Genomic DNA, 288358 nt, shown 5'->3' with positions numbered 1-288358 from the left:
GCAAAAATATAAAGTACTTAGGAATAAATATAAAGAAAATATGAAAGATTACCACATTGAAAACTGTATAAAATATTGCTGAAAGAAATTACAGATCTAATCAAATGGAGAGCTATACTATCTACATACATGAGAAGATTTGATTTTAAGATAACCACATGCAATGCCTTCCCAAAGAATGCCTTCCCAAAGAAAATCTCAACTGATTTTTTGGTAGAAGTTGAAAAGCTGATTATAAAATTTCTATTCAAATTAAAATGACCTAGACTAGCCAAAACAATCTTTAAAAGGGAGAACAAAGTGGGAATACTTATACTATTGACTCTTAAACTTAGCAGAAAGTTAAGTCAGTGAGGTATTGGTGTAAAGATGGACAAATAGATCAATGGAACCAATAGACATACCATATTCGATCAATATATTTTTAATACTGAAAAATGTATTTTCAACCATGTTACCATGCAATTCAACGAGCAAAGAAAAAGAAAGGGCATTTCAACAAATGGTGCTGGGATGACTTTATATCCCCATTTTAAAAAGAAAAAAACTGAATCCTATTTCACATGAAACACAAGAATTTATCTGAGATGGGTCAGAGACAAAAACATAAGTAAAATCTATAAAGTTTATAGAAGAAACATGGGAGAGTATCTTTGTATCATTGGTGTAGGCAAACATTTCTTAGGACACAAAAATATAGCCATAAAAGAAAACTTGATAAAGTAGACTTCATCAAAATTAAGAATATTAACAACTCTTTATAAAATGGGTAAAAATGTTGAAGAGCTATTTCACAAAAGAAGATAATCAGATTGGCTGTTTAGCACATAAAGAGTCGCTCAATAGAATTAGTCATTAACAAAATGCAAATTAAAACCACAATGAGATAACACTATGCACCCACTAGAGTTATTAATATTAAGATTGAAAATACCAAAATAGTGAGGCTACAGAGTAAAGGGACCTCATATATCATTTCTAAAATTAAAAATGATAAACCCCTTTGAAAATTATTTGGTAATTTCTTGTAAAATTAAATATATATCTATCCTCAAAATGAATTATACAATGATATTAACAGCCACTAGTTGAGAGTTTAACTAAACCACTTTAAAATGTTGCTCCCTCAGCGTATATTTTGGGTGGACAAGCAGCCTGCAGGGACCTTGAACTGACACCAGCCGCTCCTGAAGGCACATGCCCTACGTAACAGCTTTCAGGGTCATAAGTAAATGTAACTTCCTGGTATGACTCCCCCCAGTGACCCTTGTGATAAGCACAAGCCTTCTTTTTGTATGCTCTTTATTTATTTTTTTAGAGCGTTAGTATTTATTAAACTGAATTGAGTTGAGAGATTACAAGTATTTTTCCCTTCTATTCAATTTACTTGTTTATTCCCTTTTATTCTTGTAGCCAACCCATCCCACCCATCAAACATTCTAGTGTGCTTTACAAATACCTTGAAATGTGGAAATTATGCTTATGTCTTTGCTGATGTGAAACAGTCAAAACAACATGTAATCATTAAGTGGTTGATGTAATGCAAATTTTAAAATTAATTAATTAGTTCAAGAATATTTTTTGAGAGAAAATATATATTTCTATGCTCTTTAGATAAGACATCTTCCCTCCCTCCCTCCCCACCTACCCCAGGAAGTTTACCAAAATCCCAATCTTTTTTGGTTTGAATTGGCCAATCCAGCCTTAGCCTGGGAATCCCAAAACACTCCACCTTAATAAAGGCATGTGAGTGTGTGCCCCAGATCCTGCCACACTCTCTCTACCTGCACCTGAACTTGACATCTCCACGTGGCCCCTCAAGGCACCTGTGAATAATAAACTTCTCCATTTCACTTTCCCTCTCAGTTTTTTGTTGAACCCTGGCTCACCATCCGATACCCTGGGTTTCTACTTAATAAATGTTAATTTAATAGTCCCAATACCATCGTATCCACAGTGTCTGAAAACTGAAACAACCTAAAATGTCCAACAAAAGGAAAATAAGTAAGCAAACTGTGGTATATTCATATATACCACACATATTGCTGGAATACTTCTCGGCAATAAAAAGGAATGAATCACTGAAATACACAGCATGTTTGAATCTCTAAATATTATGTTAAGCAAAAGAAGCCAGATCCCCCCAAAATGCATGATGTATGATTTCATTTATATGACATTTTAGAATAGGAAAAATTGATCTATGGTGATAGAAATTAGAAAAATGATTCCTGAGGGCAGGAGTGGGGAAGAAGATTGGAAAAATGGCCCAGGGAACTTTCTCTGGTGGTGCAGATGTTCTATATGCTGATTGTTGTTGCTTGAAATGAGTGTATATATTTGCCAAAATCCATAAAATAGTACATTTATATTTTCAAAGTGTATAAATTAAATGTCAATAAAATTAAGAAAAATATATTCTTTTTCTCTACGCTGGATCCAGGTCAGAATCTCTAATCTCCTTATGTTTCCCTAAAATATAAATCTGAAGTAGGACAGTGAGAGTGAGTATGTAATTTCAACCATAATTCTTGTGTTTATATATAGTTTTACAATAGTCAAAGGGTCTTTAAAATGTCATATTCTTTAAGAATTTACTATAAAAAACTCACAAGATGCATCCGGAGTCACCTTGGTTTTGCCATCACTCTTGGGATCCCACTCAGCATTAAATGTGACAGCTTCCATTTCATAACTATCTTCTCCCCAACAAATAGATTTTTCTTGAGTATTTGACATTTGTACTTTTTAATTATAAATTTTTTTTTTTTTTTTTTTTTTTTTTTTTGCGGTATGCGGGCCTCTCACTGCTGTGGCCTCTCCCGTTGCAGAGCACAGGCTCCGGACGCGCAGGCTCAGCGGCCATGGCTCACGGGCCCAGCCGCTCCGCAGCATGTGGGATCTTCCCGGACTGGGGCACGAACCCGTGTCCCCAGCATCGGCAGGTGGACTCTCAACCACTGCGCCACCAAGGAAGCCCTAATTATAAATTTAATGATAGTTGCTGCATTAATGGAACCCACTACCTGCTTACCAAATCTCTCTTTCACACACTCATAGCTAGCAAATATGTCTTTATTGCATCACTACTTGCCAAATTAATAGGTGATATAACTTTTAAGGTAAAATGAAAATGTTACTTTTAGCCGAGGATGTAGGTTCTGTTCCCCAAATGAAAAAAGACAATGTAGTTTCCTCTGGTGACTCAAAAATGTTTGTGTTGGCAAGTATAAACAGTGACGTATTGAAACCAGGTGTATTGTCAAACCCTCACATCAGTATAAAGCCTTGTATTGGGCCATACAGTGCCCTCTATGGGGGTCTCTGGCCAATTCTTCCAGAATCATTCTTGCTGCCTGGCGTCCTGTGCCCATCACCATATCTGTTTTGTAGTTTGCAAGGTCTGTGCCTTCTCCTTCCCACTGGGAGATACTTGCAAGCAGTGGATACAACTAGTAATTCCATCTGGACTTCTTTTTTTCTAATGCCCTGGGCTCTAGTGATCCACAGCTGGTCATTCAAAATGCATCATATGTAGATATATAAAAACCTACATTAAAACTTCCTCGTGGGCTTCCCTGGTGGGGCAGTGGTTGAGAATCCGCCTGCCGATGCAGGGGACGCAGGTTCGTGCCCCGGTCCGGGAAGATCCCACATGCCACGGAGCAGCTAGGCCTGTGGGCCATGGCCGCTGAGCCTGCACGTCTGAAGCCTGTGCTTCGCAACGGGAGAGGCCACAACAATGAGAAGCCCGCGTAACGAAAAAAAAAAAAAAAAGTGTAAACAATTTATAAATAAATAAACATATTTGGGGATATCTGTCCAGAAATATTTTTTAAAAACTTCCTCGCATTTGTCTAGTTTCCTTCACAATACATGTATATATTAAAATAAAGAGTTTTTAAAAATAAATTTTACACAACAAATAAAGAACAGGATTTCACTTAATTTCCAATTGAAAGGCTGAGTTCTGAAATCCTGAGATTGTTGTTAAGAGATGTCATGCACATCCCTGGACTTTTAAGTGTAATTTAAAGGAAACCAGAATTTTACGTTTCATTAGAGCAGAACTCTACACAGCTTGTGGGAGTGATCTATCAACAGGCGTATATGTCAGCCAGCTTAAGAAAGATACACAGGAAAAAAAAAAAGTATTATCCTCATGGATCAGTTGAAACTCAGCTACTCTGAATTTTTCTGAAAATAGAGTTTTTCAGTTCTTTTAAAAGAATGACTCATTCTATGTAGGTTTGTGTGACTGAATTTATTATTTCTGTACTTGAGAGAATTCAAATCAAATGTCTCTGAGACTTCTCTGTGATTAGGGGAGCTTCACGATGGCCTTTGGAGATAGTTTGTTTACCATTGACATTCATTTAATTAAATCCTAACAGCATAGCTAGCAAAACAAACAAACAAAATAACATGTTTTGGGTTTAATATCTTTAATATAAAAATATTTTAAAATATTAAAATATATTTAATATCTTTAATATGAAAAAGTAATAGATATATGAAAGAATAACTTATTAATAAAGAATCAATTACTTTAAATTATAAATGTATATTTTCTAATTTGCCTTTATTTTATATGAGAAGAGAGTAATGACAGACCACTGTAATTATTTTTAAAGCGAAATATTAATTAGTATTTTGGCATAAACCTCATCTTTCAAGATTATGTTTTCAAATACTACATTACATCTCTTTAAACAAATCTTGTCTTCAGAATAATTTAGTCATTCAGGTGTGTACTAATTGATATGAAATACGTCAGAAGACAAATAAGCTGACATTCTAAGGGAGTTTTCCTAATGAGCTTGTTAACACATAGGCATTTTTGTCATAGAATTTTTTAACTTTTCTTAATTGTGAAACATATCCAGAAGGAAACCAGATAGATGATAGATAGATAGATAGATGAAATGACAATCATTAATGGAATTCCTTGCCATCACTACCTATGTTAAAAGACAAAACACCGATATTGTAAATGTTGCCCCCACTTCCTACCTCTCCTAGATCACACCCCGTTTTCCATCCTGTAGTAGTAATTGCTATACTGACTTTTATTATAATAAATTCCTTGTTTTTCTTAATAGTTTTATCACCACTACACGCATCACTAAGCAATACAGTTGAATTTTGTCTGATTTTGAAACTTGGTTACAAATGAATTCTGACTACAGGTTTTCCTTTGTACTTTTAGCCAACTTTACGTTTCTGAAATTAATCTATGTTCATGTGCAACTATAGTTTTATTTCCATTGTCATGTAGTATTTTATTGTATGGATGTACCATAAACTATTTTCCTGGTGTACCATCAATAGATAAATGGGTTGTCTTCAGTTTAGGACTATTATAAACATTATGTTCTTTTTCTTGGTGCACATGCACAAGACTCTCTCTAGGACTGGAATTGCTGGGTCATATAATATGGATATTTTCAACTTATCTGGAGAAGGTAAACTTTTGTACTGTAGTTGTACCAAGTACACTCGAACCAGCACTATGAGAGGTCCCTTTGCTACACATCTTCACATAAATGGTGCTATCAGAATTTTAAATTTCTGTATACTGACAGGTGATTTTAATTTGCATTTCTGTAATCAGTAATAAAGTTGAGCAATCTTTCCATATGTCCATTAGCCATTTGGATTTCCTCTTTTGTGAAAGATTTGTTCAGCCCATTTTTTATTGTCACATTGTATTGATTTTATTCTGTATATTATTGACTTGGCACATCTATCCTTATATTTATTCTGAATTACATCAAATGTTATCTTTTTAAATGTATTTAATTTTTAAAATGAATACTTTGTTGCTAACTTGTAGAAATATGTCATGTGCAACAAATTTTCATAAATGGATTTGTATCCAACTGCTTTGCAAAATTCTCTTACTGATCCCAATATTCTATCTTCAGATTCTTTTGGATTTTTAATCTACAAAATCATGTTATCTTGGACTTATGATAGCTTTGTACCTTCCTTTTTAATCCTTATACTTTCTATTTCTTTTTTTAACCTTAATGTATGGCTGAGAGTATCAGCCATAGATACTAGGTAAATAGATGTCGAGGTAGAGTGGAGGTATCAGACTTCCTTGTCCTGTTCTGACCCGAAAGGAAAAGCTTTCAAAGTTTCACCATTGAATTTTGCTATTTTTTTTTTTTTGGTAGATTGTCTTCATCACATTAATGAATTTCCTTTCTACCTCTAGTTTCCTAAGAGTTTTCATCATGGATGGATGTTAGTTTTGTTAAATACTTTTTGCATCCAGCAAAATGATTGTGTGGCTTACTCCATCTATCTTTTCCTATGAAAATTGCATTAATTGTTTATACAATATTAAATCCACTTTGCATGCCTGATATTAACTCCACTTCATGATGGTGTATGATTGTATTTTTTTCTTAATTCAGTGCTGGATCCAGTTCTTCATTGTTTGTTTAGGGTCTTTGCATCCTTATTCTTAAATGATATTAAATTTTAGCATTTCTTTCTCAATCTTACTTGTCAAGTTTTGGTGTCATGCTCTTGCAGGCTAATAAATAAGTTAGAGAATATTTCTTCTTTTTCTTTTCTCTGGAAGAGATCATGCAAGAGTAAAATAACTTCTTCCTTGACTGTTCCGTAGTATTCTTGACCTTAATCGGGGTGGGGTAAAACTACTGCAAGTATGAGAGATTCATTTAGGATTCACCAGATTTCCTGCAAGCTCACCAATTCATTTAAAATGGCATTTTAAAAAGAATTTCCATTGAGCACTTTTTGCTGTTATGTAGTAGGAACTTTTCATAATATTTCATAATATATTTAGCGTGCCATATTGCCAACAGTAAAAGTCTCTAAATTTAATTTAAAATATGTTTCAGATAATTGTAAGACCTCTACCTGGAACATAAATAGGTAGTTGGGGGCTGTTGGATAACATAGAACAGGTCCTTGTTGATTTACAAGTCTTTCTTGGGAAGGAAATATTTAAAATCATAGAGTAACCGGGTTTTTCTTGTACACATACCCAAAGAAGAGCAGAAGACAGTGATTAGCTTTCTTCATAGATGAAGAATTAGCTGAGGATCTAATGAAGACTTTGGAGAAGGATTGATAAGAGGTGTTCAAAGACAGCCATAGCGTTGACACATGACATTACCTTCACTCTGTATCAAAAGGAAATAATAGTATTCACAGATACTTATATAGTGCTTATTATTATGTAGAAAGTGTTCTAAATGCTTTACGTATGTCATTTCATTTAATGCTCACAACCCTATAAGGCAGAGTTAGTAAAGCAAGTAAGATAGAATAACAAAATAGCCACACTGGGATTTGCAACTGGCAAACTGGCTGTAAAAGTCAAACGATTAACCCCTGTTCTACACTGCCTCTAAATGCTTTAGTGAACAAACCTTTATAAGAAGTATGTTTAGAGGTCTATAACTGACTCTCTTACTGAATGAACTTTTGATTTTATGTCACCATGAAGCACACATTTGCTGTTTTGATAAAAGAACATCCATCAGCAGGGTGCAAGATGAAGCTGACACACCTGAAGTAAATTCATTCCATCCCTAATGGGGGTCAAAAGTAACCCTACACTGGACTGAGACCATGGCTCCCCTAGGCCTTCTACCTTCATCAGTGGAAGAGGAGAGGAGGCCCGCGCACTTGGAGTTTCAACTCCATCAGCAGAATTCAATTCAGAACCAGGACCCTTGGTATAAGCTCAACCTTCCCCAGGAAGTAAATACAACCATCTTTTTGTTCTACTTTCAGAGCATGTTTAAAATGTGACCATTTCTCACTAGTTCTATGCTACCATGCTGGTGTGAGCCACCGTCATCATGTCACTGGATTCCTGCAGTTGCCTTCTAACTGGTCTCCCTCATTCTGCCCTTGCCTCCTCATTCTATTATCAGCACAACCAAGTGATCTGACACTTTTAAAATGAAAGTCAGATCTTATCACTTCTCTGCTCAAAATTTTCTAAAGACTCTACATTTCACTTGAACAAAAGCCAAGGTCTTTACAATGACTTTCAAAGCCTCCTGCTCCCCTATTATCCATCTCACCCTCACTCTGACCACTCGCCACCTCACTCACCAGCCCCAATGTTCCTCTTTGCTCCAAGAAACCAAGCACGCTTTATTTTGGAGCCTTTGCAAAGATTGCTCTCCCCACTGTGAATGCCCCTCCCCTGAAAGGCCCTCATGACTAATTCTCTAGCCTCGTGTTTGTTCAGATGTCTCCTCAATGAGTTCTTCTTCCCTGAGCATCCATTTAAGTCTGCAATTGACTCTCTTCACCCTGCCCCTCAGCGCTCCTGATCACCCCTTCCTGCTTTGGACCATCATTTTTCTATAGCACTGATCACCTTTAATATACTATATAACATACACATTTATTCTGTTTGGTTGTTAATTGCCTGTTTCCTTCTGTTACAAAGTAAAAATCTTCTGAAGCACAAGAAATTTCTTACAGGTACATTGGTCAGTGCCCTTCCCATGGAAGACAATAGATATTTGTTGACAAACTGAATTACTGAATAAAGTAGCTATTATAGAATTTTATTTCCCATCACATTTGTATTCTTTATGGAGATGTCACTCTTCTTTCTGAATTTTAATAACAAGGAAAATGTTTTAACTCCTCTTTTGACTTTCACTATTAAAGAACTTGTAATCATGGTGATTTAACTCTGATAAAGAAAAATGAGTTACATATATTCAGATGGAAACTATTTAAGATAAATAGCAAGGCGACATTCAAGAAGAATTTTGAACATTAGAGGTTAACTATGGTGGAATTTGGAAGGGAAGTATTCATAAGAGTAAAATATTAATCATGGAGTTATTTCATTTCCTTGATAGAGTAGGTTAATTATTTTGAGACCCATTAAAATAATGCAAGGCTTTAAAACACATTTTTCTAAGGAATAATATTTTTCTGTTAATGTGATCTTCATCAGAGTGACCTGTTAATGTGTCTGTTAAAATAAGAGGTAATCTGGAGAACATGAGTAAGGCTAATGTATTTGATTTTTAACCCGATCCCATGCAAGAAGACAGCTCAATACAACTACTCCAGGTGTATATCCATACTGATGCCTGATTTTAAATCTTTCCCCATGATGAAATAAAACAATAGTTCAAGGATGTCCCCTGAATTTAAATAGCTCAAACACTTCAGTTTATAGAGAGGGAAACCAGGGTGATTATGTGAGCTACCTAGGGTCATTTGCCTAATTAACAGCCTAACTCTGACTCATTTTAAATATTCTCTGCCACAATATCCTTAGAAAAATAATACTAATTATTTTCTCACTTTTTATATGACAAATTTTCTTGTATTTTCTTTGAACGCTAAGTTAACTTTAAGCTAAATTCAGTATTTTTATTTTCCTTCTTCAAAAAACAGGCTTCTATTTTTGAGGAGTTTGCTTTAAATAATTACCTATTTAATTTACCATGTGAGAGAGTAACAGATAAAAACAGGTTAATTAATTGGCACACATTTTCCCCAGGTTTCAAAAATACTTTGATGTTCTTGCTAATGTATATGTCATGAGGATGATTCTTCTAAAGACCTGAATGCTGGTAATTCAAAGAAATGCAGTGCCAGATAAGAACTTGACTTCTACTGAAACTCTCATTTGCCTACATTTTTATTTCTCTTGGGCTTGATTAACTTCTTCAAGTACCAAGTCTAGTAGAATGAGTATGTTCATAGCAGAAAAAAATTATTGTATTTTAGTCCTTGGTTAAAATAGTTCAGCAACTATAAAATAGAATGAAAATTCATATACTTTAATTTTTCCTCTTTTTATTAAAATCCTTCCCCTCACCCCCATCTGTCTTAATGTTAGAATTTCTTTTTGATGAATATATTTTCATCAGATATGCAATTGTATTTTCAAACACTAGAGATCCATATGATCTGATGCCCTCATTCTAACATCTGTTTTCCAATGCTTTGCAAGTAGATACTATATTTCCAAAGAACATGATATTTTACACATTTTTGGATACTATATACTTCATAATGTTTATAACAAACAAACTCAAGCAAGAGTTTGATGGCTAACCCATAAATACTTCAGAGATGTCCAAGGAGAGTGTAGGATAAGTGATGAAGATTGGAGAGGGGTGTGGCTTACAAAACAGATGAGAGAGGTTCTTGGTGATCTAATGAAAATAAATTGATGAAGAAATTAAAAGGCAAATCAGTTGAAAATAAACATGGAGAAGAAGCTATACCATCCAATAATCATTAAAAGTTTCAATTGCATAGTGAGTCAAGAAATCAATTGCAAATGCTAGAAAAACTCAATGTCACTTTCACGTGTCATCTTCTTGCTAGCTGCTCATTGTACTCATTCACCTATCAAAACAAGTCAGAAAATGTAGAGTACAATTAAAGACTCCCTGGAACTGTTATAATTTTCAGCGTGTGAGACCAGAAGAATAACTTTACAAACTGAGGACACAAAATGCTTCTTGCTCTATTGATTGGTCTAGCACATCTATAAGCCCTTACCCAGTCCTCAGAATAAATTCCATTCCAAATATGGGATGACAACAGAACCCTGCTCCTCAACCCCTAATAAAAAGGAACTCAACTCCCCTTAAAGATATGGCACTTCTGATATTTTCCAGCAACTGGTATGGTTGGAGATATTTGTCAAAGAGCTTCAATTGAGAGAAGCTTTTTGTAAAACTTGAAATATGAGAATCAGGGCTATTTTGAGAAATTTATGGACAGCTTGTTAACATGTTCAGGAAAGAACCCAAACTTTTGGATTCATGGGGTCTCAAACAGTAGAAGTTTATTCATGCTTTAAACAAAGTGCTGATATAGCAATGGCAAAAAAAATAAAAATGTCAAAAAGGGAAACTGTTTTTTACATCAGCTGCTGGTTTCTAAAACTCAGTTCAAGTAGTTTATTTAACAAGATGCAGGCTGTAGAAAGTTTGAGAATGTTTACCCTGAACACTCAATTATTTTCTCCCTGTGCCTCTAGAGAGATGCTGCCAGGCTTGCCTACTGATGGAATTCTCCCTTAGCCAAGAAAACTCGAATATTGATGAATAGTTTTTGACTGCTGCTAAATGGTTTACAGCACTTCAGATGTAAATAGCTTACCTCTTGGAAACATAGCATTACCCTCTGACAAAATCTAGGTAGTAGGGTTCATCTTCTGTTTCATTTTATTTCTTGGTTTTGTGTTTATGGGTCATGAAAAAAGGAATCAGGTCCATTTTTTTCCTTTTTATTATGAAAATTTTGATACATGTATGAAAGTAGAGAAGAAAATATAAGGTACTAAGATCTGGCTTCAACAATTTTCAACTCCTAGGCACTTTTGTTCCACATATACTCCTGCTCAATATGCCATTGTGTGGGTGCACCATACTTTACTGAACCAATCGACTGTTGATGGACTGCTGTGCTGTTTTCTGTCTTTTGCTAGGAAATCATAAATAGTGCTCCAATGAATAGTTTTATACATATGACTTTTTCATGTTTTCTGTGGGTAGATGCCTAGACTTGGGATTTCTGTGTGACAGGGTCAAAGCAATTCTTATTTTACTAGATGTGGTAAATTATTTGCAAATATGACCCCAACTATTCTCCTACCTATATTTACACACACTTGCCTTGAGACACTGTGACTCCTCCCATCAACAAATACAGTCTATTTCTGCACTCACTGAATCAGCTGGCCTTGAGACTTGTTGTGGTAAATAGAATGTGGTGAAAGTGATCCTGTGCACTTCTGATCCCAGGTCTCAAAAGGCCTTGTAATACTTCTGCTCCCTCTCTCGGGATCATTGCCTCTAAGAGATGAACAAGTTCAGTCAAGCCTATTGAATGATAAAACACCACTTAGGGAAGAGCCAAGTCAACCTGATTTTCTCAGCCAATGCCCCAGATATGTGAGATGGCCTAGCCATGGTCAGCCAACCTGATCCTCAACAGACAACAGACATACGAGAACTAAGCAAAGATTTGAAGAACTGCTCAGCTGAGGGCAGCCTAAATTTCCAACCCACAGAACTGTACACTGAATAAATGGCTATTGTTTTAAGCTACTAAATATAGTGTATAAATTAATTATTGCCAGTGTAGTTTGTTACCCAGCAAATTAATTTATATACTACATAACTGCCAGATTTTCCTCTGTTGGTATTTTACCATTTTGTAATCTCAACAATAATATGTGAGAGTATTTAATTCCTGCTTGCCATAGAGTCTGTTGTTGACAATTTGGATTTTTCCCATCTAAAGGGTAAAATACAACATATCAGTGTTGCCTTATTTGCATCACTCATTATAAATGAGGTTGAATGTCTTTTCAGATGATTAAGCATCACCCAGTTTGTGATTTCATCAAAAACTTTGCTTTCTTGTACACATTCGCATGTTTATCAGAGCACTTAGGCATATCCAACAAAGGAACAGAAATTAATTTAAAATTATGATTTAAGGTAAGCTTCCCAAAATTTTGACCTATTTATTAAATTTCTTATATCTTCACCCTAATGAATTGCTTTTGCAAGAGCTAATGGACTCTATTAATTTCATGAAAACTCTTTGCTCTAATTTAAGACCTGAATAGCCTATTTATTGAACAATAGGAATGAGATAAATCAACATGGTTGATTCTCCACTCAAAAATAGTACTCTGAAAAGCCCCTTTTTAGGACCAAATCAGAAATCTCCAGTTCAAATTTAATGTAATATGCATACCACATGTATGGTGTGTATTTAATGGTTTTGTTCATCCCAAAGTAACGTTAGAAATCCATCTCACTCTAATGGTCAAAGTAAATCAAATGAAAAATGAGTCTTCCTCCTACCAAGTTAACTTACCAAGTTATGCAGGAAAGACACAAGCATGCAAATAATGTATGCAAGGAAGCAGAGTTTATCATGCTCCTGTCCTCCTTTTCTAAGAACAAATAACCACAGAAAGGATGGACCATGAGCAAATCTATGAACTGGGAATCTTGGTCATTTGCTCCCGGGAAGTCTACCACCTGTACATGTCCACATTTCTGTGCCCTCCTCTGTCTTATCTCTTATCCCAGAAAGTGGGAACCATCTATTTATTCACCTGCTGCTTTAGGACAACTGGACAGGCACAGTTTTGTTCAGCTAAACATCCCCAGCCATTAGTCCAGTACCTGAAACATGACAGATGTCCAACAAATATTTGTTAAGCTGAAATAAACTGTAATTGTTAGCATAATTTGTTATCCGACTTAATAGGAGTTATCAATATAGAAATATGTCACATAGCTTTCATATCTTGCTATAAAAACTAGGCTCCCAGTTCAAACATACTTATGGGTTTTAAAGACATTCACACTATACATAAAATAGACAACTAATAAGGGCCTACTGTATAGCACAGGAAACTACACAATACTCTGTAATGGCCTGTATGGGAAAAGAATCTAAAGAAGAGTGGATATATGTATATGTATAACTGATTCACTTTGCTGTACACCTGAAACTGACACAACATTGTAGATCAACTATACTCCAATACAAAATTTTTAAAAATAAAAAATAAAGACATTCACAACTAAGTGTCATTTACATAGTAATTCTGAGGAAGGAAGGATGGCTTAATTAATTGTAAAGAAGACAGCAATTAATTCTTTTATAATTGCAATTTCACAGTAAAAATGCCCTGATATTGACATCATGTAAGAGAGGGAGAAGGAATATGCAGGGAGGAAAATGGATTCTCAGAAGGATTAATACTTTACTTAACTATACTGGTTTTATGAACACAAGGGTGTGGAGCATTTTCTAAACCACTTTCTCAGGACCTACACTTTCTCAGCCCATTCACAAGTGGAGAGAGGACACAATATGTTTCCCAGTCTATGAATTTATGTATGTCTGTTCCATGTCCTTGTCATTAATTGCTCTTAGGTGCTTTGATGATTTACAAAATGAAATTCAAGTTTACTAATAACTTAGTCCCAATAACAATGGTACCTTGAAGCCTTGTAAACTTTCATCCAAAGTGATGCAGATTTTGCCCATTGGAGGGAGGTGGGGTCAGAAGTATCTGATTTTAACTCTTTGTTCCTCTATGCACACTATGTGATCTTGGGCTTACTACATTTCTCAAATTCTTAGTTCCCTCATCTACAAAAATGGGAAATTTAAGATGTCATAAATGAAACTGCCCAGCAGGTGCCAGGTGAAAACTGGGTGTTCAGTAACTGTGGATGACTTTCCCACCTCCCTGAAAATGATCATCCTATTGATGTGGGGATTCATGAGGAATCACATTTAAGGCACTGGAAAATTCAACTCATCAAGCTGTAGAAGACTGACCCTGGTTTGAACTTGGGCAGGTTGCTTAACCTCTTAGAGCCTCTGTTTCCTCATCAGTAAAATGGGGATATTGAGAGAAGTAAAAGCACCTGGCACAGAGTAACAACCAAACAAATGTTAATTTCTTTTATTTATTTAGAATTAGTGTACTTGAAATTTGTAACTGACTATAGTAGTTTGCTAGGACACATGAAAACTAAAAATTATCCTACTGTAGCTGGTTTTCCCTGAACTGCCATCTCTGACTAACAAAGTAAGAAAAAATTAGCTTAGAACAGAAATTCTTGGTTCCCTGAACGCTGACAATGCTTCATGACATACTGATAGGATTTCACCCAATGCATTTCTATTTTAAGTTTGTCGGGAAGTTGTTTCACAGCCCAGGAAATGTTCTCACAGTATAATAACCTCAGGATTTAGCATCTACTTTTAAAATATCACTTGTGCTAACCCTTTTCTTTTTCTTTGTTTTCTTTTTTTTTAACCAGAAACATGATGGGGAAGAAAGGGAAAGAAATAAGCCCTCCCTGAGGGGGGTTCTGCAGGGAGAGGACAGACAGTGAACATTTGAACTGAAACCTGGTCTGATCTGAGAAACAAAATTCTGGTTTATTTTGTCTTTTAGCCATAGCCACTCTTGCCAGTCAGTATGATACAACATGAAACAAGTGCTGGAATGAAATGGAATTTTCCCTTTGGGAGATCAGGGAATAAACACTAAAGCAATACTGTGCATTCAGCTGAAAGAAATGATCTGTTTCAGGACAAGAAGTGTGACTCAACACAGGAGCGAGTGATTCACTTAAGGGTTCACTGTAAAAAAATTACTTCTTTTCATCAGGGACTGTCAAATTTTGTTCCAGTGACCCCTGTTAGGAATCACAGAGACCAAGGTGAAGAAGTGGCAAGTTAGAGAGTGATGGAAGGGCACAAAAAGCATGCTTTTTGTCTGATAAGTTTGTGTTCACTCCATCAAACGTTCCAAGACTAAAATGATGATCAGGGTTTCCCTGGTGGCACAGTGGTTGAGGGTCCGCCTGTCGATGCAGGGGACACGGGCTCGTGCCCCGGTCCGGGAAGATCCCACATGCCGCGGAGCGGCTGGGCCCGTGAGCCATGGCTGCTGAGCCTGCGCGTCCGGAGCCTGTGCTCCGCGACGGGAGAGGCCGCGGCAGTGGGAGGCCCGCGTACCGCAAAAAAAAAAAAAAAAAAAAAAAAGATGATCAATTCTGAGAAAATGATTTAGCCATCATAAGATCAGGTAATAATAACAATAAATACAATAATTTTAAAGATATAACCTACACTGTTTATTATGTGTGTAGCTTATTAGTTATTAGTCATTAGTTCAAATCCTAGTTACACTTTCCCTCTTCTTTCCCTCACAAATGATGTGTCAAATTCAGTCTTCGCATGTCCTAAGACTCAAATCAAAACTAGGTGAGCCAGTGGTTCCCTGTATAGCTCACTTGAAATTGAAATCTGTGGAGGTTTTCAGGAGTGACTAGTCTTGAGTTATCAAAATTTAGTAAACTTTTATGCATACTCCTAAACAAATCGGATGTGACAAACCTATATTGTTGTAGGATTATTTGTTGTCAGTTTTCTCAATAGCCATTCTACCTTCCTCTGAATTTCCTGACTGTGGAGCTACTGTCAGTGTAATAAATATTATTGTTGACAACCCCACATCCATTTACTCCTTTTGCTTCTCACAGAATTCAAATTCTGTTCTAACATTTAATCTTCCCCCATTTGGTCTTTATTAGTCATTCTCCAGAGAAACAGAACCCACAGGATATATAGAGAAAGAGAGATTTATTTTAAGGAATTGGTTCACGCCATTGTGAGGAGGGTTGGCAAATTTGAAATGGTAGGGGAAGCAAGCAGGCTAGAAATTCAGATAAGAGTTGACGTAGTCTTCAGCATGAAATATGAGAGGCCGGCCAGCAATTGGAAATTCAGGCAAGATTTCTATGTTGTAGTCTTGAGGCAGAATTCCTTCTTTTCTTTGATCTTAAGGCCTTTAACTGTTTGGATGAGGCCCATCCACATTATAGACAATAATCTGCTTTAGTCAGTCTACTGATTGTAAATGCTATTGTCACAGCAGCATCTAGACTGATGTTTGACCAAACAACTGGGCACCATAGCCTAGCCAAGTTGACACATAAAATTAATCATCACACTGCCCATATGGCTTAAGGCACCTAATCTAATCATGGCTAGTGGCATTTTCTCTTTCCCATGTTTGTTATAAAAAAGGAGGTATTTTGTCTCAGTTGTTGCTGTTAGACATCTTGAAACCTCATAGGAAGTCAGCCTGATAGTAAAGCTAACCTTTGAAGAATTGTAAAAAGATGGAGCCAATATCTTATTTGAACCATACCTGGAACCCACTTTCTCTCTGACTTTCTGTTATATGTGATTATAGATGTCTTCATTGTTTAATCTAATTCCAGTTGGTGTTTTTCTCACATGCAGTCAAAAGCAACCTAACAGATATAGGATAGGACTAATATTTCTTTCAGTTCCTTGGGAGGCCCTCTTGGGCTTAAGCCAATATCGTATCTAAACCCCAGTCACAGTGACTAAGTCAGGATTGAGGACATGACCAGGTTCAGTCAATCATAATTAAAGAGATTTGAATCTTGAAACTTTGGGCACGTGACTTTCTTTTTATTTCGAAGTGAATGTAAATAAGGATACACATCATCCTAGGCTCTACTGACAGCTATCTTGGCACTGTGATGGGACAACTTGCCTGTGGCATCCATGAGAACATGCCTACAGATCTTCTGCTATAGGAACGTGAGTGACAGAGCACCTCAAGTGCTGCACTTTAAAATTCATTACCAGACTTGTGCCAAGGTCTTGCCTACCAAGTGCAGCTCCTTACCAAGTTAAGAGTTCTAAAATGAACTCCTAAGAGACACAGAATTTCTTTGCTTTTTGACTTCAGCTCAAGGACTCCCAGAAAGCTCACTGAGCTTTCCTTACACTGAACAGATGTCTATGACACTTCTACCTATTCTCTGTCTCTGTTTGTCTCTTTCTCTCTCTCTCTCTTTCTCTCTCTCCTTCACTGCACTGAGGTCTGATGGCTCTCCAGACACTCCCAGCTTCCTCCCTATTTCCATTCACATAAGCATTTCCCCTAATAATATTCTTGCACATTTAATCATGTCTCAGAGTCGGCTTCTAAAAAATCTTGGCTCTGTCTGAACAGAACAGGCTCTATCTGTTCACAATGAGCCAAGAAATTGAGAGAAAAAAGAAGCTGGAACTGGTTATATTGATTAAATCCTGGATAAATACTCCCCTACAGTTATAGCTACCCTTGGACTGTTGAGTTACATAAGCCAGTAAATTCCAAACTTTTTTCTTAAACTAAGATTGAGTTTTCTGTAAGTTGCAGATGAAAGCTTCCTAAATGATACAATTCTATCTCTAAACATGTATTTCCATGAGTTTTCATTGTGTGTGTGATCAACATCCTGATAGCAACTAGGTTTTTGTTTTTGGTTTTGTTTTTGTTTTGCGGTACGCGGGCCTCTCACTGTTGTGGCCTCTCCCGTTGCGGAGCACAGGCTCCGGATGCGCAGGCTCAGCAGCCATGGCTCACGGGCCCAGCCACTCCGCGGCATGTGGGATCCTACTGGACCGGGGCACAAACCCGTGTCCCCTGCATCGGCAGGCGGACTCTCAACCACTGCACCACCAGGGAAGCCCAGCAACTAGGTTTTGAATAGCAACCAGTCTTTACAGGTCCTGAACGATCAGAAACAATCACATTTTTATTACTTATTTTTGTTAAATGTATTTATTTACTTATTTTATTTTTGGCTGCGTTGGGTCTTCGCTGCTGTGCGCAGGCTTTCTCTAGTTGTGGCGAGCAGGGGCTACTCTGTTGCGGTGTGCGGGTTTCTCACTGCAGTGGCTTCTCTTGTTGTGGAGCACGGGCTCTAGGCTCGCGGGCTTCAGTAGTTGCAGCACGCAGGCTCAGTAGTTGTGGCTCGCGGGCTCTAGAGCGCAGGCTCAGTAGTCGTGGTGCATGGGCTTAGGTGTTCTGTGGCATATGGGATCTCCCCAGACCAGGGCTTGAACCCATGTCCCCTGCCTTGGCAGGCGAATTCTTAACCACTGCGCCACCAGGGAAGTCCCACAATCACATTTTTAAAAGAAATCTTTACACAGAAAAATAAAAGTGGCTTTACCTAAAATAATGCAAGAAAACGGACAAAACCCCTCTTCCTTTTAACAATTTAAGTCAGAGTCCAGAAGAGTCTGGGGTCTCATCCTTGCACAACTCACACAAGTAGAGGGCAGGACTGGTCAGAGACAGGTAGGGAGCTCCTCACTGAATTTTCCTAAGGTCACGAGTCAAACTGCAGGAGGTAAGAGATTTTCAGCATGCTTTTTTGTTTATTATATGATCAGGCAACAGGAGTTCATGAACTACGTTAGAAAAATGACAAAACCTCATATCACTGAATTCCTTAACTTAACGTCGTCTATGTCTCAATGTTTAAGTAAGTTAATTAAAAATATGTGTACTGGCTTTTCAAAGTAGTCTTGCTAGGTGGCTAAATGTTTCCAATAAGGCTGCCATTTGTCAGAAGGGCTTTCGCGTTTACAAACTAAAGAACATGGAGCTTTGTTATGACTAGCCCGGAGTAAGTGGAATCTGGAAACTAGATGGATGCCTTCCTTAGTCAAATAAAGAAAATTCTGTGCAATGACTCAGAGTCCCAAAACAGTATCTTGATCAAAATCAAAGAATGCTTCTGAGTATTTTTATTACATTTCTAAGGTCAAAAAGAGTTTATTCTAGATAAATTTATTATAGGTAATTTATTTACTCTAGATAATCACTTTCTTTTGTAAAAAATTAATAAACAGAAGCCTCAATTAAATAGAGTTGGGAGACCAGAAAGGGCAGCTCTCACACCCTGAGATGATAGCAGAGTTCAACAGGAAGAAGAAAGACTCCTCTTCTCTCCTGGCAAGGACTCAGCCAATGAAAAGCCCTGGACTCTTTGTTCACTCTAGCCCTCCCAACTTCCTTTTCCCCTCTATAAAAGCGTTCTCTTTCCCTTGCTGTGTGGAGACTTGCACGTGGCTCACCATGGTCGCAGACCCTGAATTGCAATTCTCTGCTAATCTTGAGTAAACTCATCTTTGCTGGAGAAATAGCTGGCTATCTTTGCTTTTTCTTTTTTCTTTTCAGGTAAACAGTTTCACTTCCTACTCTCCAAGTTGATTCTTAAACTTAATCCTTTAGCCTTTGGATAATGCCAAGGTCTACTTTCTAAATAAGTAGAGGACAGAATATATATGTGGCTTACACAAGATCTTACTTGATTTGTAATAGATGTGAGACCAGAGTACAGACTTTCTGATTTCTATCCTAGAATTTGGTGTCTGGCAATACTCTCCTATAGGATGCTATTGCAGAAAATCAAGGCCCCTATCAAAAATGGAATTACCTCTACAGAAACAGTCCTCTCTATGAAATTAATATTTCTCAGTTGGTGAATTCACTAGGTGGCCCTTTCAGGTGTGTGAGATAATAGAAAATGTAAATTGGTCTTGGCCCCCCACTTCCTGGCACAGAGTTCCAAAAACCCTTGGGGTTTCCTAAATGATGAGAACAATAAAAAGTATGTTTTGTTACATTAATTAGGTAAGTTTTGAATCTCAGAATGGGAGCTGGTTGCTGGGAAACCAACCCTGTGATTAGAGGGTTGGAACTTTCAGTCCCACCCAGACCTTGGGGAGGGGAGAGAGGCTGGAGGTTGAATCAGTTGCCAAAGGCCAATGATTTAATCAATCGTGACCATGTAATGACGCCTCTATAAAAAATGAGAAGACAGGGTTTAGAGAGCTTCCAGACTGGTGAACATATGGAGGTGATGGGAGAGTGGGAGCCTGGAGAGGACACGGAAGCTCAGCATCTATGAGCCACTCTAGTAAATTAACCAAACCTGAAGAGGAGTCATTGGAACCTTCCATCTATGATTGACTGATCAGAAGCCCAGGTGACAACCTGGGTTTGCAACTGAAATCTGAATTGTGTGAGGGGTGGGGGATGGACAGTCTTGAGGGACTGAGCCATTAATCTGTAGAACCTGATGCTATCTCCAGGTAGACAGTGTCAGAATTGAGTTGAATTCTCAGATACCAGCAGGGTGTCCAAGAATTTCTTGTTGATATGGGGAAAAACCTCCATACATTTGGTGACCAGAAGTGTCAGAAGTGAAATTTTCTGTGTAAAAGTAAAGAGGACACACAGGAAAGAAACACACAGGAGATAGACTGAACTGAGGTTTTTCCCTCCAATAGGAAGGTTTTTTCCTTTTTACGATGAGAAATTCAGAGGACAAAGACTGGCTTGTGACATTCCTCTAGGTGGAAACAAGTTTTACCAATGACTTTTCTCCACCTCACTCTGTGGTAGGCAGAATTCTAAAATGACCCCCAAATGACACTTGTCCTTGAATGACTTTCTCTCCTTGAGTGTAGGCAGAACATGTGACTATATTATGTGGCACAGTTGACCTTAAGATAGGGGAGATTAACTCAGTGGGCCTAACCAAACCGCATGAGCCCCTAAAAGCAGAGTGCTTTCTCTGGCTGGTTGCAGAAGAAGTCAGAAAGATTTGGAGGACAAGAAGGATGTGGCACAACTTTGCTGGCTTTAAAGATGGAGGGGGCTACCTCAAAAGGACCTAAGATCAGTCTCTAGGAGCTGAGAGCAAACCTGATAGTCCATTAAAAAAAAAAAAAGAGGGCTTCTCTGGTGGCGCAGTGGTTGAGAGTCCACCTGCCGATGCAGGGGACACGGGTTCGTGCCCTGGTCCAGGAAGATCCCACATGCCGCGGAGCGGCTGGACCCGTGAGCCATGGCTGCTGAGCCTGCGCGTCCGGAGCCTGTGCTCCGCAATGGGAGAGGCCACAACAGTGAGAGGCCCGTGTACCGCAAAAAAAAAAAAAAAAAAAAAAAAGAAAGAAAGGGAAAAAAACAGAAATCTCAGTTAAAGGCACAAAAAAGCTAAATTCTGCCAACAACCCGAATTAGTTCAGAAGTTAATCCTTCTTCAGATTCTCTAGATGAGAATGCAGTTTGGCCAACACCTTGATTTCAGCTTTACATGACACTAAGGAGAGAACCCAGTCAACCCAGTCAAGCCCACCTGAATGCTGACCTACAGAACTTAAGATATTTTAACATTTTGGGCAGTCAACAAAAATGTATTGTTTTAAGCCAGTAGTTTGCAGCAATTTTTCATGTAGCAGTAGAAAATTAATACACCCACTGTATCAGAGACACTGAATTTTAGAACCAAAAAAAAAAAGTATTCTGTGATGGAACACAATTAATAGAGAATTTGAAGTTTAGAGAGGAAAAGTAGCTAATTAGAAGAAAGTTCAGACCCTACAGATCTGGAGAGTTTGCACCTTACCAAGTATTGCATTTTAATATCTGACAAAAATGTTAATATATCTATGGAACGTTTATCTCTATGAAAGTGCTTGAAGCACATTGCTAACATTCTCTAACATCTTCCACACAAGTATTCAATAAGTATTTTGTAGCCTTTGAATTCTTTTCTTTGGTTCTGATACTACCTATTTCATAGGAGCCTCCATTGATACAAAGAAATACCCAGATACCCTTATTAAGTCATAGTAATTCAGATTAACTTACAAGAGGCAAGCTCTTAAATCTTGTCATTATAAGCCAAAATTATCTCTGTTGGACAGCCACTAATGAAAATAGAGTCCTATGAATTGAATTCCTTATTTTTGAAGTCTAGCTGTCATTTTCACTGGTTCATGGGAAAAAAAAATTCATTCAAAAAGGTAAAACTGTATCTTCATCCATTCATTCATCTAGATAATTCATTCACGGGTTCATTTAACCCACAAGTATAGTATTAACTTAAGCTCCCACTATATGCCTGCCAGACTCCTTCTGATACCCCTCAGAACTAGAGGAGGCAACCCATATCTTTGCTTCTCTAATCCTATAGCAGCTCTCCTTTACTTCTCAACCCATATCCTAAATATCTGTTTACGACTTATCTCACCTGTTGGAAGCTCCTTGAGCATCTTGTTCATTGTGTATTCTATGGACCTAGCCCAGCTACAGGCACATTGTATTTATTTACTCAATAAATATTTGTTGAAAAAATAAAGAGCAATTGCTGTGCTAGGTACAGGGAATATAAAAGAGCATTTCATTGCCTTTAAATAGTTCAGTCTCCAAGCACACATATTGACAAGAAGAACACTATTACAAGGTATGATAGTGTCTACACAAGAACTAAGAACAGGGTACTTTAGGGGCATCTAAACAGTCTGAGAAATAATGATAAATTATGAGTAAAGGCTGGATAGGTAAAGGAAAAGGAAATAGGCATTCCAGGAAGAGGAGATAGCAGGAACAAATGTGGGCAAGAAGGACACAGCTGAGGCAATCTCAGAAATATAGGTGGTTCACTATGTCAGGATGGTAGAAGGAGGGGGTCACAGTGAGGGGTGGAGCTGGATAGATATGCAGAAGACAAGTCATAAAGGTTATAGTAAGCAATGCTGAGGAGCTTGGACTTTGCTCTTCGGGTAATAGGAAGCCAATGAGGAATTCTAAACTGGATGCTCACGTCAGAATACAATCTGGTGCACAGAGGGATAGACTGATCAAGCCACTGATGTTTGTGAATTCTGGCAAGAAAGAAGGGCGGCTATCCTGGCGGACAGACAATGATTACCAGGAGTCAGGGCCCAGGAAATATGCAGAGATCCAGGCCACCTGGGAGGTGAGATGTGGGCTTGGATAGTTTGGCTCTACCCACCTCTTGGACTAAGCTTCAAAGTCAAGACTCCTGCTTGGGAACATGAAAAGAAATATCCCAGTTTGTCAGAATGGGGCAAGAATTCAGACTCAAAAGAAGAAGCAATTACTCCTGATACCAGACCAGATGTTCAGAGGAAAATTTGTTTAGCTGCCCATAGATGAAGAGCAGAGAGTCAGACAGTCTAGTCCAAATAAGCCTTGTCCACATCTTGAGCTGACCTAACAGAGATGCAACAACTGAAGGACATTCAGAGTTGTATCTAGCCCTAAAAATAATCTTCCTTGGCATGTTTGAGAAGATTTAAGGGCTATAAATAAAGCTATATCTACAAGAAAAACATTTTTCATTTATCATAAGAGAAACACTTGAAACACTTTTTATTGTCACCTCAAAAAGAACCTGGAAGGAATGTGATAACAGAACGAGAAAGTTTTAAAGTAGGGGAAGAAGATTAGGGATGTAGGGAAATGTTATTCTAGTGCATTGAACCTTAAAGAGCAGTCCATCAGCATAGAAGCATCACAATACTTGGAAGTATATTAGAAATGCAGAAACTCAGGCCCACCCCAGACTCCCTGAATCAAAATCTCCATGTTAACCTGATAACCAGGTAATTCATTTATACATTAAAGTTTGAAAAGCACAGATTTATGGGATAGCCGACTAGATATGTTAGTATCCACAATATACAAAAAGGGCTCCAAGCCATGGCCGCTGAGCCTGCGCGTCTGGAGCCTGTGCTCCGCAACGGGAGAAGCCACAACAGTGAGAGGCCCGCGTACAGCAATGAAAAAAAAAAGGGCTCCAAGACTCTGTGTGTTTGTGTGTGTGTGTGTGTGTGTGTGTGTGAAAGAGAGAGACAAAGATGGACATGTTGGTTAAAAAGCTACCAGGAGGAAAGTCAGCGAGATGCTGATGCCAATGCTAAGCACCCATTTCATACTTTTCCCATTTCATAGTTTTACTTATCAATTTGCACTGGCTCTTGATCATACCAAATCTTAGTTACATATTGATTCAAATATTTGATAGAGTAATAAGGGCACTATTTTTACAATCAGAAAACCTTGTTCCAAATTTCATCCGTACAACTAACTAGGTTAACTTTACCTTCAAGGTCTTCATTTAAACATTGGGTCTGTGTCCATCAGAGTTCACTGCAAAGAAACAGAACACCTCTATGTTTTCAAGTATAACTAGGCTTGTAGCAGACAGAATCAATGGCTCCAATTCTCCACACCTTAGTCATGACCTCATCATTAGCAGAGCGTATGCACTGCAAGTTTGTGCTTTTCTCCAGGGACTCCAGGAGTCATGGTACAGACCTTTAAGCAAACCTGAATAGAATACACAAACAAGTGATTAGCCCTGTCCTGAGCTAAAATTCAAAACATACCAAAGGGAAGCCTGCATGAACTTGTCACTATGTTTTATAGAAAATATGCATATCAGTGGTTTATACCTGGTATTGGTTATGTTACCTGAGTTTCTCTTATTGAGCTTGATCATGCAGCTTTGTTTTAGCTATATGACCAATGACGTATAAAAGACCTTTCCTGCTCAGATGAGACTGGCTTCTTTGAAATCAAGGTATCTCACACATCTCGTGGTGGTTTATCATCCAAAGACCAAGCTGATCCTGGGTAACTTGATCCTCTCTACTCTGCCTTCTTTCTCCTGCTTCACCATACCCTTCACCATTATTAAAGCCTTGCATGAATATATTCTGCAGAGTCTCATAAGTGTTTTCAATAATTTAACACCTGTGATTAACACCATTGGTATAATTTCTCCACAAGTATGCTCCACCAGTTTTTGGCTTTGAGCCTGGCCATGTAAGTTGCGTTAGCCAGTGGTTTATAGACAAAAGTAACAAGGTACCAGTTCTGAGCCAAGGATTTAAGTGCCCTTTCATGTTTCTGTTTGCCCCCTTGTACTTCTGCTACTGCCATAGGAAGACTTCCCCTCCAGCTAGGTAGTTGCTGCCTCCTCCACATAGACCCAAGATTTAACATATGTGCAGTGAAGTTGCCCGAGCCAAGCCCAGCCGGACAGACAGCTTGAAGCAGAACCACACTGCTTAGTCACACACAGATTAGGTCAGCCAATCATAAAAAGTGGCAGATTCATGAGACCAGGGGATTGTTGTTTTAAGCCCCTGGACTTGGGGGTGGCCATATCAAGCAGTATTTGTGAAGAAATAGCTAACTGGTACAGGTCTGAATGTAGAAATTAAATGCTTACAAATATTTTGGAAGAACTGGGAAATCACTAAACCTTTAAGAAGTGCTCAGAGAAGATTCAATCCAAACACTAGGAAACTGGTACAAATATCCAGATAACAGAAAACTTCAGGAAACCACTTCTCCACAGTGCCCCAGCCAGGGAAATGGGGAGTTGTGCTGCTACATAAAATCCATGAGTGCTAAAACTTACTAGCGTCAGAGGAAAAATGACTGCTGCCTCCCTTCTGCTTTCCATATCTTCTACTTTCAACTGGCACAACCCTTCTGACAAAGCAGTCAAGAAAACATAGTTATTGGATTTTAGTCTTTACACCATAGCCACTAGAAGAGACTAGGGATAAATGTGGACAGCCTGTGTACATTTTCCAATAGAAATGTTATAATTATCTTGTCTACAGTGTTCTTGTAAAAACTTAGTAAACAGTATATACAAACCGATTTTAATTTACAATGATGTAAATATGATAGGAGGTTCAAAAGAAAATAGCACCATTAAAAATGGAACCTACCTTCAAACTGATTTCCTCATTTCAACAAATAATGCTTCTAGTTTGGAAAGGCCTACTTAAGGGCATTCTGTTTGAGAGTGAAATCCTGGACAACTGTGGACTAAGCAATGAATTGACAAAAGGGAGTTAAATTGCTTATTTGGATAAAAAAAAAACAGATTTGTAATTTGCTTCATGGGGGCTCAAGAAGGAAGTCTTGGTTGCTTGGGGATTTGGAGAAGAAAATGTGTGAGAAAAGTTGAGAGTGAGAAAAAAGACTGAAACTGAGTAAAGGAGTCCCAGTAATGGGGTAGCAGCCAGTGCTTAAAAAAGAAAACTGATTTTCTGGGAAGGAACTGAATAGCAAAATTCAGGATATTTGATATTGTTTTCATTTGTTTATTTTTTTAATATTTTAATTTTTTTTGCATAAGCCCTTGCATTGTGTACAAACTTTCAGCAAAAGATGCTTACACAATAGCCCTGTGGCAGTGGTACTATAAGTCATGAAGGTAAAGAGGCCACTTGAAGAACAAGGCAAAGTGGGACAGCAACCTAGAAAGGTGTCCATCATGACAGACAGGAATCAATAACTGAGTTAGAAAGAGAAAATTCAAGACAAGAAGTGATGGAAAACCACCAGGAAAAGATAAGTGCCATCTTTAGAATCTTGAAAAAAAAACAGACAAGAGGTTTGTGCTTTCCATTTTTATATGACATGAAGTGTGAGTTATGTCATTTAGACATTGAAAGACAGAGAGACATCAGAATACTGGAAGACTTAGGGACTATTGGACTACATAAACTAGTACTCTAAAAAGAGTATAGCACAGCAGTCCCACCCCCTGCACCCAGAATGGAGCCCGTGTTTCTGCAGAGCTGGAATTCCTGGCTCGGGGTCTCTTCCCTCCGCCGTCACTGAACTACCCCGGAGCCCGAAGGGAGGGGAGCCTTACTGAGGCTGCCAGCTCTGGAGGTGACCCAGCAGCCGAAGCCGCGACAGTCCTGGGGACCACGGACCAGGAAGTCCCCTACATATGAACAAGTTCTGTTCCAAGTGTGCATTTGTCACAGTAAGTTAAGCAAAATGCGAAGACAGAAAATCACACAGCAGATGAAGGAGCAAGGCAAAAACCCACCAGACCTAACAAATGAAAAGGAAATAGGCAGTCTACCTGAAAAAGAATTCAGAATAATTATAGTAAAGATGATCCAAAATCTTGGAAGTAGAATAGAGAAAATACAAGAAACGTTTAACAAGGAACTCGAAGAACTAAAGAGCAAACAAACAGTGATGAGCAACACAATAAATGAAATTTAAAATTCTCTACAAGCGATCCATAGCAGAATAACTGAGGCAGAAGAACGGATAAGTGACCTGGAAAATAAAATAGTGGAAATAACTACTGCAGAGCAGAATAAAGAAAAAAGAGTGAAAAGAATTGAGGACAGTCTCAGAGACCTCTAGGACTACATTAAATGCACCAACATTTGAATAATAGGGGTCCCAGAAGAAGAGAAAAAGAAAGGGACTGAGAAAATATTAGAAGAGATTATAGTTGAAAATTTCCCTAATATGGGAAAGGAAATAGTTAATCAAGTCCAGGAGGCACAGAGAGTCCAATACAGGATGAATGCAAGGAGAAACACGCCAAGACACATATTAATCAAACTATCAAAAATTAAATACAAAGAACAAATATTAAAAGCAACAGGGGATAAACAACACACAAGGGAACCCCATAAGGTTAACAGCTGATCTTTCAGCAGAAATTCTGCAAGTCAGAAGGGAGTGGCAGGAAAGTGTTGAAGGAGAAAAACCTACAACCAAGATGACTCTACCCAGCAAGGATCTCATTCAGATTTGACAGAGAAATTAAAACCTTTAGAGACAAGCAAAGGCTAAGAGAATTCAGCACCACCAAACCAGCTTTACAACAAATGCTAAAGGAACTTCTCTAGGCAGGAAACACAAGAGAAGGAAAACACCTACAATAACAAACCCAAAACAATTAAGAAAATGGTAATATCGATAATTATTTTAAATGTAAATGGATTAAATGCTCCAACCAAAAGACATAGATTGGCTAAATGGATACAAACACAAGACCCGTATATATGCTGTCTACAGGAGACCCACTTCAGACCTAGGGACACATACAGACTGAAAATGAGGGGATAGAAAAACATATACCATGCAAATGGAAATCAAAAGAAAGCTGGAGTAGCAATTCTCATAGCAGACAAAATAGACTTTAAAATAAAGACTATAACAAGAGACAAAGAAAGACACTAAATAATGATCAAGGAATCGATCAAAGAAGAAGATATAACAATTGTAAATATTTATGCACCCAACAAAGGAGCACCTCAATACATAAGGCAAATGCTAACAACCATAAAAGGGGAAATCGACAGTAACATAATCACAGTAGGAGACTTTAACACCCCACTTTCATCAATGTACAGATCATCCAAAATGAAAATAAATAATGAAACACAAGCTTTAAATGATACATCAAACAACATGGACTTAATTGATATTTATAGGACATTCCATCCAAAAACAACAAAATACACATTCTTCTCAAGTGCTCATGGAACATTCTCCAGGATAGATCATATCTTGGGTCACAAATAAGCCTTGGTAAATTTAAGAAAATTGAAATCATATCAAGTATCTCTTCTGACCATAACGCTATGAGACTAGATATCAATTACAGGAAAAAATTTATAAAAAATACAAACACATGAAGGCTAAACAATATACTACTTAATAACCAAGAGATCATTGAAGAAATCAATGAGGAAATCAAAAAATACCTAGAAACAAATGACACTGAAAACACGAGGGCCCAAAACGTATGGGATGCAGCAAAAGCAGTTCTAAGAGGGAAGTTTACAACAATACAGTCCTACCTTAAGAAACAAGAGACATCTCAAATAAACAACCTAACCTTATACCTACAGCAATTAGAGAAAGAAGAACAAAAAAAAAAACCCAAAGGTAGCAGAACGAAAGAAAACGTAAAGATCAGATCAGAAATAAATGAAAAAGAAATGAAGGAAATGATAGCAAAGTTCAATAAAACTAAAAGCTGGTTCTTTGAGAAGATAAACAAACTTGATAAACCATTAGCCAGACTCCTCAAGAGAAAAAGGGAGAAGACTCAAATCAACAGAATTAGAAATGAAAAAGGAGAAGTAACAAATGACACTGTAGAAATACAAAGGATCATGAGAGATTACTAAAAGGAACTCTATGCCAATAAAATGGACAACCTGGAAGAAATGGATGAATTCTTACAAATGCACAACCTTCCGAGACTGAACCAGGAATAAATAGAAAATATGAACAGACCAATCACAAGGACTGAAATTGAAACTGTTATTAAAAATCTTCCAACAAACAAAAGCCCAGGACCAGATGGATTCACAGGTGAATTCTATCAAACATTTATAGAAGAGCTAACACCTATCCTTCTCAAACTCTTCCAAGATATAGCAGAGGGAGGAACACTGCCAAACTCATTCTACGAGGCCACCATCACCCTGATACCAAAACCAAAGATGTCACAAAGAAAGAAAACTACAGGCCAATATTGCCGATTAACATACATGCAAAAAGCCTCAACAAAATACTAGCAAACAGAATCCAACAGCACATTAAAAGGATCATACACCATGATCAAGTGGGGTTTATCCCGGAAATGCAAGGATTCTTCAATATACTCAAATCAATCAATGTGATACACCATATTAACAAACTGAAGGAGAAAAACCATATGATCATCTCAATAGATTCAGAGAAAGCTTTCGACAAAACTCAACACCCATTTATGATAAAAACCCTCCAGAAAGTGGGCACTGTGGGAACTTTCTTCAATATAATAAAGGCCATATTTGACAAAGCCACAGCCATCATCATCCTCAATGGTGAAAAACTGAAACCATTTCCACTAAGATCAGGAACAAGACAAGGTTGCCCACTCTCACGACTATTATTCAACATAGTTTTGGAAGTTTTAGCCACAGCAATCAGAGAAGAAAAAGAAATAAAAGGAATCCAAATTGGAAAAGAAGAGGTAAAGTTGTCACTATTTGCAGATGACATGATACTATACATAGAGAATGCTAAAGATGCTACCAAAAAACTACTAGAGCTAATCAATGAATTTGGTGAAGTAGCAGGATACAAAATTAATGCACAAAAATCTCTAGCATTTCTGTACACTAATGATGAAAAATCTGAGAGTGAAATTAAGGAAACGCTCCCATTTACCATTGCAACAAAAAGAATAAAATATCTAGGAATAAACTACCTAAGGAGACAAAAGACCTGTATGCAGAAAAATATAAGACACTGATGAAACAAATTAAAGATGATACAAACAAATGGAGAGATATACCATGTTCTTGGATTGGAAGAATCAACATTGTGAAAATGACTCTACTACCCAAAGCAATCTACAGATTCAATGCAATACCTATCAAATTACCACTGGCATTTTCCCCAGAACTAGAACAAAAAATTTCACAATTTGTATGGAAACACATAAGACCCTGAATATCCAAAGCAATCTTGAGAAAGAAAAATGGAGCTGGAGGAATCAGGCTCCTTGACTTCAGACTATACTACAAAGCTAGAGTAATCAAGACAGTATGGTACTGGCAGAAAAACAGAAATATAGATCAGCAGAACAGGATAGAAAGCCCAGAGTTAAACCCACAAACATATGGTCACCTTTTCTTTGATAAAGGAGGCAAGAATATACAGTGGAGAAAAGACAGCCTCTTCAATAAGTGGTGCTGGGAAAACTGGACAGGTACATGTAAAAGTATGAGATTAGAACACTCCCTAACACCATACACAAAAATAAACTCAAAATGGATTAAAGACCTAAATGTAAGGCCAGACACTATAAAACTCTTAGAGGAAAACATAGGCAGAACACTGTATGACATAATCACAGCAAGATCCTTTTTGATCCACCTCCTAGAGAAATGGAAATAAAAACAAACAAATGGGACCTAATGAAATTTAAAAGCTTTTGCACAGCAAAGGAAACCATAAACAAGACGAAAAGACAACCCTCAGAATGGGAGAAAATATTTTCAAATGAAGCAACTGACAAAAGATTAATCTCCAAAATTTAGAAGCAGCTCATGCAGCTCAATATCAAAAAAACAAAGATCCCAATCCAAAAATGTTCAGAAAACCTAAATAGACATTTCTCCAAAGAAGATATACAGATTGCCAACAAACACATGAAAGGATGCTCAACATCATTAATCATTAGAGAAATGCAAATCAAAACTACAATGAGATATCATCTCACACCAGTCGGAATGGCCATCATCACAAAATCTACAAACAATAAATGCTGGAGAGGGTGTGGAGAAAAAGGAACCCTCTTGCACTGTTGGGGTGAATGTAAATTGATACAGCCACTATGGAGAACAGTATGGAGGTTCCTTAAAAAACTAAAAATAGGTCATAACCATATGACCCAGCAATCCCACTACTGGGCATATACCCTGAGAAAACCATAATTCAAAATGAGTCATGTACCGAAATGTTCATTGCAGCACTATTTACAATAGCCAGAACATGGAAGCAACCTTAGTGTCCATCAACAGAGGAATGGATAAAGAAGATGTGGCACATATATACCATGGAAGTTTACTCATCCATAAAAAGAAAGGAAATTGAATTATTTGTACTGAGGTGGATGGACCTAGAGTCTGTCATACAGAGTGAAGTAAGTCAGAAAGAGACAAACAAATACCATATGCTAACACATATACATGGAATCTAAGAACAACAACAAAAAAAAAGGTCATGAAGAACCAGGGAAAAGACGGGAATAAAGACACAGACCTACTAGAGAATGGACTTGAGGATATGGGGAGGGGGAAGGGTAAGCTGTGACAATGTGAGAGAGTGGCATGGACATATATACACTACCAAACGTAAAATAGATAGCTAGTGGGAAGCAGCCACATAGCACAGGGAGATCAGCTCTGTGCTTTGTGACCACCTAGAGGGGTGGGATAGGGAGGGTGGGAGGGAGGGAGATGCAAGAGGGATGAGATTTGGGAACATATGTATATGTATAACTGATTCACTCTGTTGTGGGGCAGAAACTAACACACCATTGTAAAGCAAATATACTCCAATAAGGAAGTTATAACCCATAGACTAAAAAATATATATTAAACATTTTTTTAAATAAAAAGAGTATAAGTAATAAAAAAGGATAGATTCCAATAGGTCAGAAGTGCTGGAGTATGAGGCACAGACTCTTTCTTACTTTCTGTTTCCTATTATTAAATTATATAAAAGGGAAATGGGCACATAATTAATATGCAAGTAGTATTTATTTTATTGATGATTTAAGCATGAAAAGTACCAGAGATATCAGATGATATTTTAAATTTGTCCCATGAGGCATCCTGGACTAATCTAAGAAGTAACATTACAGATCCCCTCTCTTTTACATTATTGCCATAATTTTATCTCATTTGATATATTTTTAGTCCTAATTGCATTAAATAAGGCTTACACTGGAAAGATAGATCTTAAAAGGTTTCAAGTCTTGAACAACTAAACAAATGTGTCTTTGTATATGGAACAAGGGGCAGATGGAAGGATATTTTTAGCCTTCATTAAAAAGCTAGGAAATATAGTCAGAGGGATGTGCTATTAAGAATACAGTATGTGAATTATGACCCCATATATTTAGATAACACACTATAAAAGTCACAGCTCATTCAACCCAAAGTGAAAAGAGTAATTCTTCATCCGAGTTTTTAATTTAAAAATGTCTTGTTTGCTCTTTCCTGAAAGAATGACTTCTTGGAAGTAGATAAAGCAGTTGGGTGACAGCTAATTTTTCTCTGGCTTCCACTCATTGGTATTAAAATTATATTTGGGTGTTGAGTGTACTTTGGGGTTCAAGAAATACTGGTAATAAATATAAGGATAAAAAGCCAGTGTGCTCTCAAAACAGACAATAGGAGCTCAAAGGAGAAGGGACCTTTCTGGAGAGATCCTTGTCCCATTCATAGTCATTTCAATCATTCCTTGCACCTCAGTTCCAAATAAGTGTTTTAATGTCATCTTTTTTCTGCAGAGGAGATGAAACTTTTCTTTGGTTAAACAAAGAAAAGGAAAGGAAAATGCTGTTTAGTCTTCATCTAACAGTTACCACACACTGATTTCTCATCTTAGACATCCTCATTGTCTTCTACTTATATTTCTGCTATTATCACCCCTTAAAGGCACAGATTTTTATTTTAAATCTTTTACCTCTTTGTCAGTGTTCTCTATACAGTAGGAACTCCAAAAATTTCTGTTGTTCAAGATGATGATCTTTGTTCTATTGTGTCATGGCTTCTTTCTGTCTTTTCCTACTCTCACCCTACTAGCCAAGAAAATCTCAAAATTTTCTACGTCTGACATCTTGAACTCCTCTGTTTCTCTCTTTTTTTTTTTAATCTTTATTGGAGTATAATTGCTTTACAGTGGTGTGTTAGTTTCTGCTTTATAACAAAGTGAATCAGTTATACATATACATATGTTCCCATATCTCTTCCCTCTTGCGTCTCCCTCGCTCCCACACTCCCTATCCCACCCCTCTAGGTGGTCACAAAGCACCGAGCTGATCTCCCTGTGCTATGCGGCTGCTTCCCACCTTCGTTTCTCTTAATAGATCTTTATACATCTGTATTTTAAAAATATACAATTCTATTTCAGTTCCATAGTTTGGTTTTATCAAAATATTCTAAAATGTAAGTATATGATATAGTTTTCTTTGTAGTTGAAACCACATGTATTCATGGCAGAAGGAGTAAAAAATCAGTTCATTAACAGAGGGGTAGAAAAAAATGCTGAATGTATTCTTGTATTTTTTTCAAAGACTTTTTTTTTTTCAGCTGTCTGCTATGTACTTATCTCAACCAATTTGGAAGGTAGTAATACCAAGTTCTTTACTGTAAATATCAGTGGCCTCTGGTGATATGAAGAAAGAGGAATCTGTGCATCTCCTTCCCCAATAATCTTTCTGCTGTATTATAGTGAAAGTAAGTGTCAGAGCAAAGTCTGACAAACTTATAAACATTTACTAGCAAGAAGACCCAAAACAGTCATACAACTTATCATTTCACGCTCAGATACTAAGTAATGTCTATCCATATACACTCCAACAAGCCTACCACAGGAGATCCTTATTCTAAGGCACATAGAATAATACCTAACCATATCATCCAAATTCTTTTGGGACAAGAAACAAACAGAATGCAGTATACACACTATCGAATGAATCTCTGAGATCTACAACACTGCACACCATAAGTGCTAGGCATCTAGGCTTAATGGACTCTTACATCTGGATCATGAAATGTGATGGCACCTACATCAGTGTTTTATAGGCAATCACGTATCTTGAATTTCACTCATTTCACCAAAGGAAACTTTCATCTAACATTGCTGATGCTAATTAGTGAATCCTTTGGAGTAGACTACTATACTATTTAAAGAACATATGCAAACACAATTGGAGTAAGAATTTCTAATCAAGGTCTTCCAAATGGTACTATCATACTATAGTTTATACGATAGATAAAAGGTTACACATTAAAGTTAAAATACCCACTTACATCACACAATTCAAATGAAGTATTTTGAGGTAAATTACCATATAAACAATAGTCTAGAACCCCAATTTGATGTTGATCATCTTGAAGATAATAAGCATGTTTTCTATTTGTTCTGTATTCTTTCTGAGTTCAGCACCACGTTAATATATGAATGACAAACTATTACTGACTTAACATTTACTTAGGAATAGAATAACAATAAGGAAGAAGGAAGTGAAGAACAAGGATGTAAAACTTGGGCTGGGGAAAGATCTAGAGCCTCTCAAGGGGCCACAACAAAGCTTCTCATCGCAGCAATGTTTGTTCAAAAAAAGTTTCTCTTGGTAGTAAATATGGTCAAATGCCTCTCCTCTGGATTCTCTCTTATATCACTTTATGCTTTTTTTTTTTTTTTTAGATGTTGGGGGTAGGAGTTTATTTATTTATTTTTGGCTGTGTTGGGTCTTCGTTTCTGTATGAGGGCTTTCTCTAGTTGTGACAAGCGGGAGCCGCTCTTCATCGCGGTGCACGGGCGTCTCACTATCACGGCCTCTCCTGTTGCGGAGCACAGGCTCCGGATGCACAGGCTCAGTAGTTGTGGCTCATGGGTCCAGCCGCTCCACGGCATGTGGGATCTTCCCAGACCAGGGCTCGAACCCGTGTCCCCTGCATTAGCAGGCAGATTCTCAACTACTGCGCCACCAGGGAACCCCTATGCTTATTTTTATGTTGCTTTATAATATCTGTGCTTTTTCAGCATTCACTGTTTTAAATAATTTTTGGAAATAAGGAATAAATGAATTTTAAAACTGATTTTGTGTGAGGTATACTACAGTCAGAAACTGTACCTCTGGTTCCTCTAATCAAATTTTTGAGCTAGTTCACCTGCTGTTCTTCCTATGTAGAATGTCCTTCTTTTATGTTGGCAAACTGTGTACTTTTCTTCTTTCAGTTTCCATCCTCCATGAACATTTTACAAATTAACACTTCTCAAATATTTAGATTTTCTACTCTTGAATCCCAACACCATACTGCTATCTTCTATCTTCATTTAGCTGTCTTCTTCAGTAAATGATAAACTCCTCAAGGATGGTGCAAATTTGTTACTTTGGTTTTAAATTTCATTATAGCAACAATACATACTTGCAAAAACTGGTATTGAACGGCATTATCTAAAAGCAAGTTATTTGATTTTATGGCTTTTTCACCAAAATATCTGAAAATCATCTTCACATATATTAAGGGTTAACACTATGCATACTGATTGAGTGATATAATAATGGCTCACATAATTTTATATTTTACCATAAAAATAAAAGCAATAGTTTGACTTATTATCTTTGGATAAGCTAAAGCTTTTAAAGGTTAGATAATTTCCCTAAATCACAAAGATAGTCAGTGATGGGGCCTTGATGTTAACTCAGGTCAGTTTCACTGCAAGTTTATACTTTTAACAAACACTGGACACTACATCCCTAAGGAAACAGAAGGTTGCATCCTTGGAAAAGTATAATTTGTTTCTTAAATGAGAGAAATCCAAAAGCACCAAATATAGTTAGGAGAATACTTAGAACAAAATTAAATGCACTTGAGAGAAAGAGGTCAGACATAAACAAATTTAATGAAATTGGAGGTCAGAAGCCTATGACCAGCTATTTCTAAACAATTACGTAACCATGGAAAAGTTGCTTAGTCTTTGAGTTTCAATAATTTTATCTGGTAAACGAGGTAGCTTAACTAGATGAACTCTAAAACTTTCTATAACTGAAAGTCTATAGACTTTTTAAAGACGCAGCTCAGATATAGGAAGTAAAGATGTTTCCTCAGTGACTATTGTCAATTACTACATATATTCAGCAAAACTATATATCAGACTATCTCAGGAATTCTGTATATCTTTGTGTGATGTCAAAACTTGATGTTACTTTCCAACAGAGATTTTTATAGCTTAGTTCCTTACGTTGCTCTCCTGCATCATTGAAACAATCATTTCTTTCTTCTTGCTTGCATTTTAGCTGAGAGACAAGCAAAATAAAGCTGAAGTTTAAAACACATAAATATCTGTCTTTTGGTAACATTGACTTTTGAAAATAAGATGGTGTTCTTTGGAATTTCTCTGACGATAAGTTATTAAAAATATGATTTCCCCTAAGAATGTTTTATCACACTGATGTAGGTGTTGACAGCTGAAGATGAATTTAAATATACATATATATTGTATCAGAAAGGATAAAAACACCACCATATCCACATTCTGGAAAGAGGCATTTTATTCAGACATGGTTAAAGGACTAATATATATTGTAAAGTTTTGAACTACAGTAACAAATGAAACAATAACCCTATTCTTTCTATCTGAAATGATTATAACTACGATCGCAGTAAGTTATCTTCATAAAAAAAAGTAACCTAAGTTTTAATCAGTATCATGTCCTGAAATGCTCTTTTAAGTGGATTACTATTTAAACCTTTAACTCTGACATTCCTTGTTGAAGAATTTTCTTCTCAGTGACCATGGAAGTATCAATAATATTTTGAAAATAATGCTGACTTTCTTCTTGAATTTAATTCCAGATTTATGTAACAAATCAGTGATCACTTGTACTCTCAACATCCAGCTCACCAACCAGAAATACCCACTATTGACATTTTAACATATAGTCCAACCTCTCTCTTTGTGTTTTAGTTCTTTTCTCTGTGTAAAACAATATTTTATCCTGTGTGTTAAACTTAACGTGAGAGCATTTAAACTAATAAAGATATGCTAGATTGTGCTGTGGAAACAACCTCCAAATCCCAGTGAGTTATGACAACAAATCTTTATTTCTCCATAGTGCTAGATCCACCATACTGGTCAGCAGGGGCTCTTCTCCCAAGGCATCTCCAGGACACGGGCTGAAGGAAGCTTTCATCATCTTTAGCTGTGCCATCTGGAACATGTGGCCACAGCAGTTGTCATCGCAAGGGAAAAAGGAATTGCCATCATTCAGAGGCTTTCCATTTCCCCAATCCAGAAGTGACCACATCATTTCTGCTCACATGTAAATGGCACTGAATAGTCACATGGCCCCTGGCAGGGGTGAGAAATCTGGAGAAACACATCTGATGCTTGGTGAGTAGCACTAGTTTTTGCCACAGGCATTTTCTTAGGTCAGTGAACGAATCTTGACCTTTAGTGCTCAAGAATTGTTTGTGTAAAATTAAGTTTAAATTTACAACGTAACACTTACCATTCCTATCTACATGGGAAAACAAAACAAAGTACCACCAGGAAGCACTCCATGCCTCTAGTGAAGGACAAATACAGGGCTATCTACTGAAGTAAGGTCAAGTATTTCATGGTAATACAAGGATTTGGGCGGAGGCAGGGTAAGTTTTCTATTGATGTGTAACAAATTACTGCAAATGTAATGGCTTAAAACAACACACATTTATTATCTCATAGGTTTCCTTGAGTCAGGAGTCTGAGTACCCTTAGCTGGATTGTCTGCTCAGGGTCTCACTACCTGAAGTCAAGATGTGAGCTAGGGTTGCATTCTCATCTGGGGCACTGCTGGAAAAGAGCTACCTCCAGGCTGCCCCAGATGGTTAGCAGAATTCACCTCCTTGCAGCTTTAGGACTGAGGCCCCTGCTTTTTTTTTTTTTTTTTCTGTCTTGTTTTCTAGGAGCCACTCTCGATTCTTTCCACAGGCCCTCAGAACATGGCAGCTTACTTACTCAAAGCCAGCAAGGGGAGTCTCTCTACCCAGTCCGCTAAGAGGAAGTCTTATATAATGTAACTCAATCCAGGAGATGACATCTAATCACCTTTGCCATATTCTACTGGTTAAAAGCAAGTCACAGGACTCACCCACACTTGAGTAGAGGAGATCATATGAGGCTATGACTCACTGGGGGAGTCAATTTAGGTGTGTCTGCCACAAGAAGAAATGGACACACTGATAGAACCAAAAGATGTGCATCGTGCTCCCATGGAAAGTGAATGGACACATAGGTATAGTGACTCTTTTCCCTTTTAGAGAACACCACCCAGGTCATATTTCCTCTAATACTTTACCCATCTGAATGTCTCTGTGAACAGCTTCTGTCTTACTCTCTGTTCTCTAATTGCAGACAATGACTCAGAAGCCTAACTGTAAATTAATTTTGCCAGATGGCAGGTGCTCCCTACCAGCTGCTGTTGTATTGTTGTAGCAATACCAAATACCCAACTGCACTGTGAGAAACCATTTCTCTCTATGCTACATAGACTTCATTTATAGTATGAAACATTTCCAAACCCCACTAGGCACCCTTAAAAAAAAATTTAAGTACAGCATATGTATAAATAGAAGTCTGAAATTTGTCATTTTAAGAGGATGAAATTTGTTACCTTATCTTGGGTGCCCACTACATATGATCAGCTTTCTATCCAAATGTGTTATTGATTTCTGAAAAGAGATTTAAATTCTCTTCATTAAGGCTGTGGCTGGGGAGATTACCTTGTGTTGAGAAATCATTTGGTTTCATCAGAAGATTGTCTGTTCTATCACCAGTGTATCTTCAGTATCTAAAAGGTCAATAAACATTTCTGTGATCTATCAATGTGATGTAATGAAATCCTATTCAGGATTTTGAAATGTACCTTCAATGCTATGTTTAAATGCAGTTGTGAATAATCAAAAGAGTTCATTCTTATCTTTGAGGACTTTAAAATAATTAAAAATCAGAAAAAAAAACCTCAGAGAAAGAATTTTATATGGTGTAAGAAGGGAGAATTAATATTTGAATCTTACTGCCAAATCACTGGGCTATGATGGCTTGGTTATAATACTGCCTAAGGCCGTGAAGGTAACACACAACTTTTCAAAATTACCTCCAATCCACTCCCTCACAGAATTGGAAGGGTTTAACTTGCAAATCAATGTGGAAAAAAGTTTTCTCTGGTGGTTTGCATCTATAGCATGACTTTATTTTTGCTTTTGTTTTTGTTTGAATGTTTTTAACTTTCACACTGAAAAAAAATTCAGACAGAAAAATGTTGAAAAAATAGTACAAAGAATTCCTGTATACCCTCCATCAAGATTATGCAAATATTAATATCTTATATAATCATAGGATAGTTATCAAAATGAGGAAATTAATATTGATTCAATAATATTAGCTGATCTAGAGACTTCATTCAAAGTTTTCCAACAGTTCCACTAATGTGCTATTTCTGGTCTAAGATCTAATCTAGGTCCACCATTGCATTTATGTGTCATGTCTCATTTGTCTCTTTTAATCCGGAACAATTCCTCATCCTTTCCTTGTCTTTCATACTCATATATGAAGGATACTAGCCAGGTTTTTTAAAAATAGAATGTCCCTCAATATGAATTTATCTGCCACTTCATCGTTATAAAATTCAGGTTTTTTGGCAAAGTCTCACAAAAGTGATATTGTGTCTTTCTTGGTATATTCTATAAGGAGAGCATAATGTCCATTTGTTCTATTACTGGTCATGTTAACTATGATCACTTAGAGTTTTGTATTAGTTTGCTAGGGCTGCTGTGACAAAATATAGCAAATTGATTTGCTTAAACAACAGAAATTGATTGTCTCAGAATCCTGAAAGCTAGCAGTCTGATCTCAAGCTGTTGGCAGAGTCAGTTTCTTTGAGGGCTGTGAGGAAGGACCTGTCCCATGCCTCTCCCCTAGCTTCCGGCAGTCTGCTGGCAATGTTTGGCGTTCCTTTGCATGTAGAAGCATCACCTTGATTTCTGCATTCATCTTCATGTGGCATTCTCCTGGTACAAATCTATGTTTGTCCAACTTTCTCCATTTTATAAGAACACCAGTTATATTGGATCATGTACTGCCATCCTGCTCCAATATGACCTCCTCTTAATTATATCTGTAATGACTCTATTTCCAAATAAGGTCACATTCTGAGGTTCTGAGACTTCAACTTACGAGTCTGCGGAGAGAGAACACAATTCAACCCATCAACAGGTGGTGTCTGTCTGATTTCTCCATCATAAAATTACTCCTTCCCTTTGTACTTACTATGTATCTTATGCGGAGATAAGTTAACACTACACAGTCTCAATATTTCCTTTTCTATCACACTTTCAGCGACTAATTTTAGCATCCATTGATGATTCTTGCCTGAAGCAATTATTACTGTATTTGACAAATGGAATTTTCTATTTTCATCATTCTCTACATTTAATCTTTGGAATTCTACTATAAATAAAGAGGTTTCTCTTCTCTCCCATTGATTTTTTTCTGATTTTTAAAAAATTATTTCTATCACTATGGACTCATGGATTATAAGCTATTATTATCATTATTCATTTTGTTACTGATATGGTTATTGGGGGCTACTTCAAGTTATTGCCTATGCCCTTTAATATGTTCCCATCATTTTTTGAGCACTTTCTAATTTTATGGCACCACAATATATTTCAGACTAATCTTGTATTTTCCCTATTCCAGCCCTGAATTTAGCCATTTGTCCAAAGAATTCTGGTTTCCTCTATTGGAGAGTTATTCATTTAAACTCTTTTCCATGTAGTGCCTTGAACTAGTAAAATAAATTAGTAACCTAGTTGGAGGAGTGAAATCCCATCATATTCACAGGTCCTGCCCACACTCAAGGGAAGGGGATTATACACGGCAGTTACACCAGAGGGCAGAAATCTTGCAGACCAACTTTCAATTCTGCCTACCACAAGTGCTCCAACCTCACCCTATTCACAACTTCTGCAAACAGATCTATATACAACTGAGAACTAAGAGGGAGGGTAGGATAAACGAAAACATTTTCAGACCGTAAAGTGAATATTAAAAAAAAACTCTATTGAATCTGTGCTATGGTGAATAACTACTTACTAGATAAATATATCTGCAGCTTTCATGATTGGTTATTCTTCTTGTTACTCCTTTTCTAAGCTATCTTTTTTTCCCAGAAGAGCAGCATGGTACCTTCTTTGCACAACACTGGAAGCCTCTCACTCTAAATTTTGATTCAGTAAATACCATACCTTGGTGTTGGCCCTACAGCATTTGAGGAATAGATTCCTACAATACCAAGATTTCACAGGCATTTGCAAAGACTGCTTGAGGAGGAAGAGGAGCCTTGAGCCCATCTGGCTAGGCTGGGGGGTCTAGAGGGTCTGGAGGATCTGGAAAAGATGGGGTGACTCACAGTTCTCCCTCCCTTAGAAAGGATGGATGTCACAGAGCTGGATGCCTGGATGCATATATGTCCACTAACATTTTTCCTTCCAGAACCAATAATCCCTCCCCGTCTCATTTTCCATTTTAAACTCACTGTAATAGTCAAGTATTTCTTGGCTTGGCTGCTTTCTCTGAAAGTACATAAACCAAACTAGGGTATTTGCTTCCCTGAAAAGCCTACTCTTTATCAGGACTCCTTCCACTGCAAGATTATACCCCTCTTATTACTTCCCTCCATCCCCCATCAAGTCTAGTCTGAACTTCCATATTTCGTTGATGAATACATGTCTGATAAGTATCAGTGCTTTAAGCAAATATCAAACTTTAGCATCAAAATCATCTGGAATGCTTGTTAAAACACAGCTTGCTGGACCCCATCCATAGAGCTTCTGATTCAGCAGGTCTGGAGTGGGGCCCAAACTTTCGTATTTCTATAAAGCTTCCAGTTGATGCCGATGCTTCTGGTCTGGGTACCACTTCTCTCAAATGGAATTCTGAGTATTGGCAGTGAGATGAGAAGCTTTGGAGGAGCTGGTGCCACACTAATGTCTCTTGTATGGACCAGGTTAACTTGGGTTCACTGCTGTTTTCAAAACTTTCAAACACAAACAGTTGTAGGGTGGCTTCCTGAATTGGATATTTAATGGGGGAGGCTGGCATGCCAATTATGGAAAATAGAGTTGAAACAGCACCATTTGTATAGTGTCTACTTAGTCTCAGAGACCCATACATTAATCAACTATCAAAGAAAATTCCGGGGATTTTTCCTCTCAAAAGTGATAAGAAAATCGTATCTTTTCTTAGCAAAGAGAATAAAGAGGGTTGATCCATTGTGCCATCTGAAATGTGTACATTGAACTGTTCTGTATCCATTAAATATGTGTCATTTCTTTGCACTTCTATTTCTTTGTGGGTCTTCTCATACTTATAGGTGAAACAGAGACCAAATCATGGTTAGAAATACTAGTTTAAATATGAGGGAATGGGACTGGGATGTAATCTCAGTTCTTATGCACCAGCATGAGGTGTGTGACAAAGAATGAAAGGTGCCTGCTCTGGACAGAGCAAACAGCAGAGTTTCTGGAAAACAGGAAATTAAGAAAGTGTCTACTGAAAGAAAAAAAACTATAAAAATGCAAGAGCTTTGCCTTTAGACTTAATAATTTAGGGAAGTAACTTACATGTGTGGAGGGCAAAGTCCTAAATACTTTTTAGAAATTCTAAGTCAATTCAAGCTATTTGTGCTACAATCAGATATTTAGATTATGTTAACATTGGGTCTGCATAGCTGAGGTAGTTCATGTGAGTTTCTGGTCCAGTAGCATATTAATAACTATTTTATCTGATCTTAGGCAATAAACAAATCATTTTAATTCTGTTTTTGTGAAATGCCATAAATTCCTGCCTCTATTAGTCACAAGACTATGCATGCTGCAATAAGAACTAAACCACAGGGAGGAGTTTCAAGATGGCGGAAGAGTAAGACGTGGATATCACCTTCCTCCCCACAAATACATCAGAAATACATCTACATGAGGAACAACTCCTACAGAACACCTTCTGAACGCTGGCAGAAGACCTCAGACCTCCCAAAAGGCAAGGAACTCCCTACATACCTGGGTAGGGCAAAAGAAAAAAGGAAAAACAGAGACAAAAGAATAGGGACGGGACCAGCACCAGTGGGAGGGAGCTGTGAAGGAGGAAAGGTTTCCACACACTAGGGAGCCCCTCCGCGGCTCTGAAGCTCCCCCCCTCCACCACCCGCAGCCAGAGACAGGCATGAGACACAAAGGCTGCTGCTGCCACCATCAAGGAGCCTGTCTGCAAGCACAGGTCACTATCCACACCTCCACTCCCGGGAACCTGTGCAGCCCGCCACTGCCAGGGTCCCGTGATCCAGGGACAACTTCCCCGGGAGAACGCACCGTGCGCCTCAGGCTGGTGCAACGTCACGCTGGCCTCTGCTGCCGCAGCCTCGCCCCACATCCATACCCCTCCCTCCCCCCGGCCTGTGTGAGCCAGAGTCCCTGAATCAGCTGCTCCTTTAACCCCATCCTGTCTGAGCGAAGAACAGACGCCCGCAGGTGACTTACACGCAGAGGCGAGGCCAAATCCAAAGCTGAACCCCGGGAGCTGTGCAAACAAAGAGAAAGAAAAATCTCTCCCAGCAGCCTCAGAAGCAGCAGATTAAATCTCCACAATCAACTAGATGTACCCTGCATCTGTGGAATACCTGAATAGACAACGAATCAACCCAAATTGAAGAGGATGACTTTGGGAGCAATTATATATATATACATATTTCCCTTTTTCTCTTTTTGTGAGTGTGTATATGTATGCTTCTGTGTGCGATTTTGTCTGTACAGCTTTGCTTTTACCATATATCCTGGGTTCTGTCTGTCCGGTTTTTTTTCTTTTCTTTTGTTTTTTTAGTATAGTTTTTAGCACTTGTTATCATTGGTGGACTTGTTTTTGGTTTGGTTGCTCTCTTCTTTCTTTCTTTCCTTTTCTTTTAATTACCTTTTAAAAAATTTCTAATAATTTTTTATTTTAATTATTTTATTTTATTTTATCTTCCTCTTTCTTTCTTTTTTTTCTCCCTTTTATTCTGAGCCGTGTGGAGGACAGGCTCTTGGTGCTCCAGCCAGGCATCAGGGCTGTGCCTCTGAGGTGGGAGAGCCAAGTTCAAGACAACTGTCCACAAGAGGCCTCCCAACTCCATGTAATATCAAACGGCGAAAATCTCCCAGAGATCTCCATCTCAACACCAAGACCCAGCTCCACTCAATGACCAGCAAGCTACAGTGCTGGACACCCTATGCCAAACAACTAACAAGACAGGAGCACAACCGCACCCATTAGCAGAGAGGCTGCCTAAAATCATAGTAAGGCCACAGACACCACAAAACACACCACCAGACGTGGACCTACCCACCAGGAAGACAAGATGCAGCCTCATCCACCAGAACACAGGCACTAGTCCCCTCCACCAGGAGGCCTACACAACCCACTGAACAAACCTTAGCCACTGGGGGCAGATACCAAAAACAACGGGAACTATGAACCTGCACCCTGCAAAAAGGAGACCCCAAACACAGTAAGTTAAGCAAATGAAAAGACAGAGAAACATACAGCAGATGAAGTAGCAAGGTAAAAACCCACCAGACCTAACAAATGAAGAGCAAATAGACACTCTACCTGAAAAAGAATTCAGAATAATGAGAGTAAAGATGATCCAGAATCTTGGAAATAGAAGGGAGAAAATACAAGAAAAGTTTAACAAGGAACTAGAAAAAGGAAAGAGCAAACGGATGACAACACAATAAATGAAATTAAAAATTCTCTAGAAGGGATCAATAGCAGAATAACTCAGGCAGAAGAACAGATAAGTGACCTGGAATATAAAATCATGGAAAAAACTACTGCAGAGCAGAATAAAGAAAAAAGAATGAAAAGTATTGAGGACAGTCTCAGAGACCTGTGGGACATTAAATACACCAACATTCAAATTATAGGGGTCCCAGAAAAAGAAGAGAAAAAGAAAGGGACTGAGAAAATATTTGAAGAGATTATAGTTGAAAACTTCCCTAATATAGGAAAGGAAATAGCTAATCAGGTCCAGGAAGCACAGAGAGTCCCATACAGGAAAACTCCAAGGAGAAACGCGCCAAGACACATATTAATCACTCTATCAAAAATTAAATACAAAGAAAACATATTAAAAGCTGCAAGGGAAAAACAACAAATAACACAAAAGGGAATCCCCATAATGTTAACAGCTGATCTTTCAGCAGAAACTCTGCAAGCCAGAAGGGAGTGGCAGGACATATTTAAAGTGATGAAAGAGAAAAACCTACAACCAAGATTACTCTACCCAGCAAGGATCTCATTCAGATTCGATGCAGAAATTAAAACCTTTACAGACAAGCAAAAGCTAAGAGAATTCAGCACCACCAAACCAGCTTTACAACAAATGCTAAAGGAACTTCTCTAAGTGGGAAACACAACAGAAGGAAAAGACCTACAATATTAAACAATGAAGAAAATGGTAATAGGAACATACATATAGATAATTACCTTAAATGTAAATGGATTAAATGCTCCAACCAAAAGACATAGATTGGCTGAATGGATACAAACACAAGACCCGTACATATGCTGTCTACAGGAGATCCAATTCAGACCTAGGGACACATACAGACTGAAAGTGAGGGGATGGAAAAAAATATTCCATGCAAATGGAAATCAAAAGAAAGCTGGAGTAGCAATTCTCATATCAGACAAAATAGACTTTAAAACAAAGACTATTACAAGAGACAAAGAAGGACACTACATAATGATCAAGGGATCGATCCAAGAAGAAGATATAACAATTGTAAATATTTATGCACCCAACATAGGAACACCACAATACATAAGGCAAATGCTAACAGCCATAAAAGGAGAAATCGACAGTAACACAATCAGAGTAGAGGACTTTAACACCCCACTTTCACCAATGGACAGATAATCCAAAATGAAAATAGATAAGGAAACACAAGCTTTAAATGATACGTTAAACAACATGGACTTACTTGATATTTATAGGACATTCCACCCAAAAACAACAGAATACACTTTCTTCTCAAGTACTCATGGAACATTCCCCAGGATAGATCATATCTTGGGTCACTAATCAAGCCTTGGTAAATTCAAGAAAATTGAAATCGTATCAAGTATCTTTTCTGACCATAACGCTATGAGACTAGATACCAATTACAGGAAAAAATTCTGTAAAAAATACAAACACATGGAGGCTAAGCAATACACTACTTAATAACCAAGAGACCAATGAAGAAATCAAAGAGGGAATCAAAAAATACCCAGAAACAAATGACAATGAAAACAAGATGACCCCAAACCTATGGGATGCAGCAAAAGCAGTTCTAAGAGGGAAATTTATAGCAATACAATCTTAACTGAAGAAACAAGAAACATCTCAAATAAACAACCTAACCTTAAACCTAAAGCAATTAGAGAAAGAAGAACAAGAAAACACCAAAGTTAGCAGAAGGAAAGAAATCATAAAGATCAGATCAGAAATAAATGAAAACGATAGGAAGGAAACAATAGCAAAGATCAATAAAACTAAGGGCTGGCTCTTTGAGAAGATAAACAAATTTGATAAACCATTAGCCAGACTCATCAAGAAAAAAAGGGAGAAGACTCAAATCAACAGAATTAGAAATGAAAAAGGAGAAGTAACAACCGACACTGCAGAAATACAAAGGATCATGAGATATTACTACAAGCAGCTATATGCCAATAAAATGGACAATCTGGAAGAAATGGACAAATTCTTAGAAATGCACAACCTTCCGAGACTGAACCAGGAATAAATAGAAAATATGAACAGACCAATCATAAACGCTGAAATTAAAACTGTGATTAAAAATCTTCCAACAAAACAAAAGCCCAGGACCAGATGGCTTCACAGGCAAATTCTATCAAACATTTAGAGAAGAGCTAACACCTATCCTTCTCAAACTCTTCCAAAATATAGCAGAGGGAGGAACACTCCCAAACTCATTCTAAGAGGCCACCATCACCCTGATACCAAAACCAGACAAAGATGTCACAAACAAAGAAAACTACAGGCCAATATCACTGATGAACACAGATGCAAAAATCCTCAACAAAATACTAGCAAAATGCAAGGATTCTTCAATATACTCAAACAAATCAATGCGATAAACTATATTAACAAATTGAAGGAGAAAAACCATATGATCATCTCAACAGATGCAGAAGAAGCTTTCGAGAAAATTCAGCACCCATTTATGATAAAAACTCTCCAGAAAGTAGGCATAGAGGGAACTTACCTCAACATAATAAAGGCCATATATGGCACACCCACAGCCAACATCATTCTCAATGGTGAAAAAGTGAAACCATTTCCAATAAGATCAGGAACAAGACAAGGCTGCCCACTCTCACCACTATTATTCAACATAGTTTTGGAAGTTTTAGCCACAGCAATCAGAGAAGAAAAAGAAATAAAAGGAATCCAAATTGGAAGAGAAGAAGTAAAGCTGTCAGTCTTTGCAGATGCTAAAGTTGCTACCAGAAAACTACTAGAGCTAATCAATGAATTTGGTAAAGTAGCAGGATACAAAATTAATGCACAGAAATCTCTGGCATTCCTATAAACTAATGATGAAAAATCTGAAAGAGAAATTAAGGAAACACTCCTATTTACCATGGCAACAAAAAGAATAAATTACCTAGGAATAAACATACCTAAGGAGACAAAAGACCTGTATGTAGAAAACTATAAGACACTGATAAAAGGAATTAAAGATGATACAAACAGATGTAGAGATATACCATGTTCTTGGATTGGATAAATCAACATTGTGAAAATGACTCTACTACCCAAAGCAATCTACAGATTCAATGCAATTCCTATCAAATTACCAATGGCATTTTTCACAGAACTAGAACAAAAGATTCACAATTTGTATGGAAATATAAAAGACCCCGAATAGCCAAAGCAATCTTGAGAAAGAAAAACAGAGCTGGAGGAATTGGGGTTCTGGACTTCAGACTATACTACTAAGCTACAGTAATCAAGACAGTATGATACTGGCACAAAAACAGAAATATACATCAATGGAACAGGACAGAATGCCCAGAGATAAAACCATGCACATATGGTCACCTTTTCTTTGATAAAGGAGGCAAGAATATACAATGGAGAAAAGACAGCCTCTTCAATAAGTGCTGTTGGGAGAGCTGGACGTATAAATGTAAAAGAATGAAATTAGAACACTCCCTAACACCATACACAAAAATCAACTCAAAATGGATTAAAGACCTAAATGTAAGGCCAGACACTGTAAAACTCCTAAAGGAATACATAGGCAGAACACTCTATGACATAAATCACAGCAAGCTCCTTTTTGACCCACACCTCGAGTAAGGGAAATAAAAACAAAAATAAACAAGTGGGACCTAGTGAAACTTGAAAGCTTTTGCACAGCAAAGGAAACCATAAACAAGACGAAAAGACAACCCTCAGAATGGGAGAAAATATTTTCAAATGAAGCAACTGACAAAGGATTCATCTCCAAAATTTACAAGCAGCTCATGCAGCTCAATATCAAAAAAACAAAGAACCCAATCAGAAATGGGCAGAAGACCTAACTAGACATTTCTCCAAAGAAGATATACAGATTGCCAACGAACACATGAAAAGATGCTCAACATCACTAATCATTAGAGAAATGCAAATCAAAAGTACAATGACGTATCTTCTCACACCAGTCAGAATGGCCATCATCAAAAAATCTACAAACAATAAATGCTGGAGAGGTTTTGGAGAAAAGGGAACCCTGTTACACTGTTGGTGGGAATGTAAATTGATACAGCCACTATGGAGAACAGTATGGAGGTTCCTCAATAAACTAAAAATAGAACTTCCATATGACCCAGCAATCCCACTACTGGGCATATACTCTGAGAAATCCATCATTCTAAAAGAGTCATAAACATAAAAATAAGTAAACATAAAAAATTATACTACTACTATGTGCCTGTGTTATAAGAAACTGCCCATGGGGATGTACTACCGTCTCTTTTGGAAATATTATTCATAGAAGAAGTCATAGAAATTCAAACAAATTTCTAAGAGCATTTTTTTAAATCTGATCTTTAGTAATCCAGAAATTATTAATGTAGTTTAGACATTTGCTCTGGAGAAATAAGCAGTTCAAAGTGTTTTTCATCTGTAGAGGAAATCAGTTAACATACTAGAAAATGTCCCTCTGCTTCTTACATGAGGGGATTAAATCTATTTAGAATTAGTGTAGGGATAGGAGTTTGTTCTTTGGTCATAACAGCATTGCTTCAACTGCTTACACTTTCTTTGACATAGGGTCTTGATGAGTTTGACAAGAAATGATTCTTATGGGGAAGAATGAAATTTTTCCGTTGCTAAAGAGACAGCAACCAAATTTCAGATGGCAGAGAATATTTAGAAACACACTCAATGTTTCACAAACATAACCTTCGAAAATTTTGAGGATCACATCCTCCAGAGCAGGTTTCCAATGAAAGTTCTACTGTGGACCAGCAATATTTCTAAACCCTTTACATCAGACGTCAAGTTAAAGATTCGAGGAAAATAAGAAAGGAGGCAAATGAGGAGAAGAGTCCTAACATCTGTTTCCAAGAGAAAATGGGACCCAAAATATGACTATCTCAGGCTTCAAGAAACTACAAGAAGACACCATTGAAAAGCAATTATACTCCAATAAAGATGCTAAAAAATAAAATAAAAATAAATTAGTTCCAGACAAAAAGAAACGATAAGACCTGAAAGAGAACCACAATGAGGTATCACTTTATGCCCATAAGAATGGCTGTAATCAAAAAGATGAGAATTAACAAGTGTTGGCAAGGATGTGGAGAAAAGGAAACCTTCATACACTGTTGGTGGGAATGTAAATTGGTGCAGCTACCATGGAAGACAGTATGGAGATTCCTCAAAGAATTAAAATATTCTTGTATTAAACTTCTGGTATTTATCTGAAGAATTCAAAAACAGTAATTTGAAAAGATATATGCACCCTTATGTTCATTGCAGCATTATTTACAATAGCCAAGATATGGATACAACTTAAGTGCCCATCAACCGATAAATGGATAGAGAAGATGTAGTATCTATATACAATGATATACCACTCAGCTATTAAAAAAGAAAAAGATAAAATCTTGCCATTTGCAGCAATATGGATGGACCTTGAGAGTATTATGCTAAGTGAAATAATTCTGATGGAGAGAGACAAGTATCGTATGATTTCACTCATATGCAACAAACACACAAAACAAAATAAAGGAACAAGTCAAAACAAACAAAAACAAAGACATAGATAGAGAGCAAGTAGTGGCTACCAGAGGAGATGGGGCAGAGGTGGGAATCCTAAATGGGTGACGGGAATCACTGTCTGGTGACAGATGAAAACTAAATTTTTGGTGGTGAGCACGCTGTAGGGTATACAGAAGTAGAAATATGATGTTGTACACATGCAGTGTTAATTTCACTTATATAGAAGTTTAAGTTAGACAACTAGGATAGAAAGATATACTTTAGGTTCAAAGTATTTTCATTTGTTGATTTTTAACAATGATATTCTCAGAACTTCATACCATTTAATGCCATGAAGATTACTTTAAAATATATGCTTGAGACAATAAACCCAGAATTGTATTTACATGGATTATTATTTTAAAGAGAAAAATAATTTTTCCTTCTGCTTTAATTGATAGAAGACACGCTGTAAAGATTCAGACCTCAAACCTTTTGATCTTGGGACCCCTTTACACTATTAAAAGCTGAGAACACCAAAGAGCTTTTGTTTGTGTCAGTTATTATCCATCAATATTTACCATACTAGAAATTAATACTGTGGCATTTAAAACTATTTATTTAAACGCATTGAAAATAATGGTAGTATACATATTCTCTATAGTATGCATAATAGTAAACATTTTAATGAAAAATAACTATATTTTCCAAAACCAAAAAAAAAAAAAGAGTGAGAGTAGCATTGTCTTACATTTTTGTAAAATGTATTCAATGTCTGGTTTAACAGAAGACAGCTAGATTTTCATATCTGCTTTTACATCCAATTTGTTGTGGTGTGCTATTTTTGATTGCAGTACACAAAGAAACTATGGCCTCACTTAGATACGTAATTGGAGAAAGAAGAACCTCATGGGCCCTGAGAAAAGTCGTGGGGATGCTCTGGTGGTCCTGGAAACACACCTTGAGAAGAGCCATTCTAAAGCAGGCCAAACAGCTGAAATGAAGGAGTTACCCCTGTGATACGGAAATAAAGAATATTTTCCGTACCTGGAGTTCTGACTAACCATTTCAAATTCTCGTTTGAGTGGCAAATTGTGTTACTGACAGAAAAATTAGAAGGTCTGTATTTGCCCACATTGTAGTGGTAGGTGGGAGCAATGTTTGCATAATTCCTGCCCTTTTAGTAAAATGCCTGCTGAAAGAGGGGAGCAGCTGACTAAAACATATGCTTTTTCGTTTCATTAACTTTCACAGTAATGGGAAGCAAAGTTGTTGCACCTGTATGAAGAGAAATTGATGAAGAGAAAGTGCACTGAAACAAAACAACCCACAGACAGGTAAATATAATCTAAAAATTGAATTTGGGGGCAATTTTACTCGTTAGGGAAAGTGCATTTAGGAGCATGATAAAATATTGTAGTAGGTGTATGCTGAAACACAGTTATTTCCAGCCCTCATACTATCACAACTTCACCTTTGTAACGCAGTTTCTGCTGAGAGGGTTATAATGAACTCTCCCTAAGAGTTCTTTAGCTGATTCTTAGTAAGAAGAAAAATTAAAATATTGACAGATGCTTAGAAAAAGTGCACTAAAAGCCTACATCCACATGCCCTAATTTCCTGAGGGACTTTCCATTTTCCCTCACACTTTAAAATCACATTCTTCCTTGATTTAACAAGCTTTTAAAACATGAGGCTTTTAAAAAATAGAGACTAGGGGCTTCCCTGGTGGCCCAGTGATTGAGAGTCCGCCTGTCGATGCAGGTGGCACGGGTTCGTGCCCCGGTCCGGGAAGATCTTACATGCCGCGGAGCAGCTAGGCCCGTGAGCCATGGCCGCTGAGCCTGTGCGTCCAGAGCCTGTGCTACGCAACGGGAGAGGCCACAACAAAAAAAGAAGTGATATAAAAAAATAGAGACCACGTTTATCTTTCCTTCATTTTTACAATAAAATATTACTGAGGAGAGCAACACCAAAAGACAAATGGCTTTCTTTATGATAGAGAACACATATAATTATACACACCTATAACTTAGTCTTATTAATCCATTTACAAAATACTAAGCTTTTTTTTTTTTTCACCAAGGACCAAATAAAGAGCTAATCGAAGGTATTACTAAAATTTACAGCAAAGATAAGGGAAACCAACCATATCTTCACCCCCTTGAACCTAGTATTAAACCTGACCACTTTGCTTCGAAATGGAATCTTGACATCCCCGTATTCTAGGAAGTGGTGTCAGAGGTTTTTTCAGTGAGTTTTCAAAAGGAAATCACTTTTTCGACACGTCAGTATGAAAAGAAGAGATTCACTGCTTCAATAGAAAATGTATCAATTCTATGCACTAATATCACATTCACACCTTAAACATTATCACTGATCTTTGTATCAAGAAATGTTCTCATTATGTTTGCATTTTATTAATTTTTAAATTAAGGCAACCAACTATATCTGACAAAGAGTTTAATTATTACTTATATATGGAACACTGGGGTAATCTAAAAACTAGACTAATGACTACAGGGGAGCAAACCAAATGTTTCAAACCTCCCGGGCTATTGTGTGACTGCCACTGCCTGACAGAGTCAGAGTGCCCTTGGTTGCTGCCCAGCCGTGCAGCAGACTGTGCCACATGGGGATGCCTGCTCTAGGCCCCTGGAGGACCCTGATTCCACCCCGCAGTTCCCCACTGTGGTAACCAATAGTGAAAAATCAGGGCGGGGAGTGGGACTAGTCTAACAGGGGTCATGACATAACACCGTAACTGTGCTGACGACAAAACACTGCTAAATTTGGGATTTTCTCAAATTGTTTTCTAAATGGAAAGATTAAGTATTATCCAGATAGAATATTTTTAGACATGAAAGATTTCAGATGGAAAGTTGGAATATTGGCCCACCTGTTTTAAAACAGAATATCTTGCAATCTTATGGGGGCTGCAGGGCCGGATTGCTCCAGGGCTGAAATAGAACAAGTCCTGTGAATCCCAGCCCTGAATAACTTCCACTTAAATGAGGTTAGTTCTTTCTTTTCTGGTTGAATTCCCATTGAAAAAGGAATAATTACAGCAAATCAACGATCAATGTGAACGTTATTAATAACCTGTGGATAATGAACTTTAAACCCTGCCTGGTCACTCTGTGGGCACCAATTTCATTATGGTAAAGCAGGGCTGTGGTGAGGATTAACACGGGTAAAACACAAAGCACCTAGCACAAGGTAATTTCTCAATAAGTGGTATTATTTATTGTTTACAAAAGAAATACTTTATTCAAGCTATAGATAAGATCCAGTGGTAACTCATGTAAACAATGATGTTAAAGAAGGCAATATTTCATGTCTCAGCAGCTGCTCCTTAAAGCCTTGAGCTTTTATGTCTAGTGTAGAACTCTGAACCCACTGAGGATCCAATAAGGACAGATTAAAGAAAGATGATAAAAATATTATTTTCCCTTTCCATATAGACATACTCTCTGATTTAGGGACTTTCTGCATGAGGCACTCATTGGTCATATCTCTTATATTTAAATACATTTTATATTTTATTCCCTATTCACGTTCAGGCACTTCATTTCACCAAGGTTTCATCGTTTTCTGGAATGAAAGGGCAACATGAAAAGAAGTAACTGACCAGCTCTTACTATATCCTCATTATTCTGAAATGTCTTGATTAAATCCCATTACTATTATTCAGGGATAATGACTCCATTTTTTAATAGATTCTTAACGTCCCTGAGTATGAACATGAACATATATTCTTGTATTCTAATTTCCTTTTTATATTTTAATGGCATCTTTCAATAAGCCATTAACTCACCATCATGCACATTATTTGGTGAGGACATTTCATTTTCCAATCTAGTATCATTGTAATATGTTCCAGGTGCTTCAGATGTTTAAATCTAAGCAGAAATTTTAAAACTAATCACCCTTACTATGGAAATATTCTCTCTGAATGTGACAGCTCATAAATTAATTCAAATATATTTTTGTGTTAATTGAGCTTTCTTTGGTTATTTTTCAATTTTCAACTTTTAATAAAATCACTATGTATTTACCATGTTTATCTAATTGATACCGAATTTAATAAATTATGTCAACGTTATTATCTGTACCCATATCTCTCCCACCACCTTTATTCAAAAGCATACAAATACAGACACACACTCTGATACCTACACACACACACACACACACACACACACACACACACAAACATACACACACACACACAGTTAAAACGAAGAACAGGGAAATGTTTTATGCCTGTTTCCTTAGTATTTGAGTTTAGTTTTTATTAATTTTGGGTCATGGCTTCTTTCCACTATTATAATGATTATGTGTTCTTTTTCTATTACTCACAAATAAGTGCATGGATTTTGAATATGCGACATCACTAGATATGGAGAATAAAGTGGTGCTCCTTGACATTTCCCAAAACCTCTTCATCACCCAAGTTCCTAGTTGATACTGAAATCACCATTCAGTTTTAATATATGATGTACCTACTCTAATATGAATTATACATCGTTTGTATGTGAATTATATATCCATGTTCATCTTCAAAGTCTAAAGGCACATGTACAAAGTTTAATTCTTCACTTTAATGTAGCTCAGGACACCTAACTTACTATTAATCAATCACCGTGACAGTATATTTGAAGAAAACAATAAAACTTGCCTTATCTTGCTTATTATCTCTGAGTGAAGGTTGTGTGAGAGATTAGTATGAACCATGGTATCATGTATTTTCTTGATTTGCAATTACATGCCTCACTAACATTCAATTCCTCTCTTCAACTAGTTTTCATTTGCATGTTTAAAAGAGATATTTTACTGGTTACATTGCCATTTTTGCTACTTCCTTTTCAGGAAAATTATGCTTTTAAAAAGGTAACTATGGTTACACATGAGTCAGTAGCCAGCCTGTTTGTTTTTTTTTAACTTGCTATAAACCAAATAGGACTGAAATTTACAAAGTGGATGGATCCTCACAATTTAGAATTTTTAGGCAACGACTCTTTCTCTACAAAATGGATATAACTGCTTGCTGTTTACTTAACTATTTCTATTCTACAATGCCTAAGTCCTACTCTCAGAAAGTTCTTCCCAACAACTAGAAACACAGTATGTCTTTCCCTGGAACCCTCTTTGGAATTTTTTCTGTCCATTATTTCTCAAAGGGTGTCACTTTCTCTTAAGAAGTGCCTGGTATGGTTGCTAATTATGCCAATTCCTAAGTTTCACCCTAGGCCTAATTAACTAGAACTTCTGCTATGGAACATGGTAATCTAAATAAAATATTTAACAAATGTCCAGAAAATTAATATGCACACTAAGGGTTTTTTAAAAACAAATTTTTATGGATTTTTTAAGTAAAATTCCACATATGTCATAAATCTCACAATATATTATTTTGTGCTTTAACCAACAAATAGGATTTAAAGAAATCTTATGTGTACAATTTCAACAAGTATATACACCTGTGTAACCTATACCCTTATCATGCACTAAAACATTTCCATGACCCCCCAAAATTCCTTCATATCCACTTCTGGTCAGTCTCCCCTCCCCCAGAGCACTGCTCTGATTCTGTTGTTTTTTATATATTTTATGTGATTTATATTAATGCATTTGCCACCCGAGATTGTTTATCCTATTGATGCACAAGATAAAAGCCACTCTCACAAGTTCCAAGCATATGGTCCTGGCTTTTCCCTGACTGGTGGGAAAAACTGCTCCCATTCAAAATAAAAATTTAATTAAGAACTGAACCATTTTTAGCAGCTATGGAAGATTCAGGTGCAAACTGAGTGTGACTATACTGCTCTTCAAAAATTCTACCACACCTGCTTCCTTAATCATTTCCAGATGAATATCACATGGATTATTAATTAAGGGATGGGTGTGTTTTAACGTTAAAAAGTATTTTCCTGTGAGATCCTCAAAACTCCCGTCAACAGTGTTAATGTGTGCCTCAGTGACAAATATTACTATATACTATGACTAATGATACAAATTTGATATAACTCTATAATCCCTGTAATTGACTTTTTAACAACAGACTATACATTCTTTTCAAGTGGATGTGGAGCATTAACAAATATAGGCCATTTAATGCTCCATAAAATAAGTCTCCATAACCTGTGGTGGTAGTACACAGGTATACGCTTTTATCAAAACTCACTGCACAGTCTACTTAAAATAGGTATTTAAAATAGGTACATTAATAGGTACATAAAATAGGCAAATGATAAGACTGATAAGGGATTAATATTCAACATATATAAACAGCCCATACAATTCAACATCAAAAAAGCAACCCTATTAAAAAATGGGCAGGGCTTCCCTGGTGGCGCAGTGGTTGAGTGTCTGCCTGCCGTTGCAGGGGACACGGGTTCATGCCCCGGTCCGGGAAGATCCCACATGCCGCGGAGCGGCTGGGCCCGTGAGCCATGGCCGCTGAGCCTGCATGTCCGGAACCTGTTCTCCACAACGGGAGAGGCCACAACAGTGAGAGGCCCACGTACCACAAAAAAAAAAAAGAAAGAAAGAAAAAAACTGGGCAGGAGAACTGAATATATATTTTTCCAAAGAGGAAATACCAATGGCCAACAGGCACATGAAAAGATGCTCAACATCGCTAATAATCAGGGAAATGCAAATCAAAACCACAATGAAGCATCACCTCACACCTATCAGAATGGCTCACTGAAAATAACACAAATAACAAATGTTGGCAAGGATGTGGAGAAAAGGAAACCCTTGTACACTGTTGGTGGGAATGTAAATTGGCGCAACCACTGTGGAAAACAGTATGGAAGTTTCTTTAAAAACTAAAAATAGAACTACCATATGACCCAGCCATTCCACTCTGCGGTAGAATATGTGGTAGGAATATATCCAAGAAAAGCAAAAACACTAATTCAAAAAGATACATGCACCTCAATGTTCATAGCAGCATTATTTACAATTGCCAAGATATGGAAGCAACCTAAGTGTCCATCAACAAATGAATGGATAAAGAAGATGTAGGGGACCTCCCTGGTGGTCCAGTGGTTAAGACTTCACCTTCCAATGCAGAGAGTATGGGTTTGATCCCTGGTCAAGGAGTTAAGACCCCACATGCCTCGGGGCCAAAAAACCAAAACATAAAACAGAAGCAGTATTGCAACAAATTCAATAAAGACTTTAAAAACGGTCCACATCAATAAATAAATAAATACAATCTTGTTTAAAAAAAATGTGCTATATATATATATATATAGAATGGAATACTACTCAACCATAAAAAAGAATGAAATTTTGCCATTTGCAGCAACATGGATGGACTTGGAGGGCATTATGCTAAGTGAAATAAGTCAGACAGAGAAAGACAAATACTGTATGATATTGCTTATATGTGGAATCTAAAAAGTATAGCAAACTAGTGAACATAACATAAAAGAAGAAGACTAACAGATATAGAGAACCAACTAGTGGTTAGCAGCGGGGGAAGGGGCAACACGGGGGGGTGTGGGAGCTATAAACTACTGGGCATAAGACAGGCTCAAGGATGTATTATACAACATGGGGAATATAGCCCATATTTTGTAATAACTATAAATGGAAAGTAATGTTTAAAAATTGTATAAAAATATTAAAAATTAATGTACCTTTAAAATAGGTACGTTTTATTTTAACACTTTATTGTCTTTTTTAAGGAAGTAGAGTCACTGGAAAATTTAGCATGAAAAATGTGAATTTTCACTGTTACTTCTGTAATAATGTCTGCTTTTGTTTACAATAACACAGAGACAAATGCTTTTAAGTAAAATGATGTTTCAATCACAATGGTATCCTTTGGAGACAATAACAATTTGATCATAAAGAAAATAGACTGTAGTGTCTCATTAATAGTGGGGGGTTCAGATCACCAAGTTCTTCCCTCATCCTATTAGCATATGTCCCATCCCCAACCAAACAAGCAAGTCTATCATCATAGAGGCACAGACCACATATCTGAAGCAGTATTGATAGGTCATGCTATGTGCTGGCATATTTTGATTTATCTTTCTTTTTTCTTTCTAACTCGACACACATTTTTAATGTACACACAAATTCAGTAGCTATCCAACTTTAGCTTATGTTTCATGATATACATGGTTCATTTTATATGCAGTATTTCATGCTTAATCACCTTTTGGAGAGTTACATGTTATTTCTTCCTTTTGAACATCACTATTTTTCATTGTGATGTGCCTGTTTGTGATATGCCTTTCATTTTCTCATGCTTTCTACAAGAAAAAAACAATAAAAGAGGTGGCACTTAAGTTAAATATATCTATCTAAACACATAAAATTCATAGTTATATATCTATATGCATACTACTACTTGATGACAGTTTCTTAGAAACCTAAGGAAAATTAAATAATAAAGGAGGGAAAGTAAGGTGAAGCTAATTAAATTATATTCATTTTCCCACTAGGACAGTGATCAGAGGTTGGTGTGAAATATCTGTCTTAGCATTCTCAATGACTGCCTGAAATAAAATTTCGTATGTCTAAGCTTTCCAACTTTTCAATATTTGAAACTGTCTTATGATTCCTCATCATTTTGCCTTCAAATATTATTTTCATAGTTACAAAATTATGTCCATTGAATAGTCCAATGTCAATCTTGCTTCAGTGTTTTGTATAAAATAACTTGATAAATATTTGCCAATGAAAATTAGCTTGTTTCCCTTTATCATTGCTTTTCTGGTATTCTCTTTGTTATTAATATACGAAGTATCTTCTGGATGATAAATATTTAAGCCTACGTCTCCTGAGTCTCCTAATTTAGAGGGCAGAGTTTTGTGTGTGTGCAAACTTCTCTAGTTATTTTTCATCACCTATCTGCCAGTCTGGCTTTCCGTTTCTTAAGAAAATTTATAGAAAACCTCATAAACATATAGTCTTCATTAACATCATTAGAATAGTCTTAGATTCTGTACAGAATTCCTGAATTTATTATTGCAAATGAGGCTGTCTTAAAAAGATATATTATAAAAATTTACATTAACAAGCATGCATGTGATAAGACCACAGGAACTACAACAAATTATATACCAAATTTGATGACATTTGTGCTATTTAATAGCACATACAGCTTTGCTTTAGAAAACTACTTACAGCCCAGAAAGTGGGGAGCTCAGAGGTAAGCAAAGACATTTAGGTCTGAGACAGTCAACCCAGAACCAGGAAGGTGCATGAAATTCTAGAGGCTATGAGTGAAAAGAACTCTCAAAGACTGTGAGATCCTCTGGAATAGGAATTCTGAGGTTTTCATCCCTTTATTTGCTGTATCTACCACAGAGCCTGGCACACAAAAGGCCTAAGTGTTAGTTGAATGCATAATATGTGAATGAAGTAGAAATCCATTTGGGTTAAAATAAGGGGTAGGATTTGTTTCTTGGTGGGGGGGACACCAAGCTCACCTCTCTAGTCACATCTTTCTTTCTTACTCATTATCTTCAAATAATACTGATTTTCATTGCATTTTTAGAATACTCAAAGGTCTTCCTTGATGAAGAATTTGCTCTTGCTGTGCCATTGTCCTCAAACATATTTCCAGTAGCTGGCTTTCTGGTCTCAACTCAGAAGCCACATCCTCAGAAAAAGACCTTCCCTGACCTACTGTATCTTAAGCATCCTCCCCAGTATTTTCTCTGTCACATCACTCTATTAATTTTCTTTATAGCAGCTAACTTAATCTGAAATTACCTCATCTATGTAAGATTTCATTTGTTTACTGTCTATGCTCTTTTCCCAAAGAATATAATCACCTTGAGAATAAAGACCCTGTCAATCTTGTTCATTGCTTTAATCCCAACTCCTTGAACACATGGCACATGTGAAATATTTGTTGAACAAATAAACTTCTGAATAAAGTGTGACTTTTTATATCAATATACTTTGGGCTGAAAAGGCAGAAAAACCTCAAGTGGCAGAAAAATAAGGAATTTATTGGTTTCATCATTAAAGAGCTCATACATGAAGTGAAGGGATTCTTACCACAAAACAATGTCACCAGGATGCATGTGTCAGCTTTGCCTCTTTGGGGCCAGCTCCATTGTCAAGCTCTGTATGATGGCGGCTTCAAGGGAGTGAGCTTCTTTTCCCCAAGAGCCCAACCTATTTCTTCTTCGTTACACCCTTGTCACCAGCCCAATAACCGGCCAGAAGAAAGAGGCTGCTTAATTGAAACCTAACAGGTGGCTCTTGGAAGTCACAAGTGGCATCAATCCCACCCAAATCACATGGCTGAGAATGGCAGAGGGGTGGTTTCCCAAAGGAAATTTGGAGTATTATTACCAGAATGAGAGAGAACAGATGCTGGGCAGCAAACACAAGATGCTCTGTACAGTACCTTTCTTTGAATCCTTTAACTGACATCAATGATAGCTAGATTCAAACCTAGCATTTTATTTGAATGTTATTTAGTTTTACACAGTGCTGCTATTTCTGATCAGAATAAGGAAAACAGAAAGGAGGGCAGAGGCTATGTTACTTAATATTCCTTTCATTGTTCATGAATATTTCTACAGCTCCTAACAGCAGGTTACCACTCTGCCCTAACACCTCCACAGGGAGGGAGATCACCATCCCCATAGAGGCTCATTCCATCCTTTATCAGCCTTAAATTATGGGACCATAACTCTTTTCTTTTAGCTGAAACCCGATAAATAATACTTAGGAAAGTCTCAGTGGTACAGCCTGCAAAGCTCTGGTTGCTAGAGCCATGGCAGACAGTAATTCCTTTGCCTCGAAGGAAATTTCCTCTGCCTTTCTTTCTGCTCCCATCCTCAGGCTACCTCGACTTAAAGAGCTCTCAAATTCAGCATGTCCAACACTGGAACTACCAGCTTCTCTCAGTAGTACTTCTGCCTGCCTTCTACGTTCTAAATACAGGTTTTCTCCCCGCTATCCAAAAGTAGAGTGTTTTTATGAAACCTTTCATAAAATGGTAGAAAGCAAGGAAGCACGTACCTTAGGACACATCTTGCTAAGGGATGCACACAATGAAATGAGATAAAACACAGACGCTCAAACCCAGTGCAAAGCTCTGGTGACTTGATGCTGTGGTGCTGAGTGTAGTTCCAGGTAAAGCAGCTTGGCGGTCCCACTTTCACTGCTCAGGGTGTACGCTGCCTCTGGCTGGAAAACAAAGGCTGAACGCTATTTCTGCTTTTCGCCTTTTTCCATAAAAGCAAAATTTCTCTTTAAATTTCTTTCAGTTAACGAAAACAGTACATGCTAATGTAGGTCTTTCCTAATAGCGAAATGGCCTATAGCGAACTTTCGAAGGGGGTGGGGGAATACCTGTACCTTCTCTCCATTTTCACTGCCCTTGTCATACTTTAGACTCATGTTGTATCTCATCTGTGTCATTGAGTCACCTACTAACTGCTTTCTTTGCTCCTACTTAACCTTTTCTAGCTCATTCTCAGACAGTTTTAGAGTTATTTCAAAAATACACACCTGCTTCTTTCCTGCTTATAACTGTTAGAGATGCCTTACTCCCTTTAGATTATAGTAAAGGATAAAAGCCCTTCCAAGTATCTGCTCTGTCTCTCTCTCCAGCCTCAGCTCTTACAGCTACTCCTTCACAGCTCACACGTGATCATGAAACCCTGGAATCTCCCTGGAGGTACCGCATTCTCCCACACTTTTGTGGCTTTTCACCTGCGGTTTCAACTGCCTAGGACACCTTCCTTCCTTCTCTGACTGCTCACTTCTACTCTTCTTTAGAGATTCTACTTTACCTCCCAGGAAGCCTCCTTTTCACTCTGTGTCTGAACCAAGTGCCTCCTTTTTGTGGCCCCATAACTATCTTCTCTCATAACAGTCTTTACATTTGACTGTGAGCTTCCTGAGAGTAGGAATAGAACCTGTTATTTCTGTCTCTTACACTTAGGGTTTTTAATCAGAGTTCAATAGATGTTGGTCAAACAAAAGAGTTGACAATCACTGTTGCTCAGTTGGAAATTTCCAAGATTGTAAGGGCACAGCCTAAAAGTCGACAAAGATGAAATTCCACACATTACTTAACTCCAACTCTAGTCAATCAATGTATATATGTATAACAATTATGATGAAAGGAAAACATGGAATTATTGTGACTATTTCATTACAAAGGGAAATGTGTAATCTAGATTGCATTATAGAAACTGATACTTTCATAAAAGGGAAATTGCCAAAAGGAAACATGCAGAAGAGCACATATTATGTGCTGGATGGTGTCACAGCTAATATAATAAAACTACCGGATTTGAGCTCCAAGTCTGACCTTTTAGCAACTCTCTTCAGTGTAACAGAAATTCAACTAGAATAAAAACAGCATTCAAAAGATGGGAGGAGAGGCCTTACCAGTGAAGGAATGGTGACAAAATAACAACTCCAAAAGATAAGGCCTCCAGACCACACTTTCAGAATTTACTGTTTTTTTCCAAAGCTTTCAAAAACCTTAAGGTTCGATTGTAACTAGAAATTTTACATTGTAATAACTGAATGTGAAAGAGGTAAAAGGTTTGTGATGGGAACAGATAAAAACAAACATTTAACATTTTAAGATAAAGGCATTCAGTAATTATTAATTATTCACAAAAGCGGGATTAATATTAGATATATATTTATAAGCCAAAGGATCCTGGTGTGTGATTTTTGTTATATGTCAACTTATATTAAAAATTCAAGGAGAAGCTTCAAGATGGCGGAAGAGTAACACGCGGAGATCACCTTCCTCCCCACAAATACATCAGAAATACATCTACACGTGGAACAACTCCTACAGAACACCTGCTGAACGCTGGCAGAAGACCTCAGACCTCCCAAAAGGCAAGAACCCCCCCACCATGTACCTGGTAGGGCAAAAGAAAAAAGAAAAAAAACAGAGACAAAAGAATAGGGATGGGACCTGCACCAGAGAGGGAGCTGTGAAGGAGGAACGGTTTCCACACCCTAGGAAGCCCCTTCGTGGGCAAAGACTGCGGGTGGCAGAGGGGGAAAGCTTCGGAGCCGCGGAGGAGAGCGCAGCAACAGGGGTGCGGAGGGCAAAGCAGAGAAATTCCCGCACAGAGGATCAGGGCTGACCAGCACTCACCAGCCTGAGAGGCTTGTCCGCTCACCTGCCGGGACGGGCGGGGCTGGGAGCTGAGGCTTGGGCTTCGGTTGGAGCGCAGGGAGAGGACTGGCGGCGTGAACACAGCCTGAAGGGGTTAGTGCGCCACGGCTAGCCGGGAGGGAGTCCCAGAAAAAGGCTGGACCTGCCTAAGAGGCAAGAGACTTTTTCTTTCCTCTTTGTTTCCTGGTGCGCGAGGAGAGGGGATTAAGAGCGCTGCTTAAAGGAGCTCCAGAGACGGGCGCGAGCCGCGCGGCTAAAAGCGCGGACGCCAGAGACGGGCATGAGGCTAAGGCTGCTGCTGCGCCACCAGAAGGCCTGTGTGCGAGCACAGGTCACTATCCACACCGCCCCTCCCGGGAGGCTTTGCAGCCCGCCACCGCCGGGGTCCCGGGAGAACTCACAGCGCGCCTCAAGATGGTGCAACGTCATGCTGGCGCAACGTCACGCCGGCGTCTGCCGCCGCAGGCTCCGCCCTGCATCCGTACCCATCCCTCCCCCGCGGCCTGAGTGAACCAGAGACCCCGAATCAGCGGCTCCTTTAACCCCGTCCTGTCTGAGAGAAGAACACACACCTTCAGGCGACCTATACACAGAGGTGGATCAAAATCCAAATCTGAACCCCGGGAGCTATGCGAACAAAGAAGAGAAAGGGAAATTTCTCCCAGCAGCCTCAGGAGCAGCGGATTAAACGTCCACAGTCAACTTGATGTACCCTGCATCTGTGGAATACTTGAATAGACAGCGAATCATCCCAAATTGAGGAGGTGGACTTTGGGAGCAACGATATATATCCCCCCCCCCCATTCTCTTTTTCTGAGTGTATATGTGTATGCTTCTGTGTGAGATCTTGTCTGTATAGCTTTGCTTTTACCATTTCTCCTAGGGTTCTGTCTGTCCGTTTTTTGTTTACTTTTTTTTACTTAAAAATTTTTTCTTAATAATATTTTAATAACTTTATTTTATTTTACTTTATTTTATCTTCTTCTTTCATTCTTTTTTTTCTCCCTTTTATTCTCAGCCAAGTGGAGGACAGGCTCTTGGTGCTCTAGCCAGGCATCAGGGCTGTGCCTCTGAGGTAGGAGAGCCAAGTTTAGGACACTGGTCCACAAGAGACCTCCCAGCTCGACATAATATCAAACGGTGAAAATCTCCCAGAGATCTCCATCTCAAAACCAAGACGCAGCTTCCCTCAATGACCAGCAAGCTACAGTGCTAGACACCCTATGCCAAACAATTAGCAAGACAGGAACACAACCCCATACATTACCAGGGAGGCTACCTAAAATCATAATAAGGCCACAGACACCCCAAAACACACCACCAGACGTGGACCTGCCCACCAGAAAGACAGGATCCAGCCTCATCCACCAGAACACAGGCACTAGTCCCCTCCACCAGGAGGCCTACACAACCCACTGAACCAGCCTTAACCACTGGGGACAGACACCAAAACAACGGGAACTATGAGCGTGCACCCTGCGAAAAAGAGACCTCAAACACAATAAGTTAAGTAAAATGAGAAGACAGAGAAACACACCGTACATGAAGGAGCAAGGCAAAACCCCACCAGACCTAACAAAGGAAGAGGAAATAGGGAGTCTACCTGAAAGATTCAGGATAATGATAGTAAAGATGATCCAAAATCTTGGAAATAGAATGGAGAAAATACAAGAAACATTTAACAAAGACATAGAGGAACTAAAGAGCAAACAAACAGTGATGAACGACACAATAAATGAAATTTAAAATTCTCTAAAAGGGATCAATAGCAGAAAAATGAGGCAGAAGAACGGATAAGTGACCTGGAGGATAAAATAGTGGAAATAATTACTGCAGAACAGAATAAAGAAAAAAGAATGAAAAGTATTGAGGACAGCCTCAGAGACCTCTGGAACAACATTAAACACAACAACATTCGAATTATAGGGGTCCCAGAAAAAGAAGAGCAAAAGAAAGGGACAGTGAAAATATTTGAAGAGATTATAGTTGAAAACTTACCTAATTTGGGAACGGAAATAGTTAATCAAGTCGAGAAAGCACAGAGAATCCCATACAGGATAAATGCAAGGAGAAACATGCCAAGACACATATTAATCAAACTATCAAAAATTAAATACAAAGAACAAATATTAAAAGCAGCGAGGGAAAAACAACAAGAAACACATAAGGGAATCCCCATAAGGTTAACACCTGATCTTTCAGCAGAAACTCTGCAAGACAGAAGGGAGTGGCAGGACATATTTAAAGTGATGAAGGAGAAGAACCTACAACCAAGATGACTCTACCCAGCAAGGATCTCATTCAGATTTGACAGAGAAATTAAAACCTTTACAGACAAGCAAAGGCTAAGAGAATTCAGCACCACCAAACCAGCTTTACAACAAATGCTAAAGGAACTTCTCTAGGCAGGAAACACAAGAGAAGGAAAAAACCTACAATAATAAACCCAAAACAATTAAGAAAATAGTAATAGGAACATACATATCGATAATTATTTTAAATGTAAATGGATTAAATGATCCAACCAAAAGATATAGATTGGCTCAATGGATACAAACACAAGACCCGTATATATGCTGTCTACAGGAGACCCACTTCAGACCTAGGGACACATAAAGACTGAAAGTGAGGGGATGGAAAAAGATATACCATGCAAGTGGAAGTCAAAAGAAAGCTGCAGTAGCAATTTTCATATCAGACAAAATAGACTCTAAAACAAAGACTATTAAAAGAGACAAGGACAGTACATAATGATCAAGGGATCAATCCAAGAAGAAGATATAACAATTGTAAATAGTTATGCACCCAACATAGGAACACCCCATACATAAGGCAAATACTAACAACCATAAAAGGGGAAATCGACAGTAACACAGTCATAGTAGGAGACTTGAACAGCCCACCTTCACCAATGGACACATCATCCAAAATGAAAATAAATAAAGAAACACAAGCTTTAAATGATACATTAAACAAGATGGACTTAATTGATATTTATAGGACATTCCATCCAAAAACAACAGAATACACATTCTTCTCAAGTGCTCATAGAACATTCTCCAGGATAGATCATATCTTGGATGACAAATCAAGCCTTGGTAAATTTAAGAAAATTGAAATCGTATCAAGTATCTTTTCCAACCACAACGCTATGAGACTAGATATCAATTACAGTAAAAAAATCTGTAAGAAATACAAACACATGGAGGCTAAACAACACACTACTTAATAACCGAGAGACCACTGAAGAAATCAAAGAAGGAATCAAAAAATCCCCAGAAACAAATGACAATGAAAACACGACGACCCAAAACCTATGGGATGCAGGAAAAGCAGTTCTAAGAGGGAAGTTTATACCAATACAATCCTACCTTAAGAAACAAGAAACATCTCCAATAAACAACCTAACGTTACACCTAAAGCAATTAGAGAAAGAAGAACAAAAAAACCCCAAAGTTAGCCAAGGAAAGAAATCATAAGGATCATATCAGAAATAAATGAAAAAGAAATGAAGGAAACGATAGCAAAGATCAATAAAACTAAGGGCTGGTTCTTTGAGAAGATAAACAAAATTGACAAACCATTAGCCAGCCTTATCAAGAAAAAAAGGGAGAAGACTCAAATCAGTAGAATTAGAAAGGAAACAGGAGATGTAACAACTGACACTGCAGAAATACAAAGGATCATGAGAGATTACTACAAGCAACTCTATGCCAATGAAATGGACTACCTGGAAGAAATGGACAAATTCTTTGAAATGCACAACGTTTTGAGACTGTACCAGGAAGAAATAGAAAATATGAACAGACCAATCACAAGCACTGAAATTGAAACTGTGATTTAAAATCTTCCAACAAAACAAAAGCCCAGGACCAGAATTCACAGGTGAATTCTATCAAACATTTAGAGAAGAGCTAGCACCTATCCTTCTCAAACTCTTCCAAAATATAGCAGAGGGAGGAACACTCCCCAACTCATTCTACGAGGCCACCATCACTCTGATACCAAAACAAGAAAAAGATGTCACGAAGAAAGAAAACTACACGCCACTCTCACTGATGAACATTGATGCAAAAATCCTCAACAAAATACTAGCAAACAGAATCCAACAACACATTAAAAGGATCATACACCATGTTCAAGTGGGGTTTATTCCAGGAATGCAAGGATTCTTCAATATACACAAGTCAATCAACGTGATACACCATTTTAACAAATTGAAGGAGAAAAACCATATGATCATCTCAATAGATTCAGAGAAAGCTTTTGACAAAATTCAACACCCATTTAAGATTAAAACCCTCCAGAAAGTAGGCATAGAGGGAAGTTTCCTCAACATAATAAAGGCCATATATGACAAACCCACAGCCAACATTGTCCTCAATAATGAAAAACTGAAACCATTTCCACTAAAATCAGGAATAAGACAAGGTTGCTCACTCTCACCACTATTATTCAACATAATTTTGGAAGTTTTAGCCACAGCAATCAGAGAAGAAAATGAAATGAAAGGAATCCAAATTGGAAAAGAAGGAGTAAAGCTCTCACTGTTTGCAGATGACATGATACTATACATAGAGGATCCTAAAGATGCTCCCAGAAAACTACTAGAGCTAATCAATGAATTTGGTAAAGTAGCAAGATATAAAATTAATGCACAGAAATCTCTGGCATTCCTATACACTAATGATGAAAAATCTGAAAGTGAAATTAAGAAAACATGCCCATTTACCACTGCAACAAAAAGAATAAAATATCTAGGAATAAACCTACCTAAGGAGACAAAAGACCTGTATGCAGAAAACTATAAGACACTGATGAAAGAAATTAAAGATGATACAAATAGATGGAGACATATACCATGTTCTTGGATTGGAAGAATCAACATTGTGAAAATGACTCTACTACCCAAAACAATCTACAGACTCAATGCAATCCCTATCAAACTACCACTGGCATTTTTCACAGAACTAGACAGAAAATTCCACAATTTGTATTTAAACACAAAAGACCCTGAATGGCCGAAGCAATCTTGAGAAAGAAAAATGGAGCTGGAGGAATCAGACTTCAGACTACATTGCAAAGCCACAATAATCAAGACAGGATGGTACTGGCACAGAAACAGAAATATAGATCAATGGAACAGGATAGAAAGCCCAGAGATTAAACCCACGCACCTATGGTCACCTTATCATTGATAAAGGAGGCAAGAATATACAGTGGAGAAAAGACAGTCTCTTCAATAAGTGGTGCTGGGAAAACTGGACAGCTACATGTAAAAGAATGAAATTAGAACACTCCCTAACACCATACACAAAAAATAAACTCAAAATTAATTAAAGACCTAAATGTAAAGCCAGACACCATCAAACTCTTAGAGGAAAACATAGACAGAATGCTCTATGACATAAATCACAGCAAGATCCTTTTTGATCCACCTCCTAGAGAAATGGAAAAATAAACAAATGGGACCTAATGAAACTTGAAAGCTTTTGCACAGCAAAGGAAACCATAAATAAGACAAAAAGACAACCCTCAGAATGGGAGGTAATATTTTGAAATGAAGCAACTGACAAAGGATTAATCTCCAAAAATTACAAGCAGCTCATGCAGCTCAATATCAAAACAACAAACAACCCAATCCAGAAATGGGCCAAAGACCTAAATAGACATTTCTCCAAAGAAGATACACAGATTGCCTAAAGACACCTGAAAGAAAGCTCAACATCATTAATCATTAGAGCAATGCAAATCAAAACTACAATGAGATATCATCTCACACCAGTTCGAATGGCCATCATCACAAAATGTACAAACAACAAATGCTGGAGAGAGTGTGGAGAAAAGGGAACCCTCTTGCACTGTTGGTGGGAATGTAAATTGATACAGCCACTATGGAGAACAGTATAGAGGTTCCTTAAAAAACTAAAAATAGAACTACCGTATGACCCAGCAATCCCACTACTGGGCATGTACCCTGAGAAATCCATAATTCAGAAAGAGTCCTGTACCAAAATATTCATTGCAGCTCTATTTACAGTCGCTAGGACATGGAAGCAACCTAAGTGTCCATCAACAGATGAATGGATAAAGGATATGTGACACACATATACAATGGAATATTACTCAGCCATAAAAAGAAACGAAATGGAGTTATTTGTAGTGAGGTGGATGGACCTAGAGCCTGTCGTACACAGTGAAGTAAGTCAGAAATAGAAAAGCAAATACCGTATGCTAACCCATATATATGGAATCTAAGAAGAAAAGAAAAAAGGTCATGAAGAGCCTATGGGCAAGACGGGAATAAAGACGCAGACGTACTGGAGAATGGTCTTGAGGATACGGGGAGGGGGAAGAGTAAGCTGGGACAAAGTGAGAGAGTGACCTGGACATATGTACACTACCAAACGTAAAATAGATAGCTAGTGGGAAGCAGCCGCATAGCACAGGGAGATCAGCTTGGTGCTTTGTGACCACCTAGAGGGGTGGTATAGGGAGTGTTGGAGGGAGGGAGGTGCAAGAGGGAAGAGATATGGGGACATATGTATATGTATAACTGATTCACTTTGTTATAAAGCAGAAACTAACACACCATTGTAAAGCAATTATATTCCAATAACGATGTTAAAAAAAAATCAAGTGGGGTTAGACTATAGTACTTATACTGATTTCCTAAATTTATTTCTAACTTGCTAAAATGAGATTTTTAAAAGACTTTTTATTTTAGAATACTGTTGTATTTACAGAAAAGTTGCAAAGATAATACAGAGAGTTCCAGTGTACCCCTCATCTCACATTGGGTTTCCTCGTTTGTTAACATTTTATATTACCATTGTATACTTGTCAAACCTCAGAAACTAATATTGTCACATTTACTATTAACAAAATTTCAGACTTTATTTGGATTTGACCAGTTTTTGACCTTTGACTCTTCTTTCTGTTCCATGATCCCATTCAGGGTGATACATTGCATTTTTATTTTTTAAGTATCTTACTAGCTTTATTTAGATGTAGTTGACATATAACATTATATAAGTTTAAGGTGTACAATGTGTAGATTTAATACACTTCTACATTGCAAAATGATTACCACCATAGCATTAGCTAACACCTCCATCTCATCATGTAATTATCATGCCTTTTGTGTGGTGAGAACATTTTTTAAATTCTTATTCAAATTATTTTCCCAATTAGGTTGTTATATAATATTGAGCAGAGTTCCCTGTGCTATACAGTAGGTCCTTGTTGGTTATCCACTTTAAATATAGCAGTGTATACTGAGTGAAGTGAGTCAGACAGAGAAAGAGAAATATTATATGATATTGCTTATATGCAGAATCTTTTAAAAAATGATAGAAATGAACTTATTTACAAAACAGAATTCAGACTCACAGACTTAGAGAATGAACTTACGGTTACCAGGGGAGAAGGGTGGTGGCGAGGGATAGTTAGGGAGTTTGGGGTTGACATGCACACATTGCATTGAGTTGTCCTGTCTCTCTGTCCCCTCTGATCATGACAGTTTCCTCAGTCTATTCTCTTTTCATGACTGACAGTCTTGAGAAATATTAGGCACGTACGCTGTAAAATGTTCCCCAATCTAGGTTCGTCTGTTTTCTAATGACTAAACTGAGACAAAATGAGATTTTTCAGGGAAATAGCACTTGCTTAAGTAGTCATTTTAAGAAGCCCTTTTCTTTGTGTGCCATAAAAGCCTGTGAAATCCTTCTTAGTTTATTCAGCCCCTAGTCAGACCCCAAAATAAGATCCAGCAAGATTAAATCACAATTGCCATTTTTTATTTTAAACAGTTGTTATGATTTATTCAGGCACTCTTTCCAAGTTACAGTAGCTTTGAAAATGCTAGATGTTCTGGTTGTCAATTGGAATGGAATTGGGAGTGCTGCCAGCGCCCCTCAATTAAGCTGAATTGGGGGTGACCGCCTTTTGCCAGCTCAGGTTGGCATTTTTCTGAGGCACTGAACTCTATTGCCATGCTCTGGGGGGGGGTCAAGATCAGACTCTGGAAACGTCTTTGGTCATCAAGAATCTGCTGTAAGTGCTAGAGTTGCGGGAAAAATGTTATACAAATTCAGAGCTTCATCTACTAAATTTGTTTTCCTATTTAGCCATTTAAATCATTAATCAAATGAGCCACGTAAGCCACCCAAATGAATGTGGTTTTGAAAGAGATTAAGGGTCTAAGTAGGGGCTGAATTTAAATGCTAACAGCATTAAATTAAGAGTCGATGAGAGATAAGGACATTTACCATTTTGCCTGGCTCTACACCATTTACAGATACTTCCATTGCTGTGAGTGATTTTTATAATAGTGAATAAATAGAAGCCCTACATAAAAGTTCTCTTTAAATGCCAGAGAGATGAGTAATCTAAAGGTAAAGTTGTTCAAAGTCATTTTTGCAACAATACGGGGGCAAATTTTCCATGGTCTCATTAGGCAGCTTAAGAATAGGACTTAGATATTATCAAGATTCTTTAGCTATATACGCAGGATAGAAACACTTATTTAATGGCTTGGAAATCTATGTGTCAAATATGAAAGTAAAAATAATGTTCCTTATGTTTAAAAATATATTGTATATTCAGAAAAGAAATACATCATGGGAAGCAGCTCCTCCTGTTTACATATTTACTGAAACTACATTTCCTTTAATAACTTGAGTCATTGATGTTGCACCTAATTCCTTATAATAATACTTTATTTTTACCAGGATTGAAGAATCCAAAACAAAACATGATCTGTGGTCTTTCTCTGGGTAGAAAACTGGGATTTCATTTGTAAAATAAGTAACTAAGAACAGATCATGTGCAAAGATTGGAGTATTGCATGTTAACTGGTGAAGAATAACTGAATTCCTTAGGAGTCAGAGCTTTTAGAGACGCTCTTCTGCATTCTGTGCCTTTAATTATATGACCTTCTCTTTTTTTTTTTTATCCCTCCTTACTGTTTATAATGTAAATATTAGCTCCTACATTAAGGTCAGTAAGTTTTTAGAAGGGACCAAAGAGAAAAAATTTTATACTTACACAATGTTGAATTTATCATTTAATAATTTGACTTTATTATAATATTTATTACTACCTTCCCTAACAATATAGGTTAACAATATAAAATTGTCATTATTGTAAATCAAAGTGATTGAATATATTAATAACTTTTAACTATTAATTCCAAAGGAAGACTTTAGGAAAACAGGGATCAGCTATTTGGTTAGTAAATAAAATTGTCACTTGGAAATCCATTTTACTTTAAAATATATGCTGATACTTGTTATACAAATTGTTTCTGAAAAAGACCTTAATAAAATTCAGTTCTTATGTTTTCTTCTGTGGGGCATTAAGGGAAACTTACCTTGTTTACTGTACATCAAATTAAAAAGTTAACAAAATACTACTTTACATACCAACTGTCAATAAACACAGTATGCATATGTTCTTAAAAAATAGGATTTAGACCTTTATAAACTTAAGTTAGATATTTTGGGTGAAATTTTAAAAAGAGCTTAGAGTCAAAAGTTTTTTTTTTTATTTTGATAGTCATGAAATACTGGGAGATAAAAATGCTTTTATTAAAAACCATAATCATGTTATTATTTCTTTTTTACATTCTTGTAACTATTGCTAATTCTACCATCAAAATAGTTGAAACTAAATCTTTTTTATTTCCTCATTGACTTGCCATACTATTAAGCTCTTGATAAAGAAAGTAAAAAAGGGCCACATGGGTGAGAGAACAATCAGGGGCCTTGGAGTCAAACTGAACTGGGTTCAAATCCTGACTCAGCTACTTTGATCTGGAGCAAATCATTTAACTTCTGATTATCATGACATTTTTGAAATGGTGATAACTGCATCATAGTGTGTGACGAAGATTATATGATAAAATATACTGAAAATACTGAGCTCAGTTCTTAAAACAACGCCAATGTATATTGACTGTTTATCTATGCTATTTCTAAACTGCCCATCTGTTCAGCATAGAACTTCTGGGAAGAGCAGGTTAGAGATTTACTGGGCAATTGCTTCCCTGTGTGTCTTAGGGAGAGGGTCCAAGAGTGGAGGACATAGGCAGAACAGGTCTAAAGAGAGAAAAAATGAACTAAAATATTTAATAACTCATTAGAAAAAATGAGACTGTCCTCCACAGATTTTTGAATAAACTCAACCATATATTTACTTTTCTAAAATGAAATAATCGCTGGTAAGAAAGTGAGTTCTAATGACCATACTACCCAAGACAATCTATGGATTCAATGCAATCCCTATCAAACTACCAATGGCATTTTTCACAGAACTGGAACAAAATAATTTAATATTTATATGGAAACACAAAAGACCCCGAATAGCCAAAACAATCTTAAGAAAGAAGAACAGATCTGGAGGAATCATGGTCCCTGACTTCAGACTATACTACAGAGCTACAGTAATCAAAATAGTATGGTACTGGCACAAAAACAGACACAGAGATCAATGGAACAGGATAGAAAACCCAGAAATAAACCCACACACCTATGGTCACTTATGACAAACAAGGCAAGAATATACAATGGAGAAAAGACAGAATCTTCAATAAGTCGTGCTGGGAAAACTGGACAGCTACATGTAAAAGAATGAAACCAGAACATTCTCTAACACCATACACAAAACTAAACTCAAAATGGATTAAAGATCTAAATGTAAGACTGAATACTATAAAACTCCTAGAGGAAACCATAGACAGGACACTCTTTGACATAAATCATAGCAATATATTTTGGATGTCTCCTAGAGTAATGAAAACAAAAATAAACAAATGGGACCTAATTAAACTTAAAAGCTTTTGCACAGCAAAGGACACTATAAACAAAATTAAAAGACAACCTGTGGAATGGAAGAAAATATTTGCAAGTGATACAATCAACAAGGGACTAATTTCCAAAATATACAAACAGCTCATACAGCTCAATATCAAAAAGAAAAAAAAACCCAATCAAAAAATGGGCAGAAGACCTAAATAGACAGTTCTCCAAAGAAGACATACAGGTGGCCAAAAGGCACAGGAAAAGATGCTCAGTGTCACTAATTATTACAGAAATGCATTCAAACTGCAATGCAGTATCACGTCACACCAGTCAGAATGGCCAACATTAAAAAGTCTACAAATAATAAATGCTGGAGAGGGTGTGGAGAAAAGGGAACCCTGCTACACTATTGGTGGGAATGTAAATTGGTGCAGCCACTATGGAAAACAGTATGGAGTTTCCTTAAAAAACTAAAAATAGAGTTACCATATGATCCAGCAATCCCACTCCTGGACATATATCTGGAGAAAACTCTTAACTCGAAAAGATACATGCACCCCAATGTTCATTGCAGCACTATTTACAATAGCAAAGACATGGAAGCAACTTAAATGTCCATCAACAGATGAATGGATAAAGAAAATGTCATATATATATATATGTGTGTGTGTGTGTGTATGTGTGTGTGTGTATACACACACACACAATGGAACATTACTCAGCCATAAAAAATGAATGAAATAATGCCATTTGCAGCAACATAGATGGTCCTAGAGATTATCATACTAAGTGAAGTAAAAGTCAGAGAAAGACAAATATCTTATGGTATTGCTTATATGTGGAATCTAAAACAAAAATGAGACAAATGAACTTATCTACAAAACGGAAATAGACTCACAGACATAGAAAGCAAACTTATGGTTACCAAAGGGGAAAGTGGTGGAGGGATAAATTAGGAATTTGGGATTAACAGATACAGGCTACTACATATAAAATAGATAAACAACAAGGACCTACTGTATAACACAGGGAGCTATATTCAATATCTTGCAATGATCTATAATGGAAAAGAATCTGAAAATATATATACACATATATATGTATATGTATAACTGAATCACTCTGCTGCATACCTGAAACATTGTAAATCAACCACACTTTAGTAAAAGAATAAAAATTACAAAAATAGAGTACTAGTTGAATGGCAATCCTTGGTAAGTACTCAATATTTTACTTGATAAAATCAATGCACAGGTATAACTTACAGTCCTAGCTGTCTAATTGGATGCAAACATTATCAAAACCTGTGCATTCAATATAGCATTGAATCAAATGAATTAAGTTTGCACAATGGCACCTTCGTAAACAGGATGGGAAGGAAATGACCTCTGTCTGTCACAGGGGAGGAAGGAAAGAATGAACATGGGAGAAAAGTGCAATATTTTTCAAGAGGGCATGTAGACATCAGAGTACCTTTTTCATCATAACACTATTTGCATATTTAAACCATTCAGCAAAGTAAGATGGATCGGCTTGACCTGTGTCATTTCACCTAAAAACACATTACTCTGTGATGTTTTCATTTCCTATGTGTATTTGGCTCTCCCATTAGAGTGGAAACTTCATGAGGGTCAGAGGCTAGACCATACTACAATAAGAGTTCCTAAAGCATTCTCTACCCAGAAGGAATTCATTTATTTTTTTGTGAATGGGCAATATATACATTGGCAACAGTATGCATATGGCTAAGAACATGGGACTTAAAGTCAGATCTGTGTCTGAAACCGTGTTCTCTCAATCACTAGCTGTGTGACTTTGGGCAAGTCATTCCACCTCTGTGAGTCATGCTGTTATCTGTAAAAAGGGGGACGGTGATAAGACTTACTCCATAACTTTGTGGTGAGGACTAAATAACGTAATGCTTGTAAAAACCTAGCAGGATGCTGGGTACCTAACATGCACTCAGTAAATGTTTCAATACTGCAATACACTGAAATTTCAAGCTCAGTGAAGTTCTGGGGCTACATGCTGATCTCTGTAGATGTGGAGAAGAGACATTTGGTTGATTCCCAAAAACAAAGGTAGGTGCTAAGAGAACATTTAAAAAAGTGACCCAAAATATATTTTTAAAACAAACTTTTAATTTATCCCACATGCCATCTGGAATAGAGTAACAGAACAAAGAAAAAAAATATAGAAGCAGTGTGACTATCACTATAAATGATTACAAACAAAATCAGCTTGCAGATACAAGCTCACTGACTAAGAAAACCTTGTGACATGTCAAGGTTTACAAAAGAGTGAAGACTTGAGATTTGGCTGGTCACAGAGGGGACATTCAAAAAGAGGAATACGTGCAATATTCTTTTTTGAGTAATTTTCCTTATTCCTAGAAACAAGTTTCTCACACAGTTACTATTTTAACAAAGTCCAGCCAGCTTATCTTCCAGTGTGTACTTGTTCCGAGATCTTTAATCTTTCAAAGTATTTTCAGATCCTAATTGCTCCGATGAACAGGCTAAATGAATGCAATGATAGAGGTCCCTTAAAGTGAGAAAGAGAATACTAATTTGTTAAAAAGAAAATAACACATACTAAATGATCTCTATCATATTTCGAGTGATATTTATGAGAGAAAACTAGAGTCGAGCAACTGAAACGTTTGTTCTACCCAAAAGTAGCAGAAAAATGAACAATCACAGAGCAAGTACTACAGGTACTACACATCAATTCAGAAGAGAATGTGATGCCAAAATAAGGTAATTATTCCACTGACACTTCTCCTTTTGTGGCTTTAGTATTTACAGGAGCCAATTCATAGAGCCTAAAAAGGCTGTGAACACTTGAATCCTGACTGTTCAGCTCTGGGGCTCAAGCAGAGGGACGCTAGCCAAGCTCCTCTGCCACAGCCAGATGGATCAGCTCCTATAAGACACAAATGTTGATTCACAGCGCATCTTCGGTTTCTCCTTTGCTTCCTTCAGGGTCTGGGTTAAATTCTAATGGCGTGGATGACTCCTCCATTGGAATCGCATCTCCCTGCTTCCTGTCACTTTCCTTGGTCTCTGCATGTATCAAGTGTGGCAAGCAGTCCTGCTCCGAGTTACTCCAGACGTAGCCGGGTAAAGTCACGTGGTTGTCGGGCTGCCGGCTGGCCGTCTCGGCCGCTTTGCGGGAGATGAGCACCATGCGCGTGCTGGCCGCCACCTGCGACTGGCTGCTGGTGCTGGGCGTCACGGTAGTGAGCACGGAGCCGTATCTGTGGCCGCCGCATGGGGGCGTCCTTTTCCAGTCCACAGAGAGATTCCACCGACTCCACATCTTCTTCACCTCAGACTGAACCTAAACCGCAAGGACCATATTGTGCATCAGAAACCATCAGAGATCCTGGAACCTTGTTAGATGGATGTCTGCCTGATTTCAATGATAGTAATAATCACTAAGGTTCCACTGTGCGCCAGGGACTTTATATATACAGTTGACCCTTGAAGAACACAGGGCTTAGGGGTGTCCGCATGCCCCTGAAAATCCCCTATGACTTCACAATTGGCCTTCTATATCTGGGGTTCTGCATTGGTGGATTCAACCAACCCCAGATGGTGCAGGACTGTAGTATGTATTGAAATGCAGCCAATACATATATCTGACTCATGGGAGAGGAAAAGAGGACATGGGGTTGGAGGAGAAAATGGGATAAATAGTGCCAGCTAAGGCTGTGGACGGGCATGGAAGGTACTCAGCTGGAAATGTAACTGTAACACCATCGCTTCTGCATGGGCATACGAAGGAGGGAAATTGAGAAAAGGATTGGATGGTGAAAAGTGGGTGCTGCAAGGGCATTCATTGTAGGGTGGGGCTCTTGTTTCCATTCTTGCTGCTGAAGATTCAATTCTGCTATTGCAACTTTCCAGAAGGGAGCTTTTTGAAAGTTCCATTGGAAGCAGTGGAAACCTGGTAAGCTGATGTCATCTAAAAGATAGGTACCATTCTTTCTCTCCAGCCAACTCCTAAATGAACTGAAATTGTCCCATCACCATCTTGTAGTTTAAAAAATGTCAAAATGTTCTAATGGATTATTCCCAGGGAAAGTTATATTTGAGTTTCTTATAGAACTTGAAATAAAATATAAGTTGAAGCATTGACTGGAATATGAAGTTCACGGTCCTTCCAAGTATCAATCTGCATTCCAGTTAAGTTGGGTTTTTGATATCAAGGGTTGCAACTGAATTGACATTGAAAAGTGCTGGAAGAGGAAGACCTTGGCTTATTTACATGAATTCTTCCTTTCTCAAAATAATTTATGATTAAAATATCTCCCTTCTCTGTGTCCACTTTGTCCTGTAACCCCTGAGGATTCTAAAGAGATTCCGGTCACATTGCGATGGCCATTTACGAGCTTACTCGGAGCTAGACCTGCAGGAGGTATGGGGTTCCTTCAAACTTACCTCTCCATTGCAGTAGCAGTAGATGATAGACACAAAGAAACCCTGGAGGAGAAAATAGAATGTTTTAATTAATTAATTTTAATTATGAAGATCACAGCACTAAAGTGTCTTGTGCCACAATGCGTAAGTTGAAAAACTGGGTTCTTTTTTAATGATTCCTCCAGAAAATTATGCAAATTATCTCTCCTAATATTTCGAAATCCTTAAATATACATGAAATTTGTCTGAGATCTTTCCTTGGTATGAACTGAACCAAATAACTAAATAAAACACGCCAAGATACATGAAGAACTGGTTTTTGTTACATTCGTTTCATGGGTTGCCACCCCAGGACCACAGAACATCCCCCAGTCAGTAAGTGAAATTTTTACACTGTGAATGCTGGAAACTACAGACATAGGGTCTTATAAGGTGAAAACACACAGAAACTTTTTTTTCACTCGTTCAAAAATATTTATTGAGTTTATACAGTGTGAAATGCTCAGCATGACAGGGATAAACAACTTAATCAAGACAGACAAAGTCCCTGTTCTCTTAGGGCTTACATCCTAGTAGGAAATACAGATGGATAAAATATAAACAAATAGGGGCTTCCCTGGTGGCGCAGTGGTTGGGAGTCTGCCTGCTAATGCAGGGCACATGGGTTCGAGCCCTGGTCTGGGAGGATCTCACATGCCGCAGAGCAACTAGGCCTGTGAGCCACAACTACTGAGGCTGCGCGTCTGGAGCCTGTGCTCCGCAACAAGAGAGGCCGTGATAGTGAGAGGCCCGCGCACCGCGATGAAGAGTGGCCCCCGCTTGCCACAACTAGAGAAAGCCCTCGCACAGAAACGAAGACCCAGCACAGTAAAAATAAATGAATTAATTAAAATATAAACAAATAGCCACAGGAGAAAAATGTAAGATGATAAGATAAAGGCCATGCAGGCAAAGCAAGTGGTATTGAAAAAGAAGATGGAGAAGATCTATCAAAGGGAGAACTCAATGAAGACCTCCCTGAGGGGGAGACATTTAAGCTGGTTTGAGTGAGAAGAAGAAGCCAGGCCATGTGAATATTAGAGGGAAGAGCATTCCAGGCAAAGGAAACAGCAAGTACAAACCCCTGAGGCAGAAACGAACTCGAGGTACAGAAATTGTGGAAGAGCTAGTGTGGCTCAAACTTAGTGGGCATCAGGGAGCATGGTGTGAGGTGAGGTCACAGCTGGGCAGGCTCCCCGCCAGGCAGGGCTGTGCACACCAGGAAACTGCATTTGGATTTTATTCTGACTGCAATGAGAAGCCTCTGGATAAGTTCAGCAGTTCAGTGACATTATCAGATTTATTTGTTTATTTTTATTTTATTTTTTTCCAGTATGCGGGCCTCTCACTGTTGTGGCCTCTCCCGTTGCGGAGCACAGGCTCCGGACGCGCAGGCTCAGCGGCCATGGCTCACGGGCCCAGCCGCTCCGCGGCACGTGGGATCTTCCCGGACCGGGGCACGAACCCGCGTCCCCTGCATCGGCAGGCGGACTCTCAAGCACTGCGCCACCAGGGAAGCCCTATCAGATTTATTTTTAAGATTCTTCAGACTATTGTATGGAGACTAGATTGAAGGCAGGAGGTGGCAGCAAAGGAGTAGCAGGAAGAAGAGTTAGGAGGCGCCTGTAGCCTCCACGTGAGGGAAATGGTATCATGCTTTCAAATGAGATCAAATATAAGGAAGCAACCTCTTCCTCTTACTTGTCTCCCTTTCTCTTTTTTCCTCTCCCCTGCCTATCCCTTCTTTTGCTTTCATTGACTTTCCATACACACACACACACACACACACACACGCACACGCACACGCACACACACACATTCCTGCTCTGTAGGTGTCACATATTTTACAACAATGTGCTTTCTTGTCTCATAGCCCAAGCTTGTCTGTGAGAAACAGCTCCTGCTGTGGTCAGAGGTTAACCTGACTGACCGCTGCAGGATAGAAATGCGCAGGTGCCAGAAAATAGCCCCTTTCCTGGCCCTTGGGAGACAGGTGCGTGAACGCCAGAGGGAGGGGCAGAGGAAGGAAAAAAGCAAAATACAGGAATCAAATTACTAGTAGCACACTCTACCTGAAAGGAGTTGAAAAAGAGCTCACAGTGCATCCGGATCTCCCACCCAAGCCCAGCAAAGGAGTGGGGCAGGCACACGAACACGATGTAATGCACTCCAAAGACCAGCACCAGCACCAGTGTTGATTTGGCGAGTTTCCTGGAAGAGAATGGCAAGCCTTTTAATTAGTCAATGTAGAGTGCCTTTCCATAGAGACAGCTTGCTGGAAAACATAAAGCTTATTTAGCAGAGCTACCAGGGGCTGACGTTCCCCCATCTCTCTGGATCCACTGCTTCTGCTAGTTTTTTTTCCCCTCCCTCTTCTTCCTGTCACTTCTATACTAAATCAGGTAGTTTATTCTCACTTCCCATGATTACTATCCCCTAAGTCTCTTTAATGTCATTTCCACTCTTCTTGCTTAAAGGATACTATTTTCATAAAATTGTAAAATGCCTTTTTTTTTTCTCTGTCCTAAGTCTTCTTTAACTTCTATGTTTGAGACTTAAAGAGGTTCCACCTCCATCCTCAATAACTGTCTTTACTTTCACAGGCAGCATTTTGGCTTGTTCTGTTCATTTTAGAACCAACTACTCCCTGGTCTCTTCATACACTTGGATCTTCATTTATCATTTCATATTTTCTTATGAGCTACATGTGGTCAATACCTCTTGCCTTCCCTAAATATTCTCTGTCAAATATTCTGTCTCAAATTATCTATAGTTGTAGGTTTGTTTGTTTGTTTACAAACTAAGCAATGTGACTTTATTTCCTTTAACTGCTTCTTCATACACATTTTCTTGTGTATTTAGAGGAATCCCAGTTTCCAATATAATGGATTGACTTTAACATGGCCCCTAATGATTCCCAACCTTCTGGTATTTACATCCTTGTTAATCCTCTCTGCTTGAGTGTGGGCAGGACTTGGGACTTACTTCTAACCAATCAGTTATGGCCAAGATGGTGGGATGCCACTTCTGTGACTATGTTGTCCGAGAGTGTAACATACATTTTAGTAGCAGACTCTCTCCCTTGTTTGATTCAGTGAAGCAAGTTGTGAGCTGCTCTACTGAGAGGCCCATGTGGCAAGGAGAGGTGGCATCTGACCAACCCAGCAAGAACATAAATCCTGTCAACAATCACGTGAGCTTAAGAGTGGATTTTTTCCCCAGTCCAACCAACTGACATCCCAATTATATCCTTGTAAAGAGACCCAGAAGCTGAGGACCCAGCTAAGTCACGCCCAGATTTCTGACAAGCAGAAACCATGAAATAGCCAGTGTGTTGTTTTAAAGCCACTAAGTTTGTGGTAATTCATTTTGCAGCAATAAAGAGCTACTCTATGACCCAAGCACATCATTTTCTAGTTAGGTTTTGTTTTTTTGCATTTTTTTATCCAAGAAACAGCCAAATCAGGTTTCTTCTTTATTTCTCAAATATCCCTCTTTTTCTAAGAATCATTAATGCCCCAGTAATCTCAAATGATTATAACCTTCTTCCTTTCCTCACTAGTCTTTCTTTCAGTTTCTTTCTTCCTTTCTCCCTCCCTCCCTCTCCCTCTTTCTCTTTTTCTTTCTTTCTTTCTTTCCTTTTCTTTCCTTCTCTCTCTCTCTCTTTCTTTCTTTCTTTCCCTACTTACTTATTATTTTTTTTTTTTTTTTGCAAATAAGCTGTCTATTCTGTCTCGGTTTTAAGATAATCCACTCTTTGTTCTCTCCAGCGTTTCTCAAATCTCCTCAGCAACTTTCTACTGAAAGTATAATTTCACATCATTCAGAAATTCTAGAAATTAGTAGCTTTTATTCAGAACTATAGAAATAAGTAGCTTTTATTCAGAATGAGAGAAATAAGTAGCCTTGATTCAGAACTAGAGAAATAATTAGCTTTCAAACACCACTGCACTTTTTCATTTTATGAAGAATGAAAGGCTACTTACATTTTCCATTTTTTATCCTCCTTTGACCTTTGTCTTCACCAATGGAATGAGACATGAGACAAGCTATTCTAGTATAGCACAGACCCTTCACTGTAAACGTAGGCATGATTTTAATACTACCACTTGCAGCATATTGAAAATGACTGGAGCTAGCAGCTGATGGTTTGTTCATATTGTGCATCCTATTCTAGACTTCAGTCCATCTGTATCTGTACTCTTTTCTCCCTGACAGCAAATGCTGCCTACACGGTGCACGGGAATGATTCCACAAAGGACTTAGAGAACGTCTGTGAGAGAAGATCGAAATGTTGACTATGATTTCTTCCTTTCTGTGTCTGCGATAGCATTTCATGACAATGTGAGGCAGAAAGAAATAGATTCTTGTTTGGGGATTACAAAAACTAATCCACATGCACCTGACTAGTGGTGCATATGTTCAGGTAGATAGAAGCCACTTGATTCAGTGGTGCATATGTTCAGGTAGATAGAAGCAAAATGATTCAGAACTTCCAAAATGATCATCGGGAGAAATGGACACATTCTTAAGATAGTTTGATAATGATTATAAATACTTAATTTGTCCTTTTCTTCAGCAAAGACTGAATAACAGACCTCCTTCAATCAGTACATTTGAAAGTTCTTAAAAAGCAATATTTGGGAGGTACCAATTTGATGGGAAGATTGGAAACAATATAGCAAATACACTTTCTTGATTTTTTTTCAGTTATGACATTATTTTAAGAAGGCAAGTGAAATTGTCTGCCAAGATCATCAACAAGAGATTACATAGTCACATAGGTTACACAGTTAATGGTAAAATCCCCGCTGCTAAGAACAGATTTTTTAAAATATACTTAGAATTTAAGCATATTGGGAAGGTTTGTTGTTATTTATATTTTCCTAAAATATATATATACTTTTCTGATAAATAACACAAGCACAATAAAACCAAACGAAAATACACATTCACAATTTAGTCTCTTACAGACATTTCAGATCAACTGATATCTGTCCTTTACTCTAAATAGTAACCAAAATATTTCCTCTGATGGATGTCTGTCCTGGAATTACCTGTATTGTTTCCTTGTGTCATGCCCAACCGCATTCGTCTCCCAAATTTTGGTAGCCAGAACTCTAACGGTATTCAGAAACAGAATAAAGTTCAGCTGAAAGAGAAGATAATATTACAAAGAATTATTAAGTTAGTCTTCAAGTTGTTTGTAAAAATTTACATAAATTGCACCTCTTTGTATTCAAAGACTGAACATTACCCATTCTGTAAATGTGAATGAGGAAATCTGAGGTAAGATATTGGAAAGATAGGGATTCTTGATTTGCCTTCATGAAAACACAGAGATAAAAGTTCAACAGCACTAGAAACAAGAAATACCAGAGGATAATCTGCCAGAATCCATGGGGAATTTCCAAACCAAAGTTCAGATGAAGTTCTGTGGCAGACTTGCTGGATAAAGGATAATAGTTATTATACAAATGTAATTGACAGCCCTTTTTGAAATGAATTCCCAGCTTCTGTATCTATTTTAAGGAGAAGAATAATAGGGTTGCTTTGGGGATGATGTCTCTTTTACGATGTATGAAAAGCACTGGGTGAAGTATACAAGGTTAAAAAAAAAAAGCCAGGTAAGATGCTGTATAAGAAAAAGTCTCAGTGTAGGCAATTAAATTGAGGTGTGGGCACCACCAGACAATCACGTTCTGGCTTTAAAAAGAGGGAGGGAGGGCTTCCCTGGTGGCGCAGTGGTTGAGAGTCCGCCTGCCGATGCAGGGAACACGGGTTCGTGCCCCGGTGCGGGAAGATCCCACGTGCCGCGGAGCGACTAGGTCCGTAAGCCATGGCCGCTGAGCCTGCGCATCCGAAACCTGTGCTCCGCAACGGGAGAGGCCACAACAGTGAGAGGCCGTACCGCAAACAAAAAAATAAAATAAAAAAAAGGGGGGGGGAGGGAAAGTATTGGTGGGATAAGACATTTTATGTCCAAGGGCCTCAAGGATCAGTGAAGAGGTCCAAAATGAAGAGGAAGAAAAGATCTCCAGGTCAGGGGTGATAAGGAGGTAGAAGCCCGAACCCCTTGGGTCCCTTAATTCAGGGAGATGTCTACAGTCCAGGAAGCGCTAGTATTTAGGAATAATGGAATTGTGGATTGCCAAGAGTGGGTTTCTGTTAATGCCAGAGCAACAGCTAGAAGAGAGGACCCATCAACTCTGCATTCCTGGGGATAAATTATCCTGCAGAGTCTCCAATCACTTCTGGAATTTGGAGAATTTTGGTATTGGGTGATTCATGTGCCCCACGACCCAAACTAGTTGATTATCTGCATCAGCCCTTAATTCCAACCACCTTCTTGGCCATCCTACCACTGACTACCCCATGGGCAACTCTCACCAATTTCACAGCCTCCTACAAGAACTGGGGTCTGGCTTTTCAATAAGTGGTGCTGGGAAAACTGGACAGTTACATGCAAAAGAATGAAATTAGAACACTCCCTAACACCATACACAAAAATAAACCCAAAATGGATGAAAGACCTAAATGGAAGGCCAGACACTAAAAAACTCTTAGAGGAAAACATAGGAAGAACACTCTATGACATAAATCACAGCAAGATCCTTTTTGACCCACCTCCTAGAGAAATGGAAATAAAAACCAAAATAAACAAATGGGACCTAATGAAACATAAAAGCTTTTGCACAGCAAAGGAAACCATAAACAAGATGAAAAAACTATCCTCAGAATCAGATAAAATATTTGCAAACGAAGCAACTGACAAAGGATTAACCTCCAAAATATACAAGTAGCTCATGCAGCTCAATATCAGAAAAACAAACAACCCAATCCAAAAATGGGCAGAAGACCTAAACAGACATTTCTCCAAAGAAGATATACAGATTGCCAATGAACACATGAAAGAATGCTCAACATCACTAATCATTAGAGAAATGCAAATCAAAACTACAGTGACGTATCACCTCACACTGGTCAGAATAACCATCATCAAAAAAATCTACAAACAATAAATGCTGGAAAGGGTGTGGAGAAAAGGGAACTCTCTTGCACTGTTGGTGGGAATGTAAATTGATACAGCCATTATGGAGAACAGTATGGAGGTTCCTTAAAAAACTAAAAATAGAACTACCATATGACCCAGCAATCCCACTATTGGGCATATACCCTGAGAAAACCATAATTCAAAAAGAGTCATGTACCACAATGTTCATTGCAGCACTATTTACAATAGCCAGGACATGGAAGCAACCTACGTGTCCATCGACAGATGAATGGATAAAGGAGATGTGGCACATGTATACAATGGAATATAACTCAGCCATAAAAAGAAACGAAATTGAGTTATTTGTAGTGAGGTGGATGGACCTAGAAACTGTCATAAAGAGTGAAGTAAGTCAGAAAGAGAAACACAAATACTGTATGCTAACACATATATGTGGAATCTAAAAAAAAGAAAAGAAAATGGTTCTGACGAACATAGGGGCAGGACAGGAATAAAGACACAGATGTAGAGAATGGACTTGAGGACACGGGACGGGGAAGGGTAAGCTGGGATGAAGTGAGAGAGTGACAGTGACATATATACACTACCAGATGTAAAACAGATAGCTAGTGGGAAGCAGCTGCATAGCACAGGGAGATCAGCTCGGTGCTTTGTAACCACCTAGAGGGGTAGATAGGGAGGGTGGGAGGGAGACGCAAGAGGGAGGGGATATGGGGATATATGTATATATATATCTGATTCAGTTTGTTATAGCAGAAACTAACACAACAATATAAAGCAATTATACTCCAATAAAGACTAAAAAAAAAACAAAAAAAAAAAGAACTGGGCGCTGGGTCTTGATCCCCATACCCTAGAGGAAGGACAGAGCTGTGCTGTGAAATTGTGGAAGAAGGATGTTTTCAGGCTAATAAGAGCTACTAGTTATTGAACACTGCCTAGTTTAAATGCTCACATAAATATGATACAGGGATTTTTATTATGCCCATTTATTATGAATGAAGAAACTCTAGCTCAAAGAGATTAACTGATTTGACCTAGACTACCCAGCTATCAGCTGGAATTTGAACCAGGCCTATGTGAGTCTGTATTGTGAATTCTTAACCACTACCTTTATTTTTTAATTAAATTTAACTTTTTATTTATTGAGGTAACATTGGTTTATAACATTATATGTTTCATGTGTACAACATTTAGACTTCTGTATATACTACAGCATGCTCACTACAAAAAGGTAGTTTCTATCCATCCCCTTTACCCATTTCGTCCTCCCCACACCTTTCCCTTCTGGTAAACACTACTGTGTTCTCTGCATCTAGGTGTTTGTTTTTATTTGGTTTGTTCATTTATTTTGTTTTGGGGGGATATTGTTTTCGCTTTTATATTCCACATGTAAGTGAAATCATACAATATTTGTCTTTCTGATTTACTTCAGTTAGCATAATACCCTCAAGGTCCATCAATGTTGTCACAAATGGCAAGATTTCTTCTTTTTATGGCTGAGTAGTATTTCATTGTGTCTGAATAGACAGATAGATAGATACAGATATAGATATATAGATACAGATATAGATACGGATATCATACCTTCTATACCTATTTGATGGGCACTTAGGTTATCTCCATATCTTGGCTATTGTAAAAAGTGCTGTGATGAGGCACTTAGGTTATCTCCATATCTTGGCTATTGTAAAAAGTGCTGTGATGAATATAGGGGTATATATACTTCGAATTAGTGTCTTTGTATTCTTCATGTAAATACCTAGAAGTGGAATAGCTAGGTCATATGGTAGTTCTGTTCTTAATTTTCTGAGGAATCTCTATATTGTTTTCCATAGTAGCTACACCAATTCACATTCCCACCAACAATATGTAGAGTTCTCTTTTCTCCACATCCTCTCCAACACTCGTTATTTCTCATTTTTCTTGATAATAGCCATTCCAATGGGCATGGAATGATATCTCATTGTGGTTTTAATTTGCATTTACCAAATAATTAGTGATATTCAACATCTTTTAGTGTGCTCGTTTGCTCTGTATGTCTATTCAGCTCCTCTACCCAAGTTTTGTTGTTGAGTTGTGCAAGTTCTTTATATATTTTGGATATTAATCCCATTATTGGGTACATGATTTGCAAATATCTTCTCCCATTTGGTAGGTTGTCTTTTTTATTGTTGATAGTTTCCTTTGCTATACAGAAGCTTTATAGTTTGCTGTAGTCCCATTTGTTTATTTTTGCTTTTGTTTCCCTTGCCTGAGGACACATATTCAGAAAGATATTGCTAAGACCAATGCCAAAGAGTATATTGCATATATTTTCTTCTAGGAGTTTGTGGTTTCAGGTCTTACATTTAAGTCTAATCCATTTCGAGTTGATTTTTGTGTGTTGTGTGAGATAGTGGTCCACTTTCATTCTTTTGCATGTGGCTGTTCAGTTTTCCCAACACCATTTATTGAAAAGACCATCCTTTTCCATTGTATATTCTTTGCCCCTTTGTTTTAAATTAATTGTCCATATATGTGTGGTTTTATTGCTGGTCTCTCAATTCTGTTCCATTTATCTGTGTGACTCTTTTTCTGACAATACCATGCTGTTTTGATTACTATAGCTTTGTAATACAGTTTGAAATCAGGGAGTGTGACATAACCAGCTTTGTTCTTTTCTCTTGGGATTTCTTTGGCTATTCAGGGATCTTTTGTGGCTCTATACAAATATTTGGATTTTTATATTCTAGTTCTTTGAACAATGTCCTTGGGATTTTGATGGGTATTGCACTGAATATGTATATTGCTTTAGGTAATGTAGACATTTTAACAATGTTACTTCTTCCAATCCATGAGCATAGAACATCTTTCCATTTCTTTGCATAGCCTTCAGTTTCTTTCAGGTTGTCTTATAGTTTTCAGTGTACATGTTTTTCACCTCCTTGGTTAAATTTATTCCTAGGTATTTTATTCTTTTTGTTGCAATTGTAAATGGGATTGTTTTCTTAATTTCTCTTTCTACTAGTCCATTGTTAGTGTATAGAAATGCAACAGATTTTTGTGTGTTGATTTGTATCCTGCAACTGTACTGAATTTGTTTATTAGTTCTAACAGGGTTTTTTGTGGAATCTTCAGGGGTTTTTATATATAAAATCATGTCATCTGCAAGTAGCATCAGTTTGACTTCTTCCTTTTTAATTTGGATGCCTTTTATTTCTTTTTCTTGCCTAATTCCTCTGACTAGGACTTCCAATACTATGTTGAATAAAAGTGGTAAGAGTGAGCATCCTTGTCTTGCTCCTGATCTTAGATAGCTTCCAGTTCTTCCCTGTTGAATGTGTTAGCTGGGATTATGATGTTGTCATATATGGTCTTTATTATGTTGAGGTATGCTCCTTTTATACTCATTTTATTGAGAATTTTTATCATAAATGGGTGTTGAATCTTATCAGTTGCTTTTTCTGCATCTACTGAGATGATCATATGATTTTTATCTTTTATTTTGTTAATGTGGTGTATCATGATTGATTTGCAGCCATTGAATCATCCTTGAATCCCTGGAATAAATCTCACTTGATTATAAGATATGATAATCTTAATGTACTATTGTATTCAGCTTGCTAATACTTTGTTGAGGATTTTTGCATCTATGTTCATCAAAGATATTGGCGTGTAAGTTTTGTTTTTGTGTGTTGTCCTTGGTGTCAGGGTAATGTTGTCCTCATAAAATGAGTTAGAAAGCATTCTCTCCTCTTCAATATTTTGGAAGAGCTTGAGAGGATAGGTAATAAATCTTCTGAGTGTTTGCTAGATTTCACCTGTGAAACCATCTGGTTCTGGACTTTTGATTTGGGGGAGGTTTTGATTACTGTTTCAATCTCCTTAATAGTGATCAGTCTATTACAATTTTCCTATTTATTCATGATTCAGCCTTGAAAGGTTGTATAATTCTAAAAATTTGTCCATTTATTCTATATTGTCCGATTTGTTGGCATATACCTGTTCATAATATTCTATTTTAATCCTTTGCATTTCTGTGATATCCACTATTATTTCTTCTCTTTCATTTGTGATTTTATTTATCAGAGCCTTCTCTCTTTTTCTAAGTGAATCTAGCTAAAGATTTGTTAATTTTTTTTTAACATTTTCAAAGAAACAGCTCTTAGGTTCATTAATCTCTTCTGTTATCTTTTTAGTTTCTATTCATTTCTTTCCACTCTAATGTTTAGTATCTCCTTCCTTCTGCTGAATTTGGGCTTCATTTGTTTTTCTTTTCTAGTTCATTTAGGTGTAAAGTTAGATTGTTTATATGAGATTTTTCTTGTTTCTTGAGGTGGGCCTGTATTGCTATAAACGTCCCTCTTTGTACCTCTTTTGCTGCATCCCATGGATTTTGGCATGTTGTATTTTCACTTTCATTTGTCTTAAGGTATTTTTAAATTTCTACTTTGATTTCTTCTTTGACTCAATATTTGTTCAGTTGCATGTTGTTTAGTCTCCACATATTTATGATTTTTCCAGCTTTCTTCTTGTAGTTGATTTCTAGTTTCATCAGAAAAGATGCTGTTATTTTTTCAATCTTCTTAAATTTATTGAGACTGGTTTTGGGTCCCAACTTTTGGTCTGTCCTTGAAAATGTTCCATGTGCACTTGAAAAGAATGTGTATTCTGCTACATTTGGGTGGAATGTTCTGTATAAATCTATTAAGTCTACCTGGTCTAATGTTTTACAGCTGCTGTTTGCTTGTTAAGTTTCTGTCTGGATGATCTATCCCTTGATGTAAGTGGGGTGTTAAAGTCCCCAACTATCACTGTGTTGCTGTCAATTTTTTCCTTTTGGTCTGTTAATTTCTTTATATATTTTGGTGATCATATGTTAGGTGCATGTTGGTGTCATCCCCTTTATCGTTATATAATGTCCATCTTTGTCTCTTGTTACCTCTTTTGGCTGGAAATCTATTTTGTCTACTATGAGTATGGCTACATCACTTTTGCTTGGCTGCCATTTACTTGGAGTATCATCTTCCATCCCTTCACTAGAGTCTATGTTTGTCTTTAAAGCTGACATAAGTCCCCTGGAGACAGCATTTCATTGGGTCATGTTTTTTTAATCCATCCGGCCACTTTGTGTCTTTTGATTGGTGAATTGAATCCATTTTCATTTTGGGTGATTATTGATAAATGAGGACTTAGCACTGCCATTTTATCTTTTATTTTCTAGTTGCTCTATATCTCCATTATTTCTTTTTCCTTGTGTTTCTGACTGCCATTTTAGTTTGGTGGCTTTCTATGATATTTTCTCAGTTTCCTTTTTTTTATGTTTCATGTCTCTGCTCTAGATTTATGCTTTCTGGTTACCATAACGTTTGTTTAAAATTCTCACAGATAAAATTGTTCTTTTTCTGCCAATAGCATCTTATCTTCATTTGACTACATGACTTCTGTACTTTCCTCTTCCATTTTTATGTTTCTGTCATCTCAAATTATCCCTTTATATGTTGTGAGTTTGTGACCAACTTGAAATAGCTATAGTTGTTTTTACTGCTTTTTTCACCTTTAACCTCTGTGTTATTCTGATACAGAGTTGCAAGTTTCTGATTCTACTGATCACCTTACTCAAAGTTTTGCACACTTTTACCTTTTCGTTTAGGAAGAACAGCTCCTTTCAACATTTCTTATGAGGCAAATCTGATACGAATGCACTCCCTCAGCTTTTGTTTGTCTGAGAAATTTTATTTCTCCTTCATATCTAAATGATAACTTTGCCAGATTATTTCTGGCTGACAGTTTTTATCTTTCAATATTTTGAGTACATCATTCCACTCTCTCTTGGCTTGTAGAGTTTCTGCTGAGAAATCTGCTGATATCCTAACTGGGGTTCCTTTGTAGGTTGCCAGTCTTTTCCCCTGGCTCCCTTTAAAATTCTTTCTTTGTCATTTATTTTGACAGCTATAATATAATGTGTTGTGGAGAAGGTTTTTTCACATTGATGTAATTAGTTGTTCTCCCAGCTTCATGGACTTCTATATCCAGTTCCTTCCTCAGGTTTGGAAATTTTTCTGCTCTTATTTCTTTAAATAAACTTTCTCCTCCCTTCTTCCACTCTTCTCCTTCTGGTATACCCATTAACATAATGCTGCTCTTCCTAATAGAGTCAAATAGTTCTCAAAGAATGTCTTCTTTTTTTAAGATTTTAATTCTCTCTTCCTTCTATCCGTATCATTTCTAGATTCCTATCTTCAAGCTCACTAGTCTCTCTTCCATATCATCTGCTCTATTTCCAGTGCTTTCCTCATCTCATTTATCAAGTCCTTCAGGTCCAGAGTTTCGCTTTGGTTCTTTCTTAGAGTTTCAGTCTCTTTGGCAAAATATTCCTTCTGTTCATCAATTTTATTCCTGAGCTTATTGAACTGCCTTCCTATATTTTCCTTTAGTTCACCGAGTTTCTTTATGACAGCTATTTTGAATACTCTATCAGTAAGATTGCAATATTCTGTGGCTCTAAGTTTGGTTTTTGGAGAACTGTCACTTTCTTTTTGTGATACAGTGTTACCATCGTTCTTCATTGAGCTTGATGAGTTGTTCTTCTACCAGCATATTTGAAGTAGAGGACACCTTTCTTCTTTAGGTAAAGCTTTTAAAAAAAAAAAAAAAACTTGATTCAAAAGATTCAACAGATTAGTAACTAGAGGCCTCTCTTGTTTTCCAGTAGGGGTGATATAGCACAAGTTTTTGGTCACTTATCTGAGCTGCTTCTGGTTATATTTGAGCATCAGCATTTTCCACTCTCCACCACCTCTGTCAGAGGTGTCATCCATTGCCCTGGTTGTCGCTGCTTGTGCCTCTGGGGTCATTAATGCATTGCTGCTGCTGGCATCACTACCTGGGACATTGGGTTAGTGGGTACTTCTCCTATGTCCAGGGGCTCATGCTCCACTACCCCCCGGCAGGGTGGGGAGGGTAGGTAGCCAGGGTTCCAGGTGTCCTTACCATGTCCAGGGTTGTCAGGCTCATAGGCACTGCCACTGTGGATAGGGGCAGGCAGGGGGATCCAGAGTAATAGGCATCTCCATAACTGGAAGGACAAGGTCATAGGCCCACTGTCACTGTTGCCTGGATCTCTTTGGCCAGGGGCACCACTTTGGTTGGAGGGCTGGAGTCATATGTTCTGCTTCCCCTGATATTACCAGGTTCTCTGGGGCTGCAGGCTCAGTTACCATGGCTGAGGGTCCAGGATCATAGGTACCACCTCTGCTGTTCTGCCTGGTTCTGCCTCTTCCATGTGTTTCAGCCCACCCACCTTTAGATGTGTGGGATTCTCTGATGTCCTGCTGTGTTGAGCAAAGGCACCTTTGTTGAGTTATGGATGTTTTTACTGGTTGTAGACTGAAGGGGAAAGGCAAAGAGAGTGCCACACACTGCCATGATGCTGATGTCACTCTTAACCACTATCTTATACTTTCTTTTCAGGAGGATAAAAAGATTCAAAACATGAGAGTTGAGGATTTTCATTCATCCTCACCCACTACAACACCTGATTGATGTCCACATAATCTTTTTCAATAAGAAGGTGAGAAACTACTACTTGTCTATCACATGAGTGCTACTTTCTGAATGGCCAAACTTATTTCATGCTTCATTAATTCCTCTCTCCCTAAGACTATACTCCCTGGCAATACAAATGCAGCTGGGAGTGAAAATAGTGGGGAGTGAGGCTGTGTAACTACTGTGTGAAGGACCAAGTGCTAGGAGCTGAAGCTGGCAGCGCTGTGGAAGCAATGTTAGCTGGGTATTGTCATTTGCCATTCCTTATTTCTGGAAAAAATAAAGAATTACAAATGGCTTCAGATGGGCCAAACTGAAACTCCGTCCATATTAAAATGCCCATGACCAGGGACTCTGTACTCAAGTCAGTAGACCATACTAAGTAAATACCGCAAACTCCCAGAAACTTATTAAAGAAGACACACACCAATTAGTCCATTGGTTTTATAACTCAAAGGACAGCAAAGTGGATTATGGAAAGAATTAAGAAAAATAGAACTTGCTGCCTTAAAAGATACGTAAACAAAATACACACACACACACATGCACACACACATATTGATACACGCAGTAACAGCTGAATGAATTTCCAAAAAATTATTATAAATAATTTAGGAGAATATAGGTTAACTAGAAACTAAGTTATTTACTACTTACTTACTATTCTAAGTGTTTTAGGTGAATTGACGCTTAGTCTTCACAGCAGCTCTATGAGATAGGCATATTGCCCCCATTATACAAATGAGGAATCTGAGTCACAGCTTACACAAATTATGCATGATCACACAGCCTGCAAGCGGCAGAGCCCTAATTAGTCCCATGCAGCCTGGATGCATAGCATGGACTCTTAACCACTGCACCAAACTGCCCATAAAATAGAGTTGAGTTAATAGCAGATTGAGATGGAGACAGAAATTTTTTAAAGAGCAGGATGGGTTAAGAAAAGATTGTAAAGAATCTAACTTATAACCCAGTTTTAAAGTCAGTATTAGAAACCTAAACATTAGGTCTAACAGAGTAGGAAAGTGGATTTAGCAATTTAGAAGACACTCGAAGAATCTTCCCAAATGAAGGGATGAAGAACAAAGACTTCTGTGATGAGGGATAGATGCTTACATGGAGAGCATGGAATTCAGAGTCATTATGAAGATTATTTCTCTTTCTGAAGGAAGTGATAAATAGAACAAATCAATGAAGACATAAAAGAAAAAATCCTGCTCTAAAGAAAGATCCAAGTCTGCAGAAGGAAAAATGACTCTATATATGGGGAAATGGAATGAAAAAGAACAACACATTCTCGTGAGATTTTTTTAAAAATTTTAAATGAAATATCATTCAAAGAGAAAAAAATCATTTAGAGAGTCCTTGCATATCTCAAGTAATCTTCTTGGAGGAAAAATTTTAAAGCTGTTAATAAGCCAGTAGCACATAGAATAAATTTTATGCAAGAGTGGTTTTAATAAGCCAGTAGCACATCGAATAAATTTTATGCAAGTGTGGTTTTAAAATAATGCAAATATAAACATTAGAGTCTCTGTCAATTAAATTTTTAAAGATTTATTCAAAGTGAACCACAGATGAGTTTCAAAGTCAAAATTTCAGCCATGAAACCTCTGGCTCCTCAGGCCATCTCAGAGACTGCTCCTAGAATCACCTTTGCCTGGATCATTCTCCCTACTCCCTCCACTCTCTCACCCTTACTAGGACAGCTCATTCTCAGGCTTTAAGCTGAATGTCACTTCTCAAAAGCTATTCCCCACACCCCAGCCCCACCACAGCACTCGTCACATTTCAATGTCTGTCTCACCCACTATGCTTAAGTTTAAGGAGAAATTGATGCCTGTTCCCCCCATCTCATCCCCACTGCCTCACAGGGCACCTGCCATGTTCTTGGTGTCTAATCAAGATTTGTTAAATGAGTGAATGAATAAATGAGTGAATGAAATGTGCACTCTCTAAACCCTACTTATATTGAGGTAAATCAGCATATCCCCCTTTAATGTAGAATTTTCACTTCTAGGTGTCTATCACAAAAGACATAAGTAGAGAAAGAAGTCAAAATTTATGTACAAGAAATTCCACTGTTATAAAATATATTTAAAACTATCTATTTACACTTAAAAATTTCATCAACGCCTTTGGATACACAATGGGGAAGATTTGCTATCTCCCCTTTCCTGATATTTCCTCCTAGGGAAGGTAGGTCAACTGATGTGCACTTCTGTTCTCCCTACTCCCTCTTACTGTCTCCAACCCTGGAGAAGATGGATTGAAGTATTTGATGAGTGAAAATGGGACAAATACTGAGTTTGCTTAACTCAGCCCATCCTTCTTTTCTTTGGGAGCTTGCAGTGAGCAGACTTTCTCTGCAGCATCTCCAGGCTTAGAAGCCTGCCCCTCAGCAATCTGTGCCTGGGTGGGCAGATCCTGCCTAATTATGGGGTTCTTCAACTGGCCCACTTGGCTAACAGACCAAAGATCACAACTTCCAACCCAGACTCTAACAGCTATAAGGGTTTTACTTTGTTTCTCTCTCTCCTCCTTTGTTTTATATCTCGACTTATTTAGAATCTGAGCAGCAAAGAGGGATGCTATGTATTAGCTGCCCTCAGAGATTCTCTAAATACGTCACATCTCACCCCATATATTGGTTTCTTTTTCAATATCATGAACATGAGAAACATTTCTGCTTTGTTTATATGTGTATCAATTCTAAATGTTGAACATTTAAATGATAGATAATAAACTCCTTAATCTATATCAGCTACTATAATTTGATTATCTGTATAATAGATATGAAGACAAAATATGTAGTTCACTTCTTATCCGTTGGAATTCAATTTATAACTTAGGGGTAAATGCTAGAGCTTTAATTTCACTCAAGGTTCTATAGTTGACTGATTTAGAAAAGGAAAGAGATTATGGAGCAGAGATTTTCCTCCGGGTAAAAAAAAAAAAAAATTGTATTTGTAATTCCATCAAAGATCAGAGATTAAATTTTATCCATTTTACTTAAAACTTCTCCCTTACCAGTCATCCCTCTCATGCTCCCTTCTTGTGCTTCATGATCGAGCCTCCTTTAATAACAACTGGGCAGAAATGAATCACTGACTCAACAGCAGCTGAGAAGCTTATGTTCTGTTTGTCCCCTTCTTTTCATATTTTATAAAATGCACTGGATATGAATTTTTAAACATATCACTTTAGAATTCTTCTTAAAGGAATTTATTAGAAGTACCATCTTATTCCATCTGCCAGAATTCCCTGAGATATCCTTTGACAGTTACATGGAACAAAACATATATAAGAAAAAAATTGAAAGTCTGGAGCTCTCCATTTAATGCACTCTGAGTAGCATGCAGTCTCCTCAGGGGCCACTACTTAGTTAGTCATTCAAATTAGATCGTTATCCATAGAATGAGCAAGCCCATGACAAACACCACAAACTACTTGTTGACCACAGACATTAGTCCTTAGCTTGGGTACACAGTGGTGCTGTAAGCCATGGTAGACATCTAAAAACAAGCAAATATACCAATAACAAGGAAGGAAGGAAGGAAGAAAGGGAAGAAGGAAGGAAGGAAGGAAGGGAAAGAAAAAGGGAAGGGGGAGGGAGGAGGGAGAGGGAGGGAGGGAAGGAAGGAAAAGAAAGAGAAAGGTAGGAAGGAAGGGAGGGAGGAAAGGAGGGGAGGGGAGAGGGAAGGAGGGACGGACTATTGCCCTGTATTTTCCTAAAATCCATCAACATATATAAAGCAAACTATAAACTCTCACAGTTATCAGTTCTCTGTAGGGTCATTTAAAGCTCAAAAATCTCTGCAATAGTGTTGCCAGATTAACATCAGGCAAGAGCCCCCCACCAGAATGCTTCCCAACATGGACATTTTTTGATTCTATGGATTACTTTTGAGGAGTTACCAGAAAATGAACTACTGCCTATAGAAAAACAAGTACATAAATTCTAACATCTCCGCGAGTGACTGGCCCTGATTTCCAATTTCAGTGTCTTTAATAAAAGCTTTGGGTTGGTTTAAGACTGAATCTTGGATTTTCTATTTTACCACTCCCACTGTATAAACACTGCTTAGATGTATGTACTATAAGAAAAGTAACTCTGGAAGAAATTTTGACCCTCCAAGTATAAAAGATATATTATTAAATAGTAATACATTAAAATTAGTAATTAAATTAGTAATACATTTACATTTTTATTGATGATATTTACCTTTTCTTGGCACCTTTAAAAAAATAGTTCTTACTGCACATTTGCATTTTAGTTCAGCTAAGATGAAGCAACACATTGTATAGAGAAATATTTTGGGAGCTTGTGGTCTCTCCAAAGGAATGGATTTATATGAATTGAAGATATGGGCTTGACTCCTATCAAAAGAAGAAAAAAACATGGATTGCTGTCACCCTGCTCATGGTCACCAACTGCTGAAGCACTGATGTCCCTTTGTTGCTCACCTTAGTTTAACACTGTTTATGGTTGTTCCAATTTTAAATATTTATTTATTTGGCTGTGCTGGGTCTTAGTTGTGGCACGTGGGATCTTTGTTGTGGCGTGCGGGGTCTTCAGCTGCAGCATGCGGCATCTTTCAGTTGTGGCATACGGGATCTAGTGCCCTCATCAGGGATCGAACCTGGGCCCTCTGCACTGGGAGAGCAAAGTCTTAACCACTGGACCACAGGGAAGTCCTGGTTGTTCCAATTATAATGCAACTCTTTAATTCCTGTATCTTTCTTTGGAAGCCTGCATCAAGAAAATGACCTCTCATACAGAAATCTGAGGACTTTTAAAATATCATAATTGATGTCAGAGTCAGTCAGATAGAATTACATACTTAAAAGTGAATAGCCAGGACTTCCCTGGTGGTGCAGTGGTTAAGAATCCACCTGCCAATGCAGGGGACATGGGTTCGAGCCCTGGTCTGGGAAGATCCCGCATGCCGTGGAGCAACTAAGCCTGTGCGCCACAACTACTGAACCTGCGCTCTACAGCCCGCGAGCCACAACTACTGAGCCCACGTGCCACAACTACTGAAGTCTGTGCGCTATAGCCTGTGCTCTGCAACGAGAAGCCACCGCAATGAGAAGCCTGCACACCGCAACAAAGAGCAGCCCCTGCTCACTGCAACTAGAGAAAGCCCATGTGCAGCAATGAAGACCCAATGCAGCCAAAACTAAATAAATAATTTTTTTTAAAAAAGTGAATAGCCAATAGCTCTCTTAGATAGATTGCCATACCTCCAGACTAGTTCATTTAATCCCCGTTCCTGATTTTTCCTTCCAGGGAAGGCAGCTCAACTGATGTGCATGTCTGTGCTCCTTAGTCCCCCATACTGTCTCCATCCCTGGAGAAGATGGGTTGAAGTATTTGATGAGTGAATGTGGGAAGAATACCGAGTTTGCTTGACTCAGCCTATCCTTCTTCATCTTGGGAGCTTGCGGTGAACAGATTTTCTCTGCAGCATCTCCAGGGTTAGGAGCATCTTGTGCCTGGGGCATCATCCCCATAAGGCCAAAACCCAACTCCAATCAGATCACTATCCTGCTTAAAATCTTTCAATGTCTTATAATTTTAAGGAAAATTCCAATGTCCTTATAGCACAGAATACGAGTCCAATCATGATTCAACCCCCATCCACTTCCAGTCTGATCTCTTGCATTTTCCACAGATGCACCCATCCTTCCAGCCACAGAAAACATGACCTGTCCATTTATACCCTTAACGTTCCTGAACACATGACACATATCTGACCTCCCACAACCATGTGGACACTCACTGGTTACACTGGTCAGGCCTTTTTCAGTAACTCCAAATTTCATTGTCAAAGGAACTGATCTAGTTCAGCGTTTTCCAAGTGGCTTAGGGTGTCACCACCATGATTTTGGCCATATCAATATTATTCATCTACTATTATTTACTTAATACCCTTCTTCAAGCAATCCACTTTTATTAAATTATTTAAATTTCATATCATTACCATCAGTGGAAAACCAATAGAAGCTGCTACAAGCAAGAGGCAACTGTAAAAATACAATGGAAATAAGTCATATGAAATTTTACCTAGACTGGGTTGCCTGTCCCCCACCTCCATCCCCCAAAGGAAGACACCACACACATTAGAAAAGTGTTAAAGACCAGTATCAAAATGAGACCTCCAAGATGTGTTCAGAAGGGTTGGAGAGGGACCAGTATTCTCAATGTTAAGTGATTTTACTAAATAACCTTGCACGTATGCACGAGGGTATGTGCTCCCACCCTGGCAAACACTGGCAGAACTTAAATTCAATTACCACAAACAGGGATAACTGTGGGCTCTGGAACTACACTGCCCGAACCTGACTCCGACTACAGCACTTTCTAAATGTATATACCTAAGCTAGTTGCATAACTGCTCTTGGACTCAAACTAAGAATAATGAAAATACCAATCTCAAAGTTGTTTGAGGGTTAATGAAGAAAACGTTTTGAGATAAAACATGAAGCAAAAAATGCACTCCAAAATATTTATTCATCAAATGATAAATAGAAAGAGATTTAACTCTGTCAAGGGACAAAAGAAAAGACATTTTGGTGAAAATCAAATTGAGCAGGGACTAGAAAGACCATTTGATCACACATCAGAGGATGATGAATGAAAGGATGGAGGGATGAAGCCGACTAATACAGGATGAAGGAAACAAGTAAAGACAAATACCACAGAGTTTCTGTTTTTCTTTTCCCTAACCTGTAAATCCAAGATCTCAGATTTCTACTAAGACCAAAGCTCTCTCCACCCCATATTACTGGCCTCTTCAAAGACCATCTTGTAAATGCTCATGAGCAAATCTGCTCAATTTTACAATCTGTATTTTTATGTCTGTGGTTTTATTTCTCTTCAGCTATTATAGTCTCTTCTGGTTGACACCAGTGAAAATGTAGGTTCTCGGGTGTCAGGGGGCAGTGTCCCGCTTGGTCGGGATTTATCACCTCTGCCAACTTCACCTTCACCACTTCTAATCCATTCTGCCCTGCCTGTGGCTTCTCCTGCTCTGTGGGCCAAGCACACTGTTCCTCCTAATGCTGCTCTGGGAGGCCCAGGACCAAAACAATGCTTCATGTCCCGTTGTCAATTAGGAAATATTCCTTTCATATTTTTTTAATAAATTTATTTTTGGATGCGTTGGGTCTTCATTGCTGCCACAGGCTTTCTCTAGTTGCGGTGAGCAGGGGCTACTCTTCTGTTGCGGTGTGCAGGCTTCTCATTGTGGTGGCTTCTCTTGTTGCAGAGCACAGGCTCTAGGCATGCGGGCTTCAGAATTTGTGGCACGCGGGCTCAGTAGTTGTGGTGCACGGGCTTAGTTGCTCCACAGCATCTGTGATCTTCACGGACCAGGGATCGAACCCATGTCCCCTAGGCAGGCAGATTCTTAACCGCTGCACCACGAGGGAAGCCCATTCCTTTCATATTTTAATGCTATATAGAACTTAAAATCATCTTCAAATCAACAGCAAGCTGTTGAGGGTGAATAATTAATTATATTTAGAGACATTTATTTTCAGAACAAAAATTAATGTTTCAAATGACCCTAATTCTCTTAAACATAATTTTACCACATATGAACAAAACACAGAAAACCATCGTGCTACAATTTTAGATTCTATGATTCCAAAATCAAGTTGTTCCTTCCAAATTTGTACTAAAGTCTGTCATTATCTCTGAAATTCAATTCTCTTGATACGACTTCTTCAAGTTAGAACCTATGAACACTCATCCATACTACGAAATGCAAGACTAAAAAACAAACAAACTTTTATTCTAAAGTTAACATATAAAAAATTATAAATGTAGCCATAAAATTGAAAAGATTATTTTCCCATAACTTCAAGAAAAAATTCTGACATGCTTTGGAATGTAAGTGAAAAGAACATGGTCCAAAAATGCAGGTTATAGTCTTTGTTTTGTTACACTGGCTGTGTGACCTTTATCTGTGTGGGCTTTAGTTTCCTTCTCTAGAAAATAAAAAGGTTGCGTAAAATGGACTCAAAAGTTCTGTAATTATACTGGCTTTCTGCTCTTATTTCACTTCTTCCCTCTTACCGTGTCCCAGAATATTTACTTTGTATGCATGTTTTATTTTTTCAGCAAGTGTTTATTGAGAGTCCACTCTGTGCCAGGAAAATTACAAGGCATTAGAATATAGAAGTTGAGAAAAATATGGTTCTTGTTCACAAAAGCCTTTCAGTTTAGTGGGCAAGATGGACATTCAACAAACAATCAGAAGCATTATACTTGATGATGATCTTGAGAAATAAAAACCTCACCGTGCTCTGCGGATTATGATAGGTGACCTAATTTTGATTGGGGGCAACAAGGAAGCCACAATGAAGAAGTGACATTTAAAGGGAGGAGTAGAAGGAAGCATATCCCAGCCTTCCAGGGGTACAGGGCAAAATGAAGAATAGTCTTGAGAGGGGCAGCCATGGAGAAGTTCAAGGAACCGAAAGGGAAACGAGGCTAAGGCAGAGAGCATAAAGGGTGCAGGCATGAGTGACAGGGTCTCCTCTGGACTATCAGGGATGTTGGCTTTTATTATAAGTGCGGGATGTAAGCTTTTTATTATAAGAGCTCACATTATTTACTGTGAGCTCACTAGGTAGGGACATTGACCCTGAAATTAGAATCTGAGCTCCACCACTTACTAGCTGAGTGACCTTGGGCAGTTTCCTCATTTAGAGTTATTGGGAGGATTAGATCAATCAATGTAAATGAAGTGTTTAAAACAGTGCCCAATGGTGGTAAGCACTTTGCTGTGTATGTTGTTATTATTAGTATCATTCTTCCTGGCTTCAGGACACAGAAGAGCTCAGAGGAAGGAGTACTACACTCCAGGTGCTGAGACCAGGGCTCCAGGTGCACCACATCCCATATAGGCTGTTTCCACAGTAAAGTGAGGAAACCTTAAGAGGAACTGAGATAACCCTGAATTGTAATAAAGAAACAAAAATATAACTTTAAGTGAACAGAAAGGTGCTCTTGAATCTCTTCTCTGATTTTTGAGATTAAATGGATGTTGTAATATTGGAAAAATATTTAAGAATTCTTGCTTTGCATTGCTCATAATATTAGTTCTAGAAGACGAAAATGGCATCCCACCTAAGTTTCCTTCAAAATTTATTGAGTGTACCATCATTTCTGGTTCTCTTTCATCAATGGTGAATCTTTCAGAACCTCTATAATCACCTAACTGTACTGTTTCACATTGCAATTTAGAAACCTCAGCAAATAAACTTCTCATCCACACTGCTGATGTAAGTATCTAAGATCTGTAAATAAACAACAAAGCTTTGGATAAAAATCAACTATTTCAGTGAAAAAGGTCCTATGATTTACTTTTCTCTCCACTGTTCTTTGCTTCAATTCCTAGTAATTTTACAAAGATCCCTTGGATTTTAATAAGCCCTTCCTTTTCATCAAATGAAAACACAAACTTAATGTTCTTAAATTTGCCTCATTTTTATAATATTTAATTACCTCTTATTTATCAATTCAAGTACAAGGCACTGAAGACACAAAAAGTATTAAGACATGGGTTATCCCTTTAAAAAGATGGTAGTAAGAGATGGAGGAGCAAACATAATAAAGGAGGAAGAGAGAGAAAAGAAAGTTAAAGGCCTGGAAATGCAGACAAGTTAGCACATCAGTGCATAAAAGGGAAATCAGAGTAGTAAACCCCAGTTAATTTATAAAGTTAATTATCTTCTTTAAGTTTATTGATAATCTCTCAGGGATATAGTTTATCACTAGGTTTGATGGGATGGTTTATCACTACATTAATACAGCAGCACTTCATTAAAATTAATGAGTTTCTAAACTGAAGTCATTCATTCATTTATCCACAACCCATTTTTAAAAATTTTATTGTAGTTGATTTACAATGTTGTGTTAATTTCTGCTGTATAGCAAAGTGACTCAGTTATACATATATCTTCTTTTTCATATTCTTATCCATTATGGTTTATCATAAGATGTTGAATATAGTTCCCTGGGCTATACAGTAGGCACCTTGTTGTTTATCCATCCTATATACAATAGTTTGCATCTGTTAATCCCAAACTCCCAATCCTTCCCTCCCCCACCCCCTCCCCCTTGGCAACCACAAGTCTGTTCTGTATGTTTGTGAGTCTGTTTTTGTTTTGTAGATATGTTCATTTCCACAATCCATTTTTGAGCTTCCCCTAAGACTTAGAATCGGGTCTAATTTGATAACAGGCTGCTGTAACAAGGGTACAAACTGGCTTCTCTAAAACTTCGGTACTTTATTTTCCCCTCTATATATTTACAGCAATGAGCTTCTGAAGTGAAGATTCCTCTTCAATCTCTTCTACCTTGCTATCTGCATTTTTCCTATGAATAAATAAGCTTTTACCTGACTATCTGGATAGATCTTACAAAACCTCAACCACATTAATGGCTGTACATCTGGATCCATCATGCCAACATGCTGACACACCTTGTCCAAAAGAAAACAAAATGAGAAAAGTAAGAAACTGGAGAACAAAGAAACACTGAAAAAATTGGTTAAAAATCAGGCTGCTACTATTTACAACAGCCAAGACATGGAAGCAACCTAAATGTCCATCAATAGATGAATGGATAAAGAAGATGTGTTGTGTGTGTATACATATATATATATATATATATATATATTATATGTGTGTGTATACATATATATGTATACACACACACAATGGAATACTATTCAGCCATATAAAAGAATGAAATAATGCCATTTGCAGCAACATGGATGGACCTAGAGATTGTCATACTAAGTGAAGTAAGTCAGACAGAGAAAGACAAGTATCATAGGATATCACTTATACGTGGAATCTAAAAAAATGATACAAATGAAAATATTTACAAAACTGAAATAGACTTACAGGCATAGAAACAAACTTATGGTTACCAAAAGGGAAAGGTTGGGGGGCGCATAAATTAGGAGTTTGGGATTAACATATACACACTACTATATATATAATGGATAAACAACAAGGACCTACTGTATAGCACAGGGAACTATATTCAATATCTTGTAATAAACGATAATGGAAAAGAATCTGAAAAAGAATAGATAGATAGCTAGATAGACAGATAGATATAGATAGATATGTATTACTGAATCACTTTGCTGTACACCTGAAACTAACACAACATTGTAAATCAACTATACTTCAATGAAAAAATAGACAGAAAAAAATCAGGCTGCTATATTACTTTCAAATTATTTAACATTTAATATTGGGACATCAGTCCTTTTTTAAAGATGTATATAATCTTGGGTTAATACATGAAAACCAGGAAAACACAAGGTGGTATAATTTCTTCATCAAACCACAGAGAAGCTAATACCATAAACTCTTCAGGGAAGGTCAAGAGTAAACATTTCTTTTTTCTTTTTTAATTTTTATTTTATATTGGAGCATAGTTGATTAACAATGTTGTTAGTTTCAGGTGCAGAGCAAAGTGATTCAGTTATACATATACATGTATCTATTCTTTTTCAAATTCTTTTCCCATTTAGGTTATTACAGAATATTGAGCATTTTGGTGAGTTTTGTTAGACACAAAGTGTGTGATTTTGTTTTCTTTTGTAACACAGACATAATATACAGGCAGATAAGTCCCATGCAATATGACTGCCAACTCTAGTCTTTTTTGGACTAGACAGTCCAAAAGAGTATGGAATCCTCTTAACTCCTTGGGAAAAGTATGTGAAATAAAAGCTTTAGGCAATGTTTTATAATAAATCACACTATCATTTTTCTCTCTCGATAATTCCTCTGTTCTCTTGCTATTACATTTTTGCCCCCTCCTCCTACCTATTACCAGGTGATCAGGTGGTCAGAACTTTATAAAATAATGGCTGAAAAGGGGGAAGAGTTTAAGGACCGCCCCAACTGCTTGAACCTATAAATGTTCATAGATATTTTGAAGTCCCGGAATTTTCCCTACATGTTGGCAGATTAAAGGGAGGGTATGCGCTTTCTTCACGGATCGCAGTGTCAGCCATGAATAAGGGTCTGATCCCCAATCCAGACTTTCCCAACAGCTATTGCTGTAATGTGAGGTTTAGGAAACAAAGTGACAGACAAACTTTCTCTGGGTTTTAGCAGTAGTTTAATTATGCATCTTTTTCTTCTTTATTTAAACTATACAGGTTTTCAAACTTACCCCGATAGCTGCTAAGATTGGGGCTTGATAAATCCACTTGATGTCTCCAGCACTAAGTTCCCAGCATCTGAGACATGAAAAAGAACTTCCATTAAAGAATCAGCAAAGCAAATAAGCAGTGAGAGGTAACATTTTGTTTTACCAAAAATTCCAGACCTAGGTTTTTGATTAAGAAACAAGTAGACAGGGAAAATAAAATCTCCTAAAACACCCAAAACAGTAAAAAAAAAAAAAAAAAAAAAAAAGTGTAACAGTCCTGGTTTCCATACTATTAGCTACTCCTTGGGGATAAGTAAAGTATTATAAATAGTGGTTTATTATTTTTATGAAAGAATCAAAACTATGTTTCTAGAGCCACAAAAAAATTAGTCTTCTAAATGTGGTACCACTGATTCTTTATTTTTGTTATCACTGGAAAGATCCATAACAATTAAACCTTGTTGATAGAGAAAGTCCTCTCACTTTCAGAATTTACTCCATTGGTTGTAGAACACGGACATTAGTACATTCTTATCCACAGAAATGCAACAGAAAACTGACAATCATGCAAATGATTCTTGTTGATAGGAATGTAGAAGAAACCTGAATGCAAATGATTTTTGTCCACAGGAAGGAAAATTAGCTGTGTTTGGTGGAATGTAATTGCTCAGTGATCTGTGAATATTGACCAGTTTTTACATTTATTTGTAAAATTATTTCAGTGTACCTATTACTAGATATAAACATGTAATTCTTTTATTTCTCCTTTGAACAAGTTACAACATCTTAATGGTTTCCTCATTAATTAGTGAGTTAAAAAATCTTGATAGGTGCTCATTTTATATTTGCATTAGATCATGATTTTATCTTCTATTTTAAAAAGTTAGTTTTTAACAGTACTTAATAAAAACACTATTTGATTTACTTATTTGTTATATTTATTTTCTGCTTCCTGCTCACTCCAACTAGAATTTAAGTTTACATAGGCAGGGATCATTGTTGTTTTTGTTTTCTGTTACAAGTGCCTAGAACAGTACATAGCATGTAGGAGGTCAATAAACACTTGTTGAATTGAATTGAATTCAAAGTAAGTTAGACCCAACCTCACCCAATCTGGTTTGCGGTAAAGGTCTTACAGTAGAATAAATGGAACAGAGTTGAGAAAAACTAGTTCCACTTGAAACTTTAATGTAGCACTTTAAATGGTTTTTTTTAAATTAAAGATACATAAATAAAAGCCTTCAGTTTCTTTCTCCTTAGACAAAACCTAGCATTGATTGTGGTAACAGTAAATGAAATTTTATAAAGAAATTTTAATGATATAATGATAATTTTAAAATTCTGGATAATAAACTTATTAAGAAAGTTACTTTTAAATTAATGAACAAATTATGGATAATAAAAAGCTATTTCAACTATTCCTTGAAGGTAAAACATTTTCAGTACACATGTAATAACAACATACTTTTTAAATATAATTTTGTATATAGGCAATACATTCTCATTTCAAAAAACAAACTATATAAAAAGATAGACATTGAGACATCTCAGTCCTCCCCATGTTCCTGTATACCTCTGACCTTGCCTTTCTCCTTACAGGTAACATCTTTTATTACTTTATTGTACATGCTTTCAGTATTTCTTTTTGCATATACAAACACATACAAATATTATAATCTTATTTTCCCCATCTTACAAAAATGCAATGTACACTCTGTTCTGTAACTTGCCCTTTCCTTTTAATAGTATACTTTTGATTTCTTTCTATATCAGTACCAAGAGAGCTTAGTAGCTCAGCATTCCATTGGAAGGAGGTACCACAGTTAAATCAAACAGACCCCTAGACCAAAGTGTAATTCTGGTCCAGCCACACTGAAATCTGCAAAGTCAATGGGCTTGAAGACTGAATAAGAATGGAAATCAAACACAGGGACATTTTATACTTGCATACACCTTACTTGTTTACACATTATTGAACATTGCCCATATTATTTGTATGCATCTATTTTCCACATTGTTCAGCCAGACAAGAAAGATAAAAGTGTTAGAGTCGTGCAAAACATCTATCACACCACGCTAAGAAGGCTTCCCACTGTAAGGAAAGTGGCACATATTGTGAGAATATAAATTGAACTTTGATTCACTAAATTTTGGATTTCATAAATTTGGATTTCATAAATTTTCTTTTCAGCTTTGACATCTGGTAATATCTTCATAATCTTCCCTCTTTGCTTCAATGACATTCCATCGTGGTGTCTCCTAACACACCAGAATTCAATTACACAATTTCAGCTCTACAAAATACTTTTATCTGGAAGTAGGTCAAACCAGCTACTTCTAAAAACAGGAAAAACTTGACTTTGATCATTTTCAATGTCAAAGTTTCAAATTTGCCCTTTGATAAGAGGCAACTGAGGTTTCAGATATTTTAAAGAAAATGCTATTAATCCTTATTTTTCATTAATCCTTCAATGTCCCAGCTCACACCATGTTTGTTAATATGGCTGAGAAACTACCCTCTGTCCAGATTTTTTTAAATAAATTTTAACACTCTAGGAAATGCAGGACTAAATGTCGGTAAAAACGTAGTTCTGAATGGTAGAGCATGAAACACAGTAGTCTGTATGCTGAATGGTAAAGCAGACAGATTAGAAAGTATGATTTCCTGCAGCCAGGACTGGAAACAGGAAATGCATTTTTCCACCAGAGGGATCCAGGGAATTATATTCATTGAATACTGTATTGTCTCCACAACTCATACTCTGATAAGAGTAGAGGAAGTGAAGTTCCCTGAGAGCCATGCAGATTTCCTAGGAATGATGGAGTGTATCTTTTCTTGGTCCTTTCAATTGCAAGCCCTAAGGTTCCTGCTGGCATCTCTTATCTCCTTTGAATGAGCAGGGAGAAGGTAATAAGTTATCTTGTAAGGTGTTTTTGCTTTTGTAAGTAAAAAGAAAAACAAAATTATTCACTTTTTAAGTCATTTGTCCCATCTAAACTACCCAATTATCTTACCCTACCTTAGTCAAATAACACTTTGATAGAATTTTAGAACTGGAAGAGACTTCTTTTGTATATTCTATAGAGTTTAGAGTACCTTCTAAAACTGGGTCTTATCTGCTTATCTCTAAATGTCTAAGATACAGAGAAAGTCAGAGTTCTAGCTTTGAAAGGCCAGATTAGAAAACTATAAATCGCAACTATAAGAGACATGAGCAGGGGCCCCATCTGTCCTTTGGAGATGCTCCAAGTCTGCTCTCTCCACTTGAACTTTGTGACATGGCACTATACATAGGTCAGATGACGACACTCAAGAAAACCCACAAAAACTTTTTAACTTAGACAAGCTAAATTTCATGAGAAATCAAATCTGGCAACTATAAAATCATGCCATGAATGTGGTAATACAGTTTTATTTTCTATGCAAAATAAATATAAAATGACCCCTTAACCCAATTATCACACTCAGATCAGGGCACTATAGAATTCAAGATTTTATTCTAAGTAAGGTAGGAATAAATATTTTATGCAGAAGAGTCACATGATCTAACTTATATTTAATATTTTTACATTAATACATCTGGTTTAGGGCAATATTTAGTATCAGTTGTATTTTTCGAAGTATTACATACCTAATGGATTTTTTCTCAAAAATGATAAACATATATTTATTTTTTCAGCAAAAAGACAGGATTATTAATGATTTAATATCTAGTTTATGATTTTTAAAAAAATGCAAGATAACTAAGAAAACTAATTAATTCAATATAAAATGTACTATGAATATATTTGCTTTCTTTCCTTGCTCAAGGCCTGGAATAGCTGTTGAATGGATGAATGAGTCAAAATTGCTCCAGGCTAGCTGTAGGCTTTGGAGATGTAACCTGATATCTCTGGGTCTCATTCTATTCATCTCTCAAATGTGGGGATTGGACCAAACAATGCCTTCCCTTCTACCTTCTCTAAAATTCCAAATCTAAGTGATTTGGTTACACATCTCAGGGTAAAATTATTTATCATTATTTAGTACCTCTTTACTGACTCAACCTCCCTCCCTCCTCTAAGAAATCAAACAGCAATGCTGCAAGTTTTCTTTGAGATTTCCAATATCACTGGGTAAATGTAACAATAATGATAACAATGTAGATAACATTAACCCCCAATTGTCAACAAATCCAAATGGCATAAAGAGATAAAGTAAGTAAAAATGAAACCCTGCGGGACCCTACTGGGTACAAGCCCCTCTGTGTCCCCACTTCTTGTTTGTAGAAAAAAGCTTTAGTCTCCAAGGGTTTCCCCAAGTTCCAAAGAGCAGACTCAAACAGTTACTAATTAGTGAAGTGAGAAAATGCAGAAACACAGGAAAAGCAGTCAAGCAAGAAAAGTAGTAATAGCTTGAAGAGCAGAGTCACAGGACTCCTAGTTCCTCCTGAAGGGATACAGGTAACAATCTGATGCATATCTTGCGTTGTTCTGCAGAAACTAAGACCCCTACCCTGTGGAGGATGTTGACTACATGCTGACCACAAGCATGTAGACCCTGGACTGGTTGGAACCAGAAAACTGATGATTAAGACTCCTAAAACATCACCTTGTTACCTCACCACCAACCAGTCAGAAGAATGTCCCTGAGCTAACCATGCACCTGTGACCCTCATCCTAATGTTGCCTTAAAAACCCTTGCTCCAAAGCAACAGGGAGTTCAGGTCTTTTGAGCATTAGTTGCCCATTCTCCTTGCTTTGCATCCTGCAAATAAAAGCTGTACTTTTCCTCACTACAATCCAGTGTCAGTAGATTCGCTTTGCTGCTCATCGGGTGAGTGAACCCAAAGTTCAGCTCAGTAACAATAATGCAAAGCCACAACCTAAGTGTCCATCAACAGATGAATGGATAAAGGAGATGTGGCACATATATACAATGGAATATTACTCAGCCATAAAAAGAAACGAAATTGAGTCATTTGTAGTGAGGTGGATGGACCTAGAGATTATCATAGAGAGTGAAGTAAGTCAGAAAGAGAAAAACAAATACCATATGCTAACACATATATATGGAATCTTAAAAAAAAATGGTTATGAAGAACCTAGGGGCAGGACAGGAATAAAGACTCAGACATAGTGAATGGACTTGAGGACACAGGGAGGGGGAAGGGTAAGCTGGGACGAAGTGAGAGAGTGGCATGGACTTATATATACTATCAAATGTAAAATAGCTAGCTGGTGGGAAGCAGCCGCATAGCACAGGGAGATCAGCTTGGTGCTTTGTGACCACCTAGAGGGGTGGGATAGGGAGGGTGGGAGGGAGACGCAAGAGGGAGGAGATATGGGGATATATGTATATGTACAGCTGATTTACTTTGTTATAAAGCAGAAGCTAACACACCATTGTAAAGCAATTATACTCCAATAAAGATGTTTTAAAAAAAAAAAAGCAAAGCCAGTTAAGTTCTAGAACTGAGGGAAAGCTGATGAATGGGGAGTTCTGGAGCAAGGCTGCACCTAAAGATAATGATCTGTAGACTTCAGATTTGGGGGAACAGTGGTACGTTCTTTGTAGAATTCAGGTGCTCACATGATGTGGCATTTTTTTCACTGCACAACTGACAAAATGATTCTGAAGGAAATACTCAATGACTCAAAACAAAGGTACGGGCTCAAAGAAAGAAAGAAGCAAACAAAAAGGAGTTGCTGTCAGGAGATGTACACGATCTGTGGATATTAAACTGTATTCTGTTAACAGGGAAGAATGCTCAGCATTACTACATCTATAAGTTAAAACTGTCTCTCTTTAAATTGCCTTTTCATGTATCATAAGTGTATTAGTCTGCTCGAGCTGCCATAACAATATAGTATAGACTGAGGGCTTAAACAGCAGACATTTATTTTCTCACAGTTGGAGGCTAAAGTCTGAGATCAAAATGCAAGGCACTGTCATCTTGCTGTGTACTCATAAAACCTTTACTTCATGTTCATACACAGAGAGAAGGAGCTCCCTCGCGTCTCTTCTCATGAAGACACTAATCCTATCATATCAGGGCCATACCCTTAGGATTTCATTTAACCTTAATTACCTCCTTAAGGGCCGTATCTCCAAATACAGTCATACTGGGAATTAGGGCTTCCCACATATGAATTTTGGGGAGACACAATTCATTCCAAGCAATACGTTTGACCATGAAAGCAAAGAGCAGGCACTGAATGCTTCTCCATGTTCTCCTTTACTTTCTTTGACTCACTATTACTAAAAACAGAAATAATATGAAAAAATGAATGTTTCAGTCTCCATTCATCACGTAGCACCCAAAGAGAAACAGACAACTGGGGGGCTAGTGATTCCCTAGGAGGGATTCCACTTCTAATGTGCATTTTTTTTATCATTTAAGAATATTTAATTACGCTATAGAAGACAAGAGAACAAACGGGGTGGATTAAACCTACAGTTTGCATTAAATGTAGATCAGTAGTTAGTAAGTAGAGCACATGCATGTTAAGCACAGGTACTAAATATCTGGGGCAACTGAGCACTAAATAATATATAAGAGGCACAAAGTATCCCCAAATATGCAGGAAGTACTTGATAGTCTTGATGTCTTAATTCAGCCACTGACTGGTGGAACCCATGGCCACATATCTTTTGCCCAAAGAATGCAAAAAAAACCCAGAGCTGCTCAGCAGGCTAAGTGGCAAGCTAGAGCCATGGCCAAGTGAACTTGCCCTTATATCTCTCTGAGACAGCAAGTGTGTGTCTCCGGCCCAAGGCACCTTCTGTCTGTGGGTCCCCTTGTTGCAACCACATTTCCGGTCCTCATAACCACACCATCAGTGGGGAATGCTGATGTGGCAGAGAGAGTGAGAGAGAGACCGAGAGGAGATACGAGCACTGCCTATCCCAGGACTCAGGTAGTGCATGCAGTCCTTTCACCTGTGTGCATGATATCCTAAGTGTGTTAACTTACCCATCTCTTTCCCTTTGCTTCTCACTGTATGTTTCAAATTGATTTCATAAACCATGGAGTTTATGACCATCCTAATCGGGCCTGTGAGTCTTTCTGTCCCATGACTCTGGGATGGATAGCTTGCTGGTAATGTATCAGAGGCTACAAGGTAATTTCCCACATAACGTCCCTAAAGGGCAATGTCATCAAGAACAGCAGCAAGTCTTGAGAAAACCCCAGGCTCTTGCTTTACCTCTTCTTGTTTCCACTCACCTTGCATCAGCCAGAGTTGCTCGTGCCACAGCCCAGGCTATAACAAATGCCGCTGGGAACCCTGCAATCAGAAGAGGATTCAGAGACCATATTTCTTTTGAGATTAAGGGATTTTTTTCTTATATTCATCACATAAAAATATACTATTAAAAGGTGAGAGAGAAAAACAGGCATGAAAAATGTTGCTATGTGAATATGAAAAGTCCACTTAATTTTCATCTTGTCCGTTTGAGAAGGTAGTGGTACACTGATGTTATTCGTTCTCAAAAATCTAAAGATGAAGACTGGCTCTATTTTCCTTTGAAGGGTGTAAGGTTAAGCCATGTATGGAGGGGACTGAAGTTCCCGGGGTCAAAGGCAGGCGGTGGTCGGTGCATCCAACTTTGCCTCTTGAAATGCCGAAAGCCACATGCTTTCCAAGAGGAGTGAAGCAACAAGAGGGACTCATGAGAAGTGGCAGGAAGGCTGTTGTTCTAAAATACTCAAATTTTCTCATTCTAAAAGTTGAAGGCATAGAGAGGCTATACCGCAAGTTACAAAATTAGGAAGTTTTGATCAGTTTAGCCCTTCTTTTTTTGTTTGTATCGGCTCCAGACAGAAGCATTTGCAAGCACTGAAAGCTTAGCAAAGGGTGGTGCTATATTAGTTTGATGATTTGAGCATGACATATTTGTCCTTCATAAACAATAAATACCTATGAGCTTGCAACATCAACTCTATTATACTGACTTTCCATGAGTCCTTTGCCCCCAGTAAAGGTTGACTCCTCAGTTCACGCTATACCTGGACTCTGACATCACAAAAAAATCACAAACCATAACTTTTATGCAGCACTGCAATAGAAGATCAAAGGATTTAATGGATAACTCTTCATTATGTGGCCTTTTAGAAAGAAGTTTAAAAAAAAGGAAGAGAAACCATAGGAAGCACCTTACAAAGAGAGAAAAAAAATTTAACTCAGAACATGTTTTAACACAATATTCTTTACCTTTTAAAAAATACATTTCTAAATTTTCAGATATATTTTCTAAGCAAAAAAAGTAAACATAAAAATAGATTCAGATGAAAAAAATTTCAGAAAAAAATTAAAATAAGGTGATATCCCACAAAAGGGAATTTCTTTGTTCTCCTTAGTGATCTAATTGAATTTAACCACAGCCTGCCTGTGTGGCTATTTAATTTTATGACTCTATATTCCAATTTTATTTATTGTTTTTATATAACTCCTTTTTTAAAAATTCTGCTCGAATTCTATGTTCTAGGAAATTTTTGTCAAAAGAGATTTACCCAATTCTGGTTAATTCTTAGGTTCAGTTTGCTATTCTATTTATCTAGTCCACCTATCCATCCATCTGTATAAACATATATCCACTAAGCACTTATTAAATGCCTTTTCATTTGTTAAGAACTGATATAGTCTCAGATGAGTAAAAAAAAGAACAGAATAAACAATATTCCTGTTTTCCTGAAACTTATATTCTGGTATGGGAGGCAAAATTAATAACACAACTTCAGTTATCAATTAGCGCTATGAAGAAAAAACAAGAATGATACTATGTAATGGAGACAGCATGGCTCCTTCTGACAGAATGGTTCAAAAAGGTCTGACCTGGATACCTTTGCCGTTCTACTGCCTTGGTTATCTTTAAAAAGTGTCTGCCTTTGATCAAAATGTTCACATTTTCTCATTTGCAGGTCTTCATCTTCTGCTTCCTTTATAATCTCCTGATCAGGCAATTTCCTGAATGATGTTCTATATATAGGACATTGATTAATGGTGCTGGATTTGGAATTATGTCTTAAATGATAATTATAGCAAATACTTTATATCAGACACCATGTCTTAATGAAATTGCTTTTCTCATCCTCTTGGAAGACCCTCATTCACAAGATGAGCACAGAGACAACCATGGAGGAATAAAGAACAGAAACCACCTTGAGGCTTTCTAAGAATTTTTGGTCACCAATCTTAGTATCACATTATTATTTAATTAAGAACATATAAACAAAGGGAAAAATCTTTGAAATCTAGACGTTATTTTAAATTTAAGTGTTACTTTAAGTAAATTTAATGTAAATTGGAATGTTATTCTATATTTGCATTTATCTTAAGAGCTGAGTTATTTTCATAAAATACATCAGTATAAATAAGTGATTCTCAGAGGGAGGCGATCTCTGGTCTCAGAATAAGTAGACTCGAGTTTTGGTGTGGCTTCATTACTATTCTCCCTTAAAATGAAGGTTTGGACTAATAGTAGTCAAAAAAACTTTAGCAATTAAACACTTTCTTCAAATGAAAACTTATACAGCAGCCCACCACATAAGCCAGAGATGCCTTGAAGCCAAAGTGGGGTAAAAGGGCCTTGTCATATTGGCCCATGTAATTTTATCTTGTTTTGGACACTTCAGAGGCTTCATAGAATCCAACCTCAGCCTTACCATCCTCCTGAAATGCTACTGTGGCATTGCAAAGTCATAGCTTGATCATAAAGTGTAGAGTTAACCCTAAAAATTAGAAACCCATCATGACATGGGGATTCCCAGATTTGCTACAGACATACAATGTCTTACCAGAAACCTTGATTCCCCTGGGAATCCAGTCTGTTGACTGGTCAGACATGAAGCTCCAAGCTATGTCTTCAGTTCCCTCTCTACTCACTGCAGGATGCTAGAATTTAGTATCTATCACTTGCTGATTCATTCTTTGAGGAACCTAGAAATTCGTCTATATAATTTTGATAGAATTGTTCTCAAGTCTCATAGGACTCTAAGGCCAATACTGAATGAGTCTTTCCTCTCTGTAAGGAAAACTGCAGAGCCTTTAAAGTTTTCCATTGTTACAAAGGTGAGTGTCTATTTATGAAACTTCAGAAGAGTTACCCTCCCCTGAAATGGAATTACTACAGTAAACAAAAGAAATCTTTAAAAAATATATCTAATTCATAGTCTAAAATCTGATCTAGAAGAAGAGTAAGGCATTATGAAAAAGGACCAATCTAAAACGAAGAGCTACAATAGAAAAGAAAATGTTTACTGAATTAAATATTGCCAGTGGGCAGAAACTGTAGATCAATTGGTGGAGAGGAGGTGGAATCTTGAAACCGGGTGAACCCACAGAGATAAATCTACATAATGGTTACAAATATAAATTTAACTATAATTTATTTTCTTTTAAACAGATAATAACCTGTAGAATTTTTTAATGATAAGTAGTAAAACCCCAAATTACATCTTGAAGGTCTGGAAAAAGCAGGGAGAACCAAATTCCTTATCTTTCATAAAGCAGGGCCAAAATATAGATCTCTTATTGACTCTAATGGTTAAATATAATTTTAACTTTAAGATGACTTTAAGGTAGAATTAATAATGGCATTAAAAATCATAGGGCAAGGGAGAAACAGTTTTTCTAGATTTTTAAATTCAGCTTAAAGCAAACAACGAAGATTTTTAATTGTATAAAGGTGTTATATTGACTATCATAAATAATTTTATGAAGAACAGATTTTATAAATTAAATATTTTGAATATAATACATATGATGAGAATAGGCCTACAAAAAATAAAATAACCTAAAGGGTCAGACTCCATGCTTCTTGTGTGCTGGGACTTTAACATATATCTTGCATTTCAATTATATATACTGCCAAATGGATGATCAAAAAATGTTTGCTGGATTGAAATAATTTTATACAGAGATAATAAAACTGGAAGTGTTTTCTGATTATTTTTCTCCTGATTATTTTAAGATAATACAAAATATGAAAATATTCTACAAGAAAGCTTGGCAGCAGGGACGTGACTACGTGGTATAACCAGGATAGGTGTTTTTATATGATAATACATACATTCTGGCATCTCATCTGACAGGTGAAAATTAAGAATGGCTGCTAATACAGAGGTAAATTACCACATTCAATAAGGATAAAGAAACAAGAATGACACTTTTTTTCCTATTATGTTGTATATTATATCCCCAGTACTTATTTATCTTATAACTGGAAGTTTGTTACCTTTTGACTGACCTTTTAAATATAGAATTAAATATATTTTTTAAATATGTAGTTGGAACTGAGAATAAAGTGCCTTATTCATGAGAAAATTGAGCAGGGATAGGAAAAATTAAGAAAATGGTTAGTTGAAAGAAAAGAAGCATAGTCATCATTAGAATTTGCCTTTACTCCTCTACACATCTTGTTTTGTGATAAAGATATACAAAAAAGTCATTTTAAATATCTTCCTTCAATTTACTAAGGCAGACATGGCATATGTTCCTCTTTAGATGGTAATTTCCTTCCTTGCCAACTTATTATTAAGAACCAGCAAAATCAATGTAAATAATGCAACTCCATATATCATTACGAAGTGAGTAATAAAGTGCTGAGTATTTACCTAGCTGAAGAGAGCTTAAAGTTATAATAATTGGGTCCAAATGAATAACAAAGGAATCCAAGCAAATTCACTTCTCTAGTGAAGCCAATAAATCACTGGAAGAAAGTATGAAACTGGGTTCACTATGGATTAGTCTAGCAAAGGATCCTGCAAAGCAGCTATAATGTCTTGATATTTATTTTTCTTATAGAAAGTTGGAAAAATGAGTCTGAAATAAAAATGATATTTTAAAATCATACTCTCAGTGTTGAGATAAGAGAAAATAGTCTATTAATCAAATAGACTTGGATATTTACTTCAGTAGCAGAGAGAAATTCGTAAAAGAATATTACTATTTTGGGGGGCTTCCCTGGTGTCCGCCTGCTGACGCAGGGGCCGCGGGTTCGTGCCCCGGTCCGGGAGGATCTCACATGCCACGGAGTGGCTGGGCCCGTGAGCCATGGCCGCTGAGCCTGCGCGTCCAGAGCCTGTGCTCCGCAACAGGAGAAGCCACAACAGTGAGAGGCCCGTGTACCGCAAAAAAAAAAAAAAGAATATTACTATTTTTTAATAATATATGCCCTAGCCTAGAGCATTTATTGTTTTGGAGTTGCAAAGAGAGAAGCTGGAAGATAGACCAACTATAGCACCATAACTCTGTAAAGATTACTTGTTACTGTTTTAATTGTGGTTAATTACATAATATTGCATGTAAGATGCTTTTTGTAAAGTGATCTTCCATGTAGATACTACTTGCTTTCATGCATGTTCTTAAACCATTTGGTGAAATGAGGATTTCAAGTTGTGATGCTTCTCTACTGTAATTGTCACTCTTATGACAAAATTTTGTGGACAAATAATTAAAGTTGTAAAGGAAGGTGAGAACCTCATACTTACATAGAAGCTCACTGGAACCCTCACTGTTTTTTTTTAATTCTCATTTTCATAGAAAGATTTGAAAACTAGTTTCCTGGGTTTCAGTGAGGCAAACTCCTGATTTTACAGAGCGACAGACTGAGTGATACAGCCCAAATAAGAGCTGACGGGGAAATTTGCTATCAAACCAATATGTAAATAAAGAAAAACAAGTTTATTACTAGTGTGACCAATGTCATAGAAAACCAAAAAATAAAATGGAACTCAGACAAATTCATTGTTGAATTTTCAATCAACATCTTTACTAACTTCTAGTAATTATGTGGGTACACAGATATAATTTTGCCTTGAAGGCAAACTACAAAAACTGTTGAGAAAATTTCCAAAGAACCCTAAACAAATAAAGTGTATCTTTTTTTTTTTTTTTTTTATAAATTTATTTATTTATTTATTTTTGGCTGTGTTGGGTCTTCGTTTCTACGCGAGGGCTTTCTCTAGTTGTGGCAAGCGGGGGCCACTCTTCATCGCGGTGCGCGGGCCTCTCACCGTCGCGGCCTCTCTTGTTGCGGAGCACAGGCTCCAGACGCGCAGGTTCAGTCGTTGTGGCTCACGGGCTTAGTTGCTCCACAGCATGTGGGATCCTCCCAGACCAGGGTTCGAACCCGTGTCCCCTGCATTAGCAGGCGGACTCTCAACCACTGCGCCACCAGGGAAGCCCCAAAGTGTATCTTTTTTTATTTTAGTAACTGTTAGTCAAAGATAAGGGAGAGCCTAAAAACAAACTGCTTTCATAAATTTTTATTCACAACAATTATTATTTCATAATAATTAACGCTTGACAGTAAATTGACCCTTTGTCTTCTTAAAGGTTATTAACTAACAGGAAATTCAATATCCTTTACTTCATGTTTTCAAATGTTAAGACAATATTAAGACAAAACAGGCCAAAAAATTCTTATTTTGATGGGGAAAAAAACCTTCAAATTTAATCTTGAGCCACTTAGTTGATTTTTTTCCCTGTGCTGAGCACGTCATAATTTGGATATTAAAATAGCAGTTGTTAATATTGAGACTTCTTAATTTTAACCACGTATGAGTTTTAATTTTTCTTAAATTATAACAAACGAACAACATCCTTTCTCCACATCACATTGAGTTAGTGCCTAATTCAGTAATCCCTCTAGTACTGACAAGGCATTTTTGGAATGTGAGCTGAATATCCTTTTTTTTAAATTATTTATGCCGCAAGTAATTTGAATTATTTCCTTCCAAAAGACATCTACGTAATTAGTTTGTAATTTGCATTGTTAAATGCAGTCAAGATGGTCCTATAAATTCCTTTCTGGCATTCTCATCATATGACCTAGAATTACAAATCAAAGGTGCATCATTATAGCTTAGAAATTCAAAAATCAAAATTTTTAGGATGAAATTATTGTTAAATCAAGATATTGACATAAGATACGATGAGCACAGCAGTTCTAAATGTGCATGGCTAACAAGGTATTTCCTCCAAAGAATCCTCTCAAGAATCTGGCCTAAGAACACTAACCCTAAATTAAAAGTGAAAAGTTTGTTACCACTGGGAGGATTATAGACTTGATCTTAACACATTTCCTGAATAATTAAAGAGAAAGAAAGGATAAAGATAGAATAGGGAGGGATTATTTCGGGAAAATGACAGAAAGAATGCTAATGACAGGCAAGACAGAAAGCCCTACAATCCATAATCCAGTTGAAAAGGAAAGGAGACAGAAATGCCTTACCCCAGCCTATCAACGTGAAGCCCCACAGGTACTTGGTGTCCGAAAAGAACGCCACAAAGATTAAACTATGCAGATAGAGGCCTTCCACCAAGATCCAATAGTAGTTTGTAGCCAAGAAGTAAATAAACATCACAACAGCAATCTTGCACCCAATCTGTTTACAAATAAACCAACATTGCACCATATTAGAATTCCTAATCATACTGGTTCCAACATTAGACCACTAAAAAGCAGTTCCTCCATTTATTTTTTTATAATCTAATATCTCTTATACCTGGGAAGGCCAAGACTTTTGAAAGAGACCAGAACAAAGTTATTTTAACATAGCATTTCTAAGACTGCTGGCTTGATTCTATTTTTAAAATAAGATTTTTATTCCTTTAGAAGTTACAAGAAATCACTTTTCCTTAAGTTTTCTTGTTTATAAAAATACCTGATCATCAGAGAAAATTAGGAAAGTAAAGGAAAGCATAAAGAGGAAAACTTAACCATCATTCTACCATGAATTTATTTCATTCTGGTCTTTTTTATGCCCCAAAAGTTAATGGCTTAAAATGATAAACATTTAATATGTCTTATGAATCGATTGATTGGCTAGATGATTCTGCTGATTTGGGCAAAGCTCAGCTAATCTTGGCTAGGCTCACTCATAGAGGTCTACCCTCAACTGACACACCATCACACCTACTTCATTCTAGTTCATTTAAAAAGTCACAAAGCCAATCCAGAATTAGAATCAGCAGAGACAACAACGATCTACAGGGCAAAGGGCAAAGATACCGACAGCATTAATTCACACCATCAATACAATCAATCTATTCTACCTAATTTCCAGATATATTGCTTCAATGGTGATAATGCTTCTCATTAACTGAATTATTGGGTGATTCTACTTACTAAATAACAACAGGACGTTTAAGAGCAGAATCAAGTACCATGGAACCTTATTTGGGAAAAAGTCTTTGAGGCTACAATAAAGGAACTAAATGCCCTGGGTTTTTAAATCCCAAGCTCCTGGTCTTGCAGGTGGGCTTTTTACTTTTGAAAGTGGTGAGCCATGCAAGGGCTCATGGTGAAAACACTTACATATTGTGATTTGTCCACAAGAGGCACTTCTACAGAACTCTGTAGGTCATCTTGCATTATCAGGGACTGCAGCTCCTTTACTCCTATGTGAGCATGGACCACTCTGTCCTTGACAAAGATGCTTGCAGCTCTCAGCATGAAAGACACAAATAAGTGCATGTGGATATAGTTCCTCGTACAATGCAATCGTCTATGGAGAGAAAATATTCAGTATTTAGATTTGAATAAAATTAGAAATGGAGAAAGAAAATACATAAATGAGCTCAAACTCCTCCCAAAAAAGAAGAAATAAACCTGAACAAAGGAACAATTGGGGTCAAAAACTAAAATGTAGCTTTTTGAGAATTAATTTCAAATTTATCCTGATCAGCTACCATGGTTATCCAGATTATGCAGTGTTAAATATTATGCTACATTATACTATAGCATTACATTATACTATATATTAAGGTAATAAATAATCGATGGAGAACCACCTTGAACAGGGATAAGCCTTATTAAAACTGGAATGTTCACATTTTCAATATATTCTCTATATGAAAAAGATATTTTGATAGAATTACACAGTTTTATTTCCTAGGAATGTTAGAGAGAAAACAAGCTTCCTTTAATATAAAAAACTTTGGAATTATAAAAGGATCTTAGACACAAGTTAAGTCAGTAACATACTCAGGAGTAGATATAGCAGCATCAACTAGTACAAAAAGGTAACTCCAAAAAAAAAGATTTCTTTTAAGTTTGATTAAAACAAAATCAAAAACACCAGGAAAAGGGATGTATAATCTGGTCAAAAGGCCCAGCTCTACCATTGCTTGACTATGAAAAAAGCTGAGCTTTCGTGTACAATGAACACACTGATACTATGTCTCTTTCTGAAAAGACAAAGTACTCAAGTATAAGGAAGTAATAAATGTTTTAATCCAGAAGAAAAAGAAGAAATGTTTTAATCCAGTAATATATTTTTATATTTCATTATATAGAAAGAATCTACTGTTAAATACTCTGATAAACTATTATGTAAACTGAGGAATTATTACTTAGTCATTTGTATCCTCCTGAAATTTCATGTAACTTTTATTCTCATAAATATCTATCTATTATTTTGAACAACCACAGCTAACTTTGATGTAATGGAATGAACTCTGGATCCAAGCCAGAAGATGAAGGTTCTGTTTCCAGCTGGACCACCTATGACCTTGTGACTTTGAACACTGAGCTTCAGTTTCTTGTCTCTCAAATGAGATCATCCCTGCCAAGCCAACTTCACGAGGTTATTTTGAGGAACCCCTCTACAACCCCACAAATGTGATCGTGTTACCCTTCTATTCACAAACTTCATTGGCTCCCTGTACACTACCTTATAAGACAAAATTCAAAGCCCTTGACAAGAGCCTGTAAAACCTAATGCTACAAAATCTAGTTTCTCCCTGGCCATTCCCATATGGCCACTCCTCCCTATGCATCAAATGCTGCATTCATATGGGACCCTTCTATATTCCCTGTGTATACTCTGCTCCTTTGTGCCTCTGACCTTTGTACATTCTGTTCCCATCATTTGGAATGTGCCAAATTCCTTCTCATCATTCAGTATCAGCTCACACACCAGTTGTTCTGGGAAATCTCTCTCCCTTATCTTGTTAGTTTTAGACTAGTTCCTTAGTATTCCCAAAGCCCTTTATGAAACCTGCATTACAGTACTAGTAATATTTTAATTGATAATCATCTAATGTGCCATTTTCTCTCAATGGTGTATATACTACTTTTCTGGTCTTCAACATATCTTAACTTGGCCTCCATCAATACCAAAAAGGGACTATCACATGATAGAGAAAAACGCTTGTTGAACCAATGGACTAGTAAATCAATAAAGCAAATGCTTTGGAAATATAAACTACACCACTATACCACTACTATATGAGAAACTGTTGGAAGTGGTTGGAATATTACAACTAGTCATTATTTATTAATTCAACAAACATTTACTGAGCACCAGGACATATCAAGTACTACTGAGAGTGCAGCAATGAGCAAACAGAAAAAAATAAATGCCTACTCTTGTGTGGCTTTACATTCTAGAGGGAGAGACAAAAAATAAAAAGATAAATAAGTAAAACATCAGATAATACATTAGACAGCTATAAATCAAAGGAAAAAAGTAAACGAGGAAATAGGTATGAGAAGTTTCAAGGAAGAGAGGATTGTAAGATAATAGGAAACAAAATATAAAATTTTTCTTTTAGTTATAGTTTCTGTTAATTTCTAAATCCTCTATTTCCATTTTCTATTGTATCATCTAACCTCACTCCTTCTTTTCCTGCATATAATTTAGCACTAAATTTTTTCAATTGTACAATCTTAATTTAATATGTCTCAAAACTGTCCATTTCTATCCAATCCTCAAGGCCACTGCCCTAGGCCAGGCCACCATCTTCTTGTCCTGATGACTCTACTAGCATCTTCCAAATGGGCTTCCTACCACCAGTTCACACTCCACCTTACAATGCACGTTCCATGTCACTCCTCTGCTTAAAATCCTTCATGGCTCCTCACTGGCTCTTAGGGTGAAGTTCAGATTCCATATACAAGTCTCAATACCTTCCCAGGCTGCTTACCTCTCTAGCCTCAGTGTCCATCAGCTGCCTACAGCAAAATTCTCAATTCTCAGATATTCCATGTTTTTTCTTGATCTAAACTTAGGTTTGGAACTCTCTCCTCAGTCTCCTCTTTTGGTTAAATTTTGTGTATACTCATGTGTCATTTGGGAAGTCTTCTCTCTTGTCCCTCCTCTGTCCTCCCAAATCACTATAAGCCACCTGAATCACAGCACTTCTCAAACTGTAAACTCATTGTTTTCTCAGCTATTTGTGTCACAAACCAGCTGCAAGCATCAGCCTATACATGTAGTTCACTGTTTTATCTCCATATTGGCTTTCAAAATTCTTTGTTGACTTAGATTAAGTTGAATTGAATTAGACAAAAGTTTAAGTGGATAAAAATTAAACCACAGCAAAAGCAATATATACTATTTCTTTATATATGATATCAAATCAATTAGAGATTATTTTAAATGAATTTCTGTCCTATGGCACCAAAATCACTTGGGAAACGTGAAATAAGTCTTTACATCATGAGTGAAAATTTTTGTAACTCACTTGACAATAGTCTGCGTCACTTTGCAAAAATATACTACAGTGCAGATCTATTGGCTTAATGGTTTCATACTGCTTTGATGCTTTAAGTTTTTAAACAAACAAACAACAAAGAAGAACCCTGAATTTTTCATCAAAAATAAATTGTCAAAGTCAAATAATTTTACACTACAAAGTCAAATAATTTTACACTAGGCTGAATTCAGAAACTTGTGTTTGGGAAAAGTATTTGGAGGTACAGATTATGAGAGGTCTGTGTCTTTGATGAATAAGAAACAGAACTACCCCTTCATGGAGAAAGTGACTGGGAATCACTCACCTGAAGTAACCAATGATGAGAATAGCCACAGCCAGAGATCCAAAGGAGACAGAGTAACCAATAGTGTACATGACATAGAGGCGTTCAAAGAATTCTTGCTGGAGGGCAACAGATTTAATCAGAAAAGCAGGTTTGAACAAATAATTTGATGTAGATAAACTCAAAAATCATGCTTTTAACCTCCTTAAAGATAGGCAACGTGTGACCACATTCGTATAATATACAGGTTATTTTTCTGGCCTTCCTTTTACTCCCTAAATTCAAGTCAGGGTTAAAGATATAATTAAAATATTTGGCATTTCTTCTTGCTTAAGTGAGGCCAAATTCAATGTTACAAAATTTACTTCATGTATTTTTACAGTGTTCATTTTAACTAATTGGAACTGTATATCTAACATGTGATATTTGGAGTAAATAAAACACATATTACAGACTATTTTAAAACTGGTAAAAAAAATATGTCACTTTTGGAATATTAGTTCTAGTTTTCTTTAGCTTTTTTATTGAGCTGTAGTTTACATGAAACAAAATGTGCAGATTTAAAATGAGCAGTTTGATGGGTTTTGACAAACCAAGTTCGTTGTGCCACTTGCTAGTCAAAAATCCACCCACCATCCACCCCCAGGTAACTACTGTTCCAATTTCTGTCACCACAAATTGGCTTTATCTGTTCATGTACTTCATGTATTTCTCAACTGTTCTTATATTTCTTGGAATTATATAGTATATACTCTTTTTGTCAATATACTGTTTTGCTATTCACTGATATTGTTGCATTAATCAATGGTTCATTCCTTTTTTTTTTTTGTATTTTAAAATAACTCTAGATTCAAAAGAAGTGGAAAAGATAGTAAAAAGGGTCCTATGTACCCTTCACGCAGTATCCTCCAATGCTTACATCTTACATAAGTTCACTAAAATATCAAACCAGGAATTTGGCATTGGTGCAGTTCATGTGTTTACAGTTTTGTGTCATTTTATTACATACGAAAATTTTTGTAACCTTCTCTGCAATCAAGATACAGAACTATTCCATCACCACAAAGATGTTCCTTGTGCTGTTTCCTTTACAGTCATACCTACCCTGTTCCTCTCCACCATCCTTATCACCTGCCAAACATTAATCTGTTTTCTATCTCGATAATTTTGTCATTTCATAGATGTTACAGAAATGAAATCATACAGAACATGATCTTTGAGATTGGTTTTTTTCACTCAGAGTAATAACCTCAAGATACATTCAAGTTGTTACACATACCAAGTTTGTTCTTTTTTATTGCTACATAGTACTGCATGATATGCATGTGACCTACATATACCATATTTGAAAAGAGTTTCAAACTTTGTAGATAACATACAAAGTTGGGTCATGTTTTTTATAGACTCTTTCAATCTCTGTTAATTGGTATATTAAGACCATTTGCTTTTAATATAATATTGATATGTTAAGGCTAAGTCCATCATTTTATATTTTTATTTTCTGTTATGTTTTTCATTTCTGTGTTTTGCTTTTCCTGCCATCCCTGGTTACTTGAACATTTTGTAGAATTCCATTTTGATTTCTATTTTTGTATAGTGCTTTCGGTGGTGGCTCTCGGTATTACATTATGTAGCTTAATGTGGAAGATTTGATCATTGAATTTTCACCTTTCTTCTATTCTAATTAAACATTGAAAAGTATAAATCTTTCTCTACACTCTGATTTTGCTGTTTCCCACAATTTTTTATATATATTGAGCTTTCATATTTATTCAGTTCAAACTTCTGCCATTGGTCACATAATTTCCAACTATTTATGAATTGTATACATAGTTTAATTTATTTTCAATTAATTCTTTTGTGGTCAGAGAACATACTCCATAAGATTTTAATCTTGAGATTTATTGAAACTTGTTTTATAGCCCAGCATATGTTCCATCTTGATAAAACTTTGGTGAGCACTTTAAAAGAATGTAAATTTTGCAGTTATTGTGAATACTAATCTACAAATGTCAATTTATTCAAATTGTTTGAAATATATTCTATAGAAGGTTTTGTCCAATTGTTCTATCAATTACTAAGAAAATGGCATTCTTTAAAATGTCAACATGCTGTAATTTGGTTATTTCTCCCTTTAGCTCTGACAAATTTTGCTTCATGTAATTTGGAGCTCCTAAATGCATGTATATTTAGGATTATTTCCTCTTGGTAAATTGATTCTTTATAATTTGAAATGTCCCTCCGTCTTGGTAATTACATTTATCTGTGTCTTTATATTTAGAGTATATTTCTCAAAGACAGCAAACTACTGATTCATACTTTCATTATCCATTCTGACAACCTCTGCCTTTTAAGCGAAATGTTCAGTTCACTTACCTTGAATACAATCATTGCTATGGCTGGGTTTAAATCTAACATACAGGTATTTGCATTCTAAATGTCCTATCTCTTCTTTGTTCCTCTGTACCTACTTCCTTACCTTTTATTGGGGGGTAGGGGATGGGGAAATCAATCAAGTATTTCTTAGTATTTCACATGTGGGTTTGTCTTGTTTTGTTTTGGGGTGGGGGGCAGCTTAAGGGATCTTAGTTCCCTGACCAGGGGTTGAACCCTGGCCCTTGGCAGTGAAAGCTTGGAATCCTAACCACTGGAATGCCGGGGAATTCCCAAAACTTGTGTTATGTTTTAGCAGTTACTATAGAGATTTGGTTATGCATCTGAACTTATTAGAGCCTACATTTAAGTAATATTGAACTATTTCACCATATAAATAGAACTTTACAATCATGTACTCAATTTTGCTCCCCTAGCCTTTGTACCTTTCAGATTTTGTTCTGCATAATTTATAAACCCCAATAAGAGGCTATTATGTTTGCTTTAAGCAGTCAACAAATTTTAAATGAATTAAATTATAGATATAACGATAGATATAAACATAGCAATAAATAAGGATAGGTATATAGTTTTATTATTTTAGTCTGCCATTTTTATCCACATATACACCTGTTCTGGTACTCCTCATGCCTTTCTGACAATCTATGCTTCCATCTGGTATATTTCTCTCCTGCCTAGAGAATTTTTTTGAGCATTTCTTATACTGAAAGGCTGATGAAAATAACCTGTCTTGGATATTTTCTGTCTGAAAAATATCATTATTTTGCCTCTGTCTTAATGAATATTATCACTTTAAAGATATCATTCCATTGTATTCTGGCCTCCACTGTTTATTACTAAAACACAGCATCTTTTTAGTTGTTGCTCCCCTGAATATAATGTGCCCTTTTTCTCTCACTGCTTTTAAGATTTTCTTTTTACTTTGATTCACAGCAGTTTAACTATGATATGTCTAAGTATGGTTTTCTTTTTATTTACCCTGCATAGTATTTGCTGAATCTCTGGAACCTGTGGATTGATTTATTTCATCCACTTTAGAAAATTATGGGCTATTGCCTTCTCAGATATTTATTTTGTCCTATTCTTTCCCTCTCTCTTTACCTCTAACTTCACATATGTTTAGACAATTACATATTATCTCACAGTCTCAGATGGTTCTGTTTTTTTAATTTATTTTTTCTCCTAATGCTTCAGTTGGATAATTTTTACTGACCTCTCTTTAGGTTCACTGATCTTTATCATGCTGTGTCCAGTTTGCTGTTGAGCATATCAAATAACTTCATTTTTTAATTGAATATTTCAATTCTACAATTTCCTTTTTCTTTAAGTTTTCATTTCTCTGCTGATTTTCCCACCTGTTTTATGCACATTTTTCACTAAATCATCTAACATATCTATAATAATTATCAAGTCCTCATCTGCAAATTACAACATCTGGATCATCTGTTTCTTCCTGCTTTTGTTTTTACTCTAGATTTTGGGTCCTTACCTTGTAATTTTTTATTACACTACAGGCATTGTAGGTAAAAGAAGAGTAAGGACTGGAGTATGTAATATTAACAGCCTGAAAAGGGCAGTCCTCTTCCTCTACCAGGCTTCTTGGGTTGGGAGGATGGATTACTTTGTTTTTAAACTGGGATTGGGTTTGCTGCAGTGCTTTGGTTTTTTTGTTTTTATGATTCCCTTTATCCTGATTTTAGGTTTTGAGAGCAGATTCGAGACTTTTCCTTCAGCAGATTGTGGGATCTGAGCACCAGCAGCCTCTAGTGGCCAGTATATGGGTTTTAGTCCATCTGACAGTTTTCCAAGCCACAGGACTCTTTCTGCTTTGTGAACCATCCATCAGCTTTGGAGCTGCTGGAAATTTCACTTTGCTCTCCAGCTCTGCCCTGGGCTTTCTGCATCTCAGAAGATGTCACTCCATTATGCTGCTCTGCTCCAGTTCTCAGCTAGCCACTGCCTTGCTTTGGATGAAGACATCATGTGCCTAGGAAAGATCTTTCTCAGCTCTATTTTGTCAGGCTGCTGCCTTTCACTTAGTGAGATTTGTCATCTTGGGGGTTTGTCTCAGCTTTCCTGCCCTCCCCCTGGTCTATGAGCTGCAGCAGTCATGCACTTAAAGAGAGCCACAGATACCCCAAGAGATGTCTCTTAGCTCCTCTGTTCCATGCCATGCCTTCAGCTTACAACTACCTCTCATTCTGGGAGGGTCCTACGCACATCTTGGGAAATTTCTCTTGGCTCACCTGCTACACCCCAGCCTTTGGCACACTGGCTCTAGACACTCAGTGAAGGCTTATGGGAAAGAACTGGCTGATGGGTAATAGCTCACTGTGACTGGGGTTCATTCCTTGGAATTCTAAGCCCTTATTCCAGTCCTTGTCTGATAAAAGTTGTTTTAAAAGTCTGGTTCTTTTCTTTTTATCCCCTTCCATAGCCTGGTTGCTCCTCTTCTGGTGCAGAGCCAGGGATAAATGCAGCCATAGGTCTTTTCTCTCATAAGAAGGGCTTTCCCACTTCTGCAATAAGTTTATTTAGACTTCTTGCCATCCTCAGCTTACTGACAGGTTTTTACAAATTATTAATTTTGCATCTTACTCAACTTATTCTTATTGTTGCAACTTCCCACACCCTGACTTTGTCTCTTGTTTCTGTTTTAAAACATTTATTACATATTATTTTCTCTTAATAAAATGTTAAACTTTTTATAGAAAATATCTGGAAAATGTGTAAAATACAAAAAAGGAAGGAAAAAAATTCCCTAATTCCCACCAAGCAAAAAGAAACACTGTATTTCATGTATTTCTTTTCACTCTATTTCTATGTATCATTTCCTACTGTTTTGAATATTTGCATTCCCAATTTATATATAAGTTTATTATCTGATTTTTTTTCCGGGTAACTGTATAACAAAGGAGTTTCCCAAGACCACAAACTCTTGACACAAACTATATATTTGAGCTTATTTAACCATTTCTTCATTGGAAATTTAAATTCTTCAGAATATTCACTATAATAATTAATGGTTCAATGAATATTATTCCATTCAGTTACCCCCATTTCAAATCTTTATGCTTGAATCTTAGAATTATAATTATAAGATCAAAGGATATGACCCCCTTGAAATTTCTTAATATATATTGTTAATTTACTGTCCAAAAGTCCATATAACCTTTAGACATGAGATATATGGTAATTTCTACAGTATGTTACTATTTAAAATATCATACTCTAAAGAATTTAACAACCTCATGGTCCATCATAAGAGTTTTCTTGCTTTTTTTATTAAAAGTAATTAGCTCATTTTGTCAAGTCAATGATATGGGAATTATTTAAAGAACAAAACAATAGATGTTTTAAAAATCTTTACCTTATGTTCCCTATAAAGATGTGGCATTTATTCTAAATGCACTTTTTCATTTTTACCTTTTTTTATGCAAAAACTCTGATTATAACCATTAATAATTAATATCTCATAAGTAATATCATTTTGCCCTACACTATATCAAAACTTTAGAAGGTATCCAGTTTTCTTATTAAAAGATATTTACATTCTTAAGTTTTCTCAAGTTATTGCTTAAGGGTTGTAAACAATAGAAAACACTCTTTATATTTTTGATTAAGGAGATAAAATTACTTACACTAACAAAATCAAATTTTTCAGTTAACTTTTAAATCATGTTTATATAAAATAGTATATATTTTGGGTATTTCACCATCCTTAGCTATTTTGATTCTTGGAATACATAGTAATTAAAAAGAATGGTTGTAATATTCTGAATAGAGTTAAGTGTAAATAAAATCATGATATAATTTAATGGCCATTTAAAAGCTGTGAAGACTTGCCCTTATCATCATTTAATGCACAAATTCATAGCAGAGTATGCTAACTATTGTGAATGTTTATTTATATCAATGAAATTGAAATTATTTTGAAGTATTTTATATTAAGTCATTGTTGGCTTTGGTTCCATTGTAGAGTACATAATTGTCTCCTCACATTGACTAATTTTATCTAAGAAGCCTGTCAACAGTGAAATACAAAACTGAGGTCTTTTGGCAATTTACTAAAGAGTCATTAAGGTGGTAGCGCTTTGTGCTAGAAAAAAAGTTAAGAAAAGAAGCTCTGACTATTAATGCAAAATCAAACAGGGACTTTCCTGGCAGTCCAGTGGGTAAGACTCTGCACTTCCAATGCTGGGGGTGTGGGTTTGATCCCTGGTCAGGGAATTAAGATCCGACATGCCGCTCAGCATGGCCAAAAAACAAAAATCAAATGAAGAAAACTCCAACTTACCACTTCTTCCACTGCTCTCCCTCCCTCCCCACCAAAAAATAAATATCATCAAGCATAAAGAAAAATGTCTAATGTTAGGAGAGTTATGTATTATGACTGTTCTCAGGATCCTCATAAAATCATTTATACATCAACTTACCATGTTCATTCCTAGAATCATATGCTTATAGCATCATGCATTTTACTGACGAGGTCTGCGTGATAGGAATTTAGGCATAACTTTTAATCCACCACATATAACCTAAAAGTAACTATCTAGAAGTTTTTGAAATTTACATATGATTACCATACCGGAAACAGCACTGAACCTGCCATGATCCAGCTGTGTCACTTTGACCAACACTTAACTTTTGGTTCTGAATTGCCTCACACGCGTAAAATTAAGGTATTGTGTGAGAAGACCTATAAGACACCCCTTGCTCCTCTTTAATTCTGAAACTCTAATCGTTCATATACTAATGAAATCACCTGCTGGCAAATCTTATGATATGGAAAATACATCTCAAAAATACAAAGCTCCTCCAGGAATAGAGTGAGATGAGATGTAGCCATTCATAGGTAACCAAGAAAAATATCATGCATCACTTTGCTGACTACCAATTTGAATTTTTATACATAAATAATGTAGCATCATATAGTGTAATGTAAACATAATATAACAGACACATATTTATAAGTATATATGCATATATCTCAGCCAGGTCACTCTAACCTAAAGAAAATATCAAAATGTTTCAGGTCCTAAAATAGATAATGAATGAGAACCTACTGTATAGCTCAGGGAACTCTACTCAGTGCTCTGTGGTGACCTAAATGGGAAGGAAATCCAAATAAGAGGGGATATATGTACATGTATAGCTGATTCACTTTGCTGTACAGTAGAAACTAACACCTTGTAAAGCAACTATACTCCAATAAAAATTAACTTTTAAAAAATAAAATAAAATACTAACTTCTTAAAACAGGAAAAAAAAATGTTTCAGATCCTAGACCTTTCCTTAACTAGGTATCTGAAAAGATTCCAACCTTGCTTTTATCTTTTTTGATCTTTGTGTCATATAATATAAGGATTTTTATAATAGTGGTTGACAATCAAGAATTGTATAAAGACTTTTGCTTTCCCTTAGGGGTTCACAAATACAAAGATACCATTACCTTTCCTATGCTGATATCTGGCTGCAGAAAGTGAAGGCAGTCTGAATAATTAGCCCATGTCTTATTTAAACTGTGCATAAAATCCCATGTTCCATTGGGGTTACAGTGTCGGAAAGCAACTCCTGTGAAGACATGAAGAAAAACAGAGACTGCTCAGTTCTTGTAGAGTCCATTATAAAAAAAAAAAAATTTCTATTCCAAATTAATCATTTCAGAAAAATTCAATACCTTTATGATTGAAGTCATAAATATAAGGAGGGCATGGGACAGCCAACATTTTCCCCACTGTTCCTCTAGGCCAACAGATGAGTCCATCCCATTCTGGGAAACAATTTCCCTCTGATAAGGAAAAAAATTAAAAAGCAAATAAACAAAGATGCAGTTAGAAGCAGAGAATGAATGCATTCAAAAGACAAAATTTCAGGTCACTGCCTATGTAAAACACAGACACTGTAAAACAAATCGGTAGTTTTGGAAACTAGAATGGGGTAGATATGATGCAAATACCCCAAAACTCATCCACCTAGCCTCATCAAAGGCCCATTGATAGGAACATTTAATTTGCATAAATTAAACATATTTTAGTGACTCCAATATATATGAGTTATAGCAATTAATATATAAGAAAGACACAGACCTACTAGAGAATGGACTTGAGGATATGGGGAGGGGGAAGGGTAAGCTGTGACAAAGTGAGAGAGTGGCATGGACATATATACACTACCAAACGTAAAATAGATAGCTAGTGGGAAGCAGCCGCATAGCACAGGGAGATCAGCTTGGTGGTTTGTGACCACCTAGAGGGGTGGGATAGGGAGGGTGGGAGGGAGACACAAGAGGGAAGAGATATGGGAACATATGTATATGTATAACTGATTCACTTTGTTATAAAGCAGAAACTAACACACCATTGTAAAGCAGTTATACTGCAATAAAGATATTTAAAAAAAGAAACATCAGAATTCATTGAGAACAATTTATTTTTTATTAATTTTTATTGGAGTATAGTTGCTTTACAATGGTGTGTTAGTTTCTGCTGTACAGCAAAGTGAATCAGCTACACATATATGTATATCCCCTTTTTTTAGACTTCCTTTCCATTTAGGTCACCACAGAGCACTGAGTAGAGTTCCCTGTGCTGTACAGTAGGTTCTCATTAGTTATCTATCGGATAATATCGCTTATACGTGGAATCTAGAAAAAGGGTACAAATGAACTTATTTGCAAAGCAGAAATAGAGACACAGATGTAGAGAACAAACGTATGGATACTAAGGGGGGAAGGGGGCGGGGTGGGATGAATCGGGAGATAAGAACAATTTCTGTTCGTAAAAGTCTATCATAGTTGTAGCTACATATTTTACCCTAGACTTTTTTTTAAATTGCTGTTAAAACATGTGACACATGAAACAGATTGAGCTTCACAGGTAAGCTCCAAGATTTGGGTTTGCCCTTTTACCAATTACTAGTAATTTCTTTGAGTCTCACACTCATCTTACACAAAATTCTCAGAAACTCTACTCTCCTTGAGATGAATCCAGAACCTTATTAATTCTCACAATGTCCACTGCCAAACCCCTGGTCCAAGCCACCACATCTCCAGACTGAATTACTGCAATGGCCCCCAATGGGTCTTCTTGATTCCATTCTTGCTCTCCTCTCATTTATTCTTCATACAATAGCCCCAAATCCTCCAAAGGCTTCCCATCTCACTCTGAGCAGAAGCCGAGTCTTTCCAAGGCCTAATGGCCCCTCAGGATCTTCTCTCTCCCCTGGCTTATTCCCCACTCACCCACCCCAACCCATACTCCTTATCCCCTTTCCTACTATAGTTTTCACCTGAGCTCTCATCACCTTCCACTATTAAGTGTTATTTATCATTTTCTTAAATCATAGGATTTAAGGAGCTTGAGGGTGAGGAATTTTGTCTGTTTTTTTTAGTTAATTTTTATTGGAATATAGCTGCTTTACAGTGCTGTGACAGCTTCTACTGTACAGCAAAGTGAATCAGCTATACATATACATATACATATATCCCCTCTTGTTTGGATTTCATTCCCATTTAGGTCACCACAGAGCACTGAGTAGAGTTCCCTGTGCTATATTGTAGGTTCTTATTAGTTACCTATTTTATACATAGTATCAATAGTGTATATATGTCAATCCCAATCTCCCAATTCATCCCACCCCCGCTTCCCCCTTGGTATCCATATGTTTGTTCTCTACGTCTGTGTCTCCATTTCTGCTTTGCAAATAAGATCATCTATATCATTTTTCTAGGTGCCACATATATGCATTAGTACATGATATTTTTTTTTCTCTTTCTGGCTTACTTCACTCTGTATGACAGTCTCTAGGTCCATCCACATCTCTACAAATGGCCCAATTTCATTCCTTTTTATGGCTGAGTAATATCCCATTGTATATAATGTACCACATCTTCTCTATCCATTCCTTTGTTGATGGACATTTAGGTTGCTTCCTTGTCCTGGCTATTGTAAACAGTGCTGCAATGAACATTGTGGTACATGACTCTTTTTCAGTTATGGTTTTCTCTCAGTATATGCCCAGGAGGGGGATTGCTGGGTCATATGGTAATTCTATTTTCAGTTTTTTAAGGAACCTCCATACTGTTCTCCATAGTGGCTGCACCAATTTACATTCCCACCAGCAGTGTAGGACATTCCCTTTTCTCCACACCCTCTCCAGCATTTGTTGTTTGTAGATTTTCTGATGATGCCCATTCTAACTGGTGTGAGGTGATACCTCATTGTAGTTTTGATTTGCATTTCTCTAATGATTAGTGATGTTGAGCATCTTTTCATGTGCCTCTTGACCATCTGTATGTCTTCTTTGGAGAAATGTCTATTTAGGTCTTCCACCCATTTTTTGATTGGGTTGTTTGTTTTTTTGGTATTGAGCTACATGAATTATTTGTATATTTTGGAGATTAATCCTTTGTCAGTTGGTTCCTGTGCAAATATCTTCTCCTGCCTTGTTTCATGCGTTTGCCACTCTGTGTTTTTCAGGACTCCCTTCCATTAGTTGTGTATGAAACTTTCAAGAAGAGAGCCTATCAGCCATGTCATATTCCAACTTACTCAAAAGAGACTATTTTTCATGAGTGCTGTATTCATTTTCCATTGCTTCCATAACAAATTAGCACAAACTTAGCAGCTTCAAATACCCCAAATTTATTATCTCACTCTTTCTGTGGGTCAGAAGTCCGGTGAGCTCAGCCAGACCTCTGCTTATAGATTCACAAGGCTGAATCAAGGGCTGGGCAGCACTGTGATGTTTTCTGAGGCTCTGGGGGAAAAATCCATTTCCTTACTCATTCCAGTTGTTGGTAGAATTTACTTCCTTGTAGTGATAAGACTGAGGTTCCCATCTCCTTCCTTGCTGTCAGCTGAGGGCTATTCCCAACTTCTGAAAGCCACTTGCATTCCATGGCTCATGGCCCCCTTCCTCCATCTTCAAAGTCAGCAAGGGAGGTCAAGTCCTTCTCACATTTCAAGTCTCTCTTCCATTCTTTTTTTCCATTACTGACTATTCCGCCTTCCTCTTTCACTTTTAAGAACCCATGTGATTACATTAGTCCCGTCCAAATAATCCAGAATAATCTTCCTATTTTAAGGTCCACAACCTTAATTCCATCTGCAATGCCCTTTTGCCCTGTAATATAACATACACAGGCAGAACACCAGATATTAGGGTTTGGACATCTTTGAGGGGACATTATTCTGCTACCACAAGTACCATTACAGCTCTCTCAATTTTTTAGTTACCAATTACACTAACTGTAGCTGAGGATTTTTGTTATAGCTAACATTCGTTATGTCGAGTTGTTCAGTTTTGAATAGTCAGCATGATAGAACCTCATACAAACATCGATTTCTACAGAAAAGAATTCAGCATAAACCTGAAATTAACTTGCTAGTGTCCACCGTATCACATGGAAACAAGTACTTGATTTGCTTTGTGAATTGCTGAAGCAACAAGAAAAAGAAAATATCTTCCCTCACCACATTGTTCTCATAGAAGAGAATGTTTCTTGGAAACAGCCTCACTTTGCTCTCATAATAAAAGCCTGGGCTTTGCATATTGCAAGTAACCTGGGAACTCATTACGCTGGCTCCTGTTTCTGGTATACGGCTTCACCTGCTTCTTTCCACCATGACCTGCTTTTTGTGTGTTTATCTTCCTTCTTGTTTAAACAGAGTATAATGAATCAATCTCTTCCATAAACTTTGCACTAGATACTCTTCTACATCTTGATAGCATTCCATATGGTTTCCCATCCATTCACTTTATCTTTAATAAGTCATGCATCCTTATTTATCTGGATCCAATCCTTTACCAGATACAGTATCTATGGTGCAATCTACATAAAATGGACCCAGACACATATTCCTGTGTTCTTGTAACTAGTTGTCCCTCTAAAATATATGCTGCAATGTCACGTGAGATTTTCTGACAAGAGTTGATCATGTGATGGACTAAGGTCTTCACAGAAGTCTAAAAGTCAATGACCAGTTTATTCTATAATTATGTAGTTTTTAAACTGCAATAAAGAACACTGCTGATATTTTCCTTATGCTTTAAAGGAATCTTTTTTTGTTCCCAAAAAGATACCAGTCCAAATATACATACAGTTCAATATCTAAGAAAACAACTCAATCAAAAATGGGCATAAGACTTAGACATTTCTCCAAAGAAGATATACAGATGGCCAATAGGCACAGGAAAAGATGATCAATATCACTAATTATTGGAGAAATGCAAATCAAAACCACAATTAGTTATCATCTTACACCTATCAGAATGGCTATCAAAAAGTCTACAAATAATAAATGCTGGAGAGGGTGTGGAGAAAAGGGAATGTCCTACACTGCTGGTGGGAATGTAAATTGGTGCAACCACTATGGAGAACAGTATGGAGGTTCCTTAAAAAACTAAAAATAGAACTACCATACGATCCAGCAATCCCACTCCTGGATGCATGCACCCCAATGTTCATTGCAGCACTATTTACAATAGCCAAGACATGGAAGCAACCTAAATGTCCATCGACAGAGGAATGGATAAAGAAGATGTGGTATATATATACAATGTAATATTACTCAGCCATAAAAAAGAATAAAATAATGCCATTTGCAGCAACATGGATGGACCTAGAGATTATCATACTAAGTGAAGTAAGTCTGACAGAGAAAGACAAGTATCATATGATATCCCTTATATGTGGAATCTAAAAAGATGATACAAATGAACTTATTTACAAAACAGAAATAGACCCACAGAAATAGAAAACAAGCTTATTGGTTACCAAAGGGGCTTATTGGTTACCAAAGGGGATAGTGAGGTGGGGGTGGGAGATAAATTAGGAGTTTAGGATTAACATATACATACTACTATATATAAAATAGGTAAACAACAAGGACCTACTGTAGAGCACAGGAAACTATACTCAATATCTTGTAATAACCTATAATGGAAACAACATATATAACATAGATATATATATAAAACTGAATCACTTTGCTGTATACTTGAAACTAACACAACATTGTAAGTTAACTCTACTTCAATTTTAAGAAGTTTTTTAAAATAAAATAGAACAGCATGTCCTTTAAAAAAAAAAAGATACCATCCCACACACAGACATATTTCAAAATTCAGAAAACCAACACTCTCCCAGGAAAATGTTTCTGTAGATTATAATCATCTCTCTGGGGGCTCTTTGACAAAGAGAATAATCAATATTCACAAAAGGTTGAAAAGATTGTGAAAGCCATTCCCTCATACAGCTAACATAGAGATCTTAAACAACATCTCTTTGATCATCATTTCACATTCTATGCGAGTAAATACTTTCATTACTTAGCAAGAAACTAATAAATTGCCTAATGAGTCACCAAACTCCCTTTATAAATTAACACCATTAATTATACTCCCTGTAATCTTCTGTGTGTGCCAGGACAAACTGATCATTAGTGAAACTTGTCAAACCATGATATTTACACAGAGCAATCTAAAATTTGGAAAATATAACTTTGACTCTTTTCGGTTCTACAGTTACCCATAACATAATACAACCATACAATTGTGAAATAAAACTGAGATCATTAATATTTGAGGTTTTGTTCTTAAATACCTAAATAGTTGTATAATGAGGTATTTGCATTTATGTTTTCTTTTCCTTCTTTCATAGACAAGAAGAAAAATTATATTTTATTTTTATTATAAAATTTTCTTCAGAAATAAAACAGGATATTACATACCCACAATCTAGGATTTACAGTTGGTAATATTTTACCATATTTATTTCACCTAAATGAATGCTATGGTATTTTAAAGTAAGTTGCAGGCAGCATAACAGCTCACTCCTAAATATTCTGATATGCATCTCTCAATTTTAGGAGAATTTTAAAATGAAAACTTCTTAAATTAACTAGTGAATTCAAAATGTCATTTATCTTTTCACACTTGTAAAGTGAAGAAATGCTAAGTCAATTTACATATATAGACATTTTTCATTGAAAGGGAGACCAAAGTTCGACCAGATTTAATTCTATCCTATTGTATGGAGAAAGATCTCAAAGAAAGTGGCTTTTCTCTTTTAATATTTATTCATCTACACATTTCGCATGAGTTGCACCATCACAAATTTTAGATGTTACATACGTTTACATCCAGATCTTTTACTCTTCTTAACTCTTGTGGTGTGTGACTGATTCCCAGTTGCTTGTCTTTGCCGACCATATTCCCTCTGCCAGGAATGTCTTTTTACTTCCTCCTGTACATATCTAAATCCTACTCCTTTAATTTCAAGATTGCTCCTCCAGAAAGCTTTCTCTGATTCCTCCCTGATGAATTAGGATGCTTTTTCAGTGGTTCCATAGTTGTGATACCTCTGTTGTTACACTTACACACCACCTGAAAGGTGTCTACTTCCCTTATTAGATCATCATTTCCATGGGGTAAGGACAGACTTTGATTCATTTTTTCCAGTGCTTACTACAGAAGCACCACACTGTAGGCACATAATAACTTTGCTGAACTGTTAAAGGGACAATAAAGATGATAATGTTGGACTAGATAGTCTCTAAGATATCTTCCAGCTCAAAATTTCATGAGACTTCATAGAAAATAGTTCATTTAGCCCTCCTAGATAACAATCTTTATAAATGCCTTCATGACAGTGTTGCTCTTTGTTAGTAGACTACATGTTTGAGATATCAGGGTCAGTGTTCTTTAAAGGTAACGTAAGTGATTCCCCTTCCTAACATTATTAGTCTAGCCATTCAGAGAACTCTTTCCTAGTATAAGACACCTACAAAGGCTGAATTAATATAAAAACCTTCTTTGTTAAAACATGGTTTAGCTGGCCACAAATTAAAGGAATAAATCTGAGACCAGAAATTATTCCGTAGGATCAGTAGGCACTGCATTTGGGGCTTACATTAGAGGCCTCTACTGACTTATTGGCTAAGAGCTTGGATTTTGATTGTATTCTGGTAACAAAAGATGAGTCTGAGACCTGATGAAGTGGGAAACTGGACTGGAAACTCCTGTATAACTCTAGGATCCCCAAAATATGAACCCCTTAGTGAGTGAACAAGAAACAAAAGTATCTTTCAGAAAGAGATTGGCTTGTTTCACTCCTGGCTGCATTTAGAGTTGGACTAGGAAACAATGGAGAAAACGATTCTTCTCTGACAATTTCTAACCACAAGCTCACATTCATGTGTGGTCTAATATGTGGTCTTAGTTTAAACTGGAAATAGATCAACAGTTCCACTAAGCACCTTGCAGAAAACAGAAATTTTGGAAGAGTACCTCATTACATGAGTACCTTATAAGTTCTTTATCATAAGTCATTAGACACACAAGGAAATAAGCCCCCATGTGTGGTAGTCAGTATTGACAAGCAAAGTCTGTGGTTCTTTTAATATCAAATGCAGAATATAAAATATGTCTAAGAAGGAAAAAGAAAAGATTAAAATGATATTTAAGATAAAGAAACTATCAAAATTAAATAGGAAGATCCCAAAAAACTGAAAAATAGAATAATCAAAATTAGCTTAATGGATGGATCAAAGAGCCATTAGACAAAGCTGAACAAAGAGTTGGTGAACTGGAAAATATATTTGCAGAAATTAACAAAACAGCAGTAGAAAAACAAAGAAAAGGAAATCATATAAGACGTAAAGATACAAAGGGTAATGTGAGAAGTTCCCATACTTGTCTACTTAAAGTTCCAGAAACAGAGAATAGGAGAATAGGGGAGAGCAAATTTTCAAAGACAAAATAGCAAAACATTCCCACCACTGAAAAAAGACACAGAACCTTAGACTCCAGAAATCAAATGAACTCATACCTAAATACAGAATGAAACTGCAGAACATCAAAGTCAAAGAGAAACTCTTAAAAGGAGCCAATGAGAAAAACAAATCACCAACAAAGACTGACAACTGATTTGTCAACAACAACAATGGAAGCCAGGGTGGAAAAGTAAAACAATATCCTTAGGAGCTAAAAGTAAACAATTCTCATCCAAGGATCATAAATCCAGAAAAACTATCTCTGAAGATTGAGACCGAAATAAATACCTTTTCAGACAAACAAAAACTGAGAGAATTCACTATAAGTAGATTCCAATGTAAAGAAATCCTTTAAAAAGATGTATTTCGGGAACACCTTCAAGATGGCAGAAGAGTAAGATACAGAGATCACCTTCCTCCACACAAATACATCAGAAATACATCTACATGTGGAACAACCACTACAGAACACCTACTGAACACTGGCAGAAGACCTCAGACCTCCCAAAAGGCAAGAAACTCCCCACATACCTGGGTAGGGCAAAAGAAAAAGGAAAACACAGAGACAAAACAAGAGGGACAAGACCTGCACCAGTGTGAGGTCTGCACCAGTGTGAAGGAGGAAAGGTTTCCGCACACTAGGGAAGCCCCTTCGCGGGCAGAGACGGTGGGTGGCAGAGAGGGGAAGCTTCAGAGCCACGGAGGAGAGCACAGCAACAGGGGGGTGGAGGGCAAAGCAGAGAGATTCCCACACAGAGGATCGGTGCCCGGCACTCACCAGCCCGAGAGGCTCGTCTGCTCACCTGCCGGGACGGGTGGGGGCTGGTAGCTGAGGCTCGGGCTTCGGAGGTCGGATCCCAGGGACAGGACAGGGGTTGGCTGCGTAAACACAGCCTGAAGGGGGCTAGTGCACCACAGCTAACCGGGAGGGAGTCCGGGAAAAAGTCTGGAGCTGCCTAAGAAACAAGAGACTTTTTCTTGCCTCTTTGTTTCCTGGTGCGCAAGGAGAGGGGATTAAGAGCGCCGCTTAAAGAAGCTCCAGAGACAAGCGCGAGTCGCAGCTATCAGCATGGACCCCAGAGACGGGCATGAGATGCTAAGGCTGCTGCTGAAGCCACCAAGAAGCCTGTGTGTGAGCACAGGTTACTCTCCACACCGCCCCTCCCGGGAGCCTATGCAGCCTGCCACTGCCAGGGTCCCATGATCCAGGGACAACCTCCCCGGGAGAACGCATGGTGCGCCTCAGGCTGGTGCAACGTCACACCGGCGTCTGCCGCTGCAGGCTCACCCCACATCCATATCCCTCCCTCCCCCCTGCCTGAGTGAGTCAGAGCTCCCTAATCAGCGGCTCCTTTAACCCTGTCCTGTCTGAGCGAAAAACAGACACCCTCAGAAGACCTACATGCAGAGGTGGATCCAAATCGAAATCTGAACCCCGGGAGCTGTGCGAACAAAGAAGAGAAAGGGAAATCTCTCCCAGCAGCCTAAGGAGCAACGGATTAAATGTCCACAATCAACTTGATGTACCCTGCATCTGTGGAATACCTGAATAGACAACGAATCATCCCAAATTGAGGAGGTAGAATTTGGGAGCAATGATATATATTTTTTCCCCTTTTTCTCTTTTTGTGAGTGTGTATGTGTATGCTTCTGTGTGTGATTTTGCCTGTATAGCTTTGCTTTTACCATCTGTCCTAGGATTCTGTCTGTCCATTTTTTTTTCTTTACTTAAAAAAATTTTTTTCTTAATAATTATTGTTTATTTTTATTTTAATAACATTATTTTATTTTACTTTATTTTATCTTCTTCTTTCTTTATTTCTTTTTTTTCTCCCTTTTATTCTGAGCCGTATGGAGGACAGGCTCTTGGTGCTCGAGCCAGGCATCAGGGCTGTACCACTGAGATGGGAGAGCCAAGTTTAGGACAATGGTCCACAAGAGACCTCCCAGCTCCATGTAATATCAAATGGCGAAAATCTCCCAGAGATCTCCATCTTAACGCCAAGACCCAGCTCCACTCAACGACCAGCAAGCGACACTGCAGGATACCCTATGGCAAACAACTAGCAAGATAGGAACACAACTGCATCCATTAGCACAGAGGCTGCCTAAAATCATAATAAGGCAACAGACACCCCAAAACACACCACTAGACGTAGACCTGCCCACCAGAAAGACAAGATCCAGCCTCATCCACCAGAACACAGGCACTAGTCCCCTCCACCAGGAAGCCTACACAACCCACTAAAACAACCTTAGCCACTGGGGACAGACACCAAAAACAACGGAAACTACGAACCTGCAGCCTGCAAATAGGAGACCCCAAATACAGAAAGTTAAGAACAATGAGAACACAGAGAACACACAGCAGATGAAGGAGAAATGCAAAAACCCACCAGACCTAACAAATGAAAAGCAAATATGCAGTTTTCCAAAAAAAGAATTCAGAATAATGAGAGTAAAGATGAACCAAAATCTTGGAAATAGAAGGGAGAAAATACAAGAAACATTTAACAAGGACCTAGAAGAACTAAAGAGCAAGCAAAGGGTGATGAACAACACAATAAATGAAATTAAAAATTCTCTAGAAGGGATCAATAGCAGAATAACTGAGGCAGAAGAACGGATAAGTGACCTGGAAGATAAAATAATGGAAATAACTACTGCAGAGCAGAATAAAGATAAGAGAATGAAAAGAATAGAGGACAGTCTCGGAGACCTCTGGGACAACATTAAATGCACCAACATTCAAATTATAGGGGTCCAAAAGAAGAAGAGAAAAAGAAAGGGACTGAGAAAATATTTGAAGAGATTATAGCTGAAAATTTACCTAATATGGGAAAAGAAATAGTTAATCAAGTCCAGGAAGCACAGAGAGTCCAATACAGGATAAATCCAAGGAGAAACACGCCAAGACACATATTAATCAAACTATCAAAAATTAAATACAAACAAAACATATTAAAAGCAGCAAGGGAAAAACAACAAATAATGCATAAGGGAATCCCCATAAGGATAACAGCTGATCTTTCAGCAGAAATTCTGCAATCCAGAAGGGAGTGGCAGGAAATAGTTACAGTGATGAAGGAGAAAAACCTACAACCAATATGACTCTACCCAGCAAGGATCTCATTCAGATTTGATGGAGAAATTAAAACCTTTACAGACAAGCAAAAGCTAACAAAATTCACCACCACCAAACTAGCTTTACAACAAATGCTAAAGGAACTTCTCTAGGCAGGAAACACAGAGAAGGAAAAGACCTACAATAATAAACCCAAAACAATTAAGAAAATGGTAATAGGAACATACATATCAATAATTACCTTAAATGTAAATGGATTCAATGCTCCAACCAAAAGACACAGACTGGTTGAACGGATACAAAAACAAGACCCATATATATGCTGTCTATGAGAGACCCACTTCAGACCTAGGGACACATACAGACTGAAAGTGAGGGGATGGAAAAAGATATTCCATGCAAATGGAAATCAAAAGAAAGCTGGAGTAGCAATTCTCATATCAGACAAAATAGACTTTAAAACAAGACTATTACAAAAGACAAGGACACTACATAATGATCAAGGGATCAATCCAAGAAGAAGATATAAAAATTGTAAATATTTATGCACCCAACATAGGAGCACCTCAATATATAGGCAAATACTACCAGCCATAAAAGGGAAAATTGACAGTAACAAGATCATAGTAGGGGATTTGAACACCCCACTTTCACCAATGGACACATCATCCAAAATGAAAATAAATAAGGAAACATAAGCTTTAAATGATACATTAAACAACATGGACTTAATTGATATTTATTGGACATTCCATCCAAAAACAACAGAATACACATTCTTCTCAAGTGCTCATGGAACATTCTCCAGGATAGATCATATCTTGGGTCACAAATCAAGCCTTGGTAAATTTAAGAAAATTGAAATTGTATCAAGTATCTTTTCCAACCACAAAGCTATGAGACTAGATAGCAATTACAGGAAAAAATCTGTAAGAAATACAAACACATGGAGGCTAAACAATACTTAATAACGAAGTGATCACTGAAGAAATCAAAGAGGAAATCAAAAAATACCTAGAAACAAATGACAATAAAAACACAATGACCCAAAACCTATGGGATGCAGCAAAAGCAGTTCTAAGAGGGAAGTTTATAGCTATACAAGCCTACCTTAAGAAACAGGACACATCTCAAATAAACAACCTAAACTTACACCTTAAGCAATTAGAGAAAGAAGAACAAAAAAAATCCCAAAGATAGCAGAAGGAAAGAAATCATAAAGATCAGATCAGAAATAAATGAAAAAGAAATGAAGGAAATTATAGCAAAGATCAATAAAGCTAAAAGCTGGTTTTTTGAGAAGATAAACAAAATTGAAAACGCATTAGCCAGACTTATAAAGAAAACAAGGGAGAAGACTCAAATCAATAGAATTAGAAATGAAAAAGGGGAAGTAACAACTGGCACTGCAGAAATACAAAGGATCATGAAAGATTACTACAAGCAACTCTATGCCAATAAAATAGACAACCTAGAAGAAATGGACAAATTCTTAGAAATGCACAACCTTCTGAGACTGAACCAGGAAGAAATAGAAAATATGAACAGACCAATCACAAGCACTGAAATTGAAACTGTGATTAAAAATCTTCCAACAAACAAAAGCCCAGGACCAGATGGCTTCACAGGAGAATTCTATCAAGCATTTAGAGAAGAGCTAACACCTATCCTTCTCAAACTCTTCCAAAATGTAGCAGAGGGAGGAACACTCCCAAACTCATTCTAAGAGGCCACCATCACTCTGATACAAAAATCAGACAAAGATGTCACAAAGAAAGAAAACTACAGGCCAATATCACTGATGAACCTAGATGCAAAAATCCTCAACAAAATACTAGCAAACAGAATCCAACAGCACATTAAAAGGATCATACATCATGATCAAGTGGGGTTTATCCCAGGAATGCAAGGATTCTTCAATATATGCAAATCAATCAACATGATACACCATATTAACAAATTGAAGGAGAAAAACCATATGATCACCTCAATAGATGCAGAGAAAGCTTTTGACAAAATTCAACACCCATTTATGATAAAAATCCTGCAGAAAGTAGGCATAGAGGGAACTTTCCTCAACATAATAAAGGCCATATATGACAAACCCACAGCCAACATCGTCCTAAATGATGAAAATCTGAAACCATTTCCACTATGATCAGGAACAAGACAAGGTTGCCCACTCTCACCATTATTATTCAACATAGTTTTGGAAGTTTTAGCCACAGCAATCAGAGAAGAAAAAGAAATAAAAGGAATCCAAATTGGAAAAGGAGTAAAGCTCTCACTGTTTGGAGATGACATGATACTATACATAGAGAATGCTAAAGATGTTACGAGAAAACTACTAGAGCTAATCAATGAATTGGGTAAAGTAGCAGGATACAAAATTAATGCACAGAAATCTCTGGCATTACTATACACTAATTATGAAAAATCTGAAAGTGAAATCAAGAAAACACTCCCATTTACCACTGCAACAAAAAGAATAAAATAGGAATAAACCTACGTAAGGAGACTAAAGACCTGTTTTCAGAAAATTATAAGACACTGATGAAAGAAATTAAAGATTATACAAATAGATAGGGAGATATACCATGTTCTTGGATTGGAAGAATCAACATTGTGAAAATGACTATACTACCCAAAGCAATCTACAGATTCAATGTAATCCCTACCAACTACCACTGGCGTTTTTCACAGAAATGAAACAAAAAAAATTCACAATTTGTTTAGAAACCAAAAAGACACTGAATATCCAAAGCAATCTTGAGAAAGAAAAATGGAGCTGGAGGAATCAGGCTCCCTGATTTCAGACTATACTACAAAGCTACAGTAATCAAGACAGTATGGCACTGGCACAGAAACAGAAATATAGATCAACGGAACAGGACAGATAGCCCAGAGAGAAACACACACATACGGTCACCTTACCTTTAATAAAGGAGGCAAGAATATACAGTGGAGAAAAGACAGCCTCTTCAATAAGTGATGCTGGGAAAACTGGACAGGTACATGTAAAAGAATGAAACTAGAACACTCCCTAACACCATACACAAAAATCAACTCAAAATGGATTAAAGACCTAAATGTAAGGCCAGACACCAACAAACTCTTAGAGGAAAACACAGGCAGAATGCTCTATGATATAAATCACAGCAAGATCCTTTTTGACGCACCTCCTAGAGAAATGGGACTAAAAACAAAAATAAACAAACGGGACCTAATGAAACTTAAAAGCTTTTGAACAGCAAAGGAAACCATAAACAAGACGAAAAGACAACCCTCAGAATGGGAGAAAATATTTGCAAATGAAGCAACTGACAAAGGATTAATCTCAAAAACATACAAGCAACTCATGCAGCTCAATATCAAAAACACCAAACAACCCAATCCAAAAATGGGCTGAAGACCTAAACAGACATTTCACCAAAGAAGATATACAGATTGCCAACAAACAAAAGAATGTGCAACATCAGTAATCATTAGAGAAATGCAAATCAAAACTACAATGAGATATCATCTCACACTGGTCAGAATGGCCATCATCAGAAAATCTACAAACAATAAATGCTGGAGAGGGTGTGGAGAAAAGGGAACCCTCTTGTACTGTTGGTGGGAATGTAAATTGATACAGCCACTATGGAGAACAGTATGGAGGTTCCTTAAAAAACTAAAAATAGAACTACTGTACAACCCAGCAATCCCACTACTGGGCATATACCCTGAGAAAACTGTAATCCAAAAAGAGTCATGTACCAAAATGTTCATTGCAGCTCTATTTACAATAGCCAGGACATGGAAGCAACCTAAGTGTCCATTGACAGATGAAAGGATAAAGAAGATGTGGCACATATATACAATGGAATATTACTCAGCCATAACAAGGAATGAAACTGAGTTATTTGTAGTGAGGTGGATGGACCTAGAGACTGTCATACTGAGTGAAGTAAGTCAGAAAGAGAAAAACAAAACCGTATGTTAACATATATATATGGAATCTAAAAACAGGGAAAAAAATGGTCAGAAGAACCTAGCGGCAAGACGGTAATAAAGATGCAGACCTACTAGAGAATGGACTTGAGGATACGGGGAGGGGGAAGGGTATGCTGGGACAAAGTGAGAGAGTGGCATGGACATATATACACTACACTACCAAACATAAAATAGATAGCTAGTGGGAAGCAGCCACATAGCACACGGAGATCAGCTCAGTGCTTTGCTTTGTGACCACCTAGAAGGGTGGGATAGCAAGAGTGGGAGGGAGGGAGATGCAAGAGGGAAGAGATATGGAGACATATGTATATGTATAACTGATTCACTTTGTTATAAAGCAGAAGCTAACACACCCTTGTAAAGCAATTGTACTCTAATAAAGATGTTAAAAAATAAATAAATAAAATACTATTAAAAAAAGATGTATTTCAGGAAGAAGAAAAATTATAAAAACATACAATTAAGATAAAACTATATGATAATAGCACATAATTTGTAAGCAAAGTATTTCAAAATGTTTTCATTATTTGAGAGAGGGAAGTTATTGATAACATTAAACTTTCTTAAATATACATGAAAAAATTCTAGGTTAATCACTAAAGAATTAAATATAACATATATCTTCCAAACTAGTAGGGGGAGGGAGGATAAAATAAGGAAAGAAGTTCCAATCAATTCAAAAGAAGCCAACAGAAGGTGGAAGCAGGGAGTAGAAGGGACACACAGGAAGAGCTGGTGAAATTTAAAGCCCAAATAAGATGGTAAAATTAAATTCAAATACTGTATATTCATTATCATAATTAATGTAACTGGCTAAACTCTTCAGTTAATAGACAAAGCCTAACAGAATAAATAACAAGAAGTCCACCTGTGTCTCCTTTATAAAAGATACTCCCCAAACATAAGTAAACAGAAAAGTTTAACAGAAGAATGGGAAAAGATAAGGAATTGCTGTTTAATGGATTTAGAGTGTCAGTTTTGCAAAATGAAAATTTTCTGGCGATTGGTTTGCACAACAATGTGAATACACTTAACACTACTGAACTGTACATCTAAAAACATTTAGTATGATTAATTTAATATTTTGTGCATTGTATCATAATTAAAGATTTTTTAAGGATGGGAAAAGATATGCAAGGCAAATACCAAAGAAGAAAGAACTAATGTTGTTTATTAAATATTATTATTTTAATATAATAATTTTATATTATATATTAGTTAATATTTTTTAACAGCTTTATTGGAGTATAATTGCTTTCCAGTTGTGTGTTAGTTTCTGCTTTATAAGAAATTGAATCAATAATGACTAATGAAATAATGATCACTTTTGTCCATTATATGTAGAGTGAGACTAATTCTTGCCCAAATGGTCTCAATACACTGTATGTGTTTACATAAAAAATAAAGAAATTGAATCAGCTATACATATACATATATCCCCATATCCCCTCCCTCTTGCGTCTCCCTTCCACCCTCCCTATCTCACCCCTCTAGGTGGACACAAAGCACCGAGCTGATCTCCCTGTGCTATGCAGCTGCTTCCCACTAGCTATCTATTTTACATTTGGTAGTATATATGAAGTCCATGCCACTCTCTCACTTTCTCCCAGCTTACCTTTCCCCCTCCCGTGTCCTCAAGTCCATTCTCAATGTCTGCGTCTTTATTCCTGTCCTGCCACTAGGTTCTTCATAACCCTTTTTTTTTTTTTTTTTAGATTCCATATATATGTGTTAGCATACGGTATTTGTTTTTCTCTTTCTGACTTACTTCACTCTGTATGACAGTCTCTAGGTCCATCCACCTCACTACAAACAGCTCAGTTTCATTTCTTTTTATGGCTGAGTAATATTCCATTGTATATATGTGCCATATCTTCTTTATCCATTCATCTGTCAATGGACACTTAGGTTGCTTCCATGCCTTGGCTATTGTAAATAGAGCTTCAATGAACATTGTGGTACATGACTCTCTGAATTATGGTTTTCTCAGGGCATATGCCCAGTAGTGGGATTGCTGGGTTGTATGGTAGTTCTATTTTTAGTTTTTTAAGGAACCTCCATACTGTTCTCCATAGGGGCTGTATCAATTTACATTCCCATCAACAGTATAAGAGAGTTCCCTTTTCTCCACACCCTCTCCAGCATTTATTGTTTGTAGATTTTTTGATGGCCATTCTGACTGGTGTGAGATGATACCTCATTGTAGTTTTGATTTGCATTTCTCTAATGATTAGTGATGTTGAGCATTCTTTCATGTGTTTGTTGGCAATCTGTATATCTTCTTTGGAGAAATGTCTATTCAGGTCTTCTGCCCATTTTTGGATTGGGATGTTTATTAGTTAATATTTAAAACAAAAGTAAACTAGAAATAAAGAAGGCTGCTTCATATCAATGGAATGTTTGATTTACTAGGAAGTATAACATTTTTAAACTTGTATATACTCAATAACATATTTTCAAAATATATGAAGCAAGAAAATTCATCCTCAGAGTGGGATATTTTAAGATATATATATATCAGGAAAGAATAGGTCAAATAGATGAAAAATCATAGACACAGAATACATGAACCACACATCCAATAAGCTTAACCTAGTGGACACTATAAAACACTGTACTCAGAAACTGGACAGTATACATTCTCTTGAAGACCATATAGGATATTTATCAAAACTGACCCCAATATAAGCCATTAAGTCTCAACACACTTTTAAAAATTAGTATCATGCAGACCACATTCTCTGATCATAACCAACTGAGAAATCAATCACAAATTTTTTTTAAAGCATAGCTTTAAGGACATTATCTACTTCATTCAGATTGTTGGGAATTTAAAGAGTTCAGTAAGTAGCACCTCCCTCTTTTTAAAAAATGTCTTTGAATATATTCAACTATCAAGGCATTTCACTATATAAAACATTATAATCTTCCCACTACTCCACAAGAGCACCAACACTACCACAAGCTCATCTGCAGCTTTGTAGTTTTGTTTTTGTAGTTTCCCACTTGAACTTGGAACTAACTGAGAAATTACATAAGGAGTCAGGCAGATGAAGATAAAATAATCATTTTATTAAGCAGAAAGTTTTTTGGAGAACATGGTCTATGAACATGGTCTAGAACATGGTCTATCAATGGGCTTGCTTATTGGCTCCTTTGAATTTTACATACTACCTAAAACTGCAGGTGATACCCACAAGTACAGAGCCTGCTCCTCCAAGCTTACTGCACAGTCAAGGGCAAAACAATATGCATGCTCTCTGCAGACAGACAGATCCCAAAGACAGGTCTGAGGGAGACGCTGATGTGCACGTGCCCGGTCATTCTCAAACTCACAAACCAGGCAAGTCACTCATCCACAGGGAGCGAAGAGCTGGTAGGTTAAAGAGATGAAAAGAGCGTTATTCTGCTACACAGCTCTCCACATGGAAACATGGAATGATTGATGAGGAATTCCCTAATACTCACTAAGGAGGAAATTTGCATTTTTTGTGAAGACCAGTGTTCTCAGCATCTTTACCTCCTTCCTGGAGCTGGGCTGTGATGTTGAGTTCACACTGCACTTTAGCTTTCAGCACAAGGACAATCTGCTCTTCTATAGTAACGGTGCCATCCGAATCCAGCTGTAGACATGAACAAAATACAAACAGAGAAAAACATGCCTGTTACTTTTTTTTAAAGCCACGATACAATCTTTCATTATTTCACCTAATATAATTAAAAATTAGTTTTGATGTGAAGCTATCTGAAATAGTTCTTTATCTGAATCAAAATTCAAAAATCCATCAATGTATAAGATTTTAGAATAATCATACTTTTACCCTGATTAGCCTAAAGAAAAAAAATCCCCTTTGTTAAAAGTTAAAAAACTCCAGAAATTTTTAATTTAATTAGGTAAGTCTAATAGATATAATATAATCAGAAAAAATAATAAACATATTGAAAATTTCCTGAAATGTTACAAAGACCAATATTTATTAATCCTCTTACAATATGTCAGTTATGGCACATAGAAAGGAGAAATGGACTAGAAGACTATGCTTAGCTCTACTGAAAATTTACCAATGAAACAAATCATTCCATGTTTTGGGGCTTTGGTTTACTCATCTATGAAATAAGAGGGTTACACCAAATGGTCTCTAGTTAACTTTTTGCTATTGAGATATTATTGACAGATAACGTAAGGGAGTTTAAGGTGTACTATGTAATGACCTGATACATTTATATATTGTGAAATGACTACCACAATAAAGTTAGTTAACACCTCCTTCCCCACATAATTACCTTTTGTGTGTGTGTGTGATGATAATATTTTAGATCTACTCTCTTAACTTTCAAGTATATAATAAAGTACTGTTAATTATAGTTACCATGTTATACACTAAATCCCCAGAACTTAGTCATCCTATAGCTAGAAGTCTGAATGCTTTGACCAACGTCTCCCTATTTCCCCCACCTCCCAGACCCTGGCAGCCACCACTCTACTCTCTTATTTCTATGAGTTCAGCCTTTTTAGGTTCCAAACAAGTGAGAATATACAGTATTTGTCTTTCTCTGTCTGACTTATTTCACTTAGCCTAATGTGCTCAAAGTCAATCCATGTTGCACAAAAGGCAGGATTTCCTTCTTCTTTACAGATGAATAATATTCCTCTGTGTGTGTGTGTGTGTGTGTGTCACATTTTCTTTATCCATTCATCCATCCATGGACACTTAGGTTGTTTCCATGTCTTGGCAATTGTAAACAATGCTGCAATAAACAAGAGGGTACAGATATCTAAACTCTGAGATAGTGATTTCATTTCCTTTGGATATTATCCAGAAGTGAGGTTGCTGGATAATATGGTAGTTGTATTTTTAATTTTTGGGGAAACTCCATACTTTTTTCCAGAGTGGCTGTACCAATTTACATTCCCACCAACAGTGCACAAGGGTTCCCTTTTCTTCACATCCTTGCCAACACCTGTTGTCTCGTCTTTTTGATGATAGTTATTCTAACAAATATGAGGTGATATCTCACTGTGGTTTTGAGTTACACTTTCCTGATGATTAGTGATGTATCTATTGACCATCTGTATGTCTTCCTTGGAAAAATATCTATCCAAGTCCTTTTCCCATTTTTTAATTGGATTGTTAATTTTTGCTGTTGGGTTGTATGAGTTCCTTATATATTTTGGATATTAACCCTTTATTAGATAGATGGTTTGCAAATATTTTCTCCCATTCCACAGGTTGCCTTCTAATTTTGCTGATTGTCTCTTTTGATGTGCAGAAGCTTTTTAGATTGAGGTAGTCTCAATTGTTTATTTTTGCTTTTGTTGCTTGTGTTTTTGGTGTCATATCCAAAAAAATCATTGCCAAGACCAATGTCAAGAAGCTTTTCCCCTGTTTTCTTTGGGTGGGTTTACAGTTTTGAGACTTACATTTAAGTCTTCAATCCATTTTGAGTTAATTTTTGTGAGTGGTATAAAATAGGGGTCCAATTTCATTCATTTGTACGTGACTACCCAGTTTTCCTAAAACCATTTATTGAAGACACTGTCCTTTCTCCAGTAGGTATTCATGGCTCTCTTGTGAAAGATTAGTTGACCATGTATGCGTGAGTTTATTTCTGGGCTCCTGATTCTTTTCCATTAGTCTATGTGTGTTTTTATACCAGAACTGTGCAGTTTTGATTACTATAGTTTTGTAATAAAGTTTGAAATCAGGAATTGTGATGCTTCTAGCTTTGCTCTTCTTTCTCCGGATTGCTTTGGCTCTTCAGAGACTTTTGTGATTTCACATGAATTTAAAGATTATTTGTTCTATTTCTGTAAAAAAAATGTCATTGTAATTTTTATAAGGATTTCACTGAATCTCTAGATGGCGTTTTGTAGTATGGACATTTTAACTATATTAATTTTTCTGATCCATGGACATGGGATATCTTCCCCTTAATTTCTGTTTTCTTCAGTTTATTTCATCAATGTCTTGGAATTTTCAGTGTACAGATATTTACCCATTTTGGTTAAATTTATTCATTATCTTTTATTCTACTGTAAGTGGAACTGTTTTCCTTATTTCTTTTTCAGAAGTTTGCTGTTAGTGCATACAAACACAACTGATTTTTGTATGTTGATTTTGTATTCTGAAACTTTACTGAACTCATTTATTAGTTTTGATAGCATCTTTAGGGTTCTCTAAATACATGATCATAGCATGTTCCATTAGAGACAATTTTACTTCTTCCTTTCTGAGTTAGATGCCTTTTATTTCTTTTTCTTGACTAATTGCTCTGGCTAGGACTTCCAGTACTATGTTGAATAGGAATGGTGAGAGTGGGCACTTTTGTCTTGTTCCTGTTAGAGGGAAAACTCTCAACACTTCATCACTGCATATGATGTTAGCTATGGTTTGTCCTTTTTGCATTAATACTGTGACTCTATAATGGTAAAATGCATCAACATATCCATTATCCATTTAATCAATATTTGTTAAATACTTTTTAATGTGAAAAATAATATGCTTAATATTTTATAGTAAAGATTTTCATTTTCAATTATTTTTATGTAGTACATTTTCTCCAAATAAAACACCTCATGAGAAAACCTCGTGTGTGTGTGTGTGTGTGTGTGTGTGTGTGTGTGTGTGTGTGTAAAATAACAGAACTTCCCTGGCTGAAATCTAGGAAAAGGCAACTGCAGAATCACACTGTCTCACTAATCTGTACCTTCCTTTATACCTGAACTTGCTCTGAAAAACCACAGGGCTTTTTAAAGCATTGTCAGAAAAAATCACTATCAATAGGAATAGAAAGATGTATAACAACGTTTTATAGGACTCCAACACAATGCTTCTTTCTACTGGGTATCTTTCACTAGATACCGTCATACATTTTCCCACCCTGGAGCATGTTTCTAACATATAACACATGAATAATAAATGTTTGTTGGATGAATTCACCTAGATTTTGTTTTAACACTACTAGCATTAAAAAGAAATTCTATTATTGGAAAACTTCAATTTCAAAGAAATATCTTTTAAATATGATAAAACATTCATAAGCATGTGTTCAAAGTATGGTGCTTGGACCACCTGAATCTGATGCCTATGTAAAATGTAGATTCTTAGGCTGCACATCCACCCAGTGAATCAGAACTTTTTTCTGGAGGTAGAGACTGGTAATTTTCATGTTTCACAGGAACCCCTGATTCTTATACTTACTTTAATGGGTTTGAGAACAAACATATTTGAAGGTACAAGTTGATGATGAAGATCACGCTATTAGTCAAGGTTCATTCAGAGGAGCAGAACTATTAAGAGATTGAAATAGATTATAGATAAAAAGATGGAGGTAGAAATAGAAATAAAGCTAGAAATAGAATAAAGTATGTGTTACAGAGATTTGACCTATACAGTTGTGGGAGCTGGTTTAACAGTCTCCAGAAGGCTAATATTTTTGTCTGATGCTGAAGCTAGAAATCTGTAGGTCAGGAGTCAAAAAGAGAAGATGAGTGTAAAGAGAAGGAGAGTGAAAACAAGCTGGAACCATCAGCATGAGCTAGAAACCATGAGGACACACTGGAATCCATGTGAATTCTTGGTGCCTCCAACCTTCATGATGGGGGTGCCCAGCAGAAGAAGCCGGCACTCTCATCATGGACCTAAATACATACTTGGCCAAGGAATCAGGTAAGTTAAAGGAGGACCCAGGGAAAGATGACATAGTTGCAGGCCTGGCTGCTATCCCTCTCCCATGAGATCAGCCAGCAGACAAGCAACAATGTCCATGAGATACAGAAGTGCCTGCTTTGACTATCTGAGTGTAAAAAACAAAATAGCTGCTGCTTCACCTTTGCCCTCAAACACTCATGAAAAAATGTCTCTTGTGGCTCATCTTAGCCAAAAATATGAAGGGAAGGGAATTCTGGGTAATACAGTTAAACATAGCCAAGTTGACATTACAAAGCCACCGAAATCCACATCTGTCAACTTGGCACCCATATACAGCTCTTTAAAGCACACAATTTCCAGAAAACTCAATAACAAAGTCATGCTTCCATCTAACATGGTACAATTCATTTGGTACCAAGAGTGATTCCAGAGGGACAGAATTTTAAGGAGGGAAAAATCTGTATTTGTCATCTATAGCTGTGTAACAAATTAACCCAAAACTGTGTGGCATAAAACACCAAACATTGTTTATCTCACAGTTTAGGAGAGGATTAGCTGGGTGCTTCTAGCTTAGAGTCTCTTATGAGGTTTCAGTCAAGAATTTACCTATAGATGCTGTTAACTAAAGACTTGACTAGGACTGAAGGATCCACTTCCAAGATGGCACACTCACATGGCTATTGTCAGGGGGCCTCAGTTCCTCAGTAGCTGATGCTTCTCTCCATTTGAGTGCTTGAGTGTCTACAACATGACAACTGGCTTCCTACAGAGTAAGTGATTCTAGGGAGAAAGAAAGGAGAAAGCTTCGATGCCTTTTATGATCCAGTCTCAGATATCACTTACAGTCAGTCCCATCAGATTCTACTGGTTAAAAGCAAGTCACCAACTTTCATTCCAGGGGAGAGGAATTAATCTCTACCTCTTAAAGAAAGGTATCAAAATATCTATAAATATATTTTTTCTTTCTTTAAAAAAAATTTGTATTGAGGTAATATAAAAATTTTTATTGAGATAATATTGGTTTATAACATTATATGTTTCATGTGTACAACATTATATTTCTAATTCTGTATATCCTACAATGTGTTCACCACCAAAAATTTACTTTTCATCTGTCACCATACAGTTGATCCCTTTTTTTTTTTTTTGGCTGCATTGGGTCTTCGTTGCTGCACATGGGCTTTCTCTCTAGTTGTGGTGAGTGAGGGCTACTCTTTGTTGTGGTGCACGGGCTTCTCATTGTGGTTGCTTCTCTTGTTGCAGAGCATGGGCTCTAGGCATGTTGGCTTCAGTAGTTGCGGCACATGGGCTCAGTAGTTGTGGCACGCAGGCGCTGAGTTGCGTGAGTTTCAGTAGTTGCGGCATGCGGGCTCAGTAGTTGTGGTGCACAGGCTCTGGGGTGTGCAGGCTTCAGTAGTTGTGCATGCACAGGCTCAGTAGTTGTGGCTCACGGGCTCTAGAGCACAGGCTCAGTAGTTGTGGTTCATGGGCTTAGTTGCTCCACGGCATGTGGGATCTTCCTGGGCCAGGGATTGAACATGTGTTCCCTGCATTGGCAGGCAGATTCTTGAACACTGCACCACCAGGGAAGTCTCCAGTTGATCCCCTTTATCCATTTTGCCCTCTCCCTGCCACTTCCCCTTGATAACCATTACTCTGTTCTTTGTAGCCATGTATTTGTTTTTGTTTGGTTTGATTTGTTCTTTTTTTCTTTTTATTTTCCACATATGAGCAAAATCAAAAGGTATTTATCTTTCTCTGACTTATTTCATTTAGCATAATACCCTCAAGATCTGTGATGTCACAAATGGCAAGATATTTTTAAACAATCACAATTTTCTGCAGGTGGTCATTTGTTTTCTAGAAAGAGAATACTGAAAATTATGTTTTCTGTGGATTTGCTAACAATAATAGGGTCCAGAGCTTTGAATTTCTGTTTTCTGTTAGGGACTTAGAGATTCTTTAATCAAATATGATAATAAAACCTATCAATTTACCTAAATTGATAGCCTCTCAATGATACAATCCTTTGCCATCCCCAAATCTTTAATATCAGGCTGCAAATAAAATTATCCTCTAGATTTGTTCTTTAAGGAAAGTGGGAAAACAAATCTTTTAATGTTGTGCAATAAGACATTATGGACTGAACATTAGAAATAGAAAGATGTTTACACTACTAGCTATAGGAAGTACACTTAGAGATTATTGATCATTATGATTTTAAATGACATAAAATTATAGACTGGCAGGTTAAACTGAAATGAAGGATACAGAAAGAATATCTATCATAAGAACTAGTTTTAGCATCAAAAAATTGCCTTATTCCTGAAAATTATGAATTTATTATTTTCTAATGTATTTTAATACAAAGAGTAGATCAGTAAAAAGGTATGTAGTTTAAAGATTTCTGGATAGTAGTCATAGTTCAATGCCCATATTTATTTTAATGTGAAAGGAGAAAATAAAACTAATTTTGGGGATTGGAATACACACCATAATTTAGGTATCAGGCTAACACAATGCAGATTCTGAGTTAAAAGCAGCTACATTAAAAGTGAGCCATAAAAATCTCACTTATCAAAAAGGGAGAACAAAATGGAAAGAGACAAGCCAAGTGAATGGGCCAGGAGGAAAAACTGACTTCTTCCCATCTATTATCTAGAAACACTCAGGCACCATTCAAATTGGTTGGCTTTATTTTTATTTTATTTTAATTTTTTCTGGCTGTTTTTTCAGTTCAATAGTTACTTTCTTTTACTTCAATCCCAGAGAACACTGGGTAATCTGTGACCAAGTTTCAGAACTATAAATTTGATTCAGAGAAATCTGACCTCAAATATTAAACATGAACATTTCAAATCACCCCTTGTACCATTTTTACCTGAACAAATTCATTTTTGTTTCCTTTTGTGCAGATGTAGCCTTTTTACTGGGATAACCTTTTCAGGCACGTAATCATCAAATAAACTACAGCTTCTAAAGATAATTTTGTTCTAAAAAATGTGGCCAGTTCAACCAGGAGCAAGTTTGATTAGCGTGTGCTAATTGATGACCTGTTAAATTGATTTTTAGTCATTTCAAATGAGAGTAAGAAAATGTTTCCTTTATATCGTTTTCTCTTCGGCCTTTGTTACAGAAACAAGTGTTCTTTACCATAGAGGGACATTAAAATCACAGTGTACTTAAAAGAGAAGAACAGTCTTCATATTCAATGACTATTACTCCAAAAGCAACAATTGCATCCAAAACAAAGTGGTACATTTAGAAAAACAGATGTTAGCAATTTTTCCTGGGCAAGTGATCATTTACAATTTGAAAGTAAATGTTAAATTTCAATCTGTCACATATTTGACGGCTAAAAGAAGCCGTAATTTGATCATGTATATTTTATTAAAAGTACGTAGCTATCCTTATATATATTAATTGTTACTGCCAGTACATGTGAATCTTCATAATTACAATATTCACATATGTTCCATTTTCAAACAACCATGAATCCATAAATTAGATGTAGTATACAAAAAGAAGCATTCTGGAATTTCTACTTCTGGCATTGATGGAGTATATGCATTTCCTTCTATTCCTCCCAATGAGTACAACTAAAAACTCTGGACATTATATATAAAATGAACATAAGATGAATCTGAAAAGTGGAGAGCAAAATATAGACCAGCTAAAGACCTCAGATCCTGAAGAACAATACTGTGGTAAATTCTCTGGGTTTTCTTTTTATCTCATATATTCCCAACTTGGAGTTGGAGAAAGTGGGCAACTCTGAAATATCAACAAGTGCTGGCCAAAAAAAACAAACAGACCTCAAGAAAACCCTGCTCTCTATAGCAAAGAAAGGAAAGGGGCAGCCTGACAAGACAGAAAACTTTTAGACAATAACAGCCTAATCCAAGCCAAACACCACAGAAAAACTGCAGTCCTACCCCAACCCATACCTACCAAGGCCAAGTGGAGAGCCTAGACTTCCATCCTTGCCAAGCTGTAAGGAGGGGTCCCTACACCCTCCCCAGAGTGGTTTCAGAGCAAAGTAGAGGGTCGGTACTCCTACCCACAGTGGTCTGTAACAAGGCCCTTCACATCCCTGGTATCAGTGGAGATTATATGGGGAGCCTAGACTTTCACCCAGAGCTGGCAGTAACAAGATGCCCCTACATCCCCTGCACTGGGGTGGTGTCAGAGAAGACCTAGTGGAGAGTCAGTCTAGTAACAATGAGGCTACCCCACTGTGGTGTTGGTGAAGACCACATGGGGAGCAGAATTCACACCCCCACCCAGCAGTAACAAGGAACTCTCCAACTTGAGTGCAACAGATGCTGGCTGGGGAACCTCAACTTCTACCTCCACTGAGCGGTAACAAAGAGATGCCCCCATTTCCTCAGTTATATTAATACCAGATAGTTGACTTCTGAGCAAACTACCAGAGACCAAGAGGGACATTATATAATAATAAAAGGGTCATTCCCCCAAGACATAGCTATCCTAAATGCGTATACATCAAAAAAGAGAAAAACATGTGAAGCAAAAACTGATAGAAGTGACAGAAGTAACAGACAATTCCACAATTATAGTTGGAAACTTCAATACTCCTCTCTCAACTGATAGAACTAGACAGAAGATCAACAAAGATACAACTCAACCAAGAGGATCTAATAAACGTTTATAGAACACTTCACTCGACAATGCAGAATACACATTCCTTCCAAGAGCTCACAGAATAGATACCAAAGTAGACCATATCCTGGGCCATAAAACAGATCTCAACAAGTTTAGAACTGAAATCATAAAGAATGTGATCTCAGCCCACAGTGGAATCAAACTAGAAATCAATAAGAGAAAAATACTAGGAAAATCTCCAAACATTGGAAACTAAACACACTTTTAAATAATCCTTGGGTCAAAAAGAAAGGCTTAAGGGAAATTTTTTTTAAATGCATTGAACTGAAAAGAAATGAAAATACAACATATCAAAATGTATAGGACACAGATAAAGCAATGCTGAGAGAAATTTATAGCACTAAATATCTATATTACAAAAGAAGAAAAGTCATATATCAACAACATAATCTCCCACCTCAAGAATAAAATAAAACCAAAGAAAATAAAAGGAAGGACACAATAAAGATAAAAACAGAAATCAGTGAAATTGAAACAGCAAAACAATATAGATTATCAATGGAACAAAGAGCTGGTTCTTTGAGAAGGCAATAAAGTTGATAAACTTCTAGCAAGCAGACAAAGAAAAAAAAGAGCAGATATATTAAATTATAGAAATGGAGAACAGATTAGCGGTTGGCAGGGGTTGACGAGGAGTGAGGAGTGGAAAGGAGGTGGGTGTGGCTATAAAAAGGCAACAGGAAGGATCCTTGTGGGGATGGAAATGTGCTGTATCTTGACGGTATCAATGTTAACGTGCTGGCTGTGTATTGTGCTATAGCTTTATAAGATGTTATCCTGGGGGAACCTGAGTAAAGGATATACAGTTCTCTTTGCATTTTTTTTTTACAACTGCATGTGAATCTACAATTATCTCAAAAGTTAATTTTTCAAAAAAGAATTATGTTGTCCTAATTTTTAAAAACACAATATGTAAAAACATTACCTCATTCTAGTAAATGAAGATTTGCCACAAGGTGGTTGTAAAAAACAAAGGTAAGTGAGAATTGTTCAAATATGATTATTTTATAATTTTGCAAAAATATTTCTCATAAATTGAAGTTTCTTTAATGTTTAAAAGTCCTCTTAGAAAGTTACTATAACATTCATATATCAAATTAGACTGTAATTTGGAAAAGATTAAAAGAATATGTTTATTGAATTCTGCTGAGGAATGGGATCTGGACAGCTGCTGACCCTCAGAGCAAGGCTGATAATCAGCTCATAGGACATAAATTTTAAAAAAGAATATGTTTAAAGAGAATGAATTCCCTTGGAGGCGACATTCTATTTTCCATAGTCCATGAGAAGGATGAGCTGGCCTAATATAAAGTATTTTGCTTGTAATTTAGGGTTTCTCGTATACTCTAGAATTGATTGCCAAATAATAAATCCATTTTATTAACTCTCTAATCCATGTTTTCACACAGGTCTCAAAAGAGTTCATATATACCTATTAATGTTTTATTTTACATTCTTAAATGCTGCTGTCACTCTCAAGAGTATGATTCCCTTGAGAGTGGCCGAAGTTTTTATATTGTAAAGGAAGTTTGAAAATGAAACATGTTTTTAATTATTTAGAATGCATTGTCTGTAATATTCAATTAGAATAGAGACAGGAATCTGCCATAATAAACTGATAGTTTGGGGGAAAATATTATTGAACCACCCACCTTTAATTCAATCACCAGCTATGGAAGTGTTCCCCCAATTTGTCCTTTTTTTAATTCAAAGAAAAACAAGCAATATGTATAAAATACAAGCATAAATACCATAAAAAACACAAAAGTGTCCATACTTCTCAAGTTTTATAATCCTTTCACAAACTGACCTCTAACCCAGAACTAAATCTGAAGACCAGGCCATGTTGCACATTTGGCTGTATAAAATTCCCCATGACCCTGTTCATATGAGAAGCAAATCAAAAGCAGTTTAAGAATAAAATGTATCTAAATGAATTTATTTATAAAACAGAAACAGACTCACAGACATAGAAAACAAACATCGTTACCAAAGGGGAAAGTGGTGGGGAGGGATAAATTAGGAGGTTGGGATTAACATATACACACTATTATATATAAAATAATCAACAAGGACCTACTGTATAGAACAGGGAACTCTACTCAATATTCAGTATTAACCTATATGGGAAAAGAATCTTCTGTACACCTGAAACTAACACAACATTGTAAATCAACTACAATACAAAATTTTTTTTAAATTTTAATAAAAAAAATTTCTTTAAAGAATAAAATGTGTCTATCTATACCATGGCTCAGTAACAGTTAAGATGACAGCATTAGGAACGTGATCACATAGAGCTGTCATCCTGCACACCTATTATTCATTCTTTCTCTTTCATTTCAACGACATGAATTTATTGTAGGTATTTATAGACCTCCAATTAATAATTAGAATCAAAGCACAGTTAATTCTTTTAAGAGACATATAATGATTATAGAAATGGAGAACAGATTAGTGGTTGCCAGTTATTGGGGGAGCATGGGAGGCAAGAGAGGAGAGGGAAGTGGTTGTGGCCATAAAAGTGTAGCAGGAGGGATTCCTGTACTGAAACCGTTCTATATCTTAGCTATGGTGGTGGTCACGTGCATCAACATGTAATAAAACTGCATAAAACAAAATACACAAATAAATGAGTATATGTAAACCCAGTGAGATCTGCATAAAGTAGGTGGACTATATCAATGTCAATTTCCTGCTTGGGATATTGCACTGCAGTTATGACAGACGTTGCCACCAGGAGAAAATGTATGAAAGGTATACAATATCTCTGTGTTATTTCTTTTCTTTTTTTTTTTTTTTTTTTTTTTTTTTTGCAGTATGCGGGCCTCTCACCGCTGTGGCCTCTCCCGTTGCGGAGCACAGTCTCTGGACACGCAGGCCCAGTGGCCATGGCTCATGGATCCAGCTGCTCTGTGGCACGTGGGATCCTCCCGGACCGGGACACGAACCCGCATCCCCTGCACCAGCAAGCAGACTCTCAACCACTGAGCCACCAGGGAAGCCCTCTTTTTTTTTTAATTTTTGAATTTTATTTTATTTACTTTTTTATACAGCAGGTTCTTATTAGCTATCCATTTTATACATATTAGTGTATATATGTCAATCCCAATCTCCCAGTTCATCACACCACCACCCCAGCCCCTGCCACTTTCCCCCCTTGATGTCCACATGTTTGTTCTCTACATCTGTGTCTCAGTTTCTGCCCTGCAAACTGGTTCATTTGCACCATATTTCTAGGTTCCACATACATGCATTAATATACAATATTTGTTTTTCTCTTTCTGACATACTTCACTCTGTATGACAGTCTCTTATCCATCCATGTCTCTACAAACGACCCAATTTTGTTCCTTTTTATGGCTGAGTAATATTCCTTTGTATATATGTACCACATCTTCTTTATCCATTCATCTGTCAAGGGGCATTTAGGTGGCCTCCATGAGCTGGCTATTGTAAATAGTGCTGCAATGAACATTGGGGTGCATGTGTCTTTTTGAATTATGGTGTTCTCAGGGTATATGCCCAGTAGTGGTATAGCTGGGTCATATGGTAGTTCTATTTTTAGTTTTTTAAGGAACCTCCATACTGTTCTCCATAGTGGCTGTATCAATTTACAATCCCACCAACAGTGCAAGAGGGTTCCCTTTTCTCCATACCCTCATCACCATTTGTTGTTTGTAGAGTTTCTGATGATGCCCATTCTAACCAGTGTGAGGTGATACCTCACTGTAGTTTTGATTTGCATTTCTCTAATAATTAGTGATATGTTGAGCAGCTTTTCATTTGCTTCTTGGCCATCTGCATGTCTTCTTTAGAGAAATGTCTATTTAGATCTTCTGCACATTTTTGGATTGGGTTGTTTGTTTTTTTAACATTGAGGTGCATTAAGCTGCTTATATATTTTGGAGACTAATCCTTTGTCCGTTTGCAAATATTTTCTCCCATTCTGAGGGTGGTCTTTTCGTCTTGTTTGTAGTTTCCTTTGCTTTGCAAAAGCTTTTAAGTTTCATTAGGTCCCATTTGTTTATTTTTATTTCCATTACTCTAGGAGATGGATCAAAAAAGATCTTGCTGTGATTTATGTCAGAGTGTTCTTCCTATGTTTTCCTCTAAGAGTTTTATAGTGTCTGGTCTTACATTTAGGTCTCTAATCCATTTTGAGTTTATTTTTGTGTATGGTGTTAGGGAGTGTTCTAATTTCATTCTTTTACATGTAGCTGTCCAGTTTTCCCAGCACCACTTATTGAAGAGACTGTCTTTTCTCCATTGTATATCCTTGCCTCCTTTGTTATAGGTTAGTTGACCAGAGGTGCATGGATTTATCTCTGGGCTTTCTATCCTGTTCCATTGATCTATATTTCTGTTTTTGTGCCAGTACCATATTGTCTTGATTACTGTAGCTTTGTAGTATAGTCTGAAATCAGGGAGTCTGATTCCTCCAGCTCCGATTTTTTCCCTCAACACTGCTTTGGCTATTCGGGGTCTTTTGTGTCTCCATACAAATTTTAAGAGTTTTTGTTCTAGTTTTGTAAAAAATGCCATTGGTAATTTGATAGGGATTGCATTGAATCTGTAGATTGCTTTGGGTAGTAGAGTCATTTTCACAATATTGATTCTTCCAATCCAAGAACATGGTATATCTCTCCATCTGTTTGTATCATCTTTAATTTCTTTCATCAGTGTCATAGTTTTCTGCATACAGGTCTTTTGTCTCCCTAGGTAGGTTTGTTCCTAGGTATTTTATTCTTTTTGTTGCAATGGTAAATGGGAGTGTTTCCTTAATTTCTCTTTCAGATTTTTCACCATTAGTGTATAGGAATGCAAGAGATTTCTGTGCATTAATTTTGTATCCTGCAACTTTACCATATTCATGGATTAGCTCTAGTAGTTTTCTGATGGCATCTTTAGGATTCTCTATGTATAGTATCATGTCATCTGCAAACAGTGGCAGTTTTACTTCTTCTTTTCTAATTTGTATTAGAAATACAATTTCTTTTTCGTCTCTGATTGCTGGGACTAGGACTTCCATCACAATTTTATACACATTTCCAACACTCCAGAAAGTTCTTTCGTGCTCCTTTCAATTCAGTTCCTCTCTTACCCATTCCCACTCCCATCCCCAGCCCCAGGCAACTACTTTCACTACAGATCATTTTTATCTATTCTTGGATTTTATATAAATATAATCTTATAGTATGTATATTTTAACATCTGTCTTCTTTTGCATAACAACTGTTTTTGAGATTCATCCATGTCGTTGCATGGATTTTTGGTTTTTATTTCTGAGTAATACTCTATAAATATACTACAACTACACTTGTTGACTACTATAAATAAGGCTGTTCTAAACTTTCTTGTACATTTTGTTGGACATAGTTTTCATTTCTCTTTGGAAAATGTATAAGTGGAATTGCTAAGGAATAGTGAGTGTATATGTTTAACTTTGTTAGAATCTGCCAAAATATTTCAAAAGTGATTATACCATTTTACACTGCCACTAGAAATGTATGAGACTTCACATAGTATACATCCTCTCCAGTATTTGATGTTGTTAGACTTTTTGATTATAGCCATTCTAGAGGGTATGAATGGTACCTTGTTGTGATTTTAATTTAAATTTTGTGTGTTTAATGGCCATTCTTACTATGATCTGTTACAAAGTGATCAAATTTTTGCCAATATTTTAATTGGATTTGTCCTTTACTTGTCTTTAAATATTAGTACTATGTTATTAGTCATATACAATTGTATATCAGTTATGTATTTATTGTAAATTATACCTTTCTCTTTGGTATTTTTTTAATCTTGGATTTACCACTATACAATTCTAACATTTAACTTTCTTCCTGATTAAGTTTCCAGAGTAAATGTTTAGTTAGCCCTTTGACCTTAACCTTTCTGGAAAATGAGGAAATTAGTACACTTTTACTCTCTCTCAAGTTTTATCTACACCCAAGTATTTATTTCTGCCATACATAAGCTTTAACAGCTAGTTGAGCAGAAGTCCCTTATTTATGCAATTTTTCCATATTGATTACTAAAGATTAAATTTTAGTCCAATTAGGAAAAAGAAATCTGTTGGCTTTGATTGAAACTACACTTAAATGATGAACAGTTATATGCCAACAAATTAAACAGCCTAGAAGAAATGGATAAGTTCCTAGAAACATACAACTGACCACTACTGGGTTAGGAAGAAATAGAAAATCTGAAATGACCAATTTTAGTAAGGAGATTGAATCAGTAATTAAAAACCTCCCAACAAACAATAGTCCAGGACTAGGTAGCTTCTACCAAGCATTAAAGAAAAATTAATACCAATCCTTCTCAAACTCTTCCAAAAAACAGAAGATGAAGAAATACTTCCAAACTCATTTTACCAGACCAGCATTACCCTTATATCAAAACAAGATAAGAACACTACAAGAAAAGAAAATTACAGGCCAATATCCTTGATGAACATATATGTAAATATCCTCAACAAAATATTAGCAAACTGAATTAAACAATATATTAAAAGGGTCATACATCATGATCAAAGGATTTATTCCATGGATACAAGGATGGTTCAGTATCTGCAAATCAATCAATGAGATACACCACACTAACAAAATGAAGGACAAAAGTCATATGTGATCATCTCAATAGATTCAGAAAAAGCATCTGACAAAATTCAACATCCATTCATGGTAAAACTCTAAACAAAATGGGTACAGAGAGAACGTACCTCAACATAATAAAGACCATATATGACAAGCCCACAGCTAACATTATACCCAAAGGTGAAAAACTGGTATATTTAAAATAGATAACCAATAAGAACCTACTGTATAACACAGGGAACACTGCACAGGGAACCTAAATGGGAAAAGAATTTGAAAAAGAACAGATACATGTTTATGTATAACTGAATCACTTTGCTGTACACCTGAAACTAACACAACATTTTTAATCAACTATGCTCCAATATAAAATAAAAAATTTTTTAAATAAAGTCAATAGAAACCTGAAAAAAATAAACCTAATTACTTGCTGAAAACAAAACAAAGGTGAAAAGCTGAAAGCTCTTCCTCTAAGGTCAAGAATGGCCACTCTTGCCACTTTTATTCAACATACTACTGGAATTCCTAGACAGAGCAATTAGGAAAGAAAAAGAAAGGAAAGGCATACAAATCAGAAAGGAAGAAGTAAAACTGTCTCTATTTTCAAATGACATATTATATATAGCAAACCCTAATGACTCCACCAAAAAAACTGTTAGAATTAATAAACAAATTCAATAAAGTTGTAGGATACAAAATTAATACACAAAAATCTGTTGCATTTCTATACACTAATAATGGATTATCAGAAAGAAAAATATTTTTTAATCTCATTTACAATTGCATCAAAAATAATAAAATACTTAGAAATAAATTTAACAAAGGATGTGAAAAACCTCTACACTGAAAACTATAAGACATTAATAAAAGACTTTGAAGAAAACACATATAAATGGAAAGATATTTCATGCTGATGGATTAGAAGAATTAATATTGTTAAAATGTCCATACTACCCAAATAATCTACAGATTCAATGCAATCCCTATCAAAATTTCAATGGCATTTTTCACAGAAATAGAAAAAATTTTTCTAAAATTTGTATGGAATCACAAAAGACGCTAAATAGCCAAAGCAATCTTGAGAACGAAAAAAGGAGCTGGAGGAATCAGGCTCCCTGACTTCAGACTATACTACAAAGCAACAGTAATCAAGACAGTATGGTACTGGCACAAAAACAGAAAGATAGATCAGTGGAACAGGATAGAAAGCCCAGAGATAAACCCATGCACATATGGACACCTTATCTTTGATAAAGGAGGCAGGAATGTACAGTGGAGAAAGGACAGCCTCTTCAATAAATGGTGCTGGGAAAACTAGACAGGTACATGTAAAAGTATGAGATTAGATCACTCCCTAACACCATACACAAAAATAAGCTCAAAATGGATTAAAGACCTACATGTAAGGCCAGAAACTATCAAACTCTTAGAGGAAAACATAGGAAGAACACTCTATGACATAAATCACAGCAAGATCCTTTCTGACCCACCTCCTAGAGTAATGGAAATAAAAACAAAAATAAACAAATGGGACCTAATGAAACTTCAAAGCTTTTGCACAGCAAAGGAAACCATAATCAAGACCAAAAGACAACCCTCAGAATGGGAGAAAACATTTGCAAATGAAGCAACTGACAAAGGATTAATCTCCAAAATTTACAAGCAGCTCATGCAGCTCAATAACAAAAAAACAAACAACCCCATCCAAAAATGGGCAGAAGACCTAAACAGACATTTCTCCAAAGAAGATATAAAGAATGCCAACAAACACATGAAAGAATGCTCAACATCATTAATCATTAGAGAAATGCAAATCAAAACTACAATGAGATATCATCTCATACCAGTCAGAATGGCCATCATCAAAAAATCTAGAAACAATAAATGCTGGAGAGGGTGTGGAGAAAAGGGGACACTCTTGCACTGCTGGTGGGAATGTGAATTGGTTCAGCCACTATGGAGAACAGTATGGAGGTTCCTTAAAAAACTACAAATAGAATTACCATATGACCCAGCAATCCCACTACTGGGCATATACCCTGAGAAAACCAAAATTCAAAAAGAGTCATGTACCAAAATGTTCATTGCAGCTCTATTTACAATAGCCCGGAGATGGAAACAACCTAAGCGCCCATCATCGGACGAATGGATAAAGAAGATGTGGCACATATACACAATGGAATATTACTCAGCCTTAAAGAGAAATGAAATTGAGTTATTTGTAATGAGATGGATAGATCTAGAGTCTGTCATACAGAGTGAAGTAAGTCAGAAAGAAAAAGACAAATACCGTATGCTAACACATATATATGGAATTTAAGGAAAAAAAATGTCATGAAGAACCTAAGGATAAGACAGGAATAGAGGCGCAGACCTACTAGAGAACGGACTTGAGGATATGTGGAGGGGGAAGGGTGAGTTTTGACAGGGCGAGAGAGAGTCATGGACATATACACACTAACAAACGTAGTAAGGTAGATAGCTAGGGGGAAGCAGCCGCAAGGCACAGGGATATTAGCTTTGGGACAGCCTGGAGGGGTGGGATGGGGAGAGTGGGAGGGAGGGAGACGCAAGAGGGAAGACACATGGGAGCATATGTATATGTATAGCTGATTCACTTTGTTATAAAGCAGAAACTAACACACCATTGTAAAGCAATTATACCCCAATAAAGATGTTAAAAAAAAAAAAAAAAAAAAGAAGTACAAAGTTGGAGGCATCACACTTCCTGATCTAAAACTATATTACAAAGTTATAGTAATCAAAAAAGTATGGTAGGGCTTCCCTGGTGGCACAGTGGTTGAGAGTCTGCCTGCCGATGCAGGGGACACGGGTTCGTGCCCGGTCCGGGAGGATCCCACATGCCGTGGAGTGGCTGGGCCCGTGAACCGTGGCCGCTGGGCCTGCGCGTCCGGAGCCTGTGCTCCGCGGCGGGAGAGGCTACAGCAGTGAGAGGACCGCGTACCGCAAAAAAAAAAAAAAAAAAAAAAAGTATGGTACTGGAAGAAAAACAGATACAAGATCAATGGAACAGAACAGAGCCCAGAAATAAACCCACACATATATGGTCAACTAATTTTCAAGGATAGTGTCCTCGATAAATGGTGTTGGGAAAACTGGACATGCAAAAGAATGAAAATGGACCACTATCTTACACCATATACAAAAATAAACTCAAAATGGATTAAGGTCTTGAAGGCAAGACCTGAAACCATAAAATTCCTAGAAGAAAATATACAAAGTCAGCTCCTTTACATCAGTCTTGGCAGGTGTTTTTGTTTTGTTTTGTTTTGTTAATTTGACACCAAAAACAAAGGCAACAAAAGCAAAAATAAACAAGTAGGACTACATCAAACTAAAAAGCTTCTGTACAGCAAAGGAAACCATAAACAAAATGCTATTTCACCCCTACATGTATGTTTATATTTTATACAATCAAATGAGTTATGGAGAAAAAGGTGGAAGGACACATATTACCTAAGTGGGATGGGGACGGTGGAATGGTGGTGAGAGGAAAGATGGAGGAAAAATGTGTGTCAAACAGGAAAAAAAAAGTCATTTTTTGGAAAAATATGTCAAGTGAAAAAGTAACATATAAAGTTTCATTTATAATGTAACTGAAAGTATGTATTCATTGAATATGTGAATAGCCAAAGACTAAATGAGAATGTAGGCAGATTTTATCTTGGATTCCTATTATGTTTACATACTAATTTCAATAAAGTTCTTTCTAAAAGCTAAAACTATATTGAAAATTTGAAGAAGTCTGAATCCCTAATATATTAAAGATCAAAACCTTCTACTCTTTACAAATAAAAAATGAAACCCAGAGTTTAGCCACTTATCTATGGTCACCCAGCTCAGTTATAGTAAAATGTGCACTAAAAGCCAAGTTTCCTGTCTCCCAAGGAAATGTTCTCACACAGGACTGATTCTGTCATTCAAGCCTGTTCGATAATGTGCTGCACTATGACAGAGTCCATCTCATGTGGAAAGGAAAGCAGACAATAATTAGCACTATCAAAACTGTGCTGACAGAAAGACAAATAGTATATGATCTCACTTATATGTGGAACCTAAAAAGTCAAACTCATGGAACCAGACACTAGAATGGTGGTTACCAGGGGCTGTGGGGTGGGGAAAATGTGGAGCTGCCGGTCAAAGGGTACAAATTTCCAGTTATAGGATGAATAAGCTCTGGGGAGCTAACCTAGAGCATGGTGACTAGAGTTAACAATGTTGTATGTATACTTGAATTTTTATAAGACAGTAGTTTTTGTTTGTTTGTTTTTGCCACACTGCACAGCTTGTGGGTCTTAGTTCCCTGACCAGGGATTGAACCCAGAAGTCCTAACCACTGGACCGCCAGGGAATTCCCACTAAGAGTAGATCTTAAGTGGTCTCATCACACACACACACACACACACACACACACACAAAAGATAACTACGTGAGGTGACGAATGGGTTACTTGACAGTGGTAATCATTTCACGATATATAGAGATATTAAATCATCAAGTTGTACACTTTTTTGCAAATCACATTATATAATATAAAAAAGAATAAAATAATAAATAAATAAGCCACTCCTCACACACACACAGTGTTGACCTTTGTGGGGACATAACAAATCATCAAGAAGATCATTTCCTTCAGGCAGTAGGCAACCAGAATTTGAGTTACAGAAAAATCACACCACAGGCCAAACTGCAGTGTCCAATATTCCACTTATAATTGGTGTTACCACCCCAGGCAACACATCTGTCATGTGGCACAGTTGTAGGATCCTGGGAAAGAGTAGTGGCTTGGAAAATTAACATGGTTGGTATTATATCATCAGCAGTGAAGAGAATAATTTTGAGCAAAAGCAATGAAGTAAAATCACCATTAATAGGTCAACAAACTATAAGGTAAAGTTTCACATAGTAGAAACACTACGCACTCATTAGCCATAAAAATTGTGCATGCTTATTAAGCGAATAAAGAAAAATTACAATGAGAACTTGTAAATTAAACAATGTTCTAAGGCCTCTCAAAAAAGGTGTGAATAAAACTTTGGTTTCCTAATTTATGATATAATGATATCAGAAACAGCTAGTTTTCCATCAGACAACAAACAGCTAGTTTTATGAACAAAAAAGAGGAGGCCAAGATGTAACAGTTCTTAGATAGCTGAGTGAATAATAGGAGAAAAAAGGAGGAAAAGGTAGGCTGTATTGAGCAGTTTAGTTAATAGATTGGGAATGATAAAGGGGCTCTGAACAAGTAAGAAGTGAAAGTCTATGGTCTTACTGTAGGTAAAGTAAAACTGCTGGGGGAGGTTATCGAGAGGACATGACCACAGGTAGAGCCGAGGGCTGGACCCAGGCAATCAGAGGCTCCTCACCCCCTCCCCTGCCCTTGGAATGCACACTTTGTCCACTGTTTCCACAGTGAGAGCCGTTTTCATGGACGCAGCCTTGAAAGAACATGTTGTTGAGACCATCCGGATGGTACACGTGACTGAACCTAGGTAAGGCCTCTATATCAACTTATAAGATGGTGGCAGGTGAGTGTGGAGACCTACTCATCTTGCTGCTGCCCAAGACAAGCTTCATATTAAGTTCCCTTGCTTATTAAACCTGCCACCTACCAATGTGGAGTGATCTGCCTCTTTCTTCCATCTCTCCTTGCCCTCCGTGTACAGAAGCCAGTTTCACATTTTACCCGGGGAGCTCCTGAGGTTTTGAACCAACAAAACTTAACCCACTAAGGGCAAAAACGGGGGTGCTATATTTGATAACATTGTGAGAGATCAGTGTAACTTGGGACACAAACCTTGGAGAGACTAGGGGGAGAGACACAAGAGGCTACAATTCAACAATAAGGTGTTTTGTCAAGTTGATTTCCTCTCCCAAAGGAACCGTCATCACTCAAAGGCTGGTTTAAACATTAACTCAAATTTAGAAACATTTACAAAAATGCTGAACATGCTCTGCTTGAAAACATGAGCATGTATTTCACTATATTTATATTTCCAGTGACTATCACATTGTCTGGTGCATGAGAGACCATCAAAGTATCAATACTTGCCGATTGGAACTGTCATGAATAAAAAGTTATGGGGTTTTTTTGTTTTTTTTTTTTTAATTAGATAGGATACCTTTTTTTAGACAGCTTTTTTGAGGTATAATTGATATACAAAGAGCTGCACATATTTAATGTGTGCAATTTGATGAGTCTGGACATGTGCAAATACTCACAGTACCATCACCATGATCAAAATAAAAGACGCAGCCAACATCTCCCAAAGTGTACTTCTGACCCTTTTGTTAGTTTTCGGTTTTTTGTAGTAAGAACAGTTAACATGAGATCTACCCTCTAAACAAGTTTTAAGTGCACTAAGTGCCAAGAAAAAAAAAACTAAGGGGGAAAAAAAAGTGTACCATATTGCTAACCATGGGCCTTGTGTTGAATAGCCAATCTCTAGAACCTAGTCATCTAGCATGGCTGAAATTTTAATGAGAAGATGTTAATAGGTAAGTTATTCTTTGTTTTCCCATATCTACAGAATTAAAGCACAGATCTTATGTAGTTTCAGCGTAAAACTGTGCCAACAATATGCTTAACTAGATAACATAAGGAAATTTCTTGGTGCACACATCTGACTCCATAGGTAGAGCAGGCTTCAGGAGAATGGGAGAATGTAAAATTCATGAGGGCAGGGATTTTCAGTTTTGCTTTTTTTTTTTTTTTCACTTACTCTACCACTTGTCCTTGTTTGCCACAAAATTGGTAAGAAATGGAGCGGATTTTGGAGAGGCAATAATAATGCTCATTACCTTCCTCATGAGATTGTTGTGAGGGTTAAAGAAAATAATGCATAGAGATGCCTAATTAAGTGCCTTTATATAGTGAACACTGTATAAATGTTAACTATTACTACTGCTATTATCACCAAGCCTATACTTTTATTACATTCTAAATATATTCGACCAAAATAAACTTAGTGAAGTAAAAAGAGAAAAAAAAAAGGCTGAACATGAGAAACCTCTGGCAGAGGTTTTCCCAGCTCTAGCTGAGTATCTACCATTCACACTGCAAAAATGTGTAAGTCAAAGACAGACAAGATATATTAGAAAGAAGGAAAAGGAACAGATCCTGCAGGGAGGGGAGACAGAAGTCAAGAGCAGAGGCCAAGAGCTCCTTTTTGCAGTAGTAGCAATCTTGTCTCCTCCCGTAGAGTGAAAGCTCCTTGGAGAACAGAGCCATCTCTTAACCACTTTCGGAACCTGCACAATGAACATAATACTTAGTAACGCAGTGCAATTTTATTGAATTAAAAATGAGAAGTCTGGGGCTTCCCTGGTGGCGCAGTGGTTGAGAGTCCACCTGCCGATGCAGGGGACACGGGTTCGTGACCCCGTCCGGGGAGATCCCACATGCCGCGGAGCTGCTGGGCCCGTGAGCCATGGCCGCTGAGCCTGCGTGTCCAGAGCCTGTGCTCCGCAACGCGAGAGGCCCGTGTACCGCAAAAAAAAAAAAAAAAGTCCTGGGGAAAAAGAATTTTCATTGGGGGCAACTCCTCAAATTCACAGAAAAGCCATCGGCCAGTCATCTACTCATTCTACACTGATTGTGCTGGTTTAGCACTGAGGAGTGTTGAGAGTATTTATTTCAACAGTATTCGTTTAATCCTCCCAAGGGCAAGATACTGTGGCAAAAGGTAGACATAAAAGAAATTCAAGCCATTGATCTTGCCTGGGGGTAGGTCAAGGGGTACAATATGGCTCTCAGACTACACTATAACCGTGAGTGGTAAGAAATGCAATAAACTCACAAACAAAATGTTATAACTAAATATTACCAATCTGATGGGTGGGAAATAGAAGTATGCTGTGTCTTTGGAATGATTTTAAAAGGCATTCTTGAGGATGCTGGAAAGCCCCACGTATCTACTCACGATTTCTTCCAGTTTTTAGATATCTCTAAGCTCAATTAATCAACATAAAATTGAGCTTAAGTTTTGTTTAGATAACTACCAAAAGCTTCTGAATATTGTGTCTTACAGACTTTATTCATCTAAGTAATGAGATGCCAGAATATAGGTTGAGAGGAGAAGTCCCGCCTTGGTACTCATTACACGCATGAGTGGCTTGCTACAGGCAGGTTCTGTTACAGTGTAGGCAGAAGAATATTCAAGCTCAGGCATATCTCATGCCACAGAATTGCATTGTTAAATACAATCTCTGCTGTCAAAAAAAATGTATTTTAAAAAATAACTGAGAAACTTTTTACCGTGGAAAACAGAACTAACCTGATTATAAAAGTAAGGAAAGTGACAAGCAGTATAAACTATTCTCATCTAGGAAATTTCAGCCAGTTTGCAATTTGATGTAAATGGTTTCATAAAAGAGAGGCAGTTTTACCTTAATTATACATGTAAGTTTCTTCCAATCTTCTCATATAAATATTTGGCCAAAGAGTATTTTTTAATTTAAAATCAGAACACAATTTATTAATGTGTAATTAATGCCATTTCAATCAACCAAAATATTCATAATCTCTGCAGGACCAAGAAAACTTGGGAACTATATTTTATTACGGAGAAATGTTTATTTTACTTGACTAAATGTTCATTTAGTCAAGTGGTGTTTATGATTTCTTGCTCTGTGCTGGCCATTTGGGATACAAAAAGGAGCAAAAACAAGTACAGCCCTTGCCTTCATGAAAACTGCAGTCTAGAAAAGGAGAAAGAGTAATTACACCATGATCACAGAAAATGTTAAGTTACAACTCTGAAAAATGCTACAAGAGAAAGTAAGATATACAGTGTTCTGAGAGCTTATTGTAAGGACATTTTTGCCTTACTGGGTAAGCCGGGCTTTCCTGAATAAGGTACACATGAGCTGATATCTAGAGGACAAACTGGAAATTAACTTGGTGATGCATACAGGGGAAAGAATCCAGGCAAATTTCTTGAGAGAGGGCAGACAAGGAACTGAAAAGTTGGCCAAATATCAACATTTTTGTTTGTTTGCTAGACATTTGAATTTTTTATCCTATATCTCATAATAACAAAAGTATTTTACTTAGTTGCTAATTTAAGAAGCAATATATAATAGCCCTTCTACCTATGATTATGAAAACACTTACCAATATTTAATGAGCATCTACTGGTACCATTCACTCTAGAAAAATGATTAAGAATCAGTTCCTGCCCTCAAGTAGTCCAATACCTGTGACAGGAGCTCAATACAACGAATATGACATTTTTTAAAGAAATAACGTATCATTTGTGACTTAAAAATTATACATGTTGTCATTCAAAAGTTCTATACTAGCCTTACATTTAACAACTTAACAAAATTAGCAATGATGTTACTTCTATTAAAAACCTAGAGCAACTATCATACTTAATGATAAATCTTTAGAAGCATCCCACTGAAGTAATAAGCAAGGTAAGATGCCCACAATAATTACTGTTATCATTCAACTTTATATGGAATTTCTAGCTAATGTAACGTAAGAAAAAAGATAAAAAGAAGTAACAGATAAAGGCTACAAATAAACTTATCTACAAAATAGAAACAGAGTTACAGATGTAGAAAATAAACTTATGGCTACCAAGGGGTAAAGGGAGGAGGGATAAATTGGAAGATTGGGATTGACACATACACACTATTATATATAAAATAGATAACTAATAAGGACCTACTGTATAGCACAGGGAAGTCTAGTCAATACTCTGTAATGGCCTATATGGGAAAAGAATCTAAAAGAGAGTGGATATATGTATATGTATAACAGACTCATTTTTCTGTACACCTGAAACTAAGACAACATTGTAAATCAACTATACCCCAATAAAAATTACAAAAAATAAATAAATAAAGTATTCAAAACAAAAAAGATGTACCTTCTAGAAATCCATGAAATACTAGTTCTCATAGTCCTGATCTATACAAAGTGAACAAAATAAAATCTACACTCTTGGGCTATAATCTGAGATAAATAATATGACGGTAAAACACAGTCACAGATGAAGTGCTCAGTAACTGTTTGTTATTAATGTTACTATTGTAAATAAAAGTTATCTCTAAAAAAAGAAAGAAAGGACAGATACAGATATTGGAGAAAATTGTTACTGTTCAGGAATAAACTTCATAGGTATGAATCAAAAAATAAAAATAATAGAGATTCTCTATACAAACAATAACTAATTTAAAATGTGATAGAAATTATGGTAATGATGATGATGACGACAACACTGATGGCTGATACGTACAGTGAGCAAACTCTGTGACAGCCACTACATTAAATGCTTCTCATAAGGTTTTCATGTAATACACACGTCAGAAAAAAAATAACTGGCATTAGGTCATCCCATTTTTTTACTTTTTCTCACCCCAATTTTTGGGATGAAGAAACTGAGTTTTTGAGATAAGTAATAGCATGAGAATAGGAAACACAGATTCCAAATTCAGTTCCTATTAGAAGGTCCATAATCTTGACCATTTTGTGTAGTTCCCTCTTCCTCCAGAAAGCTATGATTTACTTTCTTTGAGAGTCTATAAAATTCTATCATCCAGTGGACTAATTGGCAAGCTCAACATTTAGCCTGCTAGTTTGTCAGTTATTAAGACGAGAGATCTCTGGAAACACTCAACTCCCTCAGGGTTGCTTTACCAGCAGCTCTCTTTCCTCCATCTTTGTGACCTGATATACGTTGCACTGCATCATTTATACCCAGGGCAGTCATCTCTGATCCTTAGAATAGAATGACATTTTTTCAATTAAAATTGGAGTAGGGCTTCCCTGGTGGCGCAGTGGTTGAGAATCCACCTGCCGATGCAGGGGACACGGGTTTGTGCCCCGGTCCGGGAAGATCCCACATGCCGCGGAGCGGCTGGGCCTGTGAGCCATGGCCACTGAGCCTGTGCATCTGGATGGAGCCTGTGCTCCGCAACGGGAGAGGCCACAACAGTGAGAGGCCTGCGTACCGCAAAAAAAAAAAAAAAAACTGGAGTAAATGATCAGAGACTTGAGTTCCAAGTGGGATCAAAGAAGATGAATAAAAGAAATACAAATTATCTTAATCAAACATTTATGGAGAACCTACCACCCAAAGGCACCATGCTAATTGTCACAGAGGGTTCCAAATTGCTTATTAGCCCCTTTTCCCCTGTGAATTTACAATTCAGGGGTAATCTTATAGAAAACCAATCTGCATGTCTTTTTTCAAACTAGTTAGCCAACCCTTTTTAATTCCACTATACTCTCACTGAGAATATCATTCTTTCATGTGTTTTCAAGTACTCCCTATTTAAAAAGGGATGATGCTAAATCCAGAGCTTCTCTTAAACTCCATAATCCAATACCCAACCCTCTCCTAAATATCTCACAGGCTCCACCAGCTCAGCTTATCTAAAAATCTAACTCATCGATGATACCTGCCCCAACCCACTCTTCCTTCAGTTGAATGTACCTTCTACCTCTCGAATGCATCTGCCTCCCTGCATCTCCACTTCTACAAGGACACACCAGTGATTATAAGACTGCTGCAACTGCCTTATGATTAGCTGTACTGTCTTCAGAACGACTTCTTCAAAGGAGGAGATAGATGTTAATCAAGGACTCATTAATAACTGGCAAACTATAACATCTATCAGCATTATGAATAAAATGTCCTATTGTTATCTGAAGGAGTTGGGTTCTGAAAAAGAAAGCATAAGGAATAGACGGAAGAGTGCTGCAGGCAGAGGGAATAGCCTTGCAAAATTCACATACACACACACACATACACCTTTTAAAAGCCTTCACTTACCCCCAATCTTGTTTAGAAATTATCTCAATCTAATAATCATTCCATTAAAAAGCTCTTTACTAATTGGCTGATAGAAGGAAAGAGCTGACATTTTCATTATCAGACACCTTAAGGCTTTTGTTGTTTATATGATTTTAATACTCTCACATTCTATGAGATAAATGTCATTATTGCCCCCATTTTATTTATTTATTTATTTGTTTATTTATTTTTGGCTGAGTTGGGTCTGTGTTGCTGTGCATGGGCTTCTGTAGTTGTGGCGAGCGGGGGCTACTCTTTGTTGCGGTGCACAGGCTTCTCATTGCAGTGGCTTCCCTTGTTGCAGAGCAGTGGCTGTAGGTGTAAGGGCTTCAGTAGTTGTGGCACGTGGGCTCAGTAGTTGTGGCTTGTGGGCTCTAGAGCGCAGGCTCAGTAGTTGTGGCACACGGGTTTAGCTGCTCCACAGCATGTGGGATCTTCCCAGCCCAGGGCTCGAACCCGTGTCCCCTGCATTGGCAGGTGGATTCTTAACCACTGCGCCACCAGGGAAGCCCTATGTCTTCATTCTTAAGTCTACCAATAATGGCTTGTTGGTAATTCCATTTATTATCACTACAATTTCCAGTACAGCATGTTGGTTTATTTGATTGATTGATTGATTATCTATCCCCTTGTATCTCTATACCCCACTCCTCCTTCTCTACCTTCCCATACACAACCATTTACGTGAAATATATATACAAAATATTAACTAAATATGTTGATACAATATGTATTGCTGTTTTATGTGTATGTATTTGAATGTACGTAAATGGTAATATACATCTCATTGTTTCTGTGCTGTATCTCAGCCTATTTTAAGGATTTCATTCAGGCTGCTTTGTGTACATTGAATCCATTGCTTTTTATTGCTGCCTGATACCCCACTGAACACCCAGATTGTTCCCAGCTCTCTAACACCACAGAATTACTGCAATAACCATTATGGACTTGTGTGAGAAATTCTTGGGGAAATAGACCCAGGGGTGGATATTGCTGATAAAGAGCATGTGTGTATACATAATCCAGCTAATCAATGCCCGTCTGATCTCCACGATGAGGGCACCAGTCTGAGGGGTGGGTTCAGGAGCAGAAGTCCCCGTGTGACTCATGGCTACTCTACTTGTTAGCGGTGTGACCCAAGAATGCTACATAACATCTCTTAGCCCCATTTTCTCATTTATAAAGCGTGAACAATTTACAGTGCCTAGCTCATAAAGTTACTGTGAGAATTAAAGGAAATAATGATAAAGCGCTTAGCACAGTATGTGGTATGTGGTCATCATTTTCTTCCCACCCAATAAGAGATTTCTGACTTTCCAGGAGACCCTGAATCATCACACTGGAAGGTCAGTAAAGCCCATCCTCCTAACTGCACAGAGGAAGAATGGAGAGATCAAGTTTCATGCCCCGAGGAGGTTGCATGTTATCAGAGGAGGGATCTGAATGCAGCATTCCGGGCCCCCAGGCCAGTGTTCCTTCCCCTATACCAGAATGTCCACGGTGGTGCTGGGATTCTACTCAGGCAAAAATGAGTAATAACTAGAACACGAAACCAGCCCTGCGTTGGCATCTGCTCACACCTGGTACTCTATGGAACTGAGGTACTTCCACTCAGTATGTCACGAGCTCCTGGGAAATTTTTCCAGTTGTGGTGGTGGATTTGTACTCACTTCCTCTCACACACTGTCTGAGAGCCCCACTGATCTGCAGCCCTGAAGCCTGGAGAAGGTGCCTGCATCACGTGGCGTCAGCCCATTCTCAAACCCAGCAAAACCAGTGTTGTTCCTTGATAATTTTGTAAGGGAGGGAACAGTCATGGAGGTACACCACTGAGACAGTCCTTCTAGAAGGAACCAGCTACCTGTCTGGAAGGAGTGCAGTTGGCTGACAGCCTCCCGCTGCAGTGCTTTCAAGCATCTGTCTCAGCTCTGGATCCCAGTCAACAATCATACAAAAAAACCCTAGCCGATGACTGAGCACAGTGGAAGAACCAGGACATGGCCATTTCTTCACCATGTAGGATGACTATGATGGGCAACCTTTGCCCCAGAGCTCTCCATGGGGTTGGCCAAGACTTTGTCAGGTTTGCAGCCCAGTCTGAGTCTCTCCTTGTCCAATCCTGCTTCCCCACCCTGTTACCTTTCTCAGGTTTTACCCTCCAGTAAAGAAAATACTACACATATTCACACAGTTGTCCTCACTCTGACTCTAGGAACTGCATTGCTGGGCTCTTCAATGATGCCTGATGCATGCATTCATGGCTTTTGAACTGTGCACTGAGGCAAAGGCAGCATCTTCACCAGCCAAAACCCACAGGGATATTTAAAACAATTGCAAGTACTGGCCTATGTTGCCTATTGTGTAATGTAATCCAATGTTTGCCAGATAGTAAACATTTATTCTACACAAGCTCATTCTGCTTGGATGAGTTTCCTTTGTTGTTCTATCAATATATTACATTTTTTAATATATGTCTTTGCTGGGAATGAAGAAACTGAAGATCAAAGAAGGTGTCAGCGTGTCAATGTAAATCACTTTAATGTAACCTTCAGATTTTGTTTAGAGTGCCAGAAATGTAACGTATTATCACAAACTCATTTCACATAATTCTTAATCTATAAATATAAATGGAAATGGGTTTTAAGCAATGGGCCTTAACCAGAGGCGATTTTGCCTCCCAAGGGACGTTTGGCAATAGCGGGAGATGTTTTTGGTTACCACAAGGCAGGGGTTGGGAGCTGCTACTGGTTTCTAGTGGAGAGGACGGGAATGCTGCTAAATAACCTGCAATGTACAAGTCAGCACCCATAACAAAGAATTATATGGCCCAAAATGTTGAGAAACCTTGGTTTAAAATCATAGGAAAAGCGTTCAATGTCCTGATTGTTTTTTTGAAAGCTAAATATTCTTCCCATAATCGCACAGTGATTTCCTTCTCCGTTGTACTAAACAATGTCTATTTCCTTAGAAAAAGTAATCTGGAACGCTGAATAAAATAAATGGCTAGAGGTCACTTGTCCCTTATACAAGGAAGTGGTGTTTTCAAGCATATTATCCAAATATCTTATGAGAGAGAAATGCAGGAAATACATTAGAGATCACCCGAGCTCTATAACTGTCACCAAATTCTTAAGAGTTTTTCCATTCATTCATAATTCCTTCTGTTACCTTGGTGAAATTTTTCAGGTTAGAGCATACTCTACTTTTGAGTATTCATTGACCATCCTATTAGTCAATGTATAACACACATCGTTTGATTTTTTTAACATATTAAGTTCACTTGAAATATCCTAGTCATATTACATAAAGCCCAGTATTTAGGAGAACACCTATTTCTATTAACATATGTAGCGATGTGGTTAAAAAACAAAACAAACAAACAAACAAAAACTGCACGTTTAGAATAACAAATTTAAACCGGCCATTTGAAAGCCAAGAACATAGTATTAAGTTTAGACAGTACCAGTACATAAATTAATGCCTTAATTTTCTCATGGGGAAAGAATTTAAAAAAACACCTAATTTGGGGCTTTATTTGACGGTCAAAGTGCGCCCCCTCCCGAACAGAAAAGAGAAATAACATTGATTTCCATTTAAAGTTACAGAGCTCTTAAATTGCATTACACTACAAGCATCTCTTTCTAGCTCATCTAAAAAGCTGAGTGTAAATCCTACATTTTATTTGACTCAAAAAAATGTGAGGATGAATTGTGGCTTGCGCATTAGAAAGGCTCCATTGTGAAAGATCACCCAGAAAATCTCTAAACGATATTAGCAGTATGAAAATGACAACTACCATTTAGTCTAAACATAACTCAGCTTTAACAAGTTATATGTATTTTTCTATCTAGTCTCCTCGCTTTAATGATACGTGATTCTGTAACAGGGAGAGTCAATTATCCTTTCAGACAGTGGTCACAAACAATCCTAGAAATTTAAGTTCTCAAAAGTGACGGTACGGGCTTCCCTGGTGGCGCAGTGGTTGAGAGTCCGCCTGCCAATGTAGGGCATACGGGTTCGTGCCCCGGCCCGGGAAGATCCCACATGCAGCAGAGCGGCTGGGCCCGTGAGCCATGGCCGCTGAGCCTGCGCGTCCGGAGCCTGTGCTCCGCAACGGGAGAGGCCAAAACAGTGAGAGGCCCGCGTACCGGAAAAAAAAAAAAAAAGTGACGGTAAATTGCCAGCAGACAAAAAATAATTTGAATTAATTAAACGGGGATCAAGGAGACTAAGAGTAAGAAAAGTTCTTCACCTCTCAACCCTCTTGACCCGGAACCCCGTTGTTCATAAATATCCTCTTACTTTGCAGATGCCAAGATGCTGGTCGGAATAGTGCCCACCCCCAGGACATCATTCACCTATAGCATATCTTTGCAGCTCCACTAAATGACTGTCAAACCTTGCCGGGTGCACTTGTGTGTGTGTCTGTCTCTTTCTGAGTGTGTTAGTGCGTGAATGTGTAAGCGTCAGCGCTCGCGCGCGCCTTGGTCTCGGCCGCCCTAACGTTGAACACCGGCCGGAGGCTCCGGGAAGCAGGTGCCGCGGGACAGGGGCTCTTACCTGGGCTCTGGCGAGGAGGCAGCCGCCAAGCAGCAGCCACCCCCAGAGGTGGGGTCCGGCCATACCCGAGCCAGCCCGAGCGAGGAACAGGGACACTCCTCCTGAAGCCCGAGGAAAGATTCACACTCGCAACTTGGCCGGCGCGAGGCAAACTTGTGGCCGGGAGCGCGGCGCAGCTGGGGTGTCGGGCTCGAGGCCACTAGTCGGGGATGCCCGGGGCCAGGCTGTCCGAGCCCCGTGCCTTTCGGTCTCCGTTCTGCCGCGCGGAGGCTCGCGCCTTGGTTGCTACTTCCGGGGAGAGCTGCTCGAGTCCCGGCCTGGACTCGCGGCCCCAGCGCCCAGTGGATCCGTGCGCGCCCTGAGTGGCTGCGGGGGCGGCGGGGAGGCGCTCGCGCTCCTCTTCCGAGTCTCTCTGTCCCGCAGCCCGAGGGATCCGAGGGCGACCGATCCAGAGCGCTGCTGCCGCCACCCCCGACTCACACAGTCTCTTCCTCCCTCCACTCTGTCCCTGGTTCCAACGCCCTGTCTCGAGGGAAGCCCTGGGTCGTCGGGGAGTGTCCGAAAGTTCCCTCCTGTCCAGACGCGCGCTGACCACTAGCCACCGCGACCTGGACAGTGTGGTTAAAGGTTTCCGAGGCCAGGCGCATTCTCCATCCAGGGCTCTGGGCTCAGCAGTCTCTACAGCGCTAAAGTTCTCTGATTGCCGTTCTCCTAACCACTGTAATAATACTGTGCGTGCGTGCGTGCGTCTGTGTGTGAATGAAGGAGAGAGAGAAAAAGAGATTTTGCTCCAGCAGAAATCTCTGGGTCGAAACATTTGGGGATCGTTTTATATTTTGGATCCATGCATTAAAAGAAAGACAACTATTTAATATTCTTTAACAGTTTTTTGTGCGTGAACGCCTTCTTTTTCTTTATTTTTCTTACAGGCATAATCATCAAGGTGCCAGAGACCTTGCTTCACAGACACTGAGTTGAAGAATATACAGTCTCCAAGGATCTGATACAGTTGGGAAGGAATGAGTCCCATAGATGAAACACAAAAATTCCCTCACCTCCTCGGATTTGACATTTGCCACCATTGGTTTTCATTTGAGTGCCAAAGTGAAAACTGGGTTTGTTTTTAAAACAGATAACTAATGACTGGCCAGGTCTAAAACACTAGAAATAGATGACTTTTACTTCTAATTCTATGTCTCTGAAAAAGTTCACTCCTACCTCTATTTTTATTGTTTATAGTACAGATATTTATTATAAACAATTTCATGTGCTTTTTGAAAGTAACAAGATCTAAATAAGGGGTCCTCAACCCCGGGGCTGCGGACCAATAGCGTTCACTTTTTTTTGGAAACTCAAGAGAAAAGATATATTTAAAAATTCTTAGTCACATTTTTTATTATAATACATATTCAAAGAGAAAATTTTGCAAATGCATAAAATCACACGGAGGAAAATAAAATCCAACCAAATTTCTCTACCTAATCTTTTGTCTACTCATAATTATTTTGAATTAAGATTGGCCTTGTACTGTACATACCATTTTTTTAAATAGATCTTTACTGGAGTATAATTGCTTCACAATACTGTGTTAGTTTCTGTTGCACAAGAAAACAAATCAGCCATATGCATACACATGTCCCCATATCTCCTCCCTCTTGTGTCTCCCTCCCACCCTCCCTATCCCACCCCTCTAGGTGGTCACAAAGCATGGAGCTGATCTCCCCGTGCTATGGGGCTGCTTCCCACTAGCTATCTGTTTTACCTCTTGTAGTGTATATGTGTCAATGCTACTCTCTCACTTTGTCCCAGTTTACCCTTCCCCCTCCCCATGTCCTCAAATCCATTCTCTACGTCTGCGTCTTTATTCCTGTCCTGGCTCTAGGTTCTTCAGAACTTTTTTTTTTTTTAAGATTCCATATATTTGTGTTAGTATACGGTATTTGTTTTTCTCTTTCTGACTTACTTCACTCTGTATGACAGACTCTAGGTCCATCCACCTCACTACAAATAACTCAATTTCGTTTCTTTTTATGGCTGAGTAATATTCCATTGTATATATGTGCCACATCTTCTTTATCCATTTATCTGTGGATGGACATTTAGGTTGGTTCCATGTTCTGGCTATTGTAAACAGTTTCAGGTTTCTCAGGGTATCTGCCCAGTAGTGGGATTGCTGGGTCATATGGTAGTTCTATTTTTAGTTTTTTAAGGAACCTCCATACTGTCCTCCATAGTCGCTGTGTCAATTTACATTCCTACCAACAGTGCAAGAGGGTTCCCTTTTCTCCACACCCTCTCCAGCATTTATGCGTGGGTTTATCTCTGGGCTTTCTATCCTGTTCCATTGATCTATATTTCTGTTTTTGTGCCAGTACCATACTGTCTTGATTACTGTACCTCGGTGGTATAGTTTGAAGTCAGGGAGCCTGATTCCTCCAACTCTGTTTTTCGTTCTCAAGATTGCTTTGGTTATTTGGGGTCTTTTGTGTTTCCATAAGAATTATAAAATTTTTTGTTCTGATTCTATGAAGAATGCCATTGGTAGCTTAATAGGGATTGCATTGAATCTGTAGATTGCTTTGTGTAGTATAGTCATTTTCACAATATTGATTCTTCCAATCCAGGAACATGGTATATTTCTCCATCTGTTTATGTCATCTTTGATTTCTTTCATCAGTGTTTTATAGTTTTCTGACTGCAAGTCTTTTGCCTCCTTAAGCAAGTTTATTCCTAGGTAATGTATTCTTTTTGTTGCAGTGGTAAATGGGAGTGTTTTCTTAATTTCTCTTTCTGAGTTTTCACTGTTGATGTATAGGAATGTCAGAGATTTCTGTGCATTAATTTTGTATCCTGAAACCTTACCCAATTCATTGATTAGTTCTAGTAGTTTTCTGGTGGCATCTTTAGGATTCTCTATGTATAGTATTATGTCATCAGCAGTGACAGTTTTACTTCTTATTTTCCAATTTGTATTCCTTTTATTTCTTTTTCTTCTCTGATTGCTGTGGCTAGGACTTCCAAAACTATGTTGAATAAGAGTGGATAGAGTGGACATCCTTGTCTTGTTCCTGATCTCAGTGGAAATGCTTTAAGTTTTTCACCATTGAGTATGATGCTTGCTGTGGGTTTGTCATATATGACCTTTATTATGTTGAGGTAAGTTCCCTCTATGCCCATTTTCTGGAGAGTTTTTATTATAAATGGGTGTTGAATTTTGTTAAAAGCTTTTCTGCCTCTATTGAGATGATCATATGGTTTTTATTCCTTAATTTGTTAATGTGTTGTATCACATTGATTGATTTGTGTATATTGAAGAATCTTTGCATCCCTGAGATAAATCCTGCTTGATCATGGTGTATGATCCTTTTAATGTATTGTTGGATTCTGTTCGCTAGTATTTTGTTCAGGATTTTTGCATCTATGTTCATCAGTGATATTGGTCTATTTTTTCTGTGATATCTTTTTCAGGTATGGGCATCAGGGTGATGGTGGCTTCATAGAATGAATTTGGGAGTGTTTCTCCCTCTGCAATTTTTTGGAAGAGTTTGAGAAGGATGGGTGTTAGCTCTTCTCTAAATGTTTGATAGAATTCACCTGTGAAGCATCTGTTCCTGGACTTTTGTTTGTTGGAAGATTTTAAATTATGGTTTCAATTTCATTACTTGTGATAGGTCTGTTTATATTTTCTAATTCTTCCTGGTTCAGGAAGAATTGTACCTTTCCAAGAAAATTGTACCTTTCCAAGAATTTCTCCATTTCTTCGTGGTTGCCCATTTTATTGGTATATAGTTGTTTGTAGTAGTCTCTTATAATCCTTTGTATTTCTGCAGTGTCAGTTGTGATTTCTCCTTTCCATTTCTAATTTTATTGATTTGAGTCCTCTCCCTTTTTTTCTTGATGACTCTGGCTAAGGGTTTATGAATTGTGTTTACCTTCTGAAAGAACAAACTTTTAGTTTTGTTGATCTCTGCTATTATTTTCTTCATTTCTATTTCACTTATTTCTGCTCTGACCTTTATGGTTTCTGCTCTGATCTTTATGAACTTTATGATTTCTTTCCTTCTACTGACTTGGGGTTTTCTTTGTTCTTCTTTCTCTACCTGTGTTAAGTGTAGGGTTAGATTGCTTATTTGAGAGTTTTCTTGTTTCTTGAGGTGAGATTGAATTGCTATAAACTTCCCTCTTAGAACTGCTTTTGCTGTGTCCCATAGGTGTTGGGTCATTGTGTTTTCATTGTCATTTTTTTCTATGTATTTTTTTAAATTTCTTCTTTGATTTCTTCAGTGATCTCTTGGCTAAAATTTTCTGAGTCTTGATTTGTGACCCAAGATGTGATCTATCCTGGAGAATGTTCCAGGTGCACTTGAGAAGAAAGTGTATTCTGCCACTTTGGGGTGAAATGTTCTATAAATATCAATTAAATCTATATTGTCTATTGTGCCATTTAAAGCTTGTGCTTCCTTACTTATTTTCTGTTTGGATGATCTGTCTATTGATGTAAGTGGGGTGTTAAAGTCCCCTACTATTATTGTGTTACTGTCGATTTCTCCTTTCATGGTTGTTAGCATTTGCCTTATGTAATGAGGTGCTCCTCTTTTGGGTGCATAAACATTTATAATTTTTGTATCTTCTTCTTGGATTGATCCTTTGATTATTATGTAGTGTTCCTCCTTATCTCTTGTGACAGTCTTTACGTTAAAGTCTATTTTATCTGATATGAGTATTGCTACTCCAGCTTTCTTTTGATTTCCATTTTCATGGAATATCTTTTTCCACCCCTTCACTTTCAGTCTGTATGTGTCCCTAGGTCTGAAGTGGGTCTCTTGTAGACAGCATATATATGGGTCTTGTTTTTGTATCCATTCAGCTAGTCTGTGTCTTTTGGTTGGGTCATTTAATCCATTTACATTTAAGGTTATTATCGATATGTATATTCCTATTACCATTTTCTTAATTGTTTTGGGTTTGTTCTTGTGGGTCTTTTTCATCTCTTGTGTTTCCTGCCTAGAGAAGTTTCTTTAGCATTTGTTGTAAAGCTGGTTTGGTGGTGCTGAATTCTCTTAGCTTTTGCTTGTCTGAAAAGCTTTTGACTTCCCCATCAGATCTGGATGAGATCCTTGCTAGGTAGAGTAATCTTGATTGTAGTTTTTTTCTCTTTCATCACTTTAAGTATATCCTGACACTCCCTCCTGGCCTGCAGAGTTTCAGCAGAAAAATCAGCTGATAACCTTATGGGGATTCCTTTGTATGTTATTTTTTGGTTTTCCCTTGCTTCTTTTAATAGTTTTTCTTTGAATTTAATTTTTGTTAGTTTGATTAATATGTACCTTGGTGTGTTTTTCCTAGGGTTTATCCTGTATTGGACTCTCTGTGCTTCCTGGACTTGGGTGACTATTTCCTTTCCTATGTTAGGGAATTTTCAACTATAATCTCTTCAAATATTTTCTTAGACCCTTTCTTTCTCTCTTCTTCCTGTGGGACCCCTATAATTTGAATGTTGGTGCATTTAGTGTTGTCCCAGTGGTCTCTGAGATTGTCTTCAATTCGTTTCATTCTTTCTTCTGCTCCTCGGCAGTTATTTCCACCATTTTGTCTTCCACCTCACTTATTCATTCTTCTGCCTCAGTTATTCCGTTATTGATTCCTTGTAGTGTATTTTTCATTTCAGTTGTTGTGTTGTTCATCTCTGTTTGTTTGTCCTTTAGTTCTTCTAGATCTTTGTTAAACATTTCTTGTATTTTCTCAGTCCATGTCTCCATTCTATTTCCATGGGTGGTGAGCAGGGCTTATGCTTGGGACCCACAGGGCTGGAAAATGCCCTGGGGGGCTGGGGGGAGGGGGAGTTAGTCTCAAGGAACAGAAGGGGCCCAGGCATGCCCCCTACCCCTGGTCTCAGAGGGCAGGGGACCTCACCTGGGAGCCCAGCAGGCTTCCTGGGCTAAAGTGGGCAGGGCAAATGCCCTCCTCTCCTCTCCTTCTCCTCCCAGAGGGCGCCTTCAACCTGCCTCTCCTGATCTCCCCAGCCTCCCTCCTATACCCCCAGGACCAATGCGGCCAGGGAGGAGGGGCGGCCTTGGAGGGCAGGGGACCGGCCTGGGAGCTCAGCAGGCTCCCCGTGCTGGAGTGGGCAGGGCAAACGCCCTCTGCTCCTCTCCAGCTTTTCCCAGAGAGTCCCTCCCGCCTGCCTCTCCTGATCTCCCCAGCCTCAGTGGCACCAATCCTGTCTGACCTCCACTTCTCCTCCCCTCTCTGTACCCCCACATCCTACCTGTTCACTTTGGGGTTCCTCCCATCTCCTTGGGCATCAGAGTCCCCCACCAATGGCCGGCAGGTGCCCTAGTTGTGGGGAGACACTAACTCTGCATCTTTCCACACCACCATCTTGACTCCTTGTACATAACATTTTTTAAAGAATGAAAAACAGACTCAGTAAGAATGTTCAGTTGGGTGGCTTTTGTTATTTAATTTTCTATACTTTCTATGTATTATATGATAAAGCATTCTGGAAACAAAAAGTTATTAAATGTTCTAGAAACAACAAAACAACTGGGATGACTATCCTTGAACATGTATTTTTATGTAAATCATTGAATATTGTCTTAAATTTTTAAATCAAAAATTTTGTAAAAAGATATGCTCAACTTTAAGGCTTATTGTAGATATTTATAAACTGAACTTGTTTATGGTCATTGCGAAGCATTTCCTTACTCTCTTGCTTTCACTGGTATCATTTTTTTAGAATCTTGTCCATTTCACAAAGATGACATGTCCTTATTCTTTTTTTATAAATTTATTTATTTATTTATTTTTGGCTGTGTTGGGTCTTTGTTGCTGCACTCAGGCTTTCTCTAGTTGCAGTGAGTGGGGGCTGCTCTTCGTTGTGGTGCGTGAGTTTCTCATTTTTGTGGCTTCTCGTGTTGCAGAGCATGGTGACCTCCTCTGTCCTTTTAACTCTATTTTTGTCTTTCCGAAATCTACTGGCTTTCTCAGAGTTGCCTTCTGTCCAGAATTTATAAGAACTATGATTCTTCTCTAGAAATGACATAGAATATTAGAATTTGAAAAACCTTTCAACTTCTTCCCAATACTTAAATTGCCCCTACAAATCTAAAGCTATATTTCCTCAATAAGAATAATTCAAGTGATGAAAATCTTACTAATTCAGTAGGTAGTGAGATTTACACGGAAAACAACTGATTGGACTAGCCAATACCATGGATTAAATGGCTAAAGATGGCTGACTATAACAATAACTCATATTTTATACTGTTGTATAAATTTTTTACAAACTTTACAAATTCCCTTCAAAAATTCATACCTTGCAAAATATTTGTGTCAGCAAAATATCCTGGTCCTTCAAACAAGCAAATAGTTAGGTAAACTAAGGGGCCCATTTTAATGATGGTACCCATTTAGATGAGGAAACTGCAACTCGAAAGAAGCTAAGTGACTTGCAGAAGAATACACAGCAGCAAGTAAGGACTTAAGCTTTGGTCTCCTATTTTCACATTTATCACTTTTCGTACTATCCTATCCTACCTTTATATGACGCACCATTTAGCATTCGTATAGAACTTCACAGATCTACTAAGTGCCTTCTCCTTCATTTTCTCATTTCTTCCACAAAGATAATTTCCTATTAGAATCACATTTTTAAAGACATTCTTCTTAAACTGCAGGATTAGTCACATCTCAGACAGTATGACATATCTCTGACTGATTTATTTTGAGTCTTTCAACACAGGGAGCCATATGCTCCCAAGAATGTACCAAATACCACTAAAAAGAGAAATTTAACCTAGATAAGAAAATGAATGATCCTTTAACTTGGGGATAGATTAGGAAAGAACATTGAAAATTTCAAACTAGTTATTCCTCTAGTTCTTAAAATAAGAAGGTGCAAGAACCCTTGAAAAAGATAATTTGGCTAAGATTTTTAAGACTTAGGGAGCATAACAGTTTGTTAGTTTATACTCAGTACTTTCTAGACATAGAAGCTCACTGTAAGAAGTAGATGTTGATAAAAACAAAGAAGGAGGACATATTGTTTGTGTCCTAAAGAATTTATATGACAAAGCAAAATATCAACATAGACAAAATAAGGTATTATAAAAGTAGCTACAGGCGGCAGAGTGAGGGAATGATCACTCTGAAGTTTAAAAGGCTGAGGTTATTTTAAAGGTTCTAGGAGGCGGGAAGATATGCAAAGCTCCTTAGGTGATATGACGGATGGAGAAGGTGTTTTATGTGTTTTGTGTGGCATGAGCTTACCAAGAAGCTGGATGTATTACATATTATATATTATAAATTTCTAATCTGTATAAGAAACCACGAAGAAAACTGCCTTGTTGGTAAGAATGGGAAGGTGAGAAGCAGCAGGGGCTGGGAGTCCCTCCTTCTGGGCTAAGATATGGAATGTGGAATGGCATGGCAGTCAGTCATACACCACTGCAAAGTTGAGACATGAAAATGTCTTTATAGGAAAAGCATTTTGTTCACTCTGTGTAGAGCAGTGAGGAGTAGCCAGGGTATTGTGTAAGAGGTCCACGTGCAATAATAACAACACACCAAGCACTGTGTTAAGTACTAGAGCTTCAGACAGAACAATCTCGTCCTATCTCTGATGTGGTCCGAAGAGGGAGCAGCGGACGCAGTGGAAGCCCACTGCACCCTGTGTGGGTGAGAGAAGGTTTCTAGGGGAAACATGGGAACTGAGTGTGAAGAGTGGCTACGTGTGAGTCAACACAGGGGAGGGATGCTGAAGAGGACATTCAAGGCAGGGAGCAAAGTCTGCTCAAAGGGAAGGAGATCGGGGAGAGCGTGATGGAACATGAGTGTGAGAAGGAAGGGGAAATGCAGCTGCAAGTCCTGAGGATGAAAATGACAAGCATGAAAATACAGAAGAAAGGGCAGAGCTGAGAGAAAACTTGAAAGAAAATATTAACAGGACTTGGTCACCGACTGGCACTGGAAGATAAAAGGGATGATGGGGTTTTAAAAAGTCCCAAGTTTTGCAAGTCTTGGGGACGTAAAGAATGGGCATAGTGTTGGCTGTAATGGAAAGGTAGGAAGGGTACTGTTTTGAGAGGGAAGAGAAGCTAATCTTGACTTTCCTCGTATTAAATTTCAGGTAATATTAGAAATAGGGGTGGCAGATGGGGAAGAATTTGGGGATTGAAGAGAATATGAAATTGGAGAGTGGGGCTAAGATGAGCGCTAGAGGCACATTTAGGAATCGTCCAGATACAGGTGGAAGCCAAGACCACCTGTGCAGGAATTACTTGAAGAAACTCAAAGTAATGAGAATATAAATTATTTTCTCATAGAACTTGTACACACACATCTAATATAGAGAGTATAGCATAATCCTGTTGTATGCCTCCTTCAGACGTTTGGAGTATAATTAACAAATGAGCAGGATGTTGGTAAACTAGCTCTACTGACTCTCACGTATCAATATCCAGTTGGTTTCTAATCTGGAGCTATGAGGTCAACACTTGTCAAACATTTATTAAGATGCACTATGAAATGTGCGTTTATTCTCTCCACAAAACTTTTTTGCTTGTATGGAAAAGTTCAAGAGATACAAATATCTGTGTAGACGTCAAATATCTTTTGATAAAAGACTATCTTGATTAGTTGAATTATAATACGCATACACTGTATTTCCAATAAGACATAAATAGGCTTTAGAAATTAAAGAAACTTAATAGAGCCATTATATACTGAACTCTAGCTGACCTGATTTGAAAAATGTTTAAAGTTAAGTTATTGTCTAATCTTTTCAGATCTAATAATTTCCCCTAAATTAAAATAAATCAATGGGATCTGTATAAAAAGTTATAGATAATGTAATAAACCTAATACCAAAATAACCACTAACATAAGTTATTCTGAACCATCCATTAGTGACCTGGGTAATGTTATTTTTAATAGGTTACCAGATTAAACTAGACATCTAAAAAATAAGGAGGCTTTAATGAGAAATTCAAATTGCTCTTGCCATTCCTGAAAGTAAAAGAATATCCCTTCACAGAGTAAATAGCCATAGCCTTTCATTTTAGGTGGTCCCAAGGATAGGTACTGATGACTAACCCAATAACTGGGCAGATTTTTTTGGCAGGTACTTCTCAGGATATTATAATATTACAAAAGAGAAACGTCTACTAAAGTCAATTCTACCACTTACCTTTTAAGGAATTTGGACCTCACTAGTTAGAATTCATATTTTGTTTTATTTGCAATAAACAAGTACTGTACTAGCCTCTGGACATACAACTACTATAATACAATATTTATTTTCATAAGCTATAAAAAGCAACATTGGGCTTCCCTGGTGGCGCAGTGGTTGAGAATCCTCCTGCCGATGCAGGGGACACGGGTTCGAGTCCCGGTCTGGGAAGATCCCACATGCCGCGGAGCGGCTAGGCCCGTGAGCCATGGCCGCTGAGCCTGCATGTCCAGAGCCTGTGCTCCGCAACGGGAGTGGCCACAGCAGTGAGAGGCCCGCGTACCGCAAAAAAAAAAAGAAAAAAAAAAAGCAGCATTATCTGCAAAGACAAAATAGGTCAAATAACTCAAGGAAGCAGTCTGAGATTTAGAAAGAGATTAATTTTCCAGATGATTTAACTGAAGACCTGTTGAAATAAAGTTTTATTTTCTATGAGGTAATTAATGAAGGTTTAAGGCTCCAGAAAAAGTGAGTGTCATTATAAAGGGCTGGAGGAATATTAACATAGAGGTTTGCATCTCTACTTCAGATGCTGGAAAAGAAAAGGTGAGCAGCAAGCCTGCGAACTTTTCTCTGTCAGAGGGAGAAAAAAACCTCAAATCTCTTTGTGAAGATGCTGTATTGGAGGGGGGGGCAGGGAATCCCACAATCTTCACTCTGGATGAATTGCTAGAAGGACTCCTAGGACACAGAAGCTATTATATGTGTGGTTACAATTCATTACAAAGAAAGCATACAGATTAAATTCAACATAGGGAAAAGGCACATGGGGTAAAATTCAGGAGAAGCCAAGCACAAGCTTCCAGGTGTCTTCTCCCAGAGGAGTTGCCCAGACTTTAATTCTCTCAGCAGTGATGCATGCAAAGCACTGCCAGCCAGGGAAGCTCACCCAAGCATTAGTGTCCAGGGTTTTTACTGACCTCACCTACTCCATCCTCCCCCTAACTCAAGCCAAAACAGATGCTCAAACATAGATCCCTTTTTTAGCATAAACCATCTGGTCAAGTCAGCAAGGTCTCAGGCATACAAAAATACTTTCATCCAGCAGAATATTGCCAGGGCTCAGAGCTTATCTCTCACGAGTCACCCAAGGGCCAATCCTGAAGACTTGGCCTTTTGCGGGAATGTGAAGGAAGAGATCCACACAGGCCTGCTGAGCTAACCCCCTCCTACACACGTGTTAATGACCAGACTTCCCAATAAAGATACAAATGGTATTTACCAGGAATGGAAAGATAATGGGGAGAGATCTATATCTGTAAAATGTTGTTAGGAGGATGTATCTTGACTATGTATGCTGCTTATTATAAATAAACTTAGAATTTACAGATTTATGGGTGATATAGTTTGCTACAAAATGAGATGACCATGCAAATTTAATCAACAGGGTGTGAAGAAGAGATGTTTCATAGCCAGAATTACACCCTTTGTTTGAACAATGTCTCTGCATACATTGCTTAGAAAGAAACCCGTCTGTTTAATCTAAAACCAAAGCTCATTCTACTGCAGGAGAATAGGGACATTTTCAGAGGGACATTTGCTGAGAGGTATCAGACTTCTCCAAGAAAAGACTATTTTATTTGTGCCTGGTGTTTGCCTGATCTTTTGAATCATTAGTCAAGTTTGGTGCTGGTTAAGAGCTAGAATTCAAGAGAGTCTAATTTGAAAATTCAAGCCTCTGCTGTGTTATCACCAGGACATGGGTCAATGAGACAACTCTTCTCTGCTTTAAGACACATTGTTCTAGGTATGAATCAAATGGCACAAGAACAAAATAGCAAATAAATTGGTAATATAACAACTTTGGGAAAGACAGAAGTCCCTTTAAATACTGTTAGCGGAATGTTCTCATCGCATTCCCAAACCACATCCATACACATCGATACACCCAATGTATGGGCTCTAAAATGACTCTCTCTAAATAAAAATATGTCCCTAAAGAAGCTTTTCCTTTTGAACCCAAGAGTGTGATTGTCTTCCTTCTCCCTTTTTCTGTGTCTAAGATTCTGTGCCTAAAATTCTATGTCTAAGGACACACATTTAACTCCTCCACTAAATCACAACGGTAATTGGAAATGGGTGAAGCACTGATGGCAACTGCTACAAAAAACTAAACACTTCCAACCAACCATCACTATGAGTCCACGGTGAGCTTGTTCCATTTCTTGCATAAAACATGTGTGTGCCTTTCACGGCCATTCCGGCATCAGATCCTTGAAGAGAATTCCAAGGAGTACTAAGTGTGACGTGGACTCTGTATATTGAAAATTAAGAAACATCACTATTTCGTTATAGATAATGAAGATATATCTGTTATGGGACTTAAAATATTTCATTCTGAGAGAAAAAGAAACTAATATTTTTGAACAAAATGCCTAGGGTAGTAAATTCATTTTTGGCCATGATTTCTGTGGCTTACAGAATATTAAAAATCCAAGAAAACTAATTTTCTATTCTTTGTCTTTATTTTTAGGCTGGATGATAAATTGCTTTCTACTAATAAATCACATGTATTATTACTACTATTATTCATTGAATAATAAATACTTTCAATTAATATCTTCTGATATGTGGTATTTGGAAACCAAGAAAAATATGACTACACTCTCAAAGACAGGACTAAAAGCACATTGTTTATCTTTCCAAAAAATATTTATTGAACACCTACTGTGTGCCAGATGCTTTTAGGTTGTGGCAATACCATAGTTTTTTGGGTTTTGGTTTTTGTTTTTTAACATCTTTATTGGTTTACAATGGTGTATTAGTTTCTGCTTTATAACAAAGTGAATCAGCTATATGTATACATATATCCCCATATCTCCTCCCTCTTGCGTCTCCCTCCCACCCTCCCTATCCCACCCCTCTAGGTGGTCACAAAGCACCGAGCTGATCTCCCTGTGCTATGCGGCTGCTTCCCACTAGCTATCTATTTTACATTTGGTAGTGTATATATGTCCACGCCACTCATAGTTTTTTAGAATCAGGACAAAGTCTTTCTTCAAGGATCTTAAAATTTTTCTCATTGATAGTCTGCAATAAAACATCAGTGTTTGGCGCACTGTGTTAGAGGTAATAGCAGAGCCAGTTTAACCGTGATTCACGACTTCCCCTTCTGGGTCATGTACAGCCTAGACTTGGCAAGAAGGTGCTATTCCAGGTCTACATACCCACAGCAGCCTGCAAACTAACAGGAGCTAAATCCTATTTGCATGCTAGAAATTAAAAGATGCCTTTCATCATCAGTCCTCCAGTGCTTCTGTTATCTTTTGACATTTATGAGAGTTAATAAACTGCCATGGTTTCTGCAAATACAACTGGCAGTAATCCACAATTGATTGAGTTAATTACGCAGAACAGTTGTCAAGAGCTAAAAATAATGTGAAGGAAGAATTTTAATGAAACGGTGCATAATGCTATAGAGCTGTACAAAAGGGTGTAGACAGTTTATTTGCAAATTTTCCCTAATAAACCGCGCGTGTGTGTGTGTGTGTGTGTGCTTGTTTTTAATGTATCATTCTATAAAGTATAGCATATTCCTAACATTCAGAGTAATGGAAAATAAATTTTTAGAAATTCAGTCTTTTCCAATAGCTTGACTGTATAATACTTTCTGATGTTTAAATTCTGATACAATGAAAGCATCTTCTCATGATGAATGCCCATTTATTATCAATCATAATCTTTTTAAATTTTATTTATTTTTGGCTGCATTGGGTCTTCATTGCTACGTGTAGGCTTTCTCTAGCTGCGGCGAGTGGGGGACTACTCTTCATTGCGGTGTACCTGCTTCTCGTTGCAGTGACTTCTCTTGTCGCGGAGCACAGGCTCTAAGTGTGTGGGCTTCAGTAGTTGTGGCACGGAGGCTCAGTAGTTGTGGCTCGAGGGCTCTAGAGCACATACTCAGTAGTTGTGGCACACAGGCTTAGTTGCTCCACGGCATGTGGGATCTTCCCGGACCAGGGCTCGAACCCTTGTCCCCTGCATTGGCAGGTGGATTCTTAACCACTGTGCCACCAGGGAAGTCCATAATCATAATCTTTTGATTCTAAGATAAAGGGGGCAAAGATGTTGATGCTAAGGTTACTTTATTCAATTCAACATATTCGTTAAAGTTTCAAATATTCTTTCGTTGCTTTCTTATTATGTGTGTGCTATGCTGCAAGGAACCTGGGCTACAGGACATTCACTGCTTACATCCATGAGTTCTTACCAGGTATCAGACCCTGGGTGAGTAGAATGATAACCAAACACCAGAAGAAGCAGAGTTTCAGGGATTTGGGCAGTGAATTTGTGTGTGTCGTATCCTAATAGTTTGGCCATCATTTTTGACAGTTTTCTTTCTAAAGTCGTGTTTATTTCACCACTTCTACTTTGTCAATTCCAGAGCAGTTACTCTTACTTGATATTTCAAATCACACAATCTGTAAACATGTATTTCATTCAAAGATAGAGGATTTCAGGAGTTGCAATAGCTAGGTACCACCACAGAGTAGGTAGATAGATAAATATGACCTAACAGTTTACCCCAAGTCTTGATGGAACGGGGCTCATGAGTGGACACAACAGAAGAAAGAGATCTCATGGCAGTGTTGAGGAATGGCATGAAATGTTACCCAAGATGAGACCTTCCTGAAAGTATGTATGAAATTCTAACTTTAGTGGTGTTAGGTCCAATGCAATTGGTCTTAAGCTGTTGCAAGTTCATCCTGACCTCATCTACTACTATGTAGCCTATCTCCTCAAGGAGTTTGTGAACTGGCTTTGAGTGCAAGAGCCCTGCACCCAAATCCAGGTTCTGTCAGTGCCAGAATCATCTGTGATCCTAGAATAAGTTATTTAACCCTTAAGCACCAGTTTCCTGCTTTTTGTAAAGCAAAGCAGAGGAGAACAATACCTATATAAGAGATTTGTTGCAATGATGGAATCCATGACTGAGATGGATGTGGTCACTCCCCTTCAGAGAATAGTCAAGTAAAAAGATTACAATACCTCTAAGTATACTAGTATGATGGTAGAATAAAAAAGCAAAATCTCCCCAATGTCATTTTGACTCAGTCATTTTCATTATGGAAAATGATCTAATTGCAAAGAACAGAGCCACACTTTTAAAAGGGGATAAAATTCTAATATGATTAAGTGGCTCTCATTTCTGAAGCCCCAGGCATTTGTCCTATAGGAATCAAAGCAGCGGAGTCAGGAGCTCCAGCGATTGGGAAGGCAGGGACAGAGAATGTACCGGCGGGAGACTTTTAGGAGGGTGCGTAGTGTTGTAAGTCAGGAACTGCTTGTTGGATTAACGTTTTAACTTAAAATTCTACCAATTATTAATTAGGCTTTAAATATAGAATATAAATTCTTAAAATTTTTACCTTACTTGTTATGGGCTGAATGTTTGTGTACCCCCAAAATTCATATGTTGAAGTCCTAACCCCCAATGTGATGGTATTTGGAGGTGGAGTTTGGAGCTCTCTTTCTGCCATGTGCGGGTACTTGAACTTCCCAGCCTCCAGAACTGTGAGAAATAAATGTCTGTTATGTAAGCAACCCAGCCTGTGGTATTTTGTTACAGCAGCCTGAACTAAAACATTATACAAATAAATAGTTATGCTTCTTAGCAGGTTCTCTTTTTCTGTGACTCTCTCTGCTTGTCTCCCTCCAACTGTCTCACTAATTATTGATTGATGGCAGTGTGCCAAGTGCTCAGAGCTTCACAAGTATCAATTCATTTAAGCCTCACAACTCATTATTGTATTGATGTGGATACAGTCCAGATGTATATGAAATATAGATGTAATTATACAGCTGTCTGTATCTATGTCAATACTGTATCTACAGCCATCTGTGGCATCTGGGTGTATCTACATTTAAATCCATGGATCACAACACAGACTCAATGTGTCACACATACACAATGTATACACACATTGTTGTGAGTTATATGAGCACAACTCATCAGGGATTAACCTATGATGTCCAGAAGATGAATATGATGAAGGATATAAGTCTAAATCTCACTTTCTCTTAAATAAGGTAACTGGGACACCTTCTTTGCCAGAATTATGAAACAAATGAAAGATTTGATGATTCAGATCTTTTCAAGGATTCTGTATTTGAAGAGACATAGTAAAATCAAGAGTGGAGAACAGTACATAGTAAAATCAAGAGTGGAGAACAGTAGTCTAGCTACTTAAAATGATTACTAACAGAACATGGTAGAAATGAATGCCCAGATTTCTGGGTCTCTGAGTCAGTGTAGGCGTGGTGAGTTTTTTCATATGTGTGTTTCAGGAGGGAAACACTTGTTTGGTTTAATATGAAAAAAACTTCTTTTTCTTACAGAAGAACTTTTTTCTCAGTTTAACTCTATTGTCCTGGTAGTTGGTAATTTTGGCAGTAAGTTATCTGTCAAATTTGTTTCTTTATCTTCCGGGTCTAGGTCTTCATAGGTCTTTTACTATGAAGTTGGGAGAATTCACATCAAGGCTGAAAGCCTGATTCCATTTCAAATCCAGAGCCCTACAAATAAATTTGACCCTGGAGATTGACTGGTAATATGTGGTTGAAAATTAGAGAATGAACCACTGCAAAAAAGATTACAGCCCAGGAGAGAGTTGCAGTGTTTCCCGATCTTTACGTTACCCTGACACCTCTTAACCTCACTAGGGTTTCTTTCAGTGACCACAGAGCTTTATGGAGCAAAGCCTAGAAGTGGAAATGCTGGGTCAAAACATAAAAATATTTTAAAAGTTTCTATTATGTGCATCAATTTGTGCTCCCAAAATGTGTGTTGATTTGCAACCCTATCCATAAAATGTACACAACAATTTTAAAAGTATTAATATGAGAGGCACAATCGCATTTTAACTTGCATTTCTTTGAATATTAATGAGGGAACATTTTTGACGTGTTTATTAACCACTTTTACTGCTTGTTTTTTAAATGACCTGTTCATGTCCTTTACCTAACAGGCCACCTGAAAATAATCATAGCACATGTCCAAATAAAGAACATGGTTTCTTGGGACAGATTGTTTCTCTGTATTTTTTTGTTTTGTTTTGTTTTTTTTTTTTTTTTTGCAGTACGTGGGCCTCTCACTGTTGTGGCCTCTCCCGCTGCGGAGCACAGGCTCCGGATGCGCAGGCTCAGCGGCCATGGCTCACGGGCCCAGCCGCTCCGCAGCATGTGGGATCTTCCCGGACCGGGGCACGAACCCGTGTCCCCTGCATCGGCAGGTGGACTCTCAACCACTGCGCCACCAGGGAAGCCCTCTCTGTATTTTTTAAAGAAAGGTATTAAATGAAAGCATTATTATCACTATCAGGTTAACAATTGTAACTTGGAGAATGACAAGTACACATAAAATTTTTCTATCCAATATTTTAAAGCAAAGGCTTTTATTTCTTTTCTAAGAAGGGAGTGCAGGATGGGATGATTCCCTGAGTCTCGGCACAAAATTGATAGTGAACTGTTTTCATTGTGGATCATTATTACCACCATCCCTCACACCCAGACTTTAAGTTCAAGCTATTAGCAATCGACATGTTCCCCATTCATTACTTCAACCAAATGTTGTATTTCTAGATTGTTTTCCTGGGACCGTTTACAGTCCAGAAGAAATTTAGACAAAGAGGCCAAAAAGAATCCCATTTTTGCATGCTGCACAATATGGCCAGAATCTATAACATTTTAGAGAGTTGTTAGTGTTGTCACTGAATATTGTCTGAGTTTCACAAGGACATTTCAACATTTAAGCAATTCTACCTTTTGCAACAATTCTACCAGGAAATTTAAGGAATTCCTTACACCTTCTAAAGTGCCTTGGGGTCCGTGACAATGTTATTATTTCTCCTTGGCCGTATATACCGCTCCCCTTGTAAACGTCTGCCTTGCAGCCACACGAGAGCAGTTAAGCAGGGATGCCCGATTGTTGGAGGAGGTCATCAAGAGGACGTGACCGATACCTGACATATGAGCTGCACCTGGACAATCGGAGGCTCCCCACCCTCTGCCCACCGTTCCCATAGCCGGAGCCATTTTCAAGGACACAACCTTGAGAGAGCAATGTGTTATTGAGACCATCTGGACACTGAACTCAGATAAAACCTCTATATCAACTTTTAAGATTCTGGCAGGCAGGTGCAGAGATCTACTTCTCGTGGCCGCCCAAGACAAGCTTCATATGTAAGTTCCTTTGCTAATTAAACCGGCCACCTACCAATCTTTGGTCTCTCGTTGCCCTCCATGTCCACGGGCCAGTTTCAGATTTCACCCAGGGAGCGCCTAAGGTTCTGAAGCAACACAGATACACCCTTACTTCATATCCATGATCTTTAAGAAATTTCTGCCCAAAGTTTAAGTATCAATTGGTATATGCTGTACAAATAATAAAAGGAAAATCATCCTTGCTTTATATCCAAGTTACACTTAAAAAGAAAGAAAAATATTTAGCACCTTACAATCTCTAACTACTTCCCCTGGAGTAGTTTTCTCACTGATGAATTTCTAGAGAACATAACAGTGTGCCTGTAAAACAGTCTTGGCATAGGAATTGAGGGTTTGGGCCAGCCCTAGATCTACCCGTTAGTGTGAAACAGAAAGAGTAAACTGGTTAGTGCCCAGGTGCAGTTCTTAGGCAGACTAGACTAATAATAAGTCAGAGCCCCAGGTCTCCCAAGGGGACAGTAATGGGAAGGCAGAGCAAGGAGCTTAGAGTGGAATCAATGCTGAAGGCCCAGCTTTATGATCCAGGGCACACTAACAGCACAGAATGAACCTCAGAGAATAACAGAGCGTACTGGTCAATGCTGGGCTGATAAACCCCAGGATGAGTTGGCAGCTGGGGGTGACCTGTATGGCCAACCAGAGATCCGTAAGTACAGAGTAATATCAAAATTTCCTTGAAATAGCTTAAGTTCTTCCTGCCTCTGTCTGATGGTTCAGTAACTAGAGCGGAAAAAGGCCTAAAGCCTGAAGACTGCCTCTAAAGGTGAGGGGTTCAGGAGATCAGACTCAACAGTGAGATGGGATGGGCAGTTTTCCAAGCCAAGTTTCCCATGTACCTGCTCCATCCACATTCTCCGTGTATTACCTGGACAATTCCTACATTGATGGGGAAGCTTTTTGATTCTCTAAGCTGGTGGATATATAGCATCCAAAGAGCTATCCTATTTCTTCTTTTAAAAATCAAGTATGGTAAAAGCATTTTGGAAAACAGTTGGGCAATTTATCATCTTAAACATATGCTTATCATAGGACCTAGCAATTCTACGACTATGTATTTAGTTAATAAGGTAGCTATTATCACCCCCATTTTATAAACAAGCCTCCATGAAGGGTAAGTGATTTGCCCAAAGTCACAGAGTTAATGAGTGATGGGAGCTGAAATTGATATTTAGGGGCATGTCCCCTCTACCAAGCCTGGCATTCCATTATACATGGCATCTCCTCAAAAAAAAGAAAGAAAGATTTTTATTCCAAGTTTGGTTTAGGAGAAAAGTAGTCAAAAAATGAAACACTTTTTAAAAAATAACTCATTATTAAGAAAACTGTATTTTTCTGAATATTTCCATCATAGTGATTTTAATAATACCATTCACATGTTTCTTGTTTTATTAAAATATATGAATATTTACGGCTTGCCTGGTGACGCAGTGGTTAAGAGTCCGCCTGCCGATGCAGGGGACATGGGTTCGTGCCCTGGTCCAGAAAGATTCCACATGCCGTGGAAAGGCTGGGCCCGTGAGTCATGGCCGCTGAGCCTGCGCATCCGGAGCCTGTGCTCCGCAACGGGAGAGGCCACGGCAGTGAGAGGCCCGCGTACCGCAAAATAAAAAAAAAAAGATATATATATATGAATATTTAATATGTCCAATCAATTGTTTATGGTGCTGACTTCATAAAAATGGGGCCTATATGATTATTATTAAAAATAGTTCGCTAGAGTTTTTATGGAAATCAATTTCTCATTTCAAGGCTGATTTGGGAAAGAATGAAACATGCCCACTTGGTTAAATATCATGAGTTAAACGAGACTATTATTTTCCTGGAAAACAATTTTACATTCATTTCCAATTTGTTTACTAGCATAGAATATAGGTCTGTAGAACTTATCTTTAGTAATTTCTCTATTCTCTGGATATAAACATGAACCTGATTAGAGAATAAAGAAACCTAAATAGAATAAAGAATAAATAAAGAATAAAGAAATTACTAAAGATAGGTTCTATGGATCTATAATATTATGCAGCAAACAAATTGGAAATGAATATAAAATTTGTTTTTCTGGGGGAAAAAACAAAACGATTATACACTTTGATTAATATAAATAGGCCAGAATTTTACCTCTAATGTAAGACGGAACCACACAGGGCTTGTGAGGGCTGGCAGTGTATCAGAATAAAAATCATGACTGCACCAAAGAAACTCTTTTATGTCCTTTGTAGTAACAACTAGTTAGACTCCAAAGAGCATAGCTGAGAGGTACTGTAAGGTACCTCTGAGAGCTGTAAGGTACTGTTGGCAATACTCCTGTTTGAGAGGAAGTAGTTATTATTGAATTTTATTGAAACAGAAATAACTTTTCACCAGAATAAAGGTTATTCTTTATATGTGAGTTATTATTTTCAGTAAGTGAAGATCTGCCAGTGAAATGAGTCAAAAAAGAAAACTAACAAAGAAAAACGACCAAAATTTATAGAATCATAGGTCAGGCTCTGTTTAGAACTTCCATGATCTTAATTTAGCAATAAATGTTTGCCTGTGAATTCAGGCTTAAATTAAATTCATAGGAGCCTAATACAAATCCAGCAACAATCCTTAAATAATCTGGCTACTTTCTTGCCTTCCTGTATTTTTCCATGTCCTTATGAAATTCTTGAGCTTTCACGAAGAGGCCATTATATTTCCCGCATGTATACTTATAGTTTTTTACTAGTTATAACATTTATTCATATGAAAGGTCTGGGTTAATCATTTAAAAATATTTACTAAATGCTTTTAAATAGGAACTGGGAAAAAAACCCATATTGTCAGCTGCCCTATAAATTCAGTGCCACCTGGAAACTCCTGAATGGCCCACTGAGTTGGCTTGATAACTTAATTAAATTAAACCGAAACAGATCTGGATTCTGTTAAGAGCTCAAGTCAGTCTTAGGCATTAAGGAAGGATACCAGCTATGCCTATGAGACCAAACATGTCTGAATAACAGTTTTTCCATTTGAATCTGAATTCCTGGTTTTATGTGTACAGACAGACCATTTTTTTAAAAAAGGGGAAAAAAAGCACATGTTCTCAAGCCCCTGAGGAAAGGGGAGGCATTAGGTGCTGAAGACAATCATCTGTCAAATGTACCTTAGACACTTGAAAGAGGCATTTTCCATTACAGGGGTGGGAATGGATGCACATAATAAGGAAAGATGGAAGGGGGACTGGGTACTGCAGAGAACAGAGCTCGTATATGTGAATATGACCAAGGCATGTGCTAAATATTATGAATGAAGAAATAAAATGCTACGTCACTGAGTGGAGCCTAGATTTTAATTGATGATGCAGATTTCTTTTTTCTTATTCTTACTTAATTGCCTGTGTGGGCTGGGGAGCAAGTCCAAAAATAATAGCAAAACCCTGTGGGTCCTCTTACGAATCAATTTACAGATTGTAAATGAGCTTCTGCTGATCAATTCTCGTGGTAACGTGAAATTTCGACTTCAAACAAGGACAAGTTTTACAACCATATTTAATCTTCAATCAAACAAAACCTATCTGATGAAAATCACACATTTGGAGTCCTAATTTTATTTGTATGTACAAAATGCGTTAAAATCTAACAGCAGGTATTTGGATTTAAATAACTAGTCTAAAATAATATGGATAATAAAATTTCTTCTCAAGCTTGCCGGGTAGGTTTTCTTTGTACTACTTTCTAGAGTGCTCATTTACATTAAAAAGCATAGTAGTTCAAGTTATGCCATTTAACACTATATTATTTTGGCAAAAATGCAAGCATTACTGACTGAAAAACATAAAACAACATGGTGAATTTGGCATGCTGCTACAATGTGTGATATGGCAATGGAGGTATTAATCATTCCTTCTAGAATTATTAGCGCCTAATAATTAGGCATTAGACTCTCACAAGCTGTAAGGAGCCGGCTACTCCCAGGTCACCCAACAGGCATTTGTTACATATGCGCAGGAAAAAAGTGGGAAACCCTTGGACCTATTTGGGCTTCACGGAGAGCTAGAAAAGTCATTCTTATTCACGAGGAAGTGTCAACTCTCACAACTCAAAGGTGTGCCGGAGACATGAACGTCTAGTCATCCCACCAGAAGCCAGCTCTCTCTAACTCCTTCTACTGAGCCCACAACACTCACGACTCAACTTCCCTCTCAGTTTCTCCCTCTGACGTCCCATCCCGGCTGACACACACAGTCCCATGTTCTACTGCCTTCCCCGGGACATCAAAACGACCAACAGAGAGAATTTGGCTGGATCCATTAGACACTATCCAACATGGAGCATCTCTATTGGACTGAGTCCTCAAATCAGATCACCTCATTGGCTGGTGGTCTCTATGCTTCTAACCTATGTGGCGAGTTGCTTTGGGCGTAAAGAAGGGTTCGATCCATCAGTAAGGGTCATGATAACCAAGTCACATGACAAAAAAACTGAAGAAACTACAGCTAAAAATAGTAGCACTCTGTCCCTAGAGTGCCCTGGCCTTGTCTCTAGTTCAACTATGCGAAGAACTGTTACCGAGGACACAAAAGTAAGGAGAGGTACCTGCCTTCCTAGAGCAGTTTCAAACTATTAATATGTTTTTAGGTGGGATTTCGTGTTGATCATTTTCCCTGTGAATTAGAGTATACATACACACAGCAATTTGGGAAAATGTTGCAAAATCACACAAGAATTGAGAACCAAAATAACATGAAGCAAAATAGCCATGGGTTGATTTATTCCAGGGAAACCCTCTATTCACTCAGTGATTTATTACCACCAGGATAGAGCATAAAGTGTTGCTGATATAGTATGAAGAATAGCACATGCCATGTTGCTGAGAAGTAGCAGACAAAAATCCCACTCCTGTGGCAGCCAGACTGAATGTGTCAGATAGCATCTTCCCAACTTGGATTAAGGCAGTGAGTATCCACCTTCCAACATAACCAAAGAGCTTGGATTTCTCAGTCATCTCATCCAGTTTCTCCAGTGTCACCGATAATTATATTCACTTCTAATGGACAGAAGGAAAGCACAATCCTCTTAAAGTAAGAAAAATCCTTATCATTTCCACCTCTGGGCATTTATAGATGAACACAGAAAAGAAACAACAGGAGCCCTGTGCAGTAGAGATGAGACCAGTCAAAATATAGAATTTACTAAAGGAATCATTTCCAGAATGCTGAGGTGTAGGCTTCTGGAAGCAGCTTGAACTGCATTCCCCTAAGGAGTAGCTCTTTAGTGATATCATGTTGTCGTTTGGCCCTTTAAGTGATATTACTAGAGGGGATGATGACCGTCAGTCTGGGGGGTTGCAGCTGCCAGATGCGTTTTTCCTGGATGAAGTGGCAAGTTAGCAGCAGAAATGACAATCAAATTCTATGTGGAAAAGTCTAGAAGAAGCTGCCAAGTTCTTCTGCCGATAAGCTAAAGGGCAATTAATTATACCTAGACATTCTTGAGCAATCTCGATGTGCAGCAGCACTTTCAAGATGAGAAGCTAAAAGGCAAAGATGGTGGCAACACCAGGAGTCTGGCTCACGCGTTGTATCTCCCTGGAGTGTGCTCTGTCCAGGAGATGACATGTGTCTGTGGATAGGGTCACAAACATGCTCAAGGCATATTTTCCCATATTGAGCTAATTAAAAATTTCTCTTCCTAAAAAAAAAAAAGAAAATTTCTCTTCCTGGTATGCTATTGTCTACTCTGATTTGTTGCAGATAACAGGACTTCAATTAGGAGAAGAGACTGGATTTTTAAAAAACATTTTTAAAACAGTAATGAATAGAGAACTACCTTTTACTTTGGACAGAGAAAACATTGTATCAATGATCCAACACAGCATTTAGATATAATCGTTATAAAATTTCGTCTGACTTGGCCTTCTGCTTCTGGGCAAGGTGAAATAATAGGGACAAGATTTACCCTCCTGCTTGAAACAATCAAGAAAACCAGGCAAAATATACAAAACAGCAGTTTTCGAGAGGGCAGCAGATATTAGCCAATAAAGGACAGTAATCCTGGAGAGAGAGGAAACAAGTCAGGTGATCCCTGTTTGTCTCGCTATGCCTGGAAGGATCCTGTTCTACTCCCTGGGGTCAGGAGACAGAGCTGAGAATCCAGGGAGACCAAGACCCTGAGTTTGAAGGGCAGAGTACTAGAGGAGAGAGCTGCAGAGAGAGAGAGCCTCAGAGATCTGCAGAGGATGGGTATCCAGCAGGGCACTGATCTTACGTGAAGAAACTACCCAAGGCCAGGGAGAGAGCCATCAGAAATGGCTCTACAGTCATCCCTCATTATCTGTGAGGAATTGGTTCCAGGCCCCCCACAGATACCAAAAGCCACAGTTGCTCAAGTCCCTTGCAGTTGGCCATCCATATCCACAGATGCAGAACCCAACTGTGTATCTTCATTTCACTTGCTTAGCTTCAAAATGTAGAGCAATTGGTTCTTTGGATTGGGGAAAGAAAAAATATTTTAATAGGACAGTAAGAACAAAAAAGACCTTCTAACTTAATCTCACTAAAATCAACGTCTCTAAGGTAGGGCTCTTCCTATCCACCGTAGAATCACTCATTTTATTGTTTTTGTTTTGTTTGTTGGTTACAGAAGAATAGCAAAGATAGTATAGACACTTTCCATCTACTACTATTTCTGTACCCTGTTTCTCCTGTACCCTGTTTCTCCTACTATTGATGTCTTACATTTAGTAAAGTACAACTGTCACAACTAATGAATCAATGTTGAAACATTATTATTAATTCAAGTCCACACTTTATTGAGATTTCTCTAGTTTTTCCTAATGTCCTTTTTCTGATAGTCACTCATTTGTACAGTCTTGACTCTACTATTTCAGGGGTGCGTGGACAACAAATTTATCAAGCATGTGCTGTCAAATGAAAAGCTTTTAGTGTTACCTTCATCTGAAAAAAGAATTACACTCAGTAAAAAATATTAAGCTATTTCCAACTTAAACCTCCATATGAAAACTACATATTCTAAGATTTAACGCACTCTTGTAAAAGAATAACTTAGGACTCTGGCAAAGATTTGAGGGACTTGGGTTCCCCCAGTCCCACTGGTCCCTCTAACGGCTTCATACTGCTCTGCCAAGCAGATCTGTAAATCTTAAGATCAAGTAGTGATACTTCAGAGCCCTCCACTGGCCACTGCTCACTACTGCAACCTCATTTTGGTCCATTCTTGACCCTAGCAATCTCCCTGAAAATATCCTCCTCCACCAACACAAGCGAGGTCAGCTTTTATGGCACCTTGCTAAAAGCCACATAAGTGCAAACAATGTCTTAAAGGTGAAAATTTATACAGTTAAAAGTTTACACCCCGCCACACATATTGTGGCAAATTTGAAAAATTTTAAAGTAATAGCAAACAACAACCAATCAGGGCCAAATTCAAGACACCTAACTCCAAAGATGCATTAAAGGGCATTGACTACAGTAAAATTATCTTTTCATAAATTTAATTTTCAATTTAACAAATCAGGAGAAGATATAAAGTTAAAAAAATTTCTTAATTAAAAAAAATTTTAACTTCTTTCAGTAAGGTGAAGACATCAGAAAAAATTCCTAGGGCAGCAACTGGTGATTTGCTCTTATATCTCACTCATGACTATCAGTTTCAAATTACTTTACTTTGATCTCTGCCTCATCTTTCTTTTGTTTTGGCCTAAGACATCAGTATACATGTTCTGGAACAAAAATTTTCTTCGGGGGCATAAATTGTTAACAAGAATGAAATCATACCGAGTATCTTTACCAACCACAATGGAATGAAATGACAAACTAGTAACAGTAGGAAAACTAGAAATTTCACAAATATATGAAAATTAAACAACACATTCTTGACCAACCAAAATATCAAAGAAGAAATCACAAGAGATTAGAAAAAAATCTCAAGATAAGTGAAAATGTAAACACAACATACCAAAACTCAAGGGATGCAGTAAAAGAAGAACTAAGAGGGAAGTTCACAGGTGTAAATATGTACATTAAAAAAGAAAGAAATCAATAACCTAACTTTATACCTCAAGGAACTAGAAAAAGGAGAACAAACTAAACCCAAAGTTAGCAGATGGAATGAAATAATAAAGATTAGAGCAGAGATGAACAAAATAGAGAATAGAAACACAATAGGAAAAAAATCCAAGAAACTAACAGTTGGTTTTTTTGGAAAGATCAACAAAATTAACAATCCCTTAGCTAGATTAACTAAGAAAAAGAAAAGAGAAGACTCAAATAAGTAAAATCACAAATGAAAGAGGGGACATTACAACTGATGCCACAGAAATAAAAAGGATCATAAGAGAATACTACAAACAACTATAGGCCAACAAATTGGATAACCTGGAAGAAGTGGATAAATTCCTAGAAACATACAACCTACCAAGACTGAATCATGAAGTAACAGAAAGTCTGAACAGATCTATAACTAGTAAGGAGATTGAATCAGTAATTGAAAACCTCCCAACAAAGAAAAATCAGGACCAGATGGCTTAACTGGTGAATTCTACCAAACGTTTAAAGAAGAATTAATGCCAATCCCACCAAAAAATTGAAGAGATGGAAATACTCCCAAACTCATTTTATGAAGGCAGCATTACCCTGACCTCAAAGCTACAGAAGGACACTACAAGAAAGGAAAATTATAGGCCAATATTCCTAACGCATATAGATGCAAAAATCCACAGCGCAGTGGTTGAGGGTCCGCCTGCCAATGCAGGGGACACGGGCTCGTGCCCTGGTCCGGGTGGGTCCCACATGCCGCGGAGCGGCTAGGCTCGTGAGCCATGGCCGCTGAGCCTGTGCGTCCGGAGCCTGTGCTCTGCAACGGGAAAGGCCACAACAGTGAGAGGCCCGCGTACCGCAAGAAAAAAAAAAAAAATCCCCAGCAAAATACTAGCAAACTGAATCCAACAGCATGTTAAAAGGATCAGACAACCATGATGAAGTGGGATTTATCCCTTGGATGCAAGGATGGTTCAGCATATGAAAATCAATCAGTGTAATATACCACATTAACTGAAGGACAAAAAACACTTGATCATCTCAATCAGTGCAGAAAAAGCACCTGACAATAGTGAATACAGCTTCATGATAAAAATACTCAATAAACTGGGAATACATGAAAACTACTTCAATGTAATAAAGGTCATATATAAAAAGTCCACAGCTAACATCAGTCTCAATGGTGAAAACAGAGCTTTTGCTGTAAAGACAGGAACAAGGCAAGAATGCCCACACTTGTCACTTCCATTCAAAATAGTATTAGAAGTCCTAGCCAGAACAATTAGGCAAGAAAACAAAAGGCACAAAAATTGAAAAGGAAGAAGTAAAATGATCTCTGTTTGCAAATGAAATGTATACAAAAAACCTTAAAGAGTACACACAAAATAGTTAGAAGTAATAAATTCAGCCAAGTTGCAGATACAGAATCAACACAGAAAAATCAGTTGTGTTTCTATACACTAATAATGAACAATCCAAAAAGAAAATTAACAAAACAATTCAATTTATACTAGCATCAAAAAGAATAAAATACTTAGGAATAAACCTAACCGAAAGGTGAAAGACTTATACTCTGAAAACTACAAAACATTGCTGAAAGAAATTAAAGAAAGAGCAAAAATGGAAAAGCATCTTGTGTTCATGAATTGGAAAATTTAATATTGTTAGTATGTCCATATTGCTCAACACAATCTACAGATTAAACACAATCCCTATCAACATGCCAAAGGCATTTTTTGCAGAGATAGAAAAATTCACCCTAAAACACCTCTAGAATCTCAAAGGACCCAAAATAGCCAAAACAATTTTGGAAAAGAAAAATGAAGTTGGAGAGAGATCTCACACTTCCTTATTTTAAAACATACTACAAAGCTATAATAATCAAAATAACATGGTACTGGCATAAAGACAGATATATAGACCAATGGGATAGAATACAGAGCTCAGAAATAAACCCTTGTTTATAGTCAAATGATCTTTGATAAGGACCACTCAACTGGGAAAGGACAGTATCTTTACCAAATGGTGTTAGGAAAACTGGATATCCAAGTGCCAAAGAATGAAGTTGGACCCTTATTTTACACCACATACAAAAATCAGCTCAAAATGGGATAAAGACCTAAATGTAAGACCTAAAACTATAAAATTCCTAGAAGAAAACAGGGGAAAAGTTTCAAGACATGAGATTTGGCAATGATTTCTGGATATGACACCAAAAGCACAGGCAACAACAAAAAAAGTAGACCAATGGCACTACATCAAACTTAAAAACGTTTGTGCATCAGAGGATACAATCAATAGAATCAAAAGGCAACCAATGGAATGAGAGAAAATATCAGCAAATCATATACCTGATAAGGTGTTAATATCAAGAATATATAAAGAACTCCTACAATTCAACAACAAAAAAATCAAGTAACCCGATTAAAAAGTGGCCAAAACATTCGGACATTTCTCCAAAGATAATATTTAAATGACCAACAAGCATTATGAAAATACACTCAACGTCACTAGTCATCAGAGAAATGCAAATCAATACCACAATATTATGTCCCGCTCATCAGGATGCCTACCATCAAAATAAATAGATAAGCATTGGAGAGGATGTGGAGAAACCGGAACACTTGTGCACTGTTGATGGGATTGTAAAATAGTGCAACTACTGTGGAAAACAGTATTAAGTTTCCCCAAAACGTTAAAAAATAGAACTACCATATGATCCAGCAATCCCACTTCTCTCTATTTACCCAAAAGAATTTTTAGAGGAATTTGAAGACATATTTGCACTACCATGTTCATAGAAGCATTATTCATAATAGCCAGGAGGTAGAAGTAATCTAAATGTCCATTGATGAATAAATAAAGAAAATGTAGCAACACACACACAACGGAATACCTTTCAACCTTAAAAAAAAGTAAGGAAATGCTACAACGTGGATGAACGTTGAGGACATTATGCTAAGGGGCCAAATCCAGTTACAAAAAGACAAATACTGCATGATTTCACTTGTAAGGACGAATCTAAAGTAGTCAAACTCATGGTAATGGAAAGTAGACTGTGGTGGTTACCACGAGCTAGGGTGAGGGGGAAAAAAGAGTTAATGGGTATAGTTTCAGTGTTTGCCAGAAGAAAAAGTTCTGGAGATGTATTGTGCCATGTAACAGTTCTGAAGTATATGCTTAAAAACAAGATGATAATTTTTAATTTCTTTTCTGTAATTAAAAAAAACAGGTTTAGGGACTTCCCTGGTGGCACAGTGGTTAAGAATCCACCTGCCAACGCAGGGGATGTTCAAGCCCTGGTTCGGGAGGATCCCACATGCTGCGGAGCAACCAAGCCCGTGCGCCACAACTACTGACCCCGCATGCCACAACTACTGAGCCCGCGCACCTAGAGCCCACGCTCTGCAACAAGAGAAGCCACCGCAATGAGAAGCCTTAGCACCGCAATGAAGAGTAGCCCCCACTCGCCGCAACTAGAGAAAGCCTGCGTGCAGCAACGAAGACCCAACGCAGCCAAAAATAAATTAATTTTTTAAAAATAGTTTTAAAAACAGTCTCTTTTAGCGTTAACCCAGGAATTTTATAAGTAATTAATTTCTGACACGAGACGTCAAGATAGTGGGGACAGAAAACTGGTACTATGCATACACCTTTTCCACCACTGTTGGGGGTTGAGAGGGAGCAAAGCCAGGCCACCTGGGCATCTCTGGGCACAGGGGCCATCCCCTCTGTCCAGCGGTTCTCACTTTCGCCCTGTGAGTCTGGGCATGGTGAGTGGGAGTCGCTATGCTTACAGCTGCGGGTTGCAGCACATTGGATCCACTTCAGGGATCCTGTGAAGGGTGGGAACAACTAACAGTGGAGGCTGCCCTCCAGGTGGACTCAGCCATTCCCCGATGGGCAAGGCCAAGCTTTCTAGAGCGCCCCATAAGGAAAGCAGAAACAGAATTGAAGACAGGCGGGAGGACAGAAAAGGCCAGGCCCATATGGGGCAAAGTGAACCCAAGGATTTAGCACTCCCTTTCTGAGACCGAAAGAGGAGGAGAAAGACTTCAATTCTCCCGTCGGAAGGGGGAAAGAATGAACAGAAGACAACACTGCTGGGCCGGGGGCACCAACTCCATCTCCTCTTAATTTCCTCAAGCAGATTAATTTCCTCAAGCAGATTCAAAACAAAGTGAAGTTGATTCTCAGTTTATTGTAAGTCCTCTTTTTACAGTATAAGTCTCCAAAAGGTCAAGGCAGTTTTATCTCATAAATAACATGTCAATCATATAAAACAGCTGGAACCAAAGTAGAGAAATATATACAATACAATACACTAAGTATTTTCAATATTGTTAATTGAATTTTTCATATTAAATTAAAAGAGGCTATTTTGATTTACAATGTCATTTCTCTAGTTAAAATTAAACCTGTCAAAGACGTAATATACATTTCTTACAAAACAAGCAGAGCAGCATTAATAAAACTGCTCATGATTGTAATTTTTATTTTTCTATAATACAACTGCACCCGTGTTACAAAAACAAACAAAAAAGGCATTGCACTAGATGGTTTGAATACTGCGTAAGTCAGTATGTTAACACTTGAGGAATAATGAATGGCCTGATCTGTTTCACCACCAGGCTCATTTGCAAGGGTTTTCACTCCGCCAGCTAAGCAAACTTTCTATACAGGTAGATTATTTTCCTCAGCAGTTTTATGCAAGCCCACGACACTAATGGGTAAAAAGCCAAGGAGAAGCTGATGCCACAAAAAACAATACAACCCTACTATTTACAATACCCAATAAAGGCCAAAGCTAGAAAACCACTCACTGCTGGATCCAGGAAAAAATTATAAGTAGGACATTCTGTAGGAAAATTTGAATATCTATAAATTTAAAATATTCAATAGACTACAAAAGGGCTTGCAACAGCTTATTCCTCTTATTTTTCTTAGGCTTGGGTAAGAAAAAAGTGAATCTTTTTTTTTTTAAATAAAGTTTTGATGGCATCAAAACACTTCACATTTATAAATTAGATTTTTATACAATGCGACATGTTCACATAGCTTTCTTGTGCTATCAGTTATTCTCAGAATTCATTTTTTTATTCTAAAGAAGAGAGTATTAAGATTTCTTCCTCGTTCTTAACGTATCATCATCAAGGTTCTCCAGGCCTCAATGGGGAATTCAAGAGAGGTAAACAGCCATTCAGTGCCTGACACTGAGTACACAGTATTTGAAAAGTCTTATGTATCTGGTAGTGGCCTAAACAAGAGCAGCAAGAGGCCGGGTGTATAGTTCTACCACTCAAAACAAATTAAATTTTATATTTCCCCTCCATTAAGACAGTTTTAAAAGGACAGATCACCCTTGCAAGGCAACAAGTATTGTTTCAGATTATATCATATTGGAATTTTTTTTAGCCACAAAATTACCTAAGCAGCAGTACTTTAAAAAAAAATCGGTTCTTCAAGTCATGGGCAAGGAAAACAAAATCAACATGACACATTATTGTCAAGAGCTATTCCAATGGAGCATTCAAGCTATACACGTGGTACTGAGACTGAAACAAAGAAACAACGTGATTACAGCTGCGGGAAGACACCTGCCCCTGGAAGTGCTCCTGACTGGGGTGAGGGAAATGGACAGGATAAATAACCCCAAGCCTCCTGACAGAAAAAATAAACAGATGCAAAATATGTTTGCATTCAATATGAGATGCAAAATGCATGTTCCTGACATATGAGAAGTGAATAATGTTCCACATATTTCAGCCCTGTACAACTCCTTTACTGGCCTTTAATATCAAAACTAAAATCGTCATTGTTTTGTACGTTTTCAAAAGGCACATCACATGTTAAAAAAGAAAAAAGTGCTTATCACCAGATCAGTAGTAAGTCCTTGGTCAGTTTGTTTCTAGTACAGAACAAATCATGTTTCCAATAAGCACCAAACACCAAACTAATGCTTTCATTTTCTCAAGCAAACTTTCCAAAATGTTCCTATTTTACATACTTAGTCTCTGTAATTGGAATGTAACCAGATTTTTTTCTTATTATGTGAAAGGTGAAATAGAAACGTGCTACTATAGGAAGCCTGAAAAGAGTGGAACCCTTAAAACTTTACAAACCCCAAATTATCCTTATTACGGGAAAGAAACCATGAGAAAATATTCAGGGTTGTGTTATTTCCTCAAAGACAGTTTAGTACACTTCTGATCACTTTTTAAATAAACAAAAACTCTAGTAAACAATAAGTTTCTCACTAAGAATATCTTAACTGTTAACATTTCTCAATAGTCAGAACTGGCCTAGAAACTGGTACAGAAAGTTAGAAAACAGGGATGTCCATACTGGAAACTTCTTAATTTTATAGATGCCACATAAATTGCTAGTTGTATTGAAAAGGATACTTTACCTTTATAAAAAATAAAGCAAGTGCTTCCCTCACCCAATTTATTGGATCAGGCCTAATTTATTTTTTATATTAAAAAAAAACCCTTCATTAATAATTATCCCTTTGGGGATTTAGTCACTGTAGACTAATTTACTAATGTTTCCCTGAAAGTGGGAGAAAAACCGAGAGTATGAGCATGTGTAGACAAGTGCAGTTCAGCATATTACTTGCACAAAAGCTGTAAATAAGCTTAAAAAAACAGCTCCAGGAAAAGGCTTAAAGTTAATGGCTGTAGCCTCCTGTCACCCACAGAGAAGTAGAGACAGAACTTGAAAAATATCAAACACACTTGCAAACAGGGAAAGATACAGAACATGACAGGATTCTCAATTTAAGTCAAATTCCTCAGTAAAACAAGAATAGATTGTATCAATCTGTTTAACTGGCCATTAATAAAATAATTCAGAATTTTTTTAAGGTTTCAGAAATTCTGATAAGAGGTAACATTAAATTGTTACATAAGAAACACAAAACAAATTCACCAGCTCTACAAATGCTTTCTAGGTAAAGAATCTGTCCAATATGATGCCAGGAGAGTCACAATCTATGAGACACTGTTTTCTCAACAGGATTGTTAGCAAATATGACAACCCATTTTTTCACCGTATCTCATCTCTAACCATACATTTGTCCTCAGCCCTTTGAAATGTGCCTAGATTTCAGCTTAAGTGAACAAAATGTTCATGCAACGTCCCAGCCTACGGATAGCTCATTTGTAGGTTTCAAAAACCAAAGTGCAAATCCATAGAGTTTTAACCCTTCAGGCTACAGATGGCCTCCACAGCCGCAGAACTGAAAGGGCTTTGCATACAGTGGTGAATGTGATGAAGGAATAAAACATGTAGCTTAATTTTGGTCCTTGGTTCCAGGCCCCTTTTTTTCCTGGTCCATTTCAAAATATGTGCTTTGTTTCAGCAGTTCAGACCCAAGCCTGTCCAGTGGTCTGGTACCATCAGGAAATACTTGTCCATTGCTTCACAAAATCTGGTCCTATACAACTCTGGAGAGACCACAGTCGGCATTTTACCTAGGATTATGAAAGAGAAGAGGGAAAAGGAAGCCGTTACATAATTGATAAGACAACTGACTTCAACGGCTATGTTCTTTCATGTCAACAGACATAAAATGCCATGGTCTGTAAGCAAACACACCACGGCGGGTTCAGAAAGGAGGGAGGGTGTTCACTGTGCCACATGACAAGGGACAGGTCCTTCTTGGTAGGAGTTTTTTTTTTTTTATTTTAAAAGACGCTCTTGCTTAGAGATGAGAGATGTCTAAAAGCACAAATGGCGCTGGCAGCTCTCAGAGAACTTAGAGGATTTCAAGTGTTAATTCAAGACAACCTCCTGTTCAGAACTTCTGGCCTTTTTAACTTATCATTTTGAGAACCTCTGGCATCTTAACACAAATTTAAAACCCCATATTTCCCCACCTAAACAATTCCCCTTATTATTTGATCACCTTGGAAATCATGATAAAATCAAAGATAACCACTTATGTTTTAGAATTTTTTTTAAAGTATCCATTTAGTATATGTTAACTGATGAGGAAGATAATGAGAACAGTTTAAAGAGTAAACAGAACAAAAATTCTGCTCACCTTGTCCTCCTAAAATTCCTGTTGATTTCACAACCATCTCAAGCTTTTTGTCCCATGTAAATGTTCGGATATAATCTGTTGCAGGGGGCGAGATTAGCAGTAAAGGTTCTCTTAATAAATATAAGCAGATGACAACCGCAATTACCATTACTATTACTTCTACAATAGTTATTGAGTGCTGGCAATACTGCAGGTGCGGACAATATGCCAGGGACTGTCCTAAGGGTTTTTACCATATTAATTCATTTAATCCTCATAACAACCTCATAGGGCTTCACCTTCAAGTGACTTTTGAATACAGATATTTTTGGTAAAAATAATGAAAATGGAAATGAGGAACCTGAATAAAAGGTACCAGAACAGAAAAACTATTATTTTTAAAATTTCAAATGAAAGTTTGTGAAATTATTCAATAAGCTATTACTACACCAGATAGTCTTCAAATTTTACTCTGGCTTAAATCATGAACTATACACAAGGCATGCTCATCAACTTACCTATAATTCCAACTACCAGCTCATTGCTGGTATCATCTCGCCCAACCAGCAAAGAATAATCTATAATGAGGTGGCTAGAAAGGAAGTGGGAGTCACTACGGATTGAGGCTCTCAGCACAGCTTTGGAATGAGAACGGATATACAGAGGGTTGTCTCGAACCATTTTTAAGAGATTTTCATCCAGCAGGACTACATCACAACTCTCTTTCCCGGTATCGGTTTTTACATTTCGATTCCTAAGTGAACCCTTCAAATCAAAAACCTAGCAGAAAGAAAACTCTCTGTCATTTATGTGTGAGCTGTTACAAATGGTTAATTAAATTAAAAAGGCAGAAAGCTTCCTTGTAGCCACTACAGTTATAAACACTTTAAAATTTAATTTTAAAACCTAATAGCTTATATAAGTCACTAAATGCATACATTGTAATTGTATAATACATAAAACACATGGTGATGTAATTGTATCATGAAATTAATAGCTAGGTACTCATTTATTGAAATATACTGACCCATTTAATCAGCTCTAAGAAACATTAACAAGTAACTCCAAAAATATATTGTTGAATCATAAAGCAGTTTAAAAAACAGATGCAAACATTCAGAGGAAACTTTTAAGTACTGATACCAAAACTATGCAATTACTTAGGACAATGTAGAAGCAACAGCATATCTCTAGGAATTTCTGGGCATTAGGAAAAGCAACACACTCAAAGGTCAGGGACCTGGGTACTAGACCAGTGCGACCTGAAGTGTTATTCAACAGACTACTGCTAGACAGGCTTTCCTGGTTCATGATGACAGAGACGCTAGTGCCAGAATGTAAATCAATTACATCATTAAACCCACAATTTAGTACAGCAGATGCTTCTGCCATAGCAAGACATTCTCGATGAAGAAAGCAGTGCATTAAATTACATTCTATTGATTAGTACAAGCTCTTATCTCACCACGGACTGGAAACAGCTCAAGGACCAGCACATTGAAGAGTACTGTTCTAGAATCTAGACCAACCTGAGTTCTAGGCATAGCTGTGTGACTTTGATAAAGTACTCAATGTCTCTGAGCCTCAGTTTCTTCATCTTTAAAACTGTTATGTTGCATCTGCCTTCTTTTTCTATAATTCTGTGTTTCTAGGATGTTGGATATGTTAAATTTTAGGACCAGTCCACAATATTCCTCTTTATTCTTTCCTACAGGGTTCAATAACTCAAAAGTTAAATTTTGCCTAGTAACCAAAGTTTAATATTTACTCTCAAATATCATGTTACTCTCTGACTCATTATGTTCAGGAAGCAGAAATACAAAGGGTAAATGCTAGCTAAATGCTTTGCATAGTCCAGTATCCTTACCTGTGCCATCTTTCTCCCATAGAAAAGATTTTCCATGACAAGGAGATCTAGCTTCTTCTCAGTGTTGTTCTGGGAATTCTTATAACCAATTCTGTAAACTCCAAGAATCTTGGCCAATGCAGTGGGCCTCTAATCAAGAAAATAGTAAACTCATATCAAAAAGGACTATGTATGAATAGTATGCTTAGTGAAATAAGTCAGTGAAAGATAAATACTGTATGATATCACTTATATGTGGAATCTAAAAGTAATACAAATGAATGTACATGCAAAACAGAAACAGACTTAGATATAGAAAACAAGCTTGTGGTTACCAAAAGGGAAAGGGAATGGGGGAGAGACAAATTTTTTGTATGAGATTAATAAACTACTCTGTATCAAACAGATAAGCAATAAGGATATATTATATACACAGGGAATTATAGCCATTATCTTGTAACAACTTACAATGAAGTATAATCTGCAAAAATACCAAATCACTATGCCACACACTTGAAACTAATATTGTAAATCAACTATACTTCAATTTTTCAAAAGGAAATATCTGGATTATTCATGTATTACCCAAACATGATTTTCTATTAATATGATCAGTCAGAGGACCTTAAAACAAACTCAAACCTTTGAATCTATGAAGTAAAGCACCAATGCCAACAAAATTATTAGATCTTTAACATTCTCCCAAGGGGTAATCGTTCTCAATTTCTCAAACTCACAAATTTTATTATGACATAATTCCTCCAATAATAGGCAATAAACCCATAAATGGAAAAAAAATCTATGTGACTCTTTCATACTCACAGGAGGCTCACTGCTTCATGACAAGTGGGTAATCTCTCTATATATATGTAGGAAAAAGAGTCTGAAATCCCTGCATTCTACCACACCTCAACAGCACAGCAGAGATCTAGTCATGTTCTGTTCACATACTACCACGGAGAAAACTGCCATTAGGACTCTCAGGATGTGAAAAAGCCCAGTAAACTTACAGATCAAGGTTTGGGTTTCTACCTTTTGTTGAACGGCATTTGTAATATAATTGAAGTAGTGTGGTGCAAAGTCAAGGAAAGACTGGACTTCCAGACGAGGCATTTGCTTCAAAATGAATCTATCATCTAAAAGGCAAACATTTCATGTTTATTCAATTGCAATATTTACTGAGGTATTCCAAAATAAATCATTCTAAAAATCCCAAATGATCTGTTTGCTTCACATTTTTAAGGGATATTTTCTGACACCACTGAGAAGACTTTGATCAGAACACAGTTCTCAAGTAATTGAAGGTTTGGAAGGGCTTCTGAGGATTTATATAGTCAAGAAACCTCTACTTTCGACAGTACCACACCTGAAGTCATAGCTAAATGATCTATTTCTTTTTAACTACCAAGTAAAATGTTATAAATTCCTTTGTTAACAATCCAATAAGTAACAGTTATGAAAGTTCTTATCTAGCACATCTTTCCTGATGTATTTTCTCAAATAATTTCACTTTCAGTGAGTATGGAAAATGGAATGTGAAATAAAGATGGTCATGATCTTCTGTAAAACTTTGTAGGTTAAGAACTTGGCCTTCTGGTTTTCAGGTCAAATGTTTCTATTTTTATCTTTCTCTCATGAGCTCTGAGGTACCTTTTGAGTCTTCTAGAAGTTCTCTGTTATTATTTACATTTGGAAAACTCAGGACTAGAAAGAATTTAAAAAGGATTTGATCAATATTTGTCTCTCATTACACACCATATATTCTTTTAAATATGCTTCTTTCATCCTCTCAAGCATAAAAAGAAAAACATGTTTTGCAAAAAGACAGTATCGTATTACCTCAGTTCAAGGGGTTCATAAATTATCCGAGGGAAAAAAATGGATACCGCTTAATTAGTAAATGATTAAAAAGACTTACCTTCAGTCGCGTAAAAGGCAGCTCCTGATTTGCCTCCTCGGGCCTGCCACGGAGAAGAGTGAGAAAGGGAACGAATGAAATCTTCTTCGCTGCTGCCCAGAATCACTTCTCGCATCTTATGAAACTCTCCCGCATAGTAGAGACGACAGTAAAACTTGGCGTTGGCATCGGAAAATTCTATAAACAGAAGTGTTTTTTTAAAAAAAAAGCTCCTCTGGATCAGAAATACCTTTTCCTTTTCCTTCTTGCTCACTCCCCACCCCCACCAAATGCAATCATTTAAGTTTCTCCACGATAGCATTTTTCACATTAAGTCTACTACATCCCTGTTTATCACAATTCAGTTAAAGTTATCTTCAGGAAGGATTAAAGAGCATCTTATGACCACCCTTCATATTTCTAGAAAAATCAAACAGAAAATAAGACCCATTTCTAATTTTATGCTGGTCACTGTATTTTCATCATTGTACTTTTACATCTTAAATTTTTCTATAGTGTTATAATGCTGGATAATAAATTTTGGCACTCACATGCACACACACAATTCTAGATGCCTTATTAAGGCTCTGTGGCTCTAGATTACACAAAAAGTAATTATTTAAACATCAGACATTGCATTAAATTATAATTTATAAATTAATTATAATTTTAATTAAATTTATAAATAAATTTCCTTCTAAATTAAATAATGTATATTTTATAAACTAAATTTAGACTAAACAAATGTTCATCAGTACACAGACTTAATATTCATTTCAAGAAGTAGAATATTTATCTAGTGAGAAGCTGGAAGCTTCAAATAATGGAGTTTGCTCAATTATAGTCCTGGTCCCCAAACCAAAGGTATTTATCTCATACTTACGGAGCTCCACATGAGGATTTGTGAGTTGTTTCTTCTGTGTATCTCCTCCATCTACTTCATCTAAAAGATTTAACATCATTAGTAAAGCCAAAGTTTTAGATAGTTATCAGGTCATTTTGTCTGTTCTTTTTCCCCTGATATAATACTAAAAACAAGTCAATTCATGTTATCCTAGTCAAGTCACTCTCAAGCAAGCATCATGTATACAATTAACTGTGTAAATTACAATAAAAATCTATGTACCTTTTGAAAGATCACTTTTTAGATTAAAATCAGAGAATTCAGATTGAAGAATAATTTTTCTTATAGTTAAGTAATCTCTATGATAGCAATAAAATAACTCAGCTCTAACATCACGACTTTCTGTGGCTTCTTTACCAGAGTTTATGACCAGTTTTCCCTGTGTATGGAATAATGCTTCCCCAATAGTCTGAGATGCTTTCTTTATCATATACTAAGATATATGTACAATATAGAAAATATACTAGTGTCTACTTCAGAGCTATTTTTTTTATTTGACTGATTTGTCTGGCAAACCTACTGCCAGATCCACTCTAATTATTGCAGAGTTGTGATATATTTTAATATCTAGAAGAACAAGTCATCCACTAAGTTTCACATTTCAAAATTACTTTTTTCAAAGCACCAATGCCTTCCAAGGATCACAGCCCAATAGCAGCCTATAGAATACTTAACGCATATCTTAATTACTGATGAAAACTTACCATGCAGTTCCTATTTTTTAAACTAATAATTCATGATCTAACCCAGGGGTTGCCAAACTATTCCTGTAAAGAGCCAGATGGTAACTATTTTACTCAGTTGCAACTACTCAACTTGCCAATATAATGCAAAACCAGCCAGACAGTAAGTAAATGAAAGGGTGTGCCTGTGTTCCAACAAAACTTTATTAACAAAGACAGGTCAGCATAGTTTGCCAACTCCTGGTCTAATAACCCTGTATTCAAACACAATCAGGTAGATATATTTTTTAAATATCCAAATGAAGGTGGCTATCAACAGCTTCCACCTTACAGAGACTGGAAAAGAAAGGAAACGTCTGAGGGGGTAGTGGGATGAAAACATTTGAATATATACTGTGAGCTGCATAGTGAGACACATGTTTTACATGTATAATGTCACTTAGTCCTCAGTAAACCTTAGTCCTCAGTAAACCCAGTAAACCTTGGAAGACACTGCTTTTCCAGTTTCCGAGTACAGAAAGTAGGATTTCTAATTCCACCACACAGTAAGTGATAGCAATGACATCTGAAACCAGTTGGATCCTCCAAGCGCCATGCTTTTCCCACTCTACCCCCACCAAGGTGTGAGAAGAGAGGGAATGCCCTGGTCTCAGCAACAGAAGCATCTACTTCAAGCTATAAGGAACATAACCAACTGAAATAAGTAAATCGAAACCTAGAATAAGCACATTTGGTCTCCTTTAACACACCTTGAGGCTCAATGCCTTGATTCTCCGTTCCCTCCTTGCCCGTCTGCCCAACCTGGTAGTAAGCACTATCTGCTCCACGTAAGGTCTCTCTCTTCTGGGAAGAGAGATCAGGGCTTTTCCCTGCTGTCCCTCGGAAGAAGGACAACATTCCAGAAGCCTTTTTGGCTAAAAATAAGAGGTAACATATTAAGTACAGGTCACTGCAAGTAGAAAAATAAAAATTTTCAACTCATTCCTTTGTTAGCAGTAACCATTATATGAGAGTAATAAATATGAGTAACACTGATAGATTATTATTCCACATGTTTTATGGGATCTTTAGGGGGGCAGTCAAGCACTCTTATTATCAGAAACATGAAAGAAGAGCAATGTTCAGATAGCTATATATCAAAATGTGAGAAATTATATAGAAATGCCATCTTAGAAATTAAATAAGAAATGCCATCTGGCAAGGATATATTACTTCTGGTCTTTGAAATACAGTATGGATGTAAAATTTTTTGTATATCTTCTTTTGTACATATTTCACTTTTCTAAGGCTGTCAGAATATCTTAAGCAACAAGATTGGGTTCTTACAGTATCACAGTATAGTTAATTAAACTAATACAAAACAGTATTCCAAGCTACAATGCGTCAAAGTTAAAGGTTTTTATATCATCTGTCTTCCTACACTTCAACAGAGCAAAATATACAATTTTAGTTTTAGCATTTTTCAAAAATAAGTAGTACAGGATGACCAAAACTATCACTAAAGCTTGCTCTATACTTTTCTTCTTAGTTTTGAGCTTCATCATATCACTAATACATATGATCCTAATCTTGCACATTTACCATTAACAAAACCCACATCAAATGTCGATCATGAAGTGCTTACTTAGGGCAGCAGACACCATTATGGCCTTAATATCCTTAATATCCAATCCCACCTTGTTCCTTGCTAACAGAACTCCAATTTTGTTTGAGGCAGCAATGTGTAGAGTCCCAGGAAATGAATCATGATTTATGTAAGACAACCAGGACAATGCTGCTTACCACTTTATATGTCTCCTTTGCAGGAAAGGGTGGCCATGAGACTCACTTCTAACCAATGAGATTGAAGGGGGAAGGGAATTTCCCAATAAAAGAGAACAGTTGCAGCTTGTACCTCCCTTCCTTCTGCCTCAAATGCAGACATTAAGTGGGACATTTTTGACCATGAGTAAAACAAGAGAATCAAAGAGAAACTACCCCTATGTTGTCATTACAATGCTGAGTAGCTGAACCAATGCTAGCAACTGTCTACCTGCAGTTGCTATCTTAGAAAAATAAACTGTCATTCAAGACCCAATAGTCACTTGAGTTTTCTGCTCCTCGTAGTGAATATTCCTGACTGACAAAGTCAAAGAGATCCAAGTTCAAATCCCAGCTCCCCATTACTTGTGTAACCTTCAGCAAATTGCATTATCTAAGTCTTAACTTACTTTCTGAAAAATGGAGATATGTCAAATAACTCTTATGGGGTTATTATGGGAATTAAAGGAGACAATACATGAAAAGTTCTTTTCACAATGCCAACAATGCTGCAAAAACAAACAAACAAGCAAAAACTGCTGTTATATTTCTTCAGTTATATGCTTTAAACTGAAAGCTCTAGCCAGGAAGGCAGATTTTTTGCATAGACCTATGAGTTTCTAGGAGTTTCAAACTTAATAAACTTAAGGTAAGAATCAAAGAAAAGTGAAATATGTACAAAAGAAGATATACAAAAAATTTTACATCCATACTGTATTTCAAAGACCAGAAGTAATATATCCTTGCCAGATGGCATTTCTTATTTAATGTGTTTTCTTCTTCAAACCACAATTACAAACAAAACTAGGAATTACTTCTCCATTTGTAATCTTACTTGGTTGTGGTTCTACTTCTGCTGTACGGTTTGTCTGTCCTCCACTGATCTCAGGTAATCTAATAGGGCTGCTACTCTTTGGTCTGCTGTCTAAAGTACTAAAATGAAAAACAAAAGGAAAGTTGGTTTTATATGATTCAGACACAAAATAGCAAGTACTCTAATTCCTATATTAATCTACCCCCCACCTAACCCCACCCACAATATCAGAAATCTGATTCATAATTTATATAAACACAGGTTAGCATGGAAGAAAAAGGCTTGAAATGTCTACTGGGCTTAAGAAAAAGCAAAATGATAAAGCTATAAAAGCATATGGAAAAATATATGAAAGTATATAGGCTCTTGTAATATTTTTCACAAGTCTATCAGAGCTATATTAGCATCCATAAGTCCAACAATGACGACAATTTCTGTCTCAAATACTGAACACACTTAAAGAACTGGTTTGGTGGGGGGCTGTTTTATTTTTTAACTGTTAAGATCTTTAATTATTATGGAAAATTCATAAATACTTTAAATTATAAAATCAAGCAGTAGTTTACTAATTTCAGAGTTATTATTTTTTAAATGAAAACAATAAAGAGAACTTAAAAGGTTAAAAGTTTAAATCTGCAATACACAATGAACTTCTATGACAAATTATCAGAAAACTGTATCCTAAGAGACTTCTTAAGGTCTTTTGCTATACCTAAATTTTGTTCTATCAACTATTGGCTAAAGGATGAGTGCCACTGACTATATTCTAGAAACTTTTATATTGACAATAAGCTAAAATAAAATTGGAGTAGGAGAACCTAGAAAATGATGACGTAGCTCAATGAAAATAGATTTTAATCAATCGCAGATCACCTGTTTGTTGAAAGCCCCTCTTCAGCACTGTTCCGCAGAGTCACTTTGGACAATTCTTCTAAGGCATTCCGGTATTCTTTACAACTTAGGGTAGAAATAGGTTGAAAAATGTTAAACATTATGGTCTTCTTTTAAAGTAAATCATATGCTTTAGAATAAGCTTTGCATTGTAGAAACACAATCATTGTAAGCATCCATAATTAAACAAACACAAGTTAACTAACAAAAGTTATCAAGTATAAGCTTCATGAAGAAGGTCAATGTCTTCACAAAAAATAATACAAAATATGACCCAACACACCAACCAGGCTCAATATCCTAAATATGATTGTCAAGGCCTCCACACTAACATTTAGAACAAATGCCTTCAGGGGTTGAACAGCTAACTGAAGAGCATGAAACTTCACTGTTTAGTATAATAGAGAGGAAAGGAACTTAGAGTACTTTTCAACTTAAAGGTATTGAACTTTAAGAAAAAGCATATTTTTTTAGTTTGCATTGGCCAAAAACATCCAACTCTTGGACTAGCAGTCTGGAAGCACTGATTTAGGTAAATCAGATGTTAGGGAACAAGGGAAGCATCTTAGCATGTATTATTTTCCCAAGACATTAGAAAAAGGTGACCTCAGCTAGAAAACTTGCTTCCTCATAGTACAAAATATATGTTTTTCTTGGCTGACTTTCTTGCCTTTCTTATCTATTAATGTAGTATGTCTGACCAATAAAAGGAGAAGCAAATACTATCTTCATAAATGTCAAAAGGCAAAGATAAAAAATTTATCATATGGAATCTTCTAAAGGAAAAAAATCTTCATTATCCAAATAGTAACTCGAAACTACATAAATGCTGAAGCCTATAAATCCATCTTGTTTACCCCTGTATACCCAGTACCTAGTATACCACACATTGCAGACATTCAAATATTTGTTGATAAATGGACAACTTGTAACCAATATTAAAAATAAAATTTTAATTTCAATGTCTTCCAAGAGGAAAAAAATTTTTATTAAACATCTTAGATTCTACTTAAACTAGGTTCTACCACTACCAAGATACCATTAAGATTAAAAAGCTTTATTCTTTTAGACATGATATATAAATATTTTTAAAGAGGGGTCCTTCTTTAAGACACATGATAACTGTGGGCATGTAAATGGGTTAAGGCATAGGAACAGCATTACTCTAAGTAAGGAAACTTTACCTGCTATGTGTGGGAAGCAGGAAGGAAATGAATGAAGAATACAAAAAAGACATTCAGATGATATAAGGCAGATATGTTCCAAGTATTATGTCAATAAATAAAGCAAAGGAAAGGATACAATGGATACATATTATAATACAGAGAACGGTTAAAGGATATTAAGGATTAGTAAATAACTTGCCTAGTTAATTTAATTATTAGGAGCTTAAGAATCATCCTGTTATTATTTGGGTAAAGTGTACATTATCAGATACAAAAAGAATAAGCTGTCACATCCAAATACTATATTCTTTTACTTATATTTAATATTTTACATTTACTTATATTTTGCTCTACTCTATGTAACAGAACTCAAAATACAGCGATTAATAAATACACACAAAATATAAAGATACAATCATAGGTGAAAAAGCCCCATGAATAATACCTGAGAGCAAAAGCAATGATGGAGCTGGGCTCCTTCTCACAGACTGCAATGGGCACTCGTTCATGTTCATACATTAAGTAGTGTTTATCTGGATCACTGTTCAAAATTTTTAAATACATAAATCAGAACAAAATTAGCAGAAAATCACATATACAAACCATTAGCACTACTACAAGTAAATCTCAGGACAATTTTAAGTTAACTAAATAATGCACAATTACAAGAATATAATTAAGCCAAAATATATGCAGAACTTGAACAAACAGCCAAGGAAAATACATCAATAGAAAGTTTTTGAAGACAACTGAAAATTATCAGAATTCTTTTTCAAATCAGAGAGTTCTGGAATCATCACTCCAAACAAAGCTTTCCACACTGGCAGTGTAGAAAGCCAGCCCTATGTTTTTCCCCACTCTGAGTACGTCCAGTACAAACAAAATCACACGAAAACTTGTATAGCCACTGCAATTCATCATCACTATTAAAAAAGCATCACGTCCCAGTAAATTACTGGGTCAGTAATATCCTCATATACAATCAGCAATATGTTTTTATGAGATCAATGGATGTAGCAGTATATCTTAATAATATATATATATAAGCAATTCTTTTCAGAATCAGTACTCTTAAGCATTAAGTAATATTAGTTAATGCTTTTTTAATCCACTCATTTACTATATAATGATTACATGTTCTACAAATTATATTATACCAAAAGACATCTTTTTTACTATGATGAAGTATAATTTTGGATTGAGAAATACATATATGCAGTTAAATAAACATTTTTAAATATGTAGAGAGTATATCTATAGAGAGATTTTTTAAATGAAGTAAAAATAAAACCACCCAACAGCCACTGGCTTTTATAATACTTACAAAGGAAACGGAATAGGGTTATAGCTGTTTCCTGGAAGCAAATTTGCAAAGATGGCTTTCATGGTTGATTTTTCCTTCACCTGGCTGTCTGTGGATCCCAGCAAATGTCCATCAAATACATCTAGAATGAAAAATATTCTACTTATACGTTAATATTCAGAAAGAGTAAAAGAAAGTATAAAGCGTCAACTATATTTCATTTCCTCTTTGGAACACAGACATGTGCACACCATAATTACCAATTATGGTGTAAAATTTTTGATCTAGGAATAATGACTATCAAACAGGAAGCAATAGTGAAGCATACATAGCACTGACCCCAAGTGGCTTGTTTTTTTTTTTTACATTTCAACATGTTTGAAGTTGAGATCATCCTGCAACCGATGGCCTCTTATCATCACAGGGCCAGGCGGCAGCCATGACATAATTACTGGCCGAGCATGCGTGAACTCAGTCACAGCTGTTCCTGTTGCCACTTCAACTCAGTTATGCACACTGTGGCTATTACATCTGAGTTTAATTGCAATTTAAAAGATATTTTTAAAGTTTACGCTACAATTAAGTAGTTGGTGCTTAAACAGAAAGCAAGGAAAGAAAGAAAAAAGGTAAAAATTTGCTATTAGTGAAACAAATATTTGTTGTTAGACAAAGGCTGCAATTTCTCTTTCCTTCTTACAAGGCAAAAATCATGGGCTTTAATGAGACTTAAGAGAGTAATATCCCCAGAAAGTAGATGAAGCTGAAATAACATTTTGTTACTGAGATATTTACATGTCAAGCAGTGCAACTGAAGAAGGGATATGGTAAAAAGCTACATCTGAAACAGCCCTTTCAATAGTAAAAACTTTAAATCCTAAAGGGCTAAGAAAGAATTGTGTCACAGCACTCAGAGTGTTTGTCTCTATTGGACGAAGTGCAGTAAAAGTGACTTGATCTGTACCTTCGGAACTGCTGGTGGTATCAAGTTCTGGGGGCCCTCCCACGGCCTGCTCAGGCACGCCTTCGGGAGGAGTGGGCAGCTGGAGGTGGGGGGAACTGGTGGAGCTCTGACTGGACAGGGTAGCTAAGAAGCGGTCCTCTAAAGAAAAACAAGAGTGCAAATGAGTCGCTTTAAAACATTAAGTCCATTTCTATCCAACAGCAATGTTTTTAAAATGCCAACTCCTATTTCTACTTCATAAACCAAAGAATTTTAGCTTCTTAAAAGTTACATAGGCCATTTCAGTGCATATTTTAGAAATGGATACAAAAATCCAGACAGGTTATATGACTTGACCCCAAGCGGATCTTAGTGACAGCACTGTGACTGGTAACCAATTCTGGCTCCTATGCCATATTCTTTGCACTAGACCATAATGCCTACCTAAATATTAGTTCATTCAATTTAATAGAGAATGCAATTATGACACTACTGGGGGAAAACAAATCACATGCTTATTCTCAGGGGGGAAATTCACTTACTTATGATAGAAAAATGCCAAGAATTCTGAGTTGAGCTCTTGTTCTACAAAGATAGTCTAAGTAAATTTCCCTACCAATTTTCTAGGATAGCACCTAGAAAAGTTATTCTACGAAATACTGAGGAAAAATTAAGTCTGGAAAGGATTTTAGTGATATAAAAATATAAATTAAACTTTATAAGATTTTTTTCCATGAAACCTGGCAGTTGACTTTATAACAATCCAGACAGAAATTCAGTTTCCTTTTGTCTTTTTGTTCTTTCCCTAAAAGCAATCTTCTCATTTATCATGTATTTCTATATCCTAACTTATCTTATGCAATGTACTTTATGATAATCTTAAACTTAGAGTGCTACAAACGTTTTACAGGAAGGAAAAAAAAGTCTATGTTCAATTGCATCAGAAAAAAATTCTCAGTATTTAGTAGTTAAAAACAACTTATAGACTAAGAAATGTCTTAAATTCATTGACAGGTGATCACCAGACTCAAGGACCAACCTTTTTCCCCATTTTGAAGTCCTGGAGAAGCATTCCGTGGAGATGCATCCATTGCACTTATCTGTAGAGAACAAAATACTTTGTTCTTAAGGAAACATTAAATTTAAAATTTTAAATTTAAAAAAAAATTTTTTTAACCCAGTGAATCTTAACCATTTTGTCCTCAAGACCCTTTCAACCTCTTAAGAATCATTAAGACACTCAGATAGCTTTTGTTTATGTGGGTTATATCTTCCAATTTTTCCTTATTAGAAAATCAAAACTGAAAAAGTTATAGAACGTACATTTATTAATTCATTTAAAAATACAATAATAAACCCATTACATATTAACATAAAAAACATATTTTAATTAAAAATAGATTTTTTTAAAAAAAATTAAGAGTGGCATTGTTTTACACTTTTACAATTACTTTAATGCCTAGCTTAATAGAAGACAGTTAAATTCCTCTCCGACTTCTGCATTTAACCTGTTGAGCTATATTATTATGATTGAAGTATATAAAGAAAATCTAGCCTCACACAGATATACAGTTGAAAAAGGGAAGGCTTCCCTGGTGGCACAGTGGTTAAGAATCCTCCTGCCAATGCAGGGGACACGGGTTCGATCCCTGGTCCGGGAAGATCCCACATGCTGCGGAGCAACTAAGCCCATGAGCCACAACTACTGAGCCCGCGTGCCACAACTACTGAAGCCTGTGCGCCCAAAGCCCATGCTCCGCAACAAGAAGCCACAGCAATGAGAAGCCCATGCACCGCAGCAAAGAGTAGCCCATGCTCGCCACAACTAGAGAAAGCCGGTGCGCAGCAACAAAGACCCAACACAGCCATAAATTAATTAAGTAATTAATTAATTAATTAAAAAAGAGAAACCTTGTGGAGCCCTTGAAAGGGTCTTGGACCCCCAGGATCCTTGAACCATACTTTGAGAATACTGTTCTAAACAATAGCTCACAGACCCATTAGAGCATCTAGGAACTACTTATATTATCCATTAAGCCTAGTAATCTTTGATTACCCACTGGACTTTCACAAGTCCCATTATCCATAGATAAGATACATTTTAAATGACTATCAGCCCTGTGTACAATTTCATTACAAAGTCATTTCTTAGACTGCTACTTAAAATGTTCTTTGATTTGTTCACCATACCAGAGAGACCTCCCTGGGCACCCTATGTAAAATAACTCACCATCACCTACTCCCCTAGCAATACTCTCCATTTCTTTTAATTTTTTTCTTCATAGCCTTGTTTCCATTTGTTTTTTAAATGTTTATTGGTTCATCTGTTTATTGTCAGTCTCATTAGACGAACGTTCCATAGGGACAATAACTATGGCCTTCATTCACAAACGTGAATTCCTTGCACTCAGAACAGTGCCTAAAAGCACTCAAGAACTATTTATCAAATGAATGAATACAAAGGCAGTGCTACAGATTTTCAAATCAACTTTTGATCTTTCAAAAAGATAATCATCGGGGCTTCCCTGGTGGCGCAGTGGTTGAGGGTCTGGCTGCTGATGCAGGGGACACAGGTTCGTGCCCCGGTCCGGGAAGATTCCACATGCCGCGGAGCGGCTGGGCCCGTGAGCCATGGCCGCTGAGCCTGCGTGTCTGGACCCTGTGCTCCGCAACGGGAGAGGCCACAACAGTGAGAGGCCCGTGTATCGCACAAGAAAAAAAAAAAAAAAGATAATCATCTACTGACTGATTTTGTATTATTCAATTCTATGTCTCAATATTATAATTAGAGGTCTTACACCACTAGCTTCACTGTTTCATCACTAGGCAAACAGGCCACTAGCAGTTTGTGATAGCCGTTAATTGTCCTTAACTACTTGGCAAATACTAATAAATCATCTTCAGTAATTCTTATTCTTACTCTCACCTAAACTTTAAGGAAAAGTGATTCCTACACAGTTATTTATGAGACAAAAAGGAGGAATACAGTTACACAGTGTTACTAAATAACACAAAGATCCAACGCACTTGAACCCATCATTCCATGAAAATACTCTGCTACAAATACTACACACTTGTACAAAAAGATATTCTCTCAAAAGTCCTCATGATAACAGAATATTAAGCCCTTATAATATATTGACATTAATTCATCTGTTCATGGTTAGCATGGTAAGTAGAATTCTGTGATGGCCCCCAAGAACTCCACCCCTGGCATACACACACACAGTTATTCAACCAAACATTAATCCAGATACTGTTGTGAAGGGATTTTACCATGTATGTAAGGTCCCAAATCAGTTAACCTTAAACTACAGAGATTAACCAGGTAGGCCTGACCTAATCACATGTGTTCTTTAAATCTGTGTCCAGAGGTCAGACACAGCAGAAGAATTCAGAGATTTGAAACATGAAAAGGATTCAATCCACTGCTGTAGGCTTTGAAGATGAACAGAGCCACATGCAAGGAATCAGGCAGCCTCTAGGAGTTGAGAATCGCCTCTAGTCAACTGCCAGCAACAAATGGGGGACCTCAGTCCTATAACCACTAGGAATTGAACTCTGCCAACAACCTAGATGAGCTTGGAAGAAGATCCTGAGCCTCAGGTAACAGCCCTGGCCAAAGCCTTCATCTCAGTTCTGTGAGCAGAGAACCCAGCCACACTGTGCCAGAGTCCTGACACACTGTGAGATAATAAATTTATGTTTTAGGTCACTAAGTTTGGGGTAATGTGCTGTGCAGCAAGAGAAAACTAATACAGTTAGGAAAGGTTAATGAACTCAACATGTAGAACTAACCTGGTGCAGACCTCTTAAGAAAAGCTTCTCACTTAAGCACAGAGATAAGAACACCCAAAACTCACAGTAAAGTAAATTAGGACTCTATTATACACTCAGCACATCCACACCTTCTCCTTTATAGCATTTACTGCCTCTGTGATACTATCCTCAGTGATGCCAGGAGACAGTAGCTTTTGATAAATGTTTCCAATAAATGAATTATAATGTATTTTATTTCAGGCTAAGATAAAAAAAATTAATCCAGGTCACATCACCAAGAAACCTCATAACTTCAAAACTAAAAACTCCTACTATTATTAATAAAGTATATATTAAGCTACCACTTTATTTTTTTTTGGCTGCATTGGGTCTTCATTGCTGCATGTGGGCTTTTCTAGTTGCAACGAGCGGGGGCTACTCTTCGTTGTCATGCGCGGGCTTCTCACTGCGGTGGCTTCTCTTGTTGTGGAGCACGGGCTCTAGGTGCATGGGCTTCAGTAGTTGTGGCTCGTGGGCTCTAGAGCACAGGTTCAGTAGTTGTGGCACACGGGCTTAGTTGCTCCGTGGCATGTGGGATCTTCCTGGACCAGGGATCGAACCCGTGTCCCTTGCGTTGGCAGGTGGATTCTTAACCAATGCACCACCAGGGAAGTCCCTAAACTACCACTTCTAAGTGTCATAAGAGAAATTAATTATATCTATAACAATATATATAGGCTCAAAGACAAAACTGCATTTCATTACCTTGCTTTCTTCCCCTTGCCTCAGTCTTCCAGGACTTGGAGGAACTGAAGGCCGCTTTCTACCCTTTTCTTGCTGGAAAAGGTCCTGCAACCTATAGTTAATGAAAAAAAGGAAAAGAGAAAAGAAAAATATGATTTTCCTTCCAATATCCTGAATAATGTTTACACATATTCTCCTTATAGCTTTGAAACCACAAGAATTAGATTTTCCTATTTCGAATGCAATAGATTTTAAAGCTGTACATAACTAAGACTAAATTTTTGTTTTCTTTCTAATCAATTAATCACTTGTTACTGATATGACTATAGTAATAAAAGAATAGCAAGTTATAATGAGACAATACAGCATAACGTAAAAACTACGGGTGTTAAAGACCAACAGACCTGGGCTCAAAGCCAAGCTCTGACAATTAACAGCTCTATAACTTGGGCAAATCCCTTAGTCTCGTACAGCCACAGTTTCCTCTGTAAAATGGAATCAGTATACGTACATTGTAGGACTCAAAATCAAATAAAACAGTGCATGTCCATCTACTGCCTTACTTAGTGCCTAGCATGGTCCAAGTGCTCAATAAATGCTATAATAATCTAACTGAACTTTTCAATAAGCATTAAAGGGAAATATTTCCCCAAATAAATATTTAAATAAAGGTACAAGATACACAAAATAATAGAGTTGAAAGTAATGGCCTAAAACCCAATAATCACTCCATGACATACTAATACAGATAAATTAGGTTCATTAAGCACACACACTGTATTTGCAACAGCAATGAAGGCTATTCTCATCTTTGTTTTTATCTTCACAACCTACACTTTAAAGGATGAAAGAGGTGAAGGGTGGTAGTGGCAATAAAAATAAAGCTCCTACAACTTGAGAGTAAAAGGAAACATCCAAATTAATAAGGACATTTACATCAAAAACATGATAGCAGAGCAAATTTTGCAATAATGTAAAAGAAACACCGGACTGCAAAGTCACACCTGTTATTCCAAGCCTGCAGCACTTCGCAGAGGCTTTGTTTCTTGGCGATGAGTGACTCAAAGACCGACTGCAGTTGCTGAGGGGTCTCCACAGAGGAAGACAGGAGCCGTGCTTGCATCTTCTCAGTCCAGCTCTTGAACTCGCTTTCTTCCATCTACAAGGAACAGAAACCACTCCAGCAATCTGAGACACACCCCAAAAGGAACCTCTAACAAGTTCACAGCTAACATTTGGGTTTCTGTCAGAAAAATGAATTACCTCTTTTTGTGCAAAGATATCTTCCATTTTCTCCTCTCTTGTTTTGCTAAATGTATCAGTTTTCAAAGATGCGAGTCTTTCATCCACAGCAAGATATACCTGTGAAACTCTAACAATATAAACATAAACAATATTAAGCACTTTAGAAAAGTCAGAATCAAATTGTCTAATCTCACACAAGTAGAAAAAAGATGTACACACAAAACTTTAACTAGGTCTTATCTAATTAAGAATCACATACAATTTTGCAGAACAAAAAAGGACGTATATCAAAATTTTAATAGTTGTTATGCCTGAGAGCGTTTGACTTCTTTGTCAGTACTTTTATGAACTGTCTACACTTTTCCTTTTTTACATCAGGCATATATAATATACAATTAGAAAAACAGGTTATTTCTGTTTTCGAAGAAAGCTAAAGGAACAAACATGATATTTAAAATAGTTTAGATTTCAGGCAGTACTAAACAAAAACAGATGACCAAAGAAAATAAAACTTACTTTTGAAAGAAGTCCTTCAGATCCTGAAGAAGGGCCACTTTCAGTGGGACCTGACGTTTAATGAATATTTTGGGAAGTGGAACACACACTTCAAGAAGCCGAATGGGAGAATAACTGAGAGGAAAAAATACAAGTAATAGTAGAAAAGTGAAAAATATTTTAATATTTTGAGTAAAGGTGCCAACTAAGTCCTATGAGGTGCAAGAGATCATAAAGTTTCTATGAAATGGCATTTTTAAAACAATCAAAAATACTGAAGGCAACTTTCAGCCATTACAAATACCCTCCCCAGTTTTAAAAAGATTTTGTTTTATTTTTCCCCTGCATTGAGATGTCATCTTTTATCCCCCGAGGCCATCCTCATGTGCTTTACAAACAAATGACTGGGATATAAACCTCCATGAATGAGCAGAGGGACTCCTTCCTACAATTAGCTTGGACACAGGCATTCACTACCTTCTCAGTTCCCAGGGATTCTTTGTGAGTTTCCTTTCCACCTGAAGTTCATGATGTCTAGTAAATGCTACATCTCACCTAGGCCCTAGGTTCATGGTTAATAGCTCTTGCTTAAAAAAGGAAATAGGGTTCAATTACAAGTATTTCCTATTTGTGTACCTATTTGTGCCTATTATGTGTCAGATGCTGTTTTAGGTGCTGAGATACAGCATGGAGTAAGGGCCAAAATTCTTGCTCTCGTGATTCAGGAATAATAAGGCTTGGGCGATAAACAAAAACATATACTTAAAACATATCTTACACCAGACAGTAGGTGCTACAGGGCAAAATAAAGCAGGAAAGGGAAGCAAGGAGTGCCCCGGTGAGAGGGAGTCAGGGCAGGTGAAATCTGAACAAGGACCTGCAGGAAATAAGGAAAAGTAGGCAGATATCTGGGAGCAGGCAGCTCAGAGACGAAGAGCAAGTGCAGGGCTCCCAGGTAGGAGCCTACCTAACATAGCTGAGGTCCAGCCAGGAGGCCAGTGAGGCTGAAGTATGGTGAGCGAGGGGGGGTGTAGTAGGGGGTGACAAGCCAGAGCATGTAGGGGCTCACAGGCTCGTAAATGGCCTCTGGCCTTCACTCAGGGTGAAACAGACACCCACTGGAGGCTCGAGAGCACATGAGTGGCCTGAGTTGATTTTCATATAACAAGACCACTGTGACTGCTGTGTTGAGAACAGGCTGCAGCAGGTAAGGCCAAAAGGAAACTGATTGAGGTTAGTGCAATAATCTAGTAAAAGACAACAGAGGTTCAGCCCAGAGTGGTAGTGGTGGAGGTGGTGAGACATGTTCTGGGTATATTCTGAAGGCACAGCCCGAAGGCTTTCTCAAATCATTTAAGAACAAGTGTAAACACCCATTCTTTGAACTAGTGATTTTAGCTCTATCCGGAATATCCGATTACCCTTATGGCTAAGTAATGTCTTAGCAAAAATTCTGATAAGCTCTCAGATGCAAAAACAATGGTTAAGAGTAACACCTGCAGTAGCAAGAATCATGGATCATGACTTGCTAGCTCTATTTGTCAGCTATAAGCTCTCTAACTTAGGGTGATAATAATACATATTTCTTAAAGGATTAAATAAAATAATAACACTGAAAGCTCTTCACAGAGTATATGGCCCTCTGCCTTTGCAAGAGTGGGAATGGGGAACAACACACACCAAAAATTAATTCAATCTAGTAATACTGGAAATGTTATAAAGCCTTCCAGGGAGTATGTGATTGTGACAAGGTCGCTCAGACTTCTTACCTGAAAGATGCTACCATCTGGTTATAGGAGAAATACTGGTGATAATCATGGTGGATGGAGTGACCACACGGCTCAGCATTGGCTCTACGGGTGTATTGGTGCCCATAAAACCTAAGTTCAAGGTATTTTGCAAATGACATGGACCAGGACTCATTGGAAAGAGCAACAACTGGTGTTACCTGAAATTCAGCATAAATTGTTATCTAATCACATATTGAGAATCTCTTTTTTAAAAAACAATGTATTTTCTTCTCTAGTACAAATCTAGTATATTCTGACTACAGAAAACTAGAAGAAGAAAAAAATGCTTCGAGGTGGGTGGAGTTAGGGATGGCTGGGGAAAACTCTCTTGCCAGTAATCCCACTACCACCATCAATATGCTAGTATGTTTGCTTTCTTTCTATACATGAATACATATATGCTTAGCTGGGATGTTTATAAATAAAAATTGTTCCCTATAATTAGCTTCATAACCTTTTTTTTATTAGCAATATATCATATTTTCCCACATAGAATATTCTTATACAATTTGATTTTTAATGGCTGCAGAGTATCCCATAATATGGAATTATTTAACCAATCCCTATTGATGTGCATTTAAGACATTACAAGTTTTTCACTATTTTGATGAACTTCCCTGTTGTGTGTGTGTGTATGTATGTATATATATACATATATATATATATACACTTATAAATATCCATAATTATTATTTCCTTGAAACAAATTAATGAAAATGGAAATTGGTAGGTCAAAGGGCATGGACATTTATATGGTCTTTGATACTTTCTGCCACATTGTGTAAACCAGTACACCTGTTTTGGGAGACAATCTCCAACAGTATCTGAGAATATCAATTTCCCGACTTTCTTACTAATCTCAGGAATTATAAATCTTTGAAATGTAACTTCTTTAAAAACTAAATAAATAAAAACACATTCCATTTATTTTATTTATTTATACTTCTTTGATTATTACTAATGAGTAAAATGTATTTGCACATGTCTACTGGCCATTTGTATTAAATTGCTTTGTCACACCCCTTGCCCATTTTTCTATTATCATGGCTTACAGAAATTTAATAGTAAGTATACTAATATTTGGTCATATATAACTTTTTTGGACACCTAAGTTTTCATTTCTGTGTAACAAAAACTGTTTACCTTTTCCTTTCTAACATAACCCCAAAGGCAGAAGTTTTTGTTTTAAAATAAAGTGCATACACCAAACATGCAAGAAATAAAGATCGAATTTAAGTTATTCATTTAGTTCACTGGTCAATCTACAGAAGTTCACATATTCTACAACAAAATATTGCCAGCTGTCTAACAGCAAACTAAAGGCCTAGAGGAACAAGTATAAGAAGACCAATCACTGCAAGAAATGATCTCACGGCTCTTTGTTCCTACCGAAGAAGGCACTACCTTTGACTTTGCCCTCCTCAACCTCTCTGATACTGAAATGGGTTGCACTATTATTTTACCTCTAATTCCCATATGTGCTTCCAAACACACACTCCAAAATAAGCCAATTAAGATAACAATGAAGTTAAATTTGGCATATGCTCACTGTTAACAATTTGAATAAAAAGTATATATTAAAAACATAATATTGGCACCAAATATTCCCTGCAGAGTTAGAAAAACACACAGAAGAAATAAAACACATGGTTCTTTCCTGAAGAATGTATATGAAAACCAGCAGAGATGAATTAAACATGGTCTCTCATCTGTATGTCTTAAGATAGAAATGTTGACATAGACTTAAACTTACACAGCATTCTAGCATACTGTAATCACTGTAAGTCTGTCTCCCCCGCTAGAGGACAGGAGCCTGACCTTGTTGTTCCTTCTTTCCTAGGGCCTAGCACAGTACCTGGTACCTAGGTGGTGCTCAATAAGCATTTACTGAATGAATAAACAAACATAATGGAGAACTGTCAAGATAAAACCTCCATCTATTTTACTGGGCATGGTACCCTATGTTTTATATGATGACTGATAAATCCTAAAATGGAATCTTTAGGAAACAAACATTAAAGGGAACATACAGCACTAGAAGGTAAAATAAATAAGAGCCCAAAGACAAATACTAAATCCAAAAAAACAGAGGCCACCCTCCCCCCTAAAAAAGAACTATACTAATACAGAAATAAAAGATACTATGTGATATATTATAGCAACAGGGTACACTTACCTGTTTGCAGATTCTGCACCAGGAATAGGTGAGAATTGTATGCTGATATCCAGGTACTGGAGAATCCAACTCCTTCAGGATTATCTGCACACAGCCTTGGCCATGGACAAAGCGTCGAATGTGATGCACCATGGGGGTATCACAGAACATGCTAGGACACTGATAGGAAGGCCTTTGACAAAAAGAAAGTCCTCACATTAACCACAAAACCGAGGAGCAGTGTATAGTGAATCCTGGCTAAACAGGACCACTGTAGAGAAAGTGCAGCATCCTCTCAAGAGTAAGGACGACTGGTGGATGATCTGCTCGGGGTACCATTCATCCTGCTCAGAGCCTGCAGCTGAACATCCTGCCTTCAACCACATCACAGTGATAGGTTCCACTTGTTAAGCACCTTCTATTTGCCAAGTATTTCTAAAACATCATCTCATTTTACCTATTAAAACTCCTGACATTTGTGGAGTTTGTTAATACCTATAAAGGGGGCTGGTAAAGATTAAACTACTTGTTCTTTGTCATATTAAGTGGCAGGTGATAGCTCTAAGACTTAAACTGAGGTCCTTAGCTTCTCTTGCCTCTCATTTGAATCACTGTAAAAACAGACATCCTAAAAAAAGTCTGTGGGATTGCAGGGCAATTAGATGGGCAAAGATCTGAGGAATGAACTGGAGAAGACATGCTGGGTTGAAATATGAAAGGATTACTTCTCTGCAAACCCTGGCATGTGGCATGAACACGAAGGTCACACAACAGTGCTCCAACTCATGTTTATATTTAGGTTGAAATTCTGGGCATCAAAAAAGCATAAATGGAACATAAGGAGAAAATTGGTTCTTACCGGAAACAGTATCTCTCTAAAAATATTCCTAATGTAAGATCATTTTTTCCATAAAATTCCATTGTTACAATCCTAAAAGAAAAGATTTCTTAGAAACATATCATATGAATTACCAGCCAGCAAAAGATATTTCATGAGACTCCAAACTGATACCTGTTAGATCTGCTTATAATACAGTATTAAAACAGGTACTATTCTTTTGTTGTTACAGAACAGGTTTTACCTCATCTGATAAAACAGGTTTGTACTAGCCACACTACAGCATCGTATCCATTCCCAGTCCATTAGTAGCCTATGAAACTATTTAATCAGGATGCACAAACTGTAATATTAAATGAGTAAAACTGATTTGAGTTAGGAAGAAGTAGAAGTTTCCTTTACAAAGCCTTAAGCCCGGTCAGTATAAAATGGGACTCCTGTCTCTGCTCTCTAGTCCACACCATTACTGAGCACAAAGAGCAGCAGCTCACATTCCTCCAGGAAAGCCAATTCTTAACTTTATACCCAACTTATAAATGCCCACAAATAAGAGAGTTCAGCTATACATACCCTGTAGAAACCCACATCTTATATCAAGCCTTGACCTAAACTCCCAGAGAAAATTCCCATGGGCTCACCCAGCCCCAAGTCAGACTGCTAGAGCTCTACTGATGCTGGAAGAATTCCTGATCTCACTGGTGGAAGTAAGTGTTTCTGGTGTCCAAAATTAAAATACGGAACACATTTTGTCATGGAAAGTACTCCAAAAACAAGCAGTTATGTTCTTTAGTACTTTTAAAACTAAACTATGTAATAACTAGGCTTTTGTGACTACCACTGGAAATAAATTATAACATTATAAAATGTGTTTCTGTCAATCTACTTAGAATTAAGTTTTAGAATAAAACTTAAGACAAAAGACTGACTGCTTTTATGAAAGCGATGCCTAAAGAAAACCTGCCTGATTTGTACATGTTATCAAAATGCTTAAAACTAGCTTTTATGTATCAACTTTCTCACTTTTATAACTACAAATTTCTCTTCCATCCCTCACATCCGTTTTCACTCTCACTAAAGGTACTTTCATTTACTTCTACCCATGAACAAATACAAATTTCATATGTAATTCACAAGTTCAAAAGTTCCATCAATTCACATATGACCAGCAGCATGCCATGCACCTAAAAACAGAGCCTAATGGCTGAATTGTTTTCAGACTTGCTGGAATTCTATCCTCAAGTACAATAGTGGGGGGGTGCAGGGGGGCTGGGCAAGGAATCCTACCACGGACTGACACAGGCACTGGGAGCGTTGCTGGACTGGGCAGAAGAGCTGCTGAAGAGCACGCACAGTCTCTGGTGGTTGGCAGGATTCAGACAGTCCACCTGGAAGAGAAGGAACATCCAGATGAGCACCCCCAAGTCATAATGCACTCCAACCCCAGGCCCGGCTCCAACATCCAACACACTCCACTCGATCTGTAAAGCCTCTGTCATCACTACAGGGGTTTCAGTGAAGATTCAAAACTACAAGACACTAAATATAAGGAAGAAGAGCAGTTAGTTTTTGAGGTAAAACAATCCAAAAGGTTTAAGTGAAACGTAAAAATACCAATAGATGTCTAAATAGCTTGTTTTCTTAAATACTCTTATTTTTACAAAACTACATTAAATTATCTTGGAAGTAAATAGTTAATTAAATATGAAATAGTCTGAATTGATAGCTGGATATAACATCAACCTGTGATACCCAGAAATCTAAATCCTGAGGTATTTATTTATTTGTACTTTATACCTGTTTTTGATCATTACAAAGGTAACACCTGTCTCTGCTGAAATTCAAACAGTACAGAGGTATATGAAGAAGTTCATGAAGTACTTAAAGCCTCTCCTCCTTTGATGCTGCCCTACCTCCCAAATTGACAAATTTGACTGTATGGTTAAAAACCATGTACTTTCACTAGCTCATACATATAAACACACAAAAACACTCACTTAAGTATACACAGGTGATTTTGGTTTTTTACAAAAATGGTTTGATGCTACGTATATTAAAACACAATTTGCTTTGTTTTTTTTTTTTTTTTGTGGTATGCGGGCCTCTCACTGTTGTGGCCTCTCCCGTAGGGAGCACAGGCTCCGGAGGCGCAGGCCCAGCGGCCATGGCCCACGGGCCCAGCCAGTCCGTGGCATGCGGGATCCTCCCAGACCAGTGCACGAACCCGTGTCCCCTGCATCGGCAGGTGGACTCCCAACCACTGCGCCACCAGGGAAGCCCCAATTTGCTTTTTAACACTAGAAAATATATCATGGGTTCTCTCTGGGTCATTAAACGAGATCCAACTCATCCTTTTAACAGCAAACAATTAGAAATAATGCTTCAGTAAACACCCTTGTACATATATTATAATAAAATGTAAGCATCTTTATACCAAATGCTTACTTACCTGCAGAAATAAGTTATAAAAGATGGGAACCCTAAATCAAAAATATATATGTACTCATGTAAATTTAAAAGACCACCCTATCACTTTTAATAAGTTTACATAAATGTATATAAACATAAATTTATTTCGTTTATTGTAAGTATTTTTCCATACCTCATTAGTCATGGCTCTTATCACATTCTTTTTTGCCAATTTCATGTATTAAAAACGGTGTACCATTATTAATCATTCCCAGACTTGTGAAAGCAAACATCTTTTTGTTTTATTAAAAAACTGTATTTCCTCATCTAGAGATAAATTTGTTCATTAGTTTTATTACCACCATTATCAATAATGTATCCATGAATAAATCTTCCTTATTTTTTTAAAACACATCCATTTCCTACAATAAACTTCCAACCCTTACTGTCCTGCTCACTGCCATTAAAAGGATCAAGGACACATCACACTAAACCTGAGTCATCATGCCAGAAATTTTAAGCAGCTCCACGCTGCCGCCCTACCTCAGAGCTCCTCCTGAGTTTACTGTGAACTTAGCCTGAAACCCTCAAAATCCAGTTTCATTACATTACACTCCTATTTCATACTTTAAAGCAACACATAAGCCAAAAGACCTAGACAAAAAAAGCATAGAGGAAATATTTAATAAATCTGTATGCAATTTGTCATATTTGATTATTTTTACCCTGCCATAGCAGAGATTTTCAACACATTTTTTTTAAAGACATGTATGTTACGTAGATTTATTTATTTATTTGGCCGCACCTCAAGGCATGTGAGATCTTAAGTTACCCGACCAGGGATAGAACCTGCGCCCCCTGCAGTGGGAGCGCGAAGTCTTAACCACTGGACGGCCAGGAAAGTCCCCAACACATTTTAAATTTACACAAGCACAAAAAGTGGACTTGCTCACCTTTGTTGACCACACTGCATCACTTGTAATCAACGCTTTCTCTTCGTCACCTTCACTTTTGCTTCCAGATTTGCCACTTGAAGTACCCGATGCATCCTTAGAATAAGCGAAAGGGTCTGAATTTTTTTGCTGAATTCTTCCTCCTCTGGCCCGATAATCGGCCAGCATTCTGCCCAGGCTCTGGCTATCACCCAGGTGCTCGGCAATTCTGGTGCTCACTAGCTCGTGTGAGGGCAGGACTTGAACAGACTTGGCCTGAACACTTCCATTCATGCCCTGAAGGCCAGAGAGATCCCTGAGCATCTGTTTCTTCCGCCTGCTCTCCATTTCTTTGAACTCTTTTTTGAGGAGAGGAGACCAGTAAACCTGCTCCGCAAAATAATCTCGGGTAGAGCATCTCATCCCCTTTTCAGTTAAAAGGAAGGGCTCCCGGAATGTGATTACTGGGGAGATACAGAGGATCACATCTTTCAATTCCTGTTTAAAGGTCAAAGAATAAGTCTTTCGTTTATCTTCAGAGGAGGTAACTTCCTCAGTAATATACAGGCCAGTGTCATCCTGTAGAGGGTCTCTAAAGGCTCTCATCTGGCTTTTGCGATCCTGTAGCTCCTCTGTTTGCTGCAAAGCCTCTCGCTGCTCACTGCCTATGGCATCCTGTTGGTCATCTATATGGAGTGGCAGCAATGATTCTGGTACCGATGGAAAGAGAGCACAGGGGGCACCTGCTGGGCAAGCTGCTGTGGCATGCTCTTGATGCTTTGAAGAGGCAACAACCTGTGGCACACTTGTAGTTTCCTGATCACCCTTCTCAAACAGAATCCTTGATTCTAGCAAACTGCTATCATCAGAGGGCAGAAAGTCCGGAGGGAAGTCAGGCTCCCGGGGGAGGGGACTTCCGCTGAATGGCTCTTGTGCAGCCCCTTCATCCTCCTGTCCCTCAATCAGAGAATGGAAGGAGGGGTTTGGTGTTAATGTAGGAGGCATAGCAAATTCATCCATGAGGAAGGAGATTTCTAGTTGAGAATGATAAGCTACACAGATCATAAATATTAGGATCTCCTTAACTCGAGCCAGCTCGTAATCAGAGCCTCCTCTAAGCTTGATTGTACAGCCCAAGTGCTGTGGACAGCCTTCAAAAAACATCAGTGTTTTGGTTTGTTCTACAAATAAACACAAGGTTAAGAAGGCTTAGGTGGCAATCCAGAAGTCCAGACAGAATTCACCATCTTAACATCAACCAGAGAAAAACCCTTAAGTAAAACAACAGTTGCCTGTCCTCATTTAACCACTGCTAATAGCTATTTCCTACTAAGTCACCCTTGTAGTACTGATGAATTTACTCATGACCTCAGGTCCCCAATTCCAGGTAAATCTATACTAGAGATCACTCACCATTAGGCAACTGAAACATCTGCATGTAAAATTTGTGACAGGTGCCCAGGTGAGGTTTTGTAAGCAGCTGGTCCATCGACATCACCAAATCACCTTGGGTCATCCGACTGATTCGTTCTAAAACTTGCTAGAACACAGAACAACATTATATTACAAAATTTGACACAGAAGAATAAAATTCTTAGAAAATTTAATATGAAAAAATAATAGGAACATATGAAAATGCCCTCGCAATGAATTTCCTTGATTTTAATAATTAAATGACTTTTACTGACTCTAGATTAGTCTACACTTAGAAATCAATATGAGCCTGCTAAAATAAACCATACTCATATTAATGACATTATCAAAAGGCATTTAAGCATCATGCACTGGCAAAAGGTACTGATTCAGGAGCGGAGGGTGGGAAGCTTCCAGGAGGGTGGGAAACCTCCAGAACTGACCTCTGTTCTGAAGAGGGTAACTTTTCAAGGGAGAGAACATTTTCTGCTACAAAATGAAGTCTCCACAAATACTACTTATTAACTAATGTCTATTACACCTTTGGTCTTGTAGAACCTATGATGAGCATTATATAACTCGTATGAGTGCTATATGAATCGTACTTTCTTCCAGCCTGAGTTCCTCCAGTCTTATAAATAATGAAATCACTGCCATGCCTGTCCTACTTTCAATATATATGGCACAGCAAAGAAATAAATAATTAAAGATCCCTGCATATCTACCACACATGCATATAAATTTACAAGCCGTGATTATTTTTAAATGATATAAAAATAGAAAAATAAGAACACTCACTGATTTTACATTAATGACCAAAGTAATGCCATGTTCCAGTAACATATCCTGGGCAATTCGAGATACCGTTTTCTCAACTAAAACCAATGTGGGCCGAACATCAACAATTCGCTGAACGTAGTTCTTCAAGAATTCCCTTTCCTAAGTAAGATAAATCAAAAATATTATGCGTGGTACAATTCAAGATCTAGACATGTAAGAATATCAGGATAGTTTGACTATTAATATCAAATTCAGCCTAAGTTTTCTTTGCCCACAAACCACTACTAATAAATATTTCCTACTAAGTAAACACTGTAGTACTGATGTGTTAACTCATTTCTCAGGTCCCCAATCTCAGGTGAAACTATGCTAAAGATCACTCACCATTGCTATAAGCAAATTAACTCAAACACAACCAAGAATATTTTTCATCATTCTAATCTGCCGATTATGCTGAAGAGTTTCAGGAGAAATTTCATTCTCCAACTCACTACCTTTACTTTGAAGGATTTTGAATTCTTAATAACCTATGACATAAAAGCCAAGAATCCAATTAGCTAGCTCTCAAAGGTTATAAATAAATAAATTAATTAAAAACCCTAACCCTAAATGAAAGCAATTTCTAAACGTTTTTAATATAGTTATGAATTCCCCCTTTTGCATTCTGAAACTAACCAGAATATCTCTTCTTTTGGGTATCTGAATAAATAACTCTCTAACAGATGCTATTTCAGCTACTTCTTAATTTCAATCTCCGAACAGATAATATTCCACCTAGAACAGCTACGTTAAAAATTAAAACATTTTTAATACAATTTCATGACAAAGGCTTACTTTCAAAGCAAATGAATATTGTAAATAACAACCAGAGTTAAAACAATATAATTCATTAATTGTTTCATAAAATTTCTGGGCTCAGAGAGGTGACAATGGAATGCGGGAGCACGTCTGTCACTTCTGCTCCCTATGCCCAGTGCTTTCTGAGTAAGACTGTATTCATGGTCAGTGCCACCAGCAATGGACGAGCCTATCCCCTGCAATGAACCTGCCCTGTTAGATGGAGTATATTTCTTCTCACCCTTCTCTGTTTTACTGATAGAAATTGTACATTTTCAAATTCTCCCATTATTAACAAAATGGAATTTTTTTCCTTGAAACGTGTTAATTTCCTTCTCTGCTTACTAAATTGTTATTTAATGACATTTTAAATGATTTTATTTGTGCAGCTCTAATAAAGAATAACTAAAATAGGGCTTCCCTGGTGGCTCAGTGGTTGAGAGTCTGCCTGCCAATGCAGGGGACACGGATTCGTGCCCCAGTCCGGGAAGATCCCACATGCCACGGAGCGGCTGGGCCCGTGAGCCATGGCTGCTGAGCCTGCGTGTCCGGAGCCTGTGCTCCGCAACAGGAGAGGCCACAACAGTGAGAGGCCCACATACCGCAAAAAAAAAAAAAAAAAAAAGAATAACTAAAATAAGTTGATTTTTTTTTTTTTTTAAGTTTCTGGCCTCTGATATAGGGATAGCAAATACATTTCCTCTCAGTTCCAGCTCCAGTCAACTATTATGATTATACATGAAGCACCATGCTAAAAAGGGGTCCTGGGAGAGGCTCAGCAAGGAAAGAGTATCAGAAGGTAGGCCAGGAACACAATGGAGCAGTGTTAGACCAACAGATCTTGAGGGCTGACCTTGTGAAGACAGTATGGCACCACAGGCTAATTATCTCTTTGCCCACTGTTTCTCATCCTCCTTTTTTATTTACCTTTCAGCTTGTTCTTTGATTGGTTATTCAACAATGAGTGGACCAAAAAAAAGGATTAAAAAAAAGTCATATCAATTGATACTTTCTATCAATTCAAACTAAAAACTTTAATAGGTCACTTAAAGATATAATAAACTATGTTTTATAGCACTGATGAACCAGATGCTTTAAATTATATGAATTAAATTTAATGTTTACTAATATACATTGCCCAGAGCATACTTCTCTAACATAAAGTTTTTAGTCTGTTAACCTGGTCGTAAGGATGGAGTTAAAATAAAGCAGATAAATTTAAGTATAACTTTTTTGTAACTAAGTATCTATGGATTCTGATTATTAGTTCATCAACTCCAAGACATAAAATTGTACACATTTTAACATCTCTGCAATTAGGATGCATCTTGCAATCCATGTGGTTGTTATCTAAACCTAGAAAAGTCTTTCACTGACATCTTCAGTGAGATCAAGAAAAGTCCCAGCATCACAGTACCTTAGATTCCACGAACGATAATTGTTTCCCCTTTTTCCTTATTTCAGTTGTCATTGAAAAGTCATAGTAAATAAGAGCTAGAAGGAATGGTATAAATCTAGCTGAAACCCCTCACTTTTACTGATACATAGCTGAATTCCAAAAAGGAAACAGTCCCAGTTAACAGAGTTCCTTAAGCAATAGAGCAGAGTTTCATGACCCGTGGTGCCTTTCACCACAATTAAGTTTTTTCTGTTGCTGTCTATGAATTCAGAACAAAAGTGATTGCTCTTACCACTCTTGAGAAAATGTACCTGTCACCTATGAATTTTCAAGCAATGCTTTTCCTAAATGTTTCTGGAACTGAATGTAAGTGTTTCTGCTATAACAGGAATACACATTCCTGAAAACTTCGCATTTTGAACAACTACAAATTAATTAATAGCATTTATGGGAGAAAAGAGGTTGGGGCAGACAACTTTTAAAACCTATGTAACTTCATATTCAGACCACTAACAAGAATAAAAATTGGTACCTTGACAGAGAACTTGGACAGCCCAGACAGGCAGCTCAGTGTAGCTGGAGGGGGCCTCAAGGGAAATTTAAAACGTACAAAAGCAAGTGCAACAGTACAATTGGAAATGGAACTCTGAACAGTGAATGCCTAAGAGCCATCCAGGACCAGGGGCTGCATCTCTCTAGGGAGAGAACTCTTCGGAGAGGAGCTCACTTCTAATTTCTTAAAATAGAACTAAAAGGGTTCCTGCCTTTATAGGAGCTGAGCTGAGGCTGATTTTCTTTCCAGCTGAGGGTTATAATCCTACCACAGTTATTCTGGGCCTCCACACTTAAGCAAAACCAGACAGAAACTGACACAACTTCCATAGGATGTTATTGCCCTTTACCAACTGTGTGTAAGCTACTCAGTGTTCTAGAAACACGTGTTTTAGTAGAACAGACCTATTAAAAAATCAGGTATTATCATTGGGAACCTGATTAAGTTAGAGAAATCCTTAAAGTAAATCCATGACCCAGGTGGGAAGGAAAAACTGGATTTGGATTGTCACATTTTCTTCATATATTCTCAAAAAGTCATGTGTTGCCTTTAACACTTTGAAACTAAAAATAGTGACAGAGGTTTTTGGTAAGCTTCTAAAGTGTGATACATAAAAGCACCTTTTATAATAAATTTTTTTAAATGAAACAACAGCAATTAAGTTTGTCAAATTTAACCAGCTGGAATGCATTATAAGAGCTGGCAAGCATCATAGTACACAAACATCCCTCCAGATTACTGTTTCAGTAAGTTCTTACCTGAAGCACAATAGGATCAATGCAAGTAAATTTAGTTTCTTCTCTGTAGAGATACTCAATGGAACACTTCAACAGAAGAATTTTGGGGTTTTTAATAGAAGAATTCATCTAAAATATAAATGAACAGTTTGTTAAAACTCTGAAGTTTGCACCTTATAGTCCTCCTTTAAGCACAACTTTAAATTCACACTGTTCATAATTCCTCTTAAATAGATGATCTCATTATATTCATATTAAAATACTCTCATTTAGTTCTTTTGTGGTATTCTCTTACTTTTTTTCAAAGCAAATTATTAGTTTAGGGCTATGCAAAATTCTTCAAAAATTGGCTTCTTTTCTACTAATGCTATTTTACCTAATCTTCTATACTCTTAACTTTTTTTTTTTTTAATTTCTAATGTTGCAAGAAAAGCTATCCAGCCCTGGGTAGGGCAGAGAGGGGCTTAAAGACAGTCTACTCCACAAACTCCCACAAATCAGCAACTCTGAAGGCAGAATTTAACTTTTCTGAAATTCAAGAAGGGTAGATGAGGGAGAAAAGATTTAAAACACCTGTTGAATATATTTTTAATGGAGTAAATTTCCAAGCAGTCATAAATTTGCAAGCCAAATTGGGTAATAAGAAGTTAAAACAGAAAACCTTAAAGCATATCCTGAAGCAGTGACTCAAACAATATATCCTAACCACGCAACTAAAGCCGCAAACAGAATAGCCAGGGTCCTGCAATCGAAGTTTCTGACTGACCAAGCTTATCAGGGCCAAACCGGTAAATGGTCCTGAAAACAGTGACTCATCAGCTGGGAAACTACATTCAGGGCTCTTTTAGCAACTACAAATTAAAGACTACCTCTAAATATGGTCAGTGGAGCAAGACAGTCATTCATGCATATGTGTCTACCACACCCACATAACAGTTTTTAATTCTGGAGATGAGCACAACATACCTACCTCTGAATTCAACAAAGACCCTTTAATTTGATTTAAAGTACTACTTTGGGGACTTCCCTGGTGGTCCAGTGGTAAAAAATCCACCTTGCAATACAGGTGACTTGATCCCTGCTTAGGGAACTAAGATCCCACGTGCCGCAGGGCAACTAAGCCTGCGCGCCACAACTACTGAGTTTGCCGCCTCAACTAGAGCCCGAGTGCCGCAAACTACAGAGCCCACGTGCTCTGGAGCCCACGCACCACAACGAGAGAAGAGAAAACCCGCATGACACAACAAAGATCCCATGTGCTGCAACTAAGACCTGACATAGCCAAAAATAAAAAAAAAAAACTTTTTTTAAAAAAATAAATAAAATAAAAAATAAATCTTTAAAAAACTAAAGTACTACTTTGATGGGTAAAATGTTTTAATAAGACTCTATGTAGAAATATGAACTCTGGATCATTGCTATAATATCAAATCCAAACATACTTTTATTTCTCTTTGGTCACTAACAACTTTCAGGAGGCTTAATGACTCACAAAAAAAAAAAATTATTAGACTCTGCTTAGAAAAGAGTGAAAACAGGACTGCAGTTTCTCCATCTAGTTGTTCAGGCTTGAGATCTGCCTGAGGTCTCACTGTAACCAAATCAGGTGGGGCCAGGGTGTCTCTATGTTTAATAAGTTCCCTTAGTGATTCTGAAGCACAGCAAGGTTTGAAAACACTGTACAGATCAATGGTTTCTCAAAATCTGAGAACCCATAAACGATACTGGAAACACCCAGAGTGCCTCCATTAAAAGCAGTCCCAGATGAATGTGAATTGGTGCAGCCACTATGGAAAGCAGTATGGAGGTTCCTTAAAAAACTAAAAACAGAGTTACCACATGATCCGCAATCCCAGTCCTGAGGCTACATCCAGAGAAAACTAATTTGAAAAGATACATGCACCCCAATGTTCATAGCAGCACTATTTACAATAGCCAAGACACGGAAGCCATCTAAACGTCTATCGACAGATGAATGGATAAAGAAAATGTGGTACATATATACACAATGGAGTACTACTCAGCCATAAAAAGGAATGAAATAATGCCATTTGCAACAACGAGGATGGATCTAGAGATTACCACACTAAGTGAAGTCAGACAGAGAAAGACAAATATTACATAATATCACTTATATGTGGAATCTAAAATATGACACAAATGAACTTATATACAAAACAGAAACAGACTCACAGACATAGAAAACAAACTTATGGTTACCAAAGGGGAAAGGAGTGCAGGGAGGGATAAATTGGGAGTTTGGGAATGGTAGATGCAAGCCACTGTGTATAAAATAAATAAACAACAAGGTCCTACTGTACAGCACAGGGAACTATATTCAATATCCTGTAATAAACTATAATGGAAAAGAATATGAAAAATATATATATGTGTATAAAAAACTAAATCACTTTGTTGTACACTGGAAACTAACATAACATTGTAAATTAACTATACTTCCTTAAAAAAAATTTTTTTTAAGTAGTCCCAGCCTTCCCGTACTCACCCCCCAATTCCCACCCCCCTAAACCTACTGAATGAGAATTTCCAGGGTTTGGACTTAGGGATCTACATTTTTAACAAGGTCCACAGGTGATCCTGATGCACACTACACTTTGCTAATCAGTAGCCTTCAGAATAAAGTGAGATACAAAGCCCCGGCCTGCTTCCTCCAGCCCCATCTCCTGCCATTTCCCATCTTGCACCTTAGGATCTCAGTTTCCTTAGTCCACCAGGTTATTTCACCCTACTCTCTGTGCTAGTGCTAGAAAGAGCCTCAGGGTTGAAGGTAGAGATAAAAGGGAAGAAGGATAACAGAATTCCAGTGATAATTCTGAGCTCAGCCCTATGAGGAAGAACAAAGTTGTCAAATGGTAGGCCTCTGGAAGGACTCCAGTCTGTTAGAAAATCCTGTCTCCCTGAGATGCAGTGGGGTGAAGGGAGAAATGATACCAGTGTCCTGTCAGCCTGCTGGTTGGGAAGCCTTCTTCTGTCTGATGAGTTCCCACTGTACAAGTCCCAATCATCATCGGCTCTGGGAGACTCTCCCTCAAACCCCAAAATTTCACCCCTATGGGAGACACTGCTAGTCACCCCTCAATGTCCAATCTCCTTTTCTTCCATGATTAAGGTACCCCCAGCTTGTTAGCTTGGCACACAGTCATAGTTTGCTGAACTTCACTGTTGAACTGAATCACATTACCTTTTTATGTGCAATATTCTTGGTACAAACAAACCCATTGACAACCACAGAATCAAACTTCTTTCCACCTGGGATCTAATGAAACAATTAAGAAAACAATAAAATTCAATGATACATCCTTAGAATCCAGTCAAATGAATTCTATTATTTATTTCCAAATAAGTACAAAAAGTTCCAGGATGCATTTCTTCCTTTCAACCAATAATGAAAGGCCTCTTAGCATGATCATCAACACTCTAACATACTACCTGGTACTTGATGCCAGATGTCAATTAAGACCACTATTAAGTTACATATCATAGGCAAAAAATACAGGCAAAACTCCACTACTCTCTAAATAAAGCAATTACCCACTGCTTTTACTCAGAACAGTGACAGTAATCTGTAGGAAGAGGACTTCTCATAGATGACACATCAAGAAGAGGAAGCAAGAAAGTTTGGGTTCCCAACTCATTGCAAGCCCAACTTACCCCCCACCCCCATTCGCCTCTCACTTCCTAACAGTGGCTTCTATGACCCTTAAGTGCACTGCTAACAAATAGCGCAGGCAGAAAATCTTCCCCCTCCTCACCTAGCACCCCTCCTGGTAATGACCCTTTCAGACTACCATTAAGAGACAAATTATTATCAGGCCCATCTCATCAATTCCTAGCATTAGGAAAGCATTAGCAGAGCTCACTTTTTTGATGTGGACAAACTGACGGACATCCATGTCATCATCCCGGTTCTTGACATCAGGTCGGACTGTCTGAACAACCTGGCAGACTAGTGATACAATGATGTCCCTCCAAGATGGTGACAATGACTCACTATGGAGCAACTGCTGGAGTAGTGCCATCATGTGGTTGTGATTAGCTGAGCTACAAAAACGTTACAGGAAAGAAGTCTGCATAGTTAATACTGCCAGCGACAACAGTTTTGAAGATACAACACAGTCTACAAAGACATAAGCACACTAATTATGGCTCACAGATGAGATTTTCTTGGTCAATTTTATTCTTTCTGCATATCTGCACCTTAATGATTTTTCACATAAAGAAAATCTGTGAATATCCTCAACTAAGATGACCCATTTAATTTGATTAAACTTTAACACATAAATGACAATGGGGACAGACAAGGACAATTTAGGACACTTTTTGTTTTATAAGAAATTTCATCAGAACAGGCTTTATTTCCTAAGTAATGTTAGTATTTTTGATTTTCTAAGGAAGAACTATGCACATGCCTATCAAGTCACTGAAGATTATAAAAATGGAGAATTAAAATTAAAAAGCTCACTGCCTTACAGCAACCTCTCCATGGCTTGTTTCTCTCCATTCTCCTCCCTCAGCAGCTCCAGGTTGTTATGATGCCAACCCAAAGGTGTGAAAGGCAGCTCTTTGGATTTTTCCTCAACTCGACGGTTAAATAAGGATTCTAAGTGTAAAATAAGAAATTATACTTCATTGTCACATTTTATACCATCTACTCGTAGATTTAGAAATTGCCAACTTAACGTTTTTACATTTTTTAAGTTAGCCAATTCAATTGTTGGTGTAAAAAAAGCTAGGACATGTTTAAATTCGTAAATAAAAAAATGAACTCTGAGTTAGATCATCAATATTCTCAACAGACAAAATCAGAGACAGAAGTGTGAAAAGTAAATTTACATAAGCAACCAGGACTCTCAAGAAAATAATTATAAATACAGCTTCTGAAAAGCAAATGAGATTTTTTTTACACTCTTTTTACTTATTTGGGGACATTAACAAAACGAGGTGCTTTATTTTTCCTATAAAATCACAAACTGAAAACTGCATTCAATAGAAGTCGGAATGCAAGCAGAACACATGATAGTGTGGGTGCTGAACTTTAAAGAGAAAAGCTCAGCCCTTATATGTCTGAACCAGTACATGACAGTATAGAAAGTCTACTCAGACAATCCTTTTAGTGTTTCTTTTTCAATACAGGAACAAAAGGCTTTCTTTTTAATTGGCAAAACTTTTACAAGTCAGACCTAAAAATTAACTGTAAAGAAATTAAAACACGGTAAATAACAATTTATGTAAAATTTTGTTAATGGATCAAGACCAAAAAAATAATAGATAATACTACATGCTTTGCAAAAAAAGACGCTCACTAAATGTTGAAAAATGTGATTGAATAAATGGAAAGAAAAGAGGTGAGAAATGCTTACAAAAATTGTCAAACCTTTCCCCTCTTAAAGCAAACAAAACAAACAAAAAAACTTTCAACTAAACATTCCAGCAGCTTACACAGTAAAGCAAGTGTCCATGACAAGTGAAGTACAAAAATGGCACATTTCAATTATGTAAACCCCTGGTCTATAAACATCTAGTTGAACCAGATGCTTGGAGGTGAATTTAGAAACACTGCTAAGTTATGACACCAGCTGCAAGTGGCTGCCTTTGTACCAGTTTGCCCTACCTTCTCTCTTTTATGTGAAACCCTCCCATTATCTGAGGCCTAAGCTGTAGAGTGTTATGGACCAATTAAGTAAGTGTGTCTTCACTCCACAGCAAGCTAAGTAGGGTCATGGTTAGAAAAGGCTTGTACTTCCTCTTGTCTCCAGGGAAATGATCAGCATTATCTCTTTATCTCTTCTGTCCACTTGTCTTCCCAACTCCCCAGGGCAAGCAGCATCCTCAATTGGATGAGCTCTGCCTGTAGGCTTTTTGATAAGCTTGACAATCACTGATGATACGTATATCAATACTTAATACTATACTCATGATATAGGAAAGCATAAGCTATTCATGCCTTTAAATGAATAAAATTCAAAATCTATTTAAAAGCTTTTAAACAATTACTTTTCAGATCAGAGACCTTCTTTCAAACCAAGTCCAAGTTTACATTTTTGGTTCTCAACACTCTCAAAGTTACTACACATATTAAAACCTGTGTTCCCATGATACTAAAATAATCAAATACATTGTCAGTACCTAGTCTGCACCTATCAATGTGCGAAGCCCCAAGTATATCCCCATGAACAAAAGAGACACCATCCCATGTATAGCTTTTGATAAAATTACCTTTGATGAAGGCGTCACTTATTGAGAGCTGTTGTCCTCCATTGTCAGAAATCAAATACTCTGCATAGCAGGGAGAGAGGAGAGAGAGGAGGAAGGAAAGGAGAAGCTTATGACTATAACATGCCAGCATAATTATACAGAAAACACACCCACACACAAAGTATTACCCATACTAAACCCATCAGTACACAGCCAAGTCACGAAAACTTTGGGCTAAAATTATGCTTTATAACTTGTTCTGCACACTTCATACTAAACTTGATAGACTTAAATTAATAACTCAACAGAACCTTGAAACAGTAATGACAGATAATCTTTAACAGATCATTTTTCCCTTATCAAAACTTAACTTGTTTATGAAAACTGATTGTCAGTAATTTTCATGACAAGCCTAAAAAGTTACTTTTTCTCATGTACAACTGTATTATTTAACAAACAATGAGTTCAGATAGAGAAGCCACCTCATAACACAATATAAGGTGGGGTTTTTTAAATTTCAGAATATAAGCTATAAAATAAATTAATACAAAAGTGACAATGGCAGGGAATAAAGATGTAACTCGTAAGGATTTATATTAGTTTTTAGAGTTTTAATTTTCAAAAATTCTAACCAAATACTTCCAAATAGTTGCTGAAAGATAACTTCTGAACACACTGTGAATGTGTTCTTTTAGAACTTTTAGAATAGTAAATATTTTTCTTACAAGTGAAACTTACTCTTTACTTCCCCATGACCTTTTCTCTAGGTCTGTGACCAAGCATAGCTCAAATGAGGTTCTTTCTACCGTACAAATTTAACCACAATGCATTTTAAGCCCTTTAAGGTAAAGGTGCTCCACAAAATTCTTTGCAGGTAGAGTTTATTTATAAACAAATAGGCTTCAAAAGTCAATGTGTCTATAAGCCAATATGCTCATTCTTCAAACAAGAAAGTGGAGGAAAAAATTTAGAAAGTTGAAGTGTGCCATGTCAGATACAATAAAATCAAGTATTATATGGACCAGTGAAAACAGATGTTATACTTTATTCCTATACCTCCCGCACAGAAATTAATAATGTCTACCCCTATTTGTTCAACTAATGTAGAGGCTTTACAAGCTTTACTCTTCATACTAAAGGATATATATATATATATATATATATATATATATATATATATATAAAATTCCAGAAGCGATGGATTTTCCCCATTTTATTATGAAAAAATTTCAAACATACAGAAAATCCTGTATACCCTCCACCTAGACTGAACAATTGTTAATGATTTGCCATATCTGATTTCTCTCTATATGTGTGCTTTTTTCCAGACCATTTGAAATTATACATATCATGACATTTTACCACTAATACTTCAGCATGCATCTCTTAAAAATAAGGGCATTCTCCTCTATAGCCGTAATATTTACACACTTAAGAAAACTAACAATTTCTTAATAACATTGAGTTAGTCCATATTCAAATTTATCTAACTGTTCCCAAAATGCTTTAATAAACGTTTTTTTCCCCCTCAAACCTGGATCCATTAAGGTTCATACATTACATTCTCTTTATTCTCTTTTAGTCCAAAGTAGACTTCCTACTTTTTTTTTTCATGATATTGAATTTTGAAAGAACCCAGGCCAAATGTCCTGGTGAACATCCCACATTCTGGATTTGATGGATTGTTTCCTCATGGTGCTGTTTAAATTGCTCTTATACCCCGTTCCCCTATAAATCGGAAATTAGGTCTAGAGGTTTGCGGAAGCCACGATTTTCACTTTCTTCTCTAGGTTCTACTTGCTAACTTTCCAAGAATGGTTCAGAATCCTGCGTCCAGCACAGAATAAAATATATTTTAATTGCATAACTCTCCAAGACCAATAATGAAAAATTAATCAAACCAGAAGATCGCATTGTCTCAGTTTTACAAGTTTCTGAAAATGAGGGGTTTGCTTATGTAACATAAATAACATGACCAGTTTTCTGTTTGTTTGTTTTTGCGGTACGCGGGCCTCTCACTGCTGCGGCCCCTCCCACCGCGGAGCACAGGCTCCGGACGCACAGGCCCAGCGGCCATGGCTCACCACTCCGCGGCATGTGGGATCCTCCTGGACCGGGGCACGAACCCATGTCCCCTGCATCAGCAGGCGCACTCCCAACCACTGCACCACCAGGGAAGCCCGACCAGTTTTTTTTTAAGTATAGCTATTTCAATCAATTTTATAAATTCAAATTTCCTCAGCCTTAAAAGCTAGCAGATGATCCCAAAGAAAAGATTTAATAAGTATTACTTTTAACTTTAATGGAAAGATAAAAAGCACCCATTCTCATTTTTATTTAAGAGAAATGAAAACCAGAAGCAGAGGAAGTCTTTCACTTCCCTAACTAGGTCACTCTGACGACCTTTATTTTCTGGTAACCAGAGTTCCTTGTAATTACAGTGAAGAAAAAAATAATTTATTGTATCTCAACTTCACAAGAAAAATAGAAAAAAGAAAAATTCCTGTTAGTATGCTAAAAACTAACAAGAGAGAACTGTGAAAGCCAGAAATGTTTATTAAGGGATTTATACGGTCCTCAAATACAGGCTCTCAAGGTTGCAAATGACCTAAGAGGTCAATCTAATAATTACCTTCTTTCTGGGGTAGGTGGGTGTGTGAGTGTGAGAGTGTGTGTGCGTGTGTGTGTGTGTGTGTACACATATATAACGTAATATTACTCAGCCACAAGAAAGAATAAAATCTTGCCATTTCTGAAAACATGGGTAGAACTAGAGGGTATTATGTTAGGTGAAATGAATCAGAGAAAGACAAATTCTGTATGATTTCACTTATTTGTACAATCTCAAAAACAAAACAAATGAAGAAACAGAACAGAAAAGAAAGAGAGTTACAGATACAGAGAACAAACAGGGGTTGCCAGAGGGGACGGGGGTAGAAGGAAAAAAGAAATAGGTAAGGAAGATTAGGGATACAAACTTTCAGTTGCAAAATAACTAAGTCATGGGTGTAAAATATACAAGGTGGGGCATATAGTCAATAACTATGTAATATCTTTGTACGGTGACATACTGTAACTAGACTTAACTGGTGATCATTTCAAAATGTATAGAAATATGGAATCACTATGATGTGTAACAGTTGGAGGTCAATTATACTTCAAAAACAAACTCAGAAAAAGAGATCAGATTGGCAGTTACTAGAGGAAGGGGGTGGGGAAGGGGAAATTAGACGAAGGCAGTCAAAAGGTAGAAACTTCCAGTACTAGGGATGGATGTACAACACAATAAATACAATTAACACTGCTGTATGTCATATATGAAAGTTGTCAAGAGAGTAAATTCTAAGAGTTCTCATCACAAAGGAAAGAATTTTTTCTATTTCTTTAATTTTCTATCTATGTGAGATGATGGATGCTCACTAAACTTATGCTGCACACGTTAAACTTACACAGTGCTTTACGTCAATTATATCTCAGTAAAACTAGAAGGGAAAAAAAAAACAACGAGGCATTCTCTAACTCTTCATTATTTTGGACTTCACGTCCTCTTAACAGAGAGTGTTCTTTCCTGGTTAAGATTATCTTGACAGAGGTTAAAAAAAAAAAATAAGGTCAATTAATATTGTATCAACTTCTCCAAATAACTGGCCTAATTTTTCTTTCTTTGCATCACAATTTTAAAAATCTTTCCCAAGATATCCTTGGCATTTCCTCCAATCTTCAGTGCAGTCTGGACTTCTGCTATCCTGCCACTTTTCTAAAAGCACTGGGCCCTCTTTCAGACTGATCCTCATATGAAGGTTTCCTCTCACAATTTTTCTAGAAAAAAATTTTTAAAGGTTGAGATCAGAAAGTTGCCAGAGGAGTCATGATGGGGTTTTTTTCAACTGCAGGTGCTGCCCCTTTAATTTTCCTTATAAATGCAGTTTGAGGTTGTACTGTAAAAACGTCATTATCGGAGCCTTCTATTCCCATTCTTCCCCCAACATTATGTAGTTATGTTTCCTAAAGCAAGTGCCTGACTGTACTCAGCAGTCCACCTTTTGCTATTATCAGTTGCGTGATGACAGGTCACTTTCTTCATGATTTTCAAAAGTTCCTTAACTTTACAAGAGATGAAATCACCAGCAAGTCAAAAATGTATTTCACACTCTTCTTTCAGCACAATGAAATTGCCAACAGAAGTGTCCAGAGAACAGATACCCTCCACAGATCATCCCACCTCTGAACCACATGTCATTTATGTTACAAAAATCCAATATCCTCCATGTGACCACAGTCTACAGTTAATTCTTCCACAAGTGCCACATCTGCTTCACTGTCCTTTCATACTCACCCAAATGTCTGCCATCATTTTTCCAATTTCTGCTTTGAGGATTCCTATAAAGATGTGTATCTTACTTGTGCTCAATGCTAGTCAGGTCTCCTCTTTTTTCACACCCTCTCTAAGTTTCTATTCTTAAATAAGATATACCTATTACTATAACCCTTAAATGCCATTTTACCACATCTTGATGATAGTGGCTAATATCGACAATTATGAGAAATCTGTTGTAGAAATGTGAATTTGTTTCCAATTATTTTAGCATAGATGTTTACATTCAAAAGCTTCTATCTTCTGATAATATTCTGAGGCTCAAAGTAGGCAGCAGCAAAGAATTAGGCAGGAATTTCAGATCTAAGTAAGGAGACAATTCAAATTTAGAGCGCTAAATACTAAAAATTCAAAGTACAGGTGAAATCATGGAATAAATTGCTTCATCTGTAGAATAATGATTTTTCAGTTACTGTAACATAATGAAATGCCACAGTTACTTATTATGTTTTTTTCCTTTTTTTGGCCGCACAGCACGCGGGACCTTAGTTCCCTGACCAGGGATCGAACCCATGCCACCTGCGGTGAAGTGCAGGGTCCTAACCACTGGACCGTCAAGGAATTCCCAATTATGTATTTTTAATTTATTTACCTTTACTAATGCCACTTTAGAGCTAAAATTTAAATTTCCTTTTAATTATATCCAACAAAGTAAACATCATCATCCATTTTTAAAGAAAGCATTTCATTTCTATGTACTGCTATGTTAGATTTTAGTAATGGTTTACCTTATTTTTCCTTTTATACCGAATGTCTTTGAATTATTATTTTTCAGTAGACTAAAGCCTCAAATAAGACAGCTAAAAGAATGAATGTGTTTTGTATTAAAGAAAAAGCCTTTTTATACCTAGAGCATATGCACAATAAGCATTTTAGATTAGAGTAGAAAGATGTTTTGGAATGTGTGAATGCTTTTCACCAATCTAGTTCAAGCATCTGGAGAGGTTTAGTGGAATACTATGCTACTGGGTAATAGCATAAGCAAATAAGCTTTAAAATATTAAATGAAGAAAGAGAAATGAATAGAGCAGAACATCCATGTTATAAATGCAAAGAAATGCCACCTTGGAAGTTGCACATTATGCTAAGGGAAAAGCAGTCAGATGTAGTTTCCTTTTAAAGACTACAAGCTTTAAACTGGGTGTGGTGGTACTGAGGTAGAAAACAAGAAATAAAAGGAACCAGAACCAACCAAAAAAAAAAACAAACATGTGGGGAAGAGGTGTGGGGAAAATGAGAAGGGGTGGACCAAAACCCATACCAAATCCCCTCAGCCATAGGGGTCAGAGGAAGCCAGAAGGACAAGCTGGCTTGAGATCTCTCCAGCCTGTGTTTGGATTGCAGATGGTGACTACCTCCTACCTTTTTGGTCAGCAGGGTGAGGGGGCACATGTGGGTACTTGGAGGGCTTCTTGATATGGAAGTTCACGTTGTCCAGCTCCACGTTCAGGCTGATAGAAGCGGCTGAGTCACTGTCCACTGTGGACTGGAAACTGCTTACTGATGTGCGCTTGCTAGGACTGGCAGAATCTTTTAGTGTTGGGGAGGGGAAAGAAATATAGGGAGAGGAGGGGAGTAAAAATGGGTTTCATCAGGGTATTGGAGGAAAGGAGAAAAATGTTTTTTTTAATATACAAGCCCAATGTGCAATACCAAAATGGATACAGTATTTTCATGTACTTCTGTGTAGACTTAATAAAATTTGAGCAAGTTAAATATAAAATGAAGAAATATGTTGGAGGTTCTGCAGAGAGAAGGTCTGATATCATAGTGAAGAGGTGAGAAAGTTGTCTACTGCAATATTAGCTCGGAGTTATTTTTAAGCTGCTGCAAACTAAAGACTATGGCAAAATCTGAAAACACCAGTAGCCTAACAAGTTGGTTTCTTAAGAAAATACTGTATCTAGGACAAGGATTGCTGTCAGATGTTGTTACACTTAGTTGGAGCCATAAATCTTAAAAGTAGGACTGTTTCAACTACATAAACACAACACTCATTTTATCATACGTACACAGTAATGATTCATAAAAACTAAAATGTCAGAAAGTGAAACTCACTGGTCAAATTATCGTCACCTTCCTCAGCTATCTGCTCTGTGTCGCTGTCATCAAACTTTATGTCTTTAAACCAGGATGGCTCAGAGTGTCCTTCCACAGAGTTCACTGAGTCACTGTCCGGAGAAGGGGTCTCGGAAAATTCTGTACTCTGAAAGGGTCAAGACAGGATCCAAGCAATTGACCCTCAATGGCAACAATGTTGAGGCTGTCACACTACAAACAAATTCTAGCCCAATATTTGTACAAGGCTAACCACTAAGTAAATTTATGTAAACATAAGCAAATTAACAGAAGCTAAGTTGTAAACCAGCATCATGCTGGCAACTCCACTCTTACAATTATAATATTTATGAATCAGTAAGCTTAAAGACAGCATATTATGAACAAAACATAATATACAGATTTTATAGTGTTTCATTTCATCTTTTATTCCTGAGAGTAAAGACAGCTTAGAATTTATCCTAACCCTGTGCCAACATCCTGGAAAACAACTGTTAGATTTTAACACATAACACCACACTAGTGTTTTGGGTCATTTGTCTTTTCTAATCAATCATTGATTTTTCAATTTTAGTTCACAAAGGTGTTACTGAATATTATTTATATCAAATTAACATAAACCAAAAGTGAAAGTATATCTTTTTAAAAAGTTTTACCTTTAAGTAATTTCCAATTTCCTAAGTAAAAAAAAAAAACCAGAAAAGAGAATATTCACCGTTTTACCATTACTATACAGTTGAATACTGCTATAGAGTCAAAATCTATTGCAATGGTACCATTAAGTTTTTTCAATTGTTTTACTATATATACTCCCTCTTAGTCCTAAAAATACAGACATAGTAAAACTGAAAAGCACTGAAGATAAATGACAAGCAACTACAATATCACAAAGCCAAGCTTAAGAGAAGCCACACCAACTGAATAGTGTTTGATTCCAATGGGTTTTTTAATCACCACTACCTATCAAGTAAAAATGTTTAACTTTCCTCAAATGGCAGGGAAAACATGTTAGAAAAGTGTATCTTTGGGTAATTCAACTAGTTTTTATTCCCACTGATGAAGAAGACTTGGCAACAAAGCTCACTATACTCTCATTGGCGGTACCACTGAACACTACCTGCAGCGGTCTGTACAGCGCATACTCATCCCTGAAGAGCTGGTCGTGATGACTGACACAATCCAGCCAACGTCCATCCACCATTGCCTGTCCAATTGCTATAGCTTGTGCCCTGAATCAAGACCAAGAGAAAAGAAAACTTTTAAAAGTCAGTCAGAATAATTTTACAAGTACAAGATGAGACACAAACTGAATTTTTTTTCCATTCTAATCAGAGTTGGAATTTCAAATGGTCCTTGGATAGGTGAGGGATAAAACAAGAGAGACTTGAAGCTAAATTAAAAGATCTTCCCATGTACCATAGTAAAGGAGAACCAGTCCCAAGAAAACCTAATTTCAATTACACAAACATTTACAAGTACTCAGTGCATGCATACCCCTGTACTTACTAGGAGTAAAAAGTGTTGAGAATAGCATGGCTCCTGTCCTCAAGGAGCTTACAGTCTTTGATGAGAAGACAATACCAAATATTATAAATATAGATATAAAATGTATATCTATATATATATACATGAAATAGACACTTATTAACACATTACATTTATATGGCAATGTACCAAACACATTAGCCCATATTATTTCATTCTCACAGCTTCTTCATAGGATCACAAATTGTCCTCATATTAGAGCTGAGAGGTCAAGTCTCTAAGAGATTGAATAATTTGACGAAGGGCACAAAACTAAAAAGAGATACAACCCAAACTGGAACCCAGGGCTTCACTGCTTACAGCTGTTTCTTCTCTTCCTACATACTTGTTTCTTCTAAGCAAGCAGAAAAGCCAGGTGACGCATTACCCTGAAAGGCAACAAGACCTGTCTGTCTTTCTCACAAATGATTTGTGAGGCAGGGTAGGACACTCCAGGTGTGGTTAATGGACCCAATTCTCAAGACAGGTTGAAAGTTCAGATTAGGGAGCAGTAGCAGGAGAATCTACTGTGGCCTTAGGATCTAGCTGCATTCTCCAATCCAGCTTAACTAGAGAGCTCTGGGCTTTGGGAATTAACTGCACATTTCTGCTTTTCATAAATAATGTGAACTGTGACCCCATTTGGCTCCTTGCATCTATTCTTTACTCATTACAACTCAGAAGGGAGGAGGGTTGAGTAATTAGCACCCCAAACACCAAATGCAGAAAACAAGCAGCACCCCACTCACAAAGAAATTTGCTCCCTTTATATCTACATGATATGTCATTAAAAATAAATTCATAAATAATATCAAAAAGTCTTTCTTAAGCTCCATTACCTTGTAGCAATGTGTCCATTTCGGATTAACCAGTTGACTAACTCCTTTCCTACAATGCAGTTGGGATGAGTTCTCAGCCAGTAGCGGTGATCCTGAAACTCCATTCCGCTACTGTGATGGCAAATTTTTTTCCACAGATCTTTTAACTGTACACTATCCTGAAATCACATTATGAGGAAGTAATTACTCCTGAGAGGATGCTATATACCTTTTCAGACTGCTTCTTGTGATTTTTAGATTCATAAAAGGAAACTCAATTCAGATTTTTTTGTCATAGCTAACTTACATGATTTAATAGAAATGACACATGCATGGGGAACAGCTTGAACTCAGCTCATCTAATTGCAAACACAACTTTTTCTCTTGAGGAAAAAAAAAAACAAAACTATCCCAAATAATTTTTTTTTTCAGTCAATGGCACATACTACAGTCTCCTGATTATCTAAACACAGAATGTCACACCCCTCTTTGGAGACAGAACAAAAGAGAAGGCGGGAACAGTGAATCACATTAATCTAAAGTAACTTTCTGTAGCTTTTACCCCACCCAGATTCTTACCATTCTCTCATATACCCAACTGCCAGGTGAATTTCCTAGAGAAAGGCCATCAGGGAATTACTCCCTGCTCAAAAAAACCTCAACACTGCTCAGCACCTACAGGTTCAAATCTAAAACTTATAGAGACTGAATTCACCACCTTCCACCAAGTAGCCCCAAATAACTTTCCATTCTCATTGCCCACAGAATTGAACTTAATATCCCTCCCAACATCTCCCAATTAATAGACCTCACTTCAGTCCACAAAAAATGCCATGCTTATTCTCATCTCTATACCTTCTGAATTATAAACCTGAGGACAGAAGCCATATCTTCCACTTCTTTGAGTCACTCTTATGATTGAGCACAGTATTTTACAAAGATAAATTCAATAAACAACTGATTACTACCTACTTAAACATATAATATTAAATGTCTGAAAAGTATTCCATGTATATAAGAAACATGTTCCAAAGTTTAAACAGCGATCTGGGACCTAACTCAAAGTTAAGCTCTAGTATTATGTAAGCATCTGAATTCTGATTTTGCCAGATGAAAGCAGTCAAGAAAATATTAATGTAGCATATGAGCATGGAATGCTTGACCAATTTCAGGTCATCCTAAGAAAAACTTAAGCAAATTACTTCCTCTATTTAATTTATATAACTGGCTATTTCATTTGTATTTGTCTTAAAAAAATAATTAGTGAGATAAACATTCTTTATGCTCAAAAGTTGCAATGGGTCAAAGACACTAGACCAGTACCAGAAGAATTTTGCGTTCATCCTCAGTGGTCTCTGTCCTAACATATGTTCGGTTAGCCTGGGGACTGACAGATGTCTCATATGATGGTACCATGGGAGACCCAGATCGATCCAGTGACAGGTTAGTAATGCTGGCTGATCTGGAAATAAAAACAGAAAGTGAAAACACAGTTTTAAGTTCTTCATCAATAAACAGGATTACAATGAAAGTTCATTTTTAAATAAATGGTTACTTGCCAATGTTAAGGGCACTTTTAAAAGTAGTTATGATGGTTATGTATGATACTATCATTGGGGAAGCTGGGACAAGAGTATCCAGAAATTCTCTGCACTATTATTTCCAACTTCTATGTTAGTCTGTAATTATTTCAAATTAAGTTTAAAAGAAAGTCATTATGGACCTAAGTGTCCATCAACAGATGAATGGATAAAGAAGATGTGGCATATATATACAATGGAATATTACTCAGCCACAAAAAGAAATGAAATTGAGTTATTTGTAGTGAGGTGGATGGACCCAGAGTCTGTCATATGGAGTGAAGTAAGTCAGAAAGAGAAAAACAAATACCATATGCTAACACATATATATGGAATCTAAAAAAAAAAAAAAAAATGGTTCTGAAGAACCTAGGGGCAGGACAGGAATAAAGACGCAGACGTAGAGGATGGACCTGAGGATGTGGGGAGGGGGAAGGGTAAGCTGGGACGAAGTGAGAGAGTGGCATGGACATATATACACTACCAAATGTAAAATAGATAGCTAGTGGGAAGCAGCTGCATAGCACAGGGAGATCAGCTCAGTGCTTTGTGACCACCTAGAGGGGTGGGATAAGGAGGGTGGGAGGGAGATGCAAGAGGGAGGAGATATAGGGATATATGTATATGTACAGCTGATTCACTTTGTTATAAAGCAGAAACTAACACATCATTCTAAAGCAATAATATCCCAATAAAGAGGTTTAAAAAAAAAGTCATTATGAAAAAACTACAGGAAAAAAATTATAGATTTAGTTCATACAGCAGTAATATCTCAAATGAAATAAATACAAACTCTTCTTAAAATGCTGAAAATTAGGGTGTTTTCTTTTTTTTAATTGACGAATACAAAGCATCACAGTCTAAATGCAGAAAAATTCTTGCGGATCAGGCATGGGAAATTATGGTCCACAATCCAAAAACTTTGCGTAACCACTGAACTAACGCGTTTTTTTTTAGTTGAACATCTATAATATTCTGATGACAAGAAACCCCCTAATTTTCAACCCCAACTCAGCAAAATCACCCCCCAAAAAAGAATTCCTTTCTTCTCATTAGTAGACCTATGTTTAAAATATTGTCCTCAATTATTATTATATTTTGAATTTGATCAATAGAAAAAGTAGTGAAAATTTATTTCCTCTCTTGGTATATAAGTACTTATAAAATATCCTTATTTTTAACACAGGAAAAAATTGTATTTCTAAAGTTCACAGTCAATCATTAGGTAAGTGTAATATCAATAAGTTACCAGATAAGTGACTTGCAAATGAAATTCAATAGCAGCAAGCAAGCTTTTACTTATAAATAAATTTTAACTAGAAATTTAGTTAGCTTCTACACAGAAAAAATGAAACTCAATTTTAGCTTCTATATAAAGGATAAAAGGCAGAAGCATCTACAATGTGTTCAAGTCCCTCCCAGGATGTATTTTCCCTCATTTGGTCTCACAGAATCCTACTGAATATGTACAACTAGATCCATTCTACAGATAAAGAAATCAAGGGTCAGAGATTAAGGAATTTGTCTAACTCAGCTAATAAATAACAGGACTGCCACTCAAACCAGGTCTCAATTGAAAACCTATGTTCTCCTAGCATAAAGATACTCATAAAATAATTTAAGAAATTATTCACAGGTCTGTAACAGGTTTAGGCAAAAAAAATCATTCTTAATAAGAAACCCTGATATCAAATAAATATAGTCTATAAACAAGACTTTTTAAATAACCAGTTCTTCATGGGGTTTTTTTCCTCTTTTTTTTTTTTCTTCTTCATGACTTGGCATGTTCTCTTAGTGAAAAGTTGCCACTATGTCTTATTCAACCAATTAAAGTCTCTTGTCCAATATGTGCTTTATCCATGCATTCTTCTTCTCTAAAAGTCCATCATCCCTACACATATTCTGATATAGTGGCAATGAAAGTAAAAGAAAATTAGTCAATTTTTTTGTCAAATATTCAAATAAGTAGCCTAGTGGTAAGAATGCTAGCTAAAATTTTATTTAGAGACAGTACTCACTGACTAAATTACATCTTTCCTAAAGACATACATCAATATTAGCACTAATTCAAAACACACAGATATACTGCAAACTAGCACAGCTATCTCTACATTTGTATATGTGCGAACAGGAATCTTGGAAATTGTCCCATCTTTTAAAAAACTGTCTTGACTTCACATTCTTCTAGTGCATTCCCCTGCTTCAGTATAACAAAACTCGTCTCCAATTCTTCTTCCACTTTCGCCAGATCCTCGAACAACCCACTGAAATGGTCTATACCACTGTTATTGTTAAATCCCATAATCAGTTTTTACTCCTCATCTCATTTGACATATCAGCAGGATAACTCCCTCTTCCCTGAAATACAATACTTTCTTCACTTGGCTACTAAGACAACACACTCTCCTGACTCCCTTTCACCTTATCACTAGTCTCTCCTTCTCAGTCTCCTTTTCTGGTTCCTCTTCATTTCCCCAGTCTCAGTCCCTGGTCCATACTTCCTCACTTTCCACACTCACTCTTTTGATGATCTCCACACAGGTTCATAGTTTTAAATACCATCCGCATGATAACAACACCCAAGTTTATATCTCCGACTTGTACCCCTCTCCTGAACTCTAGATGTATACCTCCAACTATTTGATATCTCAGTTGGATGTCTAGAAGGTATCTCAAATTCAACATGTCTAAATGTTCCTCCCCTCTTCCCCATATCAATAAATGGCAACTCTGTCAAATGCTCAGGCAGGAACAAGGCAAGGATGTCCTCTCTTAACACTTATTTTCAAAATCATACTGGAAGCACTAGCTACTGTAATAAGAAAAGGAAATAAAAGGAATACAGAATGGGAAGGAAGAATTAAAACTGTCTTTCTTCACAGATGGCATGGTCATCTATGTAAAAATCTGAAAGAATCAACCAAAAAAACTCCCAGAACTATAGCAAGGTTGCATGATGCAAAGTTAATATACAAAAGTCAGTCACTTTCCTATATAACAGCAATGAATAAGTGAAGTTAAAAATTAAAACACAGGGCTTCCCTCGTGGTGCAGTGGTTGAGAGTCCGCCTGCCGATGCAGGGGACTTGGGTTTGTGCCCCGGTCTGGGAGGATCCCACATGCCGCAGAGCGGCTGGGCCTGTGAGCCATGGCTGCTGGGCCTGCACGTCCGGAGCCTGTGCTCCGCGGCGGGAGAGGCCGCAGCAGTGAGAGGCCCGCGTACCACAAAAAAAAATAAATAAATAAATTAAAACACATTACCATTTACATCAGCACCCAAAAAAATGAAACACTTAGGTATAAATCTCACAAAATATATACAAGATCTGAATGAGGAAAACCACAAAACTCTGATGAAAGATATCAAAGAACTAAATTAATGGAGAAATAGTCATTGTTCATGGATAGGAAGACTCAATATTGTGAAGGTGTCAGTTCTTCTCAACCTGATCTACAGAGTCAATACAATCTCAATCAAAATCCCAGCAAGTTATTCTGTGGATACTGACAAACTGATTCTAAGGTTTATATGTTGAGGCAAAAGACCCAGAATAGCCAGCATAATACTGAAGGAGAAGAACAAAGTCGGAGGACTGACACAATCCAACTTTATGACTTACCATAAAGCTACAGTAACTAAGACTATGTGGTACTGGTAAAAGAACAAATAGATCAATGGAACAAAACAGAGAGCCCAGAAACAGATCCACATAAATATAGTCACTAATCTTTGATGAAGGAGAAAAGGCAATACAATGGAGCAAAGACAGTCTTTTCAACAAATGGTGCTGGAACAACTGGACATACACATGCAAAAAAATTAACCTAGACACATACCTTCTACCTTTCTAAAAAATTAACTCCAAATGAATTACAGACCTAAATTTAAAACGTAAAACTAACTCCAGAAAATTACATAGGAGAAAATCTAGATGACCTAGGGTATGGAGATGACTTTTTGGATACAACACGAAAGCATAATCCATGAAAAATTGATAAGCTGTACTTCATTAAAATTAAAAACTTATGCTCTGCAAAAGACAACAGCAAGAGAGTTAGCAGACAAGCCAGAGACTGGGAGAAAATATCTGCGAAAGACCCATTTGACGAAGGACGGTTATCCAAACTATACAAAGAACTCTTAAAACTCAACAATAAGGAAACTCAGTTAAAAAATGGGCCAAAGCCTAGACAGACACGTCACCAAAGAAGGTATACAGATGGAAAGGATGGAAGCATATGAAAAGATGTTCAACATCACATCGTTAGGTAAACGCAAATTATGAGACAGCATTATACACCTATTAGAATGGCCAAAATCCAGAATACAGATGACACCAAATACTGCCAAGGATATGTAACAACAGAACTCCCATTCATTGCTGGTGGGAATGCAAAATAGTACAGCCATTTTAGAAGAGAGTTTGGCAGTTTCTCACAAAACTAAACATATTCTTAACCACAGGATCCAGTGATCACAATCCTTGGTATTTACCCAAATGAAGAAAAAACATATCCATACGAAAACCCACACAAGGATGTTTATGAAGCCTTATTCATAGTTGCCAAAACTTGGGAGCAACCAAGATGTCCTTCAATAGGTGAGTGGATAAATATAACCGTGGTACTTCCAGACAATGGAATATTCTTCAGTGCTAAAAAGAAATGAGTTATCGAGCCATAAAAACACAAGAAGGAAACTAAAATGCATATTACTAAGTGAAAGGAATCAACCTGAAAAGATTATATACTGTATGACTCCAACTATATAACATTCTGGAAAAGGCAAAACTATGAAGACAGTAAAAAGATCAGTGGTTGCCACGGGTTGAGGCAGGGAGGGAGGGATCAATAAGCAGAGCACAGAAGATTTTTAAAACACGGAAACTATTCTGTACTTTACTATAATGGTGAATATATGTCGTTATATATTTGTTTAAACCCACAAAACGTACAACACCAAGAGTGAACCCTAATGTAAGCTACAGACTTGGGTGATAATGCTGTGTCATTGCAGGTTCGTCAGCTTTAACAACATGCCTCTCTAGTGTGAGATGGTTATAGTGAGGGAGGCTGTGGGGAGCAGGGGGATATGGGAACTCTCTGTACTTTCCCGTCAATCCTGCTGTGAACCTAAAACTGCTCTACAAAGTGAAGTTTATAAATTTTTTTTGAAGTAAAGGATGATGTCTGCAACTTACTCTCAAATAGTCTAGAAAAAAAAAGTAACAAAGCAAATGGGCAAAATGTAAATTAGTGAACCTTAATGAAGAATATATGAAAACTTATTTAACTCTATTACTTGCGACTTTTTTGCAAGTATAAAGTATTTTCAAAATAAATAAAAAATGAAACTCGCCAACGGCTTCCCATCTCACTCATTAAACGACAAAGTCCTTACAATGAATTGTAAGAAGGTTCTACTCCTGGCATACAGGACTCTTTGTTATTCCCTGCCAGGCATGTTCCCTCTCAGGAATTAGCGATTCCCTGTTTGCTTGGTAAACTCTTCTACAAAATTTCCACATGGCTTACTCCCTCACTTCCTCAAGTCTTTGCTTAAACATCACCACCTCTGAGGTCTTCACTGACCACACTATTCAAAATTCCAACCTTGGGACTTCCCTGGTGGTCCAATGGTTAAGACGTCGCCTTCTAATGCCAGGTGGCGGTGGGCGGGGTTCAACCCCTGGTCGAGGAGCTAAGATCCCACACACCTCACCACCAAAAATCCAAAACATAAAACAGAAGCAATATTGTAACAAATTCAAAGACTTTAAAAATGGTCCACATCAAAAAAAAAAAACACAAAAATTCCAACCTCCTCCCCTATTCCTTATGTTTTCATATGCTTTAAATTTTTGTTTATTTGATTCACTGTTATACAAGTACCTAGTTCGTAGGTACTTATTAATTACTTGTTGAAGAATAAATTGAAAGTATGTTAAACCATGGTGAGTCAGATATCTAGTTCTTCAGGTTTATAACCACTTACCAATTGATTTTGTAATGACTATTTTTGGTGGGGAGGTGTGGATGTTAGTAACACTCTAGTAAGTTGAAAAGGAGAAGGAAGTGTGCAGGTATAGAACAGTTATGGGCTATTATTTCAAGGAATTTGCCTAAGAAAATAAATTGAGACTACAGATAACTAGAGGTAAAACACAAAGGAGGGGTTTTGTTTGTTTGTTTTTAATAGGTAAGACATGAGTTTGTTTACATGCAGACAGTAAGGAGTCAGCAGAGAGAAGTGAAAGATAAGGAACACTAATAGGGTAACTAATAAAAACTAGTAAGGGATGAGAACCAGAACACAAGTGGAGAACCAGAAGTAAAGAGAAAGGATGAGCTGCAACTATAAACAAGTTGGTAAGTGATGTTAAGAGTTGAGGACATCCTCGTCTGTTATCTCCCCTCTTTGCTGTGTAACTGAAAGAGAGGTCACCTGTTAAGCGTGAAGAAAGAAGGAATGAAGTTTCCAAGATCTGAAGCCAATAGAGAATAGTAGAAAACGGCCACTGAGAGAATGCAAGTGACAGCTAACTAGCAAAAAGGAAACGATAGTTTAGTTCAGCTTTTAGAGCTAAGAAAGTGTATAACAATCAATCCCCTCCATTTTATGTCTGTTCTTCTCATTACTATAAAAAAGAAAAACCAGACACAGAACAGTGTTTTCATTTGGCAGTTTACCTATTTCGAGCAGGAGATTTCCCAGCGTCCTCTTGAACAGATACAAGTCTTGTTGAAAGAGCATTATTTGAGGAGTCTGGATGAATCAAACTATAAAGAAAATAAGAAAATACTGAGATGATTTAAGAGAGTTACAGGCAAATCCAATTTCAATAAAATGCTTTAACATTTAAAAGCAGGTTGTTTTTCTGCAATAATGAGCTTATGGGTCATTTTTGTTCTCTTCTTTTAGTTGAAGTGGAAATAGGATGGGTTTTGTCTTAAGGATATCAAATACCAAAAGAGCAATAAAGAGTTATATTAAGTATAATGGGTGTCAATAAAATAATAAAATTGGCTGGATGACTGACTTGTAGAACTCCTTCTCACATCACATATACAAAACTGAAGTGCTTTGAGGGGGGCCGGAATCCTGAGTTCAAATATTTTATTCTCAGTCCCCATAACTAGGTGGAATAGCACTGCAGAGTCACAGAAACCTAGGTCCAAGTGCAGGCTCTACCTCTTACTAGTTGTGTGACCTTGGGCACGTTACTTAATCTCTCTGAACTTCAGCACCCACATCTGTCAAAAGGAGAAAGTAGTGCCTACCACAGAGATATGATGGCTAAAAGAGAATGAACATTAAACTATTAGCACAGAACCTAAAGTTATTCTGCCTTTGACATCTATCTGGTATCTCCCAGGAAGCTTTCAAACCTGGTTTGTTTTATTGAATCACACTTGCCAATTCTGGGCTCACACAACAGGGCCAGGCATCCACATGGCATTGCTTACTGAAGTAAGAAGTGAAGAATCCCTCTCCTTTCTTTCTTGTTCATTAAATGCAGAGTCAATCTTTAAAACTTATAAAATATATGTAAGGTATAAAGAATCAGGATGCCACAAACACCAATGCACCCATGGAGCAATTTAAGAAAAAGAACATTACCATCAACTTTGAAGTGCTTGTTCCCCTGACCCAATCCCATTCCCTTCCCTGCCCTCAGTGAAACTACTGTTGTAAATTTTATATTTATCATTCTCCTCCTTTTCTTTAAGTTTACCATGTTTGTATCCCTAGATAGTGTATTCATTTGTATATTTTTGAACTTTCTATAAATAATCACTGGCTATATCATATGTGACTTTCTTTTCTCCTCCACATTATATCCCCGAGATTCATACATGTTGAATGTAGGTATAATTCATTCATTTTTTACTTTTGTCTAAATTCATTGGTTACCTATTAATTCCTCACTCCATTAAGAGGTAACTGAGAAAATAACAGAAAGATGCTACTTGAAACTTCAAGCACTTTGACGTGGCCATATTTGGTACGATGCATGAGAAAATTATTTAGCTAACGAAAAACAACCAGAAACTGATGAATCTAGGATTCTAATTCAAACAGTTCCAGGTAAAGAAAGAGTAACATCCTCCACAACCAGACAGTGTAGCATATTTAGACATACAAGAAAAGATGAAACATTCCTCAGGAAGGAAAAAAATCTAATTTCATTTGCAAATATTATGAACACAAATCTTATGAGCATCCTCCTTCTCAAAGAAGGCTACGTTAGAAGTTATTAATGGAAATAACTTCTGTTGTTTATTCAACAAATATTATCAGGATCATATATACGCCACACACTGTTCTTGGTGCCAGGTGTAGAAGAGCAAACAAGAAAAAGTCTCTCCTCTTGTGGAGCTAACATTCTAATTAGTCAACATTATCACTATCCACAAACATCTTCTGTGATCCTTCCTAAGGCAAGCTGAGAAAAAAGGAGAAAATGGTGTATTTTCAGGAAACAATTCAAAGAAGTTAAATGTTAACTTAAAGCACCCTTAGGTCACAAGACTATCAGTATTTATCAAATATAAATAAAATTACATGTTAAGTGACAGTACCTTTGCCAGGCAAAATCATCCTCTAAAAATATGTTGCGGCTGGCTTTTCTACTCCCTACAGGTGTTCGGGGTTCACTCGGATCAAGTACAGACACAGAGGAAGCGGAATCTGAAAGAGCATTCAAGTCTTCACCAATGGAATTACTGTCTGTGGAATGAGCATAACTTAAGGCTATTTTTCTACAGTATGTACAGGCTCGGAGGTCCCCTAGGAGGAAAAAAAAAAAGAAAATTAAGTAAAAGATAACTAACATATTACTTACCAGAACACATTAAACCCTTGGGTTACTAGTTAATCTAATAACAGGAACCATCCTCAAGTAAAGACTACCAAAAAAGACATCTTTTAAAAGTAAACTAACTTCGTTAGCTCTGTTATATATTTTAAAAACCATCATTATGCAAAATCCATCAAGGTATCCAAATTACCTCAAATATTTATAACAAGAAAATATGACTCAAGGTACTAGAAAACTCTGCTAAAAGAATATTCCTCAAGGTTCTAAAAATGAAGTAAGGGATCTATCAGAGACAGAATGTTCAAGAAAAAAAATTTTTTTAATTGAGTATATAAACCAATACAAATAGAAGTAACACTTTTTCCCTGAATAACAAGTAAGGAGGAAAATGTTATTTAGCTATCTATATGAAGCCATGAAGAGTGGTCTCCACAAGGGGGCACAGTTTTAAAACAAACTAACAAAATTGGCTTACAAGCAATATGAAATATAGGGGGGGAAGTATAAAGGAAATTCTTATAGTGAAAGTAAGGGTGGAAATGAAATATTCTTGGGAAGACAAACAATAAGGCTATTTAATAATTTTAAATGCATCTTTTTTCAGGATGCAGTCCTGCCCAAATGTAAGTTTTCATTTCTACCCTTTTTCTGTTACAATTTTTTGTGTGATTCTATAACAATTTAGTGTACTAAAAAAGGAGGTAAGATAATTAAACTTTACTAATAACACATTACGTAACAATTCTACTGTAATTCTTTTTACCATTAACATTAGAGAACTGAAGTGACATGAACGAAAGACTTCTGAAAGTCAACTGTACTGTGTTTTTACCATAATTACTACCAAGTACAATAAAGGGTCTTTTATTTTTCATTTTAAGAAAACTATTACATAGTACTCAGCTTTATTAAATTATGCATGTATTTTAAGCAAAGTTAAATATCACTTGTTGTGTTACTCATTTTTAACACCATGATTCAACAGATGAATCTAAAGAACGATATCTCTAATCAAGAGCCCCCCCAAAAAAATTGAATTCCAGTCCAGGATAAATGAGAGTGCTAGGACATACTACCACCGGCTAACCAAAGTAGAACTGTAGTAAGGAGATAAAATTACTTCCTGCAGAAAGGTTCTTAACATAGGCTTGGTTCTTACACTGTAAAGGAAATCTCCCTTCGTCGTTCAGCTGTTAGAATGAAAATGATCAGATCAATAAAGGGAGCCAACCCAGACCAGAAAAGTTCTCATTTCCTGAAGAATCCTCACCAGCAAGGGCCTACTGAGCGCATGCCTAAATTAAAGGATGTGGTAAAAAGGTCGATGAGACACAGCCCTGCCATCAAAGAACTCAGTCCACTGGGGACGAGAGACACATATAATCAGAAAGTTGCACAGCAGATACAGAGATAGCACTGTTACACCACTATAACTTAACATTCATTGATCTGCTTCTATGTGCCTAGGTATTCTAGGTATTTATTCGCAGCCTGGATATACAATTGTGCCCAGAATTCACTGTCCCATCTGCAACGGTTAATTTTATGTGTCAACTTGGCAAGACTGATTATTTGGTCCAACAATGGTCTAGTTGTTACTGTGAAGGTTTTTTTTTTTAAGACATTAATATTTACCATCTGTTGACTTTAACCAGATTACCCTCCATAATGTGGATGGATCTCATCCAATCATTTGAAGGCCTTTATGATCAAAGACTGAGGATTCTTAAAAAAAGGAAAAAATTCTGTCTCGTCTTATTTATTTATTTATTTTTGGCTGCGTTGGGTCTTCGTTGCTGTGCACGGGCTTTCTCTAGTTGTGGTGAGCAGGGGCTACTCTTTGTTGCGGTGCACGGGCTTCTCGTTGCGGTGGCTTCTCTTGTTGCGGAGCACGGGCTCTAGGCACATGGGCTTCAGTAGCTGTGGCTCGCAGGCTCTAGAGCGCAGGCTCAGTAGTTGTGGCGCCCGGGCTTAGTTGCTCCATGGCATGTGGGACCTTCCTGGACCAGGGATCGAACCCGTGTCCCCTGAATTGGCAAGAGGATTCTTAACCACTGCGCCACCAGGGAAGCCCTGTCTCGAGTCTTTAAGACAGAAATTCTGCCTGAGTTTCCAGCCCGCTGGCCTATCCTAAGAATTTCAGACTTGCCAGCTCCCTTAATCACTTGAGCCAGTTCCTTAAAATAAATCTTTCTTTCTATATAAATGTGTGTGTGCTGGGGGGGTGGCAGGGAGGGACGTAAATGCCCTATTAGTTCTGTTTCTCTGGAGAACCCTAATACAAATTTTGGTACCAAGAGAAGTTCTAAAGCAACAAAATCTTAAGGTTGAATTTTCTGAATTGGTTTTTGGGTTTCTGGAATTGGTTCTCTAATTAGATTTAAAGGCAATAAGGAGTCTATTCCCAGAAGTAAAGAGAATGCTGATAGTCCACGGTGTGATGGGGCAACAGAGTCACGTAAGTATCATCTATGGATACTCCTAATCAAACACTTTTAAGAGGCAAAGACCTGACTTACCATGTACTGCACATCTTAGAACATTTTTGTCAAACTAATGAGATTAGCTGCTCCTAATTGCACTGGACAAAAAGGGAAAAGAATGACATCAGGAATTCAGATTCCCAGCTCAAGAACTGTACAATGTACCTCAAAGTGTCTATGTCTTCCCTGAAAGAACCATATACAGCTGCAGAACTGAGATTGCTGAAAATCAAACCAAGAGTCTCATCATGCAAGTGACTGAACCACAACACACACTGAATCACTTAACCTTACGGTGTGTCTATTAAAGTTAGGGCATTGATTAGAAAGGAATGAAATCCTGAAAACTGGAAGGGGATATTTGGGGAAGCTGGGAACTCTTAACTGCCAACTTCTACTTAGTCTTCTTTGCGAGTAGAAGTAGCCTTTCCACCCTGTCTGAGATTAACCCTGCTTTGCCTGAGAAATTCACAACGGCCTCCCATGAGTTAGCTGCCTTGCAAGACCCTGCTTATTCTCCTCAGGACCCACTCCCACTACCCTCTTTGCTTCTAGGCCTATAATAAGACTCAGGTCCCCTGAAAGGAGAGTTACAAAGTGTGACCCATGAGGAAGTACACTACACTCCAAAAGAACTACATGATTTTTCCAATTTAGACAAACAGAAATCCAGGGAATATGTGTGGGAATGGCTACCAAGGGTATAGAATAATACTGGAAAGAACATAAAGTCAGATCAAACTGGATCTATTGATATGGACCCACTAAGCAGAGATTCTGGATTTAATGTTATAGCTCAAGGTGTTCAAAGGGGCTCTAACAGTCTGGTTAATTGGTTGGTTGGCTAAAACATGGACCAAAAGTGTCCTATACTAAATGAAGTTGAAATGCCAGAATTACCCTGGAATGCTATAAAGGAAGGGATCCAAAAGCTTAGGGAGACTGTTAAGAGCAGATTTACCACGTAAGATCTGCTCGCTTGCCCCAGGAGGATCCAGGGGACATACCTTTCACCATGACTATGAGAAAAAAAATTTGTGAGGGGAGTCCCAGCATCCCTGTAGATCTTTGCAGTCACCCATTATAGTGGGAACTGCTGGTGATAAACTGGGAAATCTAAATGCACTGGGGACCACTGGATCCCAGGTTGGCAGGGGCAGAGTGGTGGCATTTAATCGACAAAGACAAGGTAGGCATGTTACCAGAACAGACATCAGTGTCAAAGCTGTAAGCAGAATAGTGTAACATATACAGAGATCTATGACACATCTGATCATGGTGTTCCTAAAAGTAAATGGGCAGTCTTCTAAACTCTTACTGGATTTGTATAAGAAAAAGAGTTCTAGATCAAGTGAACAAAACTCAAACTTGAATCAAAAAGAGTCATGACCCCTCAACCAATTCTCAGACTTAAGCCATTTACAGACCCAGAATTCCTTGAATGAAGGGAGGCTGGGTCACCTCGAGGAAGGGCCCCACTACACTGCCAAAAAATGTATATTGTTTATCTTCCTAAAAGGCTTCCCCAAAGGACCTAGAGCCTTTCACCAGAGTGACAGTGCATTGAGAAAAAGGTAATAGTCAAACTTTTAGGAGATGACTGGACTTTGGCACTGAATTAACACTAATTCCAAGAAGCACAAAATGTTACTATGGTTTCAAGTCAGAGCAGGGGCTTACAGAGGTCAGGTGATCAACAGAGTTCCAGCTTAGGTCCATCTTACAGTGGGTTCAGTGAGTCCCCGAACCCATTTGTGGTTATCCCTCAGTTCTAGAATATATAACTGGAATAAACATACTCAGCAAATGACAAATCCCTACATTTGTTCCTGACCAGTGGAATGAGGGGTATTATGGTAGTTCTGGCCTCCAGAACTGTGAGACAACAAATTTGTTTGTCCTAACCCATTCAGTTTGTGGTATTTTGTTAAGAAAGCCCTAGGGAATCCATACACCAACCATATTAACAAGATAGGATTTTACCCTATAGGTAATGAGAACTCTGAAAGGGTTTTATGCAAGGGAATTTGACATGATCAAATTAGCATTTAAAAGGATACTGACTAGAGTATGAAAAATGAATTCGAGATAGGGAAAAACTAAAGGTAAAAAAATCTTTTAAAAGCTGCAGCCATAATCTGGATGAAAGATAACTGGGGTCTGAACTCTGAAGCAGTTTAGGTTAAAAAAAAAAATCTTTTTTTTTAAAGTGAGTAAGGCCAAAAGGAAGATCTACATGATAATAAAAATAACATGAGAAAGATACTAACAGTGTTCCCTGGTAGTTCAGTGGCTAAGACTGCGCTCCCAATGCAGGGGGCCTGGATTCAATCCCTGGTCAGGGAACTAGATTCCACGTGCTGCAACTCAGAGTTCACATGCCACAGCTAAAGATCCCACATGCCGCAACTAAAAGATTCCCACATGCTGCAGCTAAAGACCTGGTGCAGCCGACATAAATAAATAAATTTTTTTTTTAATTATACACACACACACACATACACGCACACACACGCGCACACACACACACACACACACACATATATATATATACTTTAACAAAAAAGAAGTGTTCTCTTTTTGGTAACTTCTGCCCACCTTCCACTTCCACCTCCTAATCACTACACACACCATTTAGTTTTTTTCTGCTTCAACAAATAATTTTAAATCTCTGTATTACTAAAATTTAAGGAAGAATATGAGTAAATGCAATTTGCTAAAGCACACTGTCATATAACTCAAGGGATATCTGTATTTTGTAAAATAAAAACTCTCATAGGGCTTCCCTGGTGGCACAGTGGTTGAGAGTCCACCTGCCGATGCAAGGGACATGGGTTCGTGCCCCGGTCTGGGAAGATCCCACATGCCGCGGAGCGGCTGGGCCCGTGAGCCATGGCCGCTGAGCCTGAGCGTCCGGAGCCTGTGCTCCGCAACGGGAGAGGCCACAGCAGGGAGAGGCCCGTGTACCGCAAAAACAAAACAAAACAAAACAAAACAAAAAAAAACTCTCATAATAATATAAATTAGTGATCACTCCAACCAACTTGTCTAATAAACATTAACGGGGCTTACCTGGTGGCGCAGTGGTTAAGAATCCGCCTGTCAATGCAGAGGACACGGGTTCGAGCCCTGGCCCAGGAAGATCCCACATGCTATGGAGCAACTAAGCCCGTGCGCCACAACTACTGAGCTTGCGCTCTAGAGCCCACGAGCCACAACTACTGAGCCCACGTGCCACAACTACTGAAGCCTGCGCGCCGAGAGCCCGTGCTCCGCAACAAGAGAAGCCACGACAATGAGAAGCCTGCACACCGCAACAAACAGTAGCCCCCACTCACTGCAACTAGAGAAAGCCTGCGCACAGCAACGAAGACCCAACATAGCCAAAAATAAATAAATAAATTTATTTTTTTTTAAAGAAAAAAAAAACAACAAAAAAACATTAACGGTCCCATGGTTTTTTGGTAGCATCTATGATACACTGTCTTTTACTCATGTTATTTATGAATATCCCCATCTACTTTATTATTTGACTATAAGGTCCTTAAAAGCAAAGCCATGTCTCCCTCATATTTGTGCACCCCATAATTCACACATGATGTCCAAAATTAAAAAATGACTTAACATGGGTCCTGTATTATAACTATCTTATTGTTATGATCTTTAAAAATTGTAAACTTGTCAATACAGCTCATTTACCTGTATAACCCATAAATTTTCCAGGGATTTCTTGATTGCAGCAACGACTGCAGAAAATCTGCCCACACAGTCGGCAGTGGTGTCTGCGTCTAAAAGTGGTAAATTTCTCATTACAGTCATAGCACTCTTTACACTGGCTATCTGGCATCCAATATTGCTTCAGGTCACTATCCTGTAACAATAAAAATGTGTGAAGGCTTCTTGAAACTACTGATTATTAAAATGCAATGGCAAATGCAATGCTAATCAAAATCCTAGAAAATTTCTTTTGCAGAAATTAACAAGCTATTTCTAAAATTTATATGGGAACACAAAAGGTCAAAATGACCAAGACAATCTTGAAGCAGAATAAACTGAAGGATGTATAATGTCAGCCATTAAGATTTATTCCAAAGCTACAGTAATTTTAGACAGAGTATTAGTGGGAGGAAAAAACGGAGCTGTGGAAGAAAAAGGAGAGCCCTGGACACATATGGACTCACCCTCACACTTATAAATGGATTTCTGACAAGATCTGTAATGCAGTCAGTGAAGGGTTGTCTTTAAAAAAAAAATGGTGCTGGGACTTCCCCGGTGGTCCAGTGGTTAAGACTCTGAGCTTCCGCTGCAGGGGGCACGGGTTCGATCCGTGGTCCAGGAACTAAGAACCCGCATGCCATGTGGCGCAGCGAATAAATAAATAAATAAATTTTAAAAATTTTAAAAATGATACTGGGTCCAACTGGACATCCATGGGGAAAAAAGTGAATCTTTATCCGTATACTTCACACAAATAATAAAGCTTCTTAAAGAAACCATGGGAGAGTATCTACTACCCCGGGCTAGAAAAACATTTCTTAAACAGAACACAAAAAGTGCAATCCATAAAATGAAAAAAATTGATAAAATAAAATTAGGAACTTATGAGTAAAAAATATGGTGTCCACAGGTGAAGTTAGTATTAACTGAACTTTCTTTCAAGTGGCATGGTACCATTTTTAGTGAGTCCCACATGGTCCCCAGGTAAGTGCTTAATAAGTAATCTTCTAAAGCCTCTAGACAGTACCTGGCTCTTCCCCTCCATGATTTCCTTGAGGCGTTTTAATACTGTGCTGAGGCTTCGGAGCTGAACAGCTGTACGAGGGTCATGACCTCCAAAGGCAGGTTCTGCCTTCCTTCTGGTATCTGAGTCAGATTTACAAAACAAAAAACAAAAAACACTACCTTAATAGTCTCTATTATCAATGCAAAGTTCCTCTTATTTTTAGCATATATCAATACTTACATTCTCCCAGCCAGTGACACAGACTGAGAGTTAAAACTAAAACTAGGCTTTATAAGGGTAAGAGGCTGTTGGAAGTGTTTCTTATTACCATGTGAAACACTGCTTCACAAGCAAATGAGGGCTACCTGAGACAAACACTGTGACCACTGATGATTTTAAGGCCTGGATGGGAGCATCACTTAACATGGCCCAAAATTCATTAATGATTTCTTGGGCCCTTCGGTCCTGCGAGAAATTTAACAGAAGGAAAAGCAATCCCTGTGTGTTACCTAGCCCAGTCTCTACAGTCAAACAGGTCAGCGACAGGGTTGAACAGTTCAGTTCAGTCTGCAGACCACAAACCCAAAGGCTCGTGGAGTAGATCATCAGAAAGGAATTTAATAGCCAACCCCACAGAGTCTGACAGACTTCAGAACATCCAGGATGGTAATTTATCCACAAACTTTCCTTCACCGATGTCCAAGCAGACTTCTCTTCCCCAAAGAATTGCTAGAACCCCAATGCAACCCTTCCCTGCCACCTCCCTACTCCTACAGTTCCAAACTAGATGGGATCACTTGCTCTTGAAACAGCAATACTGAAGCCAGTCCTGTCTATAATAAAACACACCCATGTTCCAGCTTTGTGTCCACCAAAGCTGTCATGTATCATTTCCTTATTTTAGAGCAAGATTACAACTGAAGTTTCTACCTATTCCTGGCTCCAGCAGTTATTAAACCTAAGGATGAAGTAGAGGTGGCTTGACAAAAAGGATGAACATCCTTATTAGCTTAAACTCATTACCCTAATAACCTATGGTAAAGCAAGATGGAAAATAGCTCTCTCTATATCCTTCCCAAACTCACTTGTTTGCTAGATTAGATTTAGGTGTTCTTTGTTTTGGTTGAGTGGGAAAGAAAAGATTACAAAAAAATGTGAAGTTGGTATAAATTGATGAAGAATTTCCCAAGATATTAATTACGGAAATAATTATCTAAACAGCACCTATGTTAGAAAACTTTATTTCTATAAATAATATCTTAATTTCAGCAGATACCTCATTGTTATTACTAGAATAAAAATGTATGTGTATTAGAATGAGCAAATTGTTCTTGAGTCTCTGTGATAAACCAACGCTCCATGATTTACGAATTGAAAAAGGAGACAGATGAAGCTGTTAGAACAGTAAGGCTGTGCTCCCAAGCACAGGCAACAATTAGTTGTGAAGCCCCTTGCATTCAGCCACTTAGGAGTATGAGAAAGTAAAAACAGCATCATCCACAGAAAAAGCAGGAGCAAGACTGTTCCTGGAACCAACAGATGATGGTTTCATCATGGATGAAGATGAAAGAAACATGAGAGAAAATCTGGTCTAGCACTCTGTCCTCAAGCAAATCATCTTAGTTGCTTCTCTTGTAAAATGAATATTAGAAAATTAAATAACTTCCCAAGGTCACAGAGCTAGTAGACTGTGGAATCACAGCCTTTTAGTAGGAAAAGATGGGTAAAACAGTCCCAGGCTTGTGAAACTCAAATGCCTCTAGCAGCTAAGGCAAAATCAAAGAATCAAGTGGACTTGATAAAAGACAGTAAAGAATGGTGGGGATTGCAGCAAACTAGACATTACAAGCTCCACCTAGTGATATTTAAATTCAAGTTTATCAAAACATCAAGCCAAGGTTTGGTAGGCTGTCGGTTTGTAACCCCTAAATGATTAGACTCTAGTCCAACTCCTCAATTTTATAAACAAATAAATCCTATGCTTGACTCAGTATAGGATTTAGTCAAAAGAGCTCCCTTAACAAAAATAGGAGTGTTGCCACGGGCCAGGTTCAAGACCTAAGGAGAGTTTAAGGTTAAAAGTGGGGATGGTCTCTTCCTTCTATCCATTTGGAGTAAAGAGCTCATTTCTCTCTTCCTACCTTCTGATTCTTCCTTCCAAACAGCTGATATGACGCAGGCTGAGTCCCTTTGCCCTGGGAAACCTACAGAGGTGATACAGCCAGCTCCGCTCCAGTCCGTAGCGTGAAACTCTTCTTCTGCTTGGTTTCTCCTTCTCCTCTGACCCACCAGAAGAAGGTTCTGAGCCAAGTCTCAACTAGCAATAAAATATCCTTCTGCCAACAACCATTACCTGTGCCCGCCTACTTTTCACTCGAAGACCTCAGGGGGAAGACTGGCCAGACAAGGCAGGATCTGACATTCATGGACACCTGATTTCCAATGCTACATCCCTTTCCCTCTCTTATGCCACCTCTCATTGCCTTTCTCCTGCCACCTTGAGTTGGGCAAACCACTGCACTGAGTTTAATAATCTAACAGAAATAAAACATAAAACAACTCACTTTATCTAGTCTGTGGATTCAGGCTGATCCCAGTACAGCATGAAAATGAAGGACATGACCACGTAGCAGACCAGGATGGAGAACAAACAGGCAAGAGGAGCTCAGCTTATCCAGCCACAATGACAGCTTGCACTCCGACAAGGACAGAAGGCCAAGAGTAAGTGGCAGCCCGCTAATGGAACTGAGAGACTTCTGCAGCCAGAGGCATGCACATCACATTACACTGGCCACCCCAAGAACAGATGCAGCAGTCAGTCACAAAGTTGAAACTAACCTGTGTTCTCCTGGGGGTGTCGCAAACTGTCCTCTGCTGAAACCCAAGCAAGTAATTAATCAAAAAACAGTCAAAGAAAGCTCTGCTTTGCCTAAAGTTCAATGAAATGTTTAAGAACTCTTGTTTAGGTATCAACAGTTATCCAGGTAACAGTTTCATTAATTCTCAAGAGTACCTGACTATTCCAAATAGAAAAAAAGTTAAGTCAATAAACAACCTGCAAAACACAATGACTATGGGAAAAGTCTAATACACAGAGAGGAATGAAATGAGAACAGTGTCATACCTAACACTGAAGATCGCCGCTGAAGCTCCTCATTAAGCTGTTTTTTATAAGGTGTAGGTGATCTCACAGATTGTGTCCTTGAAGGGAGCTGGGGACTGGTCCAACTTCCACTCAGAGATGGTTGCTCTCCCTGACCCCCTTCTCCTCTCTCTGCAGCAAACAAAAGCTTGGAATTATTGGAAAAACTAAGACTCAGAGTTCAGCAAAGAGAAGGAAATAGATGAGAATTTTTTAGGAAAGAATGTGTACTTGTATTACATGCCTAAGTAAACATTAGGGTTTTCTTAAAGAAAAAAGAGAGAGAAATTCAAAGAAGGTGGCAAAATTACATCCTTGGTATATATGACCTTCACTGTTTCACTTTTTTTTTTTTTTTTTTAATATTTATTTATTTGGCTGAGCCAGGTCTTAGTTGCAACATGTGGGATCTAGTTCCCTAACCAGGAATCGAACCTGGGCCCCCTGCACTGGGATCACAGAGTCTTAACCACTGGACCACCAGGGAAGTCCCGGTTTTACTTTTCATTAGAAATTTCTTGAGCATATTTAAGGAAACAGAATGCAAGCTCTACACAAAGGCAGTGATTTTTTTGTTGTTCTGCTTTATTTATGGGATAGATCCCTTGTACTATTAAAATAGTACCCAGTGGATAGTAGGTGCTCAATAAACATTGCTAAATAAAAAGACTACTGTCATTTAATGGCTAAATGTAACGTATCCTAGACAGGATCCTGGAAAAGAAAAAGGACATTAGGTAAAAACTGAAGAAATATGAATAAAATACTTACTTCAGTTACTAATAATGTATCAATAATAGTTCATTAATTGTAATAAACGTACTCTACCAATGTAAGATGTTAATAACACAGGAAACTGGGTGTAGGCGTATATGAAAACTTCCTGTATTATTTTCCTAATTTTTCCATAAATCCAAAACTATTCTAAAAAATAAGATTGTTGTGGTTTCTTTAAAAAAAAAAGATTATTGTCTTCAAAATGGACTAACAGGTTTTACAGAGCTTTCAACATGTCTGTTAATAAAAGTCAGTTAATACTATTAAAATTTCTACTGAGTTAATTAAACTATTAACCCCCAAATCCGTTACAACAAGAGGGATTACTTTCTAACACATTTCAAACAATACAGCTAAATATAAAGCAAAAGATGTAGGCCATGTTTTTTTTTTTTTTAATTCTTCTAACAAGTAAAAAATATATTACTTAAAAAGAGCTCATTTAAAAAATATCTTTTCACTTGGTGTCATTAAATGTATACCTTAACAGGTCAACAACAAGCCTGCTGACAGCTTTCAATTTTTGAAAAATATGAACCCTTCCTCCCATGTGCTGGTCCTTTAGTTTCATTGCTTTAATTAAAATCTTTTGGGGGCTTCCCTGGTGGCGCAGTGGTTGAGAGTCTGCCTGCAGATGCAGGGGACACGGGTTTGTGCCCTGGTCCGGGAAGATCCCACATGCCGCGGAGTGGCTGGGCCCATGAGCCATGGCTGCTGAGCCTGCGCGTCCGGAGCCTGTGCTCCGCAACGGGAGAGGCCACAACAGTGAGAGGTCCGCATACCGCAAAAGAAAATAATTTTTTTGGCTATTAACCCCTAAAAGAGAAAAGTCCATTCTATGAATTTAAGAAAACTGAGATATATTAAGAAAGGAAAAAAAAAAGAATGCTAACTTCTCTTTAAAAAGAGACCTCCTTGTAACATTTAGTTTTCAATTCTGATCTTCAGTTGCCAATAATTAATAAGATTAAAGTGAAAATTCTAGCTTTCTCTTCTTATGCAGTTAACTCCAGTGACCTATGATTATAAAGCTACCTCCCTGTTAATATTTCACTTTCTTGCAAAGACACAGCATGAAAGTTGAACAAGAGAATTTCAGAGAATCAAGATGGTAGGGTCTCTGATCTTTAAGAATAAGTCTTACCTTTGTTAAATCGAAAGAGATTTACAAAAGAACTATACGCGGATTTAAAAGGAGGTTCGTCCTGATCAGGAGTCAAAGGTTTAAAGTGTGTGAGGTGAGAAGGACTAGTAGGAGATCGAGGCAAATCATCAGCAGAGTCCAATGTAGGGGACGTCTTATCATCTGTGGCCATTTCATGAGTCTAATAAACAAAAGAAATAAGCAAAAGTAAGTTCCTCAGGAAGCCCAAAGGTTGATTCCAAACAGCATCCAAATATCTAAAAATCTGACTTCAAAAATTCAGACCTAAACAAACCAACGAGTAAATAAATCTAGCTCAGCATACACTCCAAATTAAGACTTGAAAACACTGAAGTCTAGATCATAAGGAAGAGTCTCAGTTATCTAAAACTAGGAACATATAGCCAATCTCATTTTCAAAATTACTATTCAAATACAGAAAAATACCAAAATTATTAAAAATTTGAAGGTAAGGCATAAATGTGAGCAGGCAAAAAGGAAAAAAGAGGATTTTCACATGATTTATATAGTTTTCATTTTAAGACTTTTTTGAAAAAATAGCTTTTTAAAGGGGAAAACTGGTTTTACACAAGCATACAAATTCCTCAAAGTTTTATTTTACTTATTTCAATGTTTTCTTTCAAAAAAATATAAAAAACGAGTATTTCCAAGAACAGGAAACGAAATAGTCATCCCTTAATGACATTTCTGTATAACCCCAAAAGTTACCTCAAAC

At 37.4% G+C, this 288358-nt stretch overlaps 2 protein-coding genes across 4 annotated transcripts; both read right to left on the bottom strand.

The window, feature by feature from the left end:
* Positions 1-77540: 77540 nt before the first annotated feature.
* Positions 77541-183178, bottom strand: PTH2R (parathyroid hormone 2 receptor). Of its 2 annotated transcripts, XM_065880209.1 has the most exons (13): positions 183134-183178; positions 151323-151425; positions 132624-132734; positions 132396-132517; positions 124571-124668; positions 121103-121292; positions 120017-120170; positions 113007-113067; positions 105820-105886; positions 84115-84209; positions 81130-81268; positions 79040-79081; positions 77541-77936 (listed from the first exon to the last, which is right to left on the bottom strand). In XM_065880209.1, exons 3-13 carry the CDS (start codon positions 132670-132672, stop codon positions 77541-77543), a joined length of 1413 nt encoding a protein of 470 aa, XP_065736281.1. In that variant the 5' UTR covers positions 132673-132734; positions 151323-151425; positions 183134-183178. The 2 variants fall into 2 exon arrangements, with proteins under 2 accessions (XP_065736281.1, XP_065736282.1); XM_065880210.1 differs by lacking the exons at positions 79040-79081; positions 81130-81268; positions 84115-84209; ... (1 more) ...; positions 151323-151425; positions 183134-183178 and having other exon boundaries at positions 132396-132473.
* A 33788-nt stretch (positions 183179-216966) lies between these two features.
* Positions 216967-287794, bottom strand: PIKFYVE (phosphoinositide kinase, FYVE-type zinc finger containing). Of its 2 annotated transcripts, XM_065880218.1 has the most exons (41): positions 287623-287794; positions 285684-285833; positions 282581-282699; positions 281536-281707; positions 275115-275322; positions 273222-273311; positions 266275-266413; positions 264973-265130; positions 263727-263838; positions 262610-262757; positions 261914-262081; positions 256198-256257; positions 254452-254581; positions 253842-254022; positions 253163-253237; positions 249982-250089; positions 246453-246593; positions 245655-245781; positions 244263-245422; positions 242188-242288; positions 240925-240996; positions 240087-240258; positions 237890-238068; positions 236142-236255; positions 235644-235752; positions 235385-235539; positions 234402-234492; positions 230917-230977; positions 229899-230036; positions 228959-229079; positions 228080-228175; positions 226451-226534; positions 225599-225696; positions 223713-223877; positions 222260-222319; positions 221398-221574; positions 220512-220615; positions 219501-219629; positions 218152-218413; positions 217655-217729; positions 216967-217082 (listed from the first exon to the last, which is right to left on the bottom strand). In XM_065880218.1, the coding sequence occupies exons 1-41, from the start codon at positions 287792-287794 to the stop codon at positions 216967-216969; spliced, it is 6297 nt and encodes a 2098-aa protein (XP_065736290.1). The 2 variants fall into 2 exon arrangements, with proteins under 2 accessions (XP_065736290.1, XP_065736291.1); XM_065880219.1 differs by lacking the exons at positions 216967-217082; positions 217655-217729; positions 218152-218413; ... (27 more) ...; positions 281536-281707; positions 282581-282699 and having other exon boundaries at positions 261903-262081.
* Between the last annotated feature and the right edge of the window lie 564 nt (positions 287795-288358).

The sequence above is a fragment of the Phocoena phocoena genome, chromosome 7 (assembly GCF_963924675.1).
Source record: "Phocoena phocoena chromosome 7, mPhoPho1.1, whole genome shotgun sequence".
Lineage (NCBI taxonomy): Eukaryota > Metazoa > Chordata > Mammalia > Artiodactyla > Phocoenidae > Phocoena > Phocoena phocoena.
The sequence above is the reverse complement of the archived record's forward strand: the minus strand, read 5'-3'. Positions and strand labels throughout refer to the sequence as shown.

Bases quoted from the DNA above. Each gene is read 5' to 3' on its own strand.
- PTH2R (XM_065880209.1), bottom strand. From the start codon at position 132,672: ATGTTGGCTGTCCCATGCCCTCCTTATATTTATGACTTCAATCATAAA. The intron at 113,068-120,016 runs GTAAGGCATTTC...TTCTGATTGCAG, and splicing joins CTTCACGTTGATAGGCTGGG to GGTTCCCAGCGGCATTTGTT. The intron at 105,887-113,006 runs GTGAGTGGAAAC...TTCATGTCTCAG, and splicing joins GCAACTCTGGCTGATGCAAG to ATGCTGGGAACTTAGTGCTG.
- PIKFYVE (XM_065880218.1), bottom strand. From the start codon at position 287,794: ATGGCCACAGATGATAAGACGTCCCCTACATTGGACTCTGCTGATGAT. The intron at 217,730-218,151 runs GTAAGTTGATGA...CCCCTGCAACAG, and splicing joins GCTGGTAGTTGGAATTATAG to ATTATATCCGAACATTTACA. The intron at 217,083-217,654 runs GTGAGCAGAATT...TCATAATCCTAG, and splicing joins AGGAATTTTAGGAGGACAAG to GTAAAATGCCGACTGTGGTC.